Below are 243793 nucleotides of genomic sequence, written 5' to 3' on the forward strand. Positions count from 1 at the left end.
ATCTTATAGGTCTATATAACTTGCTTTCTCCAGGGTATTTTATCACAGCAACAAGAACTAAAGCAGTTCCCAAAGCCACCCTCTTAATTATATCCTGATTTCCTCTTCTTCCCTGATGCCTATGAAATCTTCCTGGTAGGCTCCTACCAACAACTGCGATATGCCCTTAATTTGTCATTAGTGTAGCAACTATCACAATTCAATCTGCACATTTCACCCTGCTGCTTAAAATCTCTGTGAGCTCTTCACTGTCTGCCAATGAAAATCCAAAGCAGGCGTGCAAAGCCTAGCAAGTCGCCACCCCCTTCTAACCCAGCACTGCTTCTAAACACATGCCCACTGAGCCACAGCTTTTTGCATCTTATTAAATATCTGCATATCTACGTTGAACCTCCTTGAATTTCTTTGCCTTCTTCCAGACTTCCACAGCGCATATTTCAAATATCCAGCAGAGCCTTTGCTATGGTCTGAATGTTTACACTCCCTAAAATTCGTATGTTGAAATGCTAGTCCACATGCTCTTGATATTAGGAGACAGAGCTTTGGTGAAGTGATTATGTCATGATGGCAGAACCCTCCTGAAGAGAATTAACGTCCTTGTAAAGATTCTCAGAGAACTCCCCTGCTCCCTGCCATATTAGCACAGCGAGAGGATGATAAATGAAAAAACCAAGATGCCCTTCAACATACACTAGAGACCTTTGATCTTAGGCTTCTCAGCCTCTAGAGATGCAGGAAGTAAATGTTGTTTATAAGCTATCTGGCTTATCCTAGCCTGATGCAGCAGCCTGAGAAAACTAAGACAGCACCCTCATCATAAAGAAAAGGGATGTCTCAATTTCTGTGTCCCCATAGGATTAGAAATTTCTTGAATATGAACTATACATGAGTTACACTTGTGTCTCTGAGCCTGATTTAATCAGAAATATTACTGAAGTTGTAATTACCTTTTTAAAGAACAAAGTGTAGAAAATAAAGCAGTTCTCTTTATCATTTAAAATAAGGAAAAAATTCTGACAATGGCATTTACATGTACACTATTACTTAAAACTTAGTAAGATTCCTCTTCCCTCAAAATTGAGGAAGGCTAGGATTCCCCAAGCTTAACTGAGACTAAAACTCATCAGTGTTTGATTGTAGACAACATTTTAAAAATTAAAGTTTATCTTATTTCAGTCACTCTTTTATAACACGTATGAAAGAGCTCCTAGGGTCATTTCCTAAATCATAATAATAAAAGAAATTGAAGTTAAATACCTTAAAGGCTGTCCTAAGAATAATATATCATAACTTACCAATGTATTTTATTAATACTATGATTTTAAATTAAAATTAAATTTAAACTTAAAAAATTATATTCTGAAATACAAAATATTAAAATTACTCAGCAATAAGTGATCCTGAATGGAGCAATAAAATTTATAGATATACAAGTCCATTGTTTGGAATACTTTCTCTGCTTTACCAAGTAAAAAAGCTTTGACTATTTCAAACTACTTATGTTTGTAAACATAATCATTTTAACTATCATGTGACAAATTTTATAAAATATTAATTTCAGGGGTTGGAGAGATGGAGCAGTAGTTAAGCTCACTGGCTGCTCTTCCAGAAGACTTGAGTTCAATCCTTAGCCACCTACATGACAGCTCACAACAGTCTGTAACTCTAGTTCAGGAGATCTGCTGCCCTCTCCTGGCTTCTTAAGGCATCAGTCATGCTTATGGCACACAGACATACATGCAGACAAAACACCCATACACATAAAATAAATTATGATGATAGCTTTAAATTTTTAATTATAAATAACACCTTAATTATTGTATGATCTATCGCCAAATTCTGTCATCTCTATGATTTACTTGATGATGTAGAATTACTGTGAATTACAATTTAAATATTTTCAGGCATTTAGAACATGCCCTGAGCAATATTTCAGCAGACAGAATATTAACCATTGTGCTGGCTAGTTTTGTGTCAACTTGCCACAATCTAGAGTCATCAGAGAATAGGAAGCTTCAGCTGAGAAACCGCCTTGGTAAATTCAGGCTGTAGCCAAGCCTGAAAAGCATTTTCTTAGTGATTGATGTGGCAGGGCCCAACCCATTGTGGGTGGGGCCATTCCTGGGCTGGTGGTCCTGAGTTCTATAAAAAGCCCAGCTGATATATGCTCAAGTACACAATAAGGACATTTGTACAACCATGTTTGTAGCAGCTTTATTCATAATAGTCAGAATCTGGAAACAACCCAGCTGTCCCTAAATGGAGGAATGGATACAGAAATTGTGATGCATTTACACAATGGAATATTACTCAGCAATTAAAAACAAGGAAATCATGAAATTTGCAGGCAAATGGTGGGATCTAGAAAAGATCATCCTGAGTGAGGTATCCCAGAAGCAGAAAGACACACACAGTATATACTCACTCATAAGTGGATATTAAACATATAATATAGGATAAACCTACACAAATCTGTACACCTAAAGAAACCAAGCAAGAAGGAGGACCTTGGGTAGGATGATCAATCCTCACTCAAAAAGACGAACAGGATAGACATTGGAAGAAGGAGAAAACAGGAAACAGGAAGGAGCCTACCACAAAGGGCCTCTGAAAGACTCTACCCAGCAGTGTATCAAAGCAGATATTGAGACCCCTAACCAAACTTTGGGCAGAGTGCAGGAAATCTTATGAAAGAAGGGGGAGTTAGTAAGACCTGGAGAGAACTGGAGCTCCACAAGGAGAGCAACAGTATCAAAATATGAGGACAAAGGGATCTTCTCTGAGACTGATACTCCAGCCAAGGACCATTCATGGATAATACCTAGAACCCCTGCTCAGATGTAGCACATGGCAGCTCAGTGTCCAAGTGGGTTCCCTAGTAATGGGAACAGGGACTGTCTCTGACATGAGCTCAGTGGCTGGCTCTTTGACCACCTCCTCCTGAGGTGGGAACGGCCTTGCCAGGCCAAAGAAGAAGACAATGCAGCCAGTCCTGATGAGACCTGATAAGCTAGGATCAGATGGAAGGGGAGGAGGACTCCCCTACCAGTGAACCTAAAGAGAGACTTGGTAGGAGATGAGGGAGGGAGGGTGGAATCAGGAGGGAATGAGGGAGGAGGCTACAGCTGGAATACAAAATGAATAAACTGTAATTAATATTAAAAAAAAACTTTAGAAAAGAACCCAATTCAACAAGCTATGAGGAAAAAGCCACTTATCAGTACCCCTCCATGGACCCTGTATCCAAGATATGGGTTCCTACCCTACTTGAGTTCCTGTCCTGACTTCCACTGATAATGAGCTATGATGTTGGAGCATAAGTTGAAAAAACCATTTCCTCCCCAACTTGCTTTGGTCACAGTGTTTCATCACAGCACTAATAACCCTAAAACAGCCATTATTTCATAATATAGAATTTCGCATATCTTCTTGGCTTTAATATACATACATCTAGCAACTGCACTATATTGCAAAAGAATTTTTATTTATATTCTTTCAAAAAATTGAATTGCAATTTTATACAGGTAATTTTCTCAACAGTATTTCTTCTTTGTATTTTTTTAATTTTATTTATTTTTATTTTGTGTGTCTGGGTAGTTGTGCTTACATATATTTGTTTCTGACATACATTCGTGTGTCATTCTGTAGAAGCCAGAATGGGTTTCAGATTCTCTAGAAATAGAATTACAGACAGTTGTTAGCTGCCATGGGTGCTGGGAATTGAACTTGAGTCTTTTGGAAGAGCATCTAGTGTTCTTAAATACTGAGCCATTTCTCCAGCTCCTTAACACTGTTTCATTAGGTGACAGTGCTTGGTCAATTTCATTTCAGTGCAAAAAGCAAATACGGTTTGAAGAGATGGTTCAGTGGTTAAGAGCACTGGCTACAAACCAAGTAATCCAATTAAAAAATGGAGAACAGAGCTAAACAGAGAATTCTCGACAGAGGAATATCGAATGGCAGAGAAACACTTAAAGAAATGCTCAACCTCATTAGCCATGAGGGAAATGCAAATCAAAAGGACCCTGAGATTTCACCTTACACCCATCAGAATGGCCAAGATGAAAAACTCAAGTGACAACACATGCTGGAGAGGTTGTGGAGAAAGGGGAACCTTCCTCCACTGCTGGTGGGAATGTAAACTGGTACAACCACTCTGGAAAGCTATCTGGTGCTTTCTAAGACAATTAGGAATAGTGCTTCCTCAAGACCCAGCTATACCACTGCTAGGTATATACCCAAAGTTTGCTCAAGTACACAAAAGGGATACAGTGGCATCATTATTGCTCAACCATGTTTATAGCAGCTTTATTTGTAATAGCCAGAACCTGGAAACAACCCAGATGCCCATCAACGGAGGAATGGGTACAGAAATTGTGGTATTTTTACACAATGGAATACTACTCAGCAATCAAAAAGGAAGAAAACATGAAATTTGCAGGCAAATGGTGGGACCTAGAAAAGATCATTCTGAGTGAAATATCCCAGAAGGAGAAAGACAAACACAGTATATACTCACTTATATAGACCTATAAGATATGATAAACATAATGAAATCTATACACCTAAAAAAGATAATCAATTGAGTGGACATGGGGTAAGATGATCAATCCTCATTTAGAAAGACAGATGGGATGTGCATTGAACGTATGACAGGAGTCTACTGAGCGCATCTGAAAGACTCTAACTAGCAGTGTTTTCAAAGCAAAGACTCATGACCAAACCTTTGGCAGAGTACAGGGAATCATAAGAAAGAAGGGGAGTTAGTCTGTTGGGGAAAGGATAGGAGCTCCACAAGGACCAAATATATCTGGGCATAGGGTCTTTTCTGAGACTGACATTCAACCAAGGACCATGTATGGATATAACCTAGAACCTCCACTCAGATGTAGCCTGTGGTAGCTCAGTAACCAATTGGTTTCCCAAAGTGAGGGGAACAAGGACTATTTCTAACAGGAACTCAATGACTGGCTCTTTGGTCTCCCCACCCCCGAAGGGAGGAGCAGTCCTGTTAGGCCACAGAGGAGGGCTTTGCAGCCAGTCCTGAAGATACCTGATAAAACAGGATCAGATGAATGGGGAGGAGGTCCCCCGTATCAGTGGACTTGGAAAGGGGCACGGTGGAGATGAGGGAGGGAGGGAGGGAGGGACTGGGAGGGAATGAGGGATCGGGACACGGCTGGGATACAGAGTTAATAAAATGTAACTGATAAAAAAAAAATAAAATAAAATAAAATAAAGAAAAAAAGAAAATTAAAAAAATAAATAAAAAGAGCACTGGCTACTCTTGCAGAGGACCCAGGTTCATTCCAGCACCCACATGGTGGCTCACATCTGTCTATAACTCCTGGTCCAGAGGCTCAGATAACTTTTTCTGGATCCCATGAGCACAGGATTGCATGTGGTACACAGACATACATGCAGGCAAGACACTTGTATACATAAAATAAAAACAGCAAAATGATTTTAAAAGAAAGAAAAAGATAAATAAAAACTAAGCACATGGTTGCTTATCCAACATTAACTTTCCTGCTAGCACAGTTCCACTTCTCTTGGCAACATCCAAATACTTAGGAGGGAATAAAATATCACTACTCTTTCCCAACCTCATGGCAGATGGGAGTGGTCAGAGACACAACACGGCAATGACATGAAAGAAAAATTTATGGTTGGAGCTTCTAATGAAGCTCCAGAAAAAGAGAATTTGACTCATCTGAAATAATGACCTTGGTCCTTTGTTCACCTTGCTTCCTCCTTTTCACCTTGAGAAAAGGACTGAAATGATGAACAGAAGTCTTGGCCCTAACAACCCAAGCCCAAAAGGTAAGCAACAGCTGGGCTTCTCATTACCTAAGAAACTATGCCCCTTTCTTATTTGATCTGATGCTGTTTGAATTCTCTTTTTTGCCTTGCTGAACTGAGCAGCTAAGTGAGAACAGTGGCATCATTATTGTAATCACCTACCTGCACAAAGGCAAACCATTACTTTTTCTCAGTTTTGTCAATATGCAAAAATCCTTTTAGGAGATGAAGTTCCAAAAGAAGAGCACAGAATCCAGTGTGATTGGATGTACATAAGAAGAACCTTCCACAGGACTTTCTTCTGCAAGGCTGGTTGACTGAGTAAAACAGTGGTGTAGAGAGGTGGGAATATTGCAAGTCCTAAAACAAAGTATCCTAGCAAATTTGTAGCCCACTTAACAGCCATTAGTTAAATCTTTACCTTCCTCTGTCAGTGACCTAGCATCCTTGTGACCATTAGGTAAATCTTTTGGAATGTTTGATCAGACCCCTATTTCCCTGATGTCTGAAATATTAAAAATGAAATCAGATAGACCTGGGGCTCGAAGTTGAGATTTCTCTACTTTAGTATAACCCACCTGCCAAATGTTTCCACCAATGTAGCTGAAAATTTTCTGTTACTATAAAAACTTCATCAAACTGTTACTACATTGGGATATGGAATTTGAAGTAACCTAAATCTGTATTCCCAGGATATTGCCATTCTTACTTAGTCTGAGAACTATCTCTTACCTCCTTTAAGAAAGAGTTGGGATGTTTACATTGACATCAGTAACAGAGAAGACAATGAAGGAAAGGAAAGTCATCCCTCAAAGATAGATTCCCTCACAAGGATAAAAAGAGTTAAGTAGAGTCTAACAGAGCTGTTTCTGGAATAACGATTAAGGTAAAAGGACCTAGGGAAGGAAATTATTAAGAACAGTAAAACTGAGACATAAAGGAGGCTCAGTGAGGGAAGGTACCTGGTGCCAAGGCTGATGATCTCCAGAATTCACATGGTAGGAGAGAAGTGACTCCTCGGGTTGCTATCTGACCACTATCAGTTCCTCCTGGCATTCACAGCTGCACACACACACAATTAATAAGTGTAAATTTTTAAAGGACAGAGTAGTCTTTGAAATTCCTAGAATGATTATTATCTGTTCTATGTATCACATCTACAGATAGTGGCTTATTATTTTGTTTGAAATGTATTTATTCCCAGAAAGTAAGGTGTTACTTGTGAATGAAGAATTATGCACAGAAGATTTTGGACCCATTCTACATTTGTTGAATATTTGCTAAATGTCTGCCATGCAGTCAACTCTACTCTTGGCCCTGCAGATAAGGTTGCATATAAGATTACCAACGCTTCCTTCCTTGAGGAATTTATTGTACAGTGAGAATGGACAGTGGTAAACAAGGAAAAGACCCCTTTGTCCAGATTTTTTGTTCTGTTGCTCTCCTTGTGGAGCACCTGTCCTCTCCAAAATCTGTACCCCTAAAGAAGCTAATCAAGAAGGAGGACTTGGGTAAGATGATCCATCCAACTCAGAAAGGCAAATGGGCCAGACATCGAAAGAGGGAGAAAACAGGGAACGGACAGGAGCCTACCACAGAGGGCCTCTGAAAGACTCTTCCCAACAGTGTATCAAAGCAGATGCTGAGACTCACAGACAAACTTTGGGCAGAGTGCAGGGAATCTTATGAAAGAAGGGGGAGATAGAAAGACCTGGAGGAGACAGGAGCTTGTAGGGAAAACCATATGGCCATGGTATTTCCCATACGGCTTGTTATTTTCCAAGAACTATAATTCCCAGCATGTCAGGAAGTTACCTGGTCCTTTGGCAAGTGTAGTTTGCAGATTTATCTTTGCCTCTTACAATGTTAGAGAGAAAGAGAGAGGGGCAAAGGGTGTGTGGAGATAGCTGTAGCTACACTACCCAGTAAGAAAATAATGTATGTTGATGTTAACAGAAAGAACATTCCAGGTGGGTGACAGGACAGAGGGTGAAAGCAGGTCCCCATCACAGTGAAGGAAACCTGGAAAGCTTACCTTGTTTCCAAATGCCAAATCTCTGGTGTAAACACCAATATTGTAATAATACGATTGTGTCACATCTCACACCATAAATATCTGTCAAAATTCAGCCATACCGAATGGTTTCCAAAGACATTTGGGGAATCGGAGCGGAAATTATTCCAAACAGACTGTAAATACCCAACTTTATCACCAAGCAAATGGAAGATTCCGGTTTTCAGTCATGTTTTAAAATGTGGGTTTATCAAGCTTTTAAAAGGACAGTGTAGTCACATTTTTAAAGGAGGGAACCCATCTATGAAATGTTTTATAAAGCAGTAAGGACAGTGGAATGGTTGACATATCATAAAAAAAAAAAAAAAACTTGCTATCAACTCACTGGATAGAAGGAACTATGTTTCAATGTTTCAAACTGTTACAGCTGCATTTTTGGAGATAGCAGTCAAATAACTCTTGTACTTTTTAAGTCTCAGGCTTAAAAAAAAATAAAAAATAAATAAAAAACTGTGCTACCCAGGGGTCTTTTCTGAGACTGATACACCAAACAAGGACCATGCATGGAGATAACTTAGAACCCCTACACAGAAGTAGCTCATGGCAGCTCAGTGTCTAAGACGGTTCCCCAATAATAGGAACAGGGACCATCTCTGACATGAACTCAGTGGCTGGCTCTTTGATCAACTCCACCTGAGTGGGGAACAGCTTTACCAGTCCACAGAGGAAGACAAAGAAGCCAGTCCTGATGAGACCTGATAGGCTAGGGTCCCATGGAAGGGAGAAAGATCTGCTCTATTATTGGACTGGGAGAGAGGCATAGTAGAAGAAGGAGGAAGGCTGGGATTGGGAGGGGATGGAGGAGGGGGGCTACAGCTGGGATACAAAGTGACTAAACTGTAATTAATAAAAATAAAATTTAAAAAACTGTGCTACCAGTATTAAGTCCCAGTCTAAATATTTAGAAGATTTTTTTTATCCTGTAATGCAGTAATTTTCTGAAAAAGTATTGCCTGTGTGAGGAAAATGAAGCACCTGGCTCAATTTAGGAGCATGTATGAAAGAGTGTCCCTTGAAGGATCGTATTCTTAGGGGTCAAAAAACAGTAGATTGCACTTTGAAATGTATATTAAAATGGAAATTTTGCTGTGATAGACTTTATGTCATCCGTGCTGCCCCTTCTGAAATGTAGATAAAAATACTAAAATCTGCTGCATTAAAATTTTACACTCGTCGCTCTAAAAATGAATGAGTCTTGCTGGCCTGTGCGCTTGAGGTGCGTCATTTATCCTCTTATTCTCCCACAGAGAACTTGATTGCATCCAACTACCCAGCTGGAGGATTTAGCTACCTTTGGGAAAGTTGCTATCAGAGAAGAATCTGTAAATAGCCCTCCTACCCTGCCTAGAGCTTGAGTGTGGCCTGAGGTAGCCATCACCACTTCGTCAGCTAATAGGGCCAGAGTAGGCATCATTGCACCTCCTCCAGGTATGGCTGGCATTTGTGAATTTGCCCTTCTAGCAAGAAAAAAAAAATGGATTCTATTACTTCCGTGCTAATTTTCCAAGCTCCCTATGGTACTTTAGTCACCTTTCCCTCAGTAGTCGTTAAACTAACATAGGTTCACTATATTGGAAATTTTAGTTATGTCAAACAATAATTTTTTGAAGTATCAACAAAAATAACTATCATTAGGGGGTCACCACAACATGAGAAACAGTACTAAAGAATTATAACATTAGAAAGGTTGAGAACACTGAAAGTCTAGACCCATTTGTATTTGTTTTTGTTTTGTTTTGTTTTGTTTTGTTTTGAATGAAATTTTAAGTCAGCATGCAAAGCTATATATTCCCTCTAGCATTTTCATTCATATAGCATCAGCCTTTGTCCTTCCTGTCTCTTTCCCTCACTCACCCCCTCCATCCCTTGCTTTCCCTTGTCAGTCTTCTCTCTCCCCCAAGTAGTACCTCTTCAGCTTTCATGTCAGACGTATTCTCACACTCCTCCACCAAGATCTCTTCTTCCATTCTCATGGTCCCTTTTCTAGTTTTATAATCTTTACATAAGGGTGTGTGTTGTGTGTACAGCTTAACACACAGCTGTTCTCTTCATATATTGGCGATAAAACTCCACAGTGGTAGGCCACCAGATAGACGTAGTCTTTGAGTGCTTACTGCTGCGGCAGGAAGGGTAGCAAGCAATCTAGGCAGCAGGATCTCCAGATTTCCCCTGGGACCCCTTATCACTACCAAAACCAATGGAATCTCAGACATCTATGACCAGCTATAGGTGGCAGGAAACTTAAAAGTTCTGCTAATCAAGAACCACAACACATTTGGAGGTCTTTGGCACTCCAGGACTCTCTCCCACTGCCAAGTGGCCACTACTATCCAATTTCATCAGGCCTCAGTGGACACAGATGAGCTGATCAAAAGAAAACCCCATCCTACAGTGTTTCATCTCAGACTTAAATTCCCAGAGGGCGGCTTAAACCTAAACACATGGAAATGGAAATGACATTTCCTATTAAGAAAAGGCCATAATGTCTTGCTGAACACCTCTGACACCTAGGGGTGGTTTTGACCATTGCTTTACCAAAACTGCTGCCTCAGTCTGGAGTCTCGCCGACAAGTTGCCAAACCTGAAAGCAGGAAGGCTCACTGATAAAATCATGTGCTTTTAAGAGTGGCAGCTCCATTCAACATAATAAAAAACTGTCGCAAACTTGTATAACCACTGTGGAAATCAATTCGGTGGTTTCTCAGAAAATGGGGAATAGTTCTACCTCAAGATCCAACTATACCACTCCTGGGCATATACCTTGAAGATGTTCCACCATAACAGAAGGACACGGCCCAGCTATGTTTATAGTACCTTTATTAGTAATAGACAGAAACTGGAAACAACTTAGATGTCCCTCAACCAAAGAATGGATAAAGAAAATATGGTATATTTACACAATGGAATACTACTCAACTATTTAAAAAAATCATGAAATTGCAGGAAAATAGATGGGACAAGAAATATCATCCTGAGTGAGGTAACCCAAACCCAAAAAGTATGTGCTCACTTATAAGTGGATATTAGCCATAAAGTACAGGATAACCATGCTACAATTCAGAGACCCAAAGAAGCTAAGTTACAAGAAGGGTCCAAGGGAAAATGCTTGAATTTCACACAGAAGGGGAAATAAAATCGGCATTGGACGTGGATGGAAGGAGGCACCTGGGTAAGAGAGTGGGCGGAGAGTGGAACAGAGGTGAGGATTAGGTGTAGGGAGCAGGGAGGAGAAGGCTGGGTGAGATAAAATTGGAGGTGGGGCATCTCTGGGATTTACCAGAGACCTGGGATAGAGGAGACCCCAAGAAGTCTATAGAGGGTCACCCTAGCTGAGAATCCTAGTAGTGGAGGAAATGGAGCCTGAAGTGGCCACCTCCTATAGCCAGACAGGATTTCAGTGGAGGGATAAGGACACCAGCCCACCCAAAAAAAGAACTTCTACCCAAAATATGCCCTGCCTACAAGATATACAGAAACAAAGATGGAGCAAAGATTGAGGGAATGACCAATGAAAGACTGGCCCTACTTGAGACCCATCACATGAGGGGAACCACTCCCTGACACTATTAATGATACTCTGCCTCACTTGTAGACATGGGCCTAGCATAACTCCTCTAAGAGGCTTCACCCAGCAGCTGATGGAAACAGATGCAGAAACCCACAGCCAAATGTTAGACAGAGCTCGGGGAGTGTAGGTACTAGTTTTTTGAATACTATTATTAGGGGTTTCCTTAAATCTTTTACCTCCCTTGCAACCCCCAACCCCAGGTAAGGGAAAAAGAAGGTTGTAAGAGAAGGGGACATAGTCCTCTTTACTTCTTCTTGCTGGCTAGGGTCATAGAATTCTTTTGGAGACAATGCTAATATCTGTCATCAGGAAATCCAGAAGTCCAGGTGACCAGCAAACCAGCAAGCCAGCAAACCAGGAAGGGCAGCAAGAAGCCCTCCTCCCTCTCCTCCAAGCCACCATGCCATCTTCCTCTGGGCTATCATATTTCTACTTCTCAAAGTCCTTAGAATTCAACTAATTACAGCTGGCAAAGACCACTCTCCAAACAAGACAAATAACAGTATGGACAAACTAAAATCTCCCACTTGGGATTATAACAAAAATGTGTTTACACATCATAAACCAAAATGTCCACCACAGAGGAGTCCTATGGAAGAGTTGGAGGAACAACTGAGGGAGATAGAGGGGCCAAGGAATTCACGAAAAGACCTACAAAGTCAACTAACCTAGGTCCATGGGGGCTCACAGAGACCGAACCACCAAGCAAAGAACATGCATTAACTGGTCCTGGGCCCTACACAAATGTAGCAGATACACAGCTTGGTCTTCATGTGCATCCCCCAACTGGAGCAGGGGCCCTCTGTGACTCTGATGCCTCCCTTGGATCCCATTTCCCTAACTGGTATGCCTTGTCTGGACTCAGTGGGAGAGGATGGCCTAGTTCTGCAGGAACTTAACGAGCCAGGACGGGTTGGTACCAATAAGGGAACTCTCCCTTCTCTGAGAAAAGAAGAGGGGAAATTAGGAGGGAGGGGTGTATGAGAGGGGAACTGGAAGGAGGGGGTCTGCAATCAGGATGCAAAGTGAATAAATAAATAAACTTTTTAAAACACGTCAGGAATAAAATGATCTTTAATTAAAATAATAAAATAAAATAATTAAAAACAAACAGAAGAGCTTTGCTTAAACTTGGCAAAAGTCTATGAAACTAGCATCAGGTTGTCCTCAAACTGACTGATATTCACCTGCCTCTGCCTCCTAAGTACTCAAACCAAAGGTACCACCTGCTCAACGATGGAGTTTTTGTGAACTGGAAGAATTTCTTGCCAGGTATTCTAGTGGCTTGTGGAAATTTCACTGTTGTGATTCTATTTGAGGCATAAATCTATCTGGTTTCCACAGAGATATTCATCAACATTTCCACAAGAGGTGCTTGCTTAAAAACATGGTTAAGGTTGGGTACTAGTCTAATTGGATGTCCACATTTAGAAAAATGCAAATAGACCCATATCTATCACTCTGCACAAAATTAAAGTCCAAGTGGATCAAAGACCTCACCATAAAATCAGACACACTAAATCTGTTGGAACAAAAAGTAGGGAAGAGCCTTGAACTCATTGCCCCAGGAGATAACTTCCTGAACAGAACACCAACAGCTCAGCTTCTAAGATCAACAATTAATAAGTGGTGCCTCATAAAACTGAAAAGCTGTAAAGAAAACACTAGAGTTTTCTCTAAAGAAAACTCTCTGTAAAGAGGACACTGTCATCAGAATAAAATAATAGCTTACAGACTTTGAAAAGATCTTTACCAACATCCAACAAAGGGCTAATATCCAGAATATTTAAAGAACACAAGAAATTAGACACCAACAAACCAAACAATCCAATTTAAAAATGGGGCACAGAGCTAAACAGAGAATTCTCAACAGAAGAATATTGAATGACAGAGAAATGTCCTTAGTCATCAGGGAAACGCAAATCAAAATGACTCTAGGATTCCATCTTACACCTATCAGATTGGCCAAGATCAAAAATTCAAGTGACAACACATGCTGGAGAGCATGTAAAGAAAGGAGAACCCTCCTCCATTGCTGGTTGGAGGGCAAACTTGTACAACCACTTTGGAAATCAATCCGGCACTTTCTCAGAAAATGGGGAATAGTGCTACTTCAAGGTCCAGCTATACCACTCCTAGGCATATATCCAAAAAGTGCTCCATCATACCACAAGTACATTTGCTCAACTATGTTCATAGCAGCTTTATTTATAATAGCCAGAATCTGGAAACAACCTAGATGTTCCTCAACTGAAGAATGGATACAAAAATTGTGGCACATTCACACAATGGTATACTACTCAGCTATTAAAAACAAGGAAATCATGAAAATTACAGGCAAATGGATGGAACTAGAAAAGATCATCCTGAGTGAGGTTTCCCAGAAGCAGAAAGACACTCATGGCATATGCTCACTTAGAAGTGGATATTAACCATATAATATAGGACAAAAATATGAAATCCACGGACCATGCGTGGAAAGGACCTAGACCTCCTGTTCAGATGTAGTCCATAGGCAGCTCAGTCTCCATGTGGGTGTCCAAGTAATGGAACCAGGGGTTGTCTCTCACATGAAATTGGTTGCCTGCTTTTTGATCACTTCTCCCTGGTGATGTGGCCTTGTCAGGCCACAGAGGAAGAGGATCCAGGCAATCCTGATGAGACTTGATAATCTAGAGTCAGGCTAGGGTCAGATGGCAGAGGAGGAGGACTCACCCTTTCAGTGGACTAGGGAAAGGAGATGGGGGGAAGAGGGAGGGATGGTGGGACCGGACCAGGAGGAGATGAGGAAGGGGGCAGGCTACAGTCAGGACATAAAATGAATAAGTTGTAAAAACAAAAAAAAAAAAAAAAAAAAGAAGAAGAAGAATTTAAATTAAAATATTCAACAACCAAAAAACATGGTCAAACAATAATTTAAACAAATCGACTGACATAGGCCTTTGAATAATAGACTTCTGAGTAAAGACGACAGCTCTCTCTTTCATAGATTTTTGTCTTGAAAAATAATCTTCTAAAATTGTTCATTTTATTCGTCCCTGCCCACTCCAGGAGGTAAGACAAGACAAAGGAATGTGAGCAGTATGAAGCATGCTGAGCACCACATTGTCGGTGGATGGTGAGGACTGGCGGTGTGGGCTTCAGGTCCCATGCTTCTGAGCAGATTGGGTTGTTAGCCATGAGCCACTTTTAAGGAAATCACGGCTAACATGTGACTGACTCTGCTGTCCCACCCGTGAAGCAAGGTGTGGCCAGAAGACAAATTAGGAGCCCACTGACTCGGTGATGCGGTGGGTAGGAAGTAAGGCTGAAAGGTTTTAACACTACCAGATTGTAAAGAATAGCTAAAGGAGACAGAATTCCTTTTTAAATGTATTTTTAATGAATTTTAGTTTAGAAGAAAAACTTACTAGCAAAAAGCTTCAAACTGAGAGTGGGATCTGGCTACAGAGAGACACCCTGTCTCAAACTATCACAAGGATGTTTACAGAGGGTGCAAGAGAACTGTGGGCCTGTGGGGCCAGGGGCTTCATGGAAGAGGCCAAAGCTCTTCAGAAACTGATTCTCCACAATGAACTGATCAGCTAAGGATCCATTTATTTAGTAATACAAAATGTGGTTGGTGCTCTTTAACTTATTTACATATTTAAATTAAACCAAAGGCAATTATGCTTGCTCCAGGATTTTCTCTTATTTAATTCCAGTGTCAGGAAAACTGCTTTAAACTAGGCCCATGCTTCTGACCATCTGTTTACAGAATTAGAGCATTAGAGTCTGTTTTCCCTCCAAGCCCTGACACTGACATACTGAGTGACCTAAAAAGAGTTATACAAAAGCCCTGTTTCTGCCAGTCATGATGGAACATGTCTGCAACCCCAGAACTTTGTAAGTAGAGGCAGAAGACTCAGCAGGACAAGGTCATCCTTGACTCATGGGCTACCCTGAGCCACATAAGGTGCTGTCTCAAGATAGATAGATAGATAGATAGATAGATAGATAGATAGATAGATAGATAGATAGATAGATGATAGATGGATAGATAGATAGATAGATAGATAGATAGATAGATAGATAGATAGATAGGAAAGTTTTTGCTATCTAAAAGCAAAAGGCTAGATACTAATGTATCTCCAGAGGGTTGATTCTATTTCCTTTTAGCTTTCAGCTTGCTGGGGGAGGAGATGCACACTGTCCCCGCCCACTGGTTGTGCTCACACTTGCAGCAGCCCCTCGAGAAAGTACCTCTACCCTACGGTTGAGCTCCTGCAAGTGTTTCTCCACCTGCTTAGCTGGAGTCAGCTCTTGACTTGCACATGTCCTCAGCCTCCATTTCTTTCAGAGCCTCTCCCTACTCCAGAACCCTCCCCCTAACAGTCACACACTGAACTGCTCAGTTCTGCTCATTCCAAACAGAATGTGATTGCCTCAGAGCATAGTTTAAAGTAGCAAAGAGACAAACTGCAGAACAATGACAGCACTCTTTTTAAATACTGGCAAAGAAATGTCCCAGTAATTTAAAAACAATTCAACCAAATATGCTGAATAAAATAAATAAAATGTACTGAAATGATGGCACGCCTACAATTCCACCTTGTAATCTCATAGCTGTGTGTGTGTCCGAAATCTCTACATCACTCTTCTTTCTTGTTCTTTGTGATATTCTCAAAAAATGTCCCATCCATCACTTTGTACTTTAACATGATATTATAAATATATGCTACCTCCCCTGCATTTGCCTTTAAGGTATTATAGCCAGCAGGATAGAGAAAGTTTTTGTCCTATGTTATAGGCACTTTGGGTAACACCAGCAAGGTAGGTGAAAGAAAGATGAGAAAACACCCACTAACCCACTAAAACCTAATCCTGTGGAGACTCCGCACTCATACCACTGCACAAATATTTGTTCTGGATAAAGGAAGTGACAAAATGCCTTGAAGATTGCACATCTAAAGGCTTTCATTTCATTCTGTATAAAGTTGAAAACGTTTAGTTTTAATTATTTCACTATCCCGTTGCATATATGGTTTTGCCCAAATGAAAACAACCCCAACTGAACGCATTACCCAAGGAAGTGCAGTTCACAATTTCCTCGCTGCCTGGCTTCATGTCAAATCTTTGTTCTTACCCACACTTCATCAAGTCCATCTGCTCTAGGCTCATTCTTTGTTTCACTCTCCAATCTGCTCTTGCTTCTTTCCCATCTAACTGCCTCATCTTTTCCTAGCTAACCAGGTCAGTTAGATTTTAAAAAAAAATCACTCTCTGCTCAGATTGTGTAGCAATTACCACGTCATACTTAGATCAGCTTACAATGCTCCACTAGTTAAAGCATCTTGCCTTCTATTTTCTTGCTTCAGGATCCCTGAACCTTTCCTTGGGTCTCCTTAACACATTGAAAACAATAGCTACAATAAAAACAATGCTAGCAAGCACTGGTGGCGTCTTCCCATGGACCATTTCATTCTGCTTTCTAATAAACCATCGCGGGTAACTCTTGAGACAACTCCGTGAGATTGATATTATCCTAACTTTAGGTTAGGAAATTGAGAAGTTAAGGCAGCTAAACAACCTGCCAGCCCACACGGCTGAAAGGTGGCAAAGCCGGAAGGGCTCTCTGCCTTCTACATCAGTGTGCAGAACAGAACATCAGGACTCTGCTCTTGTCGGTCCTCAACTTAGAGCACCCAGGCCAGTGCAAACAAGACTGACACCGCCCCGCGGTGGAGGAGACCACTCTCCAGGGTGCCCATTCCTCTTTTCACGACTTCTGAAAAGTGGTTTCTATAGACCATGGCAGTCCTTTCGCTCTCACCCTCCAGCCTTTCTCAGAGCTTTCTCTTTCTTTCACAGCCTGTAACTGCTCAGCTAGGTCAGATCAGTATCTGAAACGTCCAGCACATATCCATTTATTAGATAATATTCTTGCCCGGCCTGTGTAGTAGCATATCTAAAACTCACATCTATACTTCCGATGACTTCTGCTCCTGGCTTGAGGGTTATGACATCCATATATACATAAGAAGTAGGAGTTAGTCACGAAATAGCACTAAAATTCCAGTCTGAGAAGTTTGTTCATGGGCAAAATCTTCTCAGCACTGTAAGTTCATTTGCTTTCGTTGGCTGTTCCTTTAAATTAGAAAGTTAGGGATAATTACATTCTGATAATCCCCGAGCCACTTCTGACAGACTAAGCCCTGCACACATCTGAAAATGACACTTGTATAATAACTGCTTGAAAAAAAACAAAACTGGGGATTAAAGCTATAAGCTTGCATTTTAATGTTCAAATACATAAAAGGAACCAAAATAATAATGCAGATATCCTTTGTTACTCAGAAACTGCTCGTGTAGAATTTTGGAGATTACAGAACTAAAAACTCAGGGAAAGACCTTAGTACTCACGAAGGGAAATTAAAACAAAAGATTGAGTTGCACTTTGCTTTAATTTGCTCATTATTTATCTATAAAGGGCACAACCTACTCCTCACTAGGCTTTCCTGCCTTTTAGAAATAGTCACTTAGAAAATAAACTTTAGCGCTGGGACTACCAGTATGAGTCGGTAAGGATGCTATCCAGGAAGCACCGGCTGCAGCCACACTTCTCCTCACAAAAGCGCCTGTTTTTGTTTTGTCACAGTGTCTCTTAAGAACACTGAGCTGCAAAGAGATCAGAGGCTGCAAAGAGAGAAGTCTGCAACTTTGATAAAAGACTCTGGTACAGATCTGACCTGTGTGAACAGTAGCATTGGCTTTGGCTCACTCCTTCTATGAACAACCACACCAGCTGAGCCATGCTGAAGACAGTACAGGAGTTCTTGGTGATCACCTGGTTTTATTCCATTCCATTACAAGGTCACTACAGTGTCAATACAATTCCATTACAACATCACTAGAACCTAGAAAGAACGTCACTAGAAAGAACACAGGATGTCTTTCAGGATAAAATCTTTCCATTTGGCTTTTGTGCACATAAAACCCAAACCCTCTTACTCCCCTTGCTCCATTCTACAGCTTCAACTGCTCCTTCCATATTTTCCATCCCCAAAAAAGGTATCCCTCAAATTTTTCTTGTCCATTCACTTCATATCATTAACCCAACCCAGAGAGAACTTTGGAAACCCTCACATCCTTATTCCTCCCAAAGCTCACCAGAGCTGTCTGAATGATGAGAGTTCTTTAAAATCTACCAGTTTACTGTTGACTTAAAAAGAAGAATCACACTCACCTGTCTTCCCCATAAACTATGATCCATAAAGAGACAAATATCTTTTTTTCAACAAGTACAAACATGAGAAGTGACAAGATGGGGGAATAATTAGAGGTCTACATACAAAGAATATGAACTCTCCCGGCACTCCCCATCAATGTAAGCAGCCATGTTCACCTACCACTTTCCCACAGCTCACTTATAATGTGGGCACTTGCAGAAAATAAGTCTGAGCTAGCAGAGACAGAAGAATGAGATAAAGATTTGAAAACAGAGAAAAATCCGTATCTCGGGAGAAAAGGGCTCGGTGTGTGCAGGAAGAAGAAACAGGAGGTACATGACACATCAAAGTACACATGAGTGAAAGCACCAGGACCATTAGCTTACACAAGGACTACTATGCACTAGTTCATTTTTTCTAATAATTTTTTCAAACCTTTAGAGTCTGCATTACTTTATTTTCTTCCATATCGCTTGGCAATAGTGGGGAACGACTTTCAATTTCTATTATAAAAGCGAATGACAGGAAATCCCAAATGGTCAGACAACCTAATTTTTTACTTCACGGCGCTGGCAGAATTCTGATCATCAGGCTTGTGGCCTCTGACTATAAGATAAAAGAATGTCCTATCACAAAAACTGAACAGCAACCACCACTATTCCGAAGCCAAGAAATGCAGCTAGTGTTCTACTTTCCCAGCTTGCTGCATGGAACACCTGCATGCTCAGCAGCCTTTATTTTCAAGCTCTACAGATTGCCACAGCAAAAAAACGACCTCCTTTGCCACTACACATGTAGAATTACATCAGCCTGCGAGCCAGTTCAAAGCAGTGGCCTGTAAAAACTCAGAGCCTAGACCTATTCTTAGCAAGATATAGAAGAGAATAGTAAGGTTCCTATGGGTGAACAGGAGCCACATGAAGACAAGTGTGTGGGCAAAAGCAATTTCCAGTGAAGAACTGATCTTTTCTTTTTATTTCAGTTTATTTACTTTACATCCCAAGGATGCCCTCTCCCTCCTCTCCTCTCAGGCACTCTCCCTGTTACTCTCCTTCCCCCTTCCCCTCTCCCTTTTCCCCCAGAAAAGGGAAGCTGCCCTCCCTCCATATCAACCCTCTCCATCACATCAAGTCACATCAGGACTGAATGTACCTTCATCCTCTGAGGCCAGGCAAGGCAAGCCTGCCAGGGGGAAGTGATCCCAAAGCAGGCAATAGAGTGCATGTTAGAAGCAGGCTCCCCCCACTCCAGCCACCAGGTACCCTACATGAAGACCAAGCTGCCCATGGGCCACATATGTGCAGTGGGCCTAGGTACAGACCATGCATGCTCCTTAGTTGATATCTCAGTCTCTGTAAGACCCCATGGGTCTGAGTTAGTTGTTTCTGTTGGTCTTCTTGTGAGGTTCCTGATCCCTCCAAATCCTTCCATCTTTCCCCCAACACTTCCACAAGACTTCTGGAGCTCTGCCTCATGCTTGGGTGCAAATTCCAGTATTTGTCTGGATCCTCTGCTGGCTGGAGCCTCCCAGAGGACAGTTAAGCTAGGCTGCTAACTCTGCAAGCATAACAGAGCACCAATAATAGTGTCAGGAGCCAGCTCTTTACTTAGGGTGGGTCTCAGTTTGGGCAAATTATTAGGTAAACATTCCCTCAACTTTGTTCCTTTTTTTCTTTATTATTATTATTATTATTATTTATTGCAATTTTTTCACTTTGTATACCAGCTGTAGCAACCTTCCTCACCTCCTCCCAGGCCCACCGTCCTTCACTTCCCCCTATGTCCCTCCCCTACTTCACTGATAGGTGAGGTCCTCCTCCCCTACTCTCTGACCCTAGCCTATCACGTTTCATCAGGACTGGCTGGACCCTCTTTCTCTATGGCCTAAAAAGGCCACTTCACCAGGGAGAGGAGATCAAAGAGCAGGCAGCCAAGTTCATGCCAGTGACTGTCCCTGCTCCCCTGACTATGGAACCCACACAGAGACTGAGCTGCCATGGATCTGAGCAGGGGGTCTAGGCCCTCTCCATGCATGGTCCTTGGTTGATTCATCAGTCTCTGAAATACCCCCTGAGCCCAGATTATTTGGCTCTGTTGGTCTTTTTGTGGAGCTCCTGTCCCCTCCAGGTTTTCTATCTCCTCCTTCTTCCATAAGATTCCCTGCACCCAACACTACATCTGGCAGAGGGCTGACATCCAGAATATATAAAAAAAAAAAAAACTCAAGAAGTTAAACACCAACAAACCAAGTAATCCAATTTAAAAAATGGGGTACAGAGCTAAACAGAATTCTCAACAGAGGAACACTGAATGGCAGAGAAACACTTAAAGAAATGGTCAATGGTCTTAGTCATTTGGGAAATGCAAATCAAAACGACCCTGAGATTCTATCTTACACCCATCAGAATGGCTAAGATCAAAAACTCAAGTGACAACACATGCTGGAGAGGATGTGGAGAAAGAGGAACCCTCCTCCATTGCTGGTGGGAATGTAAATGTGTACAACCACTTTGGAAATCAATCTGTCACTTTCTCAGAAAATTAGGAACAGTGCTACCTCAAGACCCAGCTATACCACTCCTGGTCATATATCCAAAAGATGCCCCACCATTCAATAAACATGGTCAACCATGTTTATAGCAGCTTTATTCAAAATAGCCAGAAGCTGGAAACAACCTATATCCCTCAATGGAAGAATGGATACAGAAATTGTGGTACATTTCTTACACAATGGAATACTACCCTGCAATTAAAAACAAGGAAATCATGAAATTTGCAGGCAAATGGATAGAACTAGAAAAGATCCTGAGTAAGGTATCCCAGAAGCAGAAAGACACACATGGTATATGCTCACGTGTAAGTGGATATTAGCCATATGATATAAAATAAACATACTAAAATGTATAATACTAAAGAAACTAAACAAAAAGGAGAACCCTAGGGAAGAGGCTTAATCATCGTTCAGAAAGGCAAACAGGACAGACATCAGAAGTAGGAGAAGACAGGGAAAAGGACAAAAGCCTTCCTCAGGGGACCTCTAAAAGACTCTACCCATCAGGTTATTGAAGCAGATGTTGAGACTCATACCCAAACTTTGGGAAGAACTGGATCTTATATCCATGAAGATGGGGGCAGTCATGGGGCATGGGAACAAAGGGCTGAAAAAATACAAAAGTCAGGGTTGGAATCACTTCTTGTTTGTCCACCAATGCTCTTCCACAAAAAACAATAAGTAAAGATACCATAACAGCTGGAGATATGATTCAATGGTTAAGAGCAGTGGCTGCTCTTTCAGAGCACCCCAGTTCAATTCCTAGGACCTCACAACTGTATATAACTTCAGTTCTAGGGGAACTGACGCCCTCACACAGGCATACATGCAGGCAAAACACCAATGTAAATAAATAAATAATTTTTTAAAAAATATGAAATTCCTTTTGAGCACATTTTGGGAGAATGAAGGGTCATAAGAAATCAGACATTCTCTTTCCCTATGTCCAATGACTTCCATAAATCTACAGAGGTAGATTTTCTTTTTCTGGTAGAGGATTTACTTTATTTGAGTCATGAATACTCACTTCGCTCTAGCCCATCTCATTTGGCAGTTGCAGGTATGGGCAATTTCTATTTCTATTAAAATAGTTAACGGCAGAAAATAGCTCAAAAAACGTTGGTCAAAGAGAGTGGAAGCTGAAGGCAGTTAAAGCCCTTACGAGCAGGTGGGAGGCTTGAATCACAAGTAATTCCATGTATGCATACGACTGAGATGCTAAGTATAGCAAATACCATCCAAGTGTTTCAAATGACTCCGACATAATTGCGCTTTAAAAAAAACAGTGCCTCACAGCCCTTACTTGTCACAGATGTTTCAGTGTATTGTTGAGATGACACTACAGCACTTTACTTTGTGTCTTAAAAAAAAAAAAAAAAACAGAAAAGGTGGTTGTTAAATCCTTACGCTCCCTTTCCCACTACCCTGAGCCAACCCCCACCAGGGAGGAAGCCAGCCCCCTGGCCTCAGATACAGAAGCCTTCCAAGGAAAGTGCTGTTCACAGCTCAGAAAGGACTGGCAAGCCTCAGGAGAAGTAACCAAACGCTGTAAGTAATATCATAAAAGAAAGATGAGATTGCAATCATTTTGTTTGTTTGTTTGTTTGTCTGTTTTTAAAGATTTATTTATTTATTCTGTATACAATGTTCTGCCTGCATGTGTGCCTACATGCAAGAAGACGGCACCAGATCTCATTATAGATGGTGGTGAGCCACCATGTGGTTGCTGGGAATTGAACCCAGACCTCCAGAAGAACAGACAGTGCTCTTAACCTCTCTGCAATCTCTCCAACCCCAACAGCAATCATTTATTTTATTTTATTTTTTTAACAACAATCATTTTTAAAGCAAAATCAGGTTGAATTTTTTTCCCACAAAATATAAAATTTATGAGAAAAAGTTTTATAAATTAGAACAGGAGAATAAAAAATAAACTCTTTAAATGCCCTGAAAGATGATGGTGAAAGTCTCCTAGAAAACACATCAAAAGGTAAAAAAAAAAAAAAAAATTAAGATAAAATATTGCCAGATGGTACATGCCTCCAGACCCAGCACTCAGGAGGCAGAGGCAGGGAGGCCTCTGTGAGTTCATGGCCAGCCTGGCCTACATATTGAGTTCTAAGACAGCCATGGCTCTGTTGCATAAAGAAACCCTGTCTCAAAAAACAAAACAAAACAAAAAGATAAATGATAAAATATTTAAATGACCCTTTCAGGACATTCATTATCCAATTAACAGTAGAAAAAGGACAGGAAGGAAAAGTCAAAAGGGAGGAGTGGTCATAGGACTGAATAATCTATTTCATATTTCAAGGCAAACTAAGGTATGAAACGGTATAAATACAGACTCACTTGCACATACATTTGCACACACACACCTTTACTACTGGGTAATTCAAAACTCCGAGGAAAAAGAACACTGAAAAAGAGACAGGGAAAATATTAAGCAAATACAGGTATAATCTGTAACCAGATTTTGGCTACTTTATTGTTTGTTTGTTTGTTTTCTCCTATCTCCCTACAACACCCCTATCCATTCCAACTCCACAACACTAGGTAGGCGAGAAAAAGGATAAAGAGGAAAGGGGGTCTAGATCTTGTTAGACTACTTCCTGCTGATTAGGGGCAGCAGAGTCCTTGGGGCAAATTTGATCTTCGCAGATAGGGTATCCAATTTCTTCTACTGGTCTCTTTGTGCTCGTCAAACCGCAGCAGCAGGGGGAGCAGCAGTTGATGCTTCTCTGGGGGCTCTGGCATTTTTACACCCTCTGAAGTGTCCCCGAAATCCTGCAACTGACAGAATCACATGCCTTCTGGAGCATGAGACAAATCGTAGCTGCTGTGGACCACGTGCAGCAGCCTTATATCCCACACCTGGAATTAAAACAAAAACATATTCTCATAACATTTCTGTGTTTCTGAAGAAACCAAAACTCCCACTACAATAATTATACATATCATACAAATATAGTTTGCAAGACATGGGAAATAGAATGGCATTTCTCATCAGCAATGCTAAAACCTGGAATATAAGAAATCAAATTTTGGAAGATTCGAATTGATAAACACTTTTAATTGAGACTACGGTAGCCAACAAATACAGATATCAAATATAAATATCAATCAAATATAAATGTAAAATAACTGTTTTCAGATATGAAAAAAAGTATAAGAATATAGTTTTCAAGGCTTGTTTTTTAAGCAGCTGTTAAAGAGTGTGCCCTTATGATGCAAAGCTATAAACAATGACATTAATGGAAGAGAGGGACCCAAGGATAATCAGACTCCATGATGGCTGCAACAGAAAGAAACTTGAAGTTCATGGGTCAGAAATTCTATTTTTTTAATTGTGTGTGTGTGTGTGTGTGTGTGTGTGTGTGTGTGTGTACGTTTCTATATGTCTGTGTGTGGTCATGTGTATGTGTGTTCTGGTGCCAACAGCAGTCAGAATTTCGGAGTCCCCTAAAACTGGAGTTACAGGTAGATGTGAGGCACCAAATGTAGGTGCTGGGGACTGACCTCATGTGCTCTGCAAGAACAGCCATCCTTTCAGCCAAAGGATTTCTAATTTTAAAGTAGAAAATACATACACCAAATATAACATAACCCATCTTAAAGGCTTTTGACAAATCTGGAGGAATAAAATCTCAGCAGTTAAGAGAGTTCACTGCTCTTCCAGAGACCCTTGCCCAGCATCAGGTCGGGCAGTACACAAGTGCCAGCTCCTCCAGCTCCAGGGGATTAGCATCCTTCTAGCCTCTGCAGGTACCTGAACACATGCCACACACACACACACATACACACAAACACACACACAGATGCCCACACACACATGCAGACACACATGCTCACACACACAAACACACACACAGACACTTGTATACACACAGAGAGAAATATAAAAACAACTTTAAATCAATTTACTGCTCTCTAACATTGTATTTCTTCCACTAAGATCTCATCTTTCTCATTTCAGCCTTCCTTAAAGGTGACATGGCATTTAGTTACAGAAAATGCAACAAAATAGTCTTCAAATATGAAAAAAGCTTGCTACCTGTGAACAAAAATAATGATAGTCTTACTGTTTTGCCTAGTTTTTTTATTTTACTTTATTTTGCTTTGTTTACCCTCAATTTATTTTTCTGGACTCTCAAGTTGGTAATGTGACAACAGGTATTAAAAGTTCACTGTAGCTTCAGAATTCCTCAGTTTATAGTAAGTATTCAATGAAAGGCTGTGTAGGGGCTGAAGAGAGAGCTAAGCAGTTAAAAGTGTGAAGTGCTCTGACAGAGAATCTAAGTTTGGTTTCCACTGTGACTCCAACTTCAGGAGATCCAATGCCTCTGGCACTGTCACATGCACATCCACACACACGTACATATAATTACGAATAAAATATGTCTCTAAGGTAGTTCTATAGTATTCATGATATTGAGAGCATAATGAAGTACAATTTACATGAAGCTGCTGGAGCTGGTATGAAGAGTCTGACAATGTTACAAAAAAATGTTATCAAAGAACTTGTGATGGTTCAAGTTCACCTCATTGTCAACCTCACTGGCTTTAGAGTCACAGAAGACACACCCTTGATATGTCTAAGAGGGTGTTCAATGTGCCACTGTGGGCTGGTACCCATGGGGACTCCCCCTTCTCTGAGGAGAAGGAGGGGGAAAGTGGGGGAAGGGGTATGTGAAGGGGGGGAACTGGGAGGAGGACGGGGATGCAGTCAGGATGTAAAGCGAATAAGTTAATTAATGGGGGAAAAAAGAGTGGCTGGGATTTGTTACTTTAAAACACACACACACACACACACACACACACACACATACTTCGAGCAGATACTAACCAAAGGTTGTGAAATTTCTGTGATTATTACTGGAGTCCTGAGACAAGCCATTGATAATCTAGGACACTTGATAGGGGAAATGAAAGCAGGAAGGTAGGAGTGAAGGAAGGAGAGAAGGAAATTGGGAGAACAGAAAGAAAAGGGAGTTGAAAAGAAAGAAAGGGAAGCAAGGACATCGCATTGATTACTTCGTCATGACTGTGATCAAAGACCTAACAGAGCTGGTGGTGGGACTTAGTTTGGCTTGCTGTTTGAGGAAACACAGTCTATCGTGAAGGAAAGACGACGGAGCGGCAGGTGGCGCTGTGGTAGAAGGAGGGTTTGTCTGGGGCGCCTCACTTACTAATATTCTAGCAGACTGGGAAGCAGAAAGCATGCTGGAAGCAAAGATAAGCTGCAAAACCTCTGGTCCCAGCACCCTACCCACCTCCACTTGGGCTCCAGCTCTCGAAGGTTCTATAACTTAGCAAAAGAACACCGCTAGCTAGGTCTGAGCATCCAAACCGACGAGCCCATGGAGGACATTTCGCTTCTAGATCATAGAAACACCCAGTTGAGATGAAATATTCAAAGTCTATTTCTTGGAGGTACTAAGTAGAAAAGCATCGTTAGGATCCTTGCAAAAATTACCAGCATTTGCTTTTACATTCATTTACTGAACATAGACTGTGATTCTGTGACAGGCACTGCTAAAAATTAAAGATTCAACAATTAATAATATGGAAGAATAAATTAGTATAGCCACTGTAAAATGAATATGAAGAATCCTCAAGAATCTAAAGATAGAACTACTATAGGACTCAGTAATATGCTTCCAGATATAGACCGAGACAGGTATGACTATGAGCAGAGTCCAATGATGTACATGTATAAAAAAGGTCTTAATGAAATATTCTTTAGATTACTTTGTTACTAAAATTAAGTCTTAAAACTTTGAAAAACGAATTGTAAACTCTAACCCTCCCCATACAACCTGTGCATAGCTGCCTTATCTGGTAACAGCTGTGCTTTTCTTAGGCTGTCGTCCCTCTAACTCTCAGCATACCATTTTATTCTGTATTAACATTCACAACACGGCAACCATTAGGCCTGTAATTATGACTTATGTGGCCGGTGATTATAATTTGCCTGAGAGCAGGTTGCCCACGGTGGAAACACACAGCACTTGTCAGAATCCTGTCTCATCAAGGCTGTTTTTCTCTGAGTAGCTACATGGTACGGTTGTTGCTTTGTCTTCATTGTTGGGTTTGATGCTAAACAGGACATCTGGAAACTAGGGATTAAAAGTTTTGAACTCCACATGAGCTCAAGGTTATAACTCTGGCTTTTACATAAACAAACTTAATAATTTTGCCAAAATTCTCATTAATGGAGCCTGCTGGATCAACACTGGCATTTCAAGGATCTAACATAACAGGTCTTTACATACCGTAAAAACCACTGTCTGTGAGCTATTTGCCTTCCCAGCCCTCTAAGCCACTTGGATAGGCTGGAACAAGATTTCAATAAAGACTGCTTTACATTTGGCAACAGAACCACACAGAAAAGACCTGGCATTCAGTCATAAGCTACAGAAGCAAGTGTTGATGGGAATTGTTCTGTGTTTCTCCTACAGATAGAAAAGTACAGCTCTAAAATAGATCTCACTCGGACGACGGCTAAACATTTCCCAGGACGACTGTATCACTGATTGTTTCCCTCCACCCATTTGTTCCTGCTCTTTTCCTGTTTCCCCTCTTTTCTCCTGTGTAATCTAATATATATATATATATATATATATATATATATATATATATATATTCATAAGAAAGATGCTGCAGGGAAGATAAGCTAAGAGAGAGATTTCAGGGAAGGAATTAAATTCCTTCAGGGAAGGGAACTTTGGCTCTTCCATCATTCACTGACTTATGCAACTTAATTTTTAGGAGGGTCCAGAGAAAACACCACCCCACTTCTTTTACATAAGCCTGGAGGTTGTACACCTCATTGATTCTTCACGAGCCTCCCCCCCCCACACCTTGTTTCAGCTCTCCTAATACAGAGATGAACTCCGCTCTCCTCTTTCTATTTTCATTGTCTGTGTCAAAGCCTTGGATGTACATTTTGTTATTCTGGAATCCTTGTGGACAAAAATATCTGAGATGTGAGTAGCATGTTAAGAAACCATTTATAGCATATACAGCATAGCTCTAAAGGCCTGGGGTCAGCACAGCAGTGTCTATTTCACCTAAAGCCAAAATCTTCAGCCAAAAGAAAAAGTGTTTTGAGTTATATTTACCACACATTGTTAATTCAAAGAAAAACAAAAATGGCACAGACCAAACACACTGGCTATTATTGAGACTTCAATACAGAACAAAGGGACTTTGATAACACAAATAAAATTACATTGCTAAGAAACAGTTAGTTGAGTAAAAACATTAATCAAATGAGGAGGAGGAGGTGAAAGAGGGGTGGGAAAAGATGATGAAGATGGTAAGAATTTGCTTTCACAAGCCAGAGAGATGGTTCAGCAGTTAAGAACATTTGCTGTACTCAGAGGACCCAGGTTTTATTCCCAGCACCAAAATAGTGATTCAGAACCATCTATACAACCATGTCCACAGGATAACACCCTCTTCTGGACTCTCTGGACATCAAGCACACATAGAGTTCACATGCATACATGCAGCCAAACACACAAAATAAATGATTTAATAAGTTTACTTTCAGAAAATGTATTGTTCACCAGAAGACACAATGGGGAGAATATTTGCCACTAAACCAAAATAAAATCCTGTGGTGTGCCTGTGTACTTTTGCTATTCCCAACTTTTAAGCAGTGGCTACTACACAAGTAGTACTCTGTAAAGGACTCTGGTTACCGACAGGCTCTCAGTCAAATGGTTCCTGGTTGGAAAGTCTCTATGTAGTCTCTCACAGTCATGTACACAAATAAGTGGCCAAATAAGATGTGCCTGTGTGTGTGGTTGGCTGTGAAAGAGCACAGATAAATGGCAAAGGGCAGAAAGGGCTGGAGGAGACAAGAGAGCTGATTGGTGGAGAGGAAGAACAGAATGGATAAGCAGAGTAAACAGATTGCTAGGCAGTGACTGAGTTTCTGTCAGAGCCCCCACTGTCTCCTGTAACTACACAGAAGCACATTTTTCAAAGCTATTTGAACCTTCAAAAAAAATTAAAGGTCAAGAAAAATAGAGGCATAACAGATATGAAAGATTACTGCATTTTAGTTCACTTTCTTAACTTCTACTCCTCCACTTATTTTGAAATGAATTTTTACAGCTAAGTAACAGCAAATGTGCTTGAAAGAAAGACATAGGGAAACTTTATTTTATATTTACCTAAAATTCCACATAATACATATAAACATATACGTATATTTATATATGCATACATGTGTACATGTGCATGCATGAGGCTATCTAACAAAATCCCTAGTATTGTGCAGAAAACCTTCTCCTGAGTTCTTGTTTGAGGGAGTCCAAAAACCCTCGACAACAATACAAACTTTTACGTTGCCTCGGTTGCCTCCTACAATTTGAACGTAAGGCCCTATTGCTGAAGCCATGGTACACGTCAGACCTAAGACCCAAGTAACCCAGCTGCACCCGATGGGGACGCCTCCTCCTGAGGAGTGGCTTTCATTGTATTGGAAGGTGCCATGTAAGCCTTTGATAAAAGGAGATGATCATTCAGTAGCCCTACTGAACTGAAAAAGCCTATGAGCCACAGCAATACTCGACTGGCAAGACATTCAAAATGTAGAAATAGTGGCACATTTGTCTTGGAGTTACCAACCACTATCTGATTGGACTGAAGGCCCTTTCAACAGGAGAGAAACATGTCTGGTACTGCAAACCCAGCCAGCTACCTATGGTTAGGGAGAGCATAGAACTGAGAGAGCTTTCTACTTGTTCTTTCCCAGGCCAGTATCATTCCAAGCTGCATTCTAAACACCTGGCTTTAGACCACAGATACACACAGATCGTACCTCTCGCCACGGAAGCTTCTATGGCAGCAAAAGGAGGCTTTCTTTTTTTTAGAAAGTCACACTGGTCAAAATGCAAAAAACAACTGACGGTGAGGCACCCACTCTCGATTGATACATATACAAAACAACCCCTACAAAAAGACCTGGGGTAGGAAAACTGTAAGAGCTAGAGGATAGGGAAGTCTGCTGTGAGTGTGTGCCTTCTAGCTATGACCTGGAAGCTATCCCCATGAAGTCTCAACGGCAATTAAGAAAAAGGGGCTAACTGCTTGTGGAGAGCATGGAGAGAGTTGAAAGAGGAAAACTGGGAGGGGCTAGAGTCAGGGAAGCAAGAGGGAAAATTGATGTAGTTCTATTTAAATTAAATATATATATATATATATATTTAAATCTGTCTAAACCATTCCCACAACAGTTGGCCCCCCAATGTAGATGGGGGAAATCATGGAACCTCGATGAAGAGCTATAAGCAATGAAAAACTGCTGAGAGAGGAAGAATTAGTCTTCCCTAAAAATAAGCCCCTGATGGGTTATCTCATACAAAATGGCCAGCTCTAAAAACATATACATGCACCCAAGGCTGAATGAATCAGCAGGTTGTTTTAACATTTTTAGTTATTTATATGTATATGTAATAACAATTGTTACTGAAGAGAAAACTAAATTTGGGAGGAAGTGAGGCTGAGATCATGGCAGGGATAGAAAAGAGGGAAAAGAAAAATTACTTAAATATGTTTTAATTATATTTTTATTTTATTGAAAATAGATTTTTCACACAATATGTTCTTTTTTTAGGCAAAATTTCATCTTACCTTTTATTTTCATTTGTTTTACAGTACCAACTTTATTTGATTTGATTTTGCTACACCTAACCTTACTATTCTCAGAAAATTCAGAATCTCATTCATGACCTTAAAACTAAACAGAATACAGTGTAACTTTTCCACAATAGCCACAATAGGATACAAGAGTTGATACAAATCTACCCAAGACACATGCTATCTGTTTTGTGATCCCAAATACCCCCTCTTAGGATACATTCAAACACACAATATATTCTGATTATGGTATACCCTTCCACTTTCCCTCCCAGTTCTCCCCTGTTTCCCATCCATCTGGGAGATCTTTCTATCTCTCTTTCTCCCTCTTCTTAGAAAATGAAAACGAACAGGCACCTAAGGGATAATAATAAAATATAATACGATTAAAAAAAAACAAACAAATCAGAATAGAACAACAGAACAATAGAAGAATAGAAAAGAAAAAAATCCCAAGAAAAGGTACAAGAAACAAATATAGACATAGAAACAAACATGTTTGTATATTTGGGAATCTCATAAAGAGACAAAACCAGAAGCCATAATAAACATGCAAAATCTGTAGGATTGATTAATTATTTATAAGTAAAAACACAAATAAAAATCAGGGAAAAAAAAAACCCAGGCAGGACATTGTGAGACAAGGACTACCCAAAGATGCCACTGACTTTGTTTTCTGTTGGCCATCCACTGTTGGGCATGTGGCCTGCCTATGTCAGAGCTATGACTCCTTGCAACTGGATTTAACCAGAATCAGTGTGAGCTACTTGGTACACTGCCTCTTTCTTTTAGTAATACTGCTTTCTGATTTCAAATCAACATTCAATCATTTTTTTTAAATTTCTGATTAGGCTTGCGTGAGCCTACCCATTGCCAGCAGGCACATAGTCAGAAGAAAGCAGACCAGGGTTCTTGTGCAATAGGATAGAACTGGCAAGTATCTCCTAAGAGGAGGAAAGAATGGGAAGAGTGTGAATTCTTTTAAACACACACACACACACTCCTGGAAGCAAGGCATTAACATCTTTTTCATCTCAATATGAGTTTAGAATTAGAGTTCCAAACCTCGGGGAAGTAACTAATCAATTTAGTCACCCTTGTCACCAAAGCATTGGTAAGGTTGAGACTAGAAGATCAAAGCCTGCAGAATACAAGGTTCATGGTTTGTTAACTCACAATTCTTTGTATCCTTTGCTCAGGGCCGAGCTGTGCTCAGCAAAACACATCTAACAACAGCCCTGGGTTTCCATACAGCAGCTCCATAAAATTCACATTTTAAAGATACATCCTAACTGATATCATTCCAATATAAAAGGATAATCTGATACCAAAGGCCCTCGTAGATCTTGTACACTATTTTAAAAAGAGTTGAATAGATTTGTAAAAGAAAACTACAACGTAAAACTCTCCCAAAAGAAAAGTTTGTGACTAGAGTGTTGGTAATCTTCAATTGGCATTCGGTATCTAGTTAAAATGATGTGAGTTCAGTAATGTTCAACATTCATAAAACTCACACAAATATTTGTACAAGGCAGTCTCCCCTTAAAAGAAAAACAACGAATCTAAAGAGATCAATCAAAATGGTAAAGATGCTGGATTAGAAGCAGCAACAGGGACCAACATGATGGCTCTGTTGCTAAAGGGGTTTGCCACCAAGCATGACTGCCACCCCAGGTTCAATCCAAGAACCCATGTGATAGAAGGAGAGAATAAACCCTTCAAGTTGTTCTCTGTGTAGAGACACACCATGGCACCTGTATGTTGGGAATAATACCTATTATAAACAATAGACAAATTACAGAATCTTCTGCCACTTTCCTATTGTTTTTAACAAGAAAACAACAAAATCTGAACTAAATTTCGATTCCAGGTATGTGCCACCACACGTTAGAACAAACTATTTTCCAATAAAAAAAAGGACATATGGGCAATGCCTTCAAATATGTTACTTTTATTGACACTAACCTGAAACCTGTTTTTGTTTTGTTTTGTTTTGTTTGTTTGTTTGTTTTGAGTGCTGAGGATTGATCCCAAGGCACTTGAAGGAACCTTTATTGATTATCTTCCATCATTGCTACCCACAACTCAAAGAGAGTCCGCTATGGACAACATCTGCACAAATGTCAGCAGCTTGCTTTCCCAAGGGGTCATTGATTTGACAAGATCCCTTGATAACTGAGTAGTGCTCTGAAAGAGGAGAAAGAGTTAATGTGTTGTGAAAATGTTCAGAACAGAATATTTCATATTTCAGGGAATTTATAGTAAAAATTCACAAATACATAGGTTTTGTTTTCAGTAATTTCTAGGAGCTCCTTTCAAAATATCTATGGTATGCATAATTTTTAACAAAGATTTTTCTCTCCATGTAATTAACTTAAAGGGTGAGACTACACAGTCTGTAGTTAAAGGCAAAATTCAGGAAGTTATCTTATGTTTAAGCCATTTTTCCATTGCTTTCTGGTTTTATGATTCTGAACAAATGATTTAACCTTTCTGGGCCTTGAACTCTACAAATGTAAAATGTGAAGATGATAAGAATGAACATTTTGCTGCAGTCGTTCCCAGGAAACACTAAATGATAGAATATGTGTCATATGCTTAAAACCGTGCTTAGCACACAAGGGCACTCAGTGTATAGAGGTGGTTGGTTTATTAGGCAAAAATTGCCTTTGTCTCTTTTAAACTTCTTGCCCTTCATCTTTCTTTTGATTAATAAACTTTTTATTTTTTTAGATTAATAAACTTTTAAAAATGTTCTTTTTGTTTAGCCTACTAAGAGATAAGGTCTTGCTCGACTCTTTGATGCTAAAGGAACTTTCCTGACCCTCAGAAACTAACTAGTAAGGGTATCAAGCAACTGGCTGGGAGTCATTGAATCCTCCTGGGTACTCAGGGAGCCACGATGTGTTTGTTCATGATGAAGCAATCCTGACATCTAGTGGTCGGGAAGATGAAGTCTATCTTTTGGTAAGCAAATTGGTCAGAATGAAAACCTGTAGTCCTCCCTCTTGAATGATCACCCACTGAACGGACCTTAAGTCCAATTAGACAGCTGTTGGCTATTTCCAAGATAGGGGTGCCACTATATAATTACAGGTGATATTTGGTAGGGTAAGTCAATTAGCTGTCCACAGGCTTTGTAGCAGAGTAGGACTGATGCTCGCTCCTTCTTCTGTCAGCTGGCACTGCACCTTCCCATCCTAGGAGAGTTTGACCTCAAAGAGGAGAAGGCTTCCAAGTCAGTTCTAGCTTGATTCTTCCAAGTTTTGTGTCTGAAGTGTATGGTATGTTTAGCATTTGGGCCTTACCTTCACGCTCTGAGAGGCAGCCAATGGCAATGGCAATGAGCTAAAAGTTTGGGAGCTTATTAACTCTCTTGGACAGCAACTCAAAGAGAGATTTTCCCTGCCTGGTGCTGGGGTTTTCATTAGTCTCTTATTTGGGGGCATTTCATGTGGTGTAACTTCATTTAGTGTGCATGCGTGCATTCGTGTGTGTGTGTGTGTGTGTGTACTTGTTAAATCCATTTAAGTAATCTGTAGTCTTATAAAATTATGCTTACCTATGGCTTTTTCAAACATTCTTAGTGTTTTTATCTTTCATTCCTTGTAAAACTAGCTAACTGCTTGTGAATGGAGGGATCAGAGACCCTAGAGAACCTGGTACCACTGTATTCCTAATTATATCCTGAATACTTATCTTTATACTCCTAGATAACTGCAGCTCTTACCTCTCACCAACAAAGTCTTTTTTTTTTTTTTTCAGAAGATAGAAGATACAACAGAGCCATAAAGCTGGGGGGGGGAATATAAAAGAAAACATGGGGATCTCAGCCCTAACTAGTACATTTACAACACCATATGCTCAGGGAACACCATGGAAGAAGAGGAAGAAAGACTCTAAGAGGCTGGGTGAGAACTGCCCGCCAGCTGAGATAGTGCTGTCTAGACACAGCGGGGATGCTACACCCAGGAAATAGCAGCAATACTGTTTCCTAAAATAAGGCCTGCATAACGAACACACTAATCAATATTCCATTGTGGAAGGGGTGAATTTCACAACGCCTGCCTTTAAAGGAAGAACTACAGCAACCAGTGGCTCCTGAGATGGGGGGAAAGGTTTCTCCAAGGATAAGATTCTGATAGTTTATCCAGTCCCAAATGGTCAGCCCTAAACATATATACATATAGGCAGCACTGAATAAACTTAGTGAATTTTGGGGTTTTTGCTTTGTTTTGTTGTTTTGTTGGGGGGGATGGGGATTGGGTGTGCTTGTGTGTGTGTGTGTGTGTGTGTGTGTGTTATCTTTGTTTGCCTTTCTTTTTTATACTTAATCACTTTACAGCCTGATAAAAGCCCCCTCCCCATCCAGTCCTGTCCTCATGCCCCCTCTATCCATTTCTCCCTCTTCTTTTCAGAGAAGGAGGTCCCCTAAGGCGTACCAATCCACCTTGACATCCCAAGTCACAGCAGGACTAAGCTCATCCTTTCCCACTGTGCCTGACAATACAGCCCAGCTAAGGGAAAGGAATCCAAAGGCAGGGAACAAAGTCAAAGACAGCCCCTGCTCCCATTGTTAGGGGAACCTTATGATGACCGTACTACATACCTGTTATATATGTGTGGAAGGTCTAGGTATGACCCATGCAAGCTCTTTGGTTAGTGGTTCAGTCTCTGTGAGCCCCCATGGGCCCAGGTTAGCTGACTCTGTAGGTCTTCATGTGGTGTCCTTGACCCTTCTGAATCCCTCAATCCTTCCTTCCCCCTCTTCCACAAAACTCTCCTAGCTTGGCCTATTGTTTGGAAGAAAGTCTATGCATCTGTTTACATTAGCTGCTGGATGAAGCCTGTCAGAAGACACTTAATCTAGGCTCCTGTCTGCAAGCACAGCAGAGTATTGTTAATGGTGTCAAGCATTGGCTATCTCCCATGGGATCTCAAGTTGAGCCAGTTGTTTGGCCATTCCCTCAATCTTTGCTCCATCATTATCTCTACATTTCTTGTAGGCAGAACAAATTTTCGGTTTAAGATTTTATGGGTGGATTGGTGTCCCAGTCCCTCCACTGGAAGTCCCACCCGGCCACAGGAGGTGTTGACTTCAGGCTCCATATCCCTTACCTGCGGAGAATCTCAGCTACGGTCACCCCCAAAGGCTCCCGGGAGCCTCCCCTGTCACAGAGATGCTCCCCCACCTATTTCTGTTCTCTCTTTTGGTCCTCCCCTCCCTCTGCACCCCATCCCCTGCTCTTCCCACACTGATTCCCATTCTGTTACCTTCCCCCTCCTTTCCCGCACAGCTCCCTTCCTCCATCTTCTTCAGACATCTATTATTTTCTCTTTTGAGTGAGATTAAGGGATCCTCTCCCTTGGGCTTTTCTTGGCTTCTTTATATCTGTAGATTTTAGCATAGTTAACCTGTACATTATAGTTAATGTCTACTTTTAAGTGAGTACATACTGTGGGTGTCTTTCTGGGTCTGGGTTACCTCAGTCAGGATAAACTTTTCTAGTTCTATCCATTTGCCTGCAAACTGCATGATTTCTTTGTTTTTAATAGCTGAATAGTATTCCATGGTGCAAATTATCACATTTTTTTTCTATCCATTCTTCAGTTGAGGGGCATCTAGGTTGTTTCCAGTTTCTGGCTATCATAATAAAACTACTATTAACACAGTTGAATAAGTGTCCTTATAGTATGGTGGAACATTTGGGGTTGGAGGGGTGGTTTGCCCAGGAGTGATATAGCTGGGTCTTGAGGTAGAACTACTCCCAATTTTCTGAGAAAACACCAGATTGATTTCCACAGTGGATGTATGAGTCTGCCTTTCATGTGAGAAACTCTTTGTAAAACCAAGTTAGCCCCTGGCTTTAGAACTTATATTAATTCATTTATTTCTATTTGTATATGTTGGGGGAGTGGAGGAAATCCACTTGCCACAAATACACCCAAATTTAAATTAGATCAGTAACTATTCATTGTTGAAGATGTGCTACTGCCTATTTGCCCGGTACTATAGTCACTTGTTTAAAACCTTACACGGAAGACCAAGTATCTAAATCAGCAACGGGATCTCAGAAGTCAATGCTTTTTAAGGTAACAGGATCCTCTGGACGAAATCAAGCATGGCCCCGAGTCAGCAGAGCCGTCTGTTAGCGGTCACCACCATTAGTCACACCTGACATCTGCAGTGCACTGTGATGTAATCCACTGTACCAGGCTCTTCTGCTTTGTAAGTGTTCATTTTTTTTTTTCAACAAGTGGTCTGTCCACAGTGCTGCCAGATTGGGTAATTACCGTGGCAGGTTACACAGATGTACCCTTGTGTTCACTGAAATGACAGATTCGTAGACAGTGATAATTACAAAGCTTCAGACTTCCTGTTATGGGCTGAATGTTGCTCACTACCCCAATACGTATGTTGAAACTCTACCCTGGGTAGCACAGAAGGCAGCTCTGTTTGCAACAAGTGAAATAAGGCCCTTCCAATGGGCGTCTGATCTGAAAAAGAAATCCGAGCACACAAAAACCCCAGTAATGCACAAGGAAAATGCTGTCTGCACACCATAAGTGTGGCCATCACAGGGAGGCGGGGGTGGGGACGGGGTGAAATCAAACTGGTTAACTGCTTGGTCTTGGACTTGTAACTCAAATTTCTGAGATATAAATGCCTGTTGCTAGGCGACCAGTCTGTGATGGTTTGCTACAGCAGTCACGGCATACTAATAAACTATGATAAAATACTATTTAGGGAAAGTTACAAAACTGTGAGCACATTTCTTAGAGCACCTGCCCCAATCCAAGCCTCACGGAAGAATGGACTCCAAAGACTGAGAAGAGGTTTACAAGACAGAAGAGGAGAAACGGTGGAGCTTTTACTAAAGAGAGAGTTTGAGGAGCACCCGTTAGGGGGAGAAAGTAGATCATATGTCCCAGATCTGAGGGAATAGGTCACACAATTGACACAGACTGCAAGTGAGAGCATGGAATGAAACAAAACTAGCGAAGGAAGTTGATGCTGCGTGATGTAGTGACTTACTTGGAGGTCAAAAGATTGCGCAGGAAGGTAGTACATGCCTTTAACACTAGCACTAGGGAGGCAGAGGCAGACGGATCTACGGATCTCTGAGTTGGTGGCCAGCCTGGTCTACAAAGTGAGTTCCAGGACAACACAGAGAAACCCTGTCTCAAAAAGCTATTATTTGGCCAGGCATGGTGGTGCATGCCTTTAATACAAGCATTCAGGAGGCAGAGCTCTGTGAGTTTGAGGCCAAGCTGGAGAGTTCCGGGACAGTCAGAACTATGTAGAGAAACCTTGTCTCAAAAACAACAACAACAACAACAAAAAAAAACTTACCTGGACATCAATGTGTATTGCTACACTGTTCACAATAGCCAAGAGGTAAAACCATTAATAGATGAATGGATAAAGAAAATGTGGTAATGTGCACAATGGAATTTTATTCAGCCATAAAGAAAAAAAAATAAAAGTATGACAATTTAAGAAAATGGATAGAATTGGAAAGCATTGTGTTAAGTACAGTAAGTACAATAAGCCAGGCTCAGACAAATGCCACACGTGTTCTTACACATTTATATTTTAAGTTACATACATGTATAATGTGTGTGTACATCATGCTGCTAGAAAGGGGATTATGAAAGGGGAGGTACCGATCTTACAGAGGGAAAGAAAAGGTAATGGAATACATGTTATATGAAAAAAAATGAGGTCACTATTTGCAGGGAGCAGAGAACCATACAAAGGGAGAAGGAGGTTAATTAGAATAAAATAATGTGCATGCAGATGTGCATGCAAATGCCACAATAAAACCTATAAGTTCATATGTTGACTGTTTTTAAATTATAAAGATTTTTAGCAATAGAAAACTAAAAGGTTTTGATGTGCTTTAATCAGAGAATACTGTGATTCATTTGAGTTTACAAATCACTCCAGCTGAAGTTGCACACTGAGGATGGCAAGAAAAGAAATGAAAAAGCCAGTCAGGAAGCTGTATCATTTGCCTAACATAAAAAGTGCGTGTTGAAAAGAAAAAAGGTTACAGCAATGAAAAAAGTTATATATCAATTGAAATATTTGTTTCACTGTTGTGGATGCCTCATTTAAGTGGACTCAGCATTTGTCCTTCTGTGATTGGCTTATCTCACTTAGCAGAATGTCTTCAAGAAATATCTGTGTTCTCATAGTTTGAAGTGTTTGCTTCTTTTTTCAAGATAGACTAACATTCCATTATGTGTGTGCACTGCATTTTTCTTTATATGTCTATGTGCAATGTTTCCATCGCCACTGTAAGAAACAAATAAATCTAGCAAGAAAAAAAAACTGAAACTTTTTATGTTTTAATCAAAGAAACCTGGTTAATTTGAATTCCACAAAACAATGGAAAGCCAAGCATGAACAAAATCACTGAAACCATAAGCCAAAATAAAATTTTGTTCTTCTCTTAAAACAATATTTTTGTTTTCTTTGACAATTTAGCACAATGTATTTAATCATATTTGCCCTCTCTCTCAATTCCTCTCAGATTAACAATAGCTGGAGTCTGGAAACAACCCAGATGTCCCTCAATGGAGGAATGGATACAGAAATTGTGGTATCCATTCCACAATTGGATGGAATGTGGTAGGTAGCTACAATTTCTGTATCCATTCCTCCATTGAGAGACATCTGGGTTGTCCCTCAATGGAGGAATGGATACAGAAATTGTATCTACCAATACAATTGGTAGGTATCTACCTACCAATTTCTGTATCCATTCCTCCATTGAGGGACTGATACAGAAATTGTGACTACCTACCAAGGGTAGGTAGTGTAGCAACCTACCCTTGATGGGAGAGCAGCCTTACCAGGCCACAGAGGAAGACAATGCAGCCAGTCCTGATGAGACCTGATAGGCTAGGGTCAGAGGGAAGGGGAGGAGGACCTCCTCTATCAGTGGACTTAGGGAGGGGCATGGGAGGAGATGAGGAGAGAGTAGGGTTGGGAGGGGGTGAGGGAGGGGCTACAGCTGGGATACAAAGTGAATAAGCTGTAACTAATAAAAAAATTAATTAATTTTTAAAAAATAGAATTTAATACAATGTATTTAGTAATATTTACACCCTCCCTCAATTCCTCTCAGATTCATAATAGCCAAAGTCTGGAAACAACCTAGCTGTCCCTCAACTGAAGAATGGATAAAGAAAGTGTGGTACATTTACACAATGGGATACTACTCAGCAACTAAAAACAAGGAAATCATGAAATTTGGAGGCAAATGGTGGGAACTAGAAAAGATCATCCTGAGTAACATAATCTAGAAGCAGAAAGACACATATGATATATACTCACTTATAAGTGGATTTTAGCCATATAATATAGGATAAACATACTAATATCTATAGCCCTAAAGAAGCTAAAGAAGGAGGACCTGAGGGAAGATGTTTAATCTTCATCCAGAAGGGCAAACAGGATAGACATTAGAAGTAGGAGAAGACAAGGAACAGGACAGGAGCCTTCAACTGAAGGTCTCTGAAAGACTCTACCCACCAGGGTATCAAAGGTGATACTGAGACTCATATCCAAACTTTAGCCAGAGTGCCTGAATCCTTATGGAAGAAGAGGGAGATAGAAAGACCTGGAGGAGTCAGGATCTCCACAAGGAAAACAACAGAGGCTTTCAGGAGGGCCTGCAAAGACCGATACTCCAACCAAGGACCATGCACTGTAAGGACCTAGATCCCCTGTTCAAAGGAAGCCCATTGGTTTCCAATTGGGTTCACTAGTAAGTGGTACAGGAGCTGTCAGTGACCAGCTCTTTGATCAGCTCCCCTAGAAGGGTGCAGCCTTGTCAGGCCACAGAGGAAGATGATGCAGCCAGTGTTAATGAGACCTGATAAGCTAGGGTCAGATAGAAGGGAAGGAGGTCCTCCCCTATCAGGAGACTAGGGAAAAGGGTATAGGAGGAGAAGAGAGAGGGTGGGTGGGACTGGAAGGAGATGGAGAGGGGGCTGCAGATGGGATATAAAGTGAATAAATTATAATAAATAAATATATAAGTAAAATAAAAATATTCTCTTAAAACAGTATTTTTATTTTCTTTGGGGTTTTAATACAATGTATTCAATCACATTTACCCTCTCCCTCAATTCTTCTCATATTCATCCCCCATTCTCTCATTCTCACTCTCTTGTTCTCACTCTCACTCTCTTCTAAATCTACAGAGCCTATTTGTGCTACCAAATACTCTGGGGCAAAGAACCTACATCTAGATAGACTCTAGGACAGAAGCTAGTAAATACTATTCTGCTAAAAGGACATAACATTAATATTACTCTTTATGACTTTTTGTTATACCCATAGATTAGTGCCTCTCTCAGTTCTCATTAGAAAAACTTGTTAGTAGACAACAAGTAACACAGAAGCCCATGCGTAGTCGATATGCAGAGTAAGAGACTGTGATCAACTCTAAATATGATATAACTCTAAATGTGACTTCATAAGTTTCCATCACAGAAGAGGAGGCAGAAGTATAAAATATCTCTCCTCTTCCCCCTTCCCTCCTTCTTCCTCTTCCTCTCCCTCTCTTCTCTTCCTCTCCTTCTGCCTCTTCCTCTCCCTTTCTTCTCTCTCCCCACACCTGTAGACTAACGACTGACCCTCATCTATCTGATGCAAGAAGGCTACCACTAAGCCCCAACCCTTAAACTGTTTCCCATAGGTATTTGTACTAGCAATGAAACATGACTAGCATAATTGTATGATTAGCTAGCTGTAAGTGGTAAATAGAGCTATGGGTGTAAAAATGCATGGGGAATAAGCATAAAGTGAGAAGACAAAGTTCTAGGACTAAGTTGAAAGATATCCAAAGACAAAGGAGTAAACAGAAAGTCGAGGAAACCCAAGAAAGTAGAGCATCCAAGTACACAATAAGGACATTTGCTCAACCATGTTTGTAGCAGCTTTATTTGTAATAGCCAGAACCTGGAAACAACCCAGATGTCCATCAACAGAGGAATGGATACAGAAAGTGTGGTATTTCTACACAATGGAATACTACTCAGCAATCAAAAAGGAGGAAATCATGAAATTTGCAGGCAAATGGTGGGATCTAGAAAAGATCATTCTGAGTGAAGTATCCCAGAAGGAGAAAGACAAACATGGAATATACTCGCTTATATAGACCTGAAAGATAGGATAAACATAATGAAATCTATACACCTAAAGAAGATAATCAAGAAAGCAGACATGGGGTATGATGATCTATCCTCATTTAGAAAGACAAATGGGATATGCATTGAACGTATGACAGGAGTCTACCGCAGAAAGCATCTGAAAGACTCTACCTAGCAGTGCTCCAAAATAGATACTAAGACTCACAACCAAACCTTCCACAGAGTGCAGGGAATCATATGAAAGAAGGGGAGTTTGATGTGGAAAGGATAAGAGCTCCACAAGGACCAAACGTATCTGGGCACAGGGCCTTTTCTGAGATGGACACTCAACCAAAGTCCATGAGAGGATAAAACCTAGAACCTCTGCTCAGATGTGACCCATGATAGCTCAGTAATCAATTGGTTTCCCATAGTAAGGGGAACAAGGACTATTTCTAACATGAACTCAATGACTGGCTCTTTGACCTCCCCACCTCCCAAGGGAGGAGCAGTACTGTTAGGCCACAGAGGAGGACTTTGCAGCCAGTCCGGAAAATACCTGACAAAAGCGAGTCATATGAAAGGGGAGGAGGTCCTCCCCTATTAGTGGACTTGGAAAGGGGCAGGGAGGAGATGAGGGAGGGAGGGTGGGATTGGGGAGGGAATGAGGGATACAGCTGGGATACAGAATTAACAAAATGTAACTAATGAGAAAAATAAAATTATGGAAAAAAAAAAGAAAGTAGAGCATCATGGAAGCTAAGGAAAGACCAAAATGAATCCCAATAAGAGATACTAAGACAGATGTTGACATGGGTGAGAGCTGGCTTGGGTTTGAGCAGAATGGTGGATTGAATTATACCAGTGGAAGCACTGAAAATAAATAATTTGATATTTGTTCGGGGATGATATTTGTTCAGGGACAATACTTGTTCGGGGATAGCTATTAAGCTAAAGAAAAAGGTAAAAGCACAAATCGGGGAACAGGCATGCTAGATTAGGGACAGAATACTTATAGCCCACAAAAATTCATATATTGATACTGAAACATAGTAACATGTTTTAAAGCTGATGAAAATTATATCGTCCTGAAATATATTTTGTTCTGTAAGTTGTAGATCAGAAACCCAAGAGCCAGGAAGATTAAGCAAGTGGTCCTAAATAATAGAACTAGTGACTGGGAGACCAGGCTTATGCACAAAACTGCATGGCTTAATTAAAGCCTAACTAGAGGTAGGAACAGATCCATTCCATACTGCGGCGATGAAGCCCATTAACTCATCTGTCCTCACGTCCAGAACACAGGACAGGAACTTCTATCTTTAGAATTGCCAACTTGCTCTATGTAATGACAACAAGAAAATTTAGAGTTGCCTAGAAATGTAAACCTAGAGCAATCAACCAGCTGAAGGAAGGGCGAAAAAGTGATGTGTTCAGAGTAGGAAAAGAGGAATACTAGTTTAATTTAAACCTTGGCTGTGGTCATGCAGTTCTTAGACATACATCCAGAAAGGAAAAACAGGCTCACTAATTTATCTATTATGAATACTGCTGGAGTTCAGATGGAAGTTTCTTATCTTTAATCAATTTGTCTTGCTGTTGTGGATATTTTAATAGATTAACACAAGAATGAATTCAAAACCAAATATGTTCAAAGGATCAAATTGTCTTTGAATCCTACGTGATTCCTAAGTGATGCTCAAATTCAAGAAATACCCCCTGAAAAGTCATGAATCAATATCCTTAAGACTGTGTGTTTGTTTGTCATTTTCCACTGAGTTTTATTTTAAGAAGAAAAAGAACTGCAAGGACTCTACTGCCGTGACTTTCCACCTTAGCTGCACAGAGAAACCGCATGAACCATGTTTAAAAGCACTGATACTTGTTTCAGCCCACAAGCCTCTTATCTAACAGATCTCCAGGGCTCAGGTACGGCTTATGCTGTGACATTTTAATATTCTCCAAAATAACATGGTCGTGTGGGCTTTATCAGCCATTCAAGAGCCCCTGGTAAAAACCAGACTTGCGATGGTCAGTATTCACTCTAGTCAAGATACCATGTTGGACACTGGGACACAGTTATTGACCAGACTCTTCATTCTAAAGAAGCATGTTGCCTCGGCAAAGGATCAGACATGACACTGGTGATTATAGGAAGGATGCCTAAATCTCATTCAGAATGGCAAACAGGATAGACACCAGAACTGGTGGAAGAGAGGAAACAGGATGGGAGCCTCCTAGAAAGGATCCTCTGAAAAGCTCCACTCAACAGAGGATCAAAGCAGATGCTGAGACTCACAGCCAAACTTTGGGCAGAGCACAGGGAGTAATATGGAAGAAGGGAGTGGGGAGACAGAGGGACATGGAAGGGACAGAAGCCCCACAAGGAAACCAACAAAGCTAAAAAATATGAGCCCAGGTGGTCTTGCAGAGACTGATGCACCAACTAAGGACCATGCATGGAGAGGACCTAGACCCCTTGCTCAGATGTAGACCATGGGCAGCTCAGTCTCCTTCTGGGTTCCCGAGTAAGGGAAGCAGGCGCTGCCTCTGTCACAAACTCGGTTGCCTGCTCTTTGACCACTTGACCCTGGTGATGCAGCCTTAACCAGGCCCCAGAGGAAGAAGATCCAGACAGTCCTGATGAAACTTGGTAAGCTATGGACAGATGGCAGAAGAGGAGAACTCCTTCTTTCAGTGGACTAGGGGAAGGGGATAGGGGAAAGGAGAGAGGGAGGGTGGGACTGGGAGGAGTTGAGGGAGGGGGCTTCAATCGGGATATATAATGAATAATTTGTAAATAAAAATTAATTTAAATTTAAAAAAATTTAAAACCACTGGTGATTATATCTTCAGGAAGTCCTGTAGTAGAGATCTAACCCAGAAGACAATCTCATCACCCCCTGCTCCCACATTAAAGGATGCCATTGGTTGGTTGTAGGAACATTCAGAAATTCTAGTTCTGTTTTCTCCAATGCAGATAAATTTTTCACCGTGATCTCCAGAGTTACGACCTCTTGCTTGTTCTGACACTAAGAGCTAACCGGCTCTCTCTGTCACAATCCACTCTGAAGGTAAACTTCGTCTCTCCTCCCAGGACAGAGGAGGAAACAAGGAACAGCAACACCTGCCCTGTGTTCTTTGGTGACCACAAACATCCTCCCAGCCTGCACCACACCCTTCCTCCATGCAGCCAGAACCACCACCCTGTGTTTGGGCAGGTAGAAACATTGGGCTCCCTCTACCGCCCCTGAAGTTGATCTTGATCATTTGAAATTGTGTAGTTAATGTTTTTCCACTCCACCAGCCCTACAGGACCTTACTAAGCCCCTGTGCTAACCCTAGAAAGAACTCATTCAGACTTTTATCCCAATGAAGAAACAAATCCTTATTTATAAAGTTGTGCTCATGTGAGTTCTGTGGAACTAAATAAATTCATACCTAAAATTAGAGTTCTTTTTTTTTTCTTCTTGCCATTTTACCCTTGGTCCCCAGAAAAGTAATATACCAATCTGTAGTATAACTATGATGTTATTTATAAGGAAACATTCAGAAGAGAAGTGTATGTAGCATGAGATAGAGAAAGTTAATGAAGTTAATATTCTGGCTGACCTGTCCTCTTTCTTACACCATTTCCAACAAATGATCTTGAGACTTAGCCTTCACCTCGTATGATGAGGATAACGCCTTCTGCTTCTATAGCTAAACCATGTATACCACCTATAACTTCCTCTGCTTCTGACTGGACCCATGGCCCTTAAGTTCACGGCCCTAGTACTGAGGTTTGCTTAGTTCGCAGGATCCCCTTCCCTACATAAGGTACATAAGTCAAGCAAAAGATCCACATGAAATCTGAAGTAAAGAGGTAAAACCATGGGACCCTAACATCACTGCCGGACAAGAGCTGGGCAGACATTCCTGCACCATCAGGCTCTTTTTCATTACTGTCCTCTGTTCTTTGTCCAACTCCTCTCTCCAGATGACAACCTTACTGACCCCAAGTTCACCATAAGGCACATGGCAGCAGACCCACCAGACACAATAAGCACACAAGTACAAGACCTGCCACAGACCTTCCCGGTAGCCCCGCTTTGGAAACTGGATACACTCGGCCTCTCATTATGAGCGTGTGGAAGTTTTCCAAAGGGCCATTTCTTTTATGATCCCATAACTCCCCTTCCAGATCTTCAGCAACATCTAAATCATGTAAGGGCCAATTCCTATAAACAATATTTCTCTCATCATATTCACACTGGCTCTAACCCCCTGACTAGCACACCTGCTCACCTGCTGCATTTCACCATACTCCATGCACACGTTTAAAAAAAAAAGACCCTGTTCTCAATTCCTCCTTCAGATCGGGGAATAAACACCAACACTACCCCCACCCTGTTGCAATTCATTAAGTAGAGAGAGCATGTGTCCCCAAATTCTAATTCCAGCTTCCCTCCTGTGATAGCGACAAGCCTGCTGGTTCTCCTTCTAGGGGACCAATTAAATAAGCACTTTTCTCGGTGTCAAGCATTAACTTTCCTTGGAGACAAACAAGTCTCCATGTAGAAGAAAGAACGTTTCTACAGCATCAGGGCTCTGTCTTACTATGGAGAAATAACAGGCAACCCTTTTAGCTCAGAAACTCTGGGGTTCTTCCCAGGACTGAGGCCCGGCAGCTGTACAGGCGTCACACAGCCGCCTCCACTTCCCCAGCTAATGGTCCCTGCTCAGATTGTGTCCCTTTGAACTAGACTTTCTCTGATAGAAAGGTGAGATAACAGAGGTTATTTGGCTACTGTTTCCAGCGCTGAGTGTGAGGTGAGATTTCGGGCAAATGCCAAGACTCTAGTGATGAGTATAACCTGCAGAATGTGAGTGTAGTTAATTGAATACAATAGAACCTGTCACACACACACACACACACACATCTTTCCCTTCTGACAGCAGGGTGTCTCTTGTGATCTGAATGTCCCATTCTAAGGTCCGCACATTAGCAGCTAGTAGGGCAAACATTGTCTCAGTCCACTCCAGTTCCTTGGCTTCAGGCAAGCTGGGATCCATTAGCACCTCCTTCAGGGAAGAAGAACCAGGAAGAAAGCAAAGAATTCACAGCTACCCTATTTGATATTTGACTGGCAGTATTTCTACTCACAGACTTTTTAACACCAGAATCCAATGTATTATCATAATTCATAATCATTTTTTAGAATTATTAATGTTAGCACAGAAACCTCTTCACAACCATTATTCTGAGGGAGAGACAAGAATTTGTCATTTAGACATTGCTCGGAGTCTAAAACTGACCCCCAAATGAGCATAGCATAACTTCCTGGAATTAATTCTTTAAAAAGTCACCTGTAACACCCTATTTTCCACAGTCTTTTCAAAGGAAACAATTTTGTAAAAGTTAGGCTGTAAATTTAGGTGTCCCCAACAATGGGTAGCCGTTAGCACATAAAGGGTATCACTGATATATGAAGTAGTTCAGCTGTAAAGTTTCACTTTTACCCTAGTGAACATTTTTTAGGGGACAAAATGTTTATATTGGCTCATGACTCCAGGTTACAGCCCATCATTATCAGAAAATCAAGGCAGTGGAAGCATAAAGAATTCAACCCCTGCAATGGTGCTGCCCATTCCCAGGCTGGGTCATTCCAAATCAATCAAGCAAGACAGTCTTCTCCACAGACATGTCCACAGGCTAACATGACCCGGAAAACGCCTCACTGAGGCTCTCCTCCCTGGTGATTCTAGCTTGTGTCCAGTTACCAAAGCTCACCATTACAAATCCGCCCCTTGCAACTTAACACAAAAACACATCACTTTAGACTATAACTTTCCAGTCCTTGTACCCAAGTCTTGTGGTTTTGTTTCATACTATAAAACACCATCCAACTTTAGAAGACCCTAAAGACTTTAAAATTTAAACTCTAGGGGCCCAAAGTCTGTAAGCTCTTACAAAATCAAAACACATGACAAATTTCCGGCATATGATGCACAGAAGAAGTATTCCCATTCCAAAAGTGAAGAACCAGGGCATTACAATGAACAGCCTTATAAAGTAACTCTATGGCCTCTAAAGGAATTGGGTAGTCCCAAACCTCCTTCTCTGACACCTGCAACACATACACACAGCTTCTCCACTAGGCTCTCGTTGGCAGAGCGCCAACAATCCTGGAATATCCAGTGCCCTGGATCTCCATTGCAACTGAGGTTCCAGCTTCACATTGGAACTCAGTGGTCTCTTCTCAAGGACTCTGACTGCCACCACTCAATCCCAAGACTTCTCTACAATGACACTGATTTCTTTATCAATTGCTTCTACTTTCTTAGCAACAACCTGATTAACATCCTGCCTTTAAATTTTTCTCCCTCAAGCTAGCTAATCATCTCTCATTTCAGCTTTACTAAGATCATCAGGGCACAGGCAAACAACACATTGTTGGTCAAAATATGACTTGGATATCCCATACTCAGATCTCAAGCATTTCCTGTTAAAGCCTCATGATTCAGGCTGCCACTGTGTTCATTTCTCTCACCATTACTATCTTTTAAGCTTCTACAAGAATGGCCAATTAGGTTCTGCCTGCAACATTCAACAGCTATTTTAGACTTAAGTTCCAAACCCCACTCTCTTTGTACAAATTTATCTTCTCTGGAGAAAACACAACCCAAATTTCTGAATGTTCCTACAGTCAACCATTGGCATCCTCCAATGTGGAAGAAGGTGGTGGGTTAGATCTCTGCTACAGGACTTCCTGAAGATATTATAATCACCAGTGCTATTTCTGATCCCTTGGCGAGGCAGCATGCTTCTTTAGAATGAAGAATCTGGTCAATAACTGTGTCCCAGTGTCCCAGTGGTATCTTGACTAGAGTGAATACTGACCATCGCAAGTCTGGCTTTTATCAGGGGCTCTTGAATGGCTAACAAAGCCCACACAACCAACTTACTTTGGAGAATATTAAAATGTCTCTGTATAAGCCATACTCAAGTCCTGTTAGATAAGAGGCTTGTGGGCTGAAACCTGGTATCGGTGCTTTTAAACGTGGTTCATGCAGTTTCACTGTGCAGCTAAGGTGGAAAGTCACGGCAGTAGAGTCCTTGCAGTTCTTTTTCTCTGTAAAACAAAACTCAGTGGAAAACAAACAAACAAACGTCCAGCCTCAAGGATGTGGAGTCATGACTTTGCAGGGGGTGTTTCTTGAATTTGAGCATCACTTAGGAATCACCACTTCAACAAATCTTTTTTTAGGCCAAAGTTCCAAACTCTTCCACATGACTCCACGCTCTTATTACAAATTTTTGTCCTAGTTTCATTTCTTGCTGCTGTGATAAAATAACCTGACTGAAAGCAATGTGTAGGGGGAGGGGTTTATTTTAACTCACAATTCCAGGTTGCAGTCATCACTGTAGGAAAATCAAGGCAACAGTAACTGGAAGCAACTAGTCACAGCCACAGCCAAGAACAGGGAGAAGGTAAATGCATTCATCCTAACTATTCAACTCACTTTCCCCACTCTTGCACAGTTCAGAGACACCACAGAAAGAAACACAAAACTATAATTGTTAAAATAGTACCACTAAGACACAAATGCTATATGATAAGACTTTTCCTGGGGAGATACTGAGGGACCCACATACTGTGCTTCCCTCTGGACCCTGGACCCTGAACAAACCATACCCAAACACCAATTTTCAAAGCACAAAGATATCCTTTACTGACAAAGACAAAAAGACAGGGTGGCTGAATCTGAATCTGCTTTGCAAGTGTTAATTTTAAGAGAGAAAAGGCTGTTAGAATGATCCAGGATGCGTTGGTAAGTTCTGATTGGGCATTTTAATTAGGTTAGTCAAAAAAAATGAATTATGGGCTGGAGAGGTGGCTCAGAGGTTCAGAACACTGGCTGCTCTTCCAAAGGTCCAGAGTTCAATTCCCAGCAACCACATGGTGGCTCACAACCATCTATGAAACCTGGTGCCCTCTTCTCACATGCAGGCAGAATGCTGTATAAACAATAAATAAATCCTTTTTAAAAAAGAAGAAGAAGGCTTCCAAAAAGAAATGAATTTTGACTGTGGGACCTTGATGTTTTGATATTTGGACCTTGATAATCAGCATTAGGCCATGTTCAGGCCTACTCACAACAGTTAGCGAGCCCACAAAAGACCAAAGCACAGATTCCACCAAAGTGCAACTCGGTGAATTCATGAGTTTTATTGGGATTACTCATGAGTGAGGGGTTATTTACAGGAGCAGAAACAACTCAAAGACAGCTGCCGCAATCACCAAAGCCCACCAGCATGGGTGAAAGCTCAGAAAGATAAAAACCTGAAGCACAGTGCTCAGACTGCAAGCGGCTCAACAGTGTGTCCTTTGAAGATGACTCAGTTGGTCTAAACCTCTTTCAGGAAGCTGGGCTGATTTCTGCTTCTAGGAAGCTAGTCTGATCTTAGAGTTTTCTTTGCAGCTTGGCTCCTCTGAGCTTCTTTGAAGCTTCGCCTATCTGAGAGTGTTATCACTCTTCACTGTTTACTCTTGGGATTAAAGTGAATCTGATAAATTTCAGGGACTTCCTGAAGCTGTCTTGAGGTTTTTTGCCTTCTGTCTTATTAAGGAGCTTCCCTCCTTGATGGAATGTTTCGATCACTGAGGAAACTGTTATGCAACAGCAAACAACACCAAAAATCAACAACACAATGACAACAATTAACACACACATTTTGGTAATAACTTAAAATATCAAAGGCCTCAATTCTCCAATCAAAACACAGAGGCTGAATGAATGAATCAAGAAACACAATCCATCTATCTTTCTTTTTTTTTTCTTTTAAAATTTATTTTTATTTTTTTGAAATTATACACTTATGTGTGTATCTATGTAGAGGTTATATGCACATGAATGCTATCTATCTTTCTATATTCTGCAAGAAATACATCATTGTTTTAAAGATAGGCATTGCCTTAGAGTAAAAGGATGGATGAAAGAACTCCAATTAAATAGGACCAGAAAACAAGCAGGCATTGCTATACTAAAATCTGACAAAGAAGACTTCAATTGGAAACTAATCAGAATAGATAAAGAAGTACACTTCATACTGATCAAGGGAGCAGTTAACCAAGAAGACATTACTATCCTAAACATATATGCACCAAACCCTGGGGTGGCCAATTTAATAGAAAATGTACTATTGTATTTAAAGACACAAATTAACATCAATCCAATAATAGTAAGTAATTTCAATACTCCACTTTTTTCAATAGATAGATCTTCTATATAAAAAACAGGGAAACATCAGAATTACTTGACATCATAGATCAAATGGGCTTAATAGCTAGCTATAAATTTTATTTCACCCAAACACCCAAGAATACACATTTTACTCAAGTCCCCTAAAACTATAGTTACAAATGGATGTGATTCACCATGTGGGGGGCTGGAATCAAATCTAGATCCTCTGGAAGAGTAGCTAGTGCTCTTAACTGCTAAGTCATCTCTCCAGCCTTTCAAAAGGATAATTAAAATTAATCATTACACATGCTTTTGCTAAAAATTTTAAAAGTTTAGATTTATAATAAATTACAAATGTATTGCAAAGCACAGCATTCTCATGAGCTATTTATTCAGTTTCTAATAATATTAATAGATCTTCAAGGTTCAATCATTAAAGCAGAAATTTTAAATTAATATAATACTATTAGTGAGTCTATAAATATTGTTCAAACATTATCAGTTGTCTCACTTTGATAGGCAAATTCTAAGATAGCCCCAAGATTCCCAGCCCCTCTGGACATCCATAATCTCTTGGTCAAGCATCAGGACGGAAATTTTATTTTTTGCCTTTTTTTATTAAACTTATTTTAGTTGAAAAAAAATGTTTGTATACAGTATATTTTGATGATGGGTTTTCCCCTTCCCCAACTCTCCCAAGACCCTCTCCATCGTTCTACTCACACAACTTACCTTTTTTTTCTCTTTCTCTTTAAAAAAGACTTACCAGGACACAGAGGAAGACAATGCAGCCACTCAAGATGAGACCTAACAGACTAAGATCAGAAGGAAGAAAAAGAAACCCTCCCTTACCAGTGGACTTGGGGAGGGGCATGCATGGAGAAGGGGGAGGAAAGGAGGAGTTGGGAGGGGAGGAGGGAGGGAACTAGAGGGGGATACAAAGTAAATAAAGTGTAATTAAAAATAAAATTAAATTAAAATTTAAAAAAAGGCAAAGCTGGCAAAAGCTGTTTCTACAGCATGTAAAAAAAAAATCAAAACAAGCGAAAGACCAGTAAGACAAAAAAAAAAAAAAAAAAATGCCAAGACATAGAAAAATGAAACAAAAATACCACTGAGTTCATTTTATGTTGACCAACTACTACTGGGCATAGGGCCTACACTGAAATGCTGTTGCTATACTTAATGCCAATGTGCAGACAGCAAGAGACTTTAGAGCACTCAGTCTAAATGAGAAGTCTTCATCGAACGGCTCGCCTCAAGGCTCAGGGATCTATGCAGAAGAGTCTGTGTAAACATTTTAAGAGCCAGAGTGATGACTCCAAGGAAATAGTGTCTTCCAGACACAACAAGACTGAGGCACATGTGAACTCACAGAGACTGAAACAATATTCACAGGTTCAAGCCAGACAGGGCTCTAACACTGACAAGCGGAAGTCAACGGCCCTTCCATCACTAAGAAACTTTCTGCAATTGATACCTGCTGGCAAAAGGGAAATCAGTTTTCTCCAGTGAGCTTTTCCTAAGCTGCTGAAATGTTGTCATAAAAGGTTCTATCCTTCGTAAGCTCCAGAGAGCATTAAAATAAACTTCAGATCAAAACAGGTAAATAAATATGCTTACCATTTGATCAGGATGGGACTTGCAATGAGTAGGGTGAGTGTAATGCAGAATGGAAAAAAACTCATTTAAACATACCAATATGAATCTCACTCAACAAACTCACATACATGTAAATTTAAAATTCTTCCACTTTACTCTAAATCAACATAATTTTGCTTCAAGGAAAAAAAGCTCAATTCAAGCACTGTTAGTACATACACACTCATAGGATCCATTAGTATACACACACACACACACACACACACACACACACACACACAGGTTAAAACCAGGATTCCAAGATTCTGCCCAACAATTCATCCATAGCTAGAGTCCTCAAGTCTCTGCGTCTCTGCTCAACAGGTACTTCAAAGTTAATAGCCTCCATAGTATCCTGAGTACAAATGATACACAGGGTCTACAAGGTCTTTGCCTTACTCAGTCTCCTCTGAGGTCTGACCACCTCAGACGGGAAGCAGCCATGAGCAGAGCATCCCGGGTGTAGTGCTTCTCCTTCAGTCTCAGCTTCTACAGCACCCTTTCCTCGTATGCGGCCATCTTTCTTTAACAAATTCACTTGAGCAAACTAACCCGAGAGCCAAAGATCTCTTTCTAAAATATTCTTATTCTCAACCTTCACTCATGACTTGCTTTCTCTCTGTCATAAGACTTTTCTCAAGCCGTATTTCTGGAGTGAGAGGGTGTTGTACCAACATGCACTCATTGACGGCAGTGGAACACGCTGTGAAATTTCAATGCATACATTCAGTGCACCCTGGCCCAATCATGATGGCTAGCATTTCCTTCTAATCACTCTTTACACTACTAGCCTTCAAGCTCCTCTCTTTTAGCTCTTTACAACAATATATAGGTTACAGTGAGCTGTTAATTCTACTGCTCTGAGACGCACAGGATTTATTCTTTCAGTGTTAGGACCCATTGTCCACTCTCCCTTTACCCCTCTTCTTCTCAGATTCTAATAATCATATTCAACTTTTTCAGTTTTAATATATGAGACCAGTCATTCAGTATTTGTCTCTCTGGGTCTGGACAATTCTACAGTGCATGTCTTTTTGTTCTGTACATTTTTCTGTAAATAACAGAATATTGTTCTTTTATAGCTGGATAGTATTCCATTTTATATAATAGGCCACATTTTCTTGACTTGTTCATACAGCAATAGCTACCTAGATAAATCTTTCTGTTTTAAATTATATACATTTCTCTTTATACATCTCTCAATTAATTTATATAAAATATAACTTAGTTTTCAGAATAATGTCTAACACATGACTGATATACTACTAAGCATTACTGAATAAATGTTGAATAAATAACAGAGCCACCACTAACTGACTTTCATGTCTTTATAAGCAAGAAAGTTTTGTTTTGTTTGTTTGTTTTGTTTTGTTTTGTTTTGTTTTGTTTTGAGCAGGAAGTTTTAACCAGTAAACTCACCCAGGAGAAATGTAAAATGTTTATTTCAAACCCAGCTAGTGCACTAAAGAACAAAAGAAAAGCAAGAAATTGTGTTTCCTTGTTTCAAGAAGTCTGAATGTACATGATTAGATTAAGCAATTACTACTTTAAGATCTCCATGAGGCACCTACACTGTCCCAAAGCTGATCTTCCCCAGACTTAATGGCATATAACGCCTCTGCTTGCAATACTTGTCAAACCTGGGAGAAGGAACAAGTAGGAAAGGGTAGAGGGACTGCTGATCTCACTTTTGTGTTCTATCTCTGTCGTATTATAATCATTAAAACACATGATGAGGTTCTGAGGAATTGTATGAATACTAGAGAAAAGGGAGAAATTATTGGAATTAAATAAAACATTGGAACTGGCTAAATGGGACAGTAATTGCTGAGAGGAAGCAATGTTAAAAATATGTCCTCACCTGTTTACTTTTATCTAGACTGTAAAGGTAAAAAAAAAAAATCTAAATGTGTTTTGCAAAACTGTCAGGCATCTCCTCCTTTTATCACTGCGTGATGGCACTTACAATGAATTCCTCAGACTTGTTGACTCAGGTTATTACATTCTAATACAGATTAGCTAAATTGTTGCAACACAGATGTACACTCAGAGAGAATGAATTTTAAAACCCAGTCTTATATTACATTTCTTGATAAGTTCTATCGAGGTTTGAAATCCATCCTGGAAGAACCCAGCAGACTGTTCTGCCCATTAGTGTTATATGTGACAGAACCGAGAGGTTCCCCGATCATTCCTAACTAAAACTGAACTGCCTGAGAATGCAATAACTGTCAGCCTCTGAAGAGCTTATCTGGTGTCTCACACTTTAATTGGATTGTTTCCTTTCCAATTTCATGAAGACTGTGAATGTTCATAGTGTTGTTCTTTTGTTCTCTTTCCTGGGAACTTTGTTCCGTTTAATTTTTTTTATTTTGTTTTATTTTTTTTTTGTCATAATGGCCTGTAATGACCCTGTTTTCCCTTCTAAACCAAAATTCAAATGAACTGCAACTATGGAAACACTTGACATCTTTCAATCTATAATCTCATTACAGAAAGGGAGCTACTAAAGGAGACGAGTGAATTGTTTACAAAGCCCATAATGGGGTCAAAGTGATAAAGCGGTAGAATAAATTCATTCTATCAATGAATGGCTCTTAAGTTAAGTTAAGCACTCGAAGCTAGCTCGGTTACCAAAAATTTCAAAGATGGACTGACAGAAAGCATAATTTTGTCAGACTGGTGGTTCGAATGAGAAATGTCCCCATGGTCTTGGGCATCCGAATACTTTTTCCCCACTTGGCAGCACTGTTTACAGAGGTGGTTTAGCTTTGCTGCAGGAAGTGTGTTACCAGGAGCCGTGTCTGAGATTAGAAAGTCTCGCTTCCAGTTTGCTCCCTGCTTCTCAATTTCAATAAGCATGTTAGCTCCCAGCTTCCTGTTCTCACTACCAAAACTGCTGCCTGCTGCACGCTGCCATGCTGGTCTGGCCCTTGGAACTCTAACCTTTGGAATTATAAGCCAAACCAAACTCTTCTTTCTTTAAGTTGCTTTGGTCCTAGTGAGATTTTTGTTGTTGTTGTTTTGTCTCGTTTACTTGTTTGCTTTTTATTTTTTCAGCTCTTGTTATTTTATCACATCAAATTCTCAGAAACACCACTAACTGTTATAACAGTTAGTTATTTTGGTTACTAATAGCTTCTGCCTGCCCTTAGAGGCATCACAGGTGTGGCTGCTGTGTCACATGTGCCTCAGCAGGTGGCAGAGGGGAGACAGACTCAGTATTCTGAACTATGAACATCTGAATGATTAGTAGGTAGCCTAACACTCTCTGAACAGATGTAGCCCATGGCAGCTCAGTATCCAAGTGGATTCCCTAGTAAGGGGAACAGGGACTGTCTCTGACATGAACTCAATGGCTGGCTCTTTGAACACCCCACCACCACCACTAAGGGAGGAGCAGCTTTGCTAGGCCAAAGAGGAGGACATTGCAGCCAGTCCTGATGAGACCTGATAAGCTAGAATCAGATGGAAGGGGAGAAGGTCCTCCCCTATCAGTGGACTTAGAGAAGGACAGGGAGGAGATGAGGGAGGGAGGGTGGGATTGGGAGGGAATGAGGAAGGAGGCTACAGCTGGGATACAAAGTAAATAAACTGTAACTAATGTAAAAAAATGAAAAGTTAATAAAAAAAAAAAAAGCAAGGCTGAGATGACCCCCAGTCTGGTGCCCCACAGGCCTGGGGGTGGGGTTGGGTAGGGGAAGACCATACCCAAGATGACCCCTGCCCAGTGACTTAATGCACAAAGAGGACATAGTACTCCTGAGACCACTCCTGAGATGACCCTAACCAGCTGCAGTACCCAGGAGGGCCTGCCCCTGCACACTGTGGGAGTTTGGGGAGAGCTGGCTCCAGAGGATGCGGACTTAGGAGAGCTAGCCCCCATTTTTCTCCCATGTTGCCTCCCTCCTTGCCCCTCACCACATGTGGCAGGAGGGAGACCTGGCCCTAGCGTTATGAAGACAAGAGAGCTGGTCCTCCTCCTCACCTGCTGCAGCATTCAGGGAAAGCTGACCCTGCCCATCACCTGGGCAGCACAGTAGAGCTGGCCTAGAATGTGGGGGTTGCGTGGGAGCCAGCCCAAAGGTTGTGAGCACAGGAGAGTTGGCCTTGCCTCTTCTCTGCTGGGCAGTGGCTCAGATGAGGAAGAGATGCCCTCCTTCCCTTCTTGAACCCTCACCATCTATGGTGGGTGGGAGAGCTGGTTCTGGGGTCATGAGAATGGGAGAACTAGCCATGTGCCTCACCAGCCGCTGCACTCTGGAGTCTGGACCCTGTACCTCCCCTAGGCAGCAGGGTAGAGCTGGCCCCGGTTGTAGGGGTTGCTGATAAGCCAGTCCCAAAGGCATGGGAGCAGGAAAGCCAGCGGGCTGACTAGCTCAGGTACAGAGCTTTGCATTGGCTCGCCCCCACCTCTACTCCATCGACGGACTGCTGCAATTCGTGAAGTGGCCAGTCCTGCAGAATCTCTATGATAAAGGGAAACAACAGGATATCCACGAGGAGTGCCAGGGAAGTTCCAGTATGACAGAGGAGCAGAAGTCAGGGGCCTCCCACCAGACCAAAGAGTCATTTCAACAAACATTTGCAAGCAAAGAAGTGTGGACAAAAGGGTGTACTGTGGGACACACTGTGATACTCTACAGCTTCCACAATGAGATTTGTTTTTCTCTGTTAGAGGGGGCAGATTGAAAGGGGAGCTATGAGGGAAAGGGGAGACGAATGAGACTGGGATGCAGGATGTGAAATTCACAAAAAAACAATAAAAAGTATAACTAATAATAATAGCTTCTGAATAGCAACCTACTTAATGAAATTTACTATAAAATAAATTTATATAATTTATGATTATCAAAATAAAATAGGATTATATTGGAGAAATTTAACCAAAAGGCATTAAAATGTATTAAATTCCTAACATTTTTTAGTTTAATTTTATTTATATTTTTCTTTATTACAATTTATTCACTTTTTATCCCCACTGCAGCTGCATCCCTTGTCCCCTCCCTCTTCTCACCCTATGACCTCTCCCTAGTCCCCTGATAAGGGAGGACCTCCTCCCCTTCCATCTGACCGTAGTCTATCAGGTCTCATCAGGACTGACTGCATCATCTTCCTCTGTGGCCTGGCAAGGCTGCACACCCCCCCCCCCCCAGGTGGAAGTGATCAAAGGGCTGGCCACTGAGTTCATGTCAGAGACAGTCCCTGTTCCCCTTACTAGGGAACCCACCTGGAAACTGGGAAGCCTATGGGCTTCCTTTGAGCAGGAGTTCTAGGTCCTCTCCATTCATGGTCCTTGGTAAGAGTAATGGTCTCTGCAGTACGCCCTGGGCCCAGATATTTTGGCTCTGTTGTTCTCCTTGTAGAGTACCTTTTCCCTCCAGGTCTTTATATCTCCCTCTTCTTCCATAAGGATTCTGGCACTCTACCCAAAGTTTGGCTACAAGTCTCAAAGTTTTTAACATCCTTAACATTATATTATAGAAAATCGTGAGATGAAATATTCAATTCTTACATGTGGCTCAAACATACAGAGAAAAAGGCGTCTATACTCCCATGTTTGCCACAGCAGTACTCAAAATGACCAAGATATAAAGCTCAGTGTCCCTCAGCAAATGAATGGATAAGTTAAATGTGTTGTATGGACACAATGAAATGCTGCTCAAGCATAAGAGAATGAAATTGTATCATCTGCAGTCAACCAGACAGAACTGAAGAACAGTATGTTCACTGAAATAAGTCAGACTACAAATGATGTGTACTGCATGTTCTTCCTTATGAGTGGACATGGACCTTAAAGCCCTCATTTGAAAGTGGAAAGTATTACTATTACCTAGGAATGGTCAGACAGAAGGAAAAGCAAACAAGTAGCCAAACATAGCTGAAAGGCCAAAAAAAAAAATTTGCTTTTCCCATCATTAAATTAAAAAATCCATCCTAAAAGAAGAATGCCAAGGCAACATATAGAAGCATCTTCTAGATACAGAGACGCCTACAAATATGACTCTCAATACAGAACACATATGACACCCTCCACACTGATCACATAAGCAGGCACATGTACCGAGTGACCAGCTCTCTCTGAGTAATAAAATAACAGGTAATTTTAATCATTTTCATTATTCCTTTATATGTCTATAAGCTCTCTACAATAATTGGTTATAATCTAATAATATTACTATATTACTGTTTTATGTCAGCTTGACTCTCAAAATGATACTTTATATCAAATATGTGCATACATACATGTACACATGTTTACATTTATATGTGTGTACCAAAATTATTATGCATGCACGGTAAAAAGATTATTCCTTATCTGAAATGTGTAGGAATAAAAGTATTTCTTATTTCAAGTTTTCTCCCAATATTTTTGGAATATTTACTCACACTTTGCAAGTTACACATCTTTAATCTGAAAAACTGAAATCTAAAACTCTCTAAAACCCAAAAGTCTGCATTATGAACTTAAGATTCTTTAGATTAAAAATATCACTCTGTAAGTCTAGAATTTTAATAAAGCCCTGTCACAGCTTCCTGGGAAGTAAAATCCATTCTTGTGCTGTTTCTTATCCTCATGAGACTCAGACATATACACTCACACAGGCACAAACACAATAGTATGTATCAGCCATCTCTGGGTGCTGGAGTAACAGGCAATTTTTATTTTAATCATTATTCCCTTACATATTTACTAAACACAATAAAAATACTGGCAGGCAAATGTTTCTGATTTTGTACAAATCACAGTAAACTTTGAAAGGAAATGTGTGATATCTTCGGTTTATATCATCAGGTAAGTGCCCGTGAAACCCCTCTAAATTTCACTACGGAGGACTAAAGTCTACAGACACAGGGCCATTCTAGATTTTTTGAATCCTAAATATAGAAAAGAATTAGTCGTTCCTATTTAATTTTTTCAAAATTATAGATACAAACTTATGCTAATATTTTATATTTAATTTTATTTATGTATTTATCATAATTTATTCACTTTGTATCCCCACTGCAGCCTCCTCCCTTGTCTCCTCCCAGTCCCACCCACAATCCCTCTTCTCACCCTATGCCCTCTTCTATTTGACCCTAGCTTATCAGGTCTCATCAAGGCTGACTGCATCATCTTCCTCTGTGGTCTGGCATGGCTGCTGGGGGAGTTGATCAAAGAACCAGCCACTGAGTTCATGTCAGATACAGCCCCTGTACCCCTTACTAAGGAACCCACAAGGAGACTGAGCAGCCATGGGCTACATATGAGCAGGAGATCTAGGTCCCCACCATGCATGGTCTCTGCAGGTACCCCTGGGCCCAGGTATTTTGGCTCTGTTGTTCTCCTTGTGGAGTTCCTGTACCCTACAGGTTTTTCTATCTCCCCCTTCTTCCATAAGGATTCCAACACTCTGGACAAAGTTTGGCTATGATTCTCAGTATCAATTCTGATACCCTAGTAGAGTTTTTCAGAGGTCCTCTGTAGAAGGCTCCTGGCCTGTTCATTGTCTTCTCTTACTTCCCCTACTCCTGTTTGCCCTTCTGAATGAGGATTAAGCATCTTCCCTAGGGTCCTCCTTGTTGTTTAGCTTCTTTAGGGATATAGATTTTAGTATGTTTATCCTATATTATATCACTAATATCCACTTATAAGTGAGTATATACCATGTGTGTCTTTCTGCATCTGGGTTACCTCACTCAGGATGATCTTTTCTAGTTCCCACCATTTGCCTGAAATTTTCATGATTTCCTTGTTTTCAATTGCTGAGTAGTATTCCATTGTGTAAATGTACCACCTTTTCTATATTAAACTAGTCTTTCTAAATATTCTAAAGCCACGGTTCAGGATTATCCTCTCAACTGTAGAAGTGAGTGGGTCTTTGCCTGGTATCCTAAGCCTACCCATCTTCTACCTATTCCCTGTTTTGACTATGTACTTTTACCATGGTTGACTCTGCTATTTTCCTCTATTTAAGACTACAATGTAGAGGAATTTTTAATCCAGAAACATGGCTGTTCTGATCATATCCAAATAACTTCTAGGTCTTTGTGATCTGGCTGGAATGCAGACAAGCCCTTAATACACAACTTTAATCTCAAGCAATGAAGACAAAGTTAATTTGTAGGATCACCCGTGTTTGAAAGTATTATCTAATTAAGAGGCAGACAAAGTGACTAATCAGATAAAGATTTGACAGACTAGGATATACCCAACTCTCAAGAGAACAGAGAGGAAAGAGAGATGACTTAATTAAGAAAGTGCATCCCAGAGAGAGAGAGAAGGCAGTTTTACTGGGAGAGTTTCACAGAAACAGGTTGTAAAGAAAACAAGCTAGACACAATTGAAAACAGAACAAGCCAGAAAATGAGAATGAGCCAGAAGGTTAATACAGATTGCTAGAGTTATTTTGAGGCCAAGCAGAGCATTTCGGTCAGAAGTTGAGAGAAGCCAGTTTGAAAGGGTCTGCTTAGAGAGTTTTGAGCCAGGACAGTTGAGGTGAACCAGCCAGCCAGAGTTCAGAAAGAGCTTGAAAGAATGAGCTTATTCAGCAGTAAGTCTCAGAGGCTGAATGCATTCCAGGCCTAGGTTAGATCAAATGGAGGCTAGAAGCTTCCAAGACAACAATTACATCAGGTGAGTAAAAGATACTTTTACATCTGGCATTCGACATGGCTGGAAGGAAACCCCAACAAGATTGGAGAAAAAGAAAGCCTATCAACATTGCAGAAAGCAGAGGACATCTCACAGAAATTTTCCAGAGGACAGGAGACATCTGACAGAAAGTCACAGGGGAGAAATTAAGCTGAGACCATCTTCAGTGGAAGCATTTTTCTTCAAGTTTTTCCAGATGCTCAGAGAGACTCAGGGGACCCTGAAACAGTGAAAGCCTTGAGCCCGGAGCAAAAAACGACACAGGAGCCTCTGAGTCAGTGCATCACAGGAAGCCAGCCCAAAAGACAACTTTAATGAGATAGACAGACTTTTCCAGCAAGGAGAAAGAAGGGACCAGAGAGCAGAGAGCAACAGAGCAACAGCAGAGGAGCCGGCCACAGACTGCCTCTCAGAAACGAAAAGAAAAAATAAATGGCGCCTTGTTTTATGTGTCTTAAATACTTTTTAAATGAAACAAAAAGGAGATGTTTGTTGTTAAAAAAAAAAAAAAAAGACTGATGTAAAAATGTTGCCTTTGTGGGGATAGGGAAATGGCTCAGAGGTTAAGAGAGAATACTGCTCATCCAAAAGACCAAAATTCAGTTCTAAGCACCCATGCTCAGTATCTCACAACCTCCTCTAACTGCTGCTCCAGGAGATCTGAGGCCTCTGCCCTCTCTGAGCATATGCGTCAATGTGTACACAACCACACATATATACACATAATCGAACATAAAATAAGAAAGAAGGAAGGAGAGAGGAAGAGGGCATTGGAGGAGAGCGTATGTGTTCACACAGCTCTGGCTGCTGCTCAGAATGAAAATGAAGACTGAAACCAGCTGCCCAAGCTGTCATCAGTTCAAGGTTTGTGTTGTGCTCGGTGTTTAAATGCTAAACAATCATAAATCCACAAGGGAAGCAAACAGCTAAAGAGAAGCAAGAGCTTTCCATGCTGCTCAAGCTGAGCTGTAAAGGAAGTTAAAGAAAGGAAGCTGTATTCATAAAGGTGTTCTTTCCCCTTGAATGTGTTGTCTCTGCAGCCTATCTGTGATGGAATGAATAACACGATAACATTCCGCCCAGATTATCCAGAAAAGGTCACCACTTTTAACACCGCCATGATCTTGAGGAAGAGCTAACAATTTCTTCATTTTTGTCTCTCAGAGATCATTAAGCCACACGTCCCAACCCCAAAGAAGATGACATGACTGCCTCTACTTCGATTGGTTTTCGTCATCAAATGTGTCTAAAACATACATCGGGCGTTTCTTCTCAAGTAATCCAACAAAACTACTTACAGAAATGCATTAGTATGCAAACAAGTGCTGTTTTATTAATGTATACTTGTGCTAGCTCAGCCTTTCATGTGTAGGCTTATATTGTTCTTAATCCATGGAGATTGAATCCATCAAGAGGTCGATTTTATATGTAGATAAAATCCAGAGTTGCCAATTTGTATAATGTGAGGTGTCTAGGAAGTGGGTCAGCCTTTCAAGATTACTCTCCATGTCATGAGTATGAAACATTCCCACTGCTTGAAATATGCTAAATATGAGCCTCTCTTTACAATATTCTTGGAAACTATTAAAATCAATAAGTAGTTCCTACAACTTAGTAATCAAATAACTAGTAATAAGTTGTTAGCCAGGCATGGTGGTACATAAGTTCAGCACTTTGAAGGCACAGGCAAATCTAGCATTCAAGGCCAGTCTTGTCTGTACAGGGAGACACTCCCTCAAAAGTATCGTTGACGTATAAAGTAATGCCTCATGTGTAGTAAAATGTCTAAAATGTTCTACTTATTGGATAATGAATCTTAGAGAGTTACCATGTCTTTTTGTGCCCTCAAATATTCACTTAGAAAGTTGAGTGTGGCTGAGTGTGCCTTTAATTACCTATACTGGGGGACTTCAAAGCAGGAGGGTTCTGTGGTTTACTGACCACCAGCTTTGCATGAAAACAGGAGGTCCCCCCCTATCAGTGGACTTGGAAAGGGGCAGGGTGGAGATAAGAGAGGGAGGGTGGGATTGGGAGGGAATGAGGGAGCAGGATACAGCTGGGATACAAAGTTAATAAAATGTAACTAATAAGAAAAAATAAAATTATAAAAAAAATATAAAAAAAAGAAAACAGCAAGCTTCGAGTTCAGTGAGCTACCCTCATTCAAAGTAATAAGGCAGACAGCAATAGAGGAAGGCTCTGACCCTCTTGAGCATGCACAGGCAAAGAGCATGTGTAAATATGGGCCCTTGCACACACACAAAAAAAAACTGATTCTGAAACTGAAGCAAGAATTAAGGCCTTTGCATGCAATTAGGCCATGAACTTTCTGCCCTCTCGGTTGCGACTAGCAATGGCAGAGCTTGAGGGAGTGAGTTCACCTCTTCCATTACAGGAGCGAGCACAATCTTGAGAAATGCTTATTGATTCCAGAGGTGAAAGTGGGCTGAGCTCTGTCTGAAGAACGTGTTTTGAGTTGATTACAGAGGCAGGTATTCAATGTCAGCCTTAGAAGTGTGTTCACTGAAGTGAAGCAACTCCCCATTATTGATAATTGCCACTAATTATACCATTAGACAGATATAAAATCAGCTCTACCCCTAACACTAGCAAAAGCTGTGTGGCTGTTACTCTTTTCCTATGAGTTCAAACAGTTCTGTTTTACACCCAGTCCCCTTCTGGTCCTCTCACAGTCAAAACTACAAGCACATCACTACTGTCAGGATTTCTGCATTGTTGCTGATTGTATAGGAAGTTGGGATTTGAAGGCAAAGGCCTGCTTTCCCTGGGAGTGTCCACTGACATGAGTTTACCTCCATTATCGTTGGATCATCTGTTAGGAAAGCGATGTGTCAATGAGTTCAGAGGCTGGATAGTAAACATGGCACTGTGAAGAAAACAAAAATGCCTGTAAAGTACTGTAAAAAGGCCTCTGGAATTACAGCCCCCGAGTATCTACACTGGATCAATAAGTCTCAAAAACTCCATAGGATCTACCTTACATAGTAAGCTTGTTTCATTTTTGGTTTTGTTTTTTTCAACACCATTACCTCTGGTTTTAATCTAGGCACAAAATAATGTTTGGGCAGTGTTCAACATGGCCAAAATAACATTCAAGTTCATTATTTCACCTGCAGTAATTTGGAATAATTTAAGTCTTTTTTTTTTTTTTTTTAGTTTTTTTTCTTTTATTTTTATTTTTTTAATTAATTTTTATTTTTATATTAGTTACAGTTTATTTACTTTGTATCCCAGCTGTAGACCCCTCCCTCATTCCCTCCCAATCCTACCTACCCCCCTTTATCTCCTCTCTGCCCCTTTCTAAATCTACTCATAGGAGAGGTCCTCCTCTCCATCCATCTGATCCTAGATTATCAGGTATCTTCAGGACAGGCTGCAATGTCCTCCTCTGTGACCTAGCAAAACTGCTCCTCCCTCGGAGGCAGGGAAGTCAAAGAGCCAGCCATTGAGTTCATGTCAGAGACAGTCCCTGTTTCCCTTACTAGGGTACCCACTTGGAGACTGAGCTGCCATGGGCTACATCCGAACAGGGGTTCTAGGTTATATCCATGCATGGTCCTTGGTTGGAGAAACAGTCTCAGAAAAGACCCCTGGGCCCAGAGATATTTGGTCCTTGTGGAGCTCCTGTCCTCTCCATGTCACACTAACTCCCCCTTCTTTCTTATGATTCCCTGCACTCTGCCTAAAGTTTTGTTATGAGTCTCAGCACCTGCTTTGATACACTGCTAGGTAGAGTCTTTCAGAGGCCCTCTGTGGTAGGCTCCTGCCCTGTTACTTGTTTTCTCCTACTTCCAATGTCCATCCCATTTGTCTTTCTAAGTGAGATTGATCATCTTACCCTGAGTCCTCTTTCTTGTTTACTTTCTTCAGGTGTACAGATTTTAGTATATTTTTCCTATCTTATAGGTCTAGTGTCCATTTATAAGTGAGTATATACTGTGTGTGTCTTTCTGCTTCTGGGATACCTCACTCAGGATGATCTTTTCTAGATCCCACCATTTGCTTGCAAATTTCATGATTTCCTTGTTTTTAATTGCTGAGCAGTATTCCATTGTGTAAAAGTACCACAAAAAATCTTTACTCTGCTCTATCCCTTTAAAATCTGAGGAGAAATGCTGAGATTATCAGCATTTGCTACTAACAGGATTTCTCTTACCCATACAGCTCTTCCTGGTTATTACGTCGAGTATAGTGTCATCCAGTTTAAAGATTTTTTTAATTTTGAAGATTATAATTGCATCATTTCTCCTTTTCCTGTCCTCCCTGTAAATCTGTGAGTAATGACCCCCTTGGCATCATATATCAGATATTCACATTGCAATTCACAACAGTAGCAAAATTACAATTAGGAAGTACAGTGAAATCCTTTTATGGTTGGGGTCACCACAACATGAGGAACTATATTAAAGGGTCACACATTAAGAAGGTTGAGAACCACTGCTTTAAACCCTCCCATATAACCCTCCTTGCTCTCTTTCAAAGTACGATCTCTTTTTTAAACTAATTTTTGTTCCATACATATTTGTATATGTATATAATTCCTAGACATAATGTGCTCAATCTGTATAACGTTACTTGTATATACATTTTTAGGGCTGACCAAATTGATGTCTTCTTCCCTGTGGAAAACTGTGTATACAAATACTAAGCTTAAGTAAGATGCTAGAACTACAACTACAACTTCCCAAGACCCACCAAAGTAAAGTAAGAGCACAGAGACATCTGTCCCATGGCCAGAAATATGAGGCTAGTCTTCTGTAAACTGAATGCCTGCATCCCTCCAAAATCCCTATGCTGAAACCTGATGTGATTACATTAGGAGAATGGATCTTTAGCAGATAATCAGGCTAGCAGGGCTCTGCCATGAAGTAAAACTGAAACTCTTAAAAAGAGATCCTGGAAACTATTTGGTAAGAGAAATGGGAGACGGTAATAGGGATCAGTTGTAATCAGAGTACATTACAAGCATGTATAAATTTATCAGTGAAATCCATTATTTTGTACAATTATCATATACTAATAAAAACTGAACAGATAAAAAGGAGAAGCTGTTTAGTGGGTAGGGTGGTGGGGTAGATCTGGGAAGTGTTAAGGGAAGAAGTTGAAGGTTAAAGTGATCAAAATACACTGAATGAAATTCTCAATTAATGAAAACATGTATTTTAAAAAATACAGACCATGGAAAGTTCCCTTGAACTTCTTCATACAGGCACACAATAATAATATGAGTACCTGCAAGCCACAGTCACCCTCAACACAGTGAACCTGCCAGTGCTCAATTGTAAATTTCCTGTCCTCCAGGCAGTTAAAAATAAGTGATTGTTATTATAAACCACTGGTTTATGATATTCTGTTACAGCAACCCAAATGAACTAAGGAACAGTCATAATCTTAGCATGGCTGTAAGAGGCACACACAACTCAGGGATAGAAAGTGAGGAGGATGGTATAAGAACAGTAGACCCTTTGAAATAGACACCGTCTACTTCGGAACTTAACAGCTCTATAAAGAGACACTGGAAATGCTTCAGTAGGCTTCAGTCCAGGACAGCAGCTTTGGCACGGTGGGTCCAGCAAGGAGTCCTAGGGCAAATGCAGAATGCTGGTCCTATAATAAGCCCTGCCCAGCATGAGAAAGACCACATTTAATTATGAGAGGAAGGGTACAAGAGGAGAATTTTGTGCCAAAATTCAAGTTGATTAGCCCCATACTTCCAACAACTTCATCATCATCATCATCATCATCGTCCTCTGTAACTCAGCCTTACTCTTCCTTACCTGTTTATGGCTCTACCCTGACTTAAAGTTCTTGTATGATTCCAGGAATTCTTGACTGGCTATCAGCAAATCCATCTCCTCCTTCTATGCTGGCAGAGAGGGTGCCCATTCCTTTAGACAGCATGCTGATATTGACCAGAAGCAAAAACAAAAGCATGTTCTCACCTTTTGTACCTTTTAGACTTAGCATGCCTTCTTGCTTCCTCGATGTATTATAAGATGCACTTATGACCTTAAACCGATAACACAGAGCAAGGCAGAAAAACAGGAAGGGAGAGGGAAAAGAGAGAGCACTTCGCTTCCTACTCTTTAAGCCTGGCATTTTAGGAAGTATATCTATTTTTAAAAGAAACAATGCAGATCTAAAAATCAGATGGTGCTTCCATCAAAACCCTTCCAGAATTTTGTTGTTTTAGCATTGGGAGTGCTAGAGAATGTTGCAAACAGATGGTGTCAAAAGGAACAGGGTGCCCCCGGAATAAGAATGTGGTTGCTCTTATTATCTCATGCCTGAAACACCTCATCAATTCCAAATTGGTGCCTCTGCTTCCTGCCCATTGTTTCCTTCCAAATCCATTCTTCTCATTCTATTAGACATCTTTGAAAAAATTAATCAGTGTTTTATTTCCTCCATTTCCTCAGCAATCTTACATGAAATTTAAATTCCCTGTCATGGCACCCTACGTCTTTTCTTATATGGCTGTGATCCTATTTCCAACTGCGGCACTACCCTTGGCGTGAGCTAAAATATATCACTCAAGCTACAAACTGCATGTCTAAGAAATGCTATTAATTTTGTTATAACTGCATATTATCTATGGCAGCTTGAACAATAAATTTGTAGCTCTTTCCCAGAGCAGTCTTGTCAAAAACCCCAAAGGAACCAACAGTTGGCCTCTGGTCCAAAATATAGCCTCAAATTAGGAAGCATCTTTGTAGTAAGCAGTGGAATTTTAAAGAAACCTAATTAGAATGTCATTGGTGCTATTGTAAAGAAGAGTTGAGCCAGGACTATAATGAGCATCATAAAAGTAAGCTGAGAATAAGCAGTGACCAAAAACCTAGCCTGTGACTACTCTTGGCTGTGATGCTGCAATGGTTTTGAACAGATTTGGGGTCTTGGGCTGCTGTTGCTCTCTCAGAATGCTCTGCTTATTTGCTCAGATAGCTGTAAATCAAGTTGCAAAATAGACCACCCGGCCTGAGCTTATAAAAAGGAGGTGAAAGACCATTACTTTACCGTCTAGTGTTCCTAACCCCTCACCTGACCCCCTTTCTGCTCTGTGCAGCACAGTTCATCTTCTCTACCCATCCTCCTCTCTGCCCGTTGCTGTTCACGTTCTCTCAGTTCCCTACCCACAACTGAAAGTTGATCAGACTGTTGGAATCACAGTTTCTTCAGCTAATAGGATTATACGCTCACAGTACTATCCCACTACAGGAGAAACATGCTTTCCTGCCCCTTGATACTGGCCTTGCTTTGGCCAATGGATGCTAGTGGACATGACATGAGCAGGAGCATTAAAGTGCTTTTGACCTCTGTCTTATGTTTTATAGTCCTACGGTTTTCCATGAGAAAAAAAAAATAACACCTCCAGGTAGCACCTAGTTCAAGGACAATGAGAAAATGAGCAGAGACACATGCACAGCCAAATCTAGCCAAACTCAGAACAGTGGCAGCCTACTCACACCTTTATAAATAAAATATATCAAGTCTTATCTTTGTAATACTGTAGCTTTTCAGGGATGAAGAGATAGCTCAGAGATAGTTAAGAGCATTTGCAGCAGATTTTAGTATGGTTATCCTATATTATATGGCTAATATCTGCTTATGAGTGAGGGTATACCATATGTGTTACAATGGTCTATACTATACTTAAAAAAATGTGAGAATATAAATACTCCACAGAAATTATTAGTATTTGAGGAGGTGGAAGTTCTTCATATCCAGAATTGTTTATATTGTATATGGACTGCATTGTCAAATTATTGCAATGAATTTCACAGATATACCACAGTTGTCTTAATAAAAATAATTTTAGATATAAAATAGAGCAATGTTTCAAGCCAAATTAATGAATCCCCAATGAACCAGGAAGCCTGGTGGCAGGTAAATACTGGAAAGGGACTTAAAAGGAAGAGGAAGTGTCATGAGGCCCTGTAGATCACATGAGTGCCCATTCCTTTATTTCATCAACTGAGCATACCAGTCATCAGGCTTAATCAGTGAATCTGAAAAAGATTAAATTAGCTTCTGGGAAACCTGAGAAACTCCAATTATTTCTCTTATTAAAAGTGATAGGTCAAATGCAATTCTCCTCACTTTATGAGCCTCAAATTTCTGCCCATATGAAAATCTACTCTGAAAGAATCTAGTCTTTGTATATAAGAAAATGTATGGCTACTTATTAGCTACCCAATATGTACCATATGAGAGATTTACAACATATTAAAATGTATGCAGGCTGAGCTTCAGAGGACTATAATGAAACCAATCACAAAAGGGCTCTGCTCTTGATTAAAAACTCTGATATTAAGAATCCTGAAATCCTCAATAGTTTTCTCATGAGGTGTGTGTTTTGTAAAAGATTTCAATGTGATAAAAAAAACAGAACGCACAGGAGCAAACTGGATGCGTCCATGTGCCAGTCCTAAGTTGCCAGCCAGTTTTGCGCTGAATCTTTTTTAACACACTTCCTTCACCTTTCTGACACTAATCTCTTCAGCAATGACAGCAACTACTTTCCCCATGCCAGCCTTATCAAGAACCTAAAACTCACACTCCTTTTCTCACCAAGCAGCACATTCTTTTCATTTTTCTCCTTTCTCTCACTGTAGCACGTGCTAAGCGGCAAGCAGGGACTATGGGACTATGCCTCCGACTGAATGCTGTGCTGTCTTGGCATGCCCTCCACTAGACAAATTAGTCCATTGCTTTTTAACCCAGCCTCGTTCGAGTTTTCAGGACGTGGAGAAAAACAAAATGGCCATATTTTTTGTCGGAATATACCATGAATGATCCCTTAGTCCAGTTCCCAAAAAAGTCCTGTTCCCCCTGAAATCTCACGATGGCCTGCCACTGTACAAATTTCTGTCAGTATTCTGATGTTCTGGATGTTCCAGGTGCCCACCGGAATGGTTTGTTAAGCTCTGTTTTAGGGGTTTCTCTTTCCAGCATCCTCCCTCAAGCCGAAAGGAACTCCGCAGTCAGGGTTCCCACAGCAACAGCCCCAGGTCTCGGCATTGATTCCTGCCGTGGTTACTTTTCTCATTACTGTGACAGTGGACCTGATAAAAACAACTTAAGAAACGACAGTCGGCTTTCGCTCACGGCTTGGAGGGATACAATTCCTGAAGACGAGAGAGGCGAGGCAGCAAGAACGCGCGCATGGGGCTGCTCACCTCGCTGCAAAAAGACAGGACAAGCCCCAGGTCCTTCTCATGGCAGCTCTTATCAGTGAGCCAAAGATGAGGGTCGGGGATCGTGTCCACACTTTAAAAAGTGAAGTAAGAGGTTTCTTTGCGTATTTTTAATGCTATGCTCCTGAGAACAAAGTACGTTTTCGTGTTTGAAGCATGAGCGTCTATGTCCGTTGAATGCCTTAGTATATGTAAATTTAATCATCATATATATATTAGCATTAACTATACAATATAAACATGAATGGTTAAAATCTGGAAAAACATTTACATTTTTCTGAACTTATATCAATTATGTAAGCAATGAAATTTTTAGAAGAAAAAAATTTATTAATGTTACTTTTTCCTGCTTTTGGAGCCTATTTTCTGAATCTCACAAATTATTTAGCCAGCCCTAGGAAGATACTGTTATTCCACATCTATACATTTTTTAAAAGTAACTTAGAAAAAAATAGTTAGTTTTTCCAAGATCACAGAACGAGCAAGACCGTGACTGTGACTCCAAAGATATTATTCCCTCTCTTTCAATATTTCAACTAAATTACAGTTAGTGGGAAGTCCAAAGGAAGCGACAAGCTCGAAACGAAGTCTGTTCCTTCAGTTTCTACCTACGTGAAATGGTTTGAAGCAAAGAATTAGTCTAAGTCCCACTCACTACCCGCCTCGCACAGCACAAAGCGGTGAAGGCTAATTGGGCTGCGTTAGGAAATGAGTTCCGGCACCGTTTCACTAAGCTGGGACCTAGTGTCTCAGTTTAGTCGGTGGGTTTGAAACAACCAACTCAAACATAAGTTCATTGTATCTAATTGTCACAAAGACCTACAATTTTTGTTCATTTCCTCTTTTTTTTCAAATCTCACATATTTCTGTTTCATAAATTGAGTCACATAAAAGAATTCATTTAATTTGCCTACTATGTAATGATTACCAACAAAATGGTTCAAATAATTATGCCAATGTGACCATAATTTCAATTTTTATTGACTTTTGACTAATTGATTTTTTTATTTTTTTTTTAGAAATTGATTTACTTCTATTTTACGTGTATTGGTGTTTTGCCTACATGTCCGTCTGTGTGAGCGTGTCAGATACTGGAGTTACAAACAGTTGCCATGTGGGTGCTGGGATTTGAACCCAGGTCCTCTGCAAGAGTAGTCCGTGTCCTTAACCACTGAGCCATCCTGACTAATTGATTTTTTTTTTTAACTGGAACTTCGCAGCATCTTATTGCACATAGTTCTTGAAGCTCTAAGAATTTATTTTGGCCTCAGCAAACATTTTTCGAGATTTCCAGCGAGCGTCTGGGTGCCTTTCACAATCACTCGGAAAACTCTATACAAAAAGTCAAGAGAACATCATTCATCTCTATACCCATAAATGGTAGGTAAGAAAGCTATCTTTTATCATACCTGTAATTGTTGGGAGAAGTATGTTTCTAAAACCAGAAAATCTAATTAGGATAAGGAGCTTTCTTCTTATGTTCCAGAAAGAGAAGTCACTGAATTATATAGTATTCTACATATACACACATGTGTATATGCATATACATGGAACTTAGCTGGTTTTTATGCCTACAATTAGATATAGAAATTTCTATCACATGTGTAAATATAAAATATTTGTGTCAAAAATATTTATCATAACACTTTTTCCTTGAGATTGCTAGGTATCGGAATATATTATATTTTACAATTATTTGCATAGATACAAATGCTCCTGTCAAGAAAATTCCCTCTAAAAATGATGTGGCAGAGATACTACTGTCAGAAGAACAATGAATTATTAGTAATAATAATTTCTGTAATTCATTCCTGATGTGTTAAGAATAACACTGCATAAATAATTGTTAATTGAAAAGCTTGGAAGATATGCATAAACATAAACTGTATTTATAGGTTTTGTAATTATATGTGAAATCCTGAAAATATTCTTTGGGTTTTTTTTTTTTCTTTTCTTTTGGATTTTTGAAACCATAGAGTCTCACTACTTACCCAAAAAAGAATAAAATTCAAAAAAAGAACACAGAGACATGCAATATTTCTTTTAGGCTGAACCCAAACATGCTATGTCATCACATATTTTAAATGAGAAGCGGCATTATGATTCTCCTTATGTCCCACATTTTCTCATTCCATAGCTTAGCTCACCATCTAGAAAAAAAAATTACCACATGCAAAATAAAAAGAGGGTTAACGTTACTGGCTAATTTAGCTGGATTAAGTCCTTCCTGGAGAAGTGAGAAAGCATTATTTTAGAGCATCAGAATACTGAAGAAGCAAGCGAGTGCCATTTCTGCTTGCTGTGGTCTGGGTTGCTAGCTATGAGACAGTGCCAGTCTCCATATCATGAGGACACTCAAGTAGCCTGCTGAGAGGCCAGGGACAATAGAAATTAAGGTTGAGTACATGATCCAGGACGTATTTCTCAAACACATGAATGAACCCCTGAAGGGACAAATCTTCTGTCCACTTCAAGCCCTGACTTACATTTTAACCACACCCTCCTGTGAGAACCTAAAGCAGAATCAGGTAAACTGATTCTGAATTTGTAGCTCAAAGAAATTGAATTAGATGACCAGTGTTAAAACAGCAACATTTTCCATATGCTACACAGCAGCAGATATCTAACATACTTGTCTCTCTAACCTGATAAATAACTATTTAAGCATGAGGCATTATTTATAAGCTGACCAAACTGGGAGAAATACATCTTTTCCTTTACAAGTTGATAAGTTCAATTTTATCACATCACTCAAAGTACCAAGTCTCAAGGAGATCAGCTTGATCCCACTTGATCTTCAAAGCCACAGTGAATCACTCTTGATATGGCTGGTTCATGAAGATAGAATTTAAAGAATGGTCTTTAGGCTGGGCCTGGTGCTATAAGCCAGTAGTCACAGCTATTTGGGAGGTTAAGGCAGGCAAATTTCAAGTTCAAGGCCTCCCTTAGGCTACAGTGTGAGTTCAAAGTCAGCCTGAGCAACTCATTCAGGAGCAGAGCCAAACATGCATGAGGACTTAAATTCAATCTTCCTCACTGAAGAATAAAAATTAAAATAGGACCCATGTGTAGGAATCACTCAAACTTAATAATCAGCAGCACATAGCTATTCTTCGTGATATAGTTTCAATACCCGTTGTAAGTCATCAAAACTGATTTTAAAAATAGTGGCCCTTCAAAGATCCATGTATTGAGCAAATAATATTAGGTAGTTATGTTTATATATGAAGTCTGCCTTCCACTCTCATATATGGTTCTAAATTCATCATCAGCAAAAAGTGCGATTGAAATGAATGTGTGAGGGTAGAAAATAATGCTATATGCATGTAATGGGAATCTATGCAGTTCCATAAAAGTAATACGACGTGTGTGTCTATTGACAAGTGTTAAATGTGTGCCTTTTCATTCTTCCTTCAGGAGACTCCATGAGAAGAAAGCAGCTTCTTTTAGAAATATGGCAGACAATAGGAAACAGAGGTGAGAATACTGCTGAGATGTTCCTTACAGTAGAAGTGCTTTGCTTGGGGAAGAGGCCTTAATGATGCCTGTCTTAAACGCTGGTGATCACAAAGACCACATAGAGAACGTGAAGGAAACAGAGTTTCCTGGAGCCTGTCCAAAATATCAACTAATTTTGAAATTTCTGGGAGGAGCCTACTGTCTATGTGTTTCATTTCCATAGCCTTTTCTCAAAAGCACACCTTCCTCCTGGCCCTGCAGAGGCAGTGTGGGACTCAAGCTCCAGGAAAGATAGGCATGTGCCCTTCTCCATCCCTGGACCTGAACCAGTATTGGAATGCTGACCAGTGGAGCAAAGCGTATCTCACAGCGTGGCTCACCACCTCAGCAGCGGCAGGTTAGAAATGCTAAGGCTTAGAGCTGGGGCCGTAGGTCAGCGGCAGAGCACTTGCCTGGCATGTGGGAGGCCCTGGTTTTCATCCTCAACCATAGCTTAAAATAAAAGAAAGAAAATGAAAAAAGAAAAGAAAAAAAAATATGTGCCTTTTATAATGCTACATTTGGGAGTGCATTTCCTAAAATACTGTATTTAATGAACAATAATTGGTGTATACCAAAAAAATTAAAAATAATAAAAGACAGATTATTAGGTAGACTTATGGGATCTGAACCTAACATTATTTCTACACAAAACTAAAGAAATGAAACTGAATTTCTTTCTCATTTCTAGGGAAGATTTTGTCAGAAGAACCAGTCTGTGACCACCCTAGAATGCTCCATAAAGCGGCAGGCTCTTCACCATCCAGTTTCCTGCACCAATAACCATTATGTCAACAAAAAATCCAATGTTGCCAGTTTGCTTCTGGTCAAATGTTTGCAGCTAGTCAGTTTGAAGGTTATTTTATAATTTCTTCCTCATAACATAACATTTTTAGGTCAAATTCTTATATTCCACTTCTTAGCCACACTTTATGGTCAGTGTCACAGATAATCAATTCCACATATTTATACTGAATTCTTCAACATGAAAGAGGAATATTTTCTGCTGACACAAAACTCTGAAAATATGAGCTCTCAGGAAATTTCAGACCTCTCCTTTCTACAGACTCCCTGGTTACCACTGACATACTCATCAGATCCATACAAGCTCATCTAGAGATTATCATTTAAGGGAAAGCTAGGGAAGCCATACTTTCTGTAGCTAATGACAATACTAAAGAAGTTGTCTCACCATGGTGGGCTCTTTGACCTCCCCCCACCCCGAGGGAGGAACAGCCCTGACAGGCCACAGAGGAGGGCTTTGCAGCCAGTCCTAAAGATACCTGATAAACCAGGGTCAGATGAAAGGGGAGGAGGTCCTCCCCAATCAGTGGACTTGGAAAGGGGCAGGGAGATGAGGGAGGGAGGATGGGATTGGGAGGGAATGAGGGAGCGGGATACAGCAGGGATGCAAAGTTAATAAACTGTAACTAATATTAAAAAATAAGTAAAAATGAAAAAAGTTGTCTCACATTGGTGAAGTCTGCATTGATAGATCTAGGGTGTCCTTAATAAATGATAGAACCACAACAGTTAGTTATTAAGAGACTCTAGGTCTGAGGATGTAGCCAACTTTGTACACTGGTATGTGTGAAGATCTGGGTTCAGTTCCCTATCGTAGCACACACCAGTAATCCCAGCACTCAGGGAAGGACAGCAGAGACGCAGAGACATGGATGCATAAAACAGAGAGAGAGAGAGGCAAAGACAGAGACAGACAGATAGCCTAAGTTCCAGGAAAGGAACTAGTAGATATTCTGCCCAAGTCATGTCTTCATTTCACAATCAGAAACAAACTGATGATCTATCTAGACATACCAGCATGGTTCTCGTTGAAGATGCTGCTGGAACCAGCTTACAAAGTTTCCAACTTTCCTAGTCCCAAAATGCATCTCCCTCTTATATATATAAAAAACACAGCCAGGAGACCCAGCCAGCAAAGTTTCTATGCTTTTACTTTTCAATTGCTTCCTCCTCAGATCCTCCACTACCTTTTAGCTGCTTTTTTTTTCTCCTCAAAAGTGTGAATTCAAAAAAAAAAAAAAAGTGTGAATTCATTTTAATGTCTGGTAATCTGTTTGCTGTGTAATCCTTCCCAGTGGGTTTGCATTTTTTGCAGGTAAAATGCCTGTCTAGACATATTTCAGGCTTCAGAGGTTTCTGATAAGGTCATGAGTTTTAAACTTCAGTATGTGTAAGAATCGTTATGAGCTTATTTAAAGTGCTATTCCCTACTCTCATTCTGACAGATTTTTAAACCATAAATCTAAGGTAAGTTCCATAAACTTGCCTTTATAACAAACAATGTCTGGTCCTCTGTGCTATTTATAGGAGCAGACAAATAATCACCTTGAAGATGTGCTACAAAGAAGATAACTCAGAACTAAAGAAGTCTAGGATAGCAGAAGCTCCTGGCAACCATGTTTTCCTCCTTCTACCTTCTACCCTTTCTCCATTGTCCTTGCAAATACAGTTTTGTTATTTTCTAAACATTCACAAAATCCCTAATGATCACCCCATAGATCCAATCTAGACTTACCCATTTTTTAAATAGATTGCCTGGCCAGTGAGCTCCCAGCATCTGCCTTTCTCCACACCTGCAATTCCGGAGTTTACAGGCACTCTCAGTCATGCCAGGTTTTCTGTATCCACCAAAACCACTGCACCTCCCACCCCACCAACCTTCTGTTTCCTCCTCTCTCTCTCTCTCTCTTTTTTCTGTCTCTTTCTATCTCTCTCTCCCTTCTCTCTTCTCTGTCTATCTATCTCTACACACATGCATGCGTAGGCACACACACACAGATCTGAACAAACACGTGAAAGAACAAGACAGAAAATGGCAAACTAGAACAACAGGTTCAAAAGGAGCAAGGGTTAGTTTTGTAATGAACAACTCCTCGTGGGCATGAGGCCTGTCTGGAGTGTGGTTGACATACATGCTGGACACTACATTGGAGAAAACTGATTTTCAATTGCAAATAGCCTCTAAGGGGTGAGACCCTGTCTACAACTGTTCTACTGTTGTGAAGAGACACCACAACCAAGGTGACCCCTATAAAAGAAAGCATTTAATCATGGCTTTGCTTATAGTTTCAAAGGTTAGTCCAGAATCAACATGGCGGAGAGCATTGTGGCACATGGACAGACATGGTGTTGAAGAAGTAGTTGAGAAATCTATATCCTGACCCACAGGCAGAGGGCTGGGGACTTGGCCTAGTGTGGGCTTTTGAATTCTCAAAGCCTCTTTCAGTGACACGGGTTCTGCCAGCAATATCACATCCACTTCAACAAGGCCACGTTTTGTTATCCCTGATGACTGCGCATTCAAAGATATAAGGGGCCATTTTTATTAAAACCACCACAGACCCCATGCCCACTTCCTCCTCTCATGCTGGAAACCTGCTGGCTTGAATCTATGCAAGCCTGGCATATGTTGCCACAGTCTCTGTGCGTTCCTAAGTGTGTCTGTTTTGTTGTGTCTGAAAGACTGTTTCCCTGGAGGCGTCCATCACCACTGGCTTTTACAGTCTTTACAAAGCCTCTTCTGCATAGATCCCTGAGCCTTGAAGAGAGAGGTTTGGTGAAGAGATCTCATTTAGGGCTGAGTGCTCCAAAGTCTCTCACCACCTGCATATTGTCCAGCTGTGGGTCTCTGTGTTAATTCCCTTCTACTGGAGGAAGCAGCTTCTCTGAGGTGGACTGAGCGAGACAAAGATCTAAGAGTATAATAACACGTTGTTGGGGTCATTTTATTGCCATGTTCCTTCAGTACACATCTTAGGGTTTCTATTGCTGTGAAGAGGCACCATGATCACTGCAGCTCTTATAAAATAAAACATTTAGTTGGGGCTGGCTTAAAAGTTTCAGAGATTTAGTCCATTATCATCATGAAAGGAAATATGGCAGTGTGCAAGAAGATGTGGTGCTGGAGAAGGAAATGAGAGTTCTATATCTGGATCAGCAAGCAGCAGGAAGTGAACTAAGACACACTGGGACCTCAAAGCCCACCCCCAGTGACACACCTTCTCCAACAAGGCCCACACCTCCTAATAGTGTCCCTCCCTGGTGACCAAACATTCAAACACATGAGTCTTTGGGGCCATTCCTATTCAAACCACCACAGTACATTTGTTCATTTGAACAGACATATAAATTACAATTTAGCTCAGATGACCATTTTTTATTTTTAATTTTATTGTATGGGTGTTTTGGTAGCATGTACGTGTGTGTAGCCTGTGCACACAGCATCCACAGATCTAGATTGCCTGGGACTGGAGTTATAGGCAGTTGTTAGGTGTCATGTGGGTGCTGGGAATTGAACCAGGGTCCTTTGGAAAAGCAACCAGTGCTATTAACCACTGAGCCATCTCTAGAGTGGTTCAGATGACCATTTTTACAGCCGGGATTTTTTCTCAAGTCCCTAATTTTTTTTCTGGTGGGTTGATCCATGCATCATGATTCTTGATCTGGGAGTTTTCCCTAGAATGTCCTCTCAGGCCACCTGTGAACGTCCATGTTTGTACACTGCCCATCTCTGGTGACCTCAAGCTTGCCTAGCCTCTGCCATGCTTGGGAAGGAAGCAATCTTTTAATATTTTTAGTATTTATAATTGCATAGGTGCATCTAATATGTTTTAATGAACTCCATCCCTGAGACCCAGCTACTCAGGACACAGAAGCAAGAGAGTCACTTCATTCCAGGAGTTTGGGGGTTGTCATGAGCTAAACGAGCATTCACGTGAAGTTAGGCATCATTGTGGTGACCTCCTCGAAAGGGTGAACATCACCAGCTCAGCTAGAAAAGAAGAGAATTGGCCCAGGTCGGAGGTAAGCTTTGCTATTCATAAATGTTTCAGGTGATGACAATAATCTAGCAACTTGGGAAACACCAGCCCACAGTAAGAGATTCAATGTTAAGATACCTTTCTTTCACTTTCATGTCAGGTTGAGCATTAAAACTGAGGCTGAAGCCAGTTGGCACCAGAGAAATAACCCTGAGAAGAGGATCTTAGCAAGGAAGTTTTACTTCTATTAGATTTTTCACATAAAAACATCCTAAATAATATAAGTGGATTTTAAAAATACCGGAGTCCTTAAGACACATGTTGCAAGAGTGAGATTTTTCACTGCTCTTTATGAAATAAATTACTTCAGTTCCTGAAATTATGTTTCATACCTAGCCTTGTAATAGCATTTAACAGGGAAATGTCTGATAAATTAACATAAGGTTTAGATAAGCATAAGGTTACCTAAACTAATTATCTTTAAAATCCTGTTCTAAGTACAATAACTGATGAAGATTATTCTAAATATTCTAAGGTCTTCCTCGTAACTTTAATAAACCCCTTCTAAGACTAAAAATGCTTTTAGAATTCATTTTTAGTAGTAAAAATCACCCAGTTCCACACCCCCCCCAAAAAAGAGGATGATAATGCATAGAATTTCAAATTTGAGATTAATCAAACCAGCCACCTGATATCCCTCCTCTTACAAAGCAATAATAAAATCACTTAATTTCATGAACTTCAGTCACTTTTTAATAAATTGTTTAAAACTTTGAGGAGCACGGCAGTTGGCAGTAGGAGATGCTCAGTGGTGTCTGGTGTGTGCGGGGAACTGTCTGGATCTTGTCTGTTTGGTAGTGCCATCATTCTTGGGCATATAACTCAAAGTGCTAGTGATTATTATAGTGTAATCAAAGGGTAGTGAAAAAAAAGCACTAGGTACAGGAAAATAAAACCTGAGTTCGAACCTTGACTGCCATTTAGCAGCCGTGTAACTCTGTTCACTGACAAACTGTTTCTATATCTCAGCCGAGAAGACCCATAGCCACTCTTGCTTACTTCTAGAGTGAAAAGTTGTTCTGAAATTATGTTTTCAAATGGAAAGATAAATTGCTATAGCAGAAATGGTGCCTAGACCACAAATTGCTATACAATTTTATTATTTTCCAACTGTGCCTTATTAAATAGTATACATTTCATATTACAGAAAACATTTTTATTAAATGTTATGTTCCACTGAACCATTCAAAGCTTTTTCATCAACCTGTCTGGCATGTTTCAAGAATTTTCCATCGGTAAGGCCACTGATCCTCTTTGATGCTAATGCTACTACTCATGCAGGACTGGAGAGGATCAGATGCCCAGGCTCTTGTGCTGACCCAGCCTATGAAACAGTCTCCATCCAAAGCAGCTCTTGCTGTGACTACTCTATGTTTTACTATAGGTCTTGGACCCTAGAAGGAAACCTACTATGATTATTCTCCTAAATAAACATAGCATAGCAATAAAATGGCTCCAACTGACATGTTGCTATACCCATAAATCGGCACTTTGCTGAATTCTCACCAAAGAAGCTTCTTATTGCAGTAGATGGGAGTCAACACTGAAACACACAAGTGGACAATATGCCAAGAGTGAGAGGCTTTGTAGTTTTCTGCCCTTAATGGGATATATGTAGCACATCTCTTTTCTCAAGGCCCAGGGGTCTACGCAAAAGAGGCTGCATAAAGACTGTAAGAGCCAGAGGTGGTGGATGACTTTAAGCAGACATCATTTTCCATACTCAACTGTGCTGATACACATATGAACTCAAAAAGTCTACAACAGCATGCACAAGACCTGCACAGATTCAAATCAGACCAAATCCCAGCAAGAAAAGAGACTGAAATGAACACAGAGTCCTACCCTAACCAAGAAGCTATTTGAAATTGATGTCTGCAAAAGGGAAAACTAGATTTCTTCAATGGAGTGACGCTGGGTATAACAACCACACTCCAGGAGAAGCAGACCCTGTGGCTAGGAGTAGCTGGCAAACATAAAACACACTCCATGGGCTGTTTTGTTTTGTTTTTGTTTTTGTTTCTTCATTTTGTTTGGTAGGGGTTTTTGGTTTGAGGTTTTTTGTTTTGTTTGGTTTGGTTTGGTTTGGTTTTGTTGTTTGAAGTTGGGTGAGTAGGAAGAGGGGCCTCAGAGAAGAAGGGAGAGGGGAAAGAATATGACCAATATATTGTAGAGAAAATTAAGAGGACTGACTCTAGTAATAATCTAATTGAGTCTGATAAGCCAGCGTGGGGCCAGAGTGCTGCTACCCCGCCTCCTTCCCACTTGCTGTTCTCTCTATCTATTGGCCATGTGAACAAATGCTGAAAACATGTGACTAAAAAAATAACAGTGTGACAATTCTCAAATATCTACTCAAAAACCTTCTTTCAAAAAATTCTCCTTGGCTTAAGTAGCCTGCTCCGGGGAGTGTACTCTGGACCAGTGTATGAGAGGATGAGCATCTCATAGCAAGTGCCTGGCAATTCTTGAACAAATAAGGGGAACTTGCACTCTTCATCTTTAGCCTGGAAAATTTACCCAGAATTACATTCCAACAGAGAAACCTTATTTAACATGCAGCTTTATAAAAATGGACATATGTGTATACACTAATAAGTAGAATCTATTATGCTTGTCTGTTGGACACACCGAGAGAAATAAAACTATGAATATGATAAAAATCAGTGTCTTTTAAATGGCTGTCATCCAGCAGGGATGATAAGACATGTTAACAAATAACTGTAATAAGAAGCATTGCAGATACCACACAAGTGACAAAAACAAAGCATTATAGATGAAAAGAGGAAGTTTGCTTCCAACACTAAGGATAGCAGAACATTTATTAAGATGGATTAAATTTCAACCCAATTCTGAAGAATTCATAGAATCTCAATAGTCCTAAATGGAGGAGAAAGGGACACATATTCCAGAGACAAGAAAAAGAAAAGTATAAGCAAAGACTGAAAGCGTTGGCTTTCTCCAGGGACTAAGAAAGGATCCGGCCTGCTACATAGGGGCTGCACTATTCCTTCAAGAATTTGGTATTTTTATGATAACAACAATAAAATCCCACAGCACTAAGGATTCCAGCTCCTTCATTGTCATGTTATTAGGCCACAGTAAAAATGTCTTCAGAACACATCACAAAAGATAGCTATAGAATTTAGACAGTGTATTTGGCAGTAAGTACACTGTTGTAGGTATCAATTAATATTTACTATTGATATATCTTCTGGTAAAGCTTGCTGTTAATCCTAAACAGCTGTATAACCAAATCACCACACAGAGACTCAGTTTATTTAGTTAACTTAGAACACAATGCTAGGCAATAGTTACTCCCTCCTAAACCTCCAAGCCCTCATAGTTTTCTAACATTTAGATTTCCCACATTATACTTGCTTTTTGTGAAATCTTAGGTCTGGTTCATTCTCTCCATGCTGTTCCAAGATCTCTCTCCTGCTCAGCTTTCCTCTCTCTACTTCCACTCATTTCTTGCCCTCTGGCTCCTCCCATTGCTCAACACTGTGGCTAGTTGCTTTATTTTGGCCTGTTTACACAAAGCTGAGGCAGGATGCTTAGAATAAGTATCACAATGCAATATCCAGATTGAAACCAGAGGGGGGGGAGGGGAGAAATCATCATTTGAATGAACAAGGGTAAGGTGTATACATTTCAAAAGAACATTATACCAACAGTACTCAGTGAAAAAATACATTACAAAGAGATATCAAGCCCTGTAAGGGCTGAACACAAGAAGGAAAGTAGCTAGAAAATGCAAAGGTCTCTGCCTGAGCTAGATGAAGGTGTGCGGATGCAAAGGGACACACCAGTCCAGGCCATAACCCATAATCTTTTGAGCCTTCAGTCACCCTGGCCACAGCAGTGAAGCTTTGCTGGTGAGGATTTGGGTTGACTGGGCACTAAGTGATGCAGGATTTGCACTGAGAATACAAATTCTCTCTGCTTACCTTCCCACAAAGCCAGGATAATGCATTTTCAAAGAGGCTGTTAAGTGTCCATAGAAAGAAACTGAAGTCATAGAAAGAAGCAGAGTAAACTCACAAGCTCACAAGGGAATCCAACACACTCACAGAGCCAAAAGGTCACAGGTACCTGTCAGGATGTTTAATTGGCTTGACAAAGGAAGGGAATGGGGGGGAAAATGACTCTCATCTCTTTGTTTGATTCTGCCTCCATAATAAACATTCCCATCACAGCAAAATGTCCAGCTTCTCGGGCAAAGCAATCATCTGTAATAATTAAAAAATGAGAACCACGCTAACTATAGGCAATAACCATTTAGACTGTGCTAATATTAAACGCTGTCCAGCGCTCAGTGTCTGTAAGGGGAACACTAATAATATGTCAATCTGTGATGAAGAGTTTTGAAAATTCTGGCCAATGTTTTTTATTGTCATCATCGTTAAAAATACCAAGTTTAATGGCTACCTTAGATCTGAATTAGCATCCTGTAGTTACCTAGATGTTTTACCGATTTCACTTTGATGTCAGATATAATGAGTGATCAAACGTTTTAATAGTGAACCAGAAGGGAACTATGAAAAACAGAAGACACCATCATCTGCAAACGAAGGTCATCTTTGTCAAAGCAGGAACACCTGCATTCTAGCTCTGCCAGGATGACTAGCAGGAAAGCATGTATCCTTTGGTAGTACTGGACTGACATCTAGAGGCATGGCAGCATGAGTGCATATTATAACAAAAAAAACAGATTGAAAATTCCAAAATGTATGCAAATACAATCAAGTAAAACGGGAAATATGTAAAATTCCATAGTATTTTCAAGTGAAACCTACTGCAATAGGAAATGAAAATAGTTTCTATTCACACACAAAAAAAGATAAGACTGTTTCAAAGGAAAGAATGTGTATTCCCCAGAAACATGAAAGCAAAAAGTTAAGTGAATTAACCATGGAACTAACTTGTAGTAAATTAAGGATCAAGATGTGAGTACAAGTGCCACAGAGTACCTAAGTACCTGAGCATGAGAAACCTTTTATACTGTTGGTCAGGGTAGTCCAAGTGACTCCCAAAATAATATAAGTATTGCTGTTTCCTTTGGTTGCCTCCCAGACGTTGAAGGAAAGTCCCCATTGTTGAAGCCACCACACTTCAACAATCTTCCAGACACTGAACTTGGAAGATACGAGTCGGAGCTAACCTGAAAGCCTACTTCCTGTGGTCTGGTTTTCCTGGTACCAGAAAGTACTACTACCATGGGAGGGAAACAATCAATGGTGGTCCTATGCAGCTATGACACCTAGGAACTACAAAAACCACCAGCGCAGCAAGATATACCTACTGGCACTTGTATCTTGATGGTAACCAACAGGCTGTCTAATTGGATTTAAAGGTCACTCAGTAAAAGGGAAATCATAGCTGGTTCTGGAAACCCAGAGCCAGTGAGATCACAAATCTTACAATAGAACCTACTAGCACCAGTTTACCAGACCAGTATAATTCCTAATCACATTTTAAAACTTATCCCATATCTCATATGAATATATATATGTGTGTGTGTGTGTGTGTGTGTGTTATCTATAATACATATTCCTTTTACCCACAGGTAAGTGTAGCTCTCATCAAAGAAGCTTCTCGTTACAGAAAGTAGAGGCCATTACAGAAAACCACAACTGGTCATAACAGAGATCAGCAGACTTGGGAGGGGCAAGGCAGCACCAACAGAAACACCTTCAAAGTATCTCCTGCGACTAAAGCTCAGGGAATAGCATGAGAGTGGAGGTGGAAAGATTACAAAAGCTAGAGAAACAAGCTTTTATTTATTATTTATTACAATTTATTCACTTTGTATCCCTACTTCTAGAAATGGCCAGAAAGTTACACCCTTGGTAGCTTAGCAACATGGCTGCATAAACAAGACCAGAACAATGACAGCATCAATACACATGAACCCCGAAGGGGAAAATTCGCAGTAAGCCTAGATAAAGAGCTACAAGTAAACCTGACTGCTGAGAGAGGAAGAATTAGCCACATCCAGGATGAGTACCATTTAACAATACAATATGGCCAGCCCTCAAATCATATACACACAAGCCACACTAAATGCACTTAGCATGATTTGTGCGTGCGTGCGTGTGTGTGTGTGTGTGTGTGTGTGTGTGTGCATTGTAAATAACAATAACTATCAAAGAAAAAGAAATCATCAGTTTGAGAGGGAGTAAAGCAAGGAATATGGGGAGGTTGGAGGGAGAGGACATAGGAAGAGTTAGAGGGGAGAAAGAGATGGGGAAAACATTATATTTTAATTTTTTAATTAAAAAAGATATAAATGGCTATGAGTCTCAGCCTCTGCTTTGAAACCTCTATCAGTAGAGTCTTTCAGAGGCCCTTTGTGGTAGGCTCCTGTCCTGTTCCCTGTCTTCTTCTGCTTCCAATGTCTATCGCATTTGCTGTTCTGAATGAGGATTGAGCATTTACCCTAGGGTCTTCCTTGTTGTTTAGCTTCTTTAGGAGTATAGATTTTAGTATGTTTATCCTGTATTATATGTCTACCACAGAGGGCTTCTGAAAGACTCTACTGATCAAGTATCAAAGCACAGGCTGTGACTCATAGCCAAACTTTGGGCAGAGTGCATGGAATTTTGTAAAAGAAGGGGGAGATAGAAGGACCTGGAGGGGACAGGAGCTCCAAATGGAGACCAACAGAGCCAAAAAAACTGGGTCCTGGGGGCCCTGCAGAAAATGATACCCCAACCAAGGACCAGGCATAGAGAGGACCTAAAAGCTCTGCTCAGATGTAGCCCACAGACTCAGTCTCCAAGTAGGTTCCCTAGTAAGGGGAGCAGGAATTGTAATCCGGCATGAACTCAGTGGCAGGCTCTCTGATCACCTCCCCACCCTGGGGTGGGGGGTGGGGAGAAAGGGTGTGCAGCCTTGCCAGGCCACAGAGGAAGATGACACAGTCAGCCTTGCTGAGACCTGATAGGTTAGAGTCAGACCAAAGGGGAAGAGCACACCTATCAGTGGACTAGGGGAGGGGCATAGGAGAAGAGGGAGGGAGTGATTGGGAGGAGATGAGGGAGGGGACCATAGCCAGGATACAAAGTGAATAAATTGTAATAAATAATAAATTAAAAAAATTTAAAAAAAAATTTAAATATATAAATGGGTAAAAACGAAATTTGAGGTGAAAATAATAAAGACAAAAGTCTCCTGGAAGGCAAGAAGCATCCATGGCCACTAGCCAAAGCTAGCTCTGCACTTCACAGAGGCTTACTCAATTATCAGCAGCAAGGAGTAAAATTGGTCAAACTGTAAATGAGTCAGCAAGGCAAGGTGGCAGATGTCTGTAATACCGTCCTCAGAGCTGGTTGCAGGAGGACCCTGAGAGTAAAGGCCTGGCCAGCCTGAGCTACAGGGTGAGACTGTGATTCCAAAGCCCGAAATAAATAATAAAATATAAAGTAATTAATCACTTTCATGTTAAAATAATATTTGTCAAAATAATCTTTGCTTATGCTTCATCTTAAAATGGAACATTGTACCAGGATTAGACTCGTTGTGTGGCAGTTTCCTTCAAGATTTAAATCTTTTATCTTGCAGAAAATCTTTTTTTAATTACTTTTATTTTTATTAGCTACAGTTTATTCACTTTGTGTTGCCCCTGTACCTCCCTCCCTCCTCCCATCCCAATCCCACCCTTCCTCTTCCCTATCCTTCCTATCCATGTCCCTCTCTCAGTCCACTGATAGGGGAGGTCTTCCTCTCCTTCCTTCTGACCCTAGTCTATCAGTTCTCATCAGAAGTGGCTGCATTGTCCTCTTCTGTGGTCTGGTAAGGCTGCTCCCCCTTAACGGGAGGTGATCAAAGAGCAGGCCAATCAGTTCACGTCAGAGACAGTCCCTGTCCCCATTACTATGGAGACCACTTGGGTACTGAACTGCCATAAACCCTCCTCCACTGCTGGTGGGAATGTAAACTTGTACAACCACTCTGGAAATCAATCTGGCGCTTTCTCAGACAATTAGGAATAGCGCTTCCTCAAGATCCAGCTGTACCACTCCTAGGCATATACCCAAAAGACGCTCATTTATACAACAAGGACATCTGCTCAACCATGTTTATAGCAACTTTATTTGTAATAGCCAGAAGCTGGAAACAGCCCAGATGCCCCTCAGTACAGAAATTGTGGTACATCTACACAATGGAATACTACTCAGCAATTAAAAACAAGGAAATCATGAAATTTGCAAGTAAATGGTGGGAACTGGAAAAATCATCCTAAATGAGGTATCCCAGAAGCAGAAAGACACACAGGGTATATACTCACTCATAAGTGGATACTAGACATATAATAAAGGGTAAACCTACTAAAATCTGTACACCTAAGGAAGCTAATCAGGAGGGGGGACTCTGGCTAAGATGCTCAATCCCCATTCAGAAAGGCAAAGAGGATGGACATTGGAGGAGGGAGAAAACAGGGAACAGGACAGGAGCCTACCACAGAGGGCCTCTGAAGGCTCTACCCTGCAGGGTATCTGAAAATCTTAAGATACAGTATGTAAAAGGGAAAACAACAGGGTATTTTACAACAGGATATTTACAAAGAAGTGAAACAATCGGATCTTCTAATTCACAGTCCTTCAGTGAAGCTCATTAAAACAGAAGGTAAACAATTCAAAATAACTTCAGCAAGTCATTGAAACTGTCCAGATTCACTAGGTCCCTCCCTCCCACAAAGCACTTAATGTGTAAAGACTCCTGAGAGACATTCTTAGACACACGGAACTGCCTAGTCAAGACTCCCAAAACAAATCCTGGAAGAAGCAGAGACTGGCTGAACTGCTTAGAACAGTACTTCTCAACCTGTGGAATCCAAAGTACCTTTCACAAGGGGTCGCATATCACATATCCTATATATCAGATACTTACATTATAATTCAAAACAATAGTGAAATTATTACTCTATAAGTAATAATTTTATGGGCAAGGTCACCACAACATGAGGAACTGTATTGAAGGCTCATAGCATTAGGAAGGTTGAGAACCATTGGCTTAGAAAACAAAAGCCAGCCAGCTATTGTGGCAACTTCCTCCTTGTTGTCTTTGCATTCTTTCATAGTTAGACAAAAAATGTTATCTTATACTTCTCCAGTGTCATTCATTTTAAGTATTATTTTATCACAAAGAAATAGGATTTTTTTAAGATCCTATAACTTCAACCATTTTTTTCAGTTCAATTTTTTAAGACTTCCTATGGCTCAAATCCTTTTTTGTTTTGTTTTGTTTTGTTTGTCTTTATGTGTCTGACTTATTTCTTTAACATATTGTCCTCCAGGATGGTATAACTTAGTGTTTTCATGACTACATAGTATTCCACTATATATATATTCACAGTTTTCATTATCATCCACTCATGGACATTGAAAAGTTTGATGTCACAGAAATTAAGAGTAAAATACTAGTTATCACAGATTGGAGAGTAGAAAAGAGGAAATGGATTAATAGGTACCAGGTTACAGTTCAAGAGAAGAAATAAATTCTGGTATGCTATAGCACAATGTGGTAAATATAAACAATAATGCACTATACATCTCAAAGTAGGACATTTATTACAAATGGACCCACTACATGGAAAAGACAAAATCTGATGCATGCCATCATATTTGGTGTACTTATAGGTCAAGGCTTATCACTGTACTTCGTAACTGCATACTAATGATATATAAATATTACATGTAAGTTTATAAATTAATTAATTTTTTATAAGTTGTTACTTTTAATCTCTATTTTTGGGCAGTGTGCATGGGATCTTATGTAAGAAGTGGGAAATAGTAAGATCTGGAGAGGACAGGAACTCCACAAGTTGAGCAACAGAACCAGAAAATTTGAATACACGGGTCTTCCCAGAGACTCATACTCCAACCAAGTACCAGGCATGAAGATAATAACCTAGAACCCCTGCACAGATGTAGCCCAAGGCAGTTTAGTGTCCAAGTGGGTTACATAGTAATGGGAAGAGGGACTGCCTCTGACATAATCTGATTGGCCTGCTCTTTGATTACCTCCCCCTGAGGGGGGAGCAGCCTTACCAGACTACGGAAGATGGCAATGCAGCCACTCCTGATGAGATCTGATAGACTAAGATCAGAAGGAAGGAGAGGACGACCTCCCCTATCAGTGGACTTGGGGAGGGGCATGAATGAAGAAGGGGGTGGGAGGGTAGGATCGGGAGGGGAGGGGGTTGGGGCTTATGGGGGGATACAAAGTGAATAAAGTGTAATTAATAAAAAAAGAAAATTAATTAATTTTTAAAGCTAATGAGAAACTGTTGAAATGTACAGAATGTGAAGTGACTGTTGGGTCATGCAACAAAAAATGCATCAGAACCTCTTTCTTCCTGGTATTTCATACCTTTGTACCTTTCTACCCTACCTTCAGATTCTGTCTTTTTCTGTAGATTATACAGCCACTCAGCAACCTCAACACTGCACGGAAGGGAGCATGAGATGTGAGGAAAATGGCTTTCCACAGTAGCAGATGCTATGTTAACAAAGTTCATTTTAAATTACATTTTTAAATGTAACTGATATGTATAGAACTAAAATAAGAATTCATGTATATGGAGCCATGATATGACTGTTATGGGGGTAAGCAGCAGCTTTCTGACTGAATTTGAAGCCTGTTACACAGGAAGGAATTGATGCATGATACTGTGAACCTGGTCAAAAGCCCATGGTTGGAGAGGATGTGGACCCTATGGGAAACCTATTACTACTGTTTTGCTAAATGTGCATGCTTTCAAACTGCCTTCTAAATATTTGTTTACCCCCATAATGAGTGCTGCCCCCAACTTGGTCAGAGAAACTATTTTTGCAGTGGCAGCAGACAATACAGACACCCATAAGTTGTCAAAGAGATAAAAATAAACAAATGCTGACTGTTCGATTCTAAGGGAGATGTCTATATCAACCACTCCTCCCCCAAGGCCCAAGGAACACTGTAGAAGAAAGAATGAAAAAAATAAAAGCTGGAGGATGGAGAGGAGTACGCTGAAGTAGTCTCCTGGATGGGACACACAATTGTTATGCCTATGAACTTACAGCAGTGGTGGGTACCTGCAGAAGACCAAGCCAGAAAAGATTCCAGCGTGGATGGGAGAGGAGCTAGTGAGGCCCTTCTCCTACATGAGGAGCTAGCTAATGGAAGCTGATGGCTGCTAGGAAAGGGAGGTTCAGTCCTCCTCAGGGATGTGGCCCCTGTTCTCTTGCCCATCTCCAGTGCATGGCTCCACACACATTCACATGTGGACAGTACTAAGTGGACTCAGTGAGGGATTTTGTTGGTTTGTTTGTTTGGACATGAAGTTGGGAGGAGATTGCCTTGATGGGGTCTAAGGGGAAAGGGAAGTTTGGGGTAGATATGATCAGGATACATTGTATACGTGCATAAAATTGTCAAAGAATAAATAAAAATATTAAAAAATAAAATACAAAGGAACCTATGGGCTCCTTCAAATGTTATACACATGATCAGGTTCTCTGTTCAAGACCTGGATACCTGAGTGGCTTAAACACACCAGAAGCGTGTAGACTAGTCTCATGGTGGAACATTTTATTCGGAGATGATAATCTGACAGATAAAGACACTGTCCTCCAGGGTGTAGAATATGCAGTTCACCCAACTGCAGACCTACAATCACGTAGCTGAATATACAGACACAGAGCCAAAGCACAAATGTAGCTTTTATCCTTGTCTCTAGCATCCCCAGTGACTATACATGCAGGATAAATGTGTGCTTCATTCCTACCACTAGGGCCCTCTACTTGAGCAGAGATCTAAGATCTCTATCTTGGGGGCTTCCATTTCCACCAGTTGGCATACAAATATTATACTACACCTAAGACAGCACTTAGCAGAAAAATAAACCAACAACAAAAGATGTCAGGATGAAGCATGAAGGTGCTTATAGGAATGGAAGATATAAGAAAGTTCTCTGCTTGCATCAAAAAGTCCCACTATCAACTTAAATGATATAGTGAAGCTCTCCTTTTTGTGTTAAGCACGCAAGTGTGGGTAGGTAGGTGAATGTATTGGTATTAGCAGTCTTGATGGGTGAGCATCTAGCCTGTATCTAGGCTTTATAGCTAGCCTGTATAAAGTAATCAAAAAGTAAATGTTCAGGGTTATACAGACATGGACCTTCAACCACTAGGGCTCTGTCTTCTCATACTTATTTGCATATTAAATGGTTACAAACAATTATGTATACTGTTGCTGTGCTGCCTGTTAGAAAGCTTACAGAGAAGTGTTACACAGTATGGTATGTTTCAAGAGTTACTGAGTTTCTCTTTATAGATTTAGGTGCCTCGGTCAGTGTCAGTGTTTGGTATTAGGCAGTGGAACAATGTGTCAGCGTTTGGTATTAGGCAGTGGAACAATGTGTCAATGTTTGGTATTAGGCAGTGCAACAAATGTCAATGTTTGGCCTTGGGGCCCTTCATGTAGTGACCCTAGTTCATGTGTCTCAGCCCAGACCACTCCGTGTAGCCTTCAAATAGCTATGCTAGCCTCTGAGAAAAGACTCTTACCCTTAGCCCAACTGACTGTATCTCAAATCAGAAATGCCCCCCCAATAAATAAGTACTCATAAAACTATACTCTGTGAAAGACAAGACTCCATCAATGTGTGGTCATGAGAGACAGTTATAGAGACAGGGACAAAGAAACTTAAGGAATAAAAGAGAAGAGCAATACCCAGTATGTAGTATGCTGAGTTCTGCCCTCCTCAGAGCAACCAGTTCACTGGGACCCAGAAGAGCTCTGTTGGTGTGCTGCATAAACCCCTATAATAAAAATATATCCTTATCCTTGGGATGTAAACATGCAAACAAATGAAAGCCCCGATGGTACCCTCAGGTACAAATAAGGGGTTAATTCAAACTTGACTTAAGCCTGTGATCTGTGATCCTTAAACATATTTTAGAAGAAGCAAAAAAAAAAAAAAAAAAAAAAAAAAAAACATGTAATGAGAAGTCAACAATCTGATCCTACTGAAAATCTACTTGGTACTAAATTATTTATTATTATGATGATGATGATGGTCATTATCTTCATCATCATTATTGTTATTATTATTATTGGTCAAGTATGCCACATGTTAGAGAGGGCCAAGCAGCAAAGAACTCTGTAGCCTTTGGTCAATAGTCAGCCTGGAATTGAACCCTGTGAAGACCCATGTGAATGAACTTGGAAGCCCATCTTTTACATGGGGCTGGACAGATGGCTCACTAGTTAAGAGCATTTACTACAGACATCTGATGCTTGACAAAGAGGCCAAAAACACATTGGAGAAAAAAAAAATTAAAAAAAATGGCTCTGGGAAAATTGGATATCCACATGTAGAAGAATGAAATTTACAAGCAAATGGAGTGAACTGTAAAGATCACAGTCAGTGAGGAAACCTACACCCAGAATGACAAATGCCACATGTTTTCTCTTATTTGTGGTTCTTACCTTCAGAATTTGGATGATGCAGAAACCAGGAAGGTAAAACAGAACTACAGGAGGAATGATTAAGTAGGGATAGAAGGACAGAGGTGATGCAAAGGGCAAACTAGGGGAAAAAAAAGAGAGGTGCTTTTAACTGAGGAGAGGGGAGGAATGACAATACAGACGTGGGAAGGAATAACACTCAAGGATGCTTGAAAAAGCCATGAAGAATCATATTATTTATGATTATTATTAGTATCATTTTATTATGATTATTATTTAGATACTTGTATCTAAAATTAAATATAATGCACACAAGTGTATGTGTAAACATATGTACATAGCTTAAACGGAGTTATGCTGCTTGGGCTGCCGATGTTTCACCCAGAACCATGGACTATCTAACAACTCCCCTCATAATAGGCATGGGAAACCCCCTTTCAAACTGTTGGTCAAGGAAGTCTGAGAGACTTCCAAAACAATGTAGACTACTGTTGTTGCCCTTGGTTGCCTCCTAGAGGTTGAAGGTCAAACCCCTATTACAGAAGACGCCGTGCACTTCTGACACAGGACTCAAGGTAGGACTGACCTACCAGCCTCCTCCTGGGGACTAGCTCTCATAGTACCCTAATTTGCTATGTAAGCTGCCAACCTAGGGAAACAGTCAATAGTCAATAGTCCTACTCAGCAAAGACACCTATGAACCACCACCGTGGCGAGCACACACAGCAAGATGATCCCAGACACTCATACCTTGTTAGTAATCAACAACTGTCTAATTGGACTTAAGCCTCTCTCAACAGGAGGCAAATTATGCCTGATACTGTAAACCTAACCAACTATCTGTGACTGCTGAGGTTATGAGTTTTAGAAGATTACATATTCCTGTTGCTTTACTAAGCCAATATAATCCCTAACTGCATTCTAAATAAGTATCTTTATACTTATTTATACTTACACAGATCAATGTAGCTTCGGTCCTCTTCAAAGAAGCTTCTCTTCACAGCAGATAGAGAGCATTTCAGAAAGCTGCCACTAGTAAAAATGCAGAGAAAAACTGATTGTAAGGTACCCAGTGGTAAGTGATCCATCTACTATACAGTTCTTACACCTAAGGCTCAGGGAACATCACAGAAGAGGGCAAAATAATAACAGCCAGAAGTGTGCTGTGACATTGTGTCTCCTAGACATGACAAGAAGCCGTATGTGCGAAATTTGAACAGTATGGCTACCTGAGCAACATTTACAGACATGCTAATGTGGAAAGGGAAAATCTCAAGGGACCCCGCCCCTATAGACAATTAATGCCTGCTGAGAACGGGAGAGTTTGTCTTCTCCAGGGATGGGTCCTCTAAATAGACTGCACAATAATGTGGTCAGCCTTGAAAACGTACACATACAAGCAGTACTCAACAGGTTAGCACACTTACGTACATATGTAACAACCATAATTAAAGAAAAAGAGGCCATAATTTGAGAGGAGAGGGTTACATGAAAGGGAATAAGAGGTTGTAGAGGGAAACGGGAAATGATGTAGTTATATTTGAAATTTTAAAAGGTGCAAATAATAAAATAACTTCAAAATAAATACAAAAAACAACAATGATAATATCAATTTTAAAAATAAAATATAGAGCACAGAAAGATAAAAGTATTAACACATGAAAAGAGATGCCATTAAACACTGACTGAAAATATAAAATTAATTATAATAATATCAACAAGTTTAAAGAAAAAATTAAACTAACAGATATGATTCTCTTTACAACATCTTTTTTAATTAATTCAATTTACATCTCAGTCATAGGTCCCTCCCTCCCTCCTGTATCCCCTCTTTCTTATTCTTCAAAATAAGGGAGGCCCCCTACCCAGACACCCCAGCTCATCTATTCCCATGAGGACTGAGTTGTCTTCCTCCCTTGTGGCCTGGTAGAGAAGTCCCATCAGGGGGAAGTGATCAAGAAGCAGCCAATAAAGTCTATATCAGAGCTATCTCCCACTCCCCCAGCTAGTGGGCCCACATGATGCCTAAGATGCCCATTGGATTTATCTTTTTGGGGTCTGTGCATTGAAGTATGTCTAACCTGTACTATATGACTGAAATCCACTTATAAGTGAGTATAAACCACGTGTGTCTTTCTGGGTCTGGGTTAACTCACTCAGGATGATCTTTTCTAGTTACATCCATTTGCCTGCAAATGTCAGGATTTTCTTGTTTGTAATGGCTGAGCAGTATTCCATTGTGTAAATGTACCACAGTTTCTTTATATATTCTTTGGTTGAGGGGCATCTAGGTTGTTTCCAGTTTCTGGCTATTACAAATGAAGCTGCTATGAAAATTGTTGAGCAAATGTCCAACGGTGTTTCACCATGAGTCTGCTGCCTTCAGCTGTAGCTTTAGCCTGCCTTAAAATTACTATTGTTCTTTCAGCATTATCAGATTTAAATTAAGCGTATCATCAGCCGTTAGGTGTTTTATTTCTCAGATTCAAAATAATAGGAAGACAGATTAGTAGCAATGCCACTTCCATGGGCTCAAAATTTAGAACTAAATACTGTCTCATGACATTTTCCAAGTCAATGATTCTCATGGTGGGTTCTACTGTGACAACAATAGAGACTTGGTCGCACCACACAGTCCCAGAGATCGAACACAAGTCATCAGACTTGGCAGCAAGCACCTTTACCCACGGAGCCATCTCACCCGAGAAATTTTTTTCCATGTATTTATTTATTTAATCACTTTACAGCCTGATCCCAGCCCCCTCCCTCCTCTCTTCCCAGTCTTGACCTTATGACCCCCTCCCCCATCTCCTTCTTCTTAGAGAAGGGGAGCCTTCCTCACTGTTACCAGCCCACCCTGGCACATCAAGTGCCAGGACACTGTCTTGATGTGCCAGGACACATTGAGACAGCAGGACTAAGAGCATCCTTTCCCACTGAGGCCAGAAAAGGCAGCCCAGTTAGGGGAAAGGGATCCAAATGCAGGCCACAGAGTCAGAGAAACCCCCTTCCCCATTGTTAGGGGACCCACATGATGACCAAATTTATCTTAGATTTCTGTCTAAGCTGTCACTCCATGATAAATACTTGGAAACTACAATTTAGAAAATTACACTTAATTGAATTCATTTAACTCTAAGGTTTACAGAAACTTTTATGTGTTTGTAACCTGGGAGGTTACTGCTGCCTTCTTTTGCTCTCAGGGATCCAAGGAAAAACAAAGCCTGCCAGGCTGCTTCTCACCAAAACCTTGCTTTCGACTCCTGGAGTCGAAATTAATTAATTATCATCCTCTAAGAGCCACATTAAAAATAAAAATCCAAATAAATAACAAGCACTCCCATGTCACATTGTTTTGCTTCCTACTGCAAATGGACCTGGTGGTCTCTGGGAAACCAAGCAATCCATTGCCTCTTGAAGACAGACCTTCATGTGAGGCAGAGAGAAGATAGGGCTGGTTCTGGCAAATAGCTAAATGTAGCCCTGAAGTGCCCAAGCATTAGAACCCTGACATTTTGAGGTCGGGTGTTCTCTGGCTCCAGTGAGAGTTTGTCCTTGCCTTGTGGTCTGTGTTCACACCGTGAGAAGCTGCCTCGGTGAGTTCACAATCAATGGAAGAAGTCTTCCTTGATTTATGAAAGTGCCTCTCTGCTGTCACTACCTCCTGCCTTTTCAAGCTGCAGTCTCCAATCAGCCCTGACCTCAAAATGAACCTTTTTTCATGCCAAACCCAGGCAGAGCTGCACTCCAGCAACACCATCTGCTGCAGCTGGCTGGCACGATTTAAGCCAGCTGCCACCCATCAGACAAAAGCCAGTCTTCCCACACAGCACTTTGCCTCCAAATTCCAGTCTCTCTGATTATACTCACTCAGTCCCATAGAGAACAGCGTTACTAGGAAAAGAAAATGAGATCTGGATGGCATTAGGTTGACATTAGATTCAAACCCTGCTCCTTCATAACCACCTCTCCTGTACATTTTCCAACTAAAAGAAACAAAGTTAAGGGAAAATAATCATTTGGAAAATTGCCACCTTATTAACAGTCAAATAACCAAATAACCAGCACCCAATAACCCTCAATATTGAGACTGGACAGAAACTAGACCAAAAAGCCTAGTTTGGTCCCTAATGAAACATCTCATGTCCTCACCCTAAAGTGGTCAGGTCTCCAGAGGACACTCTGGCATTATGTAACAACCCAGTCAAATGCCTGTAAAGGGAAGAAAAAAGGCAGAGAAGTTTTGTCTAGACAGAGCAATACATCAATTCAAAACGAAGACAGAGAGAGTTCTCTGCTTGCTTTGTTCTACAAAGACAAAAAATCAGGACGTGCTTCACACATGATGGTAGCAAGAACAAAACAGGACACATACTTAGGCAGCAACACTTAAAGTACAGTTCCTACACTTTCTGTTTAGGCTGCAACAGCAACATATCACTAAGAAATAAAAAATAGCTGTCTCTCACAGTTGTCGGAGAAAAAAGGTCAAGATTAAGGTGCTTGAATGATCAAGTTCTGGAAATGTCAGACTAAGAGGCAAGTCATCTTCTACATTGCAGACTGCTGACCTCTTCCGCATGACTAAGGCACCTGCCCAAAGACTAAGTTTTCTAATTCATCACAATGGAGGTTATGATTTCAGCCGAAGAATTCTGAGGGAACTACAAACAGCTCAAAATACCTACCTGCCAACAGCCCAGTATTAGATCAACTTTTCATTCCTTGCTTAGGTGACACTAGGAAAGGGACAAACAGTAGGTAAAAATGTTTACACAGATTCATACTTACACAAACACACAGAGACCAGAGACCTACATATACAAGACAGCTATCTAAGCTTAGGCTCAGGACAAACCTTAATCTCGACAATCTAAGACTACCCGGGTGGGCAGGAGCAAGAACCAATGCCAGATCTGTCAACTGAAGTAGACCCTGGAGCAGATGAGTCAATTGAAGCACCTGAGGGCTTTATTTTTGTTCTCTAGTATCTTAATTACCTTACCCTAGCCCTGATTCTGTAAAGAATTAACATGCAGTGTAAAAGGCATCATGATTCAGAAACCGCAGAACACAAAGCACAAAAATCCAGCTCTAACAAACAAAACATAACTTAGCAGATAATGCCAAATCTCAGTCTTTATTATTGCATAGTCAGAAACCTGGGTTACAATGGCTAGTGTATCCAATCCTGTGCAAACACTCCACAAAAATGCACCAAAATATAAGACTTTAACTGAAGCCTCTATTGAGTTAGTTATTATTCCTAATTAACAAACTTCCATAAAATAATTCAGTAAGTAGCTTAAAACAAGGCAATTACTACTTCACAGTTGCATTGGCTTGTGAATTAAAATGTTCCTACTGAGGGTCACCAAGAGATTGCAGTCAAGACATTAGAGCTATAATCACCTCCAGGCTTCACTGAGAAAATATAGGCTTCCAAGTTCATCCACGTGGTTCAGTTCCTGGCTGACTATTGACCAAAGACTATGCGGAGTTCTTAGCTGGTTGGCCCTGTCTAACACATGGCATACATCATCAAAAGAAGCTAGCAAGATACTCAGTGGGTGCAGGCACTTGCCAACAAACCTGACCACTGAGTTCAGCCCCTGGTACTCACATGATGAAAGAGGAAACTGACTCGTACAGGTTGTTCTCTGGCCTACTCACTCTGTAGTACACACATACACACACACATACATCATAACTTAACAAAAAAAAATACCACATGCAGCACAGCTGGGAGAAGCAAGACAGACAGAGACATGCAGACTGCCACGCCACGCAGCACAGGTGGAGAGAGAGGTCCCAGACCTGCCAGCCTCTGCACAGCTCCAGACAGGCTATAGACACGCAGAGGCCCGCCTACCACCATGCCAAGTGCGAGGTGTGGGAGGGAGAAGACATCCGTAGACCTGGCTGCCACCATGCCACACAGGTGGGTGTAGATACCTAGAGGCCCCGTTTGCCAGCACACCCTCAGAGGAGGTCACCCAGAGGACTACCAACCACGTTGCCGGCCTGCAGCAGGTGCCACCACAATGTGCAGGTATGTGGTGAACGATGGGAGAGAAAGAGAAGTGGAACATTCTGAGCATTATGAAGGGAGGTGGAAATGGAGATTAAAAGATGGAGAGAAGTATCCTGTTGTGAGTAGCCATCACCTGAGGCCATGATGAAGTTCCAACCCATGCTATCACTGAGGGCCATGTCTGAGCCTATGGCTATACAGCGGCAGGGGTTGGTGTCAATGTTCGTAGTTCATATTACCACTAAAGGACATAGGGACATCCCTGGTTGGGCAGCCACCAAAGACTGCATGATGTCCAGGGCTGTGCAGAACTGGCTCCACCCCTCACTGGCTGCTGTACTCTGGACAGCTGACCCCACCTCTCCCTGGTAGCAGCAGAGCAGGCATTGCACCTTGTCTGGATAGCACAGCAGAGTTGGCCCTGGTGGTAGGTGTGCAGGTGATCATCCCTAAGGGCAAGAGAGGACCCCAGGGGGTAATGCCCTCCCTCCTTAACCCTATCCAACTATGGTAGTTGGTAGAGCTGGCTCCGAAGTTATGAGAGCAGGAGAGTTATCCCTGCCGCTCACTGGCTGTAGCATTCAGGTGGGGGTGAAGGGAGGCTGCACCTCACCTGGGCAATACAGTGGAGCTGGCCCTGATGGTGAAGGCTTGGGTGAGCCAGACCTGAGAGTAGGAGAGTGGGAGAGCTGGCTGCAGCATTTGGGAGTGTGTGCCCTGTGCAGTGACTGGGCAGCACAGTGGAGCTGGCTTTGGAGGCAGAAGAGGCCCCCTACCCCATCCCCAGGGCATGAGAGTAGGAGAGGCGATCCTGCCATTGGGTGGCCTAGCCAGAGTAGAGCTGGAGAGCTGGACCTGGTGGTGTGGATAAGGGAGAGCCAAGCTCTGACTAACTCAATTGCCACCCAGGCCCCGATCCAGGGCTTTGAGTTGGCCCACCCCACAATCTACATCATCTGTGAACTGTTAGGATGTATGAAAGGGCTAGTCCTGCTGGTCCAAAGCTGCAGGATCTCCATGACACAGGTCAACAGGATAACTGGGAAGAGTCCCGGTGAGGATTCAATATTGATGGTGTCACAGAAGCCAGAGGCTTCCAACCAAACTATTGACTCATTTCAATGAACATTTGCAAGTGAAGATGTATGGACAGGGGTATACTGTAAGACACTCTGTGACACACAACAACTTCCTTATTGTGTGTGGGGTGTGTGTGTGTGTGTGTGTTTTATTTTTTGTGGGGGAGGTTCCAAGGACGGAGGCCTATATGAGGGGATGGGGAAATGAGTGGAACTGGGGTACATGAGGTGAAATTCACAAAGAATCAATAAAAGTTATAAAGATGTTTGAAATAGAACATAGGTGACACATTGTTATACTAATGCATGACTTTTATTTTTGAAAATATATTATCTTTATAAAATATACACACTTATGAAAACTCAGAATAATTTAGACATGAATAAAGAAAAAGAAATCAAGTTATCTGGAATCCTGCAATTTACAGATATGTTTTATTAACATTTCAATGAATATTCTTGGCAGGATTTGCTTAATGTACACAAAGTATATTAGACATATAATATCAAATAAATAAATCCATTAGATTTGTATGGAAAGAAATACCAAGCAAGTCAAGGGACAAAAGAAAAAGTGCCAATAAAAGTCACTGTCTTCTGGAGAGGACAGGAGATCCACAAGAAGAGCAACAGATTCAAAAAGTCTGGGCACAGAGGTCTTTTCTGAGACTGATACTCCAGCTAAGGGCCACTCATGGAGATGGCCTGGAACCCCTGCACAGAGGTAGCCCATGGCAGTTCAGTGTCCAAGTGGGTTCCATAGTAATGGGGACAGGGACTGTCTCTGACAGGAACTGATTGGCCTGTTCTTTGATCACCTCCCCCCGACAGGGGAGCAGCCTTACCAGGCCACAGAGGGAGATAATGTAGCCACTGCTGATGAGACCTGATAGGCTAGGGTCAGAGGGAAGGGGATGAGGGCCTTCCTTATCACTGGACTGGGGGAAGGACATGGGAGGGTGGGATTGGGAGGGAAAGAGGGAGGGAGCTACAAGGGGGATACAAAGTGAATAAACTGTAATTAATAAAAATAAAAAATAACTAAAAAAAAGTCACTGTCTTCTATAACCCAGTCTTGAAAGTAATAATCTATCTATCCCTGAGGGTCAAGGCATTAGGTGCATCCCACACTCAGCAGGATTACACCAGGACACAAATACCAAGTGGGGACAATTGGGAGACATTTTAGAAGGCTGCCTACCACATCCATGAAGATCATGGGTGAGAAATAGGTGAAAAATAATTGATATATATTTAAGTTATAGCAGGTATATGCAATATTTATCCCACACTGTAACTCAAACAGAAATTTCCTTACTTGAAACTTGGTGACCTAAAAGGAGCACATCATTTTGATGAATGCTTAGTATAAACATTTATCCCAAGATAAATGTTCAAATGGGTGAAACTTGTAGGAGATATCTGTTTTAATCACCTCCGACTTTGTTTCCCCTGGAAAACTGCCATTCTCCATTCTAGATGACAAATGGAACTGTTAAATACCAAGCCTCTTTGGTGTCTGAGTGGTCACATGACCATCCTTTTCACAATTTCACAGAAGACATGAGGGCCAGAGGCCATCCATGCTCTTCAATGTAAGAAAACTGAAGGGGAAGAGGTCTGGTTTCTTTTTGTTTTCAAACATGGACAATAAAGCAAGAGCTTACTGCTTTCAGAAACCTCCTTCACCACAGAAAAAGTTTCTCTGAAGAATTGACAAAGGGGGGGGGATGGAGGGAGGGAAAAAAGGAGGGAGGAAAAAAGGGAGAATGAGAGAGAGCCCATGATGCCAGTTAACATCATTGTAGAATGTCGCGTGCAATCCTTCGCCGATAAGGAAGATGCGGCAACCGAAGATTTGTCCAGCAGAATCTTTATTGTAGAGCTCTTGTAGGTAGATGGAGAAGGACCCCAAACCCCAAGCGCGCTCTGCTTAAATAGCCTGCAGGGCGGCGTGCTCGTCTGTGATTGGTGCTCCGCACAATACCCAATTAGCATGTGTTCTCTGATAGGGAGAGCACTCAAATCCGTATTAGCATATTGTGGCGCATGCGCCGCTGTAAGGCGAGTTCTAGCAAGAAGAACCAGGAAGCAGGAAGCCAGCGCCATCTCGTAATGGCGAATGTGGCTCCCGACAGTAGAAGATCCTGGAGAACTTTTTAGCTTTACTGTGATTCGGTAAATCCCATTTTGCTCCTACTCGGTTGGGTTTCTAACTTTTCCTTTGAACCCAGAGTCCTAATGCAAGCCTATTTCTAGGCAACTCTTACTTTTCTGTGTAACTCTCAAGCTGTGAGATTCAGTAATTAGTAAAAAAGGTTTTATGAAAATACAGATTTCTACCCAACAGTTGGCCATAAGTCTCAGCATCTGCTTTGAAAGTCTGCAGGGCAGAGCCTTTCAGAGGCCCTCCGTGGCAGGTTTCTAGCTTGTTTCCTGTTTACTTCTTCTGCTGTCCTTCCTCTTTGCTTTTTGGGATGGGGATTGAGCATTTTAGTCAGGGTCCTCTCTCTTGATTAGTTTTAGATGTACAGATTTTAGTAGGTTTATCCTATATTACATGTCTATATGAGTGAGTATATACCATCTTATGTAAGAAGTGGGAAATAGTAAGAGCTAGAAAGGACAGGAACTCCACAAGGAGAGCAACAGATCCAGAAATTTGAACACAGGGGTCTTCCCAGAGACTCATACTCCAACCAAGTACCAGGCATGGAGATAACCTAGAACCCCTGCACAGATGTAGCCCATGGCAGTTTAGTGTCCAAGTGGGTTACATAGTAATGGGAAGAGGGACTGCCTCTGACAGAATCTGATTGGCCTGCTCTTTGATCACCTCCCCCTGAGGGGGAGCAGCCTTACCAGGCCACAGAAGATGACAATGCAGCCACTCTTGATGAGATCTGATAGACTAAGATCAGAAGGAAGGAGAGGAGGACCTCCCCTATGGACTTGGGGAGGGACATGCGTGAAGAAGGGGGTGGGAGTGTGGGATCAGCGGGGGGAGGATGGAGGGGCTTATGGGGGATACAAAGTGAATAAAGTGTAATTAATAAAAGTTTAAAAAAAGGAAATATAGATTTCTAGGTTCTGTCCAATCATAATGCCTTAGAAATCTTAGCAGGACAGAATCCTCATCTATAATGTATATTATTTTGCTTTGACAGGGCCTTGATTATGTAGACTAGACTGATTTCCATCTCACAGTCCCCTTGCCTTGCCTCTAAAGTTCTGGAATTGCTGGCACCACTGCTGGCAAATTATTCTGAAGCCATGTGAATGTGGTCAACTATTAATTTGTCTCACTTCACATTCCTAATGCTGGAAGAGGAGGCAGGGATCCTTCCATCTTGAATCCTGCAAAGGCAAGAAATATCCCTTTGTTAATTAACATTAAGCTCTATTTCCTACAACAAAAACAATCAATAAACTATTTGTAAGTATTGATATAGCATTGTTGATTTGGGTTTTTTTTTAATTGATAGTTAGATATCATTTGTTGGAGAAACATTACAATCCCAAATGTGGTCATAAATATTTGTTTAATGTGCCCTCAATTCTCTATCATAAAACCAGCCTAAGTAACAGAGTGAATAGTAAAATGGCCATTTAATGAAAATTTTTGTATTAGAAGGCAAAAATAAAATAAAGCTCTAGTTTTTACGCCTGCATCTGAACAAACTGGTAAATTAATTTTGTATTCTAACATTTCAATAAGAATAATGATAAAGCATACTTTTAAAGCTATTGCATTGGGGCTGGTTTTCAGGTTGATGACATCTCTGGCTGAGAGCCCCCATGGATTCATTGTTAGCAATGTGGACAGAGCGCCTCCTACCGTTTGCAATGCCACCGTGGTTTCTTTACAGTGGCTTGAATAACTGGCGCTTGACAGCATGGTATAGAAAGCTTAGGTTAGGCCAATTCATTTTCACAGGGTAATTTATATGCTATGCCAAGGGAAGAGAATGAAATACCAAAGATCTACAGTCTTTAAGACTTGAATTCTTATTGGGATCATTATATACTTGCTGCTTCATTAATCTCTTCCTAAAAGGAGTCAGCTTTCAGGCTTCGAACAAGAAGGGAAGCTGGTGATTAAATGCCATTGCTGCCAATCACTTGGGGCATAAAATCAGAAGCCAGATTGCCCCAGAAGGACCATGCAGTAAGAAAATAATTTCCAGAGTTTGACTGAGATCATTATCTTTCCATCTACATTTCCTAGAATGGAAGATTTAAAAATCTGTTAGTGCCCTTGAAAAATTATGTCAAGGGCTCTCATCATTAAGGAAGGAATTGATGAGAAATCAGTGGTGTGGTGAGTTTTAACATCCCCTTGAGTCCAAAGTAAGGAAGGTTAATTTCAAGATGATAAATATGGTTGACAACAATTAATTGACTCAGCATAAGCAATTGAGAGGGTTTGACCTATTCTCAGTGTGAAGAAATGATGTGTGTCTGAGAAGACAGGCCAATCACCCTGATCTGGTCACTACACATCTACATGTATTGAAATGTCACACGATATCCTATAAATATGTATAACTGTCATGCGCCAATCAAAACCAAACGCTTTAAAAGGAAAATAGTGGAGGGGGGACAAGATGGCGGCACCAGGAGAACACTGTGTCTAAGTAGCAGGACAACATTTTCCCATACAGTGACCAAGAGACTGAACTCTGGGCCCTAAAACAACAGCGATTGTGTTTCCTAGGTGAGAGGAAACCCCACGGCGTAGGAATCAGTTGGGTCCATGCTCAGGTCACCCAGCCAGAACCCGGAAGAGATCCCGGGTCACACAGGCACTAGGTTGCCAGACCAGAGTCACATGCCTGCGTGTCCCGATCACCTTCCCAGGCTGATCGGTGAGCACAAGAAAACACTAGAGACTGGGAGTCCCAGTTGGGAGAAAACCCTACAGGGAAGGAAGGAAACGGTACTGACTTGGGTCACCCAGTCTTTCCCTGGAAAAAGTCTCGCAAACCACAGACCTGCCTGTACAAGCTGCCATCACTGAACTGGGCTCCAGCCACAGGCACAGACAGTTGCTGTGCCTCCAGCTCTCCAACACAGACAGAGCTGTGCGCCCCAGGGCACCAGAGACTGGGAGTCACCGTTGGAAGAAACCCTCACAGGGAACGAAGCAAAAGGGACAGAGTTAGGACACCCAGTATATCCTTGGAAAAGGGCCCATAGACCAGCCAAACCCAGGGACCTGCTGTGTGCCAGATAGCCTGCTCTTACCAAGAGAGTGGTAACCACCCGCCACAGATTACCACTTGGGTACTGGAGCACAGAGCCCCAACCTCAGACCTACAGAAGTCCGGAATCCCTGAGATCAACCCCCAGATACTGCTCCAAGGGGCAACCAGTTATCCCTAACAAAACTGACCAAACCACGGCACACACAGATTACAGCAGGAGATGACTAAATTTACAGCAAGAAACCCAGAAGCAGGGCAGCTGTCTTCAGGACTTCTCCTGGTGAGAGGAGAGCCCTCTCGACTAACAAGGACCACAGTTACCACTCAGGTCTCTAAGACTGAGGTGAGCAGTAGCAACTCCTGAAAAACACCACTGACTATACCCAAAAAGCTGAGGAGGCTTCCTTCAGGAAAAACCATCTTCCTGCCAAGGGGATTCTCTCCACCACAGGATTCCAGGAACCACCAGAGAATAACTCCAAACACCTAAGATAGCTCAATGAGTAGAGGCCAGCTTAAAAGCTCAACCAACAAAGACAGAGCAATATGGCATCTACAGAAACCATTTATCCAGGGGCAAGTAGCCCTGGACACCCCAGCATAACTGAAATTCAAGAAGATGACCTACCATGCTCTTGAAGAGGATAACAGAGGAAACAAATAAAATACGAAAAGACCTAGAGGAGGATAAACTCAAAGAGATTATGGCCATCCGTAAAGAAATAGAGGAAGATAAAAACAGATTATGGCCATCTGTAAAGAAATACAGGCAGTTTCAGCCAAACAGTTTGTGGCCTTTAGAGAGGAAATGCTTAAATCACTGAAAGAAATAAAAGAAACAGAGGATTGTTCAAACAGCTGAAGGAATTGAAGGAAAAAAGGAAAATATTGTCAGACAGCTGAAGGAAATAAACAAAACGGCTCAAGATCTGAAGATAGAATTGGAAAAATTAAAGAAAACACAAATGGAGGAAATTGTGGCGAGAAAGAACTTAGGGAAGAAAACAGGAACTACAGAAGTTAACATAACCAATAGACTATGAGAGATGGAAGAAAGAATCTAAGGTGTGGAAGATATAATGAAAGAAATAGATGTATCTGTCAAAGAAAATATTAAATCTAAAAAATTCCTCACACAGACCATCCAAGAAATTCAAGACAACATAAAAAGACAAAACCTAAGAATAATAGGAATAGAAGAAAAAGAAGATTACCTGCTCCAAGGCCCAAAAAATATTTTCAATAAAATCATTGAAGAAAATTTCCCCAACTTAAAGGAGAAGCCAAAGATGAAAAACTCAAGTGACAACACATGCTGGAGAGGTTGTAGAGAAAGGGGAACCCTCCTCCATTGCTGGTGGGAATGTAAACTGGTACAACCACTTTGGAAATCAATCTGGCACTTTCTCAGACAATTAGGAATAGTGCTTCCTCAAGACCCAGCTATACCACTGCTAGATATATACCCAAAATTTGGTCAAGTACACAACAAGGACATTTGCTCAACCATGTTTGTAGCAGCCTTATTTGTAATAGCCAGAACCTGGAAACAACCCAGAGGTCCATCAATGGAGGAATGGATACAGAAATTGCGGTATTTTTACACAATAAAATACTACTCAGCAATCAAAAAGGAGGAAATCATGAAATTTGCAGGTAAATGGTGGGACCTAGAAAAGATCATTCTGAGTGAAGTATCCCAGAAGGAGAAAGACAAACATGGTATATACTCGCTTATATAGACCTACAAGATATGATAAACATAATGAACTCTATACACTTAAAGAAGATACACAAGAAAGCAGACACGAGGTAAGATGATTAATCCTCACTTAGAAAGACAAATGAGATGTGCATTGGACTCATGACAGGAGTCTACCACAGAAGGCATCTGAAAGACTCTACCAAGCAGTGTTTCAAAACAAATGTTAAGACTCATAACCAAACCTTTGGCAGAAGGGGAGTTAGGATGACAGGGAAAGGATAGGAGCCCCACAAGGACCAAATATATCTTGGCACAGGGGTTTTTTCTGAAACTGTTTCTCCAACCAAGGATCATTTATGGATATGACCTAGAACCTTTACTCGGACGAAGCTCATGGTAGCTCAATAACCAATTAGTTTCCCATAGTAAGGGGAACAGGGACTATCTCTGACAGGAACTCAATGGCAGGCTCTTTGACCTCCCCACCACCCAAGGGAGGAGCAGTCCTGCTAGGCCACAGAGGAGGACTTTGCAGCCAGCCCTGAAGATACTTGATAAAACAGGGCCAGATGAAAGGGGAGGAGGTCCTCCCCAAACCGTGGACTTGGAAAGGGGCAGGGAGAAGCTGAGGGAGGGAGGGTGGGATTGGGAGGGAATAAGGGAGCAGGATACAGCTGGGATACAGAGTTAATAAAATGTAACTAATAATAATAAACAATAAAAAAGTAACAAAAAAGAAATCTCAAAAAAATAAAAAATAAATAAAGGAGAGACCAATAAGAATACAAGAGGCCTACAAAACACCCAATAATTTAGAGCAGAAAAGAAAATCCTTCCACCACATAATAATCAAAACAGTAAGTATACAGAACAAAGAAAAAATACTGAAAGCTGCAAGGGAAAAAGGCCAAGTAACATATAATGGCAAACCCATTAGAATCACACCTGACTTTTCAACAGAGACTATGAAAGCAAGAAGGGCCTGGGTGGATATCATGCAGACTCTAAGAGAACACAGATGTCAGCCCAGGCTACTATACCCAGCAAAACTCTCAGTCCTCATAGACAGAGAAAACAATGGATTCAATGACAAAAACAAATTTCAACAATACCTACACACAAACCCAGCGTTACAGAAGACACTAGAAGGAAAAATACAATCCAAGAAAACTAGCTACTTTCAAGAAAACACAGGAAAGAATTAACCTCTCTACAGTAAAACAAAAAGCAACCAAGCACACAACCTCATGACCACAGCCAACATCAAAATCAAAGGATCTAACAGCCACTGGTCATTAATCTCTCTCAACATCAACTGACTCAATTCTCCAATAAAAAGACACAAACTAACATAATGGATGTGTAAACAAAACCCAACAATCTGTTGCATACAAGAAACACACCTAAGTCACAAAGATAGACATTACCTGAGGGTAAAGGGCTGGAAGACAGCTTTCCAAACAAATGGACCCAAGAAGCAAGCAGGAGTAGTCATTCTAATATCTGATAAAATAAACTTTCAACCAAAATTAATAAAAAGAGATGGGGAAGGACACTTCATACTCATCAAGGGAAAATTCCTGGTGGAATTTTCACAATCCTGAACATCTATGCCCCAAATACAAGAGCACCCACATTTGTAAAACAAACATTTATGAAACTTAAACCACACATAGATCCCCAAACATTAATAGTGGGAGACTTCAACACCCCACTCTCAACAAAGGACAGGTCAACAAAACAGAAATTAAACAAAGAAACAATGTCTCTAATAGAGGTCATGAATCAAATGGACCTAACAGACATTTACAGAACCTTACACCCAAACACAAAAGAATTTACCTTCTTTTCAGCACCTCATGGAACCTCCTCCAAAACAGACCATATAGCTGGTCAAAAAGCGAGCCTCAACAGATACAAGAAGATTGAAATACTCCCTTGTATCCTATCTGATCACCATGGAATAAAGCTGGACCTCAACAACAACAGAAATAGCGAAAAGCCTACACACACATGGAAACTGAACAACTTGCTACTAAATGACAGCTGGGTCAGGGAAGAAATATAGAAAGAAATTAAAGTCTTCCAGAGAACTCAATGAAAATGAAGACACAACATACCCAAACTTGTGGGACACAATGAAAGCAGTGCTAAGAGGAAAGTTCATAGCACTAAGTGCCTTCAAGAAGAAATTCGAGACAGCTCATTCAAGCAACTTAATAGCTCACTTAAAAACCCTAGGAAAAGAAGAAGGAAACACACCAAAAAGGAGTAGACGGCTGGAAATAATCAAACTCAGGGCTGAAATCAATCAATTGGAAACAAATAATTCAAAGAATCAATGAAACCAAGAGGTAGTTCCTTGAGAAAATCAACAAGATCGACAAACCCTTAGCCAAGCTAACTAAAAGGCAGAGAGACACCATCCAAATCAACAAAATCAGAAATGAAAAAGGGGACATAACTACAGACACTAAGGAAATCCAAACAATAATTGGGTCTTACTCTAAAAGTCTATACCCAATAAAATTTGAAAATCTAAATAAATGAACAATTTTCTTGATCGATTCCACTTACCAATGCTGAATCAGGACCAGGTAAATCAATTAAATAGTCCTATATCCCCCAAGAAAATAGAAGCGATCATCGAAAGTCTCCCATCCAAAAAAAGCCCAGGACCAGATGGTTTCAGCTCAGAATTCTACCAGACCTTCAAAGAAGAGCTAACTCCAATTCTCTTCAAACTATTCCACAAAATAGAAACAGAAGGAACATTACCAAACTCATTCTATGAAGCCACAGTCACCTTGCTACTTAAACCTCACAAAGACCCAACCAAAAAAGAGAATTTCAGGCCAATCTCCCTTACGAACATTGGTGCAAAAACACTCAACAAAATACTTGCAAACCGAATACAAGAACACATCAAAGATATCATCCACTATGACCAAGTAGGCTTCATCCCAGGTATGTAGGGGTGGTTCAATATACAGAAATCCATCACTGTGATCCACCATATTAACAAACTGAAAGAAAAAAAAAACAAATGATAATCTCCCTAGATGCTGAAAAAGCATTTGACAAAATCCAACATCCATTCATGTTTAAGTCTTGGAGAGATCAGGGATACAAGGCACATACCTAAACATAGTAAAGGTGATATATAGCAAGCCTATAGCCAACATCAAACTGAACAGATAGAAACTTAAAGCAATCCCACTGAAATCAGGGACAAGACAAGGCTGCCCACTCTCTCCATATCTCTTCAACATAGTTCTGGAAGTCCTTGCTAGAACAATAAGACAGTTGAAGGAGATCAAGGGGATACAAATTGGAAAGGAAGAAATCAAATTATCACTATTTGCAGATGATATGATAGTATACATGAGTGACCCCAAAAATTCTACCAGGGAACTCCTACAGCTGATAAACACCTTCAGCAAAGTGGCTGTATACAAAATTAACTCAAAAAATCCTGTATACAAAAGACAAAAGGGCTGAGAAAGAAATTAGGGAAACAACACCCTTCACAATAGCCACAAATGACATAAAGTACCTTGGTGTAACCCTAACCAAGCAAGTGAAAGACTTGTATGAAAAAAATTTCAAGTCTCTGAAGAAAGAATTAGAAGAAGATATGAGAAGATGGAAAGATCTCCCATGCTCATGGCTTGGCAGGATTAACATAGTAAAAATGGCCATCTTACCAAAAGCAATCTACAGATTCAATGCAATTCCCATCAAATTAACAACACAATTCTTTACAGAGCTAGAAAGAAAAATTCTCAACTTCATATGGAATAACAAGAAACCCAGAATTGCTAAAACAATCCTCTACAATAAAAGATCTTCTGGAGGTATCTCCATCCCTGATCGTAACTTGTACTATAGAGCAATAGTAATAAAAACTGCATGGTACTGGCATAGAAACAGAATGGTGGATCAATGGAACTGAACAGAAGACCCAGAAATAAACCCACACACTTATGGACACCTGATCTTTGACAAAGATGCCAAAACCATACAATGGAAAACAGATAGCATCTTCAACAAATGGTGCTGGTCTAACTGGATGTCTACATGTAGAAAAAATGAAAATAGATCCATACTTATCACCCTGCACAATATTAAAGTCTAAGTGGATCAAAGACCTCAACATTAAACCAGACACATTAAATCGGTTAGAGCCAAAAGTGAGGAATACCCTAGAACTCATTGGTACAAGAGACAACTTCCAGAACAGAACACCAACAGCACAGGCTCTAAGAGCAACAATCAATAAATGGGACCTTATGAAACTGAAAAGCTTCTGTAAAGCAAAGGACACTGTCATCAAAACAAAATGACTGCCTACAGATTGGGAAAGAATCTTCACCAACCCTTTATCTGACAGAGGGCTAATATCCAATATACATAAAGAACTAAAGAAGCTGAAAAGCAGCAAACCAAGGAATCCAGTTAAAAAATGGGGAACAGAGCTAAACAGAGAACTCTCTGTACAGAAATATTGAATGGCAGAGAAACACTTAAAGTAATGTTCAACATCATTAGCCATTAGGGAAATGCAAATCAAAACAACCCTGAGATTTCACCTTACACCCATCAGAATGGCCAAGATGAAAAACTCAAGTGACAACACATGCTGGAGAGGTTGTGGAGAATGGAGAATCCTCCTCCACTGCTGGTGGGAATGTAAACTTGTACAACCACTCTGGAAATCAATCTGGCGCTTTCTCAGACAACTAGGAATAGCACTTCCTCAAGATCCAGCCATACCACTCCTAGGCATATATCCAAAAGAGGCTCAAGTACACAATAAGGACATTTGCTCAACCATGTTTGTAGCAGCTTTATTTGTAATAGCCAGAAGCTGGAAACAGTCCAGATGCCCCTCAACTGAAGAATGGATGCAGAAATTGTGGTACATCTACACAATGGCGTATTACTCTGCAATGAAAAATAAGGAAATCATGAAATTTGCCAGTAAATGGTGGGACCTGGAAAGGATCATCCTGAGTGAGCTGTCCCAGAAGCAGAAAGACACACACCATATATACTCACTCATATAGACATACAACATAAGATAAAGCTACTAAAATGTGTTCATCTAAAGAAACTAATCAAGAAAGAAGACCTTGACTAAAATGCTCAGTCCCCATCCCAAAATGCAAAGAGGATGGACATCAGAAGAAGAAGAAAACAGCAAACAACCTAGAAACCTGCCACAGAGGGCCTCTGAAAGGCTCTGCCCTGCAGACTATCAAAGCAGACGCTGAGACTTATGGCCGACTGTTGGGCAGAGTGCATAGAATCTTATGTAAGAAGTGGGAAATAGTAAGATCTGGAGAGGACAGGAACCCCACAAGGAGAGCAACAGAACCAGGGGTCTTCCCAGAGACTCATACTCCAACCAAGTACCAGGCATGGAGATAACCTAGAACCCCTGTACAGATGTAGCCCATGGCAGTTTAGTGTCCAAGTGGGTTATATAGTAATGGGAACAGGGACTGCCTCTGACATAAACTAATTGGCCTGCTCTTTGATTACCTCCCCCTGAGGGGGTTGCAGCCTTACCAGGTCACAGAAGGTGACAATGCAGCCACTCCTGATGAGATCTGATAGACTAAGATCAGAAGGAAGGAGAGGAGGACCTCCCTTATCAGTGGACTTGGGGAGGGGCATGTGTGAAGAAGGGGTAGGGAGGGTGGGACCGGGAGGGGAGGAGGGAGGGGCTTATGGGAGAATACAAAGTGAAAAAAGATGTAATTAATAAAATAAATTTTAAAAAATGCTAAGCTTGCTATTAAAACTATCAGAGAAATTAAAAAAAAAAAAAAAAAAGCCTAATAGCTCATGAGGTCTCTGCTCTCAAGAAGGAGTTAAATGCAGGGAGCCTGTATGGGTCTGTGCTAGGCAGTCTGAATATATGTTACAGTTGTGTAGCTTCGTCTTCTTGTGGGACTCTCAACAGTGGGAGCAGGGGCTGCCTCTGACTCTTTTGCTGTCTTTTGGGACCCCTTTTCTCATACTGGGTGTCCTCATCCAGCCTTAATACAAGGGGATGTGTCTGTTTCTACTGCAACTTAATAGGCCATGTTTTGTTGACATCCTTGGGAAACTTGCTCTTTTCTGAAGAGAAATGAAGGTGGAGTAGATGGGGGTTCGAGGAAGGTGGCAGGAGGCACTGGGAGAAGAGGAAGAGGAAACAGTGATTAGGATGTAAAGACAACAATAAAAAAAAATTAAGAAGAGGTTAAATGTAGCTGCCACAAAAGCAAAGGGGAAGAAGAAGAAGAAGAAGAAGAAGAAGAAGAAGAAGAAGAAGAAGAAGAAGAAGAAGAAGAAGAAGAAGAAGAAGAAGAAGAAGAAGAAGAAGAAGAAGAAGAGAACTGAGAGGTTACAGTGTGAGCTTGATTCAACCCCACACACTCTTGCACTGGTCCCTCTCTGTCTCTCTGCCTCTGTCTCTCTCTTTGTCAGTATCTATCTATCTATCTATCTATCTATCTATCTATCTATCTATCTATATCTCTACACACACACACACGCACACATGCATGGACACGAGCGCTCGAGCTTGTCCTTTAATTTTTTCACACTGTGTTCTGAGGAAGCATAAAGCCCTCATCAGATATTATTGCTGACCTTGAACTTCCCTTCCTCTAGATCATAAGCTAAACAAACTTTTTTCCAATGTATATTTTTTAACGATGACTTGGTAAAATGTTTTTATGTGTGTGGGTGTTTTGATGCCATGTATGTCTTTGTACTGCATGCATGTTTTGTGCCCATGGAGGTCAGAAAAAGGCATCAGAGCCTGTGGAACTGGAATTACAGTTATAAGCTACCGTGTGTATGCTGGGAATGAAACTTGGATCCTTTGAGAGAACAATCAATTCTCTTAACCTCTGGGTCATTTCTCTAGACCCTCGATACACATTTTTTTAAACATAGACTCCTGACTGACACATATTTCTTGGAATTCATTCATTGATTTGCTTTAAAAAGAAATAATTAATGGACCTGGCAAGAAGAGAATTTCTCCTGTTGTTCAGCCAATTTTTTTTCTCAAAAAAAAAAAAAAAAACCAAACAACTGCTAAAGCAAGTGTGCATATCATCCAATTATTGTCCATTAAAATATGTATGAGGTCATGTAAAATGGTATTTGAGAAACACTGTGGTACATGGGTGAGTGCCTTAGCCAAGAGGTAAATTTGACTAGTTATCTGAAAATCTATTCACAAATAGCATCCTAGTGGGTTCAAAGATCAGTGTTACCCAAATTCAACAACAACAAAAATGTCCTTAAATCAAAGGTTTACGTTACTGTTTAACCCTAACTTAACCATCCTATACATGCTGTATATGGCACATCCCTCGGTGCATCGAAGCTGAGGTATCAAACACAGAAGATCAGCCACCCAACATAAGCCCAAAGGCTCTTCTTTCTGTTGCCTGACTGGCATCTACTCTTGACCCCTAGAGCCTTACTGACTGGCAAGGTATTGCCTCAAGCAGTTTGATATACTCATGATCTTTCAGCTCCTCTTCTTTCCACATCTGCTAGCGATTGGAAGAGTGACCATATCAGATAGCCAGACTCCAAAAAGAGAGAGGAATTTTTAATTGCTTCAGCTCCTCGGGATATTTTTGGCATTTTGTTATACTTCCTTAGATGTATTATCATAAAGGGAACACTTTCCCCTGGAGTTATAAGCAACTTCCCCTGTCCTGCAAGGAGGAGGTCTAAGGCTCTCCTATTTTAGATGACCACTCCTACCAGGGAATCTATTTGATTTCTAATTTGGGACAGAGTCTCTGTTCATCTCTTTCATCATCCTGCCAGGTTTGAGGTTTGTTTGTTTGTTTGAACTGTTGTTGGATATATGATTCCACCACTGCAATGTTGCCTGCTCCTATGAAGCCATCCAGAGCCTTTCCCAGTGGGATCAAAGGCGCTACTCATTTGTGAGCATTGGTGTTTTTATACATTGGTAGAGGCAAGCCTCCTTACCTTAGGCCATAGAAATTGTCTCAGGCCACAGAAATAAACTGATCTTACATAAGCCCAGAGAGCAAAGCACCTCCCCATAAGGGGGTTCTTATTAAAAATTCAGGAGGGGGGGGTCGTTTGTGAGTCAGGCAGCTTGGAAGGCATAAACTGTAATGTGTGATTGTCTCAGGGGAGGTCTGTGTGTGGCCAATAGGGATCTCGGTAGCAACATTGGGTAATATTTCCAGGCGTAGACTTGTAGAGTTACTCTTTAGGCTGCAAAACCAAATCTACCAGAAGGGAGATTTTGAAGCATTGACTGGGTCTGGTGAGCCTCTCAAAATACACATTAGCTCTTTAGGATCCCCTGGGAGCAGAGAGCACTGTGACTGTCTGGGGTAGGGAGAAAACACTGTCCTCAGTAGATCTGTGTAAGAAGAGAGTGTATTGGTCTGAAGATGGGCTTGCTCCAGCAGGAGTCTGAGCTGAGCAGAGTACAAGATGAAGGGAGGAGCAGGAGAAGGGAACAATGAAAGGAAAAATGTCACGAGAGAATATTGTTGAGATTCTCTAAGTGGGATTCCTGCTGGATGATGAGCCAACTTATGAAAAAGGACCTGTGGAATCTGTTAGGCAGAGTTCCCACCCAGGGAGCCTCTATCCACACTGTGAACACTTCTATTAGTGGCAATAGGAGCTTCAACCCTCTGCAGACTGAGATAGGAGTGAGTGGAATCTGTCTTTGTTGGAGTTCTTAAAAACTCAAGGGACTTTTACATTTTAGACTAAGAGATAAATTTGAGGTCTTGAGGACAAGTGGTGGAAGGTTACAACTTAAAGTGAGGTGTTTGTGTGCCAGGTTGAAAGGGTGGTGGGTTCTGATAGTTTATTACCAACTTCATCTAACCCAGAATCATAGGGGAAAAGAATCTCATTAAGGGACTGTCTAAACTGGACTGGCTTGTGGGCATGTCTACTGGAGACTGTTTTGATTGCCTTAATGTTGAAAAATTGGAGTCCACAATCAGCAGCACCAATTCCCTGTTTGGGACACTGAGCTATATAAAAGTAGAGAAAACTAAGGACTAAGCATCATGTATGCACTCTTTGTCTCTGTTGACTGTGGGTGTGCATTCACTAACCGTAACCCTAACCCTCAACTGTCTCAAGCTGCCACCACCCTGATTTCCCCACACGGATGGACTGTAATGTAGAATTGTGAACTAAAATAAACCCTTTCTCCCCTAAGTTGCTCACAATCAGGATATTTTCTCACAGCAGCAGAATCAAAACTAGGACAGGGGCCAAGGCCGTTTGGAGCAGCAATTGCCTCTTAGAACTGTAAAGCAGCACTTGTGGAGAGCTCTCCTACATGCTAGGGGGAGTGGAGCCCACACATTTTACATAACAGATGCTGAATAATTCAGAAAGACAAGTGGATTTTGACCCAAAAGCTTCTGCTTGGCAAACAGGGATGGCCAACTGGAAGAATGAAGCTATTTGCTATGACTGCATCCTGTACTGATACCACTAACTAATCTTCTCCAGTTAAGAAGCAAGAAGGTATATTTAGTCACATTCGTTTCTGGGAGTCATAAGTAGAATGCAAGAGTTCTCAGAATTATGCTGTGATTACCAAACCTCAAGAGAAGAAGACAGGTAAAATATGTTTCAACCTACACAGGCAGCCATACTCTGCTGATATTTTTGTCCTTTAGTGACTCAGCCAGGAAGGAGCATTAAAATAGTGAGTATGCTTTGGCTCAAAAATAAAATAAAAATTTAATCAGTCAGACAAATAAATGTTGTGGTACAGTAAATTCATCGCTATAGTAAAGACAAAAATGGATGAAGCAGTAGTGGTTAGATAGCTCATCTTCCATCTGGATCATTAGGAGACAGAAGGAGGGATTAAGCATGCAAACAGATGTGTATACTCACCAAGAGATGAGAGGCACGGAGAGAATGCTTTATGGTGTTACTGCATTGAGGGAAAAGGGAGCTAATTATTCTAGTGGTGAACTGGCATTTTACATAGATATTTCCTTGGAACATTCTCTTGCATAAGAGGTAAGGCTGGTGAGATCTGGACAGCCCATGACACTTCCTAAGCTTGGGAAATCCTTGAAAGTTCCAAAGTTCACGAAGCCTTACTTCAAGAAGCAATTGCTGGAGAGAGGAGACACTGGCCTGCAGAGCTGCTTGCAAAGTTGTGTGGGGAGCTCCAAGGATACAGCTTTTGTGATCCATCTCCCACAGTGGAGTGGACTCCGCAGCGATGCAGCTGCCTTCGAGTCATCCACACCCACACATCTGAAAGCAACTCTAATCAATTCAGTAATTTACTAAGTTGGGCTCAGGTAGAATATCTGTAGAATACCCTACCTGAGGTGGTCAAGCATTTGTCTTCCCAGGAAGTTATGCAACAGTAGATATTAAAAGACCAGACACATTTGTGATTCAACCCCTTGGGTTGATAATTCAGACCAGCCCAAGTCTCTCAAGTGTTGTGAGATTTGAAAGATGTAAAAGCTGTCATCCAGATACAGGGTCATGGGCCCTGTATTAGATCCAGCATTCAGATAGACTAATCAGTGTTCTAGATTGAGGCTCATGGCTGGGGCAATTAAAAGCCAAATGGCTAATGCCACTTAGTAAAATGCCTTCATGTCAAAAGGAGAGAACAAGAGTCATGCTAATGTGTGCTTTAATATAACGCAGGCATGCTAGGAAAAAAAATTGATGTAGACTATGAATGATCAAAGTTATTCAACTTTAAAACAAACCCCAATATGAGCATCCATATCAAACAAATAAGGGCCTCTCAATGAGTTGGCTAGTAGCATTACTATTATTCATTTCTGAATAACTATTTTTTTTTGTATGATGGGACCTTTTCATGGCCTAGTTGTACAAGATCCAAGGATTTAGGTACTAGGCATGAATGTTCAGGGTCACTGAAGGCCCAACTGGGACAGGGCTTCCAATTTCACTCTCTTGTGCCAATGAAGATTGAAGATATAGACATTCCTTCGAGTATACAAAGTGGAAGGAAGCTATAGTAAGGGGAATTACAGAAAAGTGAGAAACAGAAGAAAAGTAAAAAGAAAAATTGATAGAGGCTCCTCAAAGAGTAGGATGGCTTTCAGCACAGAAAAAGGCACTCAAACTCCCTTTTCTATGGTTCTTATAATTGTTAAGGCAGAAACTACATAAAGCTACTAAGGCAGCTGGTATGAGACTAGTTAGTTCTTTGGGCTAGCATGGGATAAGGCCATGGAGAACTCATTTGCTCTCTAGGCTCTCCAGGCCTAACCAGAAAGATAGTGTGCTGTTTATATGCTGCCTACCCACTTAGGGGAGGTTGAGGCCTCCTCAGTCCACTGCTGATGTGTGCTTGACTGTGCTGGCTGAAATCTGTGGCTGACATTGCCACTGTGAACTTTGTAAGTGTCTTTCGGTTAATTATACCATGTCCCCCTTGTTTTCACAGTTACCTGCCCAGCTTGCTACTTTCCCACGGCACAGCGTTAACCCTATCACAACCACCAAGATGCCGCTGCAGTTTTGGTTTTCTTATATTTAGCTCCTTGTATGTGAAGTGCTCTGGGGTGATCTCCTAGGTGGAGGCTTCTTGTTAGAAGTTATCCTTACTTACAATTTATCCAGCTGTGACTACCTACATCAGAGGGAAAAGTATACGAAAGGACAATCATTAGTACGCTATAGACACCATTATAGATACCTTATCTTCCTTGGCTTTGGGAGGTGGAGAAGGGGCCGGCAGGTAGGCAGCCTTCTGACACTATCTTAGAGCCCTGTCTCTCTCCTCTTGACTGTCTAGCTCGTTTTTCTCATACTCAACTACAAGACCTTGAATTCATCTGCTTCAGTGCTGCAGGGTTTGTTGTCTTAACCTTTAATCTCCCTTTAGCCCTGAAGTCCATCCTTACTGTAATATGTGTGAGTTGCTTGGAATTTTAACCATCCGTCCTTTTCCTTCGTTTTACTACTACTGAGAGCTAGCTCCTCTGTCACTGCTATCCTCTAGATTCTAACCTACCTCCTTTTTGACATGTAACAATTCATATAATTGTCACAACTACACCTTGGAAAAAAATCAAAAAGTTCCAAATATTAGTGAGCATGAACACAAGCAGAACCTTTGTGGCGGTTAAAAAAAAATTACACATCCACTGTGGAAAATAATGTAGCAATTTCTTGAGAAATGAAATGTAACTGTTAGTTTAAAAAAAAAAACTCTTTTATTTACATTTCTTTTATCTTTTTCTCCCTACTCCATCCTAATCCCTTTCAACACCCCAACACCAGGTAGGAGAAAGGATTAGTGGGAGAGGGGGTGCAGTTCTCTTAGCTGCTTCCTGTGGGTTAGGGTCCTCAGATTCCTTGGAGCCAGTCCAATCCTTGTTTCAGGAGATCTCCAACTTCGTGTCTCACAGCAGCAACCAGGAGCAGCAAGGGGGGAAGCAGCAGCAGCCTTGCTCTCTCTCGGAGCCCCCACACTCTCTGGGCTCTGGCATTTATTCTCTCTCCAGAGTCCTCAGATTGAAACTATCTGCAGCTGGCAAAGAGCTCCTCTCAGAGCCTGCATGAGGCAAATAGTCTGCTGCTGTGGACCATCTGAATCGGTCCCACATCCCACACCTGGGACCAAACCAAGAACATGTTTCTATCCACAACAAGGAAACATGCATCTGTCACATGATCCAGTCCTTGCGCTTTAGATACTCACGCGAGAGCAAAGGAACTGTGTGTATGTATGTACATATTTTCTTGCAAAAAAAATATTCGTTGTTGCTTCCCTGAAAACGGGAGACACTCTAATTGTCCGTTATCTGGTGGCTAGGAAAGAAACTGCGGTCATCCACACAATGGAATACAGTTAGCAATAAAAAAGGAACTACTGCACATGGCGTGTGTGGATAACCAAACCAACGCTGTATGAAAGAAAGCAAATAAAATGGAGTACCTACTTTGACTGCACTTATGTGACACGTCAGGAGATGGAGACGAACATAGACTAACAGAACTAGAACAATGGTTCTATATCTATGGAGGTGGGAAGGAAGAGACTATAAAGGGGCACATAAATAAATCACGCAAGGGTGATGTACATGTTCATGTGTGTCTTCACATAGGTATACATGTGTCAAAACTTGTCAAATGGTGCACTTTAAATATGTTCCATATGTCAGTTATACCTGGATAAGGAGAGCAGAAATCTGTTAAGTAGCCTCAAAGACATTTGGGAATGATGTAAGTATGCAAGGAACCCATACTTGCTTCCCCTTAGCTGGTCTTCACATACATTAATGATACATTTTGCTGTTTTCCACCCGCCACCATCTGTTAGCTTTTAAGAAAAGAATGAACCACTTAGTGTAAATTGAACTCAACGTCTTGAAGAGATTGTGAATTAAATATATAATCAATATTTACAACTATTTTAAAGGGGTGTTCTTTTATCAAGGTAAGTTTAACATCACGTGAACCTTTTCAACACAATTTGTCTAAACTCTCACGGTATCAGTAATTCTTCCCTGTAAAATACAGTGAGAAACTACAAAAGCCAGAAAATTAAAAAAAACAAAAAAAACAAAAAAAAAAACTGCTTTGTAGGAATTGCTAGTTAGCTATCGTCTTTTTTTCTCCCTTTGCTTAGAGAACTATTTTGCCTAGCCTGCATGCCTCCATCTAGAGAGATTTGTGTGAAAGGTCCATGCACAGCCTTGCATTAGATTTATATCGTTCAAGAAGGCATCCAACCTCCTCAGGCCCAGCCTGTCATGGACTGGCATTTCGCTCTCCATATCTTCCATCCTGTATTCTAGAGTCTTTTTTTCTGAGATTGGATGGAATAATCTCAACATCCTCTCCAGTTCTGGTTGAGAATGGGTACAGGGCCACACAGAGCCTTAACTCTTCAAAGATTAAAAAGATCCTAAAGAAAATGAGTCGTGGGGTAAAGCCACAAACTCTAGAATTAAACATTTTCAACTTGAGCCTCCTTTCTGTCACTACTGTGTGGAAACTTAATCCCTAACTTTTGAGCACTACAGTGGGGCTTAAGCTGTCTACTTGTAAAATAGCATTCCCTTCCATTGTAGAATACTGCATGGCGGCTAATCTTAAACAATATTTAAGGTACCAATTCAAATTTTTTTCATATACATATATTTCAAACATATATACATTTAAATTAATATCTCACATAGTTATAATGTACTGAGAAAAAAAAAAAAAGGAGCTTTCTCTTTTGAGTTAAGGATTCCATAGACCTAGACTCAAACTACAATCAAGACCGGTCCCAAATCGATACTAACGTCAAAAGGCCAAGCCCCTCTAGCCTGGACAGTAGCGGCTCAGGGAAAGCCCAGCCCATTTCCGGCTGCCCCACCCACCCTGTCAAGCTGGGACCCCGCCCCTCTGAGCGAGGACCCGCCCTCCTACACCTGATCCCGGCTTCGATTGGGCCAGCCTGAAGACTGTACACAGAGCCGACACGCGCACGCAGGGCGGGGCCTCCGCGCCTGCGCAGGAGCGCGGCCGGCGGCTGGCCTGGCCGGGCCGGGGGGGAGGGGGCGGCCCGCGGAATCCTGCTCCGTAACAAGCGACGCGCCGCGCCCCGCGGTCCCGGCTGCGTGGGCCGCTCGGGTGGGGCTGGGCGCTGCGGCTGCGGTGGCTCCCGCCGCGGCGGGCGCGATGGAGGCCGTGCCGGAGCCCCGCACGCTCGCCGGGGGCGGCCGAGGCAGCCGGAGGGGCTGGTAGATGCGGCGGCCGCGGCGGCGGCGGCCCGGGCTCTCCATGAGCGAGCGGCGGCGGCGACGGGTGCGGTGGCACCGGCGTTCTTCGGTCCCGCGGGAGGTAGGCACGGAGGAGCAGCCCGAGGCCCCGAGGCCCGGTCTCCGCGGCGGGAGGGTGGGCGTGGCCGCGCGGGCGCGGACCCCCGGGCGCAGATCCCGAGACCGTCGGGAGTGCGGTGTTCCGTGGCCACGACAGGTGGTCGAGTCCTCAGGGCGATGCACTGTGACCCCGGGGTCTCACGGCTCGGGAAAGGGGTCATGTTGGTGGAGAAACTGCGGTTGGGGAGTTTCCCAGGCTCAGCCCAACTGAAGGCGCTGGGATGGAGGCAGGTAAGAGCCCGCCCAGCACGCTGACAGCTGTCAGTGCCAGAAACTCCCATCGCTCACTCCTGTGTTCTCAGTTTTACTGCAGTTTGCATTTGAACAACTGGCCAACTTATTGCTGGAACTTTAAGTGTCCTCGACGTCTTCCAGTCTAAAGTTAGATTAGTGTCCTATATATTCATGGGTTCTGAGCGTTGCATACTATAGCCATTGCGTTTCAGAGCTGAGATTACTCTTCATTTAATCACATCCAAGAGATAATTTGAACAGAAACACCAAGGATTTAGTCTTTCTTTCCAATGTAACATTTTATAATATTCAGGAATACAAACTCAAGCTCCTAAACCTAATTAAAGAGATAAAAAGTGAGATCATGAAAAGTTTCCCGTTCTAAAATTACTTGAATACCTTAGGATTTTAAAAAACTATAAGTGAAACTGGTCAATTTATATTAAGAGATGTGTTTCCGTGGCTTTCAGATTTGCCATATTTTGTTAATCAAAATGATTGATGAGAGAACACTCATATTTCAAACTAAATATAGTACTAAATAATTTAGAATGCAATACCTTGTCTCAAGTGGAAAACGGTGTACACGTGTTTAACATACAACTGAATTTGCTAGTACCACAGAATAGTTTTGAACTTAATTTTGGACATAGAACTCCAGTTTATAGATAGGTTTCTGTTGTATTTAGGATGTGATTTTGAAAAGTTGGTCAAAATGGGAGGCTGACTTTGGCCATTTTGTTCTCTGTTTTTATTGCTCAGATACATCCCCTTCACCCCTTCCTGCAGGGTTTCTCTGTATAGCTTTGGCTGTCTTGAACTCGTTTTGTAGACCAGGCTGGCCTGGAACTCACAGAGTGCCTGCCTCTGCCTAGATATGTCCTATATCCTCTTTTCATAAACTTCTGTGAAAGTAACATATTAGAAAGCAGTACTGTTGCCCAGCATAGTGATGCACTTGTAATCCCAGCGTTTGGGAGGCAGAGACAGGAGGATCGAGGAGGCCAGCCTGGTCTACAAAGCAAGTCCAGGACAGCCAAGGCTGCACAGAGAAACCCTGTCTCAAAACAAATGAACAAGAAAGAGAGAGAGAGAGAGAGAGAGAGAGAGAGAGAGAGAGAGAGAGAAAGAGAGAGAGAGAGAGAGAAAGAAATACTGGCATTTATAGTTATTTTTTTCCCAAATAAAGCAACAGAACTTTTTTACAAAACAATTTTCAACAGGGAACCTTTCTAAAAAAAATTGCTTATGTAACCTACATAGGACACAAACACCTTTATTAAAATAGTGTCAGTTTATGAAAATAAATCTTATTTTAAATAAATTTTAATTTAATAAAAACACTTTATTAAAAACAGTGTTTGGCTGTCTTCAAATTTAGGGGAATGAAAGGTGGCAGTTTAAAGGGGAAGGGCAGTCCAGTGTATTCCCAGAATATGGCAGAGGACAGAATCAGGATATTCATGACATGGCCTCTCGGTAAAATGCAGACCAGCAAAATTCTAGGTTGCAAATAGATATCCCAAAGTGAATAGAAATAGTGTTCTGTTTTTTGAAGTGCTGTGTTCACTTCTCTGTTGTTGTCTTTTTAAGTTAAATGCTGTTAGCCTTCATTGAGAACAACAAATCACGGTGTGCTTGTTTTATAGCATAGATAAACTTTGCAGTATAATTAATATAAAAACCATGAGATGGCTCTTCTGTATTGAAAATATCTGAGAGTGTCATTTCAGTTTCTTAAGTGGAACTGCCTATATTAACAAGGAACTGAAACACAGCTTTTAATTGGGGATGTAGAAAGAGGTTTATATTAGGAATAAAAAGTTTAATACGTATTTTTAGTTTTTATTACCGTGTATTAATTTTACAAAGTGGTAAGCATTTCCCTATGACATTTTCATGACCATACCTTTTAATAACTTTATTTTCATTTAGGATTAGTACAAGATTTTCCTATGTCACGTATAAAAACTAATGTAATTCTACAAAGGTCCATCAGAAGGTCAGAGTATACCTTAAAAGGAGGAATTTGGCTTTTTAAAAAGATTCCTCTAACTTTATATATTCAGGTGTTTTGTTTGTATATATGAATATGCACATTGTACATGCTTTTTGCTCACAGAGGCAAGAAGAGGGAACTGGGCTCCCTGGAACTGGAGTTATGGGCAGTTGTAAGCCTCCACATGGGTGCTGAGAACTGAACCTAAGTCACCTTGCAAGAACAGCAAGTGGTCTTAACCACTGAGCCGTCTTTCCAGCCCCCACATCAATTAAAAACTAAGAAAATGCCTAGGTATCAAAGCTCACTTTTTAAAGATGTTATCTGTGTGCGTGTGCGTGTGCGTGTGTGTGTGTGTCCATGGTTCCACATAGCACAGCATGCTTGTAGAGATCATAAAGCAACTTTGAGAGTCAGTCCTCTTCTCCCATCGCTCTGTGGGTGCCTAGGATCAAACTCAGGTCTCCTGGCTTGAGTGGTACCATCTTGCTGTCCCAGTTTTGGCTTCTTCAGTGATCTTTAAAGAGACCATGCATATTGCCCCACCCCTACAAATGCCTTAGCTTGTCATTGTTGTTGTTTCTTTCACACAAGGGAAAGTAACAATAACAATTTAACTCAATTCTGTAAGTAGATTCATTTTCATTCAAATGTATCTCATTTCTTTCCACATTTTCTTTTGCACTTTTAAAATTCAGGATGAAGACACTGTTTGAAGAGATCAAAGCATCAATTAAAAATAACTATAACCAAGATCGATCATTCTGGAGGCCTGTTCTTCCTTGGGGAGGAGTTTTTACTATCAAAGCTGGCCGCAAAGCAGTATCCTGTACACCCCTCTATGTTGAGATCAGACTGAAAAATACCTGCACCATAGATGGATTCTTGATGTTACTGTATGTCATTCTTAATGAAAATGAAAGTTTCCCTAGGGAACTCTCTCTCCATTTTGGCAGGGAGTTTGTAGACTGTTTTCTTTATTTAATGGACACCTACAGTTTTACAACTGTGAAGCTGCTTTGGATTTGGGACAAGATGGAGAAACAGCAATACAAATCTGAAGTTCATAAAGCTTCCTTAGTAATTGATTTGTTTGGGAATGAGCATGATAATTTTACAAAAAATCTTGAAAATCTCATGTCTACCATTCAAGAGAGTTACTGTTCTAACTGGCGATGCCCGACCCGAGTGCAGGAAGATCAGCAGCGCACAATTAGTATAAAGTAAGTTGTTTTCAATTTTGTTTTGTCACATTTATTTTTTAAACGAGCTTTGCTTAATTATATGTATCTATGGTACAAAACCACCTGATAACTTTTTAGTAGCAAAGAAATAAATTATCCAGTATGTAAAGTGAATAATTCTTGGCCCAAGCTTACTAGATGCTTTATGCCAAAGACTTATCCTTTTAGAGAGTGCTTTAATATTTTGAGTGTTTTATCTTTCAAATGATCCTCTGTCAGGAAGAATACTTCTATGTGAACAAGAAAGCTAAAAATACTCTCTCGTGGCAAGACCAGGATGTATTTATAGACAGAAACTCCAAACTTGGCTTCTCATAACTGGAGAGGATGTGACTGGGAATGTTTGACACTAAGTGGAGAAGGTGCTGGGGACAGCTGACTGGTTTTGGCTTTCAGAGAGAGCACAGACCTCCCAGATAGGAAGTGATGGTAGGGAAAGCCAAGCTGGTAGACCTGGTGGAGTGATGGCAAGCATTAAATCTCAGAGGACCTGAAGGGGAAAGGACGGATGCCAGAGGAAGACCAGCAAATCCAGACAGTGTCAGAGTGAATTTGGCTCTAGTCAGGAAAAAGACAGCCTAATAATAGATTGGAAATGTACATTGTACATACACATGTCACTTATCTTCCTGGATTGCTGATTAGATGGTGTTGACTTGAAATCCATCAGAAATTTTTTTTTCTGTCATAATGGACTAAAGTATTTTTTAAAATTAGTGTTGTCAATTTATAAATTTTTATAACTAATTCTGTGTTAATACTGTTTTGTATTTCTTTAACTTACAGGGCTTTTCATCATACTCTAGAACCCTTTTAAAGCTTTTTTTTTTTATATTCTTAAACTCTGAAGTTTCTAGAGCAGCATTTCTAACAGATGATGCAACTAAAACAGGTCACAGCTGCTAGTGCATTTACTAATCAGCTGCAGTCTGGATTCTGCATCTAACTTTCTACTCATCAGAACTCACCTCAACTGTTGAGAAACTTTTTTTTTTTCTTCAAGACAGGGTTTCCCTGTGTCCCTGGCTGTCCTGAACTCACTTTGTAGACCAGGCTAGACTAGAATTCACAGAGATCCATCCACCTGCCTCTGCCTCCTGAGTTCTGGGATTAAAGGCATGCACCACCACAACTGGCTGGAACTTTTTTTTAGGTTATGGTAGCAACAACTGCATACATCAGGATCAGTTTACAAGAAACTTTATCTATGCATTATTTTTAGATTTCATCTGCCTCTGTAGGATCAGCCTAAAACATAAGGCTCAGGTATGCCCTTGTATGACTGTAAATCCAACATGCAGGGAGTTGAGGCAAAAGTATCATTGTGGTTTGAGGCTATCCTGAGCTACAGAGTTAGTTTCAGACCAGCCTGGGCTAAGGATGAGATTCTGTCTTAAATGAAACAGCCTAAAACCCAAAGATATCAGGGGTTGTAGTCTTCATACCATTCGTTCTGCTTATAATGCGTTGGCTCCTATAATTTATCATTCTAATAATGTATTGAACTGTTAAAGCCATTCTTACCTGCATTTTTACTATTATTGTAGTCCTCCCCAAGAAATTCCACATGGAAACTTGATACGACTGGCTGTGGATGAGTTATTCTGTTCTAAGATTGAACTTTGTGAAGAGCGTGGGTGAGTACATGGTAGACATTTAAAATCAAAGTATTTTCTTTTGTGTTGTAAAGAAATCTAGGTTAATAAGCTCCTTGAAGTTAATACACTTCTGAAACAGCAATACCTAAATATTTAGGTAGCCTGAATAGTTTTTCAGTGTTCCTAGTCCTGTTTAGTATGTCATCATATGTTGTATTTTGTTATCAGATATAAATATAAAATGGTACTATTGCCAGTTGGTGAATACAAAGCAAAAACCTTTTCTCTTTTTCCTCATTGCTGAGTAGGTACAATAAAACCTTGGTTAACCGGAACCTGGCTAATCAGGACCGTCAATTAAATGGACTTTTTTCTGCAATCCTCATTTAGGAGAAAGGTAAATGACAACCAAAAAAACTTACCACATTTAAAAAAGAGTCATAAATATTTATCCCAATCTTTTAGAAATGTCTATGTCCACATTATTTTGTGCATTAGGAGTTAATATTTAGAAGGATGATCTTATAAAACCATAAAAGATCATTAAAGATCTTGATCATAAAAAAAGGAGAGATGGAAGGTACATATGTTAATGATTCTTAAGACCAAGAAAAAAAACCTACATATTTTAGCAACAAGTACTGAAGTAAATGATTTTCTGGTTAACTTAGTATGGTCAGTAATGTTGGCCAACCAGAAGACTGTGCCCTGAGCATTCCGGTTAATCGAGATTTTACTGTAAAACTGTATTTTGATCTGTATGCTTAATATTAATACTAAAAAAAGAGAGAGAAAATTTGCTTCATGTTAATAGAAGATCCTAAACCTAAAAAGGATGCATTCTTCCTCGGTCATTATTGGAACTCCCTTAAAGAGAAAACTGTATGTATAAGTAGAAGCTATTACAATGGTTTAACAGATTCATGCTTTTATAACTCTTAATATAAACATTCAACTGTTCCGGGAGTTGTTAAAGCATCACTTCTAGTATAGAGAACCCTAAAAATCTTCAGAATTAGGAAAATAAGGCAATAAAACAGTCATCTCATTACTCACTATAATAGAATAAGTGTGCTTGCTAGAAAATTAACTACAGTTCAGAAATATTGTAAAGCAGTTTGTCCCATGTATAATAATGGTCATAGCCAATGTTCATTTTAGGTGTGGTGGCTTAAGAGAATTTTCCCAACGAGTTTTCTGCCACGGGGCACCCCCTTTTGTTGTGCTAAATATGCAGCATTGGAAACCTGAAGATCTGGCATATGTCCCCTATTACTTGGATTTATCTGATCACAAGTAGGTACTTTTTGTTTGTTGTTTTACAAAACTAGAAAAAAAAAAGTAGTCCACCGTAATTTTGACTAGCCGTTAAGAAGATATTGTTAGCTGAACAAGGTGGTGCATACCTTCCCCCTAACACTCTGCATTCAGAGACAGGAGTGAGCTTGTTACATACAGGGAGCTCTGGGCCAGTCAGAGCTACACGCAGTGAGACCCTGTCTAACAACAACAACAACAACAAGAAAAAGGGTGATGATACACAGTATGTTAAAAAGTCAAGGCTTTTCAGCTTTCTGGAGCAGAGTCCACTCTGAGGAAGCCAGATGCTAGCAGCATGTATAAGCAATTAAGGGCTTGACTATAGAACAGGGCTGTGTTCAAACCCTAGGCCTGCCTCTTACAATATCTATGTAGCCTTGGAATTATGCCCACTATACACATCAGTTGTCTTATTGATAAATCAGAAATGATAGTATATATCTATAAAGGTAAATCCGTTTTAAAAAAATAACTTCAGGACTGCTTATCATAAAAATGAAATCTGATCATTTTTGTTGTACATTGCTGTTACACATTTGTAGGTATCTGCTGGAAGGTGCCACTTTATTTAACAAAGAGGAACATCATTATTCTGCAGCTTTCCAGATTGATGGACATTGGATGCACTATGATGGCCTCAGAAATGTGAATTTAATTTTGTTAAATAAACCCCCAGAGTTTCTCCTCTTGTCATCATTGGTTTATATTCGAGCAACAGAGAAATAAATATAGACTGATGCTGAATTAAACTGTTCTCCAGCTTGCCCATGCTCCCCTAGATGAAGGGCTTTTGTTCTGTGTATACTTGGTATCCAAGGCAACAGTTCAACTATACTAGTTTCAGAGATGTATTTTTCATTGTTTGCCCCAGGTAAATGTTTTATATGGATGATCTATGCAAAAATGTATTTTTAAAAGTATTTTCTGGGTTATTTTTATACAAGCATATGTTATGTTCAAATAAAATGTATCTTGTGGCCTTTGTATTTTTTTATTTATATATACCTCAACAGTTTTTACAGTTCTATCCTTAAATCCAAGAAAATACTTTCTTGTTTCAATTCTAAATTTTCTGTTTTAGATATTTGAGTAAAGCCTAGGATAAAAGTCAGTATTTGGGTTATCTGACTATTTCTTTGCCTTACCTCCAAAGTGCACTGCATTGGATTTAGTAGGATTTGAATGGATGGCTTAAGGATGGCTTATTTTTCCAATTGTGTAGTTTGTTTTACCCTTTGCTAATTTCCTTGTGGCAATTAAAAAATATGAATTTTTTTAGATTAAACCATTTTTTTGTAGTAGAAGGTTATAGTAACTATTTCCTAAATTGTAAACCCACCAGTGTGTGTCAAGCATTAAGTAAGCTGCTGATGTTAGTTAATGTAAGCATTCCAAATAAATTACATAACAATCCTAGATATCTTACTAAATTAATGAAAATTATCCACTAAGTTATTTTGCAGACAAGGCAACTATCAAAAATATTAGGTAACTGGATATTTACCAGTGTTGGACTAACAATAGAAATGTATTATATATTTAAGAGGGAAATGGGGTACCTAATAATATTTCTTGTAGTTGAGTTTCTTATTGGCACAGAGAAAAAGATATCTTTGAAAAAGTTAACATCTGGCTCTCTTGAAACTGCTCATTGACATTAAGAGGCTTGAGTTTGTAATGCCACAGATGCCAAGCCTAAGCAGTTGACAGAATTTCAGGTTTTGTTATAAGTGACCTGCAGTCACCCATCATTTTGCAATTTAAAGAGAAAATATTTTAAAGCAAGAATACCTGATAAACTATCTTTAATTTTAGTGTTTACATTACAGTAAAATAACATTGTTTGTGTTTGGAGTTGAGATCAGGTGCAGTCTATCTGAAGACTTTTCATGACAACAGAGTTCACTGCCGAATACCAAACTGCTAAGGGTTTCATTATGGACCTTCTATTGCTGTGGTGCCATGTTCAGACAACTTGCTGTAAGGATGGGTAAATGAGGGTGGCATCTTGCTGACACTGTCTCACTTTCAGTATTATGAAATTATTTTTACTACAAAATAAGAATTTAGTTTTTTTTTTCTAAATCAATAAGGGTTTATTTAAAAAGTTTTCCAAATATGGTAAATGGGATTTGATTTACAGCTTTTCTAGTAACAATGTATTGCATGAATCAAGCTACACAAAACACAGATCTTAGCATATGCATACAAAAATGGTATGGTTACATTATTAATGACTGAGTTATTCTCAGTGCAGACTCTTCAGGAAATTGCACTTTATTTGGGATATTAGTTTATTGCAAGATGACTTACCTACCTCACAGGGTTGTTGTGAGGGTTAAGATGTTAAAAGTTTTGACTACCTTGAACATGCTAATAAACATTTCTACCTCTTGTGTATAAGCAGTCTCCCAGATTTTGTCTTCAAATTTTTTTCAAATTTAAAAAATTATTTAGGTAGTGTCCATATTACTAAAGAAAATTAGTAGTAGCTCATTTCACTAATGTGTGGTGGGATTTAATTATGGCTTCTGAGCCCTGATTGGTTGGTGATGAAGGACAGGTTACTACCATATGCACTGGCTTCTAGAGAAGAAATTACCCCTTTCTGGCAAACAGTGAATAAAGTCGACTGTAATAAACTAGAGTATGTATAGAATGTGTTGGTGGTGAAGGAGCATTTTCTTCTTAAAACACCCTTTGAGAAATCAGCCAGGAGAGAGAGAGAGAGAGAGAGAGAGAGAGAGAGAGAGAGAGAGAGAGAAATATTTAATCAAAATCCACAAACTACCACTTAAAGAAGAAGTAGTTGTAAAGGCTTGGCTACACTTGGTGGATTGGTGTGAGCAGTGTTGCCCTCCAACTTGTGCTGATCTTAGCTTTAGTTTTCTCAGAGTGGTTTTTATGCATGTGTATTGCTATGTAGTGTGTGTACATGTGTGTTTTCACGTGTGTGTGTTAGCTTGTGTGCAGGCACGGAAGAACAAGGTTGTGTGTGTGGCATGAACGTTTGTGTACGCATGTTAGCTTTTGTGCAGTACAAGTGTATTTGTGTTTGCACATGTGTATGTGTGCACATGTTAGCTTATGTGTGTACAGAATGCTGCTTAGACACTTGACTGTGGCTTTTGCTTAACTTGGAATTTTGCCCGATTTTCAATAATGTGTAAAGCATTGAAGCTAAAACACATGAAGAGGAAAAATAATTTCTGTGTTCAGTGATGATTATTTTATAGATTATTATTTTATATATAGTCTTTCTAAAAGACTACATGGCCGGCTATGTAGAACTGAAGAGAACCCAGAAGAACGGGGATAAAGGGCCTTGAAATAATCGACTGGAAGCTGGCACTGTTGTCAGTTATCCTGGCTGAGAGAACGCTAAGAGGATAGGGAAAGTTAGAATATCTCTGAAGCTGGACATACAGTTCAGTGGCAGATCACAGTCTTGGCATATCAGTGGCCCCAGATTGCCCTGAATCAAAATGTCAGGTGACTGTCTCAACTCTGTTCATTAAAAATTATTGCAGCAAGCACTCAACCACTAAGCCATCTCTCCAGACCCTCAACTGCATTCTTGGTGAGAGCAACTCAGAGTTGGAAGTTGGAGCTCACTAGCATAGCCCAAATTATTTAAATCATATTGTACATGAAATAAAATATATAATCTGTATTTGAAAGAAAGTACATACTAAAATATTAACATTGTGTGGTTTTTTTTTGGTTAAGCGATTGTTTCATAAATTCTGCTTCTTAGATTAAAAGACATACAGAGAACTCACATAACTCAGAAACCACTGTAACATGTCAGCCCCATTGTGCACAAATCAGGAAGGAAGATGTAAAAGAGCAATGTAAACCATATTCTGCAGTCCTTTGTGAAAATGAAAAGAGATGGTTCAGATCCACTGCTCCACTTGCTCACCCAGAAGAACAGAGACGTGCTGCTGTAGCAGAACCTCACTAAACCTCTTGGGTTCTTTTGTAAAACTGGTAGATCTCTCATCTGTGGGCAGCTGATGGTGACGGATAAATGGGTTACAGGGATCTGAAATAATGGGATGCCAAGAAACTCTTTGAGGCCATAGTAGTATGTAAGGCCAGGAATGAAACCATATGCTGTGAGGAAACTGTACATCAGTTCAAGTGAGCTTTGATATCCAGGCTTTTTCTTAGTTTTTAATAGAGATGGAGCTTCCCTGTTCCTATCATGCCCCTTCAACTATTATTAACCACATTTTGCTAATGTCAGGTCCTAAGAAAACTCAATATCCAAACTTCAAAAGGCAGTGCCTATGTCTAGAAATGACAGCCTTGGATTAATTCAAGCTGGACTATAGAAGGATTTCTGGCAGCTCAATAAAAACCAGCGCCCCCTCCCCTCAGCTGCTCATCCTCTTTATAACCCACTATTGTTTCTTCCCTCTCTTGCTATTCTTGGGATTTTTCTCTCTTGCTATTCCTGCTATTCTTTTTTCTGCTTCCCCACCCTAGCCATGTCCACTGTATTTTGTTGTTGTTTGGTTGGTTTTGTTTTTCTATGCCTTTTTCAGATGCCTCTGAATATTTTCTCTCTCTTATCAACAACAAATACTTTCCTCCAGTTGAACAGCTATTTTGGCAGTTTCTTTATAGCACCCATTCAAATACAGCTAATTCTACTTTTTTTTTTATTCTTACATATTACATCCTGACTGCAGGGCCCCCCACTCCTTCCTCCTCTTCTCCCAGTCCTTCCCTTCCACCACCCTTCTCCTCCATCTCTCTTCAGAAAAGAGAAAGCCTCCCAGGGATATCAATCAAACATGTCATAATATGTTAAAATGAGACTAGGCACATACCCTATTATCAAGGATAGACGAGGCAACCCAGTAGGAGGGTCCCAAAAACAAGCAAAAGAGTCAGAGATAGTTCCTGCACCTACTGTTAGGATTCCTACAACGACACCAAGCTAGCTACACAACTATAACATATAGAGAGAGGATCTAGTTCAGACCCATAGCCACTCCCTTATTGTTGGTTCAGTCTCTGTGAGCCTCTATGAGCCCTGGTTAGCTGATTCTGTGGACCATGTTCATCTGGTATCCTTGACCCCTCTGGCTCCTAAAATCTTTCCTTGCCCTCTTCAGCACAGCCAATCCTACTTTTATTCACTAAACTTTTGCAAAACAACAACAAAAACCAACAACAACAAAAAACTGAACTAGAGAGCGAGTGTATCTGTCAGAAAATATAATCACAATTTTAAAAATTAGTACTTTTTGTAATACTTTGTGCTCAATTGATATCAATTCATCAATTTTCTGGAAAAAGATTGCTTTGGTTTAGGACCTAAACAGAGTCAATAGTTTCATTTGTTACATTTCTTAAATTTGTTTCTTTGCTAAATATTTCTCCTTTCCTTCTTTGTCATTCATTATCTTTGTTAAATAAACAAGCGATTGTGCCCTAGATTGTACCAGTCCTTGGATAAAGCTGAGCACTATTTTGCATTAATTTAACATGTCTTGGTCAAATTTTCTGTTGATTGAAATTTAACATCTTGGTTCCAAGGGCTATAGTGTGCTAGTTTTATTTAGTTTTTTGTTTGTTTTCTAATTCATTCATTTTAGGAAGTTTATTTAGAAAGACAAGGTATCAATCAGCTCATGAATTACATGTGGCTGTCTATCCCCCTTTTAGTGATGGCAAACTTAACTTGGAAGCTTTTCAGGTTCTATCAAATCTGCGTGGTTTTAGTAGCTCTGGGTAGTTGCTGCTGGGGTTGTGGACATTCTACCAATCCTGTTGTTCCTTCAGTATTTACTCTCTGGGATTCTACAAAGAAAGTGTTTCAAAGCACTACAAAGTAATCATATGGTTACCCTAAGATACGTAATGTGAAAAAAAAAAAAAAAAGGCAGTGGAAAAGGAATTACTCTTAGCTTAATCCTTTTCACCTTGGTGACACATTAAACTTTTTATGACTTTGTTTGCTCCTTTGGAGACAGAATCTCATTATGTAGCCCAGACTGGCCGGAAACTTGTAGTCATCCTGTCAGGGCCAGCCCAAGTCCTGGGGTTCTGTTGGCTTTTCTGAAATATGTAGTACATTATCTATAGTCACCAAAGTGTACAAAAGAGCACCAGAATGCATTTATATCAGCTAACTATAACTTACTGTTCATCGATTGATGCCATACCCATAATCATACCCTTGCTTTTACCTAGGCTCCATTATATTCTCAATTTCTATGAGGTCAGCTTTTTCAGATTCCACATAGGAGATCTTATACATGTTTATGTATCTGTTTTATTTCAGTTGACATACAACAAAATCAATTCACATTGTTTTAAATTACAAGATTTCATCCTCTATGGATGAATATTTTAGTATTGTGTAATTATATTTTCATTGTGCATTCATCAGCTGATAAACGCTTTGATCACTTCCATTTCATGGCTGCTGTGAAAGGGCTACAATAAACACAGGAGTTCTCATATTGATTCGGAACACTGGGTTTTTTTCCTTTGTATACAAATCCAGAAATGGCATAGCTGAAACATACAGTAATTCCATTTTATAAAAATTTGTATTTATTTCAAATTGTGTGTCTGTGTGTCCCCACACAAGTGCAAATACCCTAGGAGGTCAGAGGTCATAGGCATCAAGTCCTTATAAAACTAAAGTAACTGTTCTAAGCTGTGTATGTGGGTGCTATGAACTAAACCTGGGTCTTTTTGAAGAACAAGTGCTCTTAACCACTGAGCCCATCTGTCCTGCCTGGTAGCTCCTTAAAAAGAAGAAGAAAGAAGAAAGAAAAGGAGGAGGAGAAAGATGAGGAGGAGGAGGAAGAGAAAAAGGAGGAGGAGAAGCTCTTTTTGTTGATTGGAAAAATAGCAGAAGGAAATAATGTAAAAGAGAAAGGATATGCTTTGGTCATAGCTTCAGCGGTTCTAGCGTCCAGCTGGGTCCATTACTTTCGGCTTGAGAAAAGAAAGAATACCATAGCAGTGGGAACAAGTAGCAAAAGGTATTTATATCATAGTGGCAAAGAAGCAGAAAGAAGACTCAGGAATAAGATGTCTTTCCAAATGAGATTCTCAGTGACCTGCTTCCTCCAGCTCTAGGCCACACCTCCCAATAATGCCATCAGATAATGAATCCATAAAGATTCAGTACACAAGATTAGATTCCATGATCCCATCTCTTTCTTAACTGTTTTATCAACTGTCAAACAAGCTTCCAACACATTAGCCTTTGGTGAACATCTAAGACTCAAGCTACTATGTAATCTATACTTTTTCCATAATGGTTTACTAATTTAGATACCTACCAATTATGTGCACATATTTTTCTAATTCTTTTTCTTACTATTGTACCCCACTCCCTCATTCCCTCCCACTCCTACCCTCACTCCCTCATCTTCTCCCTGCCCCTTTCTAAGTCCACTGATAGGGGAAGACCTCCTCCCCTTTCATATGACCCTAGCTTATCAGGTATCTACAGGCCTGGCTAAGATCAAAAACTCAAGTGACAACACATGCTGGAGAGGTTGTGGAGAAAGGGGAACCCTCCTCCATTGCTGGTGGGAATGTAAACTTATACAACCACTTTGAAAATCATTCTGGCGCTTTCTCAGACAATTAGGAATAGTGCTTCCTCAAGATCCAGCTATACCACTCCTAGGCATCTATCCAAAAGATGCCCAAGTACACAACAATGACATTTGCTCAACCATGTTCATAGCAGCTTTCTTCATAATAGCCAGAACCTGGAAACAAACCAGATGTCCATCAATGGAGAAATGGATATAGAAATTGTGGTACTTTTACACAATGGAATACTACTCATCAATTAAAAACAAGGAAATCATGAAATTTGCAAGCAAATGGTGGGATCTAGAAAAGATCATCCTGAGTGAGGTATCCCAGAAGCAGAAAGACACACACGGTATATACTCACTTATAAGGGGGTATTAGACCTATAAGATAGGATAAACATACTAAAATCTGTACACCTAAAGAAGATATGCAAGAAAGAGGACCCGGGGTAAGATGATCAATCCTTACTCAGAAAGACAAATGGGATGGACATTGGATGTAGGAGAAAACAAGTAACAGGACAGGAGCCTATCACAGAGGGCCTCTGAAAGACTCTGCCTAGCAGTGTATCAAAGCAGATGCTGAGACTCATAACCAAACTTTCAGCAGAGTACAGGGAATCATATAAAAGAAGGGGGAGTTTGTATGACCTGGAGAGGACAGGAGCTCCACAGGACTAAATTTTTTCTCATTCTTGCCAACACTATTATTTTGTGGTTTTTTTTCCCCATTATCATGATTCTACAGTGATTTTTAAATTTGATTTGCATTTCCCTGGTGGCTAGCGATGTTGAATGTTTTTTTTTTTTTTTTCATAATTCCATTGGCCATTTGTATGATAGTGAGAAATGTTTAGGTCTATTATTCAGTTTCCCCCATTATTTTTGTTGTTGTTTTAGTTTTGTCTATACTCTTGCCTTTTACCCATATCAGAGGTAAACCCTGAAGGCATTTTCTCCATTTTCGTACACATTTTTCCTGATGTTCACTGCCTGACACACAGTCACATGTCTACTTTGGCTTTCGTTTTCTGGGCTTTGGAGGGCTGTCTAACATCATAGCCGCCCGCCGTAATATTCTGAAGCACTTCACCGGTGTTTGCTCATAGTCGTATCATAGTGTCAGGTTTTACGTTTAAGTCTCTGATCCATTTTGAGCTTGTGTGTGCACATGTGTGTATTCATCTGTGTGCAAGTGAGGATACCCTGTGGGAATCAAAGGACAAACTCAGATGTTTCTCAGGTGCCATCCACTCTTTTTTTTTAGATTTTATTGGTCAAGTAGACAAGGCTGTTTGGCCAGCAAGTCCCAAGGGAAGTTGACTGTATCTACCTCCCCAGAGGTGGGATTATAAACAGGTGCCATTACACTTTACGTTTTAAAAACATGGTTAAGATGATCAAATTCATTCCTCTGTTGAGGGACACTTGGGTTGTTTCCAGATTCTGGCTATTACGAATAAAGCTGCTACAAACGTAGCTGAGTAAGTCTCCTTACTGTATACTTGAACATATTTTGGATATGTGCCTAGGAGTGGTACAGCTGAGAAATGGATTGTGGTACTTTTACACAATGGAATACTACTCAACAATTAAAAACAAGGAAATCATGAAATTTGCAGGCAAATTGTGGGAACTAAAAAAGATCATCCTGAGTGCGGAATCCCAGGAGCAGAGAGACCCACCTGGACTGTACTCACTTATAAGTGGATATTAGACATAAAATATGGGATAATCATACTAAAATCTGTACAGTTTAAGAAGCTAATTAAGGAGGAGGACCGTGGGTAAGATGCCCAATTTTCATTCAGAAATGCAAGCGGGATAGACATTGGAAGAAGGTGGAAACAAGGAAAAAGAAGCCTACCAGAGAGGGCCTCTCAAAGACACTACCCAGCAGGGTTTTGTTTTGTTTTGTTTTGTTTTACTATTATTATTTTAATATTAGTTACAGTTTGTTAACTTTGTATCTCTGCTGCATCCTGCTCCCTTTTTTCCTCCCAATCCCACCCCCCCTCCATCCTCTCCTCATTGCCCCTTTCCAAGTCCCACTGCTTGGGGAAGACCTCCTCCCCTTTCATCTGACCCTGGTTTATCAGGTATCTTCAGGACTGGCTGCAAAGTCCTCCTCTGTGGCCTAGCAGAACTGCTCTTCCCTTGGGGCGGGGGGAGGTCAAAGAGCCGGCCATTGAGTTTATGCCAGAAATAGTCCCGGTTCCCCTTATTAGGGTACCCACTTGGATACTGAGCTACCATGGGCTACATCCAGATTAAAAAATGGGGTGCAGAGCTAAACAGAGAATTCTCAGTAGAGGAATACAGAATGGCAGAGAAACACTTAAATGTTCAGTGTCCTTAGCCATCAAAGAGATGCAAATCAAAACGACCCTGAGAGTTCACCTTACACCCATCAGAATGGCTAAGATCATAAACTGAAGTGACAACACATGCTGGAGAGGTTGTGGAGAAAGGGGAACCCTCCTCCATTGCTGGTGGGAATGTAAACTTGTACAACCACTTTGGAAATCAATCTGGTGCTTTCCCAGCAGGGTGTTAAAACAGATGCTGAGACTAATAGCCAGAGTGCAGGGAATCTTATAAAAGAAGAGGGAGATAGAAAGACCTGGAGGGGACAGGAGCTCCACAAGGAGAGCAACAGAACCAAAAAAAATCTGGGCCCAGGGGTCTTTTCTGAGACTGATACTCCAACCAAGGACAGTTCATTGATATAACCTAGAACACCTGCACATGTAGCCCATGGCAGCTCAGTGTCCGACTGGGCTCCCTAGTAATGGGAACAGCAACTGTCTCTGACATGAACTCAGTGGCTGGCTCTTTGATCACCTCCCCTTGATGGGGGAGCAGCCTTACCAGGCCACAGAGGAAGACAATGAAGCCAGACCTGATGAGACCTGAGAAGGGAGGAGGACCTCCCCTATCAGTAGACTGGGGAAGGGGCATGGGAGGAGATGAGGGAGGGAGAGTAGGATTGGGAGGGGACGAGGGGACGAGGGGACGAGGGAGGGGACTACAGCTGGGAAACAAAGTGAATAAATCGTAATTAATACTTAAAAATAATTAATAAAAATAAAATTTAAAATTTTAAAAATAGTACATTCTAAAAAAAGAGATCAAATTCAGGCGCTCATATTTTCAAAGCAAATACATTATTGACAGATCTACCTCCCTGTCCACATTTATTTTGATAACTGGTGAGACATGGTGGCCTACTTTTAGTCTGCTGTATGTTGATACACAGTGCCCCAACACCATTTATTATTAAGACCTTCCATTTTCCAAAATGTGTTTTACCACTGTTGTCCACAAATCAATTGGCTGATAGATGTGTGGGTTTGTTTTGGGGCTCCCCAACCCTCCATTGATCTTTGACTGTCAGTATAATGCCATTTTAAAAGAAAGTAGTATGATGGCTCATATACACTTTAGAATTTTTTCTGGTGTGATGTCACTGGTATTTTGACACCAATTACAATGAATCTGAAGATCACTTTGGGTATCATGGACATTTCGGCATGTTGATTTTTCCATGAACCTTGGTTACTTCTGTGTATGTGTTGTGTGTGTGTTCTTTGATTTCCTTTATCAGTCATGACAGTTTTCATTACAAAGGCTTTTTATGTCATTGGTTAAACTTGTTCCTAGACATTTTTTGTAGCTACCGTGAATGATATTGCTTTCCCAATTTCTTTTTTCAGATAATTTGTTCTTGCCATATGTAAATACTGATTTTTTTGTATATTTTTTATCCTGCTACTTTGCTAAACTCATTTATCAGCTTTAGCAGCTTATACAATTATGAAATATAATCAGGCTGGAAGCAAGTTTCAGTGTTCTCAAACTCTTGGGACAATAATAATTCCCGGGAATTCCGAGTTTGAATGGCTAAAATTCACGTTTAAGGAATAAAAGACACTATAAAACAATAGTACTTACAAAGAACTACAGCCTGTAGAAATAAATATTCAAACAAAAAGTCAGGTCTCCCAGTGAAGTAACAGCCCCTCATGGAAACACACGCGGACACTGCCTATTTAAGGACTGACTTTACACTGAAAATGTTGACATGCTGACTGAGACATCAAGTAAGGAGCATGCATGATCTGGACTGAGGCCTTCTGCATACATATAACCGATGGGGGGCTTGGTCTTCATGTGGGGCGCCTGGCGAGTGGAGGGGGGCGCTGTTTCTAACATGGACTCTACTGCCTGCTTTTGGATCACTTTGCCCTGGCAGTGCTGCCTTGCCTGGCCTCAGGGCATGAGGATGTGCTCAGTCCTGATGTGACTTGATGTGCTGGGGAGGGTTGATACGGGGTGGGGGTGGGGGTCTCCTCTTTTCTGGGGGAAACAGGGGAATGGAGGAAGGGGGAGAACTGGGAGGAGAGGAGGGAAGGAGCACCCCCCCTTGGGATGTAAGTAAAGAAAAAAAGAAAAAAATAGGAGAAAATGTGTTATGCTTTGAGAGATTATGAGGAGCAACATTTATGCTATATTTGTATATGCATTAAAAATTATCCTTCCTTGTTCCGCTTTTAAAATTCTATACCATACCTACACATATATTTCTTTAGATAGATGTATACACTGTAGGCTAAGATCCACAGATGAGGGATAGCGAGAGTTTTCGTTTTCCTTTTCTGGGTCATCGTACCTGTAGTACATTCTAAGTTCATCTGTTTTCCTGCAAATTTTGTGACTTCACATTTCTTTATAGCTGAATAACATTCTAATACACACACACACACACACACACACACACACACACACACACACACCCCAGATGATCATTTCCCATTAATCTCCTGATGGACAACTAGGTTGGTTTTACTTTCTTGCTAACAAAAATAGAACAACATGGAAGTGTGTGTAGTGCTCATTTTTTTAACTTTTATTAATTACACTTTATTCATTTTGTATCACCCCTCCCTCCTCCCCTCCCGGTCCCACCTTCCCCCCCCCCTTTCTGCATGCATGCCTCTCCCCAAGTCCACTGATAGGGGAGGTCCTCCTCTCCTTCTTTCTGATCTTAGTCTATCAGTTCTCATCAGAAGTGGCTGCATTGTCAGGGTTCTAGGTTATCTCCATGAATAGTCCTTGGTTGGAGTATGAGTCTCTGGGAAGTTCCCTGTGTTCAAATTCTCTTGTTCTGTTGCTCTCCTTGTGGAGTTCCTGTCCTCTCCAGCTCTTACTATTTCCCACCTCTTACATAAGATTCCCTGCACTCTGCCCAACAGTTGGCCATCAGGCTCAGCATCTGCTTTCATAGTCTGCATGGCAGAGGCTTTCAGAGGCCCTCTGTGGCAGGTTCCTAGGTTGTTTCCTGTTTTCTTCTTCTTCTGATGTCCATCCTCTTTGCCTTTCAGGATGGGTATTGAACATTTTAGTTAGGGTCCTCTCTTTTGCTTAGTATGTTTAGATGTACAGATTTTAGTGGGTTTATTGTGTGTTGTATGTTTATATGAGTGAGTATATACCGTGTGTGTCTTTTTGCTTCTGGGACAACTCACTCAGGATGATCCTTTCCAGGTCCCACCATTTACCTGCAAATTTCATGATTTCCTTATTTTTCATTGCTGAGTAATACTCCATTGTATAGATGTACCACAGTTTCTGCATCCATTCTTCAGTTGAGGGGCATCTGGGCTGTTTCCAGCTTCTGGCTATTACAAATAAAGCTGCTACAAACTACTTATCACCCTGCACAAAACTGAAGTCCAAGTGGATCAAAGTCCTCAACATAAAACCAGACACATTAAATCAGCTAGAAAAAAAAGTGGGGAATACCCTAGAACTCATTGGTACAGGAGAAAACTTCCAGAACAGAACACCAACAGCACAGGCTCTAAGAGTAACAATCAATAAATGGGACCTCATGAAATTGAAAAGCTTCTGTAAAGCAAAGGACACAGTCATCAAAACAAAGCGACTGCCTACAGATTGGGAAAGAATCTTCACCAACCCTTTATCTGACAGAGGACTCATCATATCCAGTATATATAAAGAACTAAAGAAGCTGAAAAGCAACAAACCAAGTAATCCACTTAAAAAATGGGGAACAGAGCTAAACAGAGAATTCTCTGTAGAGGAATATCGAATGGCAGAGAAACACTTAAAGAAATGGTCAACCTCATTAGCCATTAGGGAAATGCAAATCAAAACAACCCTGAGATTTCACCTTACACCAATCAGAATGGCTAAGATCAAAAACTCAAGTGACAACACATGCTGGAGAGGTTGTGGAGAAAGGGGAACCCTTCTCCACTGCTGGTGGGAATGTAAACTGGTACAACCACTCTGGAAATCAATCTGGCACTTTCTCAGACAACTAGGAATAGCGCTTCCTCAAGATCCAGCCATACCACTCCTAGGCATATTTCCAAAAGATGCTCAAGTACACAAAAAGGACATTTGCTCAACCATGTTTGTACTGCTCATTTTTAAACTCTTATTTTATTTGGGGAGTTTAGGCCTCTATCTCCCTCCCACCAACCCTTTATTCCTCGATAGGAGAGGGAGAGGACGCACAAACCCCTTTACTTCTCCAGGCTATTTAGAGTCAATGGGTTCTTTTAGGGCTATACCAGTCTCCATCAACAGCAGATGCAGCAAGCACTGTCCTCCAAGCTGATGTGCCCCAAAGTGTTTCTCTCCTTCTGTCTGCTCCAAGCCGCCACACCGTGTCTCCAAACGGCCACCTGCCACACTTTCTCTTTCTGGGCTCTCATATTTATATCCTCAGAATGCTAGACCATGCCCCAACCATGCTGCAAAGGCCATGCCCCACACGTGACAATTATCACTTGTGGACAAACTAAAACCCGAACTAAAATCCCACACTTGGGATTAAAACAAAAAATCGGTTTATATCACTGAGTTTTAAAAGAAACCCAAACTTCCATTACATGTGTATGGATCTCTACAGTAGGATATAGACTTCTCTGGTTATATGCCCAAGAGTGGAGTAGCTAGTTCACATAGGGTCCTTCTTTTCATTTTCTGAGGAACCTCCAAGCTGATTAATCACACTGGTTGTATTAATTTGCATTCCTACTGCAGTGGATAAGGGTTCCTTTCTTTTAAAATTTTTATTATTAGTTACATTTTATTAACTCTGTATCCCAGCTGTATCCCGCTCCCTCATTCCCTCCCAATTCCACCCTCCCTCCCTCATCTCCTCCCTGCCCCTTTCCAAGTCCACTGATTGGGGAGGACCCTCCTCCCATTTCATCTGACCCTATTTTATCAGGTATCTTCAGGACTGGCTGCAAAGTCCTCCTCTGTGGCCTAGCAGAACTGCTCTTCCCTTGGGGGGGGGGGAGGTCAAAGAGACTGCCATTGAGTTCCTGTCAGAAATAGTCCCTGTTCCCCTTACTATGGGAAACCAATTGGTTACTGAGCTACCGTGGACTAGATCTGAGCAGAGGTTCTAAGTTATATCCATACATGGTCCTTGGTGGAGTATCAGTCTCAGAAAAGACCCTGTGCTCAGATATATTTGGTCCTTGTGGAGCTCCTATCCTTTCCATGTCATACTAACTCCCCTTCTTTCATATGATTCCCTGCACTCTGCTGAAGGTTTGGTTATGAGTCTCAGCATCTGCTTTGATACACTGCTAGAGTCTTTCAGAGGCCCTCTGCAGTAGGCTCCTGTCCTGTTACTTGTTTTCTCCTACATCCAATGCACCTCCCATTTGTCTTTCTAAGTGAGGATTGATCATCTTACTCTGGATCCTCTTTCTTGTTTATCTTCTTTAGGTGTATAGATTTCATTATGTTTATCCTATCTTATAGGTCTAATACCCCCTTATAAGTGAGTATATACCGTGTGTGTCTTTCTGCTTCTGGGATACCTCACTCAGGATGATCTTTTCTAGATCCCACCATTTGCCTGCAAATTTCATGATTTCCTTGTTTTTGATTACTGAGTATTATTCCATTGTGTAAAAATACCACAATTTCGGTATCCATTCCTCCGTTGATGGACATCTGGGTTGTTTCCAGGTTCTGATTATTACAAATAAGGCTGCTACAAACATGGTTGAGCAACTGTTGTTGTTGTGTACTTGAGCAAATTTTGGGTATATGCCTAGGAGTGGTATAGCTGGATCTTGAGGAAGCACTATTCCTAATTGTCTGAGAAAGCGCTAGATTGACTTCCAAAGTAGTTATACCAGTTTACATTCCCACCAATGTAGGCTGGAGAGATGGCTCACTGGTAAAGAGCACTGGCTGCTCTTCCACAGGATGAGGTTCAATTCCCAGCACCCACATGGCAGCTCACAAATGTCTCTAACTCCTACCTCAGAGCATTAGACTATCTCACAGATGCAGGCAAAACACTGATGTACATAAAATAAAAATAAACTTTAAAAAAATATTAGAGACTTGATTCTTGTCAGCTATTCTGACTCAGATGAGGTAGTATCTCAATTTGCATTTCCCTAATGACCAGGAATACTGAGCACTTTTAAATTGCCCCCCCCCCATTGTCTATTCAATTTATTAGCCCCTTTGTTGATTGGTGGTTTTATTCCCTTGGTGTTTAATTTCTGCAGCTCTTTGTAAATTCTGGATAACAATCCCTTGTCTGAAGTGTTATAGTGGATAAAGATTTTTCTCCCATTTACTGGCTGCTGTGGGTTCTGCTAAGCTTCCTTTACTGTGTAGTTTCAACCAACTGTTTTGTCTCAGGAATGTGGATACTCCACTAATCAATCCAAATGCTTTTTCTTTTGGTTTACATTAGGCAGCTTTGTTCTGTTATGTTGAATTTCTTTGCTTTTTGAAAAAATTACAGAAAATATTAAATAATATATATATTTAAATGAAGGGTACAGAAAAACAATGAAAAACTTTACCACAGCTTTTCCAAATTAATCTGTTTGAATGACGTGACAGCAGCAGATGCCAGATGAGGAAAGTGAAAGGGACAGGTGAAGAGAGAGAAAGCCATAGTCACCGAGAAAGTAGCAGCATGAGATGAGGGAGGGAGAGAAGGAGAAGAGGAGAAGGATGGGGAAAGCAAAGAAAGCAGGGCAAGGGAAGGAAGGTGAGAGAGGAAGGAGGGAGTGAAAACTACAGCCTCTCTGAGGACAGTTGCCAGTGGGATGGATGGGGCCACACAGCTGGGAGTTTGCTGTGGGCCTCTGGATCCCGGGCCCTCCCTTTCCTGATTCATTTCTGGGGTATCCTCCTTTAGGCAGGCTCCTTTCTTCCTCCTAGTGGACTTTTCTAGGACTTGGGAATAGTCAAACCGTGGAGCAAGTAGCAGACCCTCTCTAAAGGGGCTGGAGCGGACTGTTTCCCTGACCTAAATTCACCCAATAATCCTTCACTGGAATTACAGGCTTGTGGTGTGAAAGTCCTGCCCCTTATCTTGAGAGATATCCACCCATCCCACCTATGTAACCCCCACCCATCCATGTATGAATGCACTTAAAAGAACTTAAGTGACATAAGAGGTGAACGTGACAAAGATTAGTTCAGTTCACAATTATTACATAATACAAATATACAATGTTCAGTTTTATTTTACACTTTTCACATTAAATAAAACGTAACTATAACCATTACAGAGCATTACCATAATAATATGCACAAAGAACTCTTAAAAAAAAGAATACAATCTTCAACAAGTTAAATGCCACTTTACTACGTAAACAAAGATAAAAATAAAACCCTGATGCTAATAAGTATCTATCCAGAGGTAAAAGACAGTTACAAAAACATTTAAACATGAACCTTACTGACAACCAACTACACTCTTTGCAGCAGAGGACACCCACTGGTACTTTATCTACAGTGCTTCAGAATCCTGTTAAAGTCACAGCCATCTCTGGTTCATGACACGGCACAACTCATAAGGCAAAGATAAGAGGCATTATCGTCCAGTTCTTTAATTTTACAGGTATATTAAGGCAAACTTGGAACTTTTTGCTTGGTAGTTTAAAGTAAGTGGGACTGTACATATGCTATCTTGACAAAATTAAGTGTAGAAGACATGTGGATATGCAATATGAAAGACATGGGTGACAGTTTTTCTCTCTGCAGAGATGTAAACTGAATTCTTACTTGACCATATTCACACTAGTAATATTTGTAAACGTTTTCAATTTAAAACATTTCAAACTTATTTTTCAAATGTGAATATCAACACTGAATTCAGTAAACTGGATGTGAAGATGTAATAGGTATCCAGCCACAGAATCCTTAACTAATTAAATCTTGTCTAATTAAAAGGCTGTTTACAGTGGAAAAGAAAGGGTTATGTAGTGAAACAGGATGTTACCTTGACATGTCACATTGTCCTGTAACTCTGAACAGAAGGTTCACAGAGGCTGCCATAAATTAATTGAATTTTAAGCAGTAATTTTATTGTAGAATCTGATTTTCAATACCAGGAACCCCACATTACAAGTGAAAAATAAAATAAAACCAAAAAACAGCATGTTTTCCTCAGTGTCACCAAGAGTCATGATGCTCTAGAAAATAGGGTTTGGTTGTGTTCTTTCCTAGTTTTGTTTTTCCTTTACAAGTACACCATCCAATTCTGAGAGACATGGAAATCTTTAAATATTAAAGAGCCAAACATTTCATCCACACTCACTGAAATAATCACAGAAGACGAATGACACTGCAATTGATCAGGTTTCTATTTCCCCTGTTGCTTTTTTAATATATTTCTGGGCAGTCTTAAATTTCTTTTAAGTTCTTCCTTGAAAAAAAAAAAACATATATTTTTACAACTATATACATATGTTTATATATAAAGTTATACATATATATATATATATAGTTCTAAAAATATTAAAACTGGGGATCTGTAATCTAACATTCCATCCTTTTTAGTGTAAGAAACATAGAGCTTTAAATTCACAACTCATCAGCAGTGTTCAGCTGACACTTTTCATCTCTGTTTAAACCTGCCAGGTGTCAGGTCACACAGGAGCCCTGGTTATTATGAACAGGATTCCTGGAATAAGTGTATCTCTAAATTTCAGTGTTTTTCCCCCCTGCTTTCTATGTTTTCATACTTTGTTCATAAGAACATGATCCTACTGTTGCCCCAAATGTTTTGCATTTATTTTTAAGCCAGATAAAATATTTAGATAAAAAAAATCAGTACATACTTTTGATCTAATTTGGCAAATGGCTATGGATTTGATATGAATTGCATACTGGAAACTATGTGAGTAAAGTTCTGTTGAAACAGAATGACTGGAATAGATGTGTTTATATTTAAAGTAACTTTCCAGTCTTTCAAACTCACTTCACTTCTGGGAGGAAGAGATTAACAGTAGTGTAACAGAATATATTTCATAATTTGATATAAACAAAAACTAAACTAAACTGGGGATATAAAAGTGAGTATGTGCTGGAATCTACTTTAAATTGCTTTTCTTTACATAAGGTTTAGGCCAACCACAATAGTGCACCTTATTTCTATTCAACAAATTTATTCAAATCAATGAAAAAGTTATTGCTATGCATCATTATGATATTCAAACAAGCGACATAGAAAATACTCAGTAGATTTTATTAGCTTCTGTTGAGTTCTAAGTTAGAAGAGACTAAAACTCACTTGCAAGGCTACATAGTCTGTGCAAATATTTGTAAAGCATGGTGTTACTTTATGACTAAAGATGATTTTACATAGTTTCATAATATATTCTCATATCTAAAACTGGTAGTTTATGGAAGAACAGGAAAACTACAAATTGTCCAGCTATAGTTTTTGAGTAATGACATATATGCTAACAGGTAAAGCTAGGCTTTATAACTGCAAATGGCTTCTTAACAATAGTTAGAATAGTATGGCACTTAAGAATGCAGGATGAGTTATTTTTTGTTTTTGTTTTTTTTTTTTTAGGAAAAAATATTCACCAGTCTTGTAGAAGTTACAAAGAAAGAGAGAGAGAGTAGGTGAGGGGGAAAAAAACAACCCAAAACAAAATTACTAAATACGAAAATGCAAGTACCAACATTAATAAACTGCAAGTTAATATGTTTAGGACTAACATATCTAGTAACCCATGCTAAATTAAGTTACCTATTTCTTTTAAATAAGCTGTCAGTGGCTGTAACAGTTTTGTTTTGAAAGATAGTTTCTTAAATCAAAGCAGAACCAAATTTAGAACCATTTATTCAAGTAAACATCGAGTTCCAGTTTTCCTCAGTAAGTTAAAAACACTCAGTTACCTAAGATATGAATGCAGTAACGCACACCTGCCTAGCATACTGTGCTTGGTGTGTATATTTCTGTGCTGAAGAGCATCTAATCTCTAGAGAAGAAAAAAAAGCATCTTTCTTTAAGTCACCATTCAAAAACCATGGGAAGTATAACTCAAGCCATTCAGATCATGATGGATGTTAACACTAATGTAATCACTAACATTTTCCATATGCACAAATGAACCAAGCCAGTAAAAATGAAAACGATTATCAAAGTACATCATGCATCTCACACTGAACATCCAAATAACATCAGTTATAGCTTTGTTATACATCCTACAGTTAGCACCATTTTTATAGTTGAACACTGAAAATAAAATTAAGACATTAAAAACTAAGAATATATGAAAAAATATGAATTAAGGGTGGTATTAAACACCTTTCAAATATATTTACATCAACTGTCAGAATCCTGCCTTGTAGCACTAAAGAATAACCCAAACTGACACAACTGGTTTTCTGTTCATGCTTATCAAAGCACAGATCAGTAACAAAGTTCACCCAGCTCATACAGAAAAAGCATAAACAATAAATAAGCAATGTCTGAAAACAGGGCCCCAAATATGATAATTAACGCCATAGTTTTGCAACCTTATCACACTATTAGCCCTGAAGTCATTTAGCAGAAGGAACATGACTGACATGTTATTTACAATCCTTAAAAGTACCCAAAGTAAAAGCAGCCCTTTCTCAACAACCACGTGAAGCACATGAATTTTCCTTCACCAATTACCACCCACACTGCACACATTTGATACAGTCCAGAGTCTGAGGCTTCTCTCATCCTAGTAAATCAAATACAGATCAGGAAAGCAGAGCTCAAATTAGGAAACAAACCCAGAAAAGCAGCAAGGTTTCTTTACACGTAGGAACACAAAAACTAGTCTATCCCAGTCTTGGTGGAGAAAAGTGCACAATTCAATTGCTTAGGTCTTTTTTTTTTCCTCCCCACCCCTTTTTTAAATTATTAATTCACTATATAATCAAGAGCAATTCAAACTATTTGTCAGTTCAAAGTACCCAACAAAACTTTGAGTCTTCACACCACTTCAAGTTACAAAGAAAGGAGTGTAGCTTTCAGGTTCAGGGCACTGGGCATTCTTTCTTGTGGCACCACCAGGTGCGATTTCCATGAGTTCACACTTGTCAAAGTGCAGTCAATCCAAAATTGCAGCGACAGTATATCATGCCAGCTGAATCCAGCCATGTATCTGAGATAGGGTCGTACTTCTGTACTGTGTTCAAGTAGGAAGACCCTGAGTGACCGCCGACTACATAAAGGTAGTTATCTATCACTGCAGCACCAACTCCTATAACAGGAGGGGAGAAAAGAACAAACAGGTTAGGTTAAAGTAGATTATGTTTCATTGAGAATGAAATAATTTCTATCTTAATGCATTTTCAAAATTGATTTCAATAATCTCCTATAATTAAATAAGCAACACAGCATTTATAGGCTTACTAGAAAACAAACAAACAAAACCCCTTAACAAAAGAGTCAGTTGCATTTACCTCTGCTCTCCAGCCCTCCTCTCCCTACATATAGGGAGGCACTTTCAAAATACGCTTTTAGTTTTTACAGGCAGTAATTGGACATGCTCACAGGGTACAGTGTGATACAGTACAATGATCAGATCAGGGTAACTGGCATGCATTAAAGTGTTATGAAGGAAGTATTTTTATAATGTATATTTGTATGTTTTTCTATAAATCATTTTATCTCTTCTTCAAATACATCTCACTATGTAACTTATGCCTTGAAAGGCCTTTCTTAGATATTACCATCTACAGTTCTAAAAATAGTTAAGTCTATTGACATTTTTACAATTCTCATTGTGTTTATGGCTTTCCCTATTGAGGGTGCCAGAGAGACTAAACTGAACTCTTGATTGGCTCATTGTGTTTTGTGCTGTTGATGTCCCTTGAGTGCTTATGGTTCTATAGTTTTTTCAATCATAAAAACGTAAAAACGTCTACAGTATTTCCATTACTTAAAACTGCCCTTTAAAGAACTCATTTGAGTTTGGGTTGAAAGAGAACAACTTTTACTTATACCCAATCATGTATTTTTTTCTTCCCTGGAAGCCCTAAAATCTGACCCTTTTTTGAGTGAACTATCCTCTTTGCAGAGGAAAGAATATTTGATAGTCAAGCATAAGGATAGTGATATACAAATCAAATAAACAGCTGGGAAGAGGGGCAGGGAAGATGGTGGGTAAGAGACAGACGATACTTCTGGGCATCTTCGAGAATCTGAAGACATCATTAGGTATGTGGCTGTGTTGAGAGGTTGCTGGTGTGGAAAAGCAAGGGAGGGAAATGGCAAGCAGCAGAAACCAGGTAAACTATAGGAGCACTGCAGATTTGTAAAAGAAAACCTACTAAGCAAACAGCAGGAACAAGGAGGCTCCCCCAGTGAGAAGAGAAAGGGCCTGGAGGGTTCCCTGTGTGCATTAGGTGACCCACTGAAAAAATGAAGTCTGTGATGGCATTTCTAGCTTGGCACGGTGGTGCATGCCCTTGATCCCAGCCCTCTGGAGGTAGAGCTCTGTGAAGCCAGCCTGTTCCTCAAGGCAGAATCACAAGGTGAGAACCTGCATTCTGTGACCTGTGCAGCACACATTCCACTGGTCCTATGGGTGGCAATCATCTTAGTAGAGGCCTCACACTCACACTTGGGCAAGGAAAGCAGACAACCTGCATTTCTACATCTCTAAACAACAAAGGCCTCACCTTTCCTCACTGAGTGAGTGACCACTTCAAGAACCCATTATGACTTGGACTAAGATTCATGGAAAGAGATCTACTTGACTCTAAGCAGAAGCCACACCACAGTGGCCAGCTGTAAGTGAAGTCATCAAAACTGTAGTAAGATGAAACAAAAGTTGTATGGGTATGAGAGAAGTGTCTAGAATAAAGAATCGCAAAGCCCTAGTACACAGATCAAACACAGCCCTGTGCTTTGTCTGTTGCTACCAGAGACAGTGTTGGCTTGACTGATTTGTATAGTCTCAAAGGACCGCAGCAAGTTGTGCACATTTCCCATTCTAAACCCACACAAGCGGAGTGCCTCTGATAGGAAGAGCCATCCATCCAGGATGACTCTTTATACTTAAGATACCAAGAGGAGAGAACGAAGAAAGATTCATGCGGATTCATGCGGTGGGAGCAGTTCAGAGAGTGGAGCCAGCACTGGCACATTAACGGACTTTCCAGATAAACTCTGACAGGGCTCAGATGAAAACAGCCTTTGTATTCTAAATTGTCTGGCCTTTAGAGGGAAAAACTACCTTGTATCCTCCATCTAGAAAACAGCAAAAGTGTGTGTGTAGTATGTGCATGGCGTATGTGTGTGAATACTGTGTATTTGTAGTATGTGGAGTCCTGGTGTATGGCATATGTGTGTATGTGGTGTGGTACATGTGTCAATGTGTGTGAATGTGATGGTCTATGTGCATGTGTGTTGTTGTGTATGTGCTGTATGAGTTCATGGTGTATATGTGTGGTATATATGTATGTTTTGTGGTATATGTGTGTATGTGTGTGTGGCATATATGGTTGGTGTACAATGTATGTGTTATGTCTGTGGGTTCTGTGTGGTGTATGGTTATGTGGTGTGTGGTACATATTTGTAGGTGTATGGTATATGTATGAGGTATGTGTGATGTGTCTGTGTATGTATGTTTTCTCTGAAGAAAGAGATATTGATTGTTTCCCTCCTTCCCTTTTGTCTTTTCTTCTCTGTGTCTCTTTCCTTCTTCTCTGGATTGCTTGTCTCTATTTACTTTGCACTTTATTATTTTTTGTGTGCATGTATGTTATACGTATATGTGTAGGTATATGTGCACATGTAGAGGTCAGAGGTTGATGTCAGGTGTCTTCTATTGCTGTGAACTTTATTTTCTGAGACAGGTTTTCTCAATGAACCTGGAGCTTGCAGATTTGGGTGGATTGATTGGCTACTAAGCCTCTGGAGTCCTTCTGTCTTGACTTCCTAGTGCTGGGATTACAGACATTTAATGATATGTCCAGATTTTGTGTGTGTGGTAAGGTTATATGTTATTTTTATGTATATATCTCTCTGTGTGAAGAGCAGATGAGAGAGTTGGGTCCTCTGGAGCAGTGAGCTACAGATGGTTGTACGCTGTCTAATATAAGTGATGGAAACCACATTCTGAGACTCTGCTCAGGCAGCAAGTGGTCTTAACTGTTTCCCTCTAGTTCCATGAACCACATGGGCACTAGGATCCAAACCTAGATCCACACACTTGCTCAGCAAGCACTTTAACCACAAGCCATTTCTACAGCCTTATTATTTCTATGCCAACGTTTCATCTTCTTCCTATCTCCCTTCTCAATTTCTTCCTTTCCAAACACCCCTCTTCATTATTTAATTTGTAATTATCATTACCTTCAATAATTTTAAAACGTGTACTTTATCCTGTAGGTATCCTATGGACACCTAACATTCTTTTCTAACCTTCCTGATTAACCAGCCATATTTCCAACTCTTTTATATTACATTTAAACTCCTGAATTTTTTTTTTTAGATTGCTTCTATTGCTGCTGACTACTATTTCTTCTCTGAGTGGTGATGGGATTATGATCCCAAGTAAAGGTTGCTAACTAAGACATCTATTAAAAAAAAAACAAAAAACTGAAAGAGACATTTATCCCAACAAATGTGAAAACTGCAACACAAACCATAATAATATAAAAAAGCAAGACAATATGCATCCCCCCAAAGATTGTAATTCTTCAAGAACTGAATCCTAGGATATTAAGATGTCTGAAAGAATTCAAAAATCTAACTTAGAAATGAGCAATAGACAAAGTCAATTTTTATAAATAAACAGTGATCCCAAAGAGAATGCAAGCAAATAAATGACATAAGGATGCCAAGACCTAGGCAAGAGGGCAACATGAATGAGAAAATCAGCATGGAAATTGAGATTCTGAAAATAAACAGATGAAAGATAGTAGACGTGAAATAGTAGAAAGCACCACTAATAGCCAACATCAATCAGAAGGAGGAACATCATAGGGATAAGGACACAAGATCAATGAAATGTCACATCAGATACAAGTGAAGAAAGAATTAGCAAGATGGCCAAAGATATCAAGTCCTCTGGAACATGAGCAACAGACCAAACTAAACAATTTATGGGGTAGAAAAAAAATCTTTTCATAAAATGACAGCTGAAACTTACACAAATCTAAGGAAAAGACAAGCATTTATTTATAAGCATTTAAAATCCCAAGTACACCTGATTAGAAAAAAGCGTTCTCATGCCTCTTTATACTTAAGATACCAAGAGGAGAGAACGAAGAAAGACTATGGACCCAGTAAGAGAAAAATGTGAACCTACTAAGAAGGACAGAGTCATCAGTATTACATTAATCTTCTCAGCAGAAGTATAAAAGAAAGAAAAACATGAAATGGTACATTTCAAGCCTTGATAGTAAGCAACTGCCAATTAACATTATTATGTACAGCAAAGCTGTCTTTCAAAATCAATTTAGAAATACAGACCTATGAAGGCAAAGACAAACAAAAGCAATACAAGGCCACTAAGCCAGCATCAAACATAATACTTAAAGGAGGGAAGAAAGACAGTCATAAGTTTTTTTTTTTTTTTTTTTTTGAGAGAGGGTTTCTCTGTGTAGCCTTGGCTGTCCTAGACTTGCTTTGTAGATCACACTGGCCTCAAACTCACAGTGATCTGCCTGTCTCTGCCTTCCTGAGTGCTGCCACTGTGCCCAGCTAAAACAGCAAGCTTCTAAGGTAAAGAGGTAGAAAAAAATAAATAACATTCAAATTAAGCAAGAAGCAGCAATAAAATTATAGTAATAAATTATACCTTCCAATATTAAGCTGAAATGTAATTGGTGTAAAGCCTGTGATTAAAAAAAAAAAAGGAGGCTAGACAACTGTAATAATATCAACACCTAGCTAGCCCTTTGCTATCTGTAAGGAATACACTTCACTGGCAAATAAAAACAGGCTTGAAAGTGAAAGGATAATGGGGTGTCTTTGAACATGATCAAAATATACTATAAGCTTATAAAAAATAGTGAACCAAATTTAACAACACATTAAAAACATCATACAGTATGATCTAGTTGGGTTTACTTCTGGGACACAAGAAAAGTTCCATGTGTACAAATCATTAAACATAACTGAACACAATGGTGGACTCAAAGACAAAAATCATGTGGGCATCTCCACAGATGTAGAAAATGATAAGCAAAATTTAATATCACCTTGGTAAATATCCTCGAAGTAAGTAGGAATACATGGATCCTCAATATAATAAAAGCTATGTATGATGAACATATAGCAATATTATATGTGATATGGAAAAACTAAAATCATTTTCATTAAAACCAGGAAATAAGACATTTAATGAGATTCTTGTTCAGTATAATATCTAAATTCTCTAACCAAAAAAATGGGACAAGAAATAGGAATAAAAAGTGATATAAATAGAAAAGGAAGAAGTACAATTATCTGTATTTAAAAATGATATAATTCTGGATTTAAAAACTCCAGCTACCCTACCCATTGTGTTGTTTTGGGACTGACTGGAATCCAAACTGGAGCCCAGACACAGATCCCCTGACCCGGTTGTCCATAAGACACTTCACCCAATAGTCAACTCTAGGACCAAATAAAAAATAAAGTCCAGTGACCTGAAACCCAGGACTGTAAGGCCTCTTACAACACAGATTCCAGGTAGTGCTCCCCAGTTACAGTCACCCACCTTTCTTGCCACCCCAACCACAAATCAGTCCAAAAAAAACTCGTGGTATCTTCCAATTACCAGAGCAAGTTCTCCACATACAAAGTTCTACCATACAAAGATGCTCTACTGGCCTGACTACTTGCAGCCTCACCACAGATAAGGACTCATAGCCCGGCATCTACCTTACCTACATCAATCTCTGTTCTATCTTTATCCATGCACACCTCACTTGCCTCTATCTGAGAACAAAATGTCCTGAACCCCATCCCAAAGGAGCATCACACACTCATTCCTACTGTGACGCTGGCACCTGTCACTGAGGGCCAACTGTAGAACTTGGAGAACTCCCCTGAGACCTCTGAATTTTGGTAGTGAGAGTCTCCTAAGCTCCTAGGTTTGCTCCTAGGCAAAGAGGTTGCAGCTGCCCCTGGGTGCGCTAAGACTACTTCTCATATTCCTTTCACACATCAATATACAGTGGCCTCTGAACACCAAGCACCATTCAGCTGGTTAAAACCCTGACAAATTGGGGCAATAGCAAACAAAGATCCAAATACCTACTCAACAAAGATCAGAGCAGACATACATAACAAACAAACAAACAATAAAAAAAACCCAACCAAACAAACAATAATGACCATACTCTAGATGCCTAGCCCCCATCACAAAACCATAAACAGCATGTCTCAATACATTAGCACCCCTAATTGTAATGCTCCCTGACAAAAGAAGCTTAGTTAATGCACAGACAGGGTTTTCAAAATAGAAATTATAAATGTGTTTACAGAACCCAAAGAGGGTACAGAAAGAAGAAAATCATAGCAAAGGCATAAAAAATATCTTCAATAAAATAAATCACAGAAGAAAACTTCTGCAACTAAATGAAGAAATACCTATCCAGATTCAAGAGATCTATGGAACAAGAAGAAAAAAAAAAAGGAAGTAAATTCTCCTCTATGACATATTATAGATGATACTAGAAGAATACTTCAATTTGAGGAAGGGATAGCCACCTCTCCTCAAGAGGTCAAAGGGAACAAATAATCCAGGACATGTAATCAAATGAGATCTGAGAAAACACTACAACACTACCAAATGACAAAATAAATACACACCTTTTAATAATAACTCTAAATGTTAATGATTGCAATTCCCAAATAGAAATAAATGGCAAAAACAACAACAACAACAACAAAAACCAAACACTGTGTGCATGCTGCTCTCTCTTGCTCTTTCTCTGTGTGTGCATCGGTCTCTATCTCTCACACACATACACAAATATTTTTTTTCTGGTAAAATAATATCCTTAGTGTTAAGGTCTGAGGTGCTAGCATAATAAGAATATCACTATATGAAGTATAGCTCTGTATGCTAAGTGTAATGAGTTAATAGCTCAGAAGTAGTTCAGCTGTAGAGTATTACGCACACAGGCCCGGGTTTCAATCCCCAGTATCAGAAACAAAGAAACAAACAAATAAAAGAATGAATGAATAGAAAAAAATATTACCTGTCCTAGGCTCTTTCATCGGTCTACACACTGTCCACTGATTCTGATGAGGGTCATATCTTTCAATGCTTGACAAATGCGAGACACCATTATGTCCACCTACCACAAAAATAAAACCTAGCATAACTCCGACGCCAAAGTGAATCCTTTTATCCGCCATGGATGCAACCATCTCCCAGGAATCCTTACTTGGATCGTACCGCTCCACACTGCAAGTATTTACATGAGGAAGAATTAATTCATAGGTCATTTTTGTCACTCTTCCTGCAAAACTAAAATCCACCAGTTTTTAAAATTAAATAGACAAATAAAAATAACAGTAATTTGTCCCAAATGTTTAGGTATCTGTAGATAAGACTTCAGGTATAAAAGTTTACTTTGTGGACATAATACAATAGCTGAATGTTATTCTTGTATATAATTAGATATCCTTGAGGGTTGCAAAGCCAATTCCATGGATGTTCCTATCCCTCATACAAAACGTTGGTGTAGTACATGCAAGCACAAGATTTCATTAGATTGCTCACAATGAGTAAGTAAATCTTTAGAACATCAGTTTTTAACAAAGGTTTAGAACTATGATTCACAGTACATATAATCAGTAAGTTGTAAATTTTACTTTTTCTTATTTGTATTTCTTTTTTCTTTCTATCTTTTCTTGGTTTTTTTGGAGACAGGTTTTCTCTGGGTAGCCCTGGCTGTCTCGGACTCACTTTGCAGACCAGGTTGGCTTCGACTTCACAGAGAGCCACCTGCCTCTGTCTTCCTGAGTGCTAGGATTAAAGGAGTGCATGTCCGACTTTGTGTTTCACCTTTATTACAAAAATATATTACAGAACACAGAAATTTCTCCTCCTCAGTTAGTGATAACGTGTAGTATGACCATAGAATCCAAAAAGCAATATGAAATAAGCTTTTAATTTTAAAAGCTGCTTCTTTAAAACAATTACTATGTATGCATGAATACAGGTGTAAATATACCACAAAAACAAGAGCAGCTCTTAAGAAATGGCTCTTTGCTTCTGTCATGGGGTCCAAAGAATGAACTCACTTTGATAGGCAGGTACAGCGAGCACTGTATCATCTCATTTACCCACTCAGCCATCTCACTGGCCCAAGACATTATAATTTTATAATGTCTCATAGTGTACTGGAATACAAGAATTACACTTCTACCTTATCCTACTAGGCAATGTAAGAAAAAAACATACACACATGTTGATGCACATATAACTACATCATAAAAATCTAAATTTACCTATTTTTCTTTAGGTTTCTGAGCTCTAAAATGTAGTTTACTACATTAGTTGAATATAAACATTTAATGGACATTTGAATCTCAGTGACATAAAATATTACACCCAGGAGCAGCCTAAATTCCCAAATGCCTGTCATTATTACTTAAGCATATCGCAAAGTCCATTTACACACAAACAAATTTAAAAAATCAGAAAAGAATGTAAGTTGCGCTTTTGTAAAAATCTACCATCTTAAGCAATTCATTATTGTTAAATACCTGTTCATGTGAGCGGGGCCATACCCTCCAATGGCGTATATCATTCCATCCAGAACAGCTGCAGCGAAACAACTTCTTGTGGTTGTCATTGGGGCCACAGGTTGCCACTGTCTTATTTTGGGGATGTATTTCTCTACAGATTGCAAGTAGGACTGTCCATCATATCCACCTAAAGCATAAAGTTCTCCTGCGAGTACTACTGCTCCAAGGGTACTTCGGCTCTCATTCATCCTCTCTATAGAAGTCCAGGTATTTGTATCAGGGTTCCAGCATTCCACTGAATTTTCATGTTTTCTGACAGTGAGACCAGGACGCACAGTAGTTTCAATACCACCTATAACATAGACTTTTTGGTCTAAAACACATATTCCAAATTCATAGCGAGGAATGTTTAGGGGTGCCAGACCAATCCAAGAGTCATTCTGGGGAAAGTACATCTCCACACTAATAAATAAGCAGAGAAATAGTAGATTAAAAAACTCAAATGGCCCATAAACAAGAATGTTTACTTGTGTTAATAATCAAGGTTGTGTAAAACAAAATCGTAACAAATCATGACATCCCTTCCAGACTGCTTAAAGTACAGACATAAAATAACTACTGGCAAGAGTGTTATGCAAACACAGACACGGGTTAACCATGTAAACTGGTACAAAATGCTTTGGAATACAATCTAGCAGAGTTGAGAATACATATCTTCACTTAGGAGTCAATTCTTAATGTATCTTCTCTATTGAATATCTACTATGGCCAATTTTGTAGTAGGCAACATATCCAAAAAAATGTTCACTGGAGCACAAAATAATAATACATCGAGCTGGGCATGGTGGTGCGCACCGGTAATCCCAGCACTCGGGGAGCAGAGGCATGCGGATCTCTGCAAGTTCGGGGCCAGCCTGGTCTACAATGCAAGTCCAGGACAGCCATGGCAACACACAGAGAAACCCCGTCTCGAAAAACCAAAGGGGGAAGATTTCATCAATAAAATGGCTAAACAGTATAGTATTTAGATGGATGGTATACATCTGCCCATGACTAAGAAAATCCATTATTAGATATGTGTATAAAATGAATGCACCCACGTATGTATGTACGTAAGTGGACATGTAAATATTATGTATAACTCCAAAAGACTGGCAGCAGTCCAAGTGTGCATCAAGCATAAAATGGATAAACAGTAGTTCACAGCACAATGCAAATGAATTTTATACATGTGAAAGCAAAACGCCAAAAGCAAAACAATTCTGAATATTTTCATTTGCATCAAAATTCACAAACATATAAAACTAATTCCTGGATCAAAAATACATACAGTGATTGCCTTCTGGCACAGGTAGGTAGTTCAGGGTTGGTTCTGGGTGCTTGCCACATTCTACTATTCACACTTTTATTTAGTTTGTTATGATTCACTAAACTGTATATATGGGGTTTGCTCAGTCTACACATGTATAAAACTTTAAAATTAAAACCATATTATGTCCATATACCATATTACTAGACGCTCATGAAAGTAAATTGTGTTTTTTCCCACATACTGTAACAGATGAATTTCACAAACTTTCTGTCTGGTGAGAAAACACTTTGAAGAAATATATTTAAATAAAAACGTTGAAGACCTTAGTATCTTTGAGAGACTATGTAAAAAAATTATAATGAAAAGCAAAATAATACAAAATTTAGAATAGTGTTATTTCTGGGAACTTAAAACAGAACATGTTTGTGTGCTAAAGGTAATGAGGTAATGCAGTGGAAAGAGGTGAGGATACAGATGAAATATGGGATAAATGGGGAAAAAGAAAATTGTTTAGATTGGAAACAACTGACTGAATATATTGAGAGAAGTGATCTTAGAGAGATTCGGGCATAAGGAGGAAGTATTTCTATATTTTTGTTGATTAGTAGTTCTATATTTTGTTAATATAAGTTGATTCTATATTTTCAACAGGGCAAGAAATGCGTTGTGATGCTTGATACTTCTAAAGAGTCTAAGAAGTAAAAGAACACATTTGATGAAAGAAATGTATACAGTGATTACTGGGGAGTGCTAAGGGCCACAAGACACTAGGTACAATGGGAGTATTTCTCCAGCCACTCTACTGCTTAAGAATATCCATGGCATGAGTAGACAGGAGGTTCTAACACCAACAATATGATGAAGGAATTGAAAGAAACCTATGGCCATGTTCTGAGGGATGATGGCAGTAAAATAAAAAATCTTGGAGGGAAGGAGAATCATAAAGATGTTTCTTAGCCCCCTTTCTGCTGCAATAACAGAATATCACCAAAATGAATAAATTACAGACAACAGTTAATTTGGTTTACAGATCTGGAGGTTGGGAAGTTCAAGATTGTAGGCCTGCATCTGGTGAGGACATTCTGGCTACACTCTACAAGGCATCACATGGTGAGACAAAAAGGTCCCATCCCTTTATAGCCAATTTACTCTCAACTCACAAAACGATCTGACTTCTCAGCACTGTTACATTGAAGACTAAGTTCCTAACATGGATTTGGGGATGCACTATTTTGTCCTGGTTCCCCAAACTCATACCCTTTTCATGATGTAAAATATGATTATTTCATTTCACTATTTACAAGAATTTTAACTCATTTCATTATCAAAGTTTAAAGCCTAGTCTCATCTAAATCAGATATCAATCTCAACAAATGATTCACTTCTTCTTTGAGCTTAGGAGAACAAAACAAGTTATATGCTTCCAAGATACAAGGCAGGAACAGGGTCAAGGCAGACATTCCCTTATTTCCTACACATAAAGAGGCAACAACGGAGCAAGTGGTCCAAAGTATGTTCAAAGGAAAACAAGCAAAACACTACTATATCTTAGCACCAGGGACCGGTCTCAACCAGTCTCCTTTGAGTCCATAGGCTGAGCATACTGGGTAGGAGTTGGGCCCATAAGACCCAAGGAAGCCTCAACTCTATGGCTTTGTTTAGTTCAGTCCACTCAGCACCTCACAGTGGGAAAAGTCTTCATGCCTGCAGTTGTCCTCTCTCCTTATAGCTCAGCACTGACTCTAAGTAGAGGGCTCTCTACAGTTATTCCATCTCTACCATAGATTTCGGACTAGGCCTTCTGTTGTTTCTATGTATTCTTAGAAATTTAAGTAGAAAAGCCCACAAAGATTGCTTTCTGAATCTCTGGTGGGTCAAGCTGTAGATGAGCCTGCTTGAGCTGGAGTAGCTGGAGTGCTATGCTGAATGCTGTCCTGATTCCCGAGCCTATGCCTGAAATTGCTCTGCCCTTCCAGAGTTATGGACCTGTGGTAAGAAAAGCACCAACAAAGATCACTGAAATGCTCTTAGGTCTCTCTTCTTTTCCTGGTAATAGTATCTGACTTCCTTATATCCAAACTCATCTCTTAAGTCTGTGGAGTTCACAAGATCAGGTTTGGTTTGCTCGTTTGTTTTTTTTCTCCTTATTATTAATTACAATTTATTCATGTTGTGTCTCTGCTGTAGCCCCTCCCTTATCTCTTCCAGGACTTACACTCCCTCTCTCTTCCCCACATTGCCCCTTCCCTAGTCCACAGATAGGGGAGGACCTCCTCCCCTACTACCTGACCCTAGCCTATTAGTTAGATAGGATCCTCTTTCTCTGTGACCTAGTAAGGCCACCTAACCAGGGTGAAGTGATCAAAGAGCAGGCAACCAAGTTCATGCAAATGACTGCCCCTGCTTCCCTTACTAGGGACCCACTTGGAGACTGAGCTGCCATGGGCTATATCTAAGCATGGGGTCTAGGTTCTCCCTATGCATGGTCCTTGGTTGAAGCATCTGTCTCTGCAGGTTTTTTTGGTTCTGTTGCTCTCCTTGTGGAACTCCTGTCCCCTACAGGCCTTTCTATCTCTCCCTTCTTCAGTACGATTCCCTGCACTCTGCCCAAAGTTTAGCTATGAGGCTCAGCATCTGCTTCGATACCCTGATGGGTAGAGTCTTTCAGAGGTCCTCTGTGGAAGGCTCCTGTCCTGTTCCCTGTCTTCTCTTACTTCTGATGTCTATCCTATTTGCCCTTCTGAATGAGGATTAATCATCTTCCATAGGGTCCTCCTTGTTGTTTAGCTTCTTTATGACTATAGATTTTACTATGTTTATCCTATAGTATATGGCTAATATCCACTTATACATGAGTTTATTCCATGTGTGTCTTTCTGCTTCTGGGCTACCTCACTCAGGATCATTTTTTTCTAGTTCCATCCATTTGCCTACAAATTTCATGATTTCCTTGTTTTTAATTGCTGATTAGTATCCCATTGTGTAAATGGACCACAATTTCTGTGTCCATTACTCAGTTGAGGGACAGCTAGGTTGTTTCCAGACTCTGGCTGCTATGAACATAGTTGAGCACCTTTGGTTTGATCTTAAGAGAATCTTTTCAAAGAAGAGGGAGGGAGGGTGGAACTGGGAGGGGAGGAGAAAGGGGCTTACGGGAGGATACAAAGTGAATAAAGTGTAATAAAATAAAAAATAATCTTTTTAATTCTTTACATCGAAAGGCTGTCAATTTTTCAGTTTTTCCATTCCGCTTCTCATTTAATCATAAATTCTATCTTTAGGTCATTTTTTTCCTCTTAAGTATATTCACTTAAAAAGAGGCACATAGAAAAGCTGCTCTTAGAAATTCTTTTGCCAGGTAACCTAGCTTATCACTCATGTTGTGTATTATTTAAAATGAGGGATATATTTTTTGCAAATTTTTAACAAGTTTCCTCCAAATTCCAAGTCCATGTTCTTCATACCTAAGGCCATATCACAACAGCCTTATGCCACTCATATTTCTGTCAATATGTGGGCCATGCACTAACAAAGGTAATGATTCAGACTGAAATAAGCTGGCATGAAAGGAGGTGGTCAGAGACCAGAATACCTGAAAACAAGATTTAGACATTCTGAAGTAACTGGTAATGACAAAAACTGGCAGATGAAGTAGGACTAGTGCCGTGAGAACAAGCCATTTACCTGTATCGTTTGGGCCAATTCAAGAGTTAACATCAGAAGTGAATTTAACTGTTAAATACCCAAGTGGTGTTAGAAAATAAGATATTTGGTTGGTGGAAGAAAGACAAAAGACAGAAGACAGAAGATGAAAATCCAGAAGAAGCAGCAGAAGACAACAACCATCACCACCTCTCAGTAGAATCCAACAAGAAGTTCTAAAGGGGGATTATCTAGAACTCATGGCTCTATACTCACCTAACTGATACTAAACAACGCAGAAGTGACCTCTATGAAAGGAAAGACAAAGAACCTCAAGCTATATTGTCAGTGTTGAAAGGTGACTTGCATACAGAACTAAATCAATGGTTGGCCAGCTATGCAGCCATGGGCTAAAATTAAGGCCATCTACTTTTACAAATAAAGTTTTAATGGAACACATCCATGCTTAATCATTTACATACTGACTATGGTTACTCTCATCGCACAAAAAATGAAATTAAATAGATACCATAAAGACAAGAGGGCTCACAAATTCAAAACATCTTCTATTTGATTTTTACAGAAACAGACTGGCAATCCCTGATGTTAAATATTAGGAAAATAAAAGGAACTTTTTACAATGGTCTTGTAAAAAAACACAATGAAAAAAATTTCACACGAAAGTTGTAATGGCATGGCCTGGTGCTTTGTATTTAATTGTTAACTATATCCCTGCCAGCCCCAGGTCTGCTTGCTGTCTTTTAGGAGCAGATACTAATGTATCCCCAAATCCCCAAATGGGATACTAATGTATCCCAAAATGTAATCTTTGCCTGCAAACTATCCCTTATTGCCTAAATAAATGTCTACACAATTGGGAAGGGCAGCAATGAAGTTCCAGGGCTGGGAGGAGAGAAGGATCACCTGAGGAAAACGAGACAAGTAGAGGAAAAGAAGGAAGCACAGTCTCCATGGGATAGGTAAAGAACCACGTAGGTGAGGAGGAAGGACTCTGAAGATTGGCCTGGAGAGAATCGGCTCAGATGGAAAGCATGTGCAAGTATTTATGGAGATATGATTGAGGTAGCCCTGATAGGAGTTATTAAAGCAAATGTCATGGGGAGTGGGACTGAGGTAACAAAGTAGATTAGGGGCAATATCTGCCCAGTGAAATAAGATTTATTTAAATACAGCAGGTGTCTGTGCCTTTTATTGATATGGTAGTGGGATAGTAATAACTACTGTAATAATTACAGACTTTTAATAATAAACATTATTAACCATTTTTTCACATTTTCTACAACAGAAAGTTATTATTTATGGTAGTTTCTTATTTTCTCATTTCCTTGATGTTCTTCTAATTAACTCTGTTCACTCAAACCCACTCTTATCCTCAGTCTGCCCTCATCACAGGGTCATAGCTCTTCTTTAGCACATTGTCAGAAGGAAAAAGCTGAGGAGAGGGTGAAGAGTAAGAGAAAAGGAAAGAAGGGAAAAAGAAGAAGAGAAGGAGGAGAAGGAAGCAGAAACAATGAAACAGAGGAAAAACTAGTATATAACCAGAATATATATATATATGTATATATATGTATATATATATATATATATATATATATATATATATATATATATGCAGCGTGATGGAAGGTCTAGTAATTGAGTACCATAGAGAATGTGAAAATATGATTAAAATACCATTGTAAATACTTTAGGAAATAAACAGGAGAGAATACCAAAACAGCAAATAAAAGCAAAATAAAATTATTTTTAAATACAGAAAGTTAACACATTTAAAAAGCATAAAATCCGTTAGTATTACACCTTTAAGAAACCCTTCTATTTACCTATCCAAAGAGGCAAAGAGTCCAGATTTTCCTCCTACTGCACACAATACTTTGGGAGCACAGCGAGGTCGTGTCATCAAGACTGTCTGATTAGACAGTCTATGTTCAGGCATGAAGTGGTACTTTAGGGCTTCATTCAAAAGATGCTTACAAGTGCGATCATCACGGATAAGATGATTTGCTTCATAGAGCCTGGTGAGGAACTTAACACTCAGCAATGGCAGTCGCACACTGTTCAGCAGCTGTGCTAAGTACTTCTGGCGTTCTTGTACATCATACTTGATCCAAGACTCTAGTGCATAAAAAACTGTTTCTTCAGTAGCTACATTCAAGCAGTCATTGGAGACAATTTCGTCCAAATCAGCATGTGTAAGTTCAAAAAACTCTTCTGTCTGGCAAACAGATTCAAAATTCTGGCATATGTATTTAGTAGCTGCCAAATAAAGGTCATGACAACCATAAGTCTCTGCAAAACGGGAAATTCCAATACAATTACCAGGGTCAAGTTGGCTTTCAAGAAATGTACAACATTCTTTCAAGACAAGCTTTATCTGGAGTAGGTTTGCTGCTGGCAGGAGAGATTCAACAGTATCCTGAGAAATGAAAACCGTCCCTGTATAGGCATACTCCACAATGGCTTGCAGGGCAGCTTCATCAATGCACTGAAACTCAACCTCACTGTTCTCTTTCTCAGAAAGGTTTCCAGTGAACATAGCCTTGAAATAAGGGCTGATGCTGGCAAGCACCACTTTATGAGCATGAATCTTAACCTCACCTACTCGGAGAATAATGTCACAGAGTTCGTGATGCTGGCGAAGAAGATTCAAGCCCTGCAGAAGTTGTTCAGAATGTAAGTGGGTTAAGTTAGCAAGCATGTAGGTCGGGGATGTGTGGTCCATCTACAGAAAAATACAAGACACAACAGTTACTTCAAAATAGCCATGCTAATGTAAGTCTGTCAGACTTATCTGTTGCTTTGCTGGATTTTAAACATTAAACACTACAACAGAGGCTTTTGAGTTAGAAGAAATTTAATAATAATTTAATTCAGCTCCTTTGTTACAGATATTAGAAAGTGGAGAACCAAAATATAAGTCTCAAACCATAGGACTTTTAGATGAAAACTAAATGTTTCATTGCATATTTTCATTAAATCACTGCAATAAAATACAAATATGTGGGAAAAAATGCTTACAGTCAAATTAGTTTTGCAACACTAGCTATTTGCTATTTTCTCAGTAATAACATCAACAGTACCAAGTGACAGTGACTTTGTAAAGCATAAAGTTCCATATAAGGATATAGCACATAAGGGTCATTTTATTAAATTGCCTCTTCCTATGACCTCCATCTTCACTAAGTCGTATTCTTTCCCATAATAGCCTTTCACTCCAACACTGTTTATGCAAGTACTAATGCTACAGCTCTGTATGAAATGTTATCTCTCCCAAATGTTTTCTTACTAATCACTAGGTATTGCCTATAACTTTTCCTTTCCATCCTCCTTTCCTCAATACAAAATTTCAAAAGCCTAAGTCAATATTAAATTTCTCTAAAAGTCTATTCCTTTACATGCAATTAACTATATGTGTAGATTTGTAAACCACTTCTCGACTCTCATTTGTTCATTTAACAAGGAGAATCACTTTCAGACTGAACAGTGAACAATGTCAATGGAAAACAGAAAGTTGGAAAAGGAAGAACTAGATACTTTATAAGAACATATTTCTCTCAGACTAAACAACTAATTCCAAAAGAGATCCTGAACTAATACCAGAGCTCTAGGACTGGACAGTAATCTTAAAAGCAAGACTAAATTTTATAAATAGTCTGAAAAGATTCATCTTAACTCCAGATAAAAATGCACAATTAATTTTTCTTTTTTAAATTTATTATTATTTATTACAATTTATTCACTTTGTATCCTGGCTATAGTCCCCTCCCTCATTTCCTCCTGGTCCCACCCTCCCTCCCTCTTCCCCTGCTCTATATCTCTCCCCTAGACCACCTGTAGGGGAGGTCCTCCTAACCTACTATCTGACCCTAGCCTATCAGGTTTTATCAGGACTGTCTGGATCCTCTTTTTCTTTGATCTAGTAAGGCCACCCCACCAAGGGGAGGTGATCAAAGAGCAGGCAACCAAGTTCATGCTAGAAACTGCCCCTGCTCCCCTTACTAAGGAATCCCCAGAGACTGAGCTGACCAGGGGCTATGATCAAAAACTCAAATGACAACACATGCTGGAGATGTTGTGGAGAAGGGGAACCTTCCTCTATTGCTGGTGGGAATGTAAACTTGTACAATCACTTTGGAAATCAAACTAGTGCTTTCTCAGGAAATTAGGACTAGTGCTACCTCAAGATCCAGCTAAACCACTCCTGGGCATATATCCTAAACATGCTCCACCATTCAACAAGGACATTTGCTCAGCTATGTTCATAGCAGCTTTATTTGTAATAGCCAGAATCGGGAAAGAACCTCGATTAATACAGAAATTGTGGTACGTTTACACAATGGAACATCACTCAGCAATTAAAAACAAGGAAATCATGAAATTTGCAGGCAAATGGATGGAACTAGAAAAAATGATCCTGAGTGATGTAGCTCAGAAGCAGAAAGACACACATGGAATAAACTCACGTATAAGTGGATATTAGCCATATACTATAGGATAAACATAGTAAAATCTATAGTCATAAAGAAGCTAAACAACAAGGAGGACCCTATGGAAGGGCAAACAGGGTAGACATCAGAAGTAGGAGAAGACAGGGAACAGGACAGGAGCCTTCCACAGAGGACCTCTGAAAGACTCTACCCATCAGGGTATCGAAGCAGATGCTGAGCCTCACAGCCAAACTTTGGGCAGAGTGCACGGGATTTTATGGGAGAAGGGGGAGATAGAAAGACCTGTAGGGGACAGGAGTTCCACAAGGAGAGCAACAGAACCTAAAAAACCTGGGCCCACGGGGACTTGTAGAGACTGATGCATCAACCAAGGACCAAGCAAGTAGAGGACCTAGACCCCCTTGCTCATATGTAGCCCATGCACTGCAAAATTATTAATGGTGTGATTTTTTATTACAAAAAGTGGATCATTTAGTCTGATCTAAATGAACCAACAGTAATAAGGCACACCAGAGACTGTTTCTTTTCATGATGAGCTTAAAGTTTTCTATCAGAAAAGTGCATTTTTTAAGCTTAATTCAAGACAAGAAAATAATTTTATAATGCCTCTCAAGAATTTTGATAACCAATGTAAAATTATAATCTAGTTCAGGTGGGTAAATTAGCAAATGCCCAGCCATACAAGTATAAGAAAGAGGACTGCGGAAATGATTCTAGTGCTGTACCGCAGGACCAAGATGACGATATTCTAGCTCCGCCCTTCCTCTTTGTAATGATCATAAGGGGCAGCAAATTAATGATCCTAAAAGACCTGACATTTAACATAGTATTTATTTTTATTTTAATGTTTTGTTTTTTTTCAAGACATGATTTCTCTGTGTAGCCTTGGCTGTCCTGGAACTTTGCTCTGTAGACCAGGCTGGCTTTGAACTCAAAGAGATCCTCCTGCCTCTGCCTCCCAAGTGCTAGGATTAAAGGCGTGTGTCACCACTACCTGGCTAGCATAATAATTTTAATAGAAATAAAACATAAACATTCCAAAGCACTGGCACAAGCATCAGGGATAGAAATAACTGATCTGCGGGATGTTTTCAGGTTTAGGGATTTTAATTTCAGTTCTACTTTAATACCCTAAGCTGATGAGGCCTGAAGCTCTATTATTAGAACTATAATGCACAGAATGTCAGAAAGGAGACTTTTATTTTGTTCTGGAAATGTCAGTTCACATCAGGTGCACAGACTTTGGGCATCAGCCTTTAAAGGGAACTGAAACAAACCATAAAACCTACTGAAGAGAAGAATTTAGATCATGTTCAATGAGTAATAGATCGGAGGATACTGAGTAGAGAGAAAAGGAAAACTGAGCGTTACGTGGCAAGCCAAGGGAGAAATGCTGCTTTATAGTAAGGGTTGATTAAAGGATTAAATGAATTTATACATATGAAATGCTTAAAAGTGTCTAGCAGTGAGGTTGTGACAATTTTGCTAACTTGTGTTCATGAAATTTTTAGCTGTTTACTTGAGTGGTGTTTAGCTTTCTATGTTGTACTACCTCTTAATTTTAGGTAAGAAATTCATTCTAGGGTCTATGGTAAATGTGGCATGAAAGTATAACATAATCTGTAAAAAGCACAGGTACATATACAATACATACGCACAGCCAGGTCAGGCAGATCTCTATCAGTTCAAGGATAGCCTGGTCTACAGAATAAGTTCCAGGACAGCCTGGGTTGCACAGAGAAACCCTGTGTTGAAATAACCAAAGCCCAAAATAAACAAAGATACAACGTGCCACTTTAGGATTTGAATAATGCATTAGATTTAGATTTCTCTCTTAGACAGTAGAAAGAATTGCTCTATGGTAAACTGTCTGGATCCTCGATCCACACATAGACTACCTACTCGATCAATAAGGATCCCAGCCTACATGGTGTGAGGCTAAGCTGTTTTATAGTCTCTGGCTCTATTCTAAAAGGGTGTGGGGTAACCCTCCCCCACCACTGGACATCATCATAACTAAGAATGTGGAAGAAATTATCTCATGACAGACTTCCAGCATAGACAGAGAGGTTAGTGAGAGATGTCCCACATAAGCTCCTTAAGTGCCCTCTTACTCTCCAGTGTTCTGGATCACCACAAAGTACATCAATAGTCTGATGTACTATTGTCCTTGCTTGCTGTATGGATAGATGCAAAGTCAGTCAATAAGGTGCCATGGCAAACCTGCTTCCATACACGTACATTCTTTTTTTTTTTAATAATTTTAAAAAATTTTTTTATTAGTTACAGTTTATTCACTTTGTATCCCAGCTGTAGCTCTTCCTCCATCTCCTCCATATCCCACCTTCCCTCTCTCTTCTTCTCCTATGCCCCTTCCCTTCCATCTGACCATAGTGTATCAGGTCTCATCAGGGCTGGCTTCTTTGTCTTCCTCTGTGGACTGGTAAGGCTGCTCCCCCCTCAGGCGGAAGTGATCAAAGAGCCAGCCCATGAGTTCATGTCAGAGATGGTCCCTGTTCCTATTATTGGGGAACCCTCTTGGACACTGAGCTGCCTTGGGCTACTTCTGTGCAGGGGTTCCAAGTTATCTTCATGCATGGTCCATTTTTAAGAGTACTTCATCTTATTTTAACCAATGTGTGGATGATTCATTTCAAACATCAGTGTGCTTCCCACCAGAATAATAACAAAAACTATTAAAAATTAAAAAAAAGGTTGAAAGGTCTTTGGTAAAGAACACTTGTGCACACTCTTTCCATCATACCAGCTAGAAGGCAGGAAAAAACTCTTTGCTATTCAGGCCTTGTGGCTGGGTTTGAGTTTGGTAGCCAGAGCCCAGTGAAACAGCCTGGACTCCCAAAAGAGTTCTCTGACCTCCATACATATGAATGACATGCTCTCTCTCTCCCCCCCACCTCTCTCTCACACACAAATAATAGTAAATGAAGCTTAACATTTTAAAATTAAACACAAGTTAGTCTGATGGGGAAAAGATAGGAGCTCCACAAGGACCAAATATATCTGGGCACAGGGTCTTTTCTGAGACTGACATTCAACCAAGGACCATGTATGGATATAACCTAGAACCTCCACTCAGATGTAGCCTGTGGTAGCTCAGTAACCAATTGGTTTCCCAAAGTGAGGGGAACAGGGACTATTTCTAACAGGAACTCGATGACTGGCTCTTTGGTCTCCCCACCCCCGAAGGGAGGAGCAGTCCTGTTAGGCCACAGAGGAGGGCTTTGCAGCCAGTCCTGAAGACACCTGATAAAACAGGATCAGATGAATGGGGAGGAGGTCCCCCATCAGTGGACTTGGAAAGGGGCACGGTGGAGATGAGGGAGGGAGGGAGGGAGGGACTGGGAGGGAATGAGGGATCGGGACACGGCTGGGATACAGAGTTAATAAAATGTAACTGATAAAAATAAAAAAAAAAAAGAAAAAAAAATTAATGTTGGAAATCATTATTTTAATTTGTAGAATTCTTAAAAGAATTTTTGATATAGCATTGAATCTTTGACCTGGCCTTTTCCCAAAATTTATATGATACTGCTAAGAACATTCTTATGGGTGATGTTCACATCTGCGTTGCTTGGAGGTTCTCCTTGAAATACTAACTTGGTAGGCCTATTTTATAGATGGATATTGCTTTTCTTTATTTAATTATTTAATGGGGGATCTGTGTGAATCAATGATAAGTGTGCTAAATTTATTAAGTAACAAGATTTATATACATTCAGAATTTTATAATTCTATTGATCTCTTCTCATTCTAATTGTACAATTCCATAACAAAATATTTTCTCAATAAAAAGGTAATTTTCAAACTTAAAAAAAATAAAATTAAACACAATTATTGGAAATAAATTTTATATAAATAAATCTTATTTATAATGAGTAACGTAAAAATTAATTAAAACTTTAAACAGGGAAGGTAAAAGCAGGAAACTTAAAAATAATGATACTAGGTTTACCATGTTTAATTTGTCCTCTTTCTTTTTCAAGAAATATGTATTAACAATTTACAAAAGTTGTTCATGGTCCTTTGTACCAAAAGTATCAGTATCAGTTAGGGACCTGCGAGAAATGAAAGCCCCCTGCGAATAGAGCGAGAAAACAGAGGTGAGAAGGTAGAGAGCCTGCTTCCTGCTCTCCTGCTGACTCTTACACTTGCGAACACTGAGAATCAGCTCAACTGCTTCCAGCCTAAGCACTGTAAACTTTACTTGTAACTTACTCAATATTCATACTCTGATTATATTTGGTTCTCAGCTATTTATCCATAAATGTCTAGAAGTAACTCAAGTAAAAAAAAAAAAAAGTAACTCAAATTAAAAAATAATTTCTGATCTTTGAGGTCAGCCTGGTCCACAAACCAAGTCCCAGGACGGCTAGGGCTGTTACACAGAAAAACCCTGTCTCAAGAAAAAACAAAACAAAACAAAACAAAAAAGAAACAAACAACAACAAAACCATGCTGTCAAATTGTTTTACTACGTTTCATTTATCTCATTAACAACCTTGTGAAGAAGGAAGGGCAAACATCACAGAAAACAGGAAAGGACAATGAACAAAATATGAACTAGAGCCAGAGGTCTGAGTCAAGGCCATATTTAGCCAAATGTACCTAACAGCTTTATGACCTTGTACATATGTTAATTTACTATATGCATATAGTGGTATCAAAATGGAGACTGGTGGTTCATGACTGCAATCCAAGAACTTAGGTGGCTGAGGCAGTAGAATTTACGGTGAGTTCCAGACCAGTCTGGGATACAGGATGACATCCTGTCTCAAACAAACAAATCTAAAAAAAGTAAAGCTACAAATAACTAATGATAAAAATATGCATATGTCAATGCCCAGATCACATAAGCATTACATCTGGACATTAAAACAAACTGAAGAGGGTAATAACTTCCTTCCTTGATGGTACGCTAGTAGATGTGATATTGTTGTTTTTACATGCTCGCCATGTTTTTTAAACTTTTATTAAAATAAAACAAATATTTAAGGAGTACTATACACCTATGAATTGAATTAGTTGATACTGAACAAACAGTATTAATTTCAGTTTCAACAAGGTAACAGCATTGTACTTTATTTGTAATGACACTCATGTTATGCCAATACCTATCATATGTTGAAAGAAGACTTCACAATTTTAGATTCTAAAATCAAGATAATAAAGATCAGGTGCAAGTTTAGTATCTATCTACTTAATTGACACCTAAACTACAAAGAAGCGGTGCCGAAATCAGCTGGGAGGCAATTAACCATATAAATATAGATCACAGCTACAGCAGTAAATAGGGGAGAAATGAGAGTTGCTTAAAAAAAAAAAAAAGCCAAATGTGATGTAACAGATTTTTATTTCCTGTCATTAAATTCTCACAATCCAGTTTTCCTTACAGTAGGATTCAAACAATTACAACATATTTTTATGAGGATATATCTATAGAATAAAGTGGCAAAATTGCATTTTGTCTGAAAATTATTTTTATTATATCTAGAGAAACAAAAGTAAAATTAGCTTCCTGTCACTAATATGAACCTTTTATTTTGGGTTTGGAAATACACAGCTGAAAGCAAGGGCCATATAGAGAGCCTCTGTCTTCCTGGCTAAGCCCATGTCTCAAAACAACAGTAACAAAAAAAATTAAATAAAATGCAAACTTATAATTCTTTAACCTATTAAAGCTGACAGAATTAAGTAATAAGATTCAGAACAGGCAAAGAAAAAATAGATTAAAATATAAAATCAAATAATACATAAAGTATAATGAGTAATGATAGAAAAAAGGTCAAATTTTAACCTACAGTTTTAGCACCCTTTCCCTCTTTCACCAAACTTGCAAATAGCTAAACTGACTAACTTCAGTTTTATTTTCTTCCTCTGATCCTTTAATGTCTATAATACAAATGAAGAATACAGAACGTCTAAAAGTTGTTGTGAGGATTAGATGAGTTAGTATTACAGTATTTGGCACACAGCCACAATAAATGGACTAAAATTATTGGTTAATATTAGTAACATAATTATTAAACATAATATATAATTAAATATAATTAATAGCAAACCATAATGTTAAGAACATAATAATTATAACATTTCATTTGCATTGTACTTAGTAATAACAACTTCTTAAATTACACAGGTTTTTATAGTTTACAGGATTTATTTTCATTTCCAGTATAAAATTCAGGTAAGAACACACAAAGACAAAGTGATTCATCTAACACATTCATTATCTCTGCCTCTAGAAATAAAACATGCAACTAGAGCACCCGCATTTACATTTCTTAAATACAGCTCAAAGAATAAGGGCAGGCAGCCTTCCTTCCTATACACCGCTTCCTCCATTGAAATTATTTTGAAATCATTAAAATTTGCTGTACTCAAATTTGCAACTTTCAGTATAGCCCTAACTACTTTTCAATTTTCTGAAGTTTACTTTTATAATACAACAAAAAGTGCGCTCCTGTTCCGTAATCTTATTAAAATCCTGTTCTTTATTGAAAGCCCTGATTTCCGGTACTTAGGAAGCAGAGGGAGGCAGATCTCTGAGTTCAAGGACAGCCGAATCCACAAAGTGAGTTCCTGGATAGCCAAAGCTACACAGAGAAATTTTGTCTTTGAAAAATCAAAGAGAAAACTCTGTTCTTTAACCTAACTCTATTATTACATATAAATGCTTTTCTAGTAAATACGAAGAGGACTACTAAACGTCAAAAATAAGATTAAAAGAAACTTAAGTACTTTTAGATATAAAATATATAGTAAAACAATAAGATTTACATTCTATAAGACCATCATAAAAGGTAGTAAGATATGTGACAGTGAAGACTCATTTCCTAAATATCCACAATGAAACCAATGCATTTTCCTAGTCTTCAGAGAAACATAATGTAATAAATAAGTTACAATCTGTAACACATCCTGAGCTACAGGGACCTGAGAGAAAGAAGGACTCATCTTGCTTTCCTCCCAGGAAAAGAACAGGACAACTACTTGATTTATGGATCCAGGTCCCTTCAGCAGTGTTCTTTATAGAGGGAAAAAAAATAATTCCTGTATTTCTGCAGTAACTAGTAATGAAACATTATTCATGACTTTCCAAGTGCCTTTCTTTTTGATACTGATTACAACACAACCTCAATATGGTAACTTGGCTTCCTCAGTTCTTAGGTACATGAAGAGTACGCTGGAGTTTTCAATCTGAAAATTCTGACCACCAGAAAGAATTGCCTCCTATTCCAACATAAACTGGCATTCTATTTTGTACATTCTAATGCATACATCATTCTCCTGTTTCCTTTTATGTGGGTTGGGTTCCTGAGGTCTGTGCACATATGAATAGAAGTACACATTTAAGCTTTTTAGGTTGGAAATGAGAATCTTGTATTTGCTGGGCAAGTGCTCCACCAAGACCTACACCCTGCCAGCTGGCAGTCACTCTTCCTCACTGACAAGTGTTTCAATAGTCTCTTCCTTTTCATTCCCATCCTTACAGAAAATGGTAAGGACAGCAGCGGCACTTTTCTTACTGTTTTTGCATTAAAATACATTTGCAAAAGCAAACTTGGAGATCCATTTATACATCAAAATGATGAATGAAAGCTGTGGATGTAGCTCAGTGGCAGAGACTTCCCTAGCACCAGTAACGTCTGACACAATGAAACAAGACAAAGCAACAGCAGCAAACCACAAAACAGAAAACAAAAGCCAATGAAGAAACCACTGTAGGCTTTAAACCAAAGCACAGGATACTTTGTCATACAGCCTCATTTACATAAATACTCTTTTCCCAAAATTGAAAAAAAAAAATTAAGAAAAGTGAAGAGACATCCCATTTGCTACAAAGTGGGGCAGAGATACTTGAATTTGAAGTACATACACTTTAAAAGGTCTACCAAAAAAAAAAAAAATCTGAGCCAGGTGTGGTGGTACATGCCTGTAATGCTGGCATTTGAGGAGGCAGAGTCAGGTAGGTCTCTGTGAGTTGCAAGCCAGCCTGGTCTACAAGGTCAGTCCAGGACAGCCAAGGCTACACAGAGAAACCCTGTCAAACAAACAATCTGTCTTCAAGTCTAGTTTCACAGTGCACACTTGTAACACCAACATTCAGAAGGCTGAGACAGGGCAGTCAAGTGTTCAAGACCAGTTTGGGCCACACATAGCAATTATCTGTCTCAAATACAGAAACCAAAGTTGCTCTTTCATACCCCAAAGCACCTTACAGAGAGACTCATATTTTCCCTTTCTCTCTCTCTCTCTCTCTCTAATCTAATTGACACATAGGTCATTTGGAATACTTCCTGCTAAAATTATTTCTTCTTAGGTCTCCTGCATGTTTGAGAACTAGACTAATAAAAGAAATAATTTTTCATATGCTATTCCTTTATCTAAAAAAATTCACTTTACCGCTCCTGGTAATCAAACATTTAAGGTAAATAGTAACATTTATATAAAGTCTGAGGCACACACATATACATACATATATATTTAAGGGTCTGAAAAATATTTTAATGTTGGTAAATGTATGTTATAAAGGTTAAAAATATAAAAACTAAAAATATATATATATATATATAAAAACTTCCACGGTGGAGTGTCAGTCTCAGAAAAGACCCCTGTGCCCAGATATATTTGGTCCTTGTGGAGCTCCTATCCTTTCCAGGTCATACTAACTCCCCCTTCTTTCACGTGATTCCCTGCACTCTGCCGAAGGTTTGGTTATGAGTCTCAGCATCTGCTTTGAAACACTGCCAGGTAGTCTTTCAGAGGCCCTCTGTGGAAGGCTCCTGTCCTGTTGCTTGTTTTCTCCCAACCTAGAACCTCTGCTCAGATATAGCCCGTGACCAATTAGTTTCCCATAGTAAGGGGAACAAGGACTATTTCTGACAGGAACTCAATGTCGGGCTCTTTCACCTCCCCACCCCTCAAGGGAGGAGCAGTCCTGCTAGGCCACAGAGGAGGACTTTGCAGCCAGTCCTGAAGATACCTGATAAAACAGGGTCAGATGAAAGGGGAGGAGGTCCTCCCCAAGCAGTGGACTTGGAAAGGGGCAGGGAGGAGATGAGGGAGAAAGGGTGGGGTTGGGAGGGAATGAGGAAGCTGGATATAGCTGGGACACAAAGTTAATAAAATGTAACTAATAATAAAAATAAAAATAAAATATAAAAACATCAATGATAAGTGATTTAAGGAAACAGCTTTAACATTAATCAGACTTCAAATTATTTCCCAAGTCAATTTATCTCATTTTATAAACTTAAAAAGAATCTTCTAGGCTTCAAAGAATGACTTGGATCCATCTTGGAGCCACAAGTCAAATGGACTCCAGATAAGAACACCTACCTGTTTCTGAACATGGTAATTTTCCCCTGGTCTTGGGATTCTTCACCTTCCCCAATTACTAAAAAATTTTAATTTTTGTCCCTAGTCTGTATTTGTTTCAACAGGTTTTCACTTGGCTGACAGGCTCCACTCGGGAACTACCTGCGGATTGTAAATTGCTAAGCTCTGGACTTGCTGAAAGCCAATATAACCAGTCCAGCCAATGTGATTGCTCCCTGTCTTTCAACTGGATCAGCTATTCAGATGCATTCTGATAACTGTGTCACTGTCCAACCTTTAACTAGCATTTCAGCCTTCCTGGGCTGAACAACATCCCAGCTGGACAGAGTTACAGAAGAGAATACGTCGTCAACTGTCCCACCTAACAGACTGAAATGCTAAGTCAAAATGGGCTCCCTATCATAAGGAACAAATGATTACCTATAATGCCAACTGACATACCAAAAATGGGTCTCTGATTAGTTTCTTTTTTTTTGACTTCTAAGTTTCTTAATGACACAGTCTATTACCTACTTCTAACTTTAGAGGACTTACAGAAAAAAGTAAAACAGAACAAAACTTGTTTTAGGTTCCAAAGAAAATTATCTACTTCCCTTAGGATAAAAGAGACTAATCTTTTAGCTCCTAAAAACACTTGGTTTACATGTGCCACAGGTCTCTCCTTGTCTCTTTGTACAGCATTTCACAATAAATCCCGAGGTGCAAGAGATGATTTGGAGTCAACTATATGACTCTAGGGCAAAACTCAAAGTGGGAAGGTTGAGGCACACCGACATCCAGACCTGTCTAGGCCTTCCTTCCTGACTAGCATAACTGCAGTCATTTTGTTTTTAAGTCTCCATTTTGATCATAAGGTAAAATTAAGTACAAATTCTCAGGCTCTGCCTGTCTGAGAACTTGAATAGCCTTTTTACTTACAATTCAGTATTTGTTGAATATTCTGGTTGAATTAATGATATATGTTCTACTTAAACGAGAACCACAAAACCCTGCTATAGTCCTTTCTCCTGGAATGGCGGGGAACTGGAAAGTCCCCAAGCTCCCCTACGCTATAATATCCTATCCAAATTAGCTTAAAATGCTTTGTCTAGCTACCTAGATACAATGTACTTGGAACAAAACTGAATCTTCTTGCTTGGCTAGACATGATACACCTGGAATAGAATTGATTCTTCCTGCTTGGTTATTGTCTTTTCCCTTTAAAAACTCCCTCTAGAAATGGCTCAATTATCACAGTTTGGCTCCTAAGTTCACTCTCTGTCCTTGATCGGTCAGTCTTGGATGTCCTGAAATTCGATCTGTAGACCAGGCTGGCCTCGAACTCTGAGACTCTCCTGCCTCTGCCTCCCTAATCCTGGGATTAAAGGGATCAAAATCATGCAACATCAAGGCCCTGCACAGGAGATATTCTTGGTAGAATTGATTCTACTTATAGTTTCATTTAAAGGAAAACACCGATCAGCCATCATATTCTTAGTTTGTTTAAAATAATGTCTATCAACCCTAAATCCTCTGGGCAGAATTCTCTTAGGACTGTAATGCCAAGAACTTGCACCACAACTGAAATTGTCTAGTGATCTCCGTTTCCAGGAGACTGAAAGACTGCAGAGGCGCTTGAGGATCCTACTGGGAGAGTGGAGAGGTGGGGCGAAGGAGAGTCCCACAGAGGAGCTACATGAGAACGACCTTAAGTACTCCGTCTAACGAAAAGCAGCTAGCTCTACAGGGAAAAGCACTGATTCTGCACATCTTTAAGAAAACTTAGTGATACGGACAACGAAAAGCGAGAAAAAGCTTTTAACACTCCACAGCCAGAGGGTGAAGAGAGGAAAAAGGCGTGGGAGAGAAAGACGGGGCGAGAAAGGTCCCCAAAGATTAGGAACTGTTTTGTTTTTAAAGTACTCAGTCTGTAAGCTTGGCACTGGCTGAGTTCTCCAGTACTGGGAAGCAGTCTGTAGGAAGAAAGAATCCCACTTAGGATAGCGGAGTTGAACGATTACAATGATAACCAGCACTGCGGAACATGTCGCCTCTTTCTGCTTGCTCCGGTCCAGTCCTTTACCCTCTCTCTGGCTCATCTGGCTCATCTGGCACGCGCGCAACATTCGTCCAAAGCTTGCACCACTGCATGACAGCAAAAGGAAAATACCTGAGTCCCGGGAACAACACCTGCAGCAACAGGAGGAGGAGCCACGGAAAGCTGGAAACGGGACAGGATCCTCACTTGCGCTGGCCAAACCTCAACTCTTACGGGTGGGGCGGGAAACTTCCGTCCCGAGCAGGGATACGTCATTTCCTTTTAAGCTCTTGACCCCGCCTCTCCAGTCTGGCTACTTTCCAACATTCCAACTTCCTCTTCCAGGAGTCTTCTGCCTATGCTTAACTCCCTACGTGGACTACGTGACCCAGCATTCATTTCGGTGGGTCGATTTCCGGGTCAAGAGGTCCGCTCTGGGTGCATCACCATGGAAGCGCTCGGTTTGGTCACGTGGTGGCCCTGGTTACGCCGGGTGGCGGCGGTGGGGTCCCCGGCTTAGGCGGGGGCCATTTTGCCGGAGGCTGGCTCCGGGAGTCGAAGGCCCGAGCGGCCTGGCAGCTGACCGGAGCCGTTCCTTCTCTTCCTCTGCAACCCCGGCCTTGAAGAGGAGCTGGAAGGCTGGGCTTGCTCCAGCCCTCCCGAGACGGCAATGGTTTCCTCCAGCCATCTCTACCTGACGACCCTCTATGGCGGCCGCGCCATCCGAGCTGCTCCTGCTGCCGCCTCTTGCAACCTCTGTTTCCTATCGCCTCCTGAGCCGCGGTCGTCCTTCCGCCCCCGGGACTGATGCCTGTCGAGCTGGGGGCACCATGAGAGGCGAGAAAAACTACTACTGCCGCGGGGCTGCCGGGGATCATGGTTCCTGCCCCTCGACGCCGTCGTCTCTGGCCTCGACCCTCTTGTTGCCGGCGGAGGCCGTCTCCAGTAGCTGGTCGGGGCCTGGAAGTGGGCTGTCGGGAGGAGATGAGGAGGAGACTCGGCTTCTTCAACTCCTGCGCACCGCACCGGATCCTTCCGAGGCGTTCCAGGCTTTGCAGGCTGCCCTACCGCGGCGGGGCGGCCGGCTCGGCTTTCCCCGCCGCAAGGAAGCCTTGTATAGGGCTCTGGGCCGAGTGCTTGTGGAAGGCGGTAGTGATGAGAAGAGACTCTGCTTGCAGCTTCTCTCGGACGTTCTTCGGGGTCAGGGGGAGGCGGGTCAGCTGGAAGAGGCCTTTAGTCTAGCGCTTTTGCCTCAGCTAGTTGTCTCGTTACGGGAAGATAATCCTGCCCTACGGAAAGATGCGCTGCAGATCCTGCATATTTGTCTGAGGCGTAGTTCTGGGCAGGTACTCAGAACGCTTATACAAGGCCTGGAAAGTCCAGATGCCCGGCTCAGAGCGTCCACTGCGCTGTTGCTCCCTATCTTGCTTACTCCTGAGGATTTGTTGCTGGGCTTGGATCTCACTGAAGTGATAATATCCCTGGGCCGAAAGCTTGGCGATCAGGAGATGGAAGAAGAATCAGAGACGGCATTCTCTACACTTCAACAAATTGGAGAACGACTTGGTCAAGAGAGGTTTCAGTCGTACATCTCTCGTTTGCCCTCTGCGTTGAGGAGGCACTACAATCGCCGCCTGGAGTCCCAGTTTGGAAGTCAGGTTCCTTATTATTTGGAGCTAGAAGCCTCTGGGTTTTCTGAAGATGCTGCCCCTTGTGTAGTGACTCTTTCCAATAGCAATCTTAAATTTGGAATTATCCCTCAGGAGCTGCATGCAAGATTGTTGGATCAGGAAGACTATAAGAACAGGACTCAGGCTGTTGAAGAATTAAAACAGTTGCTGGGAAAATTTAACCCGAGTTCTACCCCTCATTCCAGTCTTGTTGGTTTCATTAGCTTATTGTACAATTTGCTAGATGATTCCAATTTCAAAGTGGTCCATGGCACACTTCAAGTTCTGCATTTACTGGTTATTCGCCTGGGAGAGCAGGTGCAACAGTTCTTGGGACCAGTTATAGCAGCTTCTGTGAAGGTGCTGGCGGACAACAAGTTGGTGATCAAGCAGGAATATATGAAAATCTTTCTAAAGCTAATGAAAGAAGTGGGTCCTCAGCAGGTGCTTTGTTTGCTCCTAGAAAACCTTAAGCACAAGCATTCCAGAGTAAGAGAGGAAGTAGTGAACATTTGCATCTGTTCTCTCCTGACCTATCCCAGTGAGGATTTTGACTTACCCAAACTGTCTTTTGATCTTGCGCCAGCTCTCGTAGATAGCAAACGAAGGGTACGCCAGGCGGCTCTAGAAGCCTTTGCTGTTTTGGCATCATCCATGGGCTCAGGTAAAACCAATGTCCTTTTTAAAGCTGTAGATACTGTTGAATTGCAAGATAATGGAGATGGAGTGATGAATGCTGTGCAGGCCAGATTGGCCAGAAAAACTCTTCCACGGCTAACAGAACAGGGATTTGTGGAGTATGCAATACTCATGCCATCTTCTGCCCAGGGCAGGTCAAGCAGTTTGGCACATGGAGCAGATACAGACTGGCTTATGTCTGGTAACAGGACTCAGAGTGCACACTGTTACTGTGGTGACCACACGAGGGACAGCATGCAGCTGTATGGCTCCTACAGTCCAACTATCTGTACCCGAAGGGTATTAAGTGCTGGAAAAGGGAAAAATAAATTACCGTGGGAAAATGAGCAGCCTGGAGTCCTGGGAGAAAACCAGACCTCCAATCCCAAGGATGCTAAAGATACAGAGCAGGTATGTGTAATTTTCTTAAGTTGAAGGTGAAAGAATTCACAGTAAAACTTTTGAGTCGTGTTGATGGGGATATCCATCATAATGGGACACGTTATATCAGTCCATTTAATGGGTTCCTTGATTAAATTTGAGGTACAGTGTGACATGGACAATAAATGGGTTTCAGTTATGGTTTATTGGTTTAATCATGTCACTCACCTCGGACAACAAACACTGAATACCTACGAGGTACCAGGTAAAGAACTAAGTTGCAGTTCCAAGCGGTTTCTGGAGAAGGTTATAAACTGGCAATTCACATGTTTGTTAAGTGATAGGACAGAAATACAGAGTGCAGTGGAATACTTAATTCTACTAGAAAGAAACAAAAAAACCTTCAGGGCTCTGATCTTTGAACTCAAGATTCATGTCCCCTCTCAGCTTTTATTTTAAAATTTACAAATCTACATGTAAATTCAGAGTAGTCAATTCACATATACTTTTACTTCATCTGTATTTGCCAGTTAATCTCATCATAATTTTGCTCCATATTTTATGTACCATTTGATAGTAAATTGTACATATTTTGGATTTTATTTCCTTATGTTTTGACATACATCTTATAAAATAAGTTATTTTGTAACCATATTATCATGTTTCAGAATACTAATAGTAATTGAATAGTATATAGTTTCTTTTTAAATTTTCCAATTTGTCCCCAAACATGTTTTACATTTTCATTTTACTTTTATCATCCGATATCGAGTCATGGTTGAAGAGTGTTGTCTTTTTATCTAGTATTGTGTCTCTGCTTGTTTGTAGGTTTTTTCATGGCAGGCCCCTTTTCCTCAGGAATGCTGGGGTAATTGATTTGCGGAATATCACACAGTATGAATTTCTTTGATTGCTTCTGTATGAGTAGACTCAGGTTAAAAATTAATAGCAGATATTTCCTAAGTAATGCATACAGTACAGTGGGGTTGTTTCACCTTGCTTGATGCTCATCTTATCATTTGATTAAATGACAATTTCCATTATAAAAGTCTATTTTTCCCTTTACTGTGGATGTTACTTGAGACCGTACAAATTCCTCAACAACGTTTTACTGATTGTTTTTGACATCCAGGGAGTGTTTGTATTAGTTATTACAGTGGTGGTACAAATAGTGTACCTAAACAGAAAGCATTTCCTCTCTGTTACTGACATTTTTTAAAGATTTGTTTCTGTTTGAGTCTGTGAGTATGTGTGTGCGCATGTGTACCTCTGGAGGCCAGAAAAGGGTGTCAGATCTGGTGGTGCTAGAAGAGTTACAGGATTCTGTCTGGGCCTGGTGTAGGTGCTGAGGACAAAACTCTTCCTCTGTAAGAGCCACAAGAATTCTGAACTGCTGAGCCGCCTTTTTAGCGCCAAATTAAGTTTTTTTTAAAGTTTATTTATAATTCAAATATTCTGCTTATAGTTTCATCTCCCCCAACTCCTCCCAGATCCTCTTGACCTCCCCACCCACCCAAGTCCACAGTCTTTCTTCCATTAGAAAACAAACAGGCAACTAAAAAAACAAACAACAATAGCCAAACTTTGGGCAGAGTGCAGGGAATCTTATGAAAGAAGGGGGAGATGGAAAGACCTGGAGGGGACAGGAGCTCCACAAGGAGAGCAACGGAACCAAAAGAAATCTGTGTAGAGGGTTCTTTTCCAACCAAGGACCATGCATGGAGATAACCTAAAACCCCTGCTCAGATGTAGCCCATGGCACCTCAGTGTCCAAGTGGGCTACATAGTAATGTGAAGAGGGACTGCCTCTGACTCAGTGGCTGGCTCTTTGATCATTTCCCCCTAAGGGGGTCAGCCTTACCAGACCACAGAGGAAGACATTGCAGCCAGTCCTGATGAGAGCTGATAGGTTAGGGTCAGATGGAAAGCGAGGAAGACCTGCCTCCCCTATCAGTCTACAGCGGTAGGGGATGGGAGGAGATGAGGGAGGGAGGGTGGAATTTGGGAGGGGAGGAAGTAGGGGGCTACCGCTGGGATACAAGGTGATTAAATTGTAATTAATAAAAATTAATTAATTAAAAAAAAAAACAACAAGCTGGGGGTGGGTGGCTAGCCTGTGATCACAGCACTTGGGGAGGCAGAGACAGGCAGATCTCTGAGTTTGAGGTCAGCCTGGTCTACATATCGAGACCAGGACAGCCAAGGCTACACAGGGAAAATCCTGTCTCGAAAAACACAAACAACCAGAATAGGACAAAATAAAAGGGGAAAATAAAAGAGCCAAAGAAAAAGCACAAGAAACACTCAAACACACACAAATACCATAAAAAATAGAAAACCAGAAACCATAATATATTAGCAAAAGACCTATAAGGACATATACACACACACACATACACAAATAATGCCCACTCAAAGCTTTATGGAACAAAAACTTTCCAAAAATATCATTGAGCTTATTTTGTGTTGGCCATCAAATTAAGATACTTGATGCTGGAAGCAGGTGCTGAGACTTATGGCCAACCTTTGAGGAGATTGCAGGGAATCTTATGAAAGAAGTAGGAGTTAGTAAGACCTGGAGGGGACAGGAGCTCCACAAGGAGAGCAACAGAACCAAAAAATCTGGGCACATGGGTCTTCCCTGAGACTCATACTCCAACCAAGTAGCATGCATGGAGATAACCCAGAACCCGTGCACAGAAGTAGCCCATGGCAGTTCAGTCTCCTAGTGGGTTCCATAGTAATGGGAACAGGGACTGTCTCTGACATGAACTGATTGGCCTGCTCTTTGATCACCTCCTCCTGGGGGGGAGCAGCCTTACCAGGCCACAGAGGAAGATAATGTAGCCACTCCTGATGAGACCTAACAGACTAGGATCAGAGGGAAGGAAAAGAAGACTTCCCCTACCAGTGGACTTGGGGAGGGGCATGCATGGAGAAGGAGGAAGGGTTGGGAGGGGAGGAGGGAGGGAACCACAGGGGGGTTACAAAGTAAATAAAGTGTAATTAATTTTAAAAAAGGGGGGAAAAAGGTACTTGATGCTAAATTGTTCCATATTTGACCAATTGCTGGATCTGTGATCTTTTGGCATGACTTGTTTTTGGGTACTTCCTTAACTTAAGATACAATACTAAGACTGAATGGATATTTTTCTTGTTTTACACTTGGAATCAGCTGTTTGTTGTTTTTCTCCAGGATCCTAATATTACCAACATAGAGTAGTATTTTAAAATCAGATTCTGTGTATGATTTCACTCATTGCTAATTCTTGCTGTTGCAGATTGCTCCTTTCAGTGGACAGAACCTAGTCATTTGTTTTTTTTTTTTATGAGTGTCTCATTGAATTGGGTAGTGCAGGTTCTTTGCTGTTTTCTTTTATTCATATTTGGTCTCTCCTTTTGTAACAAAAGTCTAGTTCCATCACTGTGTGCTGTATTTACCTAAGGCACAAAAAATTAAGGCCAAAGTACCACTAGTAAATAGAGTTCAAGATGATTTTATCGTTTTTTCGTTGTATTTTATTTTGCTTTGTGGTTTTGGTTTTAGTCTCCCCTCCTTCCCCTCCAAGACAAGGTCTTGCTATGTAGCTCTGCTGTCCTAAGACTCACTGTGTAGACCAGGCTGGCCTCAAATTCACAGAGATATATCTCTTGAGTGCCAGCATTAAAGATGTATGCCGTTATGACTAGCTCCATAGTTATTTTTATATTTTGAATTATCACACAAAGTTTTATATTAAAACTTTTCAAAAGTTGGAGATATAGCTCAGTGGCACAGTGTTTGCCTAGCATGTGTTTTCTCTAGCACCACAAAAATGAAATAAAAGCAAAAACTTAACAACCAACAAAAACTTTGAATAAATTGATTCTTTGGCGGGGCAAATACAGATGCCCTTATGATAGGTTTATACTCCAGTAAACTCGTCATAACTTGAAAATGTCATAAATCAAAACACATTTATTTATGCCTAGCTTATCAAACATCATAGCTTAGCAGCCTAGTATGCTGTAGAAAAGAGACCATTTCTGCTTGTAACCTGGGACTAAGCTGATGCTGCTCAGCCTTGCAAGAATCAGAACTCAAAGCATTGTTTCTACTGAATGCACAGCCATAAAGTAAAAACTGTAAGACAGGGATTTACAGTGTATATAATGTGTTTTCACATTTAGACTTTGTGCAGTAGTTCGGAAGCAGATGGCACTGATGTCTAAGTGTTCTCATTGCTTATTCTTCCCATTTCAAAGGGTTGTGTTTAGTTATTTCTTTATTGTGCTGGGTTTGAACCTAGGGCTTAATGCACTCTATTAGGCTATATCTCCAGTTCCATCTTTTTTATTTGAGTCGTTTTTGTACTGTGAATTGAACTCAGGGCCTTGTATTTGCCAGGCCAGTACTCTGCCACTAAGCCAAGTTCCCAGCTCTCCATTTCCAAAAAGTGTAGGTTGTTTTGGAAACAGTTTTCAGACTTAGTCTGTTTATATGATTATTGCCATATATTATAAACATTAACTGGAGGTAGTTGATTTTCTGTAAGGATTGTTATTAAGCCTACTTGTCTAATGTTTAGTGTAGATTAAGATTCTGTTCTCACTGGGCACGGTGGCCATACTTGTAATCCTAGCATGTGGGAGGTAGAAGCAAGGTGGTTGAGGTGTTAAAGGACATCCTTGACTGCTTACTGATTTGGAAGCCAACCAGGGCTACATGATACCCTGTGTGAAAACATAATGATGATTATAAATAGAAGAAGGATGAGAGCCAGAGGAGTCAAGGACACAAGAAGACCTACAGAATCAACTAACCATAGGGGCTCATAGAGCCTGAACTGCCAACCAGAGAGCATTCATGGGATGGGCCTACGCCCTTTGCACATATGTAACAGTTGTGTAGCTGAGTCTCCAAGTGGGGTTCCTAAAGTAGTAGCAGGGGCTGTCTCTACATTATCTGCCTTTGGATCCCTTTCTCCTAACTGCCCTGCCTTGTCTAGCCTCAACAGAAAATGTGCCTAATCTTAATGCAACTTGATATGCCAAGGCTGGTTGCTATCCATAGGAAGCTTCCCTTTTCTGAGAAAGGGAGAAAGGGTAGATTGAAGGAAGGGAGAAGAGAGATGAGGAGAGAAGGAAGGGGAAGCTGCCATTGGGATATAAGTAAGTAATTAATAATAAAGATTAAATTAATTAAAGATTAAAATAATTAATAATAAAGACTAAAAAAAGATGATGATGATGATTCTAGTGCCGACCATAACAAAAGCTCATTTCAGAAGTGCCCATGTATACTGATTCATAATTTGAAAGTTGTGGTGAAACTGAAATTTGAACTGAAATAAAGTTGTAAATATGTACCCAGAAACACACTTTATCTAAAAGAAGGCATGGACTAAACATATACATGTGCAGCTTTTAAAAAGTGTATTGTGTATTATTGTTTGTTTGTAGAGCAAATTTAGGGTGATTGCTACACTAATTGAAACATGCAGATCGTTTGCGAATTCTTCTGCCCACACGCTTAAACAGCTTGCTCCAGAACTTCCAGAACTGATAGTGCTTTACGATTGTATAGTCAGTGAAACCACAGTAAGAAAAAACAAAAAGTTCATCCTGTGTTGTCTGTTGTATTGGGTTTTGGCAAGTATTTCTATGTGTGCATGCGATCCACCATTGTGGTAACAAAGAATAGTTTAACTGCTATACATAGCCTCTGTGCCATGAATGCTTATCCCTCCTCCCCTCCCCATCCCTTGGTACACACTGGTCTTTTCTTATTTGCACATGTTTGCTTTTTTTAAGTTTTATGGAATTGCAGTCAGACAGCATATTTGCCAGACTCAGAATGAGGTAGTAAGTACACTTTATGGGTCTGTCTTCTAAGTAAGATTAATAGAAAATTGACACAATTTCTTATGCAAATGTTTAATATAGTTGATGAACACAGCTGAGCCAGATGCTTTCTGTTTTGGAAGGTGATTTTCAAAGAATTTAGAGGTAGACCTAATCAAATTATCTGTTTCATCCTACTATTGATGTGATTTGTGTGCTTATCTTAAATTTCTGCTGTTAGAAATGTGTTCCTTCTATTTTTAGCTTAACTAAAAGCTTACCATTTTTATGATCTTTTCAAAAAGCCAGCCTTTGGTTTTGTGAAGTGTCCATCTTGATTTCCAGTTTTTATTGATTTCTGTGCTATTTTTATTACTTTTCCCTCTGTTTTTATTTTAACTTGTTTTCCTTGTTTACATTTTACTTATTTATTGGAGGGAGGTGGGAAGCATTTTTTGCCATAAAGCATTTTTTTCCATTCCATGTATGGAAGTCATAGACAACTTGAGGGAATTGGTTCTCTCCTTGTGCCATGTGGGTTGTGGGATTGAACTATGGTCATCAGGTTTGGCTTCAGTGTCTTTACCTGATTAGCCATCTTGTTAGACCAACAACTTCAACTTTTAATAATGGAAACAATTTTGCCATTCCAGAAACATCTTTATCTAGTTTGAAATTTGTTTAAATTGTACTTAATATTTCTTCTTTGACTTACATGTAATTTCCAAGTACTAGAGTTGTTTTTGTTGTTTTTCTCTTTGTTGCTGATTTCTAGTTTAATGTCTTTGCAGTTTGATAACAGCTTTTGTATTGGCGTATAGTTTTAAATTTCTAAGTGTGTTTTGTGGTCTAGAATGTTGTCTCTTTCTGTTTGTGTGTACATGAGAGTGTGCTTGCTCAAGTGTGAGTATGTGGAGGCCAGAAGATGACATTTGAGTGCCTTCCTCTATATGTTCACCTTGTGTTCTGGGGTGGGGTTTCTTATTGAACCTGGAGCTCAAGGGTTCTTCAGCAAGCCTCAGGGATCAGCCTGGTTCTGTGCCATCCATGTCTCACTAGGGTTACAGACATTGCATCCAGCAGGGGATCCGGACACAGGTCCTCAAGCTTGGGTAGCAGGTACCTTACTGCTTGCTCTCTCGTTAGCCCACAATAATCTCTAGTGTTGATGATGAATGTGAACTTGAGAATACCTAATCTCTTGCTAGATCAAATTGCATATAGCTGTTCATTATGTCCAGTTCATTCTGTTTGTTGAGTTCAGTTGTCCTTTACATTTTTCTCTGTATGGATCTGTCCATTTCTGATGATGAAGTCTCTAACTATAATAGTGGATCCATTTATTTCTCCTTGCAGTTCTGCTTGTATTTTCATTGTGTAACCTGACACTATATTGTTATTAAAATGATGATGCTTTCTTGGAGTATTGATCTCATTATTGTGTGGTACTCCTTTTATGGCTAATTTTTTGCTCTCAAGTTCACTTTGTCTGAAATTAACTCAGTCATGCCTGATTTCCTTTGTTTAATTTTTAATTTTATTTGTACGAGTATTTTGCCTTTATGTGTGTCTGTAGATGAAATGCATACAGTGTTCCTGGAGCCAGAAGAAGGTGTTTTTTGTGTTTTTGGATTCTCTGAGACTGGTATTTTAGACAGTTGTGAACTTCCGGGTATATGCTAGGAATCTAACGATTGTCCTCTAGAAGAGCAAACTGCCGGTGCTCATACTGCTAAGTCAACTCTGCAGCCCCAGGCCTGCTTTCTTTTTACTTATAATTAGCGTGGTATTTCTTTATCTTTTTGCTTAATGTTTATCTATTTACTTAACGTGCAATTAAGGTTGCTTTCTTGTAGAAAATATATAAGATTAGCTTTTGCTTTTTGTTTTACTCAGACAACTCCTTTAAAAATGTTTTCATGTGTGAGTGTGGTATATGCTGTGTGTGTATGTAGGAGGTATCTGCTATTCTGCTATATGTGCTTCATTTCCTTCAGATAGGGTCTCTCACTGAACCTGGAGAGACTGATGGCCAGCAGTCTTCAGAGATTCTCTTGTCTCTGACAGCACTGAGGTTATAGGTATAATATGTTCAGTCGTGCTCTGGTTTTCTTCCGTCTCATTTTTGCTTGCTTGCTTGCTCTTTTTTTTTTCTTTTTTTTTTTGTATTGATTTTTTTTTTAATTTTTTTTTCTTATCAGTTACATTTTATTAACTCTGTATCCCAGCTGTATCCCGCTCCCTCATTCCCTCCCAATCCCACCCTCCCTCCCTCATCTCCACCGTGCTCCTTTCCAAGTCCACTGATGGGGGGGACCTCCTCCCCATTCATCCGGTCCTGTTTTATCAGGTATCTTCAGGACTGGCTGCAAATTCCTCCTCTGTGGCCTAACAGGACTGCTCCTCCCTTCAGGGGTGGGGAGGTCAAAGAGCCAGCCATTGAGTTCCTGTTAGAAATAGTCCTTGTTCCCCTCACTATGGGGAACCAATTGGTTACTGAGCTACCACAGGCTACATCCCAGCAGAGGTTCTAGGTTATATCCATACATGGTCCTTGGTTGAATGTCAGTCTCAGAAAAGACCCTGTGCCCAGATATATTTGGTCTTTGTGGAGCTCCTATCTTTTCCCCATCATACTAACTCCCCTTCTTCCATATGATTCCCTGTACTCTGCCGAAGGTTTGGTCATGAGTCTTTGTATCTGCTTTGAAAACACTGCTAGTTAGAGTCTTTCAGATGCGCTCCGTAGACTCCTGTCGTTCAATGCACATCCCATCTGTCTTTCTAAATGAGGATTGATTATCTTACCCCATGTCCACTCTCTTGGTTATCTTCTTTAGGTGTATAGATTTCATTATGTTTATCATATCTTATAGGTCTATATAAGTGAGTATATATTGTGTTTGTCTTTCTCCTTCTGGGATATTTCACTCAGAATGATCTTTTCTAGATCCCACCATTTGCCTGCAAATTTCATGATTTCCTCCTTTTTGATTGCTGAGTAGTATTCCATTGTGTAAAAATATCACAATTTCTGTATCCATTCCTCTGTTGATGGACATCTGGGTTGTTTCCAGGTTCTGGCTATTACAAATAAAGCTGCTATAAACATGGTTGAGCAAGTATCCCTTTTGTGTACTTGAGCAAACTTTGGGTATATATCTAGCAGTGGTATAGCTGGGTCTTGAGGAAGCCAGATACTCTAAATCTGTTAGAAGAAAAAGTGGGGGACAGCCTAGAACTCATTGGCACAGGAGACAACTTCCTGAACAGAACACCAACAGCACAGGCTCTAAGAGCAACAATCAATAAATGGGACCTCATGAAACTCAAAAGCTTCTGTAAAGCAAAGGACACCGTCATCAAAACAAAACGACTGCCTAGAGATTGGGAAAGAATCTTCACTAACCCTTTATCTGACAGAGGACTAATATCCAGTATATACAAAGAACTAAAGAAGCTGAAAAGCAGCAAACCAAGTAATCCAATTAAAAAATGGGGATCAGAGCTAAACAGAGAACTCTCTGTAGAGGAATATCGAATGGCAGAGAAACACTTAAAGAAATGCTCAACCTTATTAGCCATCAGGGAAATGCAAATCAAAACGACCCTGAGATTTCACCTCACACCCATCAGAATGGCCAAGATGAAAAACTCAAGTGACAACACATGCTGGAGAGGTTGTGGAGAAAGGGGAACCCTTCTCCACTGCTGGTGGGAATGTAAACTGGTACAACCACTTTGGAAATCTATCTGGCGCTTTCTCAACAATTAGGCTTGCTTGCTTGCTTAATGGAGGTTTGAACTCAGGATCTTCCACTTTCACATCAAATGCTCTTAATTGTTGAGCTGTCTCCATAGCCCATCTTATGTTTTAATTGGTTTAGATTAAACCATTAGCACTTAATATGATGAATTAGTGTCTATCATTTTCTGTTTGTTGCTTATGTTTATTTCTGTCTTTAAAATTTTTTGTCTTTTGTAGATTTAATTGAGGATTTTTATGATTCTGTTTTCTTCTTTTTCATAGCCTATTGTTCTATTTTTCTTTTCATTTTGTATTTGCTTTAGAGTTTGCAGTATGCGTTTATATTTACACAAACAAAATAGAAACATTAATACTATTGTTTTGAGTTGTTCTTCGAGCAATCAACAAGAAAAATAGGAGCTGAAGAGATGGTTCAATGCTTAAGAGCACTTGCTTCTTTTAGAAGACTTGGGGTGGGTTCCCAGCACCCACATAGTGGCTCACAACCATCTGTAATTACAGTTCCAGGAGATCTGACACCCTCTTCTGGTCTCCCTGGGCTCCACACACACACACACACACACACACACACACACACGATGTATTAGATATACATTATACATGCAGGCAAAACTTACACATATAAAATAAAAATTAAAAAGAAATTTTTAATATACCTTCATTTATTGTTTCTCCAGGGCAATTTCTTTCTCTCTCTCTCTCTCTCTCTCTCTCTCTCTCTCTCTCTGTCTGACTGTCGTTGTTTCTCTTTTTGCTGTGTTTGTGTATATCAAGGACTTCGACCTACTTAATTTTCTTTTTATATGAAGACTTTTAACATTTGATGTAAGGCTGGAAATTTGCCTCAATTACTGTTTATGGATGCCTTTTTGTTCTTTATTTTTGTGGGTAATTTCCCAGGATTCAGATTTCTAGGTTGGTGGTGTTTGGATTTCCCTTTTTATTGTCATTTTATTTCACTCACTTGCATGATTTCTGAGGGGTTAAGTGTAATTTTTACCGTTGGCTTTCTTCCCTTGTCTCCTGCATTGTTCTTTGTCTTTGATTTTGTATACCTGGAAAATGATATGCTAAACAGTTTCTGTGGCATTTATTTGCATTGGTATTCTTTAGTTTTCTGGATTTGTGGTTTGGTTTCAGACATTTAGGGACATCTTCATCATTATTGCCGTGAGTATTTTTCCAGTATGCTCATTTTTCACATGTATGTTGCTTCTTTTATAGTTTTTCACAGTTTTTTCATATTCTCTCTACATATTTTTCTAGTTCCCTTTTATTTTCTTTTAGTGCTTTTTTATTTTAAAAGTTCTTGTGCTGGGATCAAAGGTGTGTACCACCACCACCTGGCTTAGAAGTGCCTATTGTTAGACTAAGCCACTAAAGCATATACTGAAGGCATTCCACTTAATCTTCCAATGTTTTTGATCTCATGCTTTCTTCAATTTCTCGAAGTTGCTAGATTTCAGCGTATATTAACCTGTTCTTGCATTTTGTCTGCTTTTTCTGGTATAAACTTATATTTTACTGTGGTTTTTGTAACTAGGTTTAGTTTAGCTTTTGTTTGTTTGTTTTTGTATGCCTTGAAATTTTTGGTTGAGAGTTGACTACGGTGTAGTAAAGAAAAAGTAAGTGTGGTAAGTAGGTGTTAAAAGTGGATGAGGTGTTCTCTAGTCCAGTAAAACATTAAAAGAAAAAAAATTTCCTCTTTCCTTTCCAGATATTTTTTCTTTTTTTATTACTTGTTTTACTTTTTGATATTATAATTACATAATTTCCTTTTTTCTTTTTTCTCTTTTTAATTTTTATTTTTTATATTAGTTACATTTTATTTACTTTTTATCCCAGCTGTAGACCCCTCCCTCATTCCCTCCCGATCCCACCCACACTCCCACATCTCCTCCCTGCCCTTCTTGGGCAGAGTGCAGAGAATCATATGAAAGAAGGGGGAGTTAGTAAGACATGGAGGGGACAGGAGCGCCACAAAGACTAAATATATCTGGGCACAGACAGGGGTCTTTTATGAGACTGTTTCTCCAAGGACCATGCATGGATATAACCTAGAACTTCTGCTCAGATGTAGCCCATGGCAGCTTAGCATCCAAGGGGGTTTCCCTTATAATAAGGGGAACAGGGACTATCTCTGACATGAACTCAGTACTCAGTGGCTGGCTCTTTGACCCTACCCCTCCCCAGGGAGGAGCAGCCTTACCAGGCCGCAGAGGAAGACAATGCAGCCAGTCCTGATGAGACCTGGTAAACTAGAGTCAGATGGAAGGGGAGGAGGACCTTCCTTTCTAGATATTTTTCTTCACTATTCAGTGTGAAATTATGATAGATTCCTGGAGGTAAACTCAGAGAATAGTGGAACTCCCCTGTGACGTGCTCCTGCCCCCAGAGCTTTAACTTCCTCAGCTGCTGGTATTGAGCCACTAGCAATTTGTTAAATTAACAGTGTTTTTTCCCCCCTATCCTACCTCTGTCTGCCTCAGAGAAGTCAGACTTTCTGCTTAGAATTTCCTCCTGTCAGTTGTAATTCTGAGTTATCTATTTGTTGAAATTTGGCTTTTAATGATTATAACTGATGGATCTAAAAAGAGTTTGCTTGAACTTACTTGTTTTGAATGGTGTTAGAATTTCTCAATTCCTTACACAGTGGAGTATAAATCATATTCCTTCCTCCCATGCGTGTATGTGCCTGTATGTGTGTGTGATATACTCAGGTTTTTGTATGTTTGTTGCTAGTCAGGCACCATGCTTATAAGCACATGCTCTATCACTGAGTCCATCTCTAGCCCCTAGTTAAGTGGTTGTAACTGGAGCCTGGTGGTAGCATACTTTACCTGTCTGTTGGTAGTAGTTATATTTGGGTGGCAGAGTATTAGTAATGGCTTTTCCTCTGTGAGGAAGAGTGAGATGCTTGTTTAATGATCTTCATTTGCTCATTGCTGAATGCTGAAAAAATCCTTAGAATAGAGCTTAGGATACTGAGTCAGACATCTTTTTTTTTTTCCTTTTTTTTTTTTACTTCATGGTTTCATTCGTTTTTTAAAAGGTTTTAAAAATTTATTTACTTTTTCATTTTACGTGCATTGGTATTTTGCCTGCGTGTATGTCTATGTGAGTGTCAGATATTGGAGTTACAGACAAATGTGAGCTGCCATCTGAGTGCTAGCATTTAAACCTAGATTCTCTATGCCTTTAACTGTTGAGCCTTCTTTCCATCCCTTTATTTCATCCTTTATCATTGTTTTTGCCTTCTCTAATTGCCAGATCTATACAGTAGAAAAGTAAGGGAGAAATTGAACTATAATAAAAGAAAGGGAAAAGTAGCATTTCTGTCTTGGTAGGAAAGTGCTGTTAGTGTGTTACAGTGAAAGAGTGTATTGCATGCTCAGTTATGCTTTTCTATTATCTTGAGTTTTATAATTGGATCTAAATAAGTTATTACTAACGAGGCTTAGCAAACATTTGCTAACTTACTGTCTTCTCAGTTTTCAGCTCATGACCTCAACCCATCTCCAAAATTAAAGCCCTCTCAAGGAATGCCAGTCAATGATGATTTATGTTTTAGCAAAAAAAGGTCATTAAGAAACTTATTTCAGAGTAGTCGGGATTTTAACTCAGATTCAATTCCTACATGTGGTGCTGGTAAGTAATGTTTTGGATAATAGCTGTGTTGAACTAAGTTAAAAATTTCTCTAAACTTTATAATTCATTTTAGAGCTTGTAGAAAGTATATGTAATCTAACAGGCATATCATGTTTAATACATTATTTTTTATATTTTTATCTATGTATTTCTTTTGTTTTATATGTGACATGTAATATATATTATATTATGTGTAAATAACAAAGCTTATGGAAGGTTGGATAAAAAGCAGACATATTCGTGTCATGAGAGCATACGTCCTCTCATTACAGGCTGTTAGTAATCTAAGACCATGGTTACTTAGTAAGCCATTGCTATTTCTTGAGCATCTCTCCATGTCACTTTTCTTAATACTGGGGATGTAGTTTTCAAGAAAGGTATAACAATGCCAAAATGCTTTTATTCTATGCTGGATATGGTGGTGTACACCTTTAATGCTAGCATTGAGGAGGAAGAGACAGACAGATCTCTATAAGCTCCTGGCCAGCCTGGTCTACAAGGAGTGTTTCAGGCCAGCCAGGACTACACTGTGAGACCTGCTTCAACAACAAAATGAAACAAACAGATAAGCTTGACTTCTTGTTGAGCAGGGGGCAAATATTAAATCAATTTAAGACATGGTAAATTAGATGGTGACACAGTAGTAGAACAGGACTATTTTAAACTGTGACTAAAAGGCATTTATATTCAGGAGGAGAGTATTTGAAGCAAACTGGTAAATGTGAAGAGAGAAGTGATTTTTAGAGCAGAACGACTAAGCTAGGTGAATAAAATGAAGTATTCAAAGCTGAAAATGACAGAGATCATGGAGGCCTCAGTTTAAGACCTCTTAGACTACCGAATGAACCTACTTTATTCCGAGAAGAATTTTAAAGAAGTGCTATCATTTGCCTTATATCTTTTAGGCTCATTTGGGACATTATTTTTAAAACAGGTTAAAGGAAGACAAAGGGCAAAAGAGGGAGAATTGATTGAGTTTCTTGTCATAGTCCAGGCTAAGGTTTATGTAGTAAAAGGTGAAGGGACTCTGATTACATGTTAGAGGTAAAGTTGATGTGATTAGCTGGTAGATTCCATACAGAGAGTAGGAAAAAGAAAGTGAAAAACAATGTAAGAACTTCTGCCAGAGAAATTGGAAAGCTGTTTAATTGGGTAATTATACCTGTAATAGAAAGCAGGTATTCTTTTTTGGGTATGGTGGCATGATGCCTTCAGTCTCAGCACTTGGGAGGCAGAGGAACTCACTGTGTAAACCAGGCTGGTCTTGAACTCACAGAGCTCTTCCTGCCCCTGACTCTGTCTTCTGAGTGCTCTTTGAGCTGTGAAAGGCAGAATTCCTCTTATTTTCGTGTGTGTGAGTGTGTGTGTGTCTGTGTGTGGTATTTGGTTTCATAAAGGAAAGAACAAAGAAAAGGATAACATTTGTTATTAGAAAATCTGATTAGTCAAAGAGTCAAAGTCTAGAATATAATTACACCAACATTTATGACATACATCTTCATAAAATAACATTTATTTTCTCCCCCCATGTCTTCGTCCTTAAAAGGTAATACTGCAACTCATGAGACAAATCTTCCTGGGAAATGTGGGCAACTTGGATTGTCACAGATAGGTAGTAAAACAGGCAGTGTGGATTCTGACTTACAATTCCTGGGGACAACCAACGGCCATCAAGATAAAGGTATACATTCCACATTTACAAGGCAACACTTACAGTGTTACACTGGTATCATTATGACACTAGCTTACATACTAGTTTGTATAATAATAATAATGATAAAAACTTGTTAGAAATTTAATGGTTAATAATTTTTTTATAATTGTTAGTCTAAAATGTTAGACTTTTAAATCGTGATTTAAACGACTAAAGTTTATAAACACGATGAAGGCTAACATGAATTGAAAATAATGTTAATTAAATAGTACTGTGTGCATGCAGCTATTTAAATTTAAGGCTACATAGATTTTACTTTGTCTTTTTAAAAAAACTATAACTTCTTGATAGGTTGTTTGAGATAAGACAGGATATAAACTGGACATGGTAGCTTATGCCTGTGATCCCAGCACTTGGGATGAGGCAGGAGAATTGCCAAAACATAAAGTCTTGGCCAGTGTGGACTGCAGGGTGGGACCCCATATGTGTAGAGGTGTAAGCAGTAGTGAAAGTTGATCTGTTGATATCTTGGTAGAAGACTGCTTGCCTAGAACAAACACACAGGCTCTGGGTTCCACAACAATCATTATTTAAAAATAAAAACAAAAACAGAAACAAGGAAGAAAAGCTATGCCTGCTTTGCATGCCCTTTAATTCCAGCACTTCTAGGAAGGTAGAGATAAGAAGATGAGAAAGTTCAAGGCCAGCATAAGCTATGTAGTGAGTTTGAAAGCAGCTTCACAATAAACAAAAACAGAAGATAGGACAAAATAATGCAGAGAAAAAGACAAGATGATAGAATGAAATCAAACCTTCCAATAATTTTCAGCAACATATATAGGAAAAACTTAGCACTTGAATTACAGTGATGGGGCTGGAGAGATGGCTCAGTGGTAAAGGGACCTTTACCACTTTGTAAGCATGAAGACCTTTAATGTCAGTGTCTCGCACCCATGTAAATGCCAGATCCAGGAATGTGTACCTGCAGTGCCAGTGTTGGCAGGGCAGAGAAGGTTGATTCCTCTGTTTGACTACTGGCTTTTGCTGCCAGACTATTTCAGCCCCAGTCCAAAAATGAGGTGGAGAGCAGTTGAGGACCACAACTGATATGCATATGTCAGTTTGCACACACACATATGCATGGACTAAGTAAATAAATAAGTACAGCCAGATGTTTTTTTTTTTTTCTCTGAAATGCTGCCAGTCAGATGTTTTTTTTTTTTCCTCTGAATTGCTGCTTTTTATTTATTTTTTTTCTTTTTAGTGTGTGAGGGGGAATATGGAGTGGGAATACAGCGCTGTGGTAGATAACTTGCTTACCGTGAAAGACTGGTAAATACTAAATGCCACACACATTTAAAAACTCATTATTTTAAAAAATATATCAAAAGTAAGTTGGGAGAAGATAGTGGAAAAGGTATAGTAGACATATGCCTAAAGAATAAAGATGTTGATATGGAAATATGTCCACCAAAATTATAAAAAGAAGAATGATTCATTAAAAATACTCTTAATGTATGTACTTGATATAAATGCATATATATGCTTACACATGTACAATTAATAAAATTACAAGGAGAAAATAACTTTACGAATGTAGAGGAAATTTTTAATAGGATAAGAAAGCTTTGGATTTGAAGATACGAAGTGTTTGTGGTTAAATTAATTAGTTCTTTGCCTGACACCATACAAAAACATAAATTTATATGGGGGATCTGAATGTCAAAGGGGAAGTCTCCGAACTCTAAGATGATGTGTGCATGTAAATAATACATTCTCTTTGTTTTGTTACAGTATATACTAGCCTTAATTTTGGCAGTAAGACACAGCAAACATTTGGTAGTCAATCAGAACGAACTTCTTCATACTCTGGCTCAAGTGCAAGCCCAGGACCCTTTATTCTTCCGTCCTATCCTCTCTCATCACCTAGAACTAGTCCAAAGCATGCGTCTCCTCTTTCTGTATCTCCTAAGAAATCTCAAGATAATCCCATTAGTTTCTCAAATTCTTGGCCTCTTAAAAGCTTTGAAGGACTGTCAAAGCCAATTCCACAGAAAAAGCCTGTCAACCAGAAATCATCTGACCCTACAGGTAGGAACAATGCTTTGTTTAAGTTTATTTATGTTGGAATTAATGCTTTGAAGCCTGGCTAATTATGTATTTTTCTCTGGCCTACAAATATTTAGGAAAGTATTTAACAATGTATTTAGTACACCAAATAAATAGTATAAAATTTATTTGAAATGGCCGTTTCTTTAGTTATATTGCCACTTTAAGAAGCTTTTTCAGAGCTGCTTTTAGTGGCGTCTTTAATCCTAACACTTAGGGAGGCAGAGGCAGAAGAATCACTGTGAGTTTGAGGCTACTCTGGTCTACAAAGAAAGTCCAGGACACAGAGAATAGCCTTGAAAAACAAAAACAAACAAAACAAAACAAATGAAGCTTTTTCTTTTTCAGAATGAGGAAAGTAACAATTCTTCGTAGTAGAAAGGAACATGTTGGTTAAGGGCCTGCTGGCAGGTTGTTAACATTGCAAACAAGGTCTATTAAAAGGCTTTCCCTATATCGTACATGCTTTTCTATCCTCAGCCTCTAGGATAATATGTTCTGCTCTCAAGCTGCCTCCAAAACTAGACTTCAGGTTGTAACCAAGAGCTCAGTGCCTTCTTACCTAGCCTGTAGGAAAGTATTTTCTCCACGCTGACCTTCATGCCCTTTTTTTAATTTCTTATTTTTCTATATAAGATCAAATATCATATTGGAACTAAGACTGGTTTATGGGAGCACATAGTGGTAGAGCTCTTGATCTTAGTATATGTAGTGTTGAGTTGGATCCCTAGAATCTCAGAAGTGTGTTCAGCTTGTTCTACCCAGTTCCCACTGCTGCCTCACTACAAGTCGCTGAAATATTGGCTTGTATAATTTCACCAAACTGAAAGATAGACTTTCTGGCTTATTTTGAACTTTATCATTAACAAATATTAGTCATGAAAACTGAAAATATAGCTTAGTATATAGTATTTTATGTAATATGAAGAAATTTCAGGGGCTAGAGAGATAGCTCAGAGGTTAAGAGCACTGGCTGTTCTTCTAAAGGTTCTGAGTTCAATACCCAGCAACCACATGGTAGCTCATAAACATCTGTAATGAGATCTGGTACTTACTTCTGGCCTGCTGGCTCACACGCAGATGCTTTTATTCCATCTTATTTTACAATGTAGTCTGTTTCTAATATAAGATAGTGTACTTTTAAATTTTAAAATACCGTAGTATAAATACTTAATGACTCAAACTTCCTCTGAAAATAAGAGAAATAAAATACAGTTTTTTTTTTTTTTTTTTTTATGCAGGAGAAAGTTCTCAAGAAAAAACTCCAGTTCAACTTACACCTGCCTTGGTGAGATCACCTTCTTCCCGAAGAGGACTAAATGGAGCAAAACCTGTCCCTCCCATACCAAGGGGAATAAGCCTTTTGCCTGATAAAGCTGACTTAAGTACAGTGGGACACAAAAAGAAACAGCCTGATGATATTTGGAAAAATGAAAAGGATAGTCTGACAATTGATCTTTCAGAATTGAATTTCAGAGATAAAGATTTGGATCAGGAAGAGGTGAGAACTAAAAATCATTTTTAATCATTAATAAATTCCCCTGGGTGGTGGTGGTACATGCCCTTAACCCCAGCACTTGGGAGGTAGAAGCAGATGGATCTCTGTGAGCTTGAGTCCAGCCTGGTCTACAAAGTGTGTTTCAGAATACCTGGAGCTACACAGAGAGACCTTGTCTTAAAAAAAAAAAAAAAAAGAAGAAAGAAAGAAAGAAAGAAAGAAAGAAAGAAAGAAAGAAAGAAAGAAAGAAAGAAAGAAGAAAAAATCCTTTTAATATTCTGTAATGGCATTGCTGTATAAGGGGAAAAAATGGTACTTTTTATACCATAACAGTTTTTCTTATTAATGAAAATAATTCATGTTGAGGGCTGGCAGTGTAGCTCACTTGCAGCTCAGTTTAGAAGTTCCATACATTGGTGCTTACTCCTTGTTGCAGGTCTAGAACGTCTAAGGAGCTGTAACAGCTGATTAGCTTCTCTCACTTGTAATATGTGATTTCTACTTTGAGTCACTCATTAATTGAATTTGTAAAATACATTCAGTCATTTTGCACTTTAAAAGAGTGTCATGGTTAATAGAAGCAGGATGTTGTCTTTACAGCAACTCATGGCATTATAGGTTATTACCCAAGCCATGGAATCTGATCTTTATTCTTTGCAGGTATTAGCATCCATTTTATCTGTATTAGATGGATAATTAGCTAGTTTGGCAAAGTTACTGGAGTTCAAAAATCTAAGGATAGCTCATATATATAAGAATTTAATCTCATGAGTTTTGTTTTGTTTTTAGATGCAGAGCTCTCTTAGGTCCCTTCGTAATAGTGCAGCTAAGAAAAGAGCAAAACTGAGTGGCAGCAGCAGCACCTCTGATGTTGACAGTCCTGACTCTGCCATGAAGCTTGAGCTGGCCATTGACTCCCCATCTCGATCTTCCTCTCCAAATATCAGCTCTTACAGTGAAAGTGGAGTTTACAGCCAAGAATCATTGACCTCTTCTCTTTCTACAACTCCCCAGGGGAAGAGAATAATGTATTTTATTTTCTGACATGTTGATATTCCCCTATAATATGTGTTTTAGACATTTAACACTGTATCTGGAAAAGATGTAAAGTCATTTAATCTTTAGTTCTTAAATTGTTTAAATATGCTCAATGTGGTGGTACATGCCTTTAATCCTAGCACTGAGGAGGCAGAGGTAGGCAGATCTCTCTGAGTTTGAGTCTAGCCCAGTTATATAGCAAACTCCAGGCTAGCTAGGACTATATAGTAAGACCCTGTTTCAAAAAAACAAAACAAAAAGAAACAGTTTTAAAACCTTTAAATTATAGTGTGGAAGTTTACACATGGTACCTTGCTTTTAGTGGAGTAAGTTTAGAAAGACAGTATGACTCTAACTGCAACTTAGAGCTATAATAACTTATGATATGGTCTTTGTATCAAATGCCCAACTTGTTTTCCTAAGATTTATTTTAATATTCTTTGTCCCTTAACTCTTTTCTGGATCACTCTCTTTATCTTTATTTTTAACTCAGCACATGTTCACTCTAGCTTATGGGTAAGCTCTGCCCAGCTGTTGCTCTACTTTTTTTTTCCCATTATCTTATAAAGCTTGGGACTACATACTTGTAGCTCATTTAGCCCAGTGAGGAGTCGGCCTGCCTACATCAATAGTGCTGGGATTCAAGTCTTGGCTACGTTACCCCAACTTTTCCAGAAAGCCTTTACTCTGAAAAAAAGACCTTACCCTGGATTGTGGGCATTTCTGTGACCTTGTAGAAATAATTGAAATAATTCTCCATTTACTTGAACTGAAAGTTAACAGTAGAATTGCTGTGGTGTGGATAGATAGATGAATATTTAAACAATTGCTAAACAGTTTCTCTAAATACTGATAGAGTTTTTTATTCCCATTGGTAATGTGAAAGTTATGACTGTTACTCATTTTTGCTAAAATTTGAAGATATCAGTCTTTTTTTAAAATTTGTTATCTTTTGGCTTTATTTGGATCCTTGTTAATAGACAACTATCAGAATTAAATTTTTGAAATTTAAAATTATCTTCAATTTAATGAATTTAATAAAACCTTTCACAAATATTAGTAGGGACTGCCTAATTAAAGGAGAGGTGATGTTTTATATCGCCAATCATAGAATTAAACTGAGTTTTATGTTCCATCTTAAGAATTTGTTTTATCCTTTGGTTTTCATCTTTACGTTTTAGCTTAAACTGTAACTTATACTCCGAAACCTTTTATTCCTGGAAATTCCTTTATTGTTTCCTACCTACATAGAGTATTGGAATATATTTTCATAATGGATCTAGAATGACTTTAACAAAGTAACAGCTTACAGTGAGCATTAATCTATATCTATCTATCTATGTCATGTATAGTATATATATATATATATATATATATATATATATATATATTCCTTTTTAGACCTAATGTTCTTCCTTGATCTTCTATGAAGATGGAATTTTGTGTTGTAACTGTATAGTTTTAACAATGTTAAAAATTTGAAACCAATTGGGAAGAGAAATTTATTTTGTATTTGTAACATTTAGAATTATGTAGTTCCCCTTTTGTCCCTCAGATGTATTTTCTTCAAGTATAGAACTCTTTTAGATGAGAATTGACATTTCCTTTAATGAAATTAAGATCTTTACGTTTGAGGTTCACTGCTTTGGAATCCATTTATTTGGGGGAATGTGGATGATCCTGCGAATTGAGTGGAGCCTTGCAGACAACAAGCATGGTATCCCTGACTATATGTGCAGTCCTTTCATGGGTGTTTTGTTTTGTTTGAAATGGTTTGGCCAAGTTGTCCAGGTTCCTATATAGTTAGTGTAGGATGGCCTTACTCTTGGAATTCACCTGCCTCAGCGTCCTGAGTATAGAATAATTATTCTTAACCAACTTGTATCTTGCCTCAAGAGTGATGAGCAGAGACTATCACTACCTCCTGAGACAAGCTCTCTCTCAGTGGGGTGAAAGGGAAAGAGTGTGGTGTTAGAAACCATCTTTTAAAACGAAGATTTTTCTTTCATCCAAGTAAATATAATTGTACATTTCTAGAGAAATGGCTCTTTCAAAAGCTTCAAAATGAGCCATTGAGATGGCTCTCAGGGTAAAGGAGCTTATCACCAAGCCTGATGACCTGAGTTTGAGTTCCAGGACCCACATGGTGGAAGGAAAGAAATAATTCCTGACCTCCTCATGTACACTTTTGCACACATGCACTCACATACACTTATGTATACAAAAATATATATTAAAATTTTTAATTACTTAAAGTTGATTTCTTACCAAGGTCAGTGATAACTAGCTAGTAAATTGTGTTGCTTTATAAAATCTGTCATTAATGTGTTCTAACATTTACTGGATTTCTTTGCATCCAAATTTAATATTTTTTAATGATGAAGGCTTGCTTTCTTTGTTAAGCAAGGCCTATGGGCCTTTATACTATCTGGATGGTAGAGCAAAGAATGGTTTTAAGAAAATAGCATTTACAATACTCAATTTGTTGCTACTGTTCATAATACAGCCCACTCTGTTTTTCTTTTTATAAAATGGTAGCTTACATGTGTATAATAATTTAGGATATGATTTGGATCTGCTTTCTTTATGCTTCATGCAGTAAAAAGTACTTTTAGCTGGACAAGGCATGATGGTAGACAGATTTAATCCCATCACTTGGGAGGCCAAAACCATGTAGTGATACTTAGTCTCAAAATCAAAACAAAATGATGCCCACAAAAAACAACAACATATTTTTAGCCATGTTTTTTATTCTTGTTTGCATAGTTACCTTGTATTTTAATGTGTTAATGAAAAGAATATATGATAACTGATATGAGTGTTACACAGTGCTCAATATTTATTGAAATTACTTTGTTTTATTAGGTCAGATATATTTCCAACATTTGGATCAAAACCTTGTTCAACAAGACTTTCTTCTGCAAAGAAAATCTCCCATGCTGCTGAGCAGAGCCCCAGTACAGGTATTATGTGTTTTGTAAATATGCGTTATAAAGAATGTGATTGTTTATAATATAAAAAATGATAGCAAATGCATCTTAGGTTTAGTTTTTGTACTTACAAATTTATAACTAATCATAACTCATTAAAAAGCCATTCTAATGCTAGTAAACATGGCTTTAGTTTGGAAAGAAATAACATTTACTTAACTCAGTCATTGATTTCACTGTGCCAAACTTCCCTAAGAGATATTTTGATTAAATTTGTTTGGATTGAAATCTGACTGTCAGTGTTTTGAGAGCTCACTTAGTAATTCTAATATACAACATAGTTTGAGAATATCAGGTATCACAGATGACAAAAAAATATATTTATCTAGTTACTACTAGCTGATGCTAGTTAACTATTATTTGTTTACAAGTACATTAACTAAATATGTTTGTATGCCTGATGTTAGAGCTTTTTGAACACGAGAGTCTTAAGTTTATGTCACTTTTCAGAAAATACCTTTAGACGTTAGTAATAATTTAAAAAATATTTACACTCTAGTTTGTTTAAAGCTGAACCTGGATAAGACTTTTTTTTCATGGTGAGTAAAACTATTGAGTTGTGGCAAAATTATAGCAAGCTGAGCTATATTTTCATATGATTTCAACATGAAAGTATTAACAACTTTAAGACTTAGTTTGTGTTATAATTGCGTATACATGATAAGATAATGAAATGTCTGGTTTTAGATATGTCTGGTTTTAGATATTTCTTAGATTCATCCTTTCTAATCCCATTACCACAGCTTTCTTTCTCAATTCCTCATTTCTTACCTGCTTAGCCTGCTCACCTGTACAGTTTGTCTGTTTCACACATAATCCACTGCCCAATAGAAAGCTGACTATAGTGACCATCCTTTAATAATCTGGCTCCTGCTGACCTTTCCAACTTCATTTTCTTTTCTCTTCTTTATTGTGTTTTGGTTCTCTCAGACCATGTTTAGACCACTTTCTATCCTTGAGCATTTGCAGTTTTTTTTGTGGATGAAATCTATACCCATCTCACCCTCTGACTTAGATCCTTTTTCTATGTCACAGACAGTATTGATAACTACCTTTTTTTTTTTTTGGTTACTGTTACATGTTTTAAAATGTTGCTGCAGGTAAGTTTTTTGCATGTTTGTTTGTTTTTCTTGTGGTATTGGGATTGAACATAGGGCTGTATTGATGCTAGGCAAGCCCTCTATATAAATGGCACATGCTCATTTATGGTACTCTAGTTACATATTTTTCTTTAACTCTCATTCTTTTTAGTATTATTATTTCAAGTAGTCTGTATGTAACACTGACTGGGCTGGAACTGACAGTAACCTTCCCTCAGCCTTCTGAATGCTGAGATTGCAAGCATGTGCCACTGAGTTCAGGTAACCCTCAGATTCTTGGTTTCTAGTGGTTGTTATCCTCAATTATCTGCCAAGTGCCTGTTATAATCTTGAATACTTGACTTAGATGAATGTGCTTGGCTTTCTGGCTTGCAAAAACTAGTATTAGACATTGAGACAGATATTCAACATACAGAGCCATTATTTACTAGCTTTAGAGTATTAAAGACCACCACTAGAATTCCAAATTGATACATAATAGTCACACCATGTACAAATTAACCACTTTGAAACTGTTTGTCAATCTAATAATAAAGACTTGGAGAAGGGTAGTGAAGACTTAAGCATATAGCACATATAAAGTACCTAATGGACTTTCACTAGTATATATGATTAAAGGGAGGGAGATAAAGAAATTCTGAAACTAATTCTTTAATTCTTCTTAATACTGACCATCCTAACATATCTATTTATTATTTTAAATATATTTGTACAGGATTGAAGAGGCAACTGATTGCTAAATTGAATTTAGTTGTAAAAGCAACTCTTTGAGAAGTTTACTTTTGCATTGGGAAAACAATTGACTTAAAGACTGGATTTGAATTCCTTTCTGCCGCTACTTTTATGAAATTTAGGAGTTATTTATATTTTTAGCAGTGATTGATCTAATAATACCTACCTCTAAATGTAATACTTTGCTTTTTCCAAACCTAATAAATATTTGTTAATTTCCATGCATTCTTAATCTTTGGATGTAAATAGATTCTGGGGCCACATCTCATACTCAGTGGCCTGTGTTTATGATGAGAAATCTAGTGACAAACTTGAGAACCACCACTGTTGTTACTGGGTTTTCTGTAAGATGCTCTTGATTAAATTTAACATTCTATTAAATTATTAAATTGACAACGTTCAGGGTCATTTTAATTTGTCTGCTTTGTTAGCAGTAAGCACATGATTCCTACAAAAGTCCTTTTATTTATTGTAAAACATGAAAAAAATGATCAGAATAGAGATTATGTGACATTAAATACAGAAATGGTATAAAAATGATAAAGACCTCATGCCTTTACCACAAATGTTTCCAGTAAACATTTCCTCATATATTTTGTATCTGTTACTGTAAATAATACTGAATTTTCTAAATGATTTTTCTATACTGTTAGTGTCAAATGTTAGTATATACATTTCCACCTAAAGCCAGTATCTTTCACCAATATCCAATATCTAAATTAACTGTTAAGACTCAATTTAAAAAAAATATCGGTTCCTTCTGGAAGGTCATGATCGTCTGAAAGGAGGTTTTACCTTTAGTTTTTTTGAGAGAAGTTCTCTCTCTTGTAGCCAGGTGGTCTTGACTTACAGTGTAAGGATAGCCTTGAACATCTGATCCTCCTGGCTTTACTGTTCATAAGTGCTCAGATAATGGCATATGCTACCATGCCAGTCCTATGTGGTCCTGAGGATATGATCTAGTGCTGTGTTTGTGTAAACACTTACATGAAATATTTCTTTAAACTTTGTGAACTTAGCTGAAACCTTTTATCTACTGTTCTTGCTAGCCCAGCTTCCAACAGCCAGCACTTTTCCAGCTATTTTGTTTTCATTATAGTATTGCATTACTAATGATTCATTTTACTTTATGTGCATTGATGTTTTGCCTACATGTATATCTGTGTGAGGGTGTCAGATCCCCTGGAACTAGAGTTACAAACAATTGTCACTGCCATGTTGCTGCTTGGAACTGAACCCAGATCTTTTGGAAGAACACCCGGTTCTCTTAACTGCTGAGCCACTTAACTATCTCTCCAGCTCCAAGTATTACATTATTTAAAAATGAATGCTGTTTATTTGGAACTATGTATAAAAATGTTCAGTTGATGCAAATATATTGAATAGGAATTTTTATTTAGTCAACATTTTGTAGCTCCAGTAGTAGTAAAGTAATACAGTAGTATGGACAATTTAAACATTCATATGTGGAGTAAATTATTTACTATTTGTTAAAGGGATATATATATATATATATGTGTATATATGTATATAATAGTGTTACACTTTATTATTTTATTAGAGATATAATACTATTTGAGTATATGCAATATCCTAGGCAGTATATTAAGTTTTGTTTTGTTTTGTTTTTCAGTGTGAGGGAATGTAAAACAAGGTCTCACTGAATTGACTAGGCTGGCCTTAAACACTTCATAGAGTGTATGCTGGCCTCAAAATAACAGTGCTCCTCCTGCCTCAACCTCCCAGTCACTAGGACTTTTTATGCACATGCAACTATGCCTAGCTTCCTGTTGCCTGCATTTGACTCATGTGACAGTTCTGGGCATGTTTCATACTCCTCTTCCCGTTTTACAAACATTAAAAGGCTTACTAGTATCTCTGCAGTTAATTGGCAGGACAGAAACCTACAGTCTGCTGAGCATGATTCCAGGCAAAGAATTATAAATCATGTCAAGTGTCTAGCCAGGAAATACTGATCACATGGGAGCAGAAGAGAAAGGAGTAAAGATCAAAGGCCCCCTTAAGCCACTGTTTTTAACATTTGGAATTTTTTCTTTTCTTTTCTTTTCTTTCTTTTTTTTTTTTTTTTTTGTGAAAAGTTAAGGATGTTACTTATTAATTTAATCAATTAAATTCTTAATTTGTTTTTTGTAGCCCCGGTTGTCCTTGAACTTTTTATGTAGCCTAGGCTGACCTCAGACTTGTGATCCTCCCATCTCTAATTCTTGGATGCTAGGCTTACAGGTATGCACCACTACATCAAGTTTAACATACAGTTATTTCATTAACTCTTTCAAACATTACATTTTTATTTCATTGAAAGTTACATAGTTTAAAATATGGTAAAACTTTAAAAATTACTAATATTATAATTTCTAATATTATATTACTGATATTTTCAAAAGGGTATCTACCAAAATAGATTTAGAGGAGAGAAACATACCTATTGTAAATATTATCTAAATTATTCAAATAAATATGTATTTTATTTTATAGGGATTACAACATCCAGTGTAAGCATAATTGGTCAACGTATGAACTATGGGTTTGGATGTGGTGATTTTGAAGATGATAGGTCACATGACATTTCACCTAGTGCTTTAAAAATGCAAAATAAGGAACACCCAAGAAATAAGCATACAAAAGGTTTGTAAATTTCATGACAAATTAATTTTTAGTATGCAAAATATCTAAGTCAGAATCTTCTCTAAGCATACCAAGAAAAAAATTACTAAGAATTCTTTAAGGTTTTCAACTTACCATTCTACTGAAAGGTTATTTCTTAAATAACTTTTTAGGTTTAATGTCTATGCTCTTGTCTGAAGGAGCCAATGCAAACACTAAACATTAGTTAAAACTAGGAATCCATACTGGGCTTTACGCCGAGAACATGCACAGGTGCATACATAGCAACAGATTCTCTTATAAGACAGTTCATCACTCAGGTATAATGAGAACAGTCATGTGGGTAAGTTATTTATGTAGGCAGTAACCATGCAGCCAAGATGTGGCACAGGAATGTCCTTCCTTCTGCTAGCTATGACTTCTCTAACTATACACTATTTGCTCTCTCTGTCACTCTCCATTCTAGCTCTATCACTAGCCACTGCTAGCTGTTCTATTTTAAAACTTAGTAATGAACAGTGCTTCAGGTGAGTGCTTTGTCCATTTCCTGAGTTCTTCTGTGGTAGCTGCACTTAAAGCAGTTTCCTTAGCCAGCACAGTACTTCCTACTTGTTGTTTCTGCATTTGGGTGCTTGGTAGGGGGTTTCCTTGAGTTTAAGGCCAGCCTGGGCTACATCATAGGTTCCAATAAGTAAAGAGCAGCATTTTCTTTTTTGGCGGGGGGAATGTGACAACTGTAGAGCTGATAAGATCAACATTTGAGCTGATGGTGGTGGTGAATACCCTCAGCCTCAGCACACAGGAGGCAGCGGCAGAGTACTTGTGCATTTGAGGCTACTCTGGGCTACACAGCAAGACCCTGCCTCAAAAAAGACAAAAAGGAAGAGAGGAGGGGCCCCTGTCCTTCATTATTTTCACGTATATTCTGATATATATATAATATATTTAATTCTGATCTATATAATATATTTCATTATATTCTGATCATCTTAAATCACGGATGGAGAGGTGGTCAGCAGTGTTAGGATGTGCTCGTGAGTGTGGAAGTAACACAATTTAAGTAGCTTAGAAAAGTACAGTTTTTGCTTTGAGCTTGACCTACTGTGTTTTGGGTGTGAAATTTTTCTTCCATTTTGACTCTGTAGCTCTCTGATGATTGTATGTTTCTCTGGTCTTCTGTCCTGGCCTATTGTAAACTTCTTAAGGGAAGGAAGGTTTCATTATTGTTGTTGTGTGTGGTGGTAGCTAGTGTATAGTGGCTATTCTGGTTTAAATATTCATTGAATTAATTGATTTGTATTTTTTGAAATAAAATTTTCATTTTAAAAGGCTACATAATATCTTAAAATATACTACAATGAGTTTTTAAATGTGCCTCTTTTCTTTTTTTTATGTTTTTTTTTTAGGATTTACAAGGTCATCAAATCTACAGCAGATTTCTAGTTTTGACTTCACATCTACAAATTCCTTTTCAGAAGACTCAGTAGTAATTGTCGGAAAAGGTATCTTAAAGTTGTCTAGCCTTTTAACTTGTGCATTCTCTACACATAAGCAAAACTTGTCAATATTAACTTTAAATAATTAAAACTTAATACTTAAGTTCTGGCCTTTGGTAAAACTATGGGGCATTCATGTTAGTAACTTTCAAAAAGAAGTTAATATTTAAATCAAACAGTTTTAATATAACATGATAATTTTATTATAGTTTAAAGTCAAATAGTCTTTATCAGTGTAATAATATAACTTAGTATAGATTATTATATATTATCATATATAGCATATTATAGCTAACAACATAATTTCTATAATTTATTATTTCTTATGATAAATGAAAATGAACCTTTGTTACAGTTTAGAGATGCAAGACAAACTTGAAGTAGGATAATTACTTTATATATTATTTTCTTTTTCTTAAAATAGATGCTGTCTTAGTTACTTTTCTCATGACTGTATCCAGATACCTTACAAAAAGCAACTTAAGGGATGAGGAATTTAATTTTGCCTGTGATGTAAAGGAGTATGGTGCATTGTGGTGGGAAAGTCATTAATGGCAGTAGCGTAGCTGGTCCCAGTGCATCAGCAGTAAGGAGAAGAGACATAAATGCCTGTGCTCAGCTCACTTTCTGCTTTCTATTTAGTATAGGACTCCAACCCATTCAACTTGAGGGTACATCATCCCTCAGAAACTTCTCTGTAAATCCCCTCACTGACAAACTAGAGGTGTTGTTTCCAAGGTGAAACGAATTTCAGTCAAGTAGATTTACTGTCACAAGTCGCTACCCCTTGTCAGTTTGACATTCAAATACATCACTTTAAATCATAATACTCTAGCTTTGGCCCCATAGATTCATGATCATCTCATAATATAAAATATATTTACTCCAACTTCAAAAGGTCTCATAGTCCAACCATTAAAAAGTCTAGAATCTCTCCTGAGAGTGAAGGCAGTGTTGAAGCATGGAGGCCAGTAAGATAAAATAAATTATACAGTAAGGTAAAAGCCAAGTTGCATACTTGAGTATACAGTGGCACAAAGTAAACTTGCCCATTTCAAAAAGGAATAAAGCCAAGGAAAGATGGGATCAAAGCAAGAGAGAAACTCAACAGAACTGGCACCACACTGTGCACCTGTGTGTCTGACATCTCTGGGTTGTGATCAAAATATCTGGTCAGTTGGCTGAGTAGCTCTGTCCTTCCAGCTCTACACCTGCAGCACATTGTCTTCTTCTTGAGCCAGCTTCACTCTGCATGACATCCAGATGGTACTGGGATCTCTTAACGTTCTAGAGTCTTCTTTATAAGTTAGGCTTCATATTCATAGCTTGTCCAACAGTATCTTTTGCTGTGAGAAACTGACTTGGGAGAAAAAAGGCTTTATATGGCTTACAGGTTACAGTCGGTCATGAAGGAAAGCCACGGCAGGACCTTAAGGCAGATACTGAAACAGAGGCTGGAAGATACCATTCCATCATTGTAGGAGGCATGACAGCAAGTGGAAGGCATGGTGGAAGGAGCAGGAAGCAGAGAGAGCAAACTGGAAGTAGTTTGAGGCTATGAATGTGCAAAGCTGCCCCTCCAAGTGACATACTTTTCCAGCAAGGCTATACCTCCAAAACCTTCTCAAATATCATCACCAAGTATTCAGATGCTTGAGATTGGTGGACACAGTTTCATTCAGTAGCCTCTCAAGGACCTCCTTACATGTTAACCTGTTCTTGTCATACATCGTCTGGACTCGGTAATTTTCTGGAACTTTGACATAAGTTTCCATGGCCCTTTAACTCTTAGTTTTTGCTACATGCAAATTGCCATGTGGCTTTTCTACCCACTTCTGTTGCCAGCTTGAGTTGTAATATTTGTATATCAGTAGGCAGTGTTTCATACTTCTGTCATGTTGTGTGTGCAGTCAGGAAACAGTGAGGTGGTCCTCCTAAGTTTCTTTTTTTAGCTGAAATACTAAGATATACAGCAAAGAATATATCTTTTTGTTCAGTATTATGAAACAGAATTTGTTGGAAATAATTTGCTTAATAATCTCACTACAGACCATCCTAAAATTACTTCTAGACTGTCCTTGAAGATTTACTGTCTGTGATTTCAATTTCTGTTATGTCTTGGTCAGTGTTCTGTTGCTGAGAAGAGACATGATGACCAAGGCAACTCTTTGCTGAAAACATTTAATTGGGGCTTGCTTACAGTTTCAGAGATTTAGGCCATTGTCCTCATGGCAGCAGGAAGCATGGCAGCATACAGACAGACACACTGTACTAGAGAGGTAGCTGAGTTCTACATCCTAATTCACAGGCAGCAGGAAGAGAAAGACTCTGTTTGGTATGGGCTTATGAAACCTCAAAGCCCACCCTCAGTGACATATTTCCCCTAAAAGATTAGACCAGAGTTCCTAATCTTTTCAGATAGTGACCAAGCATTTAAATTTATAATTCTGTGGGGATCATTCTTATTCAAACCACTACATCTTATATCCATGACATTTTTTTTTTGTCCAGCTTTCCATATAAATGTATCTATGGCAGGATTTCTGCTTTCCTTTCTTCCTTGTATATCTAAACAAATCCCAATTCAAAGTTATGTTTTTAGAAATCACAGCAGTGTTCCTATGATTCTTCCCATGAACCTCACTTAAATATGCTATCTATCTATCTATCTATCTATCTATCTATCTATCTATCAGTTTGAGACAGAATTTCTCTGTGTAACAGAGCTCTGTCTGTTCTAGACTCCCTTTGTAGACCAGGCCGGCCTCTGCCTCCCTAGTGCTGGGATTAAAGGCAGCCGCTATAACTGCCTGCTAAATATGCTATTTGTATCTATATTTTAATAAATGGTATCTTCTTGTATGGTTAGGATATTTATTTGTATATTGCATGATTATTTAACATGTGTTTTATAGTGTATTGTTTGCACCTTAGATGAAATACCTAATCTTAAACTTTATTTATCTGGAGTGCCACTACATAAACAGTAACTATTTGATCGTTGGTTGGTTGCAGGTATGTTTGGAAATCCAAATTCAGCACCAGCAACTTGCAATCAACCAGTGATATCCTCTGTGGAAAATGAGGATACATTTTCAGTGAAACCAAGTATTGAACCACCACCAGGGATTTATGGAAGAGCAGTCCAGCAAAATACTCCATCATATCTTGATGTTGAAAATGACAAAGATGTAAGGTTATCTATTAATCTTCAGCTATACTATGTAATTTTTTTCTTTATATGAGATGTGGGATGGTAAACTTTTACTTAACATCTTTAATTTTATTTTAGACACATGTGTTGCATGCATGTGTGTGCTCGTGTGGAAGTCAGAACACAGCTTTGTGTTTTGCTCCACATTTCCACCTTGTTTTAAGGAGCATTTTCATCACTGCATGGTATAACCCGTGCTAGTTGTTGCGCAAGCTTTCTGGGAATTCTGGTGTTTCTACCTCCTGTCTTGCTGTAGATGAACTGGAATTACAGATGTATACTACTATACCTGCCTTTATTTATAGTCTAGGGTTTTAAGTTCAGCGAGCTTGAACAGTATACTGTTTATCCACAGAGCTGTCTCCCTCATCATACCCCTTGGTTTAAAATTTTAAAATAATAGGTAATTGAAATTTCTGATTTTTTCACTCAAATTTGTGATATACAATACATAATATGCTTTATGTTGTACTATGCTTTATATAATATGGCTGTGGGTATATATAGTCAACAGTTTTCAGAGGTTATTTTCCGAAGACTGACAGACTGATACCCTTAAGCACAAATTTAATTGGATATTAGTACTAAATAATTATTTCAGATTTAGGAGCTCTAAAATAAGGATTTAAAACATGTAGTTGTTTCTGGATCAACTACATGGGTACCTGTAATCTTAGTACTTTAGGAAGAAGAGTAGAATCATGAATCCAAAGTGATATGACTGCATAGAGTGGGCAAGGCCAACCTGGCCTATGTGAGGTCCTGTCTCAAAAAAAAAGAAGTATAGTTTGTTTCTGTAGACATTTCATGTGCTTGGATATCTTTCTCCCTCTTTCTCCACACACACACACACACACACATACACACACACGCGCGCTTTTCAGAGATAGATACTTTAAATGCCAAACTTCCTGAATAATTTCAGATATTTCTACTTTTTCATGCAGACTAAAATTTCTATTGCAAAATCTACTTATGATAAGATGAGACAAAAGAGAAAAGAAGAAAAAGAACTTTTTGATGCTAAAGATTGTGAAAGGAAAGAGACAAATCCCTGGGAGCGAATAAAACATACAGGAACTGAGAAAATGACATCTGAGAGTAAGTGTTTTTGTGAACGCTTGTTAAAATACAGTGGTTGCAGCAGAGCACTGTGAGGTCAGTAGATATACCCAGCTTCTTACGTTTTGGCTCTGCCCTTGATTAGCTTTAAGACCAAGGAACAGGCTTTAGTTCATTTCAGCCTATGTAAGACTCCACATTGTTCTTATATCCAGATTGACTTAACAGTCCCTTCCATACTCACTGGAATTCTTTTGTTCACTAGGAATTGCTACTCCATTGTTATAGTTAAGATAATGGACATAATGGAGTTAGTTTGTGTTAGATCATGATCAGAATAATCACTCAAGGGCTGGTGAGCTAGCTCAGTGGGTAAAGAAAGGCACTATTGCCAAACCTGATAACTTACATTTGATTTGCAGGAACCGCATGGTGAAAGGTAAGAACTAACGCTCACAAGTAATCCTCTGTCTTCCATAGTACACCATGGCATACACACACACAATTAAGTGTAATTTAAAAAAAAAATTAAGTCACTGTTGCTCATCTGTTCAGTTTGTTCTTAAGTACTATGTTCTATACTTAGGCAAGAATAGGTTCCATGTTTCCTGGGGTGTGGCTCTTTGTGTGTGTGTGTGCATGTGTGTGTGTCTACATATATGATGCCTAATCAAAAGCAGATCTGAACCAAAAAGCTAATTGGAGGGGGGGTTTTTGTTTTGTTTGTTTGTTTGGCACATCATCTTCCTTACATGTGATTTGTACTGCTCAGCACACATGTTGAGTGGCTCACAACCACTTGTAACTCTGACATCCTCCTTGACCTCTACAGAGACCCACACTTACTCATGGAGCATATCACATAAATGAAATCTGAAGAAAAAAGAATTAGCAGTGGTGCATGCCTGGAATCCCCGCACTTCGTTTCACAGCGTTACGCAGTGGCACACACTTGTAATCCCAGCACTCAGGGAGGCAGAGGCAGGTGGATCTCTGTGTGTTCGAGGCCAGCTGAGTCTACAAAGTGAGTCCAGGACAGCCAAGGCTACTCAGAGAAACCCTGTTTCAAAACACCAAACAAACAAACAAACAAAAAACAAAAAAAAACCAAAACAAACAAAAAAAACGTAAAGCATTTATCAACATCTGTAATAAGGAACTCAATAAAGTATTGCTAATATATTGTTGCCTTTTGATTTTCAATTTTTGAAGCATCTATATGTATAATTCATATACAACATCAAAAGTTATTATATTTGTGATTTCAACATTTTCTTACCAATATCTTGGTTAATAATCTTTTGTGAGAATCACTTTCTAGCACGTAATAATTTTTTTTTTTACAACTGTTACCTGAAAAGAGAACCAGTAGATTTTTTTTTAACTCATGAAAGGCCATTATTTATGATTTTTTTTCCTTTGTAATACTTAGACATAGTTTCTTATTGTACAGTGCTTTTAGGCCATTACTGAAAGATGATGTTTTCCCAATGTCTTGGGCAGCACCTAATATCTAGATAGTGGCTGGTAAACACCTGACTATGGAACAAGCACATAGGACACACGACTTCAGATTTGTAATAGTTATTGATGCTATATTGATAAGAGTGTGGGGAGGAGAAGATGGGAGGGTAGAGGAATTGTGTTACCACAGTATGTTATATGCATGTGTGAGATTGTCAAAGAATATTAATGAAAAGTCTCTGTTGTTATAATTCTCTCTATAGAGATCAATGTTTCTTTAATTTTAGATTAATAGCCTATGGTAAAATAAGTATATATCCATATGTTTTATTTAGAAATTATACCATATAGTTTCATTTTGTTCTTAAGACTACTCTCTTTGCTACCTCAGCCTTAGTTACACAGCTTTTATGATCTTAGCATACGTCCATCAGAGTAGAGGAGTGACACACTCCTAAGAGCAAATCCCAAGATCAAATCTCACCTCCAACAGGAGATGGCTCTGTGCTGGGTGGGAGCCCGAAGTAGAGAAGATCCCTGCAGAAGGCTGCTCACAGTCACTCCTCCCAGCATGCAGAGGCATGGCGCGGCGTCAGGGTTGTTGGAGGATGTAGGAAATCAGAGGTCTACATATGGATATTGTGCTCTACATACTGGATAGAGCATGCTTGGCGGTGAATAGATCCCAAAAAACCAAACCAAGAACATCCACAACCACAAAACCCTGGTTATGGCGCATGATTAGAAACATTTTTGTTATAATATTAATAATTTTGAATGTACATCCATATTATTATGCTGCAACACATTTGCTCTTAGTTCTTGGAATAGACAGTTTTGCTTATCCAAATATTCAAATTATACTTCAGCGTTTTCTTGTCATCTGGATCTATATTTTATAGGACCATTATTTTGTATGAAAAAGTTAATATAAAGGCTATAGTTTTAAAATAGATGTAATTTAGAGTTACTGCAAAATTTTTGTTTGTCTATTTCTTCATTTTATTTTTATTACTTACAGTTTATTCACTTTGTATCCCACCTGTAGTCCCTTTTCCCCTCCCAATTACACCCTCCCTCTTTCTTTTCTCTCTATTTCTTTAATCAGTAAGTTAATGCTACTAATGTTATATGAGAAAATATTCATATGACACCTATAACTGAATATGTTTTTTATTTATATAAGGATTCCTTCTTCCTTTATTTAATGTTTTAGGTGAAGCATCACCTGGAGTGATTCCACAATATAAAGAAAGAATGTCTTCTGTCACTCATAGTCCAGAGATAATGGATTCATTGGAACTACGACCATTTTCCAAACCAGAAACAGCACTTACAGAAGCCTTACGGCTTTTAGCCGATGAAGACTGGTAAATTAACAACCCTTCTTACTACTATCCGTAGTATTGCTGAAGATTATCTTAGTTCTTAGGCATCTGAGTCTTTTGAACTTAGTAATGTAAACTACCTCTAGCCCACATGTATTAACAGTTATATTTTACTTATGTACCATTGGGCAATAGTTTAGTTTCGTTATGAGTTATGCAAAACCTTTGGCATTAGACTATATATCTCATAATTCACTTGAAATACAATGTATAACAAGCAATTTTAGAAACAACTATACCATCAGTATTTTAATCCCAGCCCTAGGCAGGTAGAGTCAGGTGGATCTCTGAGTTCTGGGCTAGCCTGGTCTACAGAGAGAGTTCCAGGCCAGCCAGGGGTACACAGAGAAAACCTGTCAAAAAAAAAAAATTTCCAAATGTGGTAAATTCTTGGCAGTGTTTCAGCTGGAATATCTGCTGGATGCCTTTTTCTTATTTTCTACTGGATTCATCCCTCAGATATGTTGCAGCCCTATTCTAAACCATGTCATCACCTTTTCTTCTGCTGGACTCTGTTCATCAACATTAGACTGTGCTATTAAGCTTGGGTTGTTGCTCAGTGGTAACATGCTTGGCATGTGCCAGGTCCTTGGATTGATCCCCAGTACTAAAAGAAATAAAGTATGCTATAATGTATATTTTTCTGTTTTAAAAAATTCTCCATAAGCTGTATGCATATCTCCATTTCTATCCCCCGCTTCTGAACATTCTCAAAAAGAGTGACAAAGTGACATCTCTACAGTTTCACCTATGTTGACTTCTTAGCCTTCTTAATTGTCTTTCAATTATAAATCACTTCTCTAAAGCTACACAGTCATTATTTTTGCTGAATCTCCACTTCATATTTTAGTCTTCCTTTCTTGGTAAGCTTTCATTTTGCTTTAGAAAAATCAGCCCATTGGTTCTTTCCCTGCTTTAATATTTTCTGATTACTTTATTCTATTTTACTTAAAAATTTAGGAGTACTGTGGAACTCAGTCCTCTGGTGTTCTCTAAGCTACATTAATTCTTTAGATAAGGGACAGTCTTTTCTTGGCAACCATTTGTAAAGAACCATTTGGCTCATCTGTAAAGAGCCAGAGAACATATATTTTAGGTGGCAGAATCTCTATCGTGAGTACCTAACTCTGCTGTTGTATATTAGAGAATGGAGGTCGTACACACCTGTAATATCAGCACCTGGGAAGTGGCAGCAGGAAGGTCGACAGTGCAAAGACAGGCTCTTCTATATACTGATTTTGAGGCAGTCTGAGCTAGATAATATTGGCTTCAAAAAACACAAGCAAAAATTACTATATGAATTTTAAAATATCCAAGGCTGGAGAGATGACTCAGTGATTTAAAAGACTTGATGCTATTATAGAGGACTTGGTTGTGATTCCCAGTATCCATATGGAAGCTCACAGTCATCTGTAACTACAGCTCCATGGGATCTGGTACACTCTTCTGGACTCCATGGGCATTTACACTCACATGTATGCATACACACATATATACACATAACTAAAAATGAAATAAATCTGGGCTGGAGAGGTGGCTTAGAAGTTGAGCACTAGCTACTGTTGGTGTACTTTCTAAAAACATGTATCTTTTTTTCCCTACACGAACCCAGTCCCTTAAAACCCCAACACTAGGTAGGAGAGAGAAAGGGTTAGTGGGAGAGGTGCACAGTTTTCTTAGCTGCTTCCTGTGGGTTAGGGTCATCAGATTCCATAGAGCCAATCCAATCCTTGTTTCAAAAGATCTCCAACTTCTTGTCTCACCATATCAACAGCAACTGGGAGCTGCAGGGGGAAGCAGCAGCAGCAGCAGCAAGCAGTAGCTGCCACAGCCACAGCAGCCTTGTTCTCTCTCAGACCTCTTCTACACCCTCTGTACTCTAGCATTTATTCTCTCTCCAGAGTCCTGAGATTTAAATTATTTGCAGCTGGCAAAGAGCTGCAGTGCTGCTGTGGTCTATCTGAATCAGTCCTACATCCCACACCTGGGATTAAAACAAAATCATGTTTATATCTACAACATTTTCCCCCTTTCTGTTTAAAAAAATGGCTTTTCTTTGAATATAAACAAAACTTGCTGTTGCTTTGTTAAAAGGAGATGCTGAAGGAACCAAACCCTTTTTGGATCAATAATGTCTTTTATAAGCTGATGACTCTTGGCTGCTTTGTCTGGATTGGCTTGTACCTGTTGCTGTTGAGCCTTGAGCTAGGTTCCTGAAGGCCAGAAGTTACCCAAAGCTTCTTGTAGAGAACCCAGTGATGCAGAAATAGCTCATTCATGTCTCTGGCAAGACATACCCTATTTCGCAGCATTAACACACTTGCCATTTTAAGCTCTGAGGCTGTATTGAGCATTTTAATATCTAAAACTTTTGATTGCTACTGGGAGGGCTAATTGTAATAATCTCGTAACCAGAGGCTGCTCCTTGGCAGCTCAGTTTGTTCAAGATTAACCTTTTTTCTTAAAATGGGCTGTTTCTCTTTAAGCCTTTTGACCTGTACAGCCTTCTGCTTTTCCTGGCTTCCCAGCCTGCCCAGAGGCTGTGGGAACTTGACACAGAAATTGTTCGGAGAAGGGCTGGGCAGCAATTGTGGAGAATTCCAGCTCTTGGTTACCAAGTATTCTCCCTTTACCAATGGCGATTTTTGCTTTCCAAGCATTTCAACCTCTACCCCAAATTTTCTAGTTGCTTTGCCAACTCTGCATTCCTTTCTGTGAATTGCAGATATAATGTTGTGGATATAAATAAATGTTGTGGATATAAACATGTTTTTGTTTTAATCTCAGGTGTGGGATGTAGGACTGATTCAAGTAGACTACAGCAGCAAACTATTTTTCCATATATGGGCTCTGAGAGGAGCTCTTTGCCAGCTGCAAATAGTTTAAATCTGAGGACTCTGGAGAGAGAATAAATGTCAGAGCTCAGAGAGTGAAGAGGAGCTCTGAGAGAGAGCAAGGCGGCCACTGTTGCTGTCGCTGCTGCTGTTGTTGCTGCTGCTGTTGCTGCTGCTGCTTCCCCTTCCTCCTCTTCTCCCCCACAACTCCTAGTTGCTATTAATGCAATGAGACAAGAAGTTGGAGATATCCTGAAATGAGGTTTGGACTGGCTCAAAGAAACTTGATGGCCCTAACCAGCAGGAAACAGCAAGAGAACTGCACCCCTTCTCCCACTAACCCGTTCTCTCTCCTACCTGGTGTTGGGGTGTTAGAAGGGACTGGGATGGAGTAGGGAGAAAGAGATATAAAAATATAAATAAAAGTGTTTTATTAAAGTACACCAACAAGCTATCCTTACAGAAAACAAGCTCTAATTCTAGCACCTTCATTGCCCACAAGTGTCTCTGACTCCAGTTCAAGGGGAATTGGATGCTTTTTTTCCAGCCCCTACAGGTACTGTATGAACAGCACATGCTGCACAGATATACATGCAGGCAAAGACATGAAAATAAATAACATTAAAAATAGTTCTTGTATTTTTTTTTGAGATTATAGTATAATTACATCACTTTCACCAACCCCCCCAGACCCTCCCATAGTTCTCTCCTTGTTCTTTCAAATTCATGGCCTTCTTTTTTATTAATTGTTTTTACATGCCTATATATATATCTGTACATACATTTTTCTAAATATAAATACAAATTACTTGTCTATATAATGTCACTACTATGTATGTTTTCAAGGCAGAACATGTGGTATTGGATAGCCAATCAGTATGTCTTCCCTGGGAAAGAATGTTTCTCCCTCTCTCAGCATTTTAGTTGAATGTAGTTCTTTGGGTCCCATTGAGGACTCATGGGCTTTTTCCCATCCACCTTAGTATATCTAAGGGGGCATAGTAAAGAAACTTCTGACATGAATACTCCATCAGGAGAAAGGTTGTTATTGTGGGTAGGAGAGAGAAAAAATCCAGAAGCATCTGAAATAGCTCAGAACAGAGAGAAAAGAGAGCAGAATGAACATAGCTAGAGCTAGGGAAACTGCAGAGTGGAAAGAGTAGTGGCGATAGCAAGAGATAGAACATAATGAGAAAGCGCAGGTGGACAAACCATGCCTGTTATAAAGAGATTAAGTATTGCTCAGCTTGAGCTTATTTCTAGACATATGGACACCTGAGACCCAAAATTTGGCTTATCTATTGTCAGTGTCCTTGTTTCCTGTTTAGCCAGTCATGTTGGTGATACTTTCTGACATTTCTACGAGACACAGACACAGTTGCATAGCTAATTTCCAGATCCTCTGACTCTTTCAATTTTTCCACTCCCTTTTCCACAATGATGCCTGAGCCTTAGGGATGTCTAGCCTGAAAAAAAAAAAAAATAGTAGGTCCAAGAAGATATAAAGCAAACAATTTTAATCAGTATGAAAAAATGACATAAGTATAACAAGTACATTTTAACTATAACTATTCCATGTGTGAAGCTGAAGACTTACAGTATTTAAAAAACACAATCCTTACGTATAGATGAAAACTAATATTTTGGTATTTGGGATGAAAGATATACTCACTGGGATTAACAACAGATGATTAGGCATGGTAGAAGAAAAGAGTAATGAATCTGAAGATGTTACAAAAAGAAAATAAAAACTAATAAAAAAGCTGAAAATATAGGTTGAAGAAATGGGTCAGTTGAATAAACTGCAAAAATGAGAGCCAGAGTTTGAATCCTCAAGCACTCACATAAAGGCAAAGCAGGTGTGGCAGCCCACCAGTAAGCCCAGTGCTCAAAGTTGAGATATGGGATGCCTGGAGCAAAGTGGGTAGCTGGATACCTGTGGTTGCAAGCTGTGGGGTTAATTGAGAAATCCTGTTTAAATATCTAAGGCAGATAGAGTAATTGATGAAGACATGCAGTATTCATCTCTGGTTTTCCCACTTACATCCATGTGTACCCACACACAAACAAAAGTACATAGATACATGCCAGCCAGGACTAGAATGAGACCATAACAACAGTAAGCAAACAACAGAATTAGTGTAGTGAGATGGCTCAGCAGGTAAAGTGCTTGCATTATAAGCCAAAGAGCCTTGAGATGGATCCAAGAAGCCATGATGGAAAGAGAGAACTAGCTCACAAAGGTTTTCCTTTGATCTCCACATACATGCCATGATACGTGCCTATACTCAAACATTAGTACATATGCAACGAACACAATATTACCAACTAAAGTTCTTTCATGCTTTGCATCCTTTATGCATTTAAGATGAAAAGCATCAAATCTGGGGTTACACATAAATACCTGCTGAGTCCCACCCTCTTTTGTTAGTATCCACCCTTCGTCTGACCCTTTCAGTCTGATAATGAAAGGTAAAAATATAATCTATAGAAATAACTAGTGGTAGTTTTCACTGCCTTGAGTCATTTCCTCACCAATGAGCTAACAAGTACTTTTTTTCTTAATTTCTTCTCTCACTGATTTTCTTAATTTTCATTTGTTATTTGTCTCCTACTCTCTAGAAAGAAGATGGCACTTTTACTGACTTAGCTTGCCTGTTATGGTGGGTTTTGCTATTAAAAACTTTTTATGTAGATTTTTGAGATTATTAAATAATAGGAAGAAGATAGTTTCCTCATTACAAAAAAAAAGAGAGAGAGAGAGAGAGACATTTGAAATGCTGTTCTAATTGAATCCCATTTCACGATGATTTTGCCGTTTCTCTGTCTATAGGGAAAAGAAGATGGAGGGACTGAATTTTATCAGATGCTTAGCTGCTTTTCACTCTGACCTGTTGAACACAAAGTTGCATGAAACAAACTTTGCAGTAGTTCAAGAGGTAATGCTTTCAGATAAGTTGAGGATTGTTTAATTAATTAGGAATTAACATACTATACTTATTTGATTTTCACATTGTTTAGACAACTCTATTACGTGATTTGAATTTATGTGTATATAAAGTAGAGCATTCTTAATTTGTAATATTTGAAAAGTTATTTGATGTTGATTTTTAGGATGTTTAGTAACACATAATCATGGCCAGGCATAGTGGCACACACCTTTAATTTCAGCAGTGATGAGGCAAAGACAGGCTGATATCTGTGAGTTTAAAGCCAGCCTGGTCTACATAGTGAGTTTCAGGACAACTTTGGCTATGTAGAGACACCTTATCTCAACAAACAAACATGCAATCTTATGTTACTTTAATACTAAAATTCATTCCTCAGTGCTGTTGCTGAGTTTCAAACAGCATATGGAAAAAGTTCACGTTTCCAAATGTTTTTTTAGGTGAAAAATTTACGCTCTGGAGTGTCCCGTGCTGCTGTGGTTTGTTTAGGTGATCTTTTTACTTACCTGAAAAAGAGCATGGATCAAGAACTAGATACTGCAGTAAGAGCTTTGTTGCACAAGGCTGGAGAATCAAATACATTCATAAGAGAAGATGTTGACAAGGCATTGAAAGCTATGGTTAATAATGTAACACCTGCACGTGCAGTCACTTCTCTTATCAATGGAGGACAAAGGTAATGTTAAAATAATCTTGACATGCCCTTAAACTAAAAATTAAATTGTGCTCCTGTGCATAGTGAGAATAAATGCAAATTTTGCATACTTTGTCCATGACAAAAATTCTGTGTTAATCATGAAAAGAACCGTAATACTGTTTTTCTAATAATATTACTTATGTTCAAAGATACAAAACTAAATAAAGTTTAACTATTGGTTCTTCATTTCTGGGTACACTGAGACTTAAGGGTAGGGTACTAGGCTAGAAACTGTCACTGAGCCTGGCATGGAAGTGCAGCTGTAAACAGGCGTTTATAACTTCAAATAGACATGACCAGAGAAGAACCTCTTTATAACAGATCATAGTCAAGATGTAAAGAGTCATAATGAAACTCATTATTTGTTTTAATAAATGCTAATAAAAACATTGTCAAAATTGCAAAGCAAACAATAGTAAAAGCTATGAGGATAGGACTGGCAAGACAGCTCAGCTGGCAAAGCGTCCTGCCACCAAGCCTAATGACCTTTGTTTGATCTGCAGGACTTGTGGTACAAGATGCAAACAATTCCCACAAGTTGTCCTCTGACCTCCACACTCATTCCACAGCATGCATATCCACACACATGTGCTCAGATACACATACACTCCAACAACAAAACCCTTACAGCTTACCTACAAAAACAGGCACATCAGAAGAATATCAAATCTCTCACAGCTCAAAGCCGGGAAAGTCTGGTATAAATTATTTTAAGCCATAAAAGTAAATAATTACAGATCAAGACTGTTATATATGATAAAGCTATCTTATAAATCTGATGGAGAAATGAGAACATTTCAACATAATGCACAAATTAAGACAATTCACAATAACCAAACCAGCACTGATGAAAATACTTCAATGAATACTATACACTAAAGAAGAAAGTCTCATTTGTGTGAGTTCTGGGAAGAACACATCTCATGAGAGGAATAGTTGAACATGAGAAAACCCACCATGCCTGGCATAATAAACTGTCAAGCCCCTAATATGAATAGGGAGAAACGGAAGAAATAGCAGTAGGCCAGCAGAACGAGTTAACAAAATTGCAGATTGCCAATCTCTCTGTAATAACCTTACCTACAAAATGGGCTTAACTCACCATTTAACAGATAATGTCATTCTAGGTATGCTGCTGTGTGCCTTTAATCTCAGCACTTGGGTAGCCAGAAGGCAGATGTCTGAGTTAGAAATCAGCCTGGCCTGTCTAGCAAAGTACTCGCTAATCAGAGCTATATAGTGAACACCTGCCTCTAAATAGATAGCTAGATAGATGGATAGATAGATAGATAGATACATACATACATACATACATAAAGATGAAAGATGCAGACCAGCTGATGAGATTAAAAATAAATCCATCTGTTTATAGGAATCACTCCTCACTGGGAAAGACACCAGCTGAGAGTCAAAACATGGATATCAATCTTTTAAGCATATAGAAACCAGAAATAAGCTTGTGTAGCTTTTTTGATACCTGATAAAAGAGTAGTCAGAAGGGATAGTGATTAATACAGATTAATAAAGGGAACAGTTTATCAAGAAGTTATAATAATTACAAGTGCACTTAACGTTGAGACTCCTAACCTCATAAAAGAAGCACAAATAGAATGAAAGGCCAGAAAGGTCTTGATGCAATGCTCGTGTGTGACTTTATTACTCTGCTCAGGTCTTGATAGGTCAGCATACTTAAATTCAACAAAGAAACTTAAGTGCTAAACTTGAGCACAAGATGAGATGGGCTCAGCAGGTCAAGGTGCCTGCTGCCAAGACTGACTTCTCGAATTCTTTTCTGGATCCTGTGGTGGAAGAAGAGTGTGCCTCCACACTCAAGCATGTGTCAAACACACGCTAACATAGACCCAATTGTGTTTAATAGTTATCTAGAGAATATTCCATCCCACAGGTGCGGAATATACATTCTTTGCAGCAGCCCATAGAGCCTTCTCTAAAATTGGTCACAACTTGGGCTGTAAAGCAAGTCTTAATAAATAAAGAAATGCATTGACAGTTTTGATACATCTTTTTGGGGAGAGATAACTAAAGTGAATCCTTTGTCAGTGTAGCCTTCTAGGGTGATTGGTAAGAAGTTGCTAAATTTTTAACAAATTACGTTTGTTAAACTTTAATACTGTTGGAAAATAGTTCATGCTTCAACTTAAGTTTTATTTCGTCATGTTTCTTTGCAGCCATTTGCACATTGCAGTAAGAAGATGTACAGCCCAGCACTTGGCAGATGTAGTAGAAGTTATGGAACCAGAGCGTATTTTATCTGGAACAAAGGATATGGCTGAACGTTTATTACCTGCTGCTGCCAAGTTTGCTCAAGACAGCTCACAAGAAACGAGGTGAATAACTGGTAATATTTGCAGACTCTTTTTACATTCATTCATCATGTGGAGCGCACAGGAGAATGAATGCCATGGCATACTCTGCTGTGGCATGCATGTGAAGGTCAGAGCAGTTTGCAGTAGTTGCGTTTTTTCTTCTACCATGTGGATTCTGGGGATTGAGAACAAGTCATCTTGTTAAAGTAACTTTTAATCTCTTGCTTCATTTGTTGTCTCAGAAGATTATTGCCTCTGTCTGCTAACATAACCCTAGTCTTGGAAGCTTCTAGCCTCCATTCAATCTAATCTAGGCCTAGAATGCTTTCAGCCTCTGAGACTTAACTGCTGAATAAGCTCATTCTTCCGAGTTGTTTTTGAACTTTGACTGGCTAGTTCAACTCAGCTGTTCTGGCTCCAACTCTTCTCCAAGTTGAATCAATCTGATTTTTCTCAGTTTCTCACTAAAATGCTCCTCGAACAAACTCTAGCAATGTGTTCGAATCTTCTGGCCCTTTCTCATTCTCTGGCTAGTTTTGTCTTCACCTGTATCTAGCTTATTCTCTCTTCAGCCTTTTTCTGTACAACTCTCCCAAGTAAAACCTCCTCTGAATTCCATCAACTGAACTGCCATGAACTCAGCTCCACTGTGCTGCTTCTCAACTCACTGACTCAACCAAACTCTGAACAGCACTGACTAGAACTCAGAGACCTTCATATCTGTCTCCTGAGTTCTTAACAGTGTGTACCACCAGGCTGGACCTAAGCTTTTCTTTACTTGGAACTTGCTCTGTACCTGGCTTGCCTTGAACTCAGATCTGCTTGCCTATCTCCTGGATTAAAGGGCTGTCTGTATTCCATCCTGATCACAGACCTAGAAGGTCTTTGGATGTGAGCTCTTCCCAGAGCAGTCATGTTCTGAATTAAAAATCCTCTTTTATCTGGCTTTCAGGCTGTTACCTTTACCCGCAGAATCATCTTGCTGACCCCTGAAGTTTTAGAAGTAAGCACTTACAGAGAGGAAACAAGATTTTATTTCTCTGTTTTAAAAAGGTGGACATTTTAGCCAATCAGTTGTGGTGCACGCCTTTAATCTCAGTACTTGGGAGGCAGAGGCAAGCAGATCTCTGAGTTTGAGGTTAGCCTGGTCCACAGAGTTCCAGGACAGAGAAAAAAATATATATTTTTTTAAATTGAGAGAAATGATTGATACTGGAGGGATAGATAGTCAATTTATTTGCCAATTTATAAATGATACTGAGTAAGCACATAGTAAATTCTGCAAATTTACAAATGGTACTTCTTTTTTAATTAATTTATTTTTTATTGATTACAGTTTATTCACCTTGTATCCCAGCTGTAGCCCCTCCCTCATCCCACCCCAAGCCCACCCTCCCTCCTTCATCTCCTCCTATGCCCCTCCCCGACTCCCCTGGTAGGGGAGCAGATGGCATTTCTTAATTCTCAGTAGTGACATATTAAGTCATTGAGTGACACAAGACTAATGCCCAGAAAAGTGGCAGAACTTAATTGTGGGCAAAAGTCACATAATGGATTGCAGGAAATTTTATGTTTCATTTTTTTTTAAGACTTTATTTACTTATTTTATGTATCAGAGTTCTATCTGAAGAGGATATCAAGATACCAGTAGAGATGGTTGTGAGCCACCATGTGGTTGCTGGGAATTGAACTCAGGACTTCTGGGGGAGCAGACAGTGCTCTTACCACTGAGCCATCTCTCCGGCCCGAAATTTTACGTTTTTAAAATACACACATACACACACAAAAAAAACAAAACAAACAAAAAAAAAAAAAACAAGGGAAAAGGTACACATGTCAAGTACAGGAATAATGTTTAACAACATATTATCAACAGAAAATAATGTATTTATACTTAGAATATATCATGAATTTCTGGTGACTATTACTTGAACCAGTTTAGGAAGGTTACTAATAATCGGCAAAAGAAGGCAAGATAATATTTGTAGCATGATACTTTTGGTGATGGTAGAAAATTTTTATGTAGTCAGAAGCCTAAGTTAAGTTTCTCATCTATATCACTATTGCCCTTCAGTAAGTTACTTATTTTGTTGGTCAGTTTTTTAGAACTTAGGAAGATTAGACATAACCACTAGTGTTTTGGAAGAACTGTAAAATTTCTTAGAGAAATAGTTTCTGAGAGTTGTGGTGCATGCCTTTCATCCCAACACTCAGGAGGCAGATTTAGGTGGATCTCTGTAATTTAGGGACCAGCCTAGTTTACATAGTGAGTTTCAGGACGGCCAGGACTATGTACAGAAACCTTGTCTCAAAAAACAAAAACAAAAACAACAAAAGACAAAGAAAAAGAAAGTTAATTTAAAAAGTCGAAAGAGGATTCTTTGTTTAAGAAGGTTGAAGAATCTAAAATGTTTTGATCTTTTAAGTCAAAGATGTCTGTTACTCATATATCTGGAATTAGTCTTGTGGTACTCCTTACACCAAAAACTAATTTTGAGAATAAGTGCATTTTCTATTGTTATGTCAGAAATCACCACAAATGTATCAGCGTAAGGCTAAATCAGTTACCTAGTTATTTACTTGACAACTCTAGCATGACCCAACTGAGTTCCCTGCTTAGTGTTCCATGTGATTAAAATAAACCTGATGGCAGAATTAGGCTATTTCTAGAGGCCCTGTAAACTAAATCACTTCCAAACTTAGTCAGAATATTGGCTCAGTGATTATAGGACCAAGATTCCCACCCACTGACAGCTGGCAGTGACAGTCCTTTCTCAGGTTCTTCAAGCACTAGCCTTCTCTCTTGCTGCCCTCCTTCATTTTCAATCGTAGCAACAGAAAGTTGAATTCCCCTGGTGTAGAGTCTCTTTGACTTTCTGTTCCATAAGTACCCATGGAAAGCTTTTTAATTCTAAGGATAGTTTGATTAGATGAGGCCCATCCAGAATCGTGATCTCATACAAATTCCAAGGATTTGAGTAAGACATATTTGGGGAACCATTTAAGAAGTTCTGCAGTTTGAGTGGTGATGGTGCACACCTTTGATCCCAGCACTCAGGAGGCAGAGGCATGTGAATGTCTACAGAGTGAGTTTCAGGACAGCTGGGGCTACACAGGGAAACACTTTCTTGAAAAAAACAAAACAATCAAACAAACAAAAACATTGAGAAACATTCAGGAGAGCCAGGCACAGTAGTACATGCCTGAAATTCTAAAAATCAGGAAGTCGAAGCAGGCAGAATGATCTTCAGCTTGAGTTCGGCTCAGCTAAATTCTGCTTTCAAACAAAACAAAACAAGAATTCAAGAGGGTTAAATCATTGATTAGTAAGGGAGAGAAATAAATAATTTTTACTATTTATGTGGCCATGTCTTTGTTTTACTAACCCCACCCTTTTTTGCTTTGTGGTTTTTGTTTTTTTGTGCTGGGGTCAAACTAGAAACTGATACAGTAGGAAAGTGTACCACAGAGCTGCATACCCAACATGCACAAAGCCTCTCTTCCAGTTCATTGTAATTATCTACAGTTCAGAGAATACATAATATTTGCAGTTAATCTGTGTGTTTTACTGTTTTGAGGTCAGCTGTCTGCTTTCTTGTTCGTTTCAGCTTTCCCATATTCCTGAGCCTTGTGGCAGATCAGTTTATGTTAATATTCTAGATTGAAAGGTTGAATTGTTCTTTAAGTTACAGCTGAGTAGGTTTACTTACCTGAATAGTTGAAGACCTTTCTCTCTTGGCAGGGAAAGCTCTTGTTTGTTCTCTGTGTCACATCTCTTTCTGAGATCATTCTGTATCCTGCTGTCACAAGAACTTGTACTGACACTTGTCAGCACAGTGTGACTGTGACTTGTCTCCTGGTGGTTTTCCTTTAGGAATATAGCTGTGCTACTAAGATCTCTTTCCCCGGTGTCTCCAGTGCACAGCTATGATGCTGGATATTCCTCTTTTAGATTGACATCTGGCTTAGGTACCCTGAGAAGGTTATGTTTAGATTCATGTACCAAGCTTGAAGACTCTCCCACCATTGTAGGAGTATCTGAACCTTAATTGTGCCATCTAACATTGGGTTTATTTTTAAATTTTATATCTTAAGTAATAGAGAATATAATTTTGAATAGTGGCATCCAGTTAACTGTGGTCTAGGAAAGGAGAGAGTGAATCAGAAAAACAGAATGTAGAGCCTTACCAGGGCCAGACTGTTTAGCTGATAGTAGTAGTACCGTCTGTGTGAGGAGGTCAAAACAGAGATGATGCTTTTTCCTTAGCTCTTGATTTTGTAGAATTCAAGCTTGAATATGGACTATAGTACGTACAGAAACAAACAAACGAACAAAAACAGCCATACCTTTGTACTTTCCATCTGCCTTATGACTGAAAGATTTAAGCTGCAGTGACTTTAACAGGGGCAGATAGGAAAACTGATGCCATTCCCTTGAATACAGTCAGTGTTTTAACTAACTAAGGGATCAGCAGTCTCTTTGTCCATAGCCCCACCCACTGGGAAAATGCAGAAAGGACAGAAACTCACTTTGTTCATATATGCAAAAGTACTTATGTATTTCTCAACATTCCATAGGTATTATGGTCGAAAGATGCTTTTCCTCTTGATGGGTCATCCTAACTTTGAAAAACTGCTTGAAAAGTATATCCCATCTAAAGATTTGCCATATATTAAAGAATCTGTTAAAAATTTACGGCAAAAGGTATGTAAATTAAGTTTGTTTTGTGAAACAATTTGTAAAGCAAAGCATAAAAGCTAGGCACTCACAGTACTTGAAAGGTGGAGACGAGAAGCGGAGGAGTTCAAGATTATCCTCAGCTGCATAGTGAGTGCTGGTCTAACCTTGAACACATAGTACAACAAAACAACAACAAAACAAAACAGAAAACCAGCCATCACTCCAAATAACGTAAGTAATAGATTAAAAAATATGTAAATAAAAAAATATGCACAAAGTGTGTTTATCCGTAAAGGTAAAGAATAGGAACAGGCAGGTGAGTGCGAGCTGGGCGCAGGAGAGGAAAGGAAAAAAAAAAAAAAATAACAACCCCCCCCCCAAAAAAAAAAGAATAGGAACAATTGTATCTTAGATTATTTCTATAACTTTGAAATAGGGATAGACTACAATTCTAAGTAGATGTGTGTACTATCAGGCCTAAAGAGTAAGTGTCTGTTGCTTTTAAGTTTCTGGAGAAATGGCTCAGCAGTTTAAAACATAGGCTACTCTTAAAGAGCCCTCAGGTTCAATTCCCAGTACTTAAATGGTGGCTCACAACTGTCTACCTTGAGTTGTAAGGCATCCAGTGTCTTCTTCTATACGCCTGAGACCAGGCACACATGTGGTGCACAGACATACAGACAGGCAAAACATAAAATAATAATAAAAATAATTTTTAAAATAAATCTTTAAAAAATTAATCATTAAATGATGGTAGGACATTGGTTGAAGAAAACCTTAAATATGGCTGCATATTATTTGTCTTATTAGAACTTTAAGACTTCCATTACAGTTCTGAGAGTTTGCAACTATATAATATTCAGCACAGCACTACATTTCTATAACTAGAATTTTTATTTTTATAAAATGAAGATAGTAGTAAAATAAAAATATAAAAACACATTTATTTTTAATATGTTTAATGTATGATTTTTATATTGTAACTTCATGTTATTTTTTTAAATGGCCTTGGGCCAAGGAATTATTTATAAAGGGATAATTACAAAGATACATAGTAACAGGCATTTTAGAGCACTTTTTCTGCCTATTAACATTGACTATTTCATACAGAAGTTATTCATATGGAACTTACTAAAATAGCAATGCAAACAGCTGTCTAAATGAATTTGACTGTATTTGTGAGTCATTTCCAGTAAAATAAGTTGAAAATGTTTACTTTTGTGTGTGTGTATCTAAAATTAAGGCTTTTCTACACCTACTCTAGCTCCCAAGGAATGGCACAAAGATTAAATAAATATTATTTATTAATAATAGCTTTAAGCACTATACTAGCAGATACACATCCATTCTAACACAACTATGCTGGCCTGGCCTACTTGCCAGCCACATGGCCTATTACCTGCCATATCACCCTGGCTGCTCCTGCACCATCTGTATCCTCATGAGGACTGCCTCATAGAGACACTCTTTCTCTCCTTCTCTCCCCTCTTTTTCCTCTCCCCTTCCTTCCTATTCCCTTTAGTCTCCCTATTCCCTTTCCCTCCCTTTTGCCTCCTCTCATCCCCCTCCCTGGGACTGGAAGTCCTGCCCTAACTGTACTGTCCTGATATAGGCTGTTTAGCTCTTTATTAACCAGTCAGTCAGTGATGAAGAACAATTTTTACACAACATTGAGACAGGAGACATTTTGATAATAATGGCAATGCTGACATCCAGGCAGCATCCAGCTCCCTGGGTACGGAAATCAGCAATTGAATGCCATCAGTTGAAAACCATCCCCCAGTGTCTGTGTCTGTATGTGTTTAGTTGTGAGCATGTTGTGGAGGTCAGAGAACAACTTTGTAGATTTCATTCTTCGCTTCACCATAGCTCTTTTGTGGGTTTCAGGAGTTGAAATCAGGTTATCAGTCATGCACAGCAAGTGTTTTTACCCACGGAGCCATCCTTCTAGGCTCCATAAAACAGCATTTTATCAGGCTGCTTTGAAAAGTCACTGTGAGCCTGGGCATAGTGGTGTACTCCTTTAATCCCATCACTCAGGGAGGCAGAGGCAGGTGGGTCTCTGTGAGTTCAGGGGCAGCCTGTTCTATAAGTTGAGTCCAGGACAGCCAAGACTACACAGGGAAACCCTGTCTCAAATAACAAAAACATAAAATGAAAAGAAAAAGTTACTGTGTAAGTTATTCCACTGGTAGTTCTAAGACCTCGACCATTGACTTTGTGTTCACTTACAGGGTTTGGGAGAGCTACCACTAGACACACCATCAGCAAAAGGAAGGCGATCTCACACTGGCAGCATTGGGAACACAAGGTCATCATCTGTTTCTCGGGATGCTTTCAGTTCATCTGAGAGGTGATGTAGTCTCATAGTCTACACGATGTGAGAAATGATCCTTACTATCTCAAATGGATGTTCTCATGACTATTTCAGTAGTATTTGTCAAACTTGATGAGTTTTAAAAGTTTAGTAAGGGTCTAAAAAATCTGATATTACTAGATATAATTGGACAGTTCTATATTCCTGTCAACTTCACTCTATTTGCACCTTAAGAAAACTGTAGTGTTAGTGAACTAGTATTAGGTTTATATTGGAAAACTCTGACAATTTTTTTTTAACTTCACTTTTTTTCTTATGATTATAAAACACAAGCTGTAATTAAGGAACATTTTAAAATAAATGTTTTTAGAGTATTTACTTAGTTATCTATAATGCCAACAACTACCAAATTATATAGTTAGATTTTTAGTAAGTATTGTTATATATATAGTTTTATAACTCATTTAGGCTATTAAGCAACCATAATATCCTGATATTATAATTTTAAAATCTTTCAAACTATCATTATGACTTTTCTGTAACTAAATTTTTCAAAAATTTTAATGACATTTGTGTGTGTGTGCACGCACGAACAAGTCTGTGTTTGCATATGTGTATTCTTGTGCATGTCTGTGTCTTATGCATGTCCATACAGAGACCAGAGTTGATATCCAGTGTCTCTTTGTTACTCCACTTGTTTGTTTGTTTATGGAAAACAGGGTCTTTCTCTGTAGCCCTGGCTATCCTCAGACTCACAGAGATATACTTGCCTCAGCCTTCTAAGTGCTAGGACTAAAGGTGTGTGCTGCCACATCCAGTTTAAAGCTGCTGTTCTTGGCCAGGCTCGGTGATACACACCATTAATCCCAGCACTAGGGAGGCAGAGACAGGTAAGTATTTGTGAGTTGAGACCAGCCTTGGCTACAATTTCCAGGCCAGCAAAGAGCTATATGGTGGGACCCTGTCTTTCCTCCCTAACCTCCCGCCTCCAAAAAAAAATAAAAAATAAAAAGCTTGTGTCTGGTTTTATTTAGATTTCGACCCATGTGCCTTTCCCTCTGCAGCTTTTGTTTGGTATCAGCCATAAGTAAAACTATGCTGATTTTGTGAGTCCTTCCAGCAAATTACCAGCTATCTAAGGGAGGTGTCTTAGGAGTTCCCTGTGTCATTTCTTAAAAATGAAAAACTGAATTTTTAATTTTGAGTTTTATAGGGAAGTAAAAATGAAATATATCTTTCATTTTAGGGAAATAACCGAAGTTCGAGAAGTTCCCAGAAAATCAGCCCCTCGTAATTCCTTAGAAAGTGCTGAATATATAAAAGTCATAACAGGGTTATTAAATGCAAAAGACTTTCGTGATCGTATTAATGGGATTAAACAACTTTTATCAGACACTGAAAACAATCAAGAGCTTGTTGTTGGCAACATTGTGAAGGTAAGAAACTTAAAGTTAATTTTGTTAAGCAGCATTTGTGGAGTGTGTGTGTGTGTGTGTGTGTGTTTGTGTTTGTGTTTGTGTATGTACTTGAGCCCTTCTCATTTGTGGAATTCAGAGGACAGCTTTTGTGAGGTAGTTCACTCTTTCCCCACATGGAATCTAAGGAGCAAATTCAGGTCCTTGGCCTTAACATCATGGCCTTTCAACTAAAAATGTAATAGGAAAATGGTTATGCAGGGGGCTGGAGAGATAGCTCTGCAGTTCAGAGTGCTTGTTCTTTCAAAGGACCTGAGTTGATTCTCAGTACCTACTACTGACAGCTCACAGCTACCTGTAACTCTAATACTTCTGGGCTTTTGAGGGAACCGGTGTACATGCACATGCCCAGGTGCACACATATACACATAAAAGTCTTTTCCCCCTCCAGTACAGAGTTTCTCTACATAGCCCTGGCTGTCCTGGAACTTGCTCTGTAGATCAGGTTGGCCTTGAACTCAGTGAACCATTTGCCTCTACCTCTGAAGTGATGGGATTAAAGGCATGTGACACTGCTATCTGGTTAAAAATAAAAGTCTTAAAAAGAAGAGAGTCAATATTTTTCTGAAATGTCCTATGCATTGTTAAGCTTAGCATTCTGAGAGTTCTCACCCTGGCTTCAGTAAATATATGTTGAGAGAGTCAATACTCTAAAACATGAAAATTTAAGATACTTAGTCTGGCTTCATTACAGATGTTAAAACTTTTTATGTGTGTTAGAAAGCAGTATATAAAATAGGATATATACTTACACTTATTTCTACCTTCACATAATTTTTCTTTGATATATCTTTAGATAAAACAAAGGACATGGAGATTAATTAATAAACATTGTGATATGAGAGCACAAGTTACTTTTGCTTTACTAGAATTTAGTTCAGTTTATTCTATTAGTAATTTAGTAATTAAATTCCATCTTCAATTGGCATAACTACATTAAACTTGACAAACATACCTTAATTACTTCTTAATTCTAGTGAGTCATTTTCTAGTATCTGTTAAATAAAAGTAAATCTCTCAGTTAAATTATTTTTAACATGAAAAATTAAAAATAAGTATAATGAGTGACTAGTTCATGGCCGTAGCTTCAAAGAGTAGCTCCTTTGTGGCCTGACCTGAATAAAGGCTTACTTAACATCCATTGTATTATGTGTTGAGATTTATAAAAGTTAAGGAAACTGAAGAAAAAGGAATAACTGTTAAAATATTATATTAAAAATAATGACACTTCACTCTGAGGAGGCTGGGCATGTAGCTTCTTTGTAGAGTGTTAGCCTAACAAACACTAAGCTGTGTGTGTGTTGCATGCCTGAAGATTCCAGGTCATCTTCAGCTACATGGTGAGCTCAAGGCCAGCCTTGGGGGAAACACCTGAAAAACTCAGGTGCTAGAGATACTGCATTACATACAGAAGTGTTCTTAGAGAAGCATGTGGTCCTGGGTCTGATCTCATTGTCCTAATAAACTGAAATTATGTAAAATATCTACAGTAAAATCTCCTTGTCTTCAGTTCTGAATAAGGACATTATAGAAACTTTCCCAAGTTCTCAGCACCAATTGAGGCTGCCCTGCATCTTCCAGCCAACAGCATATTAACCATGGTTACAGTAAGTCAGTCAGCTCCCTATCAAGCCACATTTGTAAACTTCATTTACTAAAACATCTTTTCAGGTACATTTTTATTAATGGTAAAAATTTGAATTTAACAAATCAAAGTTTCCAAGTTCATTGTAAATAGAGAGAGAGAGTGTGTGTGTGTGTGTAAAGAGTAAAGTAGGAGAATAATACAATAGATATAAGCATTGTTTAACTTTAAATAATGTACGAATTTATTTTCAGATCTTTGATGCTTTTAAGTCTCGACTTCATGATTCTAATAGCAAAGTGAATCTGGTGGCTCTAGAAACAATGCATAAAATGATCCCTTTACTTAGAGACAACTTGTCTCCTATCATCAACATGCTAATTCCTGCAATTGTGGATAACAATCTGAATTCTAAGAACCCAGGCATCTATGCTGCAGCCACAAATGTTGTGCATGCATTGAGTCAGCATGTGGGTAAGGAATCTCTAATTGGTACTCACAGGATTTTGATTTTCCTTTAATGCTTTCTAATTCTTCGTGTTTCTCATATGTTGAAATAAGTAATAATTTTTATTTAATAGTGTATCCTAAACTTTTTTCCATAAATTATTTTAGTGATGAAATATTTAAATTGACTATCTGTTTTATTGAGTTATTATTTTAACCTCATATTCATGAAAATAAAATGGATTATAGATTTAAATGTAAAATATAAAATGCTCTTGGGAAATAACATGGAAACCTCTTCATAGCATTAGAACTTAGTAAAGCTTTAAGAATAATTCTAAAAGCATCATCCATGCATGTCAGTTAACTTGATTGAGGGCATGCAAAGATTATAAGACTCAGAGGACCAAGATATCTGCTATGAAATGGAGTTTTCTATATATGACAGGGAGTTGTATCAGTTTTAATCCTAACAATATGTGTATCTCTAAGGAAGATTTGAAGAGTGATGCTATTGCTTGACATGTCAACAGATAGGGAATATCTCACAAGGCTGCAACCTTAGATGAAGAGCCACCAGCAATTGTTGGCTACTTTGAGAGGGAGAAATCCATCCTCTCTAAAGACAAGCCCCTGAAAGGTTATACAATCCTAAGTGGTCAGTTCAAAGTACATACATATACACACACATGCATACACACACACACACACACACACACACACACACACACACACACATATATGTAGTACTAAATGGACTCAGCCAGTTGTGTTCATATATACAGGCTGACCTCAAAACGCATGAAGATCCACGTACCTCTGCCACCCAAGTGCTGGGATTAAAACCAGGTCTTGCTAGATGGAAGCTTTTCAGGGCAGTTTCCAAGCAGCATTGTACAGAACACATCCCCTGTTAGAATGTTCTAATATTGTCTGACAAGGAAGCTTTGTCACTGTAGAAAGGGAGTAGTCAGCATGTATATGGAAAAGGGCCCTTCTGTAACTTATTTGTTACATGAGTCTAAGCATGTGACAAAATGGGATAGAGCTTGTATATACTCATCCCTCTCTCTATTTCTCTCTTTGTGGTTTTTTGAGGCTTGCTTTCTCTGTGTAGACCTGACTCTCCTCAACCTCACTCTGAAGACCAGGCTGGCTTTGAACTCCATTGTCCACCTGCCTTTGCCTCTGTGCTACTACCACCTGACATATTTTCCAATAATCACGTAAGACGTAGTCTTTCAGTGCAAAAGGAAGTCAGTACTCTCTCTACAAGTTCTTGTTAAGCTTAAGTTTGAGTTTGCAGGAAGAAAAGGGAAGGGAGAAATGATGTAATTATAATAAAAACTACTTCTAAAAAATAACATTAAATGTAAAAACCACTTCTCCATAAAAAAACATTTTAGTTGTTGTTGTTTTATAATGAAGCCACTGTCATTTGAAAATAAGATGCCCAGGAAATTGGCAGAATTTTTTTTTATGCCCCCTGGTAGCTTCTTTAATGCTTTATGGGTACTTTTATTACATATTTACCATAAGAATGTTATTCTTACAGTTAGCTATAGAAAACTATAAATGGGGATTAAAAATGTGGGGTTCTTAAGTTATTACATCTGCATTGTTGAAATTGTTTCTTTTTCTTATTAATGCTGTTTAATCAAAATTATTGAGCTCTCATTCTTAGACATGTTTCTTATTCTTTTTTATTTTAGACAATTACTTACTTCTACAGCCATTTTGTACAAAAGCTCAGTTTCTAAATGGAAAAGCAAAACAAGATATGACAGAAAAACTTGCTGGTAAATAGTTTTAAACAATAATTTCTAAAGTAATCTTCTAGTATGATTTTATTGGGGGGGATATATTCATTGTACCTAGTGTGGTTTATGTAAAGATATTTTATGCAAGTATACCATATACATTGATTATATGTTGCTTCCCCCTTCCTCCCCTGGCTCCCTCCCATTATTCACAGTTAGTCTCCCAGGCTGTCTTCTGCTTTCATATCTTGTATGCATATGTAATTTTGGATATCTTCATGAACTTTATGACCAACAAATGAGGGAAAACCTGCAACATTTGGCTTTCCAAGTCTGATTCATTTTGCTTAAGATGATGATCACCAGTTATGTTCATTTTCTGCAAATGATATTAAGGAATAACTGATGGGTGTTTAATTTATTATAGCTGTCAATTCAGTATGACTGAATTCAGAGTAGAAATAAATTATATGATCGTCTACAAAAAAATGTACTCGAAAATATTTTTTTAAATAATTATAGGGCCAGGAATGGTGGCGCATGCTTTTAATCCCAGCACTTAGAGAGGCAGAGGCAGGCAGATCTTTGTGAGTTTGAGGCCAACCTGGTCTACAAAGAGAGTCCAGGACAGCCAAGGGTACACACAGAGAAAACCTGTCTCAAAAAAAAAAGAAAAAAAAAAAGTAGGCTTGAGCGTGTAGTTCTGTAATAGATTGCTAGCTTAGCACTCTCATATGCCTGAGTTTGATGCCCAACAACTGTAGATTTTTAAAGCGGAAAGAGGAAAGGAAGATAGAGAATCTGTCCTTTGTTAAACAGGCATTAGAATCAGTGTGGACGCTCATTGATGGTTCAATGCTTTGTTTGATGAAAGGTCCATGAATGAGCTCTCTGAATTGTATTTAACTCATTTGGGAAATGGTGAGATATTTAGCATTTCTTTTTCTGACTTAATTGTCATATATATGGCACTCTGACAGTTGAAGGTTCCAACTGTTGCAAAGTTTTGCCTGTTTTCTTGTTTTTGCTTTTTCTTTTGATTTTTAAGGCCTAACATTTTAAGCCCAGGGCAGAAGCATATATTTTGAGGTACGTGAATTTACTCGGGGCAGCTCTGACTGTTGCTTATGTTTTGTGTTCCAGATATTGTTATGGAGCTTTATCAAAGGAAACCTCATGCCACAGAACAGAAAGTGCTGGTGGTTTTATGGCACCTCTTAGGGAATATGACACATAGTGGCTCCCTGCCTGGAGCTGGTGGAAATATACGGACAGCCACAGCGAAATTGTCAAAAGCACTGTTTGCACAGATGGGTCAGAATCTATTAAATCAGGCTGCATCTCAACCACCACATATCAAAAAAAGTTTAGAGGAATTGCTCGATATGACCGTTTTAAATGAATTATGAGTTTTTTGATGAAATAGTTATAATGAACAGTTTACATGATGACAGATGAAATCTTTTTAAAGTTATGTTTTGTATTTTGAGTGCCTGTATTTCATGTCCAGTAAATTAAGTTAGTGGTTATGTTTATTTACAGCCTACCTGTGAGTACAGATCTGTCCTTATAGCCATCACATAAAAAGCTGAAATAATTAATATAAACTAATAGTCATGAAATCCATGGCATCTGGAATGAATTAAATTTTAAATGTTTTTGGGAAAAATCCTGCTCATTTGCACTGTTCTTTAGAAACTGCAATTTGTTGCCCCATATGTACAATTAGAATTGTAATTAAAAATATACTTTTTATTATGTAATCATGTTTTTCTATGTCTCATTACTCTACCTTGTTTTATGAAGTGGAAAAAAAGTCATTTAACTATGTTATCACAAAATAAGTTCTGTGTGCTGTTTGTGAATAACATGTTTCGAAGTCAGTCTGCTAATATGATTATGCAGTATTAGCTTGCTATTGCTGCTGTATTACAGTGATATATTTGCTAAACTTTTGGGTTTAATCATCTGCACAATTGTGAAATTTTTAACAAGTTATAATAAAGCATGATAACCAAAGCTTAGAAAACATTAAACATTTGAATGCACGTTCAAGAAACGTGTTGAATGTAACTACCTTATTTTTGTGTGCAAACACTACATTTTTAATTTGTATATGTCTGTCCATTTATAAAGGTGTTATTTTGCTGCCCAGTTGTGTAATTCTCAAAAATAGTGCCAGGTCTTCTATAGTTTTTCTCAGAATTCTTGGGCTTACAAGTACTGTATGCATCTTAAAGAAGAAAAGGAATGTTATAAAATAAAAGGATTTATTTCTGTAGATGTGTGACAGGTGTCCTATTTTTCTAACTCATATATGTTAAAATGAAAACAATGTTTTAATACTGACCTATCCTTTCATTTCACCTGCTCTATCCCTGGTATCCCAAGAGTAGACCCGAGTCACCATTCTCGAGTTACAGGAAATCAGCTATAACCTTGAGCGCGTCTAGTCCTCTGCCCTGGTTTCTAAGAGCTAGGTTAGATGCATTTTTTTAAGGTCTTACCTTTTTCCAAAATGGTCTGTAGTATGGAAAAGACCCAGGCTATTGCAGGTAGTAACTGGGTCCTTTACAGCCCCGGCTGCTGTTTGCCTGTTTTCTAAAGTAGTTCTTTCATGTGTATCTGTGAATTTGAGGAAACAAACAGAAAAATAAAATTTGATACTATTTGAAGGTAAATGAAAGCACGATGAATATTTATCATTACTTTATAATTACACAGATCTTATATTTCTTCTAGGTAAACTATAGGCCTGTACTTTAGGTTTGTAATTGATAGATTTTTTTTTCTCAAGAGAGTCAGAAAATAAATATTTTTAAGGAACTCTGAAGATTAAACTTCTGCATTCAAATTACAAGTTCATATTAATTGTGGAACCAACATTATATTCAAATAATTGTAATTTTCATAAGCAAAGGGATATTTATTGCATAATTTATGGTGCACAACTTGATGCTTTCCTATAAGTACATTATAGGATGATAACAGGATGATAACACATGTAATGTTTAATGTTTCTTTGTGGTGAAAACTCTTAAATCTCCCTTTTAAGCTGCTTGCAGATATACATATTATTATTAATCACAATCATTATGATATACAGGAGATATATAGAACTTATTCCAAGTGAATCTTAGTACCCTTTAATATATTCCCCCATGAAACCTGTTTCTTTAGTTCAACCATTTTAAGGTTATACGTTAGATTATTTTAAATTGCACATTAAGTTTGTATCTGTGCCTGGTTTATGTCACTTAGTGTTCTCCAGTTACACCCAAACAATGACAATTCAAATGACAGGGTTTCCTTTTATGCCTGAAGAGTGTTCCATTACATATATACCATACTTTCTTGATCCATTGACAGATAGTTAGATGGATATCTTACTCAGAGTTATTATTGCTGTGGTTAAACACCATGACCAAAAGCAAGTTGGGGAGGAGTTTATTTTTTCCTTACATTTCCACTTCATAGTCCATCAAAAGAAGTCAGGACTCAAAACAGGGCTGGAACCTGGAGGCAGGAGCTGAGGCAGTGGCTGTGGAGGCCATAGAGGAGTGCTGCTTGCTGACTTGCTTTCTTTGGAAGAACAGCCAGTGTTCTTAACCTCTGAGCCATCATCTCTCTACCATTCAGCCTGCTTTCCTACAGAACCTAGGATCACCAACCCTGGGGTGGCACCACCCACAAGTGGCCTGGGCCCTCCCACATCTGCCACTAATTAAGGAAATGCCCTACAGGCTTGCATAGTCTGATCTTATGGAGGCATTTTCTTGGTTTCAGTGCCCTCAGATGACCTCAGCTTGTGTTAAGTTGACATAATACTGTCTAACACAATGGCTTTTGTATTTTTTCTAATGTGAATAATTGTACAATGAATATGGACAAGAAGAAATCTCTTACTGTATCAATTTCATTTTCTTTTGCTATATGCCAGCCCATAGTTAAATTTTCAGAGCATCATGTACTAGCTCTATTTTTAGTTTTCTAAAAAAATTCAGTTTGGTTTATCATATTGTATTCCTAATTTAAATTCTTACCAACAAGATACAAGATTTCTTCACTTTCCAACACTCTTTGTCTTTGTGAAAAAGAATGCTGCTAATAGGATTAGCTTCATATCTCATTGTGGTTTTGTTTATCTTCTTGTTTGATTTTGAGATAGGATCTAGCCTTGAAGTCATGATTTACCTGCCAAATCCTCCTCAGTGTTGAAATTACAAGTCTGAGGCACTACATTTGACTCTCCATGTATTTAAAATATATTTCTGTGGTAAATAGTGATGTTGGGCATTATTTTTCAAATGTGTGTTGGCCAATTACTTGTCATTTAAAAATTAAGCTTAGTCATGTGTGTGTGACTGTGGCTGTCTGTGTATGTATGTACAAGCACACAGGCTCCAGCACGTGTGTGCAGGTAAGAGGACAACTTGCAGGAATCAGCACTGTCCTTCCCCCATGGGCACTCAAGTTGAACTCAAGTTGCCAGAATATTAATGGCAAGTACCTTAACTTCTGACCCACCGTGCCCTTCCATTTGTGTTTATTTGGTATTTGAGTCATTTGCTCATTTTAAAAATAGGGTTCTTTGTTTTCTAGCTAGTTTTTTTTGAAGTTGGATACTAATCCATTATCATCATCATGATTTGAAAATATTCATCTCATTTCATGTGTTCTCTCTTTACTCTGCTTATTTTCTTTTCTGTGCAGAAGTCTTTTTTTTGTGGTTTGGTTTGATTTGGGTTGGTCTGGGCACAGTCTTTTTGATACACAGCCCAGACTGGCCTGTAGTTCCCATGTTGCTCAGGCTACTGTAGAATTCATACTGTTCCTTCTGCTTCCAGAGGGCTGAGATTATGGTCAGGTGCAGAAGCTTTTTAGTTTATGCACATTTGTGTATTTCTCTTTTTTAATACATATCTCCAAGACTTTAAAAATTTTAAAGATTTATTATTTTTTATTTTATCTGTATGGGCATTTTGCCTGTGTCTATATCTAAACACTTGATGTGTGTGGTGTTTGTGAAGGTCAGGAGAGAGCATCATATTGCCTGGAATTGGAGTTATAGATGCTTATTAGCTGCCGTATGGGTGCTGGGAACTGAATCCAGGCCCTTTGCAAGAACAAGTGCTCTTAAATGCTGAGCTGTCTCTCCAGCTCCACTTTAACAAGATTTTTCTCATGAAAACTTGGAAATGGCTGATCTTGAAATATCATGCTAAGTGAAATAAACCAGACTGAGAAAGGAAAATACTGCATGATCTCACACTGAAGGGGAAAAAAAAAAGGCAGCCCAAAGCCTAAAGATGCAATGATAGAGAATAAAGCAGACCAGGTGGGATTGGCAGTTAGGAAAACAGTGGCATACAAAATAGCATATACATATCATGATTATATCTAGATATATAGCTAGTTTACAACAGGAGGACTGTAGTTAATAATACTATGTTAAATAGTCCATCAAAATTATTTGGGATTCCTGTTGAATTAATATGCTTAAGTTGCTTCTACTCCATACATACTCAGACACCAAGGAAACCCATGTGAGATGATAGATATGTTAATTTGTTATAGAACCATCTCATTTTCTATGAATCTCATAATATACTTGGAAAGAAAAGAAACAAAGGAAGTAAAGAAACAGAGAAAAGAAAGGGACTTACGGGAATGCAGAAATTACAGGACTGTGCCACCATAACTGGGCTGTTATGCTTATTTTTCACTTTGATTTGTTTTTGTTTGTTTGTTTGGAGTTTTTGTTTTTGTTAGGGTTTTCCTGTGTAAACCTTGGCTGGCCTGAACTTTGTAAACCTGGCTGGCCTCCATCTCTCGGAGATCTGCCTGTCTCTGCCTCCCCGAGTGCTGGAATTAAAGGCATGTATAACCACACCTGGCTACTACTCTGTTTTGAAAGCAAACAAACAAAAAACCAAAATCCCTTCTACTGAATAGTCACAAAAGAACCATTTAGCTTTTTTACCAGTCTACATCTTCCAAAAAAGTAGATGGGATAGCAAAATCAGGATTTGAGAAGTTACTGTTTGCAAAGGCAGAGGCCCCAGGGAAACCTGGGATCTGAAAGCAGCAGCAGCTGATTAAAGAGACTGTCATTAGACTTGAGAACCC

At 39.4% G+C, this 243793-nt stretch overlaps 3 protein-coding genes and 1 pseudogene across 6 annotated transcripts; 3 read left to right on the forward strand and 1 right to left on the reverse strand.

Annotated features, from left to right (window-relative positions):
* The first annotated feature begins 56018 nt into the window (after positions 1-56018).
* Positions 56019-56139, forward strand: LOC132655666 (small nucleolar RNA SNORA17; annotated as a pseudogene).
* Positions 56140-121297: 65158 nt separating this feature from the next.
* Positions 121298-130271, forward strand: C7H14orf28 (chromosome 7 C14orf28 homolog). Of its 2 annotated transcripts, XM_060387562.1 has the most exons (6): positions 121341-121435; positions 123830-124000; positions 124405-124929; positions 126498-126587; positions 127710-127844; positions 128411-130271. In XM_060387562.1, the coding sequence occupies exons 2-6, from the start codon at positions 123993-123995 to the stop codon at positions 128592-128594; spliced, it is 942 nt and encodes a 313-aa protein (XP_060243545.1). In that variant the 5' UTR covers positions 121341-121435; positions 123830-123992; the 3' UTR covers positions 128595-130271. The 2 variants fall into 2 exon arrangements, with proteins under 2 accessions (XP_021519941.1, XP_060243545.1); XM_021664266.2 differs by lacking the exon at positions 123830-124000 and having other exon boundaries at positions 121298-121435.
* A 14713-nt stretch (positions 130272-144984) lies between these two features.
* Klhl28 (kelch like family member 28) lies at positions 144985-178513 on the reverse strand. Its single transcript, XM_021664265.2, has 5 exons — positions 178387-178513; positions 164253-165151; positions 157473-157916; positions 155957-156165; positions 144985-149013 (listed from the first exon to the last, which is right to left on the reverse strand). Exons 2-5 carry the CDS (start codon positions 165149-165151, stop codon positions 148850-148852), a joined length of 1716 nt encoding a protein of 571 aa, XP_021519940.1. The 5' UTR covers positions 178387-178513; the 3' UTR covers positions 144985-148849.
* Positions 178514-178707: 194 nt separating this feature from the next.
* Togaram1 (TOG array regulator of axonemal microtubules 1) lies at positions 178708-239945 on the forward strand. 3 transcript variants are annotated; one of them, XM_060387563.1, is made up of 21 exons: positions 178708-181013; positions 194067-194223; positions 195770-195904; positions 197672-197968; positions 199228-199487; positions 200274-200512; positions 203388-203485; positions 207841-207990; positions 209376-209471; positions 212481-212656; positions 213627-213780; positions 216422-216575; positions 222261-222366; positions 222816-223051; positions 225262-225420; positions 229978-230104; positions 232315-232433; positions 233644-233833; positions 235712-235931; positions 237617-237703; positions 238808-239945. In XM_060387563.1, the coding sequence occupies exons 1-21, from the start codon at positions 178962-178964 to the stop codon at positions 239071-239073; spliced, it is 5478 nt and encodes a 1825-aa protein (XP_060243546.1). In that variant the 5' UTR covers positions 178708-178961; the 3' UTR covers positions 239074-239945. The 3 variants fall into 3 exon arrangements, with proteins under 3 accessions (XP_060243546.1, XP_060243547.1, XP_060243548.1); XM_060387564.1 differs by having other exon boundaries at positions 232315-232391; XM_060387565.1 differs by lacking the exon at positions 207841-207990.
* The last annotated feature ends 3848 nt before the right edge of the window (positions 239946-243793 follow it).

The sequence above is a fragment of the Meriones unguiculatus genome, chromosome 7 (genome assembly GCF_030254825.1).
Source record: "Meriones unguiculatus strain TT.TT164.6M chromosome 7, Bangor_MerUng_6.1, whole genome shotgun sequence".
NCBI lineage: Eukaryota > Metazoa > Chordata > Mammalia > Rodentia > Muridae > Meriones > Meriones unguiculatus.

What these genes read in the sequence shown, in the direction of transcription:
- Klhl28 (XM_021664265.2), bottom strand. Translation starts at nt 165,151, where the DNA reads ATGGACCACACATCCCCGACCTACATGCTTGCTAACTTAACCCACTTA. An exon ending in CTCTTTGCCTCTTTGGATAG is followed by an intron (nt 157,917 to 164,252) that starts GTAAATAGAAGG and finishes CTTATTTATTAG; the next exon opens with TGTGGAGATGTACTTTCCCC. An exon ending in GATGAAAGAGCCTAGGACAG is followed by an intron (nt 149,014 to 155,956) that starts GTAATATTTTTT and finishes CTCCTGTTATAG; the next exon opens with GAGTTGGTGCTGCAGTGATA.
- C7H14orf28 (XM_060387562.1), top strand. An exon ending in CAGCGCACAATTAGTATAAA is followed by an intron (nt 124,930 to 126,497) that starts GTAAGTTGTTTT and finishes CTATTATTGTAG; the next exon opens with TCCTCCCCAAGAAATTCCAC. An exon ending in GAACTTTGTGAAGAGCGTGG is followed by an intron (nt 126,588 to 127,709) that starts GTGAGTACATGG and finishes TGTTCATTTTAG; the next exon opens with GTGTGGTGGCTTAAGAGAAT.
- Togaram1 (XM_060387563.1), top strand. Translation starts at nt 178,962, where the DNA reads ATGGCGGCCGCGCCATCCGAGCTGCTCCTGCTGCCGCCTCTTGCAACC. An exon ending in AAGATTTGGATCAGGAAGAG is followed by an intron (nt 199,488 to 200,273) that starts GTGAGAACTAAA and finishes TTTTGTTTTTAG; the next exon opens with ATGCAGAGCTCTCTTAGGTC. An exon ending in ACTTTGCAGTAGTTCAAGAG is followed by an intron (nt 222,367 to 222,815) that starts GTAATGCTTTCA and finishes ATGTTTTTTTAG; the next exon opens with GTGAAAAATTTACGCTCTGG.